Source organism: Microcaecilia unicolor, chromosome 1, assembly GCF_901765095.1.
Source record: "Microcaecilia unicolor chromosome 1, aMicUni1.1, whole genome shotgun sequence".
Taxonomy (NCBI): domain Eukaryota; kingdom Metazoa; phylum Chordata; class Amphibia; order Gymnophiona; family Siphonopidae; genus Microcaecilia; species Microcaecilia unicolor.
Window position 1 is genome coordinate 299995504 of NC_044031.1, and position 220399 is coordinate 300215902.

At 45.1% G+C, this 220399-nt stretch overlaps 1 protein-coding gene and 1 long non-coding RNA gene across 2 annotated transcripts; one reads left to right on the forward strand and one right to left on the reverse strand.

The window, feature by feature from the left end:
* Window positions 1–24139: 24139 nt before the first annotated feature.
* On the reverse strand, window positions 24140–34864 carry LOC115460221. Its single transcript, XR_003940423.1, has 4 exons — window positions 34854–34864; window positions 31891–31894; window positions 24899–24905; window positions 24140–24276 (listed from the first exon to the last, which is right to left on the reverse strand). It is a non-coding gene; the product is annotated as an uncharacterized LOC115460221 (long non-coding RNA).
* Window positions 34865–47276: 12412 nt separating this feature from the next.
* On the forward strand, window positions 47277–168576 carry VPS4B (vacuolar protein sorting 4 homolog B). The gene is made up of 11 exons (XM_030207500.1): window positions 47277–47516; window positions 54894–55005; window positions 83713–83869; window positions 88472–88539; window positions 97100–97219; window positions 117231–117387; window positions 117605–117753; window positions 123242–123323; window positions 131830–132049; window positions 149248–149388; window positions 166634–168576. The coding sequence occupies exons 1-11, from the start codon at window positions 47490–47492 to the stop codon at window positions 166733–166735; spliced, it is 1335 nt and encodes a 444-aa protein (XP_030063360.1). The 5' UTR covers window positions 47277–47489; the 3' UTR covers window positions 166736–168576.
* Window positions 168577–220399: the final 51823 nt, after the last annotated feature.

The following is a 220399-nucleotide window of genomic DNA, read 5'->3' on the forward strand; positions in this document are numbered from 1 at the left end:
CTTTGCTAGTCCTCGCACGCCGATGCACACCGTGCATGCGCGGCTGTCTTCCCGCCCGAACTGGCTCGTGTTCGTCAGTCCCATATGTAGCAAGACAAAGACAAGGGAAGACACAACTCCAAAGGGGAGGCGGGCGGGTTTGTGAGAACAATCAGCCTGCTGTCCTCGGAGAATACCTTCTACAGGTATGTAGCATTCGCTTTCTCCGAGGACAAGCAGGCTGCTTGTTCTCACTGATGGGGTATCCCTAGCCCCCAGGCTCACTCAAAACAACAAACATGGTCAATTGGGCCTCGCAACGGCGAGGACATAACTGAGATTGACCTAACAATTTATCCAACTAACAGAGGGTGTAGCCTGGAACAGAAGAAAACATGGGCTTAGGGGGGTGGAGTTGGATTCTAAACCCCGAACAGATTCTGAAGCATTGACTGCCCGAACCGACAGTCGCGTCGTGTATCCTGCTGCAGGCAGTAATGAGATGTGAATGTGTGGACAGAAGACCACGTCGCAGCTTTGCAGATCTCTTCAATAGTGGCTGACTTCAAGTGGACCACTGACGCAGCCATGGCTCTGACATTGTGAGCCGTGACATGACCCTCAAGAGCCAGCCCAGCCTGGGCGTAAGTGAAGGAAATGCAATCTGCTAGCCAATTGGATATGGTGCGTTTCCCCACAGCCACTCCCCTCCTGTTGGGATCAAAAGAAACAAACAATTGGGCGGACTGTCTGTAGGGCTGTGTCCGCTCCAGATAGAAGGCCAATGCTCTCTTGCAGTCCAATGTGTGCAGCTGACGTTCAGCAGGGCAGGAATGAGGACGGGGAAAGAATGTTGGCAAGACAATTGACTGGTTCAGATGGAACTCCGACACGACCTTTGGCAAGAACTTAGGGTGAGTACGGAGGACTACTCTGTTATGATGAAATTTAGTGTAAGGGGCCTGGGCTACCAGGGCCTGAAGCTCACTGACTCTACGAGCTGAAGTAACTGCCACCAAGAAAATGACCTTCCAGGTCAAGTACTTCAGATGGCAGGAGTTCAGTGGCTCAAAAGGAGGTTTCATCAGCTGGGTGAGAACAACATTGAGATCCCATGACATGTAGGAGGTTTGACGGGGGGCTTTGACAAAAGCAAACCTCTCATGAAGCGAACAACTAAAGGCTGTCCTGAGATCGGCTTACCTTCCACACGGTAATGGTATGCACTGATTGCGCTAAGGTGAACCCTTACAGAGTTGGTCTTGAGACCAGACTCAGACAAGTGCAGAAGGTATTCAAGCAGGGTCTGTGTAGGACAAGAGCGAGGATCTAAGGCCTTGCTGTTACACCAGACGGCAAACCTCCTCCATAGAAAGAAGTAACTCCTTTTAGTGGAATCTTTCCTGGAAGCAAGCAAGATGTGGGAGACACCCTCTGACAGACCCAAAGAGGCAAAGTCTACGCTCTCAACATCCAGGCCGTGAGAGCCAGAGACTGGAGGTTGGGATGCAGAAGCGCCCCTTCATCCTGTGTGATGAGTGTCGGAAAACACTCCAATCTCCACGGTTCTTCGGAGGACAACTCCAGAAGAAGAGGGAACCAGATCTGACGCGGCCAAAACGGAGCAATCAGAATCATGGTGCCTCGGTCTTGCTTGAGTTTCAACAAAGTCTTCCCCACCAGAGGTATGGGAGGATAAGCATACAGCAGACCTTCCCCCCAATCCAGGAGGAAGGCATCCGATGCCAGTCTGCCGGGGGCCTGAAGTCTGGAACAGAACTGAGGGACCTTGTGGTTGGCTCGAGATGCAAAAAGATCTACCAAGGGGGTGCCCCACACCTGGAAGATCTGACGCACTACTTTGGAGTTGAGCGACCACTCATGAGGTTGCATAATCCTGCTCAACCTGTCAGCCAGACTGTTGTTTACGCCTGCCAGATATGTGGCTTGGAGCACCATGCCGTGACGGTGAGCCCAGAGCCACATGCTGACGGCTTCCTGACACAGGGGTCGAGATCCGGTGCCCCCCTGCTTGTTGATGTAATACATGGCAACCTGGTTGTCTGTCTGAATTTGGATAATTTGGTGGGACAGCCGATCTCTGAAAGCCTTCAGAGCGTTCCAGACCGCTCGTAACTCCAGAAGATTGATCTGCAGATCGCGTTCCTGGAGGGACCAGCTTCCCTGGGTGTGAAGCCCATCAACATGAGCTCCCCAGCCCAGGAGAGACGCATCCGTAGTCAGCACTTTTTGTGGCTGAGGAATTTGGAAAGGACGTCCCAGGGTCAAATTGGACCAAATCGTCCACCAATACAGGGATTTGAGAAAACTCGTGGACAGGTGGATCACGTCTTCTAGATCCCCAGCAGCCTGAAACCACTGGGAAGCTAGGGTCCATTGAGCAGATCGCATGTGAAGGCGGGGCCATGGGAGTCACATGAACTGTGGAGGCCATGTGGCCCAACAATCTCAACATCTGCCGAGCTGTGATCTGCTGGGACGCTCGCACCCGCGAGACGAGGGACAACAAGTTGTTGGCTCTCGTCTCTGGGAGATAGGCACGAGCCGTCCGAGAATCCAGCAGAGCTCCTATGAATTCGAGTCTCTGTACTGGGAGAAGATGGGACTTTGGGTAATTTATCACAAACTCCAGTAGCTCCAGGAGGCGAATAATCTGCATGGACTGTAGAGCTCCTGCCTCGGATGTGTTCTTCACCAGCCAATCGTCGAGATAGGGGAACACGTGTACTCCCAGCCTGCGAAGCGCTGCTGCTACTACAGCCAAGCACTTCGTGAACACTCTGGGCGCAGAGGCGAGCCCAAAGGGTAGCACACAGTACTGGAAGTGACGTGTGCCCAGCTGAAATCGCAGATACTGTCTGTGAGCTGGCAGTATCGGGATGTGCGTGTAGGCGTCCTTCAAGTCCAGAGAGCATAGCCAATCGTTTTCCTGAATCATGGGAAGGAGGGTGCCCAGGGAAAGCATCCTGAACTTTTCCTTGACCAGATAATTGTTCAGGGCCCTTAGGTCTAGGATGGGACGCATCCCCCCTGTTTTCTTTTCCACAAGGAAGTACCTGGAATAGAATCCCAGCCCTTCTTGCCCGGATGGCATGGGCTCGACCGCATTGGCATTGAGAAGGGCGGAGAGTTCCCCTGCAAGTACCTGCTTGTGCTGGAAGCTGTAAGACTGAGCTCCCGGTGGGCAATTTGGAGGTTTGGAGGCCAAATTGAGGGTGTATCCTTGCCGGACTATTTGAAGAACCCAACGGTCGGAGGTTATCAGAGGCCACCTTTGGTGAAAAACTTTCAACCTCCCCCCAACCGGCAGGTCGCCCGGCACTGACACGTTGATGTCGGCTATACTCTGCTGGAGCCAGTCAAAAGCTCGCCCCCTGCTTTTGCTGGGGAGCCGTGGGGCCTTGCTGAGGCGCATGCTGCTGACGAGAGTCAGCGCGCTGGGGCTTAGCCTGGGCCGCAGGCTGTCGAGAAGGAGGATTGTACCTACGCTACCAGAAGAGTAGGGAAACAGTCTTCCTTCCCCCCATAAAAACGTCTACCTGTGGAGGTAGAAGCTGAAGGCTGCCGGCGGGAGAACTTGTCAAAAGCGGTATCCCGCTGGTGGAGCTGCTCTACCACCTGTTCGACTTTCTCTCCAAAAATATTGTCCGCTCGGCAAGGAGAGTCTGCAATCCGCTGCTGGATCCTATTCTCCAGGTCGGAGGCACGCAGCCATGAGAGTTTGCGCATCACCACACCTTGAGCAGCGGCCCTGGACGCAACATCAAAGGTATCATATACCCCTCTGGCCAGGAATTTTCTGCACGCCTTCAGCTGCCTGACCACCTCCTGAAATGGCTTGGCTTGCTCAGGAGGGAGCTTGTCCACCAAGCCCGCCAACTGCCGCACATTGTTCCGCATGTGTATGCTCGAGTAGAGCTGGTAAGACTGGATTTTGGCCACGAGCATAGAAGAATGGTAGGCCTTCCTCCCAAAGGAGTCTAAGGTTCTAGAGTCCTTGCCCGGGGGCGCTGAAGCATGCTCCCTAGAACTCTTAGCCTTATTTAGGGCCAGATCCACAACACCAGAGTCGTGAGGCAACTGAGTGCGCATCAGCTCTGGGTCCCCATGGATCTAGTACTGGGACTCGATCTTCTTGGGAATGTGGGGATTACTTAGAGGCTTGGTCCAGTTCGCCAGCAACGTCTTTTTTAGGACATGATGCATGGGTACTGTGGACGCTTCCTTAGGTGGAGAAGGATAGTCCAGGAGCTCAAACATTTCAGCCCTGGGCTCGTCCTCCACAACCACCGGGAAGGGGATGGCCGTAGACATCTCCCGGACAAAGGCCGCAAAAGACAGACTCTCGGGAGGAGAAAGCTGCCTTTCAGGGGAGGGAGTGGGATCAGAAGGAAGGCCATCAGACTCCTCGTCAGAAAAATATCTGATGTCCTCCTCCTCCTCCCACAAGGCCTCACCATCGGTATCAGACACAAGTTCATGAACCTGTGTCTGAAGCCGTGCCCGGCTCGACTCCGTGGAAACACGGCCACGGTGTGAGCGTCGAGAGGTAGACTCCCTCGCCAGCACCGGCGAAGCTCCCTCCGCCGACGTCATCGGGGAGCCTTCCTGGGAGGCGGCCGCAGTCGGTACCACAAGCGGCACCGATGTCGGAGACCTCACCCCGGGCAAGGGGCCAGCCGGCGCCTCACTCGACGGTACCGGTGGCGCAAGCACCCCCCGGTACCGGAGGGGAAGGGCGCAACAGCTCTCCCAGGATCTCTGGAAGAACGGCCCGGAGACTCTCGTGCAGGGCGGCTGTGGAGAAAGACATAGAAGCCGATGCAGGCGTCGAGGTCAGAGTCTGTTCCGGGCGTGGAGGCTGTTCCGGGCTGTCCAAGGTGGAGCGCATCGACACCTCCTGAACAGAGGGTGAGCGGTCCTCCCGGTGCCGATGCCTACTGGGTGCCGACTCCCTCGGCGACCCAGAGCTCTCGGTACCGATGCGGGAAGGAGACCGGTGTCGATGCTTCTTTGACTTTTTCAAACGAAGCATGTCACCGGAACTTCCCGGTACCGACGAGGAGAACGTAGAATCCAACCGTCGCTTCCTCAGGGCCGAGGCCGAAGAAGGTCGGTCTCAGGGGGGCTGTACCGCAGGAGCCCTCAGGGTAGGGGGAGACCCACCCGAAGGCTCACCGCCACCAGCAGGGGAATGGACAGCCCTCACCTGCACTCTAGTCGAAGCACCACCGTCCGACGACATCAGCACTAGTGGAGGTCCCGGTACCATCGACACCGACGCAGCCTTTCGATGTCTCGGTACCGACGATGCAGAGGGTCGATGCCTCGATGCAGTCGATACAGTCGATGCCAAGGTCAAAGGTCTTGAAGCTGTCGACGTCGATGCACTCGATACTCCCGGTACTGTTGCCGACGAAGAGCCCGAGAACAACACGTTCCACTGGGCCAATCTCGCTACCTGAGTCCTTTTCTGTAAAAGGACTGACGAACACGAGCCGGTTCGGGCGGGAAGACGGCCGCGCATGCGCGGTGCGCATCGGTGCGCGAGGACTAGCAAAGGCCTTTGCTAGTAAAGTGTTCCGATTGGAGGGGCTGCCGTGGACGTCAGCCATCAGTGAGAACAAGCAGCCTGCTTGTCCTCGGAGAACATTCAATTATTGATGTTCATTTGGCACCAGTTTGGATTTGCGCATGCATCTTGCTACGCGCTATTCTATAAAACTGCATGCTCGAATCCCATGCTGTGTAACCCAAAAGGGGTGTGGCCATGGGAGGGGCATGAGCTAGTCAGAGGCATTGCAGAAATTTGCATGCAGTTTTATAGAATACTGCAGATACACGCCCAAATTGGGCACCGGGAATTCAACCTGGTTTCAGCAGGTGTGAGTCCTGGCACCCAAATTAGGGCATGGGAATCAGTGCTGTGTGGTATCCTGGAGCACCCTTTATAGAATAGCTCTGGGCGCTGATTTTTCCAGTGCCCAAATTTGGGCACCATTTACTGGATCTGGTCTAAGATGTGGAGGATAATTTTAGAAATACTGTCTGCATCTATGACATGGTTTTACATGTAGAAAGTAGACTATGCAAAATTTATATTCATACGTGTGTGAAGTAAACATTTCCTGGTCAAAGTTGGATGGAGTTTACACATATACTATGTAAAATGCAAAGTATGCATGCATAACCCAGCAGGCATATACAGTATCACATCAAAATAAAAAAAACATATGAGAAAAGAGGAACTGCTTTCCTGAGTACCTGAAGAGATTGCAGAGAGGAGTCCCTCCTGGGCCTTTGCAACTCCTGATGCAGTGAAACCAGCCTGATGGACTCTTCTGTAATATATGGTACTTTATTGACAGAGGGTTCAGCAGTTGATGCTGGACCTGGTATTTGATTCTAGAGGAGAATATATCCCTGAACCCTGATTTCCATTCATCACCCAAACCTCAAGCGTTGGAGTCTAGTTATTCATCAGATAGCCGAAGAGGAAGGATGGACTGAATCATCTAAATTAGACACCAAGGCTACGGAGGATTCAGCAACTCATTTGGAAATTCCTTCAGTGACTGTGCCTATGAAAGGGGAAGGTGGTAAATCTGCACAAATAGGGGGTTCTAAAAACACTTTCCCTTATTTAGCAAATGTGCATCCAAAACAGCCAAAAAAAGAATAGTGTGTGAAAACAACTTAATATCAACTGGGCAGCATTAAAAAAATTACCTACTAAATAATAAGAGATAGTTCATATAATTGGCAGCTCCTGAATGCATCTCCTTTGATTACTTTGCAATATATATTGTAACCGGATGTTTATCATTCTGCTTGGCATGATAACATTCACCTTGCTATGTTTGACTGTAGCACCTCCTTTGATCACTTTGCAATAAATATTATACCTGGCTATTTGTCATTTTGCTTGGCATGTTAGCATTCACCTTGCTATGCTTGACTATTGCACATCCTGTGAACACTTTGCAATACATATTATATCCGGCTGTTTGTCATTTTGCTTGACATGTTTTTAATCATTTATGTTTTTGGTACTCTTAATTTATTTTATTTATTTGTTACATTTGTACCCCACATTTTCCCACCTATTTGCAGGCTCAATGTGGCTTACATAGAGGAGCATAATCGAACGTGAATGCCTATCTCCGTGGGCGTCTATGTCCAAAAACGGGTACGTGAAGAGGCGGGACAGACCGTATTTTCGAAAAAATGGACGTTTTTCAGCTGGGCGTTTGTTTTTTTTAGCGATAATGGAAACTAAAAACGCCCAGCTAAAAAAACGTCCTAATCCAAGCCATTTGGTCGTGGGAGGGGCCACAATTCGTAGTACACTCACCCCCATGACATGCCAGGACACCAACTAGGCACCCTAGAGGTCAGTGCGGTGGACTTCAGACAACGCTCCTACATGCATAGCTCCCTTACCATGGGTGCTGAGCCCCCAACCCCCCTCCCCTAAAACCCACTACCCACAAATGTACAACACTACCATAGCTCTTAGGGGTGAAGGGGGCACCTACATGTGGGTACAGTGGGTTTTGGAGACCTCCCATTTACCAGCACAAGTGTTACAGGTAGGGGGGATGGTCCTGGATCCACCTGGCTGAAGTGCACTGCGGTACCCACTAAAAGTGCTCCAGGGACCTGCATACACGCAGGCCTCTAGGACTTGTTGCTGCTATATAACATTGACACACCAGTTGACACCTGAAGACTAATCTCTCCGAAAACGTCCTTTATTGGAATAAGCACGCTTACTCACAGTTAACTGCAGATCAGAGGTTGTGCCCCACTGGCAACGAGTCTCCCTGGTACTGAGATTAGCAGTAGGTCAGAGCTGGCAGAATGGTGTACAATGCCCTCTTTCAGCCACATTCAAGGTAAGAACTAAGTTCTGTAACGTGGCTAACACGTGAAAGGGATCTAAAACTGGCTTACAAAAATGGCCACTACCTCATGGACTACCAGAAACAAAACAGGGCACACTCTGACCCAGTAAGCAAGGGGAAAAGCACCATGGGAGTAGAGCCTACCAACTACCAACATCGTGAGCATTTGCCACAAGCTAGTGGAATCACGGAGCCCAATACCCTACACCCACCACAATGCATTGCTGATGTGACTCTGCAGTGTGCATAACAGAAAAGGTGTCACACTCACCCGAGAGCCACATCAGAACCAGGGAGGCTGTCACAGGATAGAACACATTCTGCTGTCATGGAGGTGGGTATGGCATTTGAGGCTGGAAAAAAAGTTTTTAAAGTGGGTTTTTTTTTTATGGGAGGGGGTTAGTGACCACTGGGGGAGTCCAGGGAGGTCATCCCCGATTCCCTCCAGTGGTCATCTGGTCAGTTGGGGCATTTTTTTGGGACCTGTTCGTGAAAAAAAGGGTCCAAAAAAAGTGACCCAAAATCGCGGTAAAAATGCCTTTTTTTTTTCGATTATCAGCTAAAGACGCCCATCTCTCCTCGGCCGATAACCATGCCCCAGTTCCACCTTCGCCACGCCTCCGACACGCCCCCATCAACTTTACCCGTTTCCGCGACGGATTGCAGTTGGAAACGCCCAAAATCGGCATTTGATTATACCGATTTGGGCGCCCACGGGAGAAAGACGCCCATCTCCCGATTTGGGTCGCAATATAGGCGTTTTTCTCTTTCGATTATAAGTAGGATTGTACTGTAGAGGCGTTTGCCAATTCGGTTGATAACAAATACAAGGTTATGTTGTGGTCAGATGAGGTAGGTGTGGATCAGGTGCCATGGGGTCGAAGGGAATGAAGATTATAAATTGTCCAGTAGGATCATTAGTTATGCTGTGTTGCTGGGTGTGGGGATTTACGTTGGATTGTGGGATAGGCCTTTTTGAAGAGGTGAGTTTTTAGAGATTTCCTGAAGTTTACGTGGTCATTAATTTTTCTCATAGCATTTGGGAGTCCATTCCATAGTTGTGCGCTTATGTAGGAAAAGCTAGATGTGTATGTTGTTTTGTATCTTAGTCCTTTACAGTTTGGGTAATGTAGGTTTAGATATGATTGTGATGATCTGATTCTGTTTCTGTTTGGTAGATCTATGAGGTCTGTCATGTATCCTGGGACTACGCTGTAGATGATTTTGTGGACCAAAGTGCAGATTTTGAAGATGATCCATTCTTTGATTGGGAGCCAGTGTTATGTTGAAATGAGTCCATGATGTTCAGGCCATCATTGATTTCATTGGTTATTTCAGTCGTGTCTGAAGGGAATGTAGATTGTAACATCATCTGCACAGATGAATGGGTTGAGACCACAATTGGACAAGGACTTTGCCAGTGGGATCATCATCACATTGAAGAGTATTGGTGATAATGGTGATCCTTGAGGAACTCCACAGACTGCTTTCCACAGTGATGATATGTTTGAGTTTGATTTTACTTGGTATGTTCTGGTGGTTAGAAATCCCTTGATCCAATTAAGTACGTTTCCATCAATCCCGAAGTGGCCAAGGAGTCTCAGCAGTATATTGTGGTTTACCATGTCGAATGCGCTTGACATGTCGAATTGGAGGAGAAGTATGCTTTTGCCTATGGCTATTTCCTGCTTGAATTTGGCTAGGAGAGTGACTAGGACAGTGTCAGTGCTATAGTGGGAGTGGAATCCTGATTGTGAGTCATGTAGTATTGAGAACTTGTCCAAGTAATCCATACGTTGTTTGGTCACTAAGCTGTCCATCAATTTTACTACTAGAGAGATAGATGCAACTGAGCGATAGTTGATGAGATCATTTATTTTTTTCTTAGTGTCTTTTTGGTATTGGGGTAAGTAGGATGTTACTATATTCCTCGGGGAAGGAACCTTGCTGTAGCATGAAGTTTAGGTGGGAATGTGAGGTCTTCTATGAATCAGCTAGGGGCGGATTTAAGTAGATGACTGGGACATGTGTCCAGTTTGTAGTGGGTGTTGGCGAACCTATGAGTCGCTTGTGCGACTGATTCAGTGGTGAGTAAATTGAATGTTGACCAGATACGGTCAGCTGGGTATCCACCCGGGATTAGGTCCAGGTCGTCGAAGAAGTTTTCGATGTTGGTGTTGTGATGAGGAAGGGTGCTACGTAATTTTGTTATTTTGTCTTTAACGTAGGTAGCTAGTTTGTCTGCAGGTGGGATGTCTGTGTTGGATGTGGTGACAGGGGTGGTGTCTAGTAATTTATTTACGAGTTGAAATAGTTTCTTCAGATCTTTGTTATCCGGTCCTAGTTTAGTTTTATAGTAGGACCTTTTGATTTGTCTAATTGCGTATTTGTATTTTCTGTGTATTTGTTTCCATGCATTTAGTGTGTGTTCATCTTTTATTTTTTTCCATGCTCATTCTAGTTTTCTGGATTGTGTTTTGAGTTTTTTTAGTTCGTCATTGTACCATGGTATTGAGTTTTGTCTTCTTGATATTCTCGTCTTTAAAGGTGCTATTTTGTTTAGTACGCTTCTGCATCTATCCTCCCAATGATTGAGATAATGTATGGAGTCAATTCGTGTTGTCCATTCATTGTCATATATCTGTTGCCAGAATATTTGTGGATCTATTTGCCCTCTTGTAGTGTATGTTGTTTGTTCTGGTGTGCGAGTTAATCCCTTCTTTCACCAATTTAGGGATAGGTTCAGTTTGTGGTGGTCGGTCCAAGGTGTTTCTGATCATTTGGTGTTTGTTATTGATAGGTTATGGTCTGTGGACAGTTTGTGTGCTAGGAGGTCCAGTGTATGTCCCTTGGTGTGGGTAGTTTGCATGTGAGGACATTTGAGATCCCAGGACTGTAGGAAGTCTTTACATTTGCGTGCATTGGCGGAGTTGGGGTCTTCTAAGTGAAGGTTTATGTCACCTAGTATTAGTATATTGGAGTTATTAACACATGTCTGTGAAGATAGGCTGGCTTTTGTTCCAGTTGCTGGGCAGTCTGTAAAACAGGATGCAGTTCAGTTGATCAGAGATTTGTTTTGGATTCTGAATGAAGCAATTTCTAGTTGGGGTGTTATGGACTCGGCAGTGGTTTCAGTAGTGAATTGTTCTCTATGGACTAGTGCTGTGCTTCCACCTCTCTTTTCCAATCTGGTCCAGTGGGTGATTTTGTAACATGGAGGGCATAGTTCAAGGATTATGGGATCCTTTTGATTGTGGATCCAAGTTTTGCTGATGAAGATAAGATCAAGGTTTTCTGAGTTACTCCAGTCTGATATTGTTGTTGTTTTGTTAACTACGGACCTAGCATTAATGTAGCCCACTTGGATATTTTGGTATTGGGCTGTTAGGTTTGGTGTTGTGTGGATTTTTGTAAGTTGTCGTTCGTTGGATGGTGTGTGATTGTTGTGATCTGTCCTGCCATTTTGTTGGTATTGACCGTGTTTAGATAATTTTCCTTTAATTTGGTGGGTATCAGTTTGGTGAAGTGTGGAGTGTTTGATCAGTCTTTGGTGGTTTTGTAGGATGGGTATGATATTATATTCTGTGAGTGGGATGGATAATGTTAAGTGGGTCAGTGTGAGGGAGTAGATTGCTAGGAGTATTTTGATTGTATTCATGTTGGTGTCAGTTTGGTATAGTTAGATTACTCATCTAAGTGATGTCTTAGGCGCAGAGCTCTGTAGCTGAGGGCACCGTTTCCTTCCTGTTCCTTCCTATGAGCAATTTAGTGCTGCAGCTCCATCCGGAGGCTGTTCGGTCCTTGCATCACACCTCGTGGCCGCCATCCAGCTGCTCGTCGCAGCTATTTCTGTCTCTCCGTGCACTGCCTCTCCCCGCACGCTGTTCCTCTCTCTCCAGTTCTCTTGTGAGCGTGCTAGGCGGCCGTCCGAGCGGCCTTTCCTGATGCATGGTGCATACAGGGGCACTATCACCAGGTGAGACCGCCAGGTGAGGTCGATGCAACCGCTTCGGGCAGTCATCTGCTTTATGTTTGACCACTTTTTATGGATATTCAGATTGCACATTTTATAATATGATATAAATCATGATATGATTTATTTGCATGTTGATTTGTATGTTTGAATGTATTTGCATGTATTCTATGTGACAATTTGTGATTTTATTCTAATTTATTCATTCTGTATGTCTGACATTACAATGTATAACCCCTGACACAGCCTTTGGGTGAAACGTGGCCACGCTGGGTATTTTGTTTAATAAATTATTTATCTCCAAATCTGTTGATCTGATTCTTGCTGTTCGCTGTTCGACCTGTCTGCAGATCACTGCCTCTTTGGTTGTTGTAACATAGTAGATGGCAGCAGATAGAGACCTGTATGATCCATCCGGTTTGCCCAACAAGATAAACTCATAGCCCCGAGTATCTAAAGAATAGGATGATCCTCCACACACCACCAAGGACACTAAGGTCCTCCCAAGGATTTTCACTAACTACACCCTCTCCAAAAGACATTACACAATGTGGTAACCGCAAGCGAGCCTTCTCCGGAGTAGCCCCCACACTCTGGAATGCATTGCCTGAAAGGCTCTGCTTAACACAAGACTACCTGTACTTCAGGAAGCAGGTGAAAGTTTGGCTCTTCTTTAACAGAAGAAGTAACTAACTTGTTAGTCTCACTCACACACACAAGGATTGACTCGGGCTGCACATACTGCAGCAGGACATGTTTATTCACTCCTACCCTAGCTGAGATAATATTTAACCATCTCTCTGACCTCACGTGCAACTTTCTTCAAATCAATCACCTTACTTTCTAATTCTTCCTACTTTCTTACTCATCTATATGTTACAACTTTGCCTTATTCCTCACTACCAATTATAATGTTCTAGTACATGTTTGATCTATTCTTACTGTACACTGCCTTGAGTGAATTTCTTCAAAAAGGCGATAAATAAATCCTAATAAATAAAATAAATAAATAAATAGCATAAGATATGATATGATACTTCATATATATATATATATATATATATATATATATATATATATATATATATATACCTGATCTTGATTTACCTCGCCATTTTCATGGCATAGACCATAGCAGTCTGCCTGGCGCTGTCCTAGAGTTGCCAACTGGATCCAGATTCACCCAACAGGGTTGATCCAGTCCTTGGGGAAATCAGAACCACAAGACCCTACATGCAATGGGGTAAATCCAGGACTGGATCAACCCTGCTGGGCGAATCTGGATCTAGTTGGCAACCCTACTACTTGTTCACCAACTTCTGAAGTTCATCAAATCTCCACTCCAGACCATCTAAATCTGCCCAACCACGATCAGGACACAGACCGCAGAAGTTTGCCCAGTACTGGCCTTGTTCTCCAGCTTCTGAAGCTTAATCTGTCCAGTCATGATCAGGGCACAAACCATAGAAGTCTGCCCAGCACTGGCTTTGCTTCTCAATTACTGGTGTTGCCATCTAATCACTGCTAAGCTTCTTTGGATTCATTCCTTCTCAACAGGATTCCTTTCTATTTATCCCACACATTTTTGAATTCTGTTAACGTTTTTATCTCCACCGCCTCCTGCAGGAGAGCATTCCAGGTATCTGCAACCTTCTTTGTGAAAAAGTACTTCCTGAGTCGACCCCCCTGAAACCTCAATTCATGTCCTCTAGTTCTAACACCTTCCCGTCTCTGGAAAAAGGTTTGATTGTAAATTAATACCTTTCAAATATTTGAACGTCTGTATCATACAACCCCTGTTTCTCTTTTCCTCCAGGGTATACATGTTCAGGTCATGAAGTCTCTTATATGTCTTGCTACACAAACCTGATACCATTTTTGTCACTTTTCTCAGAACTGCTTCAAATCTTTTTACATCCTTAGCAAGATACGGCCTCCAAAACTGAACACAATACTCCAAGTGGGTCCTACCAATGACTTGTACAGGGGTATTAATACCTCCTTTCTTCTGCTAGTTATACCCCTCTCTATTCAGCATAGCATTTTTCTGGCCGTGGCCATCACCTTGTCACATTGTTTCATCACCTTGAGATCCTCAGACACTATCACCCCAAGGTCCCTTTCCTGAGCTGAGTTTATCAATCTCTCTCCTCCTAGCTGGTACATTTCCTTTGGATTTCTGCACCCCAAGTGCATCACTCTAAACTTATTGGCATTAAATTTTAACTACCCTAAAATTAGCACATGCTAAACAATTATAGATCTCTACTATATAACCTTCTTTAGAATAATGATATTAAATTCTTAGTGTATCACAATTTTTTAGTCCAAATAATATGCGGAACATTACAATCACAAGCTAACTGTTAATTATATTTACAAAATCTTTTTTAGGAATGAAACATATCCCTTGGACAAAAATGTTTGTTTATCATGGGCATTCAGTCAACAATGATCACACTTCGTAATCTAAATAAAGACCACTTAATGGAACTGATCTAAAAACCCATTCACAGAATGTCCCTGAATTGTCCAACCACCATTAGATTTGTAATCTTATTTAGTCCTTTAAGACCTGATGATATTTTGATGACACACTCTAGATCTTCACTTTACTCCAAGCATGACACTCTGGTGGTAAAAAAAAAAAAAAAACTTTGTTGTTGCAATTCCCTTTTCCAAAGAAAGGGAATTGACGTTGTTATACAAATTCCCCAAATGAAGTGCATACAGTTCTTGAATCCTTTTAATCCTTTACTTATGCAGAGTTTCGCAATTAATGCTTCTCAGAAGGATACATAAAAGGAACTCACGCCTCACAACTCCTATGAGGCTTTAAACTGAAACAGCTTATGAAGATTAGGTTTTAGCAGATATTGATGGATTACAACAAAGACAGCGTTTTATACACCTAACCTGACGAGGGACAGCGGCAGGCCTTACAACAGCTTTCAAATGATTCCTCTAGAATAATCAAAGAGTGGACAAAGGAGGTGGAGTGGTTGTCAGAACAAGTTCCAGTATGATAGGAAAGCATATACACAATTGTTGGACAAGGAATTTTATAGTTTTTTGCCTCAGGATCCTACAAGGGAGATTCAGAAGGAGGTAATGGGACATAGAACCAGCTTTTCAATAGGCCTAATTACAAGAAAGAACGGCAATTTTTAAGTGTACAGAACCCCCAGGTACTTATACTGTATATATTTTGTCCCCAAGGTGCATAAGTCCATGGAGTGCCTCCACGTCAGCCCATTGTAGGCTGGATATGGTTCGTTATTGGAACCATTGTCCCAATATAGATATTATTCTTAAACCATTTGTACAGTGACTAGCTCTTTATTAGGGATTCCACTCAATATATGACACATTACATACTCTTGGGCACCGCAGGGCGCTCCATGGTTGTTAGTCAACTTAGATGTAAAAGCATTATATGAGTATCAGCAGCAAGCAGCATTGCATATACTATCAAAGTATTACATCAATCTTCATTGACGGATGCAAAAATCCTTATGTTAGAACAAATGGGATTGATGGTAGTAAAACGAAATTATTTCAAGTTTGAGGATCAATTCTATCTCCAAACTAAGGGGGTGGCAATGGGGCCACTGTGGCCCCCTCTTTGGCATGTTTATATATGACACAGTTTGAGGAACAATATGTTTACAGTTGCCAGCATGCTGATCAGAAAATATATAGATGGCATATTGATCTGGCAAGGGGACTGAGGTGGAAACTTGGGGTTTTGTAGGACTATTTGAACATAGTGGATTGCCACTGCTGGAAACAGGATACTGTGGGAAATGGACCATTGGTCTGACCCAGTATGGTTTATTCTTATGTTCTTATGTTCTCTCATTTTCTCTCAGGCCCCTCTCTTTCCAGTCCCACACAGCTACTTTCCATCTCTTCTAGCTCCTCTTCCCTCTGCAGCTTGTGCCCTCTCTTCATGCTCTTCTTCCTCTCTCCAAGATCATGTGAACTTCTCCCAGCTCCCTTCCCTCATCACAGCCCATACTCTTTCTCTGATGAGCCAATGATCTAAGTCAACGTGAGCGCTAAAGGCATTAACGCCGTTCTTGCGCACACACTCACCAACATGGGATGATCAGCGGGGTTACTGCCGTAAACAGCGAGCACGCCAGGCACTTGCACAGATAGCATGTAAATGTAGTCAATCTCATGTAAATAAGGCCATTTCCTATTCCTCCTAGTTGATCAAAACATAGAGCCGCAATGAACAGAGGTGTTGAATGGCGTTAGACAAAAAACAACACCACAAAATAACGCTAGATCACATCAGAGCAAAAAAAAGTTATATATGTCTAAATTACCTCCTTTCTCTCCGGAAGTAGTGCCGGAAGGACAAGCCCAGAAGACAGTTATTGTCCACTTCTTCTTCTAGGCATGCTCTGAAGAGTTTTTCGGTAGTTTCAAGTGCTTTTGTCTACTTTTCTTTAGAGATGTGTGATGGAGGTCTCTCAAAAGTGCTTGCCTGCTATCGCGCGCATGCAGAAGCGCAGATTGGAATACAGGACGGAGACCGGCAAGGGAGGAGAACTCCAGGTCTTGAGGCCCCTGCCTCGGCAGCGTGTATACCTGCAGTGTGAATACTGCACATAGGTCTCATTGGAGGGGATGCATGAAACAGAGGTCATCGACATGTACCGTCTGAATAGGGAGGCTATTTTTGAACTTTATGAGAAGACTAGTAAAAAAGGCCCTTTTCTCACACAAATGAAACGAGCGCTAGCAAAGTTATCATGTAATGGTGATTACATTTTTAAGGAACCGTTTTAGGAGAATGTTCTGTCATGATAAGTAATAATTGGGAAGGGTTGTATAATGAGTAATATGCTCCAGGGGTATGAGATACGGATTGTTTTATCTATGTTTTTTTTGTTTGTTTAATCTTTCTTTTTTTGTGATTTTATTTATAGTATTTTTAAAAGATAAGAGTACACAGACTCCATCCATGTCCAGCATTTCTCCTCTCTTCCCTCCCCTCCATCCATGTGGCATCTCCTTCCTGACTTCCTTCCCTCCATCCATCCATCCATGTCCAGCAAACTCTCTCTCAGCTGTGGTCCCGCCCTCATTTCCGTTTCCAAAGAACCAAGAGATTTGGGTTCAGTTTCCCACTACAGCTCCTTGTAAACCTGGGCAAGTCACTTAACGCCCTTTTACTAAGCCGCGTAAGCGTCTACGCATGCCCAACCACGCGCTAAAATTGAGTTACCACCTGGCTCGTGCGGTAATTTCATTTTTATTTTCTGGATGCGCATATCGGACGTGCGCCAAGTGGCATTTGACGCGCATAGGTCAATACCACCCAGTTACCGCACAAGACTTACGCTAGGTCAATGACTGGCGGTAATGTCTCAGACCCAAAATGGACCGCGCGGCCAATTTTGATTTTGCCGCACGTCCATTTTCGGCCAAAAATTTTAAAAAGACCTTTTATATAGGCGCACTGAAAAATGGATCGGCGCGCGCCCAAAACCTGCGCCTACATTACCGCAAGCCATTTTTTAGTGCACTTTAGTAAACCTTTCATTGCCTAGGTACAAAACTTAGATTGTGATTCCACTAGGGATAGAGACAACACCTGTATATAATATGTAAACTACTTTGGTTGTACCAGAGAAAGGTGATATAGCAAGAATCAAATAAAATAAATTGTACTACAGTGACATCTGGAGGTAATTTATAAAATGGCACCTACTGTATAAAACTTTCAAAACCACTCTTATTTTATGCCCTATATAATATATATATTATACATATTTTTTAACCTTTTATTTATGGTACACAGGGGTAATCAATAGAACTAAAACAAAAATAAAACATGGAAAAGAAATAAGATGATACCTTTTTATTGGACAAAACCTTACACATTCTTGACTAGCTTTCGAAGGTTGCCCTTCTTCATCAGATCGGAAATAAGCAAATGTTGGTAAAATGACAGTACATATAAGTGAAACATCAAAGCATTCCAGTGTCAGTCTAACAGGATGGGGGTGGATAGGTGAGAGACAGGAAGAGTCAGGTGGATGAGGGACAGGGAGATATGCATGGAGACAGGTGGGTGACAAGCAGTACAATTTTATGGTTTATAATGGGCTAGAAAACCCAGATCTTTGTTAAGTCCTGTCTGGTGGGTGTCAAAATATTTAATCATTCTGACTTCAAAGGTCTTACGTTCCTGTATTGTTTTAAAGTTCCCTTCAGGATTCTACCATGAAGCTCCTTGTGACTCTGGGCAAGTCACTTAACCCTCCATTGCCCCATGTAAGCCGCATATGAGCCTGCCTTGAGTGGGAAGCGCCAGGGTACAAATGTAACAAAAAATAAAAAATCCACTGGAGTGTTCTGGTTTTGTAAAGTGCTGCCCCGCTTTGTAAAGTGGTACACAGGGGGAAAGCAGAACACCTGAATAGCAGCAAACAATAAATGTAACATGAGCAAGAACCAACTTGTGAATCAAAAGTTCCAACATGACCTCCTCAGTTTTTTCAAATCCATTATAAAACAGTCTAGAACTAGGCCCAATAATGCACAAATGCTGATGCACAAATGTACACTTGTTCTGAGACAGGGAGACTACATGCTTGCACTTACACAAAATGTGCTGTGTTTTATGACGTGTGAACGCACTTTGCAACTTTGCCTTGGCTCCACACAATTTTCACCTCAGGAATGCCTACACACAGACATATAACACATGTGTGCTCCTGTCATTCATGCATACTTATATATTTATACACCCAAATGATTTTATAGTACAGTTTTCTATGTTAAACATATTTTGCATGTGGAAATACTTTATAAAATTACCTCCTCTAGTGACCAGATATACGGCCCATGGATTGCACAGTTCAGGAAAGAGGTCTGGTACATGGTCATTATAATAAATGGACTAAGGGGGGTCTTTTACAAAGCCACGCTAGCATTTTTAGCTCGCGGTAAAAATCAGCTGGTGGTAAATGCTGAGAAGCCCCATTATATTCCTATGAGCGTCTCAGCGTTTACGCTAGCTAATTTTTACCATGAGCTAAAACCACTAGCACAGCTTTGTAAAATGCTCCCTAAGTGAAATGAGGAAGCAAAAAATCCCATGGCTAGCTGTAAATCATGGCTCATAACCCCAGGATTCCAGCCCTAGTTCTGAATGAGCTAGATGCACAATAAATTGTTAAGAAACTACTCTGTAAATAATAATAAAAACTATCACCTAGAACTTGTTGCTATATACCTACTAGGCTAAGAAACAACAATACAATTTTATACGTTAAAAATAAATGCATCTGGAGGGCACCGGAGAGCCCGATGAGATGGCAGCCTAGATTACAGCTTGTGTCCCAGACAACAGAAACTTGTTTTTTTCCCGGGCCAACTGACTTCACAATCAGGAAAATCTGCTTGGAAAACTTCAATTAAAATTATGTCTTCCAAAGGTGTAAAGATTAATGCTGCTAATATTCCTCTTCCCGCTTCAAAGTGCCAGAAACAAGAGTGGCATGCATCAGATATTATAGCGCCAGATCAAAGAGAAGAGATCTCTTTAAAAACAATTATGGATGAACTCCTATCTCTTCAGGGAACTGATGATAGATAATCAAACTACTTTACAGGAGCTCAAAGACAACGTTGGAGAGATTAACAACCAATTAACACAGATTCAAATACACATGGAAGCTCTAGATACATGTTGTGAGGCCAATACAGAAGCACTTAAACTATGAGGAACTACATTCATACTCTCAGGATCAGAGAAGGGATCCAGGGAACTGATCCTATAAAATTTTTGGAGTCCTTTATCCCCAACCTTTTGGATATTTCATTCGACAAGCCATTGGAAATACAACACGCACATCGCACACCTCCTTCACGTCAACCTAACCAGAAGTTGCCGTGCCATTTGTCATCAAGATCCTTTGGTATCCACAAGCACTGCATATCCTGCAAAAGGCAAAGCCCCTTTGCAGGGCCGCCGAGAGACTGGGCCAGGCCTGGGGCAAGGCCGCCCCTGGGGCCCCGCCCTTGAGGCTGCCACCGCCCCCCCAGGCTGCCGCCCCTCCTCCACCTGCCCCCTCCACCTGCCACTGGGCCGGGCCCCCTGCATTGAAATCACAGTGCCTCTCACCTCATTGTGAAAGCACTGCAGGCAGCAGCAGATCACCTCCTCCTACTACTACTACTATTTAGCATTTCTATAGCGCTACAAAGCGTACGCAGCACTGCACAAACATATAAGAAAGACAGTCCCTGCTAAAAGAGCTTACAATCTAATAGACAAAAAATAAAGCAAGCAAATCAATTAATGTGTAGAGGAAAGAGGAGAGGAGGGTAGGTGGGGACGAATGGTTACAAGTCAAAAGCAATGTTAAAGAGGTGGGCTTTCAATCTAGATTTAAAAATGGTCAAGGATGGGGCAAGACGTAGGGGCTCAGGAAGTCTATTCCAGGCGTAGGGTGCAGCGAGACAGAAGGAGCGAAGTCTGGAGTTGGCAGTAGTGGGGAAGGGAACAGATAAGAAGGATTTATCCATGGAACGGAGTGCACGGGAAGGGGTGTAGGGAAGGATGAGTGTGGAGAGATACTGGGGAGCAGCAGAGTGAGTACATTTATAGGTTAGTAGAAGAAGTTTGAACAGGATGCGAAAACGGATAGGGAGCCAGTGAAGCAACTTGAGAAGAGGGGTATTATGAGTAAAGCGACCCTGGCGAAAGATGAGACAGGCAGCAGAGTTTTGAACCGACTGGAAAGGGAAGAGGTGACTAAGTGGGAGGCCAGCAAGAAGCAGGTTGCAGTAGTCCAAACAAGAGGTGACGAGGGTGTGGATGAGGGTTTTGATAGAGTGCTCAGAAAGAAAGGGGCGGATTTTACGGATGTTGTAAAGAAAGAAACGACAGGTCTTGGCAATCTGCTGGATATGAGTAGAGAAGGAGAGAGAAGAGTCAAAGATGACCCCAAGGTTTCGAGCTGAGGAGACAGGGAGAATGAGAGAGCCATCAACAGAAATAGAAAATGGGGGGAGCGGGGAGGTGGGTTTGGGAAGAAAAATGAGAAGCTCGGTTTTGGTCATATTTAATTTCAGGTGGCGTTGAGACATCCAGACAGCAATGTCAGACAAGCACGCTGAAACTTTGGTCTGGATGCAAGGTGAGATATCAGGGGTAGAAAGGTAGATTTGGGAGTCATCAGCATAGAGATGGTAGGAAAAGCCATGGGATGAGATTAATGAGCCAAGGGAAGAAGTGTAGATAGAAAAGAGGAGGGGACCAAGAACAGAACCCTGAGGTACGCCGACAGGCAGAGGGATAGAAGTAGAAGAGGATCCACCAAAATGAAAACTGAAGGTGCGGAGGGAGAGGTAGGAAGAGAACCAGGAAAGGACAGAGCCCTGGAATCCAAGTGAGGACAGGGTATTGAGGAGTATGCTGTGATCGGCAGTGTCAAAAGCAGCGGAAAGATCAAGAAGAATGAGGATGGAATAGAGACCTCTGGATTTAGCCAGTAGTAGGTCATTGGAGACTTTAGTAAGCGCAGTTTCGGTTGAGTGGAGAGGGCGAAAACCAGATTGTAGTGGGTCAAGAATAGCATGTGAGGAGAGAAAATCAAAGCAGCGGTGGTGGACAGCACGCTCAAGTAATTTGGAGAGAAAAGGGAGGAGGGAGATGGGTCGGTAATTAGAGGGACAAGTAGGGTCGAGTGAAGGCTTCTTAAGGAGAGGTGTGACCACAGCATGTTTAAAGGCAGCAGGGACAGTCGCAGTGGAAAGTGAGAGGTTGAGAATGTGACAGATAAAAGGAATAAGAGCAGGAGAGATGGCATTAAGAAGGTGGGTGGGAATGGGATCGGAGGAACAGGTGGTACATTTTGAGGAGGAAAGGAGAAGTGTAGTTTCCTCAATAGTAACTTCAGGAAATGAGGAAAGGGAATGAGGGGAAGGAAAGAGAGGGGAACGGACTAGTGGAGGGAGAGGTGGCGAGGTAGAGAATGCAAGGTTTATCTTTTGAACCTTGTCGTGAAAGAATTCAGCAAGGGTCTGAGGAGATAATGATGGGGGAGTTGGGGGAGGGGGCACCTTGAGGAGAGAGTTCAATGTGGTGAAGAGAAGTCGAAGGTTAGAGCCAAGAGAGTTAGTCAGTTGGATATAATAATCCTGTTTAGCGCATGAAAGAGCAGATTGGAAGGAGGTCAGCATGAACTTAAAGTGTAAGAAATCAGCAGGGGCCCGAGATTTCTGCCAGATGCGTTCGGCGGAGCAGGTACAGGAACGAAGGTAGCGGATATTAGAAGTCAGCCACCTCCCTGTTGTTCAGGCCTCCTTCCCTCCCTGTGTCCCGCCCTTGTCTGACGTAACTTCCTCGAGGGCAGGACATAGGAAGGGAAGGAGGTCTGAACAGGGAGGCAATCTGCTGCTGCCTGCAGCGTGTTCACATGGAGGTGAGAGGCAATGTGATTTCAATGCAGGGGGCCCGGCCCGGTGGTGGACGGAGGGGGCATGTGGAATTGCACTGCCGGGCCCCCCTTGGAGGCCTGGGCCTGGGGAATTCCCCCCCCCCCCCCCCCCCTCGGCGGCCCTGCCCCTTTGTCCTTCGAAGGCGAGAAAGTAATGACATTCCCAGATCTCAGCAAATCCACCATTCTGAAACGCAAGAGTTTCCTTGCACTTTGCGACCGCCTCAAGTCCATGGGAGCACAATATGGATTACTTTACCCTGCTTTCATGAGGGTCACCGTACACAACTCCACTTGCTTTGAGGATCCCAAACTTTTGAAACAGTTCCTGGATGGACTCAAATCTTAATAACACCTTTATAACATATCCTGGCTCCCTCTGAAAATCTTCTACAACCTTACTACCATAAGTACCCTGGAATCTTTTGATTTTATTATTTTATAAACTAGGAAAAAAGGCCCGTTTCTGACACAAATGAAACGGGCACTAGCAAGGTTTTCCTCGGAGTGTGTGTGTTTTACAGGGTGTGTGTGAGAGTGAGTGTGTGATAGAGAGAGAGTGAATGTGTGAGTGTGTATGACAGAGAGAGTGAGACTGGATGCGAGAGTGTGTGTGTGAGAATGAGAGTGTGTGCCAGGGACCCCCCCTCCCTCCCTCCCTCCCAGGTCCAGGGTGGCCCCGCCTCCTCCCTCCCTCCCTCCCAGTTCCAGGGTTTTCCCCCATCCCTCCCAGGTGCAGGGTCGGCCCTCTCCCCCCCCCTCCAAGTTCTAGGGTCCGCCCCCCTCCCACCCAGCTCCAGGGTCATTGCCCCGCCTCACTCCCTCCCTCCCAGTTCCAGGGTTGTTGCCCCCCCTCTTCCCCCCCCCCCCCTCCAGCTACCCTGCGATGTTCAACTGCAAAATTAGGGAGCTGTGTAGTGTAATAAAATGCACCTGCAACGTTGTGAAGCTGACTCCGTGGCTTCACTGAAGTGAAGGGTTCATAAGGTTCGTCAGATTCGTCAGTCTGTCACCATCTCTCTCAGCCCCGCCCTCGCGCCTCTGATAGGTCCGCCGCCCTCGACGTCATCACATTTTGACGTGAGGGTGGGGCCAAGAGAGATGGTGACAGACTGACGAATCTGACGAACCTTACGAACCCTTCACTTCAGTGAAGCCACGGAGTCAGCTTCAGAATGTTGGAGGTGCTTTTTATTATTTCTCATGACTGACAATTGTTCTCTTAATTCTCAGTACAATCTGGCTTCTTCTTTCACAATATAATTATGTCACCGGTTATTCACTGCTATTTCTATTATGCTTCTGAAGTTCAATTATTCATAGCTCTGATAGCTTGATAGGTCTAAATGCTCTCCTTTACATATTTCCTAGCAATGCTATATACTTATAAATATGTAAAATCTCTTACAAATAGAGGGGGTCTTTTACTAAAGCTTAGCTCAAGTTATCTGAAGCAAGGCCCTTAGGAATAAAATTGGCCCTGCTGGGCCCTGCTGCAGATAACTGAAGCTAAGCTTTAGTAAAAGACCCCCAGAATTAAGCCTATTGTTTCAGCAGTGCTTTCACCATTTATTACTCCTTAAATTCACGAAGAACTGTTGTTACTGAACAACTATCAATACATTTTACTAACAGCATTACTCAATACCGTCCTATGCTCTGCTATACTGTTTCACGGGCAAGTCCCACATTTGTTCAGAATGTGCCCCCAGTCCTCGGGGCACATCCAGCCAATCAGGGTTTTCAGGATAGCCCCATTGAGTTCAATGGTGATATCGTGAAAGCCCCAAGGACAGGGTTGAAAACCTCTACCTTATTCTATAAACTGGGTCCCATCTTTGGGCGCCAAGTGTCCAGTTTTAAATGTTTCAAGGTGCCTTAATACTGTGAATGGCAGATAGAGTGGTTTGCAAGTCACAGTTCAATGCTCTCCCACGGGAGGTGGTGGAGAGGAAAACGGTAACAGAATTCAAACATGCATGGGATAAACATAAAGGAATCCTGTTCTGAGGTAATGGATCCTCAGAAGCTTAGCTGAGATTGGGAGGCAGGGCTGGTGGTTGGGAGGCGGGGCTAGTGCTGGGCAGACTTATACGGTCTGTGCCCTGAAAATGACAGATACAAATTAAGGTAAGGTATACACAAAAAGTACCACATATGAGTTTATCTTGTTGGGCAGACTGGATGGACCGTGCAGGTCTTTTTCTGCCGTCATCTACTATGTTACTATGTACTGTCTCATTCTTTATTGTTATAGACCTTCAGTGCTTATTGAATTTTATGATTTTAATAAATGTCTTATTTCATTTGTATATTATTAAATCATTTTTTCTCTCGCTTCATCAAAGTTCATTAAAAAATGAATATAGCGCGATTTATTCTCTGACAAGCTAAACTTCCCATAAAACACTGATGTTATATCTAATAGATTTGATAACTACACATATCTCTGATTGCTTTTGATTGCTTTCAGTGATCTCTTTTTACATTATTGTTTGAAATGTTATGTACCCGTCTATTATATTTTGAATTATAGTGTGTACTATTACAACATTGCTATTTCAACATCACCTCTCTGGTACAAGTGGAGTGGAGTGGAAGAGTGGCCTAGTGGTTAGGGTGGTGGACTTTGGTCTTGGGGAACTGAGTTCAATTCCTGTCACAGGCAGCTCCTTGTACCTCTGGGCAAGTCACTTAACCCTCCATTGCCTGCCATGAGTGGGAAAGCACAGGGTACAAATGTAATAAAAATAAATAAATTTACTATTTTATTTATTGATTTGTTGCATTTGTATCCCACATTTCCCACCTATTTGCAGGCTCAATGTGGCTTACATAGTACCGTAAAGGCAATTACCAAGTCCGGAAGAGAAACAAATACAAGGTGATATTGTGGTCGAATAAGGTATATGTGTGTCAGGTACAATGGGGGTTGACAAAAGGAAAGGTTATATAGTGTCCATTTCAAGCTTTGGTTTTGCTGTGTTGCAGAGTGTAGGTATCTATGTTGGGTCTGTGGGGTATGCCTTTTTGAATAGGTAGTTTTTTAGTGATTTCCTGAAGTTTAGGTAGTCGTAGGTTGTTTTCACAGCTTTTGGCAATGTGTTCCATAGTTGTGTGCTTATATAGGAGAAGCTGGATGCGTAGGTTGCTTTGTATTTGAGTCCTTTGCAGTTTGGGTAGTGGAGGTTTAGGTATTTTCGAGATGAACTGGTTATGTTTCTGATTGGTAGGTCGATGAGGTTTGTCATGTATCCTGGGACTTGGCCGTAAATAATTTTGTGGACCAAGGTGCAGATTTTGAAGGTGATAAGTTCTTTGATTGGCAGCCACTGCATTTTTTCTCGGAGGGGTTTGGCACTTTCAAATTGCGATTTACCAAATATCAGCCTAGCTACTGTGTTTTGAGCGGTCTGGAGTTTCTTTGTAAGTTGTTCTTTGCATCCCACATAGGTTCCGTTGCAGTAGTCTGCATGGCTTAGTACCATTGATTGTACAAGGTTGCGAAATATTTCCCTCGGGAAGAAAGGTTTTACGCGTTTGAGTTTCCACATTGAGTGGAATATTTTCTTTGTTGTAAAGTTCACTTGGCTCTCGAATGTGAGGTTGCGGTTGATTGTGACGCCGAGTATTTTCAGACTGTCTGATATAGGGAGGGTGTGGTCTGGGGTGATTAAGGTTGTGGGTCTGTACATATTATGCTGAGACGAGAGGATAAGACAGTGTGTTTTTTCAGTGTTCAGTTTCAGTTGAAAAGAATTTGCCCATGGTGTTCAAACCGAGTTTGATTTCATTGGTGATTTCTGTTAGGTCATATCTGAAGGGAATGTATATTGTGACATCATCTGCGTAGATGAACGGGTTGAGGCCTTGCTTTGATAAGGACTTGGCCAGTGGGATCATCATTATGTTGAAGAGTGTTGGTGATAGTGGTGATCCTTGAGGTACTCCACAGTCTGCTTTCCAAGGAGGTGATATGTTTAATTTTGATTTCACTTGGTATGTTCTGGAGGCAAGAAAACCCTTGATCCAGCTAAGTATATTTCTGCCAATCCCGAAGTAGTCTAAGAGGCTCATTTTCAAAGCACTTAGCCTCCCAAAGTTCCATAGAAACCTATGGAACTTAGCCTCCCAAAGTGCTTTGAAAATATGCCTCTAAGAGTCTTAGTAGTATGTTGTGGTTTACCATGTCGAATGCGCTCGACATATCAAATTGGAGGAGAAGTATGCTCTTGCCTGTAGCTATTTCCTGCTTGAATTTGGCCAGGAGAGTGATTAGCACAGTTTCAGTACTATGGAGGGGGCAAAATCCCGATTGTGATTCATGTAATAATGAGAACTGAGCAACTGTTATTTGATATATACTCTCTTGTATATACAAAAGTTAATTATCTCATCTAAAATACATTACTTTCCTGCATATGAAAACAACCTTACTTGCAAAGTTTACATAAGTACATAAGTATTGTCATACTGGGACAGACCAAAGGTCCATCAAACCCAGCATCCTGTTTCCAACAGTGGCCAATCCAGGTCACAGATACCTGGCAAGATCCCAGAAAAGCTCAATGCATTTTATGCTGCTTATCCCAGAAATAAGCAGTGGATTTTCCCAAGTCAATTTAATAATGATCTATGGACTTTTTCTTTAGGAAGCCGTCCAGACCCTTTTTAAACCCTGCTAAGCTAACCGCCTTTACCATATTCTCTGGCAACAAATTCCAGAGTTTAATTACATGTTGAGTGAAGAAAACGTTTCTCCGATTCGTATTTACTACTTTGTAGCTTCATTGCATGCCCCCTAGTCCTAGTATTTTTGGAAAGAGTAAACAAATGATTTACATCTATGCATTCCACTCCACTCATTATTTTATAGACTTCTATCATATCTCCCCTCAGCCGTCTCTTCTCCAAGCTGAGGAGCCCTAGATGCTTCATCCTTTTCTCATAGGGAAGTCGTCTCATCCCCTTTATCATTTTTGTTGCCCTTCTCTGTACCTTTTCTAATTCCACTGGCAATGAATTCCAGAGTTTAATTACACGTTGAGTGAAGAAATATTTTCTCTGATTTGTTTTAAATTTACTACTTTGTAGCTTCATTGAATGCCCCCTAGTCCTAGTATTTTTGGAAAGAGTTAATAAGCAATTCACATCTACCTGTTCCACTTCACTCATTATTTTATAGATCTCTATCATATATCCCCTCAGCCATCTTTTCTCCAAGCTGAAGAACCCTAGCCGCTTTAGCCTTTCCTCATAGGGAAGTCGTCCCATCCCCTTTATCATTTTTGTCACCCTTCTCTGTACCTTTTCTAATTCCACTATATCTTTTTTGAGATGCGGCGACCAGAATTGAACACAATATTCGAGTTGCAGTCGCACCATGGACCGATACAAAGGCATTTTAACGTCCTCACTTTTGTTTTCCATTCCTTTCCTAATAATACCTAACATTCTATTTGCTTTCTTAGCTGCCACAACAAACTGTGCAGAGCTTTCAACATACCAACATGATGCCGAGATCCCTTTCTTGGTCGGTGGCCTCTAACGTGGAACCTGTATATCATAAAGGCAATAAAAAGGTGCAAACCATACATATTTCTAATTTTAATATAAGCTATTTTGCTTCTTTTGAGCTGAGAGCGACCTTAAGAGTTGCAAAAGAATATAAATGTGCTTTTTCTGAAAAATACCTTTCTAAGTCTGTAGAAATTTGTGGTTTGACATTTTGGCCTGTGCTAACTTGTGGTCAGCAACTAAGCCAGAGACTCCTATGACTAAGGACACTTGCTGTATGTATCCAGATAAACAATCAAAAGGAGAAGTGAGTGGGTGTGGGCAAAACTATAGCCCTAGCACGAGGGTGGGGTAGTAACTTGGTAACATACCCATTATCAAATGAAAACTTATGCTTATATGCATGACAGGCCCTAACTGCCAATATAATAAGAGACTAAATGATAGAATCTGATTCATAACAGGAAACAGAATATTCTGGAAAGATGCATATTCATTAGGTAGGAAGGGTAATTATAATTACGAATAGAAGAAAGGAAGAAAAAAGTATTTAAGAGGAAACAGAACTGAGGATGGCAAGCCTCAATGTGCCTACACTAGCAGGTGGACATATTGACAGCTCCCAGGGAAAACTCTACTTTTATTTGCTACAAATTATACTGTATTAGGAGTTTATTTGTGATTGGTGTCTTTGACAATTTGAATAAACATTTATTATGTCTAATATCTATTTAGTAGCCAGAGTTTTTCTTGCCTGGAATTCTGCCTGGGGGAGTAAAGATTTTACTCCTTCAGAAAGTTACTTCTGTCCCAGAGGCAAGGCAGAAGGAGAAATGGGACTTGATATACAGCCTTTCTGAGGTTTTTGCAACTACATTCAAAGCAGTTTACAAATATTCAGGTACTTATTTTGTACCAGGGGCAATGGAGGGTTAAGTGACTTGCCCAGAGTTGCAAGGAGCTGCAGTGGGAGTTGAACTCAGTTCCCCAAGATCAAAGTCCACTGCACTAACCACTAGGCTACTCCTCCACTTCCAGGTGAACAAAGCTTGCATTACAGCAGGGGCGTAGCTACGGGTGGGCCTGGATGGGCCCAGGCCCACCCAGTTTAGCCTCAGGCCCGCCCGCCCACCCAGAAGCAGATCCTTATCGTGACCGTCTCCCGCCCCTGCCGCAGTGCTTCATTTAATGTTGTCGGCGCTGCTGTTACAGTTTCCCACCCCCGCGGCGGCGCTTTACACTTTACCTAACAGCAACGCTACAGATGCAGCGCTGACGTCCGAGGTCCGACGTCCTGCTCCTGGGCCTTCCGCGTCCCGCCTCCGTAACAGGAAGGTTACATCAGCATGGAAGGCCCAGGAGCAGGATGTTGGACTCGGACATCAGCGCTGCATCTGTAGCGTTGCTGTTAGGTAAAGTGTAAAGCGCCGCCGCGGGGGTGGGAAACTGTAACATCAGCGCCGACAACATTAAATGAAGCGCTGCGGCAGGGGTGGGAGAGGGTGAGGAAGTCAGTGGGGTGCTGCGTGCTGGCCCAGTAAGGGGAGGCAGGGAGGGGCGGGAACAGAAGGGTGCTGGAACTTCCCAGGGGCAGATGGTTGGAGGGAAGGGAGAGAGGTTTTGGGATTTGGGATTTGCAGAGGGGAGGGTTGGAGGGAAGGGGAGAGAGGTTTTGGATTTGCAGAGGGGAGGTTGGAAGGGAAGGGGAGAGGTTTTGGAATTTTGCAGAGGGGAGGTTGGAAGGAAGGGGATAGGTTTTGGAATTTGCAGAGGGGAGGTGGAAGGAAGGGGAGAGGTTTTGGAATTTGCAGAGGGCAGGTTGGAGGGAAGGGGAGAGGTTTTGGATATATAGGGGGGTGGAAGGAAGGGGAGAGGTGCTGGATATGCAGGGGGGGTGGAGGGAAAGGGGAGAAGTGCTGGATATGCAAAGGGTTGAAGTGAAGGGGAGAGGTGCTGGACATGTATGGGGGCTGGATGAAAGGGAAACAGAGGTGCGAACATGTAGGGGGGCTGGATGAAGGGAGAGAGATGCTGGACGTGTGTGGGGGGGGGCTGAAGGAGAGGTGCTGGATATGCAGAGGGAAGGGAGAGAGATGCAGGGAGAAAGAGCCAGATGCATAAGGGGAGGAAAGAGAGGAAGAGAAGCTGGTTGGGGGGTGGGATCAGAGAGGAGAGGGACACATTGGTGTGGAGGGAGAAGGGGACATAGGGAAGTATACAGATACAGAAGGGAGATGAGGGCATTAGGTGGGAGCATGGGGACAGGGACACAAATGTGAGATGCTGTATGGGGATAGCACATGGGCACAGAGGGGTAATGCCTGACCAAGGGGGGGGGGGGGATATGGAATAGAGAAAAAATGCTGGACACTGGAGAGGGGGGTATATGGGCACGGGGGGGGGGGGGGGAGATACCAGACAAGGGAGAGAATAGGAACGCAGAAGGGATATGCTGGGCATGGGGTGCATAGGTGCACAGAGGAATGATGATGGATGAGGGGATATGAACACAGGGGAGATAATGAACAAGGAAATATAGGAAAACAGAGATGGGAGATGGATGATGGACATGAAGAAAGAAGAAATGTCAAATAGGAGATCCTGGCAAGTGAGTTAAGAGAAGACAGAGGGAAGCAGAAACCAGAGACTGGGACCAATATGATTTGAGAAAAAATGACCAGACAACAAAAAGGTATAAAAAATATTTTATTTTCAATGTTGTGAATATAATATGTTGGATTTGGAATGTACATCTTGCCAAAGTTGATGGTAAACATGGCTGGGGTCCAGGAAAGAAACCTAGGAAAGGACCCCAAAGTCCATTACCAGGCTGCGCCTTCAGCTTCCAGCATGCAGGCTTTCTCTTGCCAAAGAACCAAGCACAATTGCCCTAGTTGCATCCCCTAACACCATCCCTGGCATGTGCCATCTTTATATTTTGCACAGGAGCAAATGCCTTTCTTTCTTGTTTCTCTGGTGTTGTACTACATGCAAGGTCTAGTTTCTTGGGGTTTCCATTTAATTTATATTTCTAGAGTTTGTGGTCACTTATTCTGTATTTGGCATTTGTGTCTTGTGTGTGTGACTGAGGTATTCTGTTAGCATGAAGTTTCCATGTAGCATTCTGTAGTAATTTGGTTTGTTCAGCTTTCCTGATAAATGTATTTGTATTTTAGGGCCCTACTATAATATTTAAGGCACTTCTTTTTCATAGGTAGGATCTTTGTTTTTGGAAGTTAGTGTTGGCATGGTAGATTTGCTCAAGGTTCTGAGTGACCTTTGTTTTATAGATTTTTTTAAAGTTAATTTATAGTATGTCTGTAATTGAGATTACACTGGAAAACAAAATTTCTTTAAATGATGAGTTTTATGGAGAATTGTCCTTGCTGTGCTCTGTATCCATTGTTGGTGGAGGGCCAGGAGGTTCTCTGGATGCAGAATGTGTTTGGCTTCAATACCATATATGTGTTGGAGGAGCATGGCTCAGTGGGGCTGAGTAGTGCAGTCTATTGTACTTCCCTTAGCTCTAAATTGGCCTGCAGCCACTGAAGCCTGCACTGCAACCCTCATTGAAGTTATGGGGAGTGGGGTAGGGACAGAGCATGGGTGCATCAGGTTTGCTGTTTTTTTCTTTTTCAAAAAAGTTGGCAACTCTAATGCCCACCCATACAACCCGTTGGCCCACCCAAAAATTGCCTTCTGGCTACGCCACTGCATTACAGATCTTTAGTTCGGTTTCCTCTTTCCCACATAAATCACTTTGCACTTGCTCACATTAAAAGTCATCTGCCATTTAGATGCCCAGTCTCCCAGTCTCTTAAGGTCCTTGTGTAATTTTTCACAATCCTCTCGCGATTTACCAACTTTGAATAACTTTGTGTTGCCAGCAAATTTAATTTAATTACCTCACTAGTTACTCCCATCTCTAAATCATTTATAAATGTTAAAAAGCAGCAGTCCCAGCACAGACCCCCGAGGAACCCCATTATCTACCCTTCTCCATTGAGAATATTGACCATTTGACCCTACTCTCTGTTTTCTATCCTTTAACCAATTTTTAGTCCACAATAGGACACTACCTCCTATCCCATGACTCTCCAATTTCTTCTGGAGTCTTTCATGAGGTACTTTGTCAAACGCCTTTTGAAACTCCAGATACACAATATCAACTGGCTCACCTTTATCCACATGTTTGTTCACCCCTTCAAAGAAGTGTAATAGATTGGTGAGGCAAGATTTCCCTTCACTATATCCATGTTGGCTTTGTCTCATTAATCCATGCTTCTGAAAATGCTCTGTAATTTTATTCTTTATAACAGCCTCTACCATTTTGCCCGGCACCGACGTCAGGCTCACTGGTCTATAATTTCCTGGATCCCCTCTGGAACCTTTTTAAAATATCGGCGTTACATGGGCTACCCTCCAATCTTCCGGTACCATGCTTGATTTTAGAGATAAATTACATATTACTAACAATAGTTCTGCCAGTTCTATCAGTACTCTGGGATGAATATCATGTGGTCCAGGAGATTTGCTACTCTTCAATTTGTCAAATTGCCCCATTACATCCGCTAGGTTTATAGAAATTTCATTCACTTTCTCTGACTTGTCAGCTTCGAATACCATTTCTGGCACTGGTATCTCTCCCAAAATCTTCCTGGAGGAGCACCCATTCCAGTATCTCACCATTCACTTCTATGGAGAAGATAGAGTATAAAAGAGGGGAGATTTTGGCTTAGTTTGAGAGTCCTCTCCAAAGCTTCTGTCAGACGGCGAAGCCCTGTGCGGCTGAAACCAGAATCTGATGTCTGTATTTGTATCAACTTGAAGACTTGTGTTTGGGCCATTTCGGACAGAAGAGGGGATTGTGATGCCGATAGATCCCCCCCTTATAAAGTGGGCGATCTGGTGCACCAGCGTTATTACACGCACAAGACCTGGCGAGATCCGATCTACGTTGGGCCCTTCAAGATAGAAGCCCTGTCAGCCACAGCTGCAAAGCTGGAGGACCACACATCCTGGGTCCATCTGAAAGATATACGAGCTTATCCAATACCCCATCAGGTCTCCTGGATTGTTTCCCATTGATGTTCCCACGAACCCCAGCTCCACCGCCACCGTTTCCAGCACAGCAGTCACTGGAGAGACCAGTCCCACCACGAACTCCATCACCCACCGCCACTGAGCCCGAGACCACCGGACCACGCACCCAACACTTTTGAATCATCTTGATCAACTTGACCAAAGACTAACCACCTTATCCCCTCTCCTGAATCACACCTCCTTGATCTGGCTGACATTATTATCCAAGCCTTCGCAGAATCTCCAGAGTCACCATCTGAACAACCACCTGTATCTGAACCAGTATTGAGTTGCCTTCTTCACCTCCACCTCCCACAGTTCCTGTTCATCCACTTCCCTACGTGGATCTTCGCATCCGCCTCATCAGAATCCGCAATCTGGCAGAACGATCTCCTCCAAGTCCGCAACCTAGCAGGACAGTTGACCCCGGAAGAACGAGAGTCCATTGTGTTTTCAACAGTAAACATTTTGCACGGCAACACCTGTGAGCTGCTCGACATTCTACATCGGTACTTCCCAAATCAAGCCAGATAAATGCCACAGCAAGTTCCGCCACTGTGCACTTCAGAAGTACAGACTGTTTTTCTACATAAGTGTGACTCTGAACAGGTATCTGAAACAAATTCCCATTGGTCCAAAGACTTGGATGACAATTATCTGGAAGCCGCCACCATTTCTGACGACAAGCACGGAACCAGTGCTCGTCCAAGCGTTGCCTCTGCTGTAACGTGTTATATCTATACACCCTCTTCTTCTGCTTCCCATCTGCCAGACTGTTTGCTGTTGGACTCGTGTGCATGATCATACTGTGTATAGGTTTGGTTTTGTTTCTCACTACCTTGTTTCCCTATACTGCTGACAGTAACCTCTTTGACCTTTGGATCACACTTACAGCCTTTCCCACTGGCAACGTTACCTTGCCAGCCGGAAACGCTACGGTACTTGCAACTACTTCTGTACTTGCAATTACCCCAGCAGTACTTGCAACTGCTTCTGTACTTGCATCTACTCCTGCTCCACTACCTACTACAGCATCTTACACAAAACTGCAACAGTACACCACATTCACACGCCCGTTTGGATATAGATCCCCCCAAACGATCTCAAAGATCAGCCCCGCTGCCACCAGTCATCCCACCCCCTGGGCAGACACATCTGGCACTACAGAAATTTCAACTGGCAATCCTCCAGAGCCTATTGAAACCTCTGCAACTACTCCTTTCCTCACTGATCCTCCTGTTTTGTATTCTACAACTGTTCCCAATCCTATCAGTAGCTCGGTCCATATTGTCCCCAATCGTACAACTACTTTTGGGGATAATATTGCCTTGCTTGAATTACGACCCACCCCTCCTCTTTATTCTTTGGTTCCTGCTAGTGACGCTCCTCCTCCCACACATACTACTTTAGCCACGTCAAACATCACCGTCCCAGTCACTCGTCCTCCCAGATAGCTTAACACGCCTAAGTGGCCATCACCTTCATATCACAAGCTAGAGCAGACATATGGTGGTACTGTGGAACCCGCACTATCCGCCATACACTTCCTAACAATTGGACAGGCAGATGTGCCCTAGTCAAATTGGTCATTCCGATCATTATAGCATCCTTGCCTCCTCCTCATAGCAGCTCTTCCTCACGAGTGAAGAGAAATGCAATGCCTGGATCTTTTGATGATCGGGTCTATATAGATGCTATTGGAGTTCCAAGAGGAGTTCCTGATGAGTTTAAAGCCAGAAACCAGGTAGCTGCAGGATTTGAATCAGTTTTCTTTTGGTGGGCGACTATCAATAAGAATCTTGATTGGATCAACTATATATATTACAATCAGCAGAGATTTGTGAATTACACTAGGGATGCAGTTCAAGGAATTGCAACACAATTAGACGCCACTAGCCGGATGACGTTGGAAAATAGATTAGTTCTTGACCAACTTCTAGCAGCGGATGGAGGGGTGTGCCAAAAGATAGGCACCCAGTGTTGCACCTTTATCCCCAACAATACAGCTCCAGATGGATCAATTACCAGAGCTTTAGAAGGCTTAACCTCACTGTCGCAAGAATTGGCAGAGAACTCTGGCGTTGATACATCCTGGACAGGTTGGATGGATAGAGCTTTTGGTAAATGGAAAACATTTATCATTTCAGCAGCCACGACTATAATCAAGACCGAAGGAAAGAATTCATTTAATCTCTCTGCTATGGCTTTGTCTTCCCTGATCGCCCCTTTTACCCCTCGGTCATCAAGCAGTTTACATAATCTTATTTTTATTTTGTCGCTCCACTACTGCCGTTTGCAATTTGAATAAAACCTCTTAAACATTACACCCAACATAACAGTTCCCCGGAAACTAGCATTATTATTTACGCTGTTAGGGCCCCTTTTACCAAGCTGCGGCAAAAGGGGGCCTGCGCTGGTGTTGGCGTATGTTTTTGATGTGTGCCAAGGCACCCTTTTACCGCAGCAAGTAAAAGGGTAGGTCTTTCTTTTCTTCAGGAAATGGCCATGTATAAAGTAAAGCACTTGCCGCACGGCAAATTCAGTGGGGGGGGGAGCCCTTACTGCCACCCATTGAGGAGGCGGTAAGGGCTCCTGCGCTAACTCAGCGGTAACCAGGCAGGATTACTGCTGGGTTACACACCGGTGCTACAAAAGCGAAGATACTTACCTGAAGCACATATTCTCTTAGGACAGCAGGCTTTATATTCTCACACGTCGGTGATGCTGATCTGTGTCACCAGGTCCAGTATTTACCAAGCTAAATGAGAGGTTTCTCGAGCTTGAGCCATGCTCCACCGTGCATGTGCGAGTGCCTTCCTGCTCGTCGCGCAAACACGATCTCTTCAGTTTAATAAAATAAAGTAAAAGAACAATGAAGACAACTCCAAGGGGAGGTGGGAGAAAATTGTGAAAATATAAAGTGTGCTGTCCTCGGAAAATACTTGCTACAGGTTAGTATCTTCGCTTTCTCCGAGGACAAGCAGGCTTCTATATTCTCACAAGTGGGGAATCCCCAGCATCCAGGCTCATCAAAAACAACAAACGTTGGTCAATTGGGCCTCGCAATGGCGAGGACATAACACAGATTAACCTGAAACTATATACGATATTGAATGAGAGTGCAGCCTAGAACATAATAAAATGGGCCTAAGAGGGTGGAGTTGGATTCTAGACCCTAAACAGATTCTGCAACACTGTCTGCCTGAATGACTGTCACATCGGGTATGCTGCTCAAGGCAGTAATGTAATGTGAATGTGTGAACTGAAGTCCACGTGCAGCCTTGCAAATTTCTTCAATGGAGGCTGACCTCAAGTGGACTACCGATGCAGCCATGGCTCTGACATTATGAACCGTGACATGACCCTGCAAGGCCAGCCCAGCCTGGGCATAAGTGAATGAAATGCAATCTGCCAACAAAATTGAAATTGTGCATTTCCCGATGGCGACCCACCCCCCATCCTGTTGGGATCAAAAGAAACAAAAAGCTGGGCGGACTGTCTGTGGGGCCTTGTCCACTCCATGTATTAGGCCAATGCTCTCTTGCAATCCAAGGTGTGCAAGCTGTTTTTGCCAGGATGGGTATGAGATCAGGAAAAAGAATATTGGCAAGACAATCGACTGGTTCAAATGGAACTCCAATACCACTTTTAGAAGTGCGGAGCACTACTCTGTTGTGATGAAACTTAGTATAAGATGCATCCACTACTAAGGCCTGAAGCTCACTGACCCTATGAGCTGAAGTAACTGCCACCAAGAAAATGGCCTTCCAGATCAAATACTTCAGATGGCAGGAATTCAGTGGCTCAAAGAACATCAGCTGGGTGAGAATGACATTGAGATCCCATGACACTGGTGGAGGTTTGACAGGGGGCTTTGACAAAAGCAAACTTCTCATGAAGCGAGCAACTAGAGGCTGTCCAGAGATGGGCTTACCTTCTACAAGTTGATGATAAGCACTAATTGCACTAAAGTGAACCCTTACAGAGTTGGTCTTGAGAACAGATTCAGATAGGTGTAGAAGGTATTCAAACAGGGTCTGTGTAGGGCAAGTAACGGGATCTAGAGCCTTGCTCTCACCAAGATGGCAAACCTCCTCCATTTAAAAGAGTAACACCGGGGGGACAAGATGGCGTCGTGAGCGGACATGCTGGAAGTGAGCTCTGACCCTTTCCTTCCAACTAAACAAATTCCTGGTGATATGCCGCATACTAAGCGTAAGGCGACGCTCCGAGGGATTCCCCTACCTTCGGGAACGTCCACACCGGTAGGACAAGGACTCGAGCGCTTCTTCCCCGCTCTTTCTCAACGAGGCGGTGCGGATTCCTTGACGGAGGGAATTGGTGAAGCGATCCCCCCGCTGGAAGTTGAAATATCTCTTTCCCCGCCATGCTCGACACCTCCTCCGTGCCCTGCAACGATTGCCAGCCGTACGGGGTCTACCCTGGAGCCCGGAAGGGGCGATTCAGAGAGGCCCATAGGGGAACGCGGTAGAGCTGAGACAACAGCGATTGCAGGAAGAGACACAGAGGTAAATCTGGACAGGATTTGGCTGAAGCTCTTAGATATTGAGAAAGCCTTGGGACGCTCTTCAGAAGAGGTAAAATCTTTAAATTTACACGTGAAAGAAGTGAAAGACTCCCTGGATATGGCCAAGCAAGATTTTTCCACAAGAATTGAGGCCTTACAGAAAGAGACTAAGCAGACTGTAGATTTCAAGGTGGCTGTGATTAAGGATAATTTGGATATTAGAAGGAAGATTGAACAAATGGAGAACTATAATAGGAGATTGAACTTACGTGTTTTAAATTTTCCTAGACTGTTGGGTGTATCTCCAATTGATATGTTTGTTAGATTCTTGAAAGAAAATTTGAATTATTCACAGGAAGTAGTTCCTCCATTAAATAAGATTTATTATATACCTAGCACAATGAAAAAGGTTGAAGGAGAGATTTCAAATAATTTACAAAATGTCACAGCTATTTTGGAGAAATCTATAGATGATGCAAGTGAAAGAGGGACACTGTTGGTGTCCTTTGTTTTTCAGCAAGACCTGAATGCAATTATGAGATTATATTTTAAATCAACTAATCATATTTTTGCAGGTCAAAAGATTTGGCTTTACCCCGATGTGACAAAATCAACTCAAGAAAAAAGAAAAATGTTTCTCTCTCTGAGGTCAAAAGTTGTTGATAAAGGGGGAACTTTCCTCTTGGCTTACCCGTGTAAATGTCTCATAAGGCTTAATCAGACAAAATATGTTTTTTATGTTCCTGATCAGCTTAAATCCTTTCTGGAAGTAGAACAGACTCAGAGTTAAAAGAAATGTAGAGAAATACGACTCCAAATATGGATAAATTATTTGATAATTTGATTTTTGTTAAACTTCACTAATTCCTATTCCCCCCCTTTTCTTCTTTTGCCTTATTTAAGCTTTGAGGTCTAAGTAAGTCAGACTGTATTGGATTGTAAGTTTGAAATGACTATATCTGTATGACTATTATGGCTGTGTTTAACTTGACAGTTTATTATACCTGTTAAAGTTTGCAAATAATAATAAAAAATATTAAACATAAAAGAGTAACACCTCTTAGTGAAATCTTTACTGGAACCAGAGAGACCTGGGAGACACCCTCCGCAAGACCAAAGAAGCAAATTCTAGGCTGGGAGAACCAGAGACTGGAGGGTGGGATGTAGATGTGACCCCTTGTTCTGCATGTTGAGTGTCGGAAAACACTCCACCATGGTTCGGAGGATAATTCCAGAAGAAGAGGGAACCAAATTTGCCACAGCCAGTACTGCGCAATCAGAATCATGGTTCCGCAATCTTGCTTGAGTTTCAACAGTTTTCCCCACTAGAGGTATAGGAGGATACACGTACAGAAGACCTGCCCCTCCCCCCCCCCAATTACTACTACTACTACTTATCATTTCTATAGCGCTACTAGACGTACACAGCACTGTACACTTGAACATGAAGAGACAGTCCCTGCTCGACACAGTTTACAATCTAATTAGGACAGATAAACAGGACAAACAAGAGATAAGGGAATATTAAAGTGAGGATGATAAAATAAAGGTTCTGAACAAGTGACTAAGGGTTAGCAGTTAAAAGCAGAATCAAAAAGGTGGGCTTTTAGCTTAGATTTGAAGACGGCCAGAGATGGAGCTTGACGTACCGGCTCAGGAAGTCTATTCCAGGCATATGGTGCAGCAAGATAAAAGGAACGGAGTCTGGAGTTAGCGGTGGAGGAGAAGGGTGCAGATAAGAGAGATTTACCCAGTGAATGGAGTTCCCAAGGAGGAGCATAGGGAGAGATGAGAGTGGAGAGGTACTGAGGAGCTACAGAGTGGATGCACATATAAGTCAATAAGAGGAGTTTGAACTGTATGCGGAAATGGATAGGGAGCCAGTGAAGTGACGAGGAGAGCGCTAATATGAGCATAGCGACATTGGCGGAATATTAGTCGTGCAGCAGAAATTTGAACAGATTGAAGAGGAGAGAGATGGCTAAGTGGGAGACCTGTGAGAAGCAAGTTGCAATAGTCTAAGCGAGAGGTGATAAGAGTGTGGATGAGGGTTCTGGTAGTGTGCTCAGAAAGGAAAGGGCGAATTTTGGTGATATTATAGAGAAAGAAATGACAGGTTTTATAGCAGTCTGCTGAATATGTGCAGAGAAGGAGAGGGAGGAGTCGAAGATGACCCCAAGGTTACGAGCTGATGAGACAGGAAGGATGAGCGTGTTATCCACAGAAATAGAGAATGGGGGAAGAGGAGAGGTTGGTTTAGGTGGAAAGATAAGAAGCTCAGTCTTGGTCATGTTTAGTTTCAGATGCGGTGAGACATCCAGGCAGCAGGTGTCAGACAGGCAGGCTTATACACTTTGGACCTGGATTCCTGCTGAATTTCTGGTGTGGAGAGGTAGATCTGGGAGTTGTCAGCGTAAAGATGACACTGAAACCATGGGATGAGATCAGAGTACCAAGGAAGAAGTATAGATGGAGAAAGAAGAGAGGTCCTCAGGACAGATCCCTGAGGTACACCAACTGACAGTGGGATAGAAGTAGAGAAGGAATCCACCAGAGTATACACTAAAGTACGCTGGTAGAGATAGAAGAAAAACCAGGAAAGAACAGAGCCCTGAAATCTAAGTGAGGACAGCATATCAAGGAGTAGGCTGTGATCAACAATGTCAAAAGCAGCAGATAGATTGAGAAGGATGAGGATAGAATAGAGCCCTATGGATCTGGCCAGGAACAGGTCATTGGAGACTTTAGCAAGCGTTGTTTCGGTTGAATGAAGGGGGCGAAAGCCAGATTGAAGTGGATCAAGAATAGCTTGAGATGAAAGAAAGTCAAGGCAACGACGGTGAACAGCATGTTCAAGTATCTTGGATAGGAAAGGGAGGAGGGATATGGGGCGATAGTTGGAAGAACAGGTAGGGTCCAATGAAGGTTTTTTTAAGGAGTGGTGTGACTAAGGCATGTTTGAAAGCATCAGGAACAGTCGCAGTGGAAAATGAAAGATTGAGGATATGACAGATAAAAGGGATGACAGTAGGAGAGATAGCGTTAAGTAGATGGGTCGGAATAGGATCAGAGGAACAGGTAGTTAGTTTCGAGGAGGAAAGAAGATATGTAGTTTCCTCTTCAGTGATTTCAGAAAAGGAAAAAAAGGAGGCAGGGGTTGGAGGGTTGAGAGAATGGACTAAGGGAAGGACAGGTGGAGGTGACCCAGCATGTCCTCAAAAAGAGGACATGTCCGGGTAAATCCGGACATATGGTAATCCTAGGAAGGGACAGTACTAAGAAGAGAAAGTGTACTGGAGCCATAAGTAGTAACTGGGAGAGCGGAGACCACTTTCTCCCTGTTCTGAGTGCTGGAAACTGCTCTCCCAATGTACAAAGGAGCAGAGGACTTGAAGCAGGTGAAGAGCTCAGAAGGCAGCACACATTCAAATAACAATACAGTTAGTAATGTCACCCACCAGTATCTGCTTTACAGAGGCCGCTTTCTCCCTCTTCTGAGTGCTGGAAACTGCTCTCCCAATGTACAAAGGAGCAAAGGACTTGAAGCAGGTGAAGAGCTCAGAAGTCGTTAACTCGCGACAGGATTGTGAAAAATTACAGAAGAATCTTACGAGACTGGGAGACTGGGCGGCTAAATGGCAGATGACGTTTAATGTGAGCAAGTGCAAGGTGATGCATGTGGGAAAAAAGAACCCGAATTATAGCTACATCATGCAAGGTTCCATGTTAGGAGTTCCGGACCAAGAAAGGGATCTGGGTGTCGTCGTCAATAATACACTGAAACCTTCTGCACAGTGTGCTGCTGCGGCTAGGAAAGCGAATAAAATGTTGGGTATTATTAGGAAAGGTATGGAAAACAGGTGTGAGGATGTTATAATGCCGTTATATCGCTCCATGGTGCGACCGCACCTTGAGTACTGTGTTCAATTCTGGTCGCCGCATCTCAAGAAAGATATAGTGGAATTGGAAAAGGTGCAGCGAAGGGCGACTAAAATGATAGCGGGGATGGAACGACTTCCCTATGAAGAAAGACTAAGGAGGCTAGGGCTTTTCAGCTTGGAGAAGAAACAGCTGAGGGGAGACATGATAGAGGTTTATAAAATAATGAGTGGAGTGGAACAGGTGGATGTGAAGCGTCTGTTCACGCTTTCCAAAAATACTAGGACTAGGGGGCATGCGATGAAACTACAGTGTAGTAAATTTAAAACTAATCAGAGAAAAAGTTTCTTCACCAAACGTGTAATTAAACTCTGGAATTCGTTGCCGGAGAAAGTGGTGAAGGCGGTTAGCTTGGCAGAGTTTAAAAAGGGGTTAGACAGTTTCCTAAAGGACAAGTCCATAAACCGCTACTAAATGGACTTGGGAAAAAATCCACAATTCCGGGAATAACATGTATAGAATGTTTGTGCGTTTGGGAAGCTTGCCAGGTGCCCTTGGCCTGGATTGGCCGCTGTCGTGGACAGGATGCTGGGCTCAGTGGACCCTTGGTCTTTACCCAGTGTGGCATTACTTATGTACTTATGAGATCAGGGAGTACAAGGATATAGCTGAGAAACTGAATTAATTCTTTGCTTCTGTCTAAACGGAAGAAGATGTAAGAGATCTGCCTGTGCCAGAAATGGTTTTCAAGGGTGATGATGTGGAGGAACTGAAAGAAATCTCAGTGAACCTGGAAGATGTACTGAGCCAAATTGACAAACTAAAGAGTAGTAAATCACCTGAACCAGATGGCATACATCCAAGGGTACTCAAAAAACTCAAAAATGAAATTGCTGATCTGCTGTTAGTAATATGTAACCTGTCGTTAAAATCGTCCGTAGTACCTGAAGCTTGGAGGGTTGCCAATGTGATGCTGATTTTTTTTAAGGGTTCTAGGTGTGATCCTGGAAATTATAAACTGGTAAGCCTGACATCGGTGCCGGGCAAAATAGTGGAAACTATTATAAAGAATAAAATTGCAGAACACGTAGACAAACATGGTTTAATGGGACAGAGTCAGTATGGGTTCAGCTGAGGGAAGTCTTGCCTCACCAATTTGCTTCATTTCTTTGAAGGCATGAATAAACATGTGGATAAAGGTGAGCTGGCTGATGTAGTGTATCTAGATTTTCAGGAAGCTGTTGATAAAGTTCCTCATGAGAGGCTTATGGGAAAATGAAAGAGTCATGGGATAGGAGGCAAGGTTCTGGTGTGGATTAGGAATTGGTTAGTGGACAGAAAACAGAGGGTAGGGTTAAATGGTCATTTCTTTCAATGGAGGAGGGTGAACAGTGGAGTGCCGCAGGGATCTGTACTGGGACCGGTGCTAATTAACATATTTATAAATGATATGGAAATCAGAACGATGAGTGAGATGATCAAATTTGCAGATGATACAAAACTATTCAAGGTTTTAAAACATGTGTGGACTGTGAAATATTGCAGGAAGATCTTATGAAATTGGAAGACTGGGCATCCAAGTGGCAGATGAAATTTAACGTGGAAAAAATGCAAGGTGATGTACATTGGAAAGAATGATCTGAATCATAGCTACCTAATGCTAGGGTCCACCCTGGGGGATATGCTGAAATCTTCTGCTCAGTGTGTGGCGGCGGTGGCCAAAAAATAAACAGGATGCTAAGAAAGGGATGGTGAATAAGACTGAAAATACTATAATGCCTTTGTATTGCTTCATGGTGCATCCGCACCTTGAGTATTGTGTTCAGTTCTGATCACTGTATCTCAAGAAAGATATAGCGAAATTAGAAAGAAGAGTGGCCAAAATGATAAGGGGAATGGAAACTCCTCTCATATGAGGGAAAGGCTAAAGAGGTTAGGGCTCTTCAGCTTGGAAAAGAGTATGGATGAGGGGAGATATGATTGAGGTCTACAGATCCTGAGTGGTGTAGAACAAGTAGAAGTAAATCATTTTTTACTTGTTGCCAAAAGTACAAAGACTAGGAGACAGTCAAGGAAGTTACATGGAAATACTTTTAAAAACCTATAGGAGGAAATATTTTTTCACTCAACAAATAGTTAAGCTCTTTGCCGTGAGGATTTGGTAACAGTGGTTAGTATATCTGGGTTTTTAAAAGGTTTGGACAAATTCCTGGAGGAAAAGTCCATTGTCAGACTGCAAGGCTTTGTTCTGTGAGTCTGACGTCCTGCACGTACAACGTGCAGGATGTCAGGAAACAGAACGAAGACTTTTGCGGGAAGAAGAGGACCTCGGCTGGGCGGGGGTTGGGGTCCCCCGCCAGCTAAGGTAGGCGACGGTGGTGGGTTAGGCGGCGGGGAGGGGGAGTCGAGAGGGTCGTCGGCGGGGGGGGGGGTGGGGTCAAAATTGGTGGTGGTGTGCGGCGGGGGAGGGTCGGCAACTGGCAGGGGGTTCTAAATGTGCCCCCTCACCTCGGGCTCTGGACCCCCCTCCCATCGAAGTCTGGCTACACCCCTTGCCCAATACTATGTAGGTTGGTGGTTCCTCAACCTGGTTATGGAATCATGCCAGTCACTTGTGTTTTCACAATATCAACAGTGAGGAGTCATGAGAGAGATTGCACACTGCATGATGTTTTCATTATGGTGATCCTGAAAACAGAACTGGCTGCTGTGACTTTGGAGAATCACAGGTCTAAGATGTGAAGTATCTCAGTTGGAAATCAGGTAGAAAAGCATTTAGAAGAATGGCCATTTTCCATGTTTTTGGAGATTCGTATGTAAACCTGATCTCTTTCAATCATAGGTCCTTTGTATGTTAATGTAGCCCAATTCAGAAACATGGACAGTAGGAGTAACCCACACCTGCAGTGTGGTCTGTAAGTCAGTCCCTACCTAGTCAATGTTCCCTAACTGTATGGATAATATAGAAGTTTGTAGTGTGCAAAGATGCCAAGTTACTGGTCCCGGCTCCAGATTTTAGAACACACCTGGTTTTGAACGTACGTACATCTCAGAGAAGTGAGACTTGTTGCATGATCCTGCCCACTGAAATCAGTGCCAGTGGCATACCGAGGGTGGGGCGGTCCGCCCCGGGTGCAAGCCGCTGGAGAGGTGCATAAAGCAGGCCGCGCAGCTGTCGGCTCCGCTGGTTCCCTGCTCCCTCTGTCCCCGGAACAGGTTACTTCCTGTTCCAGGGCAGAGGAGCAGGGAACCTGCGGAACCGACAGTCGCGCGGCTGCTCCTGGCAGGTAAGAATGCACCGGGGGGGGGGGGGGGGTTGATGCACCTGGGGGGGACGGAAGGACGCCGCTGCACCCGGTGGGGGGATACAGCGTCTTTCGGCCCCAGGTGGCAGCCAAGGATTGCCACTGATCAGTGCAGCATATCCCATAAACCATTGGATTGTTTGCTTAGAAATCTTGGACTGTGACAAAATCTCCAGCATGGATTGGGTCATTTTCCATCTCTCAGTCTGTGCTTATTTTAATCAGCGTTTGTGGTAGGTAGGTGAATCGGTTTCCATTATGACAGGTGATGGTAAAGTCTGTTGACAAGTTTTGAACAAGGGGCCGGGTTTACATAAGAACATAATATGAGTAGACATACTGGGTCACACCAATGTCCCATCTAGCCCAGTATCCTGTTTCCAACAGTGGTCAAGCCAGAAACTCAAAACATGGCAACAATCCATGCTACAAATCCCAGGAGAGGTTAATTCTACTTCCATTTAATTTCAATATATTAATCATCTTTATAACACCAGGCTTCCCAAGGCAGATTACAACATTTAAGATGAACCCATCAGGAAATAGGCTATCCTCACTGAAATTTGGCCAGCTGTATTGTATAAAATGTATTTATTTAGTTTTTAGTGTAGGAAAATGAGCACAAAATACAGAGTTTAAAATTGCTGTTTCTACCAGCTATAATAATTTTTAAGCTGTTTTAGTGATATTCAATTGCCTATTTCATATTTATATCTACATATGAGAAGCTTTCAAATAAATTTAAAAGCGTCCAATAAAAAACTAAAAAACCTTTTGTCCTCCACCATTTTAAGGCATTGCTATTCAACTGAAACAGCTTTAGACTTGTTACAGATGACCAATAATTAAAAAATGACATATGGATGAAGCCAGCGGCAATAGGTTTGCTTCCTTTGTTTTGAGTGAACGGGGATGACAGCTGCGCTGGGAGGGGAAGCGGTATACTGTCCTAATTGGCTTCCCTTGCCTACAGTGGACTAGATAGTGCTCACTTCCACTCCTGTTTATTAAACCTCCTTGCTATAAACAGAAGAGTGGGGAGGGGCAACGTAAGCGTTTTGTTATAGAAATTAAGTAGAGATGTGGTAGCCGTGTTAGTCCACTCTTAAGGTTATCAATAGAAATCAAACAAAATAAAACCTGGAGAAAGAAATAAGATGATACCTTTTTTATTGGGCATAACTTAATACATTTCTTGATTAGCTTTCGAAGGTTGCCCTTCTTCGTCAGATCGGAAATAAGCAAATGTGCTAGCTGACAGTGTATATAAGTGAAAACATTCAAGCATTACTATGACAGTCTGACAGGGTGGGAGGATGGGGGTGGGTAGGAGGTATGCATTGGGACATCAAAGCATATCATTGATATTCTAACAGGATGGGTGTGGATAGGTGAGGGGTGGGGGTGATCAACAGAGAAATACAGCTTTATGGTTTATAATGGGCTAGGAACCCCAGATCCTTGTTAAGTCCTTTCTGTTGTGTGTTAAAATATTCAATCATTCTGACTTCAAAGGTCTTACGTTCTTGTATGGTTTTAAAGTTACCTTTCAGTATTCTCACTGTGAAATCACTGGTACAGTGTCCTGGTTCTGTGAAGTGCTGTCCCACCGGAGTGGGGGCCCTACTGGCTGTATTGTTCATGTGATGTCTATGTAAATTGAATCTTGTCTTAAGCATCTGGCCTGTTTCTCCAATATAGCATCCTTCGTTACATTTTTACACTGAATGATATATACCACATTGGAAGATGAGCAAGTGAAAGATCCCTTTATGTGGAATATCTTTCCTTTGTGGATAACTGTGGGGTCCTGTGAAATATTTTGGCATAGTTTTGCAACGGGATAAATTACAGGAAAGTGTTGCCCTTCTGTTCCTTTTCAGTCTGTGATGGAAGTTACTTATGAATTAGCTTGTGTTTTAAGTTGGGTGGCTGTCGGAAGGCCAGTACTGGTGGGGATGGGAATATCTCTTTCAGTAATTCATCCTCCTGGAGTATAGGTTGTAGATCTTTAAAACTTTAAAACCATACAAGAACGTAAGACCTTTGAAGTCTGAATGATTGAATATTTTAACACACAACAGAAAGGACTTACAAGGATCTGGGTTTCGTAAGCCCTTATAAACCATAAAGCTGATGTCTCTGTTGATCACCCTCCCCTCACCTATCCACACCCATCCTGTTAGAATATCAATGATATGCTTTGATGTCCCCAGCATACTTCCTTCCCACCCTGTCAGACTGTCATAGTAATGCTTGAATGTTTTCACTTATATACACTGTCAGCTAGCCATTTGCTTATTTCCGATCTGACGAAGAAGGGCAACCTTCGAAAGCTAATCAACGTATTAGTTAGTCCAATAAAAAAGGTATCATCTTATTTTCTTTCCATGTTTTATTTTGTTTGATTTCTATTGATAACCTTAGAAAATTAGAACACGTAAAGCCAGTGATGACACTTCTCACAACTCCCCCGTACCTCCGTCCTTACCAATGGAAATGATCCCGTTTATTCAAACCGTAAGGAAGACGTGTGGTTAATTTTTTCTCGTTTCCGGGAGCAGAGGCTTTTGGGTGACGTCAGAGTTTCAGTGAGGCGTTTAGGTTTGGGGTGGGATCACGGCGCGTGACGGCTGACGCAGGCGGAAGTAGGGCCCGGGTTTGTTTCTCGGATGAGGAAGTAGAGCGCGCGACGTACCGTGAGAGAGAGAGAAAGAAATACCAAGATTCTGTCAACCGACCACCAGCTGAAGGAAGGGAGGTCCGGACTCAAACCCTGAAGTCGCCCGCCGGCCCCCAAGGCCCTGAGATTAAAAAGCACGCCCGGCTATGGCAGCCAACGGCACCAAACTACAGGTAAGAATTGAGGAAAAGGGTATCTGCTGCCCTGTCGCCCTGTGACCGGGGGTAGCGTCGCCATGCGCTTAGTGACATATGACCCTGATTTCCGCCGCTCAACTGTTATCACACAAGTGTTTTTGCAGCTAACAAGTCGAGGAGCTCACAGCTCAGCCCACACTGTCCCTCTCCCGTGACATCAGCTGTGACGTGTTCAAACCCCTTTCCTCTTGTTTATATGTACATGTATATAGTAACAGCTTTTGTGTCGTCGTCCCCCCATGTTGAGACTGGTGTCCTAATTCGCTTATAGAAAGGGAGCTTTAAATAAAGGGGCTGCTAGTAGCAGGGCGGGGTAACTTCATTGAATGAACCCTCCTAAGTCCTTGACTCAAGGAGAAGACCTGCCTTATATAGGACAGTTGGGCAGGTAACTTCAAGAGAAGATAATGAGAGCATAAAGAAAAACTTAAATATGCTTAAGTATTTAACTTAAGTGGTTTATACTGATATTTATTTCCTCAAATGTCTTTATTGAAAATTTTGAGTTAACAATAACGCAAAACCAAAATAAGAAAATCTCAAGAAATTGAGCTGCAATAAATATACAGATAAACCACTTCTGTATCTTTTAGCAGTGTTTGTGTTACTAGATAAATCTGAATCTAAAGTTTACTATTTCCTGACTATAGCAAGCGTACTCTTTTTGAATAGTATTACCCAATTTCACCACATATAAACTGTCAGTTGTGAATTATCTTTCCAGTTATTAATAATAAGCTTCAAAGCTATACTTATAAGAAAATGGTGCTTTATCTTCGTCAAATAGTAAAATTTTTATCGATAAGGCTTTCCAAATGTGGTGAGAGGATAAATTTTCAGTAAAAATGAAGATCTTCTGCAATTTATCCAATATTGTTATAGAAGTGGAGTTATAGAGTGGAGGAGTGGTTAGGGTGGTGGACTTTGGTCCTGGGGAACTGAGGAACCGAGTTCGATTCCCGGCACAGGTAGCTCCTTGTGACTCTGGGCAAGTCACTTAACCCTCCATTGGCTGCCGCATTTAGCCTGCTATGAGTGGGAAAGCGCGAAGTACAAATGTAACAAAAAATAAAAATATATCTAACCAAAAGGTTTGGAGGTTGTCACATCCAAATTATGTGGCCGAGTGTGCCGATTTTATTACAACAGGGCCAGCATAGGTCAAACAGTGACAGGCCAAATGATTTAGATTTCCTTGGAGTCCATAAAGGTCAGTGTAGAAAAATACATGGATTGTGTGATGTAGAAGAGGTTAGAGATGCTGTAGGGCCTAGCAGCCAAAACACACCATTTATCTTGAGAAAGTTGACCATTGATGTCTCTTTCCCACACTTTTTGGGTGCCTAAACAAAAATTGAAATATTTTATTGTAAAAAAACAGAAGAAGCTTTAAGTGAAATAGACTTAAATTTCTCAAGTAATGTATTTATTGAGCTCTTTTTTTTATTCCAAGACATTTTATTGAAATTTTAAACATATCAAAAAAAAAAAAAAAAAAGAGAGAGAGACATATACAATAGTCAGTATGTCAGTGGAGAACAATGTCCTGGTAGTCTGATGGAACAGTAAAGAGAACATAAAAAAATAATATATGACAAAAACAGGGTCCTAAATAACATGATAAAGTGATAGTAGCAAGAAAAGGAGAAAAATAAAGGGTTTATATATGTAAGAGAAACTAAAAATTTGCATGGTTTCAAAAGTACACAGGTATTTGAGAGAATGTATTCATAGTGTGTACATATTATTAGGTTAAACTGAGAAAGAAGATAATGTTTAATAGGTTTCCATATTTTGTCAACACGTATAGAGAGTTGAAGTTTATTAGCAAGAGAGACTTCAAATATGTGAACTTGTAATACGGAATGCCACCATAAATGTATTTAAAGCTGTGAGTTATCCTTCCAATTAGGACAATTTTAAGAGCAATTACTGTAGATATGTATAGTTTGAAGTTGTAATTGTCAAAGGGTCTATTAAGACCTAAGGAGCCAAAAAACGTTTTACCTGGAAATAAGAGTTCAGGGACTTGTAACAGTGGTGATATGTTCCATACATTAGTCCAAAATAAATACGTGAGATGGCATTCATACAGCATATGTAATAAGGTGCCTTTATGAGTTATGCATGACCAATATTGAGTATGGGCAAATAGGCCAGCTACATTCATCTTCTGTGGTGTCCATATTTATTGAGCTCTTATTATTATTATTATTATTATTATCTTAGGTCCCAGTTACGACATCTTAAAGAATGGCTAAGTTGTAACTAACAAAAGCATTGAGGTGGTGGAAAGGGCTTCCGCGCTTGCCAGCCCAGCAGGAACTGGGCAGCACACAGCGAGCCCCAGTGCTACAGAAGTATGAAATATTTTTGTAGCGCCGGAAATGGCGCATGCTGGAGGTGGGAACTACTGCCGGGGCTCCCCAAGTGAAATAAGTTGATTCTATGCTAGTTTGTTGTGGACATCATTATACTCTGAACACAATTTGCACGAATTTTGAAATATAGCATAGGAAGGGGTTGTATGATAATTCTGTCTGTCATTCTCTAATTTAAACAATATTTTTTTCTTCTTGTAATTTGATGGTAAAGCCAGATATGATCCCTTTGATAAAGACCTTAAAGGCATCCCACCAGCTATCAATAGAGGTATCAGATATTTTGTTAAACTGACAATAATCATATATACTTTTTTGTATGAGTTCTGTAAACCCTTTTTCGTTAATCAATTTAGCATTGAATTTCTAAGTTTTATTCTTATTTTCAGTGCTTAACAATGTTAAATGCAAAGAAACAGGTGCATGATCTGAAATTTAGGTAGGATTTCAGATGTATTAACAAGAGGAACCAAAGTATCAGATATAAGAAAAAAATCTGTGAATGAAAAGTGAAATCTTTTACTGATGGATGCATTAAACTCCAAATATCATATAGATTAAGTTCATCCATTATATGCAAAAGGAGGTCTGTATTTTTAGAGGAAGAAGGGAGACATCGTTACTTCCTATCAAGCATATTGTTGAGAAATTAAAATCGCCACCTAATATAATTAGAATCAGACAATTAAAGCAAGCGAAGCAAGTATATGCTAAAGAATTGAAAAATTGGGAATTATCATAATTTATAGCTTAAACATTGCATAATGATCCAATCATATAGGCCGATCTACCTTCAGTATCGGATAACCTGGAATTTATAGTTAGGGGAAGAGTAGATTTAAAAAGGATAGCTGTACCATTTTTGTATTTATTGCTTGGGATATAATACCTTAGTATATTTAGGGCACCTTTTACCAAGCAGTGGCAAAAGGGGCCTGCACTGGAGTCAGCACGTGTTTGACGCAGGCACGCTCCCTTTTTATCACAGAAAATAAAAGGTACATCTTTTTTTTTTTTTTTTTCCAGGAAATGGCTGTTCAGCAAGTGAAGCACTTGCTGCGCCTTTCAGGGGTATCCCCTACCACCACCCATTGAGGTGAAGGTAAGGGCTTCTATGATAACTTGGCAGAAACCGGGCAATGCGTGCCACTGCCCGATTACTGCCAGGTACAAACCGGCACTACAAAAATGTAAAAGTTTTTGTAGCGCCAGATATGATGGCACGGTGGGTGTGGGAACTACCGCCAGGCTTCTGCAGTAGCCCGGCGGTACTTCATTTTGACAGAGCGGTAAGCCCACATTGGGCTTACAACCGCTTTGTAAAAGGAGCTCTAAGAAATTAAATGGGTTTCCTGAAAAAATATAATATATGGGGAAATTGAACAAATGTAGGACCATAATTTCTACCATTTAAAAGGATTATTTAAGCCATTAACATTCTAGGAAATAATATCTAAGTTGTTAGACATGAGAACTTTTATGGGACAAATATCCAGGAAAACAGAAAAGTAAAATGCATTAAGCATAATAAATGAAAACATTGAAACTTGAGACAAAATATTATCTTGCAGCTCAATTCAACCAGGAAGGAAATAACCATAACGTACTAAGACAACTGTTTATGTGCCTACATGCAGCAGTTACAAGATTAAAACATTCACCTCAACCCATACAAAATGTGAGATGTCAGAAATACAAAAATGACAATATTCAAAAAACATTTGAAAGATAATACAATTTAATTATCTGTAAAGAAATCAAAATATTAGACATTACATCAGGCATCTTTGTCTGAAACTCCCTTCTGAGAAAAAAATGAAAGTTTATGTGGGCAAAAGCTGAGTATAAGACTGATCCTCCATTACCAAGTAACCTTTTTGCTGTGGTAGTCGTGTAGAGGAATTGGATCCTCCAACAACTTGGTCACTTTTTTTAAAGTGATCTGCATGTTTGCTGGAAAAAATAGGCCATATTTTGCTCCAATTCTCCTCAGAGAAGGACGCATATTAAGGAACCTTTTCCATCTGAGGACTTTTTTATGAAGGTCAGCCATTATAATCATGTGACCATCCAGCTTTATTGGAGCTTTTGATCTTGCAGCCTTCAGAATAAGTTGAGCCTGTTGAAATCTTGGGGATTTTGCAACAATCAGCCTGGGGCGTGATGCACCTTGTAAAAGATTAAATGGAGTTCTGTGCGTTTGCTCCGATTCTAGAGGAGAGGAGTTTAATTGGAGAGTTTTCGGGAGCCAAGTTGTTAAGAAATTCAATATATCCTCACCATCGTATTTTTCCGGAAGACCTAAAATCTTGATGATATTGCAGCGTGATCTATTATTTAGATTTTCTAGATCTTGTTCAAGTGCTTGAATCTTTCTAGAAATGCGCTGTAACTGAGAATAATGAGCTGCAAGACAGTTGTCACACTGAGCAATTCGAGATTCTTTGTGAAGATACGTGTTTAATTGCAGTAATTTCATTTAAAAAATTTGTTTAGAGGCCCCGTTTTCTTTAGTTATACTTTTTAAGTTGTAAAAGTTCTTGATAGAGTATGAAGGGAGATGTCGTCTTTAATCTCTGACAAGAATTTGCAAGGAGAAGGAGGGTTATGCGTCAATCTTTTAGTTTCCTGGTTATGAGAGGAAGAATGTTTCCTGTGCTTAGGAGAAGCCATTGCAGTAGAAGGAAGAATGAAATATGTAGTTCTGTCTTTATGATAAGGTGAAATAAAAATTGAGGCGAAGGGAGCTGTATGCTGTCATCTTGAATTGCATGCACGAGTACCCCATAACGTAGATATTTCTAGAGTTCACTTTCTCTTGTAAGCCTGTGGCCCTTATTTACAGCGTTTGTGTGTGGCTCTTTAGATCACAACATTCTGCTGCTGTGTTAGCAGAATCCCTCAGGATATCATCTCCAGTTTTGCACATATGATAGGAATGAACCTTATCTCTATGCCAGAGTATGTCGGAGATGAGTGTTAGCAGTGAAATTGGGAGATGAGTATTAGCGCTTAGATGACGACTCTCTGGCTGCATCAGCTAAGGCCGAAGCTGGGCTGGCTTGTACGGTCTAAGTCCCACATATAGCAATCCGGTTTAGGATGGGCTGGAGAGAGCTTCGGAAACTCCAGTAATTTGAAACGTGAGGACAGTGCCGGGCAGACTTTTATGGTCTTTGTCCCGCAAATGACAAGACTGATTCGGATAGGCTGAAGTGGGCTTTGATGGCAACTCCAGTAGTTGGAACATAAGGACAGAGTTGGGTGAACTTGTATGGTCTATGTCCCAGAAATACCAAAGAAAGACCATGATCAAGTATATAAATATCACGTTCATTGTTGATTTAAATCTTGAATTGATAATGTTACTGTTGGGCAGACTGGATGGACCATTCAGGTCTTTATCTGCCATCACTTACTATGTTACTATGAGACCAGGCTCAACTTCCCGTGCAGCACAGTTCACCCTCTTGGTGAAACCAGTTGAGGTAGAGAAGCAGGGTCCCATCTGAGAGCGTCACCTGCAGCTTCTGCAGACCACTCACAGGGCAGCAGAAAACTCGACACAGAAAAGCAGTCTCCATTGAAGAAATCAGGTGAGGGGAAGGAGACAGGATGAAGGTGGGGTGGGGGAGGGTACATATAAGAGAGGGAGAACAGGTGAAGGATGGGAGGGCATGAGGGAGAGAGAGAACTAGAGAGGTTTTTAATGAATGCAGTATTAACCTGGATTTAAACATGGTTTGAACTATTTTTTGGAAGGAAATTCCATTAACAAGATTGAATGGATGGAAAAGGAGAGAGAAATAGGGCAAGACTGGATGGGTGGAAATGAAAACAAATGGGGCAAGATGGGATGGGAGGAGAGAAAGACAGAACAGGCAATGCTAGAATAGGAGAAAGAGAGAGTCAGGATAATAGTGAATAGGAGGTGGGGGAGGAGGCAGTGCTGAATGGGGCTGTAGAGACAGCAGCGCGGGGAAACATTGCATAGGAGGAGAGAGGGAAAGAGAAAGACGGACAATGCTGCATGGGAGTGGGAGAGAAAGAAACGTGGTCATGGCGAATGGTGCAGGGGGAGAGGAGGATGGACAGGGTCAATGCTACCGTACATTCCAGGGGCAAGGGATACATGTATGAGAGAGCGTGAGTGCTTGAGCTCACACACACGTGTCTTGGCCCTCCAAATGCTACAAAATATTAAATGTGGCCCCCGATTTAAAATAAACAATTGGACAAGCCTGCCCTAGAGGGTTATGTTGTGGCTCTCAATGTTAGAAGCAAAGTTGTTTCAGTAGCCCACTCGAGTGGCCTCCATTGAGGAAATTTGCAAAGCTGTGACATGGTCTTCTGTCAGTACATCAACATTTCACTACTTTTTGTTTTTTGGAGTCCAAAATCCAACTCTACCCTCCTAGGCCCATGTTTGCGCTGTGCCAGACTGCACTCGCAACAAGTCTGTATATAAGTTTAAGTTGTTGGGTTCCTGGTTGGCCTTGTCATTGCAAGTCCCTGTTGTCCCTTGGTTGTTTTCAGTGAGCCTGGTAGCTAGGGATTACCATATGTGAGAATATAGTGTCCTGCTTGTCCTTGGAGAAAGTGAAGTTACTCACCTGTAGCAGATGTTCTCTAAGGACAGCTAAACGTGTCTTCTCGCATCTTTTCTTTCTTCTCTTAGGAGTTGTATTCTATTAGCCTTTTTACTATAATGTTGTTCCCGTGCATTCATGTTGAGCAGAAGGGCACCTGCGCATGCGAAATGTGGCACCACCAAAGGCTTCTAGATTTTTCTTGAGCGCTGGGTATCATTTGTACTGGGGCTGTGTCAGATGATGTCGCCTATATGTGAGAATACAGTGTCCAGCTTGTCCTCTGGAAAACACCTGCTGCAGGTGAGTAACTTCACTTTGCTGTTCTTTCATCTTGATTGCATGCTTTCTTATTGAAGGATGTCTTTTTGTTTCTCCTGCAGAAAGCAATAGACCTGGCTAGCAAGGCATCTCAAGAGGATAAAGCAGGAAATTATGAAGAGGCCCTTCTCCTGTACCAGCATGCCGTGCAGTACTTTCTTCATGTTGTTAAATGTGAGCTATATTCTTTACAAGTGATTAATTTCTTAAACTAAATGATGGTTAACAAGTTTAATTCTATCAATAACTTGCTAGCATTTGCTCCTCGAGTTCCATGCCGAGGGATGGAGTGCAGCATTGGAAACATCCAACAGTTTAGGAACTAAAGAAAAAAATTTCCTTCCTATTGTGTTTTGTTTTTGTTTTGTATTTTTTTTTTTTTTTTTGCATCCTTTTTACTTGTGTATGTTTTCTATTGTGGCCCTTCTTCAGCCTAAGTATTCATGTAACTTCACTGTAGCAACTTCTCTAGGACAAGAGAATGCCTCTTTATTTATAGAGTACATTTTCCAGTCGTAATATCCACAGTGTCTCAGAACCAAATAAACATATAGAGCAAGTCATCAACTTAGATGAATATTTTCTTGTCATCAAGCAGATGCAGCCATTACAGATGGGTTGTGTCCATCAACCAGCAGAGGGAGATAGAGAGCACACTTTTTTCAGTGCCTCATACCAGCTTGCTCCACTGCCTCTCTTCAGTATTCTCTATCTCCCCTAGCAGAGTGGCTGCAGCTTCTTCGAGCTCCATCTAAAATCTGCCTGGAGGTTGCTCCTGTGCTTTTGCCAGTTGTTAGCAGGGGTGTTGGAGGCTATAGCAGCTTCACTTTAAAGGCACATAGGTTCGCCCTTTCCCTGCCTTACCCATACCTCCGTGGATGTGGACACATTGCTTAGCTTTCCCTGTCCTTCCCCACCAACAGTGGCTGCAGGCACATAGGTTCGCCCTTTCCCTGCCTTTCCCACTCACCTGAGCCTCCGGAGTTCTATTTACCTCTGCTTTCCTCACAGCGTTTTAAAAAAAAAAAGTTGTGTCGCGCTTTGGCGCTTAGACGCTGGAACAGAGGTTTTTCCTTGCCTTTTTCTGTGGGACCAGAGCTGTGATACTCGGTCCTGTGAGGTAAGAGTGTTTTCTGACTCCTCCGGGGTGGGCCCGCGATCGGGGCGATTTTGGCACGAACCGCCATTTTGAATTTTACCGCCGTTTTTGGCGATGGCTGCGGAGACAGTAAAGCACTGTTCCAAGTGTGGCAAGCGCAGATCAGCAGCGGGGCTCTGTAAATCGTGCTGTACAGACGTTAGAGCCGGCCCGAGCATGGCGAGCGACGATTCTTCGCGCTCTGAGCTGGCAGCGGGCGCCATTTTGAATTTACCACATGGCGTGACCTCCGCTGAGACGGAGAGTCTTGAGCCCGGGGGGAGGCCTCGGAGTGAGGCTGATATGGGAGCTACTAGCCCCGGCAGAGATCCGGGTGCCCAGGGTGAGACTTTCTCCCCTGATTTTGTCTTATTAATGCATAAAGCATACATGCTTAAAAGAGCTCTCCCACAAAGCCCGGCACGGGCCTCTTCTAATGCCCCCCCCCCCCCCCCCCAGTGGATTCTAGCCTGGGTATGCCCTCTGAGGCGTTATTCCCTGATAATTGGCAGAATATGAAGCGCAGAAGGACTCATTCCCCTTCAGAGAGTGCTGCATCTCCTTTTTCCCCCCCGTGGTCGGGCTGCGAGGATTCTGAGGACTCTGGCAGGCCTTCATGGTCTGAGGAGCCAGAGTCTGGTGCAGAAGTGACTCAGGATCTGGACGATCCCTCCGCGGTGAGGATTTTCCACCGTGATGAGCTGCCAGCGCTTATTTCTGATGCCCTGCAGGCTCTCTCTATTGAGGACCCTGCCAGTGGCACAGCCTCCTCTGTGAATCCTAGGATGGCTAGTACCAAAAAGCGTGCTCGAGCCTTTCCTTTGCATGACTCCATCCAAGATCTTATTTCGGCTCAATGGGCTGACCCCAAGGGACCTTTGAAAGTTTCCAGGGCTATGGGGCAATTATACCCTCTGAGTGAGGAGCATATGGCTCGCTTTGCTATGCCTAAAGTGGATGCCCTAGTCACAGCTGTGACAAAGAGAACTACCCTCCCTGTTGAAGGAGGTGTTGCCCTGAAGGATATTCAAGACCGTAGACTGGAATCAGCACTTAAACTGTCATTTGAAATTGCAGGTCTCACTATTTGGGTGTCTGCATGCAGTTGTTATGCTGCTAGAGCCTGCCTGGCTTGGTTGCAACAGGCAGTGGAACAGCCCGGTGATGGAGCGGAGCCCTTTTCAGATGTGGCTCCGCGGATGGAGTCGGCCTTGTCCTTTCTTGCTGACGCCCTTTATGATATTGTCAGAGCTTCGGCTAAACACATGGCAGTAGCAGTGGCGGCTCGCCGTCTTCTTTGGCTACGGCATTGGGCGGCGGACATGGCCTCTAAGCAAAGGTTGGTGAAGTTGCCCTTTCAAGGCCTTCTCCTGTTTGGTGAGGAGTTGGAGAAAATTGTGAAGGGCCTGGGTGCCGCTAAACCCCAGCGCTTGCCTGAAGATAGGCCTCGGCCTTCCTCTAAGGGTGCGGCGGTCCACTCCTCTTACAGACCTCGCTTCCGTGAAGCTCGAAGGTACCGCCCGGGGCGTTCTGCTGGGTTCACTTCTTGTGTCCGTTTTCAGCAGAGGAACTGCTTTCGCTCGGACAAACGTTCCACAGCAACTGGCTCAAGGCCTGGAGTTCAGGGGCGACCCTCTCAATGATGGTGCGCTGGCTCTTTCCTCGAGTCCTGTCATCGGAGGACGTCTTTCCCTCTTTGCCGAGGAGTGGGCCAACATTTCCTCAGATCACGGTAAGAACCTAATTTTCCCATAAATATTCAGTATTGTGCTTTTATAGTTGTTTTATAGTGTATTTTTTACTCCCTCCCACTTGCCCCACTTTCCCTAGCATACAGGCATAGAACATCAGCTATAGGGCGATTTAGTCCTGAGTTGACTCTTCTCTGCAGTCCGTCAGTACATAAATGGGTGCAATTTACTATAATCTAACCCTTAAAATTCCCCCCCCCCCCCACCTTCCAGCAAAATTGTATATTTCAATAAAAGACTCTTAGCTGTTTGTGATAGATGTTCTCAAATAGATGCCTGTATTAGCTTAAAAGTGCCTCCATTGAAGTGAAGGGCGGCCACTCTAAACTCAAAGTCCTGGATTTCAAGCGTGCTGACTGTAGTAAAATGGGGGAATACCTGAGGAAGGAGCTGATGGGCTGGGAGGACGTATGAGAAGTGGAAGGACAGTGGTCCAGGCTGAAAGAAGTAATAAATAGGGCCACAGACCTTTATGTAAAAGGAGTGTAAATAAAAGCAAGAGAAAAAGGAAACCGATATGGTTCTCCAAGCAAGTGGCTGACAAAATAAAGGCTAAAGAATTAGCGTTCCAGAAATATAGAAAATCTCAAGAACAGGAACACGGGGAGGAATACCGGATGAAACTGAAAGAAGCCAAGAGAGAGGTACGTCTGGCGAAGGCGCAAGCGGAAGAACAAATGGCTAGAAATGTAAGGAGGGGCGACAAAAGTTTCTTCAGGTATATTAGTGAAAGGAGAATGACTAAAAAGGGAATTGTGAGACTAAAAGATACTGCAAACCGCTATGTAGGTAATGGTGAAGAAAAAGCCAATTTGCTAAATAGATACTTTTGTTTTGTTTTCACTGAAGAAAATCCTGGGGAAGGACCGCGAGGGACTGGCAAAAGTACACCTGAGAATGGAATGGATATAGCACCGTTCACGGAAGAGAGTGTATATCAACAACTTGGAAAGCTAAAGGTGGACAAAGCCATGGGACCGGACAGGATCCACCCCAGAATATTGAGGGAGCTCAGAGAGGTTCTGGCGGGTCCTCTTAAAGATTTGTTTAATAAATCCTTGGAGACGGGAGAGGTTCCGAGGGATTGGAAAACGGCGGAGGTGGTCCCTCTTCACAAAAGTGGTGATAGGGAAGAAGCTGGAAACTACAGGCCGGTAAGCCTCACTTCGGTTATTGGAAAAGTAATGGAAGCGATGCTGAAGGAAAGGATAGTGAATTTCCTGGAAGCCAATAAGTTGCAAGATCCGAGACAACATGGTTTTACCAAAGGGAAATCATGCCAAACGAATCTCATTGAATTCTTTGATTGGGTAACTGGAGAATTGAATCATCGACGTGCTATAGACGTAATCTACGTAGATTTTAGCAAAGCTTTTGAAACGGTACCCCACAGGAGGCTCTTAAATAAACTCGATGGGCTGAAGATAGGTCCCAAAGTGGTGAACTGGATTAGGAACTGGTTGACGGACAGACGCCAGAGGGTGGTGGTAAATGGAGTTCGCTCGGAGGAGGGAAAGGTGAGTAGTGGAGTGCCTCAAGGATCGGTGCTGAGGCCGATTCTGTTCAATATATTTGTGAGTGACATTGCCGAAGGGTTAGAAGGTAAAGTTTGCCTATTTGCGAATGATACTAAGATTTGCAACAGAGTGGACACCCGGGAGGGAGTGGAAAGCATGAAAAAGGATCTGAGGAAGCTAGAAGAATGGTCTAAGGTTTGGCAATTAAAATTCAATGCGAAGAAATGCAAGGTGATGCATTTAGGGAGTAGAAACCCACGAGAGACTTGTGTTAGGCGGTGAGAGTCTGATAGGTACTGAGGGGGAGAGGGATCTTGGGGTGATAGTATCCGAGGATCTGAAGGCGACGAAACAGTGTGACAAGGCGGTGGCCGTAGCGAGAAGGTTGCTAGGCTATATAGAGAGAGGTGTGATCAGCAGAAGAAAGGAAGTGTTGATGCCCCTGTACAAGTCGTTGGTGAGGCCCCACCTGGAGTATTGTGTTCAGTTTTGGAGGCCTTACCTTGCGAAGGATGTTAAAAAAATGGAAGCGGTGCAAAGAAAAGCTATGAGAATGGTATGGGATTTGCGTTCCAAGACGTATGAAGAGAGACTTGCTGACCTGAACATGTATACCCTGGAGGAACAGGGGTGATATGATACAGACGTTCAAATATTTGAAAGGTATTAATCCGCAAACTAATCTTTTCCGGAGATGGGAAGGCGGTAGAACGAGAGGACATGAAATGAGATTGAAGGGGGGCAGACTCAGGAAAGATGTCAGGAAGTATTTTTTCACAGAGAGGGTAGTGGACGCTTGGAATGCCCTCCCGCGGGAGGTGGTGGAGATGAAAACGGTAACGGAGTTCAAACATGCGTGGGATATGCATAAAGGAATCCTGTGCAGAAGGAATGGATCCTCAGAAGCTTAGCTGAAATTGGGTGGCGGAGCAGGTGGAGGGAAGAGAGGTTGGTGGTTGGGAGGCTAGGATAGGGGAGGGCAGACTTATACGGTCTGTACCAGAGCCGGTGATGGGAGGCGGGACTGGTGGTTGGGAGGCGGGAAATACTGCTGGGCAGACTTATATGGTCTGTGCCCTGAAAAGGACAGGTACAAATTCAAGGTAAGTATACACATATGAGTTTGTCTTGGGCAGACTGGATGGACCGTGCAGGTCTTTTTCTGCCGTCATCTACTATGTTACTATGTTCTTCCATAGAGAACAGTTATATGCTAGGAGAGGTCATGTTGACTGTTCAGAGTTTCTCACATATATATTTATTGAGGTATATCTATGAGCAAAATTTGCCTTGGGCTCTTCATTTGCAGTTAACAAGCATACATGCCCCCAGAAAGGTACTGAAATGAGAGCTGCTGCTTCTTTATCTGAACCATTTTGTAAAGAATACTGACTATATGGATAAATAATGGGTCAGAACCAAAATGGATATTTAACAAGGAGGTATCTTAGCTTATCAATCGTAGAATTTTTTTTTTTTGAAAGGGGTTAATAAATGTGGATAATGGTGAGCCAATTGATGTAGGTGTTTCTGGATTTTCAGAGGCTTGAAGCTTGTCATGAGGAACTTTATTCAATTAAAAAAAATCATGGGATATGAGGCAGTGTGATTGTGGATTTGCTAACTAGTTAAGATATAAGACTGAGTAAGGCTAATTAGTCAGTTTTCTGAGTGGAGAAAGGTAAATAGAATGTTCTAGGGATCTGTATTGGGACATACTTATCAGTGATCTGTAAAAAGAAATAACTGAGGTGATCAGATTTGCACAAAACTGAAAGCTGTTATATCACAAGCATATTGTGAGAAATTGGGGTGGTGGGGAAGTATTACAAAACTGGGGAAGTGGGTGTCTAAATGACAAATGAAATTCAATTTGGACAAGTGCTAAGTGATGCACTTAGGGAAACATAATCCAGATTGTAGGTTATATGATGCTGTGTTCCCAGGAAAAGGATCTGGACATCATTGTAGGTAATACATTGAAATGTTCAGCTCAGAGTACCTTTGCTGCCAAAAAAAAAAAAGCGCAAATAGAATGCTAGGTAGTATTAGGAAAGGAATAGAAAAACAGATATTCTAATCTCTGTATCACTCCTTGGTACAACCACCATGAGTACTTTCAGCAATTCTGGTCATCTTATATCCAAAAAGATATAGTAGAGCTAGAAAATACAGAGAAGAGCAATGGAAATTATAAAAAGAGATGGATCAGTTTCCCTGTGAGGAGAGGCTAAACAGGGGTTCCTTAACATTAGCAGCAGATGAATCCAGCGACATGTGGATTGTGTCCATCTGCCATCAGATGGAGATATGTCTTATAAGACGGAGTGCTCCTTGGCCAGTCAGTATTCTCTATCTCCAGCAGGCGGATGGATGGTCTCTCACGTTCTCCTGGATTCATCTGTTAGCAGCTCCTTTCTCAGTTTAGTAGAGCTCTGCAGTGTGCGACTGAGCAGTGCCACCTTTAGGGGGTACACCTGGTCACCCCAGGTCCCTCCCCCCATCCTGCTTCCCTCTCCGGCTCTTCTCCTTCCTCAAAAAAAAAAAAAAGTGCCATTTCTCCGCAGATAAAGGAGCCTTTTGGATCTTTTCCTTCTTATCTCTCCTCTTGACCTTTTCTCACAGCAGGAGAGGGCATGGACCTTCATCCCACGCTGTCTGCTCCAGAGGTTGTTTGGCTAGGCAGTCCATGTCTCACTGTTGAAGGACGGTGTGGAAGCAGATCAGCATTTCCCCACAGTCATCGGTGAACCCGCTGCGGCTAGGTCTCCAGGCCATTTGTGAGATTGTGGTCTGCTATGCTGCCCCTGTTTTCTTCTGCCTCAGTGTTGCCTGCTGGCGTGCATTAGGCACCTTCCTACTAACTTTCCCTCATGGCAGTGCAGGCATCTTTTTGCCCTCATTCCCACCTGGGCTGGAAAGGCTGAGTGACCTTTGGTGGCTTCAGTGCAGCAGCAGTCTTTCTCAGACTGTGCTACCTGGGGCAAGTGCAGTTCTTCCCCTTTAGTACTACTGAGGGGTGTCATTAGCTCCTGGTTCTGAGCCCGAGCACAGCAGCGGAGCAGTACACATGGGGCTTGAGTCTCCTGTCAAGGCCTAATTAAGTCTCCCTACTCTGATTTTCTTTGCAGTTCGGAACTCTAGAGTCTCCTCTATTTGTTTTTCAGTTGGCTGTTCCTTTAAAACAAAAAAAAAACTGAACCACCCAAACCTTCCTTCCCCGCAGCTTGGTAGAGCCTTCGTTTATGCTTTGGGCACCAGGTGTCGGTGAACCATCTTGGATTGTGAGTTTTCTCTAACTGGTGCGCTGTTCACAGGGACCTCCTGAGAGTCCATTGTATTTGTGGCAGACCGGAAACCTCAGGGCTACCTTATGGGGTTTTCCCTCTGGTGCAGGGCTTGATATTTGGAAAACAAATGCTTGTTCTGGACAATGACTGGCTGGCTGGCAACATGCTGGTTTGGGCATCCTATGGGAAGCTTTGGCTCTCCACTCTGTTTCAGAGGGGCATGTTCTACTTTTCTATCCGTTAGGGGATTTCCCCTTGCCGAGCTGTGATTGTCAGGCCATTGAAGCTTGTCTTAGCGTAATAGCTATGCTGCGTCGCAGTTCTAAACTTACCTGGGCTGCTGTTCTCCATCTGTTCTTCTCTCTGAAATTGGTGCTGACAATGGGTATGCTATTGAATGACAGCTACGGCCACCACTGTTTGCAGTGACTCCGCTCACTGGTTGCTTTCTAACTGCTGTTCTACTCCAGCTAGTTCTGCCTCTGGATATGATCAGGAACTAGCAGAGGCGTTGCTTTCTGTGCAGTCTTTACAGCCAATTCCAGTGCACGGCCATGCCAGACGTGTCTTGGCACTCTCGATAGGATGTTGGTGCTAGCTTAGGCTTTTGATAGCTGCTGTAGCATCTGGTCACATTTAGCAGGCTTTATTTTGCAGGTTACTTGGTTGAGAGACGCGCTGGAGCAGTTAGTTGAGGACCTAGGGTACATTTGAAAGTTCTTTTACTTCATCCTAGCCTCATCTTAGGTTGCTTGCGGCCAAAGGTTCTAGCTCAGGCACAGCTGCACCTTTCCGTGCTGGGAGTGAGGTTCACTCCTTGGGTGTCTTATTAGCAGGCGTACTCTCCAGTGTCCATGGGGACTGGAACTACCCTTCTATAGACCACTGTGGTTTGGTCTCATTTCTCTGGATTGCTCTGGCAGTTCTCCACTTGCATGACAGTGTTCTTGATCTCTCCATGGAAACTACGGCTTGTATGTGGAGTGGTGTCAGCCCCAGGGCATGGTAGTGGCATCCTTCCTTCGCAAGAATGGCTTTTAAGATTGGCCATACCTCTACAATGGGCCCAGGTGCAACTCTTCCTATCAGCTGTGTCTGCAAGTTTCTCCCCAGATGCTTTCTTCTTTCGCCTTGGGCCTTATATACAATTTCCCCAGTGTTGGTTGGTGTGTCTGGAGGGGATATTCGACCTGAGCCTAAGAAGACATTTCTTCTTGTTGCTACTCAGCAAGATGCACATCTGGGTTGAGATCTCTCTTCCCCCCCCCCCCCCCCCCCCCCCCCCCCCCCTTGTCTCTGCATCAAAGTAAAGATATTCAAATCTGGGCACAATGACTGTTTAACGGTGCCTACTGTGCATCGCTTTGGGTGAATATCTTCATAACGGCGGTTAGTAAATCCAAATCCATAAATTGTTCTAGTGTTCTTCCATGAGTCGATGTCCGTCTTGCATCTCTTTGGTGGTCCCATCTCTGCTAAGCGCGTGGGAACATTCCAAGATCCGTCTGTTGCAATATGTGGTTCCGATGCTGCTCATTATAGGGTGTAATTCTCTGACAAGTTCCCAACCAGGCTGCTTCCCAGGACTCAGCAATGGATTTCCCAAAGCCCATCTTCTCTTTGAACTCTTACTCTTCCTACTCGGTTCATCTCTCTTTGAGCCCTCCAATTCAAACTCTTTCAAGGGTGGGTTAAGTGCAGCCTTCCTCTGCACTTCCAGCAGCTTTTGCTCTCCCACCATGACTATCTACAGCTCGTCGGCTGCTAGGACATGCCTTGGGCGGGTGTTGCAGATTTCCGATTTGTTCTAGGAGTCTGCCTGTCAGTCAGCTGCGGAGCTGCCAGTTTTGCAGTCAGGGTTGGCATTTAGCGAATTTCTTGTCTGCCTTGGTTTCGGGCATTGGCTGAGCTAACGTCTTTGGCAGACACCCCTCATTTGCGTTGGTTGCGCTACTGGGTGACAGAGGTAACTGCACACTTTGCCTAGTTCTGCTCTCTTTTCGGAGCCATGTGTTCTGTGGTGCAAATGGGGAGACGGTGGACAATTGGAGTAATTCAGAATCTGTCTGCTGGGGGGCCAGAGTTCCACTGCCAGGTGCTCTAGTCCAGAGCAGCCTACTTTTCTTTAGTGATCAGGTTTTATGCTTAGGCTGGGTGCCAACGCTCCAGGTGTGGTCCGGTTGGGATACTCTGTTTATTTCCTGCAAAGGTGATTCTACTGTTTCTACTTTCCTCATTATTCACCGGTACTTTCCCAGGGTTTCTTTCCATTTGACAGACATTTGCTGACATTTCCAGTTTTCTGCACTATCTGGAAGGGCCCACTGTGTTTTTTTTTTTTTTCAATTCTCTTTATTGTCATCAGTACAATACATGCTCATAAAATGCACGATCTGATACAAACCATCAACACTTAGAACAGCATGACCTTCGTCACAGAAATATACGCAAATAATATACATGAAGCACAATTGCACTAACATTTTCTTCTATGCCCTTCCCCCCCCCCCCCCCCCATCCCCCCTATATGATCTCCATTGGTGATAGGAAACCTTACTATCTTATCATTTCCTCTAACTTCTGCCAAAGCAATGCATACTGCCTGTTGTCTGTGTTTGGAGATTTCTTATACAATGTGTTCTCATACCTTGCCATTTCTTTAACCTTCGCCACCCAACAGTTATAGGACACTGGTTCTACCTTTGTCCAACACTGCAGGATAGTTTTTTTAGCTGCCAGGGTAGCCATATATAAAAATCTCCGCTGTGGTTGAGAGAACCCTTGTTCTAGGAGATCTGTCTGGTCCCCCAACAACAACGAATGGTAGGACCATTCTACCGTCTCCTGGAGCACTGTGTTCAATACCCCCAAAATTTGGTTCCATAGTTCCAGTTTAGGGCATTCCAGGAAACTATGTAGGAAGGTACCAATACCTGCCTGGCATTTGGAGCATGTGTCCGATTCCCACAGCTTCATTTTCTTCCCCTTTTCACAAGTAATATATGCCCTATGGAGCAGTTTAAACTGAGTTTCTTGCCAATCCGCAGATTTGACAAATTCGGCTAGTGACACAAACAGGAAATTAAATTGGGGTTGCGTATACTCGGTTCCCAATTCTCTATTCCATGCAGAGACAGCTCCTCCCTTCCCACTAGCTGGTATAGACATCTTCGTCAACTTATACCACGTAGATAATTTATTGCCCTTCGGGGGTAAGCATAACACCATCTCATCCATTTTTCCATATGTCCATCCCTTCCCATACTTCCTCCATGCCTGTAGCCAATAATGTCGTGCTTGCAGATAGTGTAACATTTGATTATTTGGGATCCTCCATGTTTCCTTCACTTGCGAGAAGGTAAGGAAACTATTGCCCTCTGTGGACACCAGATCTCCCCAAGTCACACATCCATTCTCTGCCCATCTTTTAAATACAGAGGGTCCCATGCCCACCGGGAAATCTACCAGTCCCACCATTCTCTGAAAGGGCGAGGCAAATGGGCTTCTATCCTGTCTGCTCCTCCACCACTTCCATGCCGTGCGGAGCGGTGTAAGAAAGCTAAACTGCTTGTTTGCAATGGTGCCCAGCCCTGGAGAGGTGTGTAATAGATTTATAAACGAATATGGTTTGCACCAGTCCTCCCACCAGTGGTTTGGGGTGAATTTTGATTGGCCACTAATACCTTCGTGTATTATACGCATCAGGGCTGCCACGTTGTAAAGGCGTAGCTCAGGTAGATTAAGACCACCCCTCTCCCTGTTGAGTATTAACACCTGATGTCCTATGCGTGCACCTTTATGCCTCCATATGAATGATCTTATAGTGGGTCTAAATAACCTTTCATCCTGTCTCTTAATCCAAATGGGTATTGCTTGCAATGGGTATAATAGCTTTGGCAACAGAACCATCTTGACCAATGCTATTCTTCCATAAAGTGATAGAGGGAGATCTTTCCATCTCTCACAAGTTAGCCTGATCTTATCAATTTGTTCCATTATATTTTTCTTATACATCACTAATGGGTTAGTACTCAAAAAGATCCCCAAATAGCGCATTGCCTGTGATACTGGTGGTATAGGGAGACTATCAAACCTTGAGTTATCTTGAGTTCCTGATAGTGGAAGTAATTCAGATTTTTCACAATTGACCCTTAACCCCGATACGTCCCCGAACTGCTTTACTAAGAGTAATGCCTGATCCAGGTGAGTAAATGCATCCTGCAGATATAAAAGGATATCATCCGCAAATAAATTGATGCGGATCTCCTTCCCCCCCACCATGAGGCCCCTAATCTTGTCACTCTGCCTTATTTTAATCGCCAGCGGTTCAGTTGCCATCAGGAACAGGAGTGGCGACAGCGGGCACCCTTGCCTTGTTCCCCTTTGTAACTCAAAGCCTTCTGTTAGGGTGTTATTTATCATCAGCCTCGCTCTTGGTTTAGTGTATAAGGTCTTAACCCACTCAATAAATCTGCCACTGATCCCGTACTTCTCCATCACCCAAAAAAGATACTGCCACAATATGCTGTCGAAGGCTTTTTCCATGTCTAGCCCCGCTATCACCTCATTCCCCTTTGTTCCTTTATAAGTGTGGATTGCCGCCAATGCCCTGATAAGATTCATTGAGGCGTACCGGCCCGGAACAAATCCCGCCTGATCTTCCTGTACTACCCCGGATAGAGAGAGATTCATTCTTCGAGCTAAAATAGCTGCTAGGAGTTTAACGTCCTGGTTTAATAAGGATATGGGGCGGTAAGATCCCACCTGCCCTGGATCCTTTCCTGGTTTAGGGATTAAAATAATATGTGCTAGATTTTGGTTGTGTTGTCCGTCAGCTCCTCCCCCTGATAAACCATTAAAGAAGTCAACCAGTGGTTTAGTAATATCTGTCATTAAGATCTTATAGTATTCAGGCCCATATCCGTCTGGGCCTGGGGCTTTAGTCAGCTTTAATGCCTTAATGCCTTGTTTGACCTCCTGCTCTGTTATAGGGGCGCTTAATCGTTGTGCTTGATCTGTGTCCATCTGCGGCAAATGCAGGCCCTCAAAGAAAGCATCCCTCTGTAGTGGGTCTAATTCCCGCACTGCGTATAAAGATTGGTAGTAGTGAACAAATTGTTTATGTATTTGAGCTTCTTCATGGTACACTCTGCCTGTACTATCCTTTATTGATGTAACAATCTGTCTTTTCCTGTACGGTCGCACTAGGTTTGCCATAAGTTTCCCTGCCTTGTTGCCCCATTGAAAAAGTTTGAATCTCTGAAAATATATGTCCCTTTCAGCTCTGGCATTAAGCAATTGATCAATACATTTACGAAGCCGACCCAATTTCTCCCTATACTCTTTATCCATGCTTCCCATATGTTGTCTACGCACTTGCTGGTACTCGGCCGACAATGTTAACAACTCTGCCTCTGTTTTTTCCTTTTTCCCAGCAGTGTACGCCAAGATGTGGCCTCTCAATACAACCTTGGCCGCCTCCCAATATACAGTTGGACTCACTTCCGGGGTTTTATTATCCCTTTGATAATCTGCCCACTTCTCTCTCAAGTATGCTTTAAACGCATCGTCTCTGTATAGGGTGGGGGAAAACTTCCATACCCTCTCCGTGGCTCCCTTAGTATATTCTATGGAGTACGCGATAGCTGAGTGATCTGACAATGTGTTATCCAGTATGTGTGCTGCTTTTGACACCGGGAATAGGGCCTGTGATACAAGAAAGTAATCTATTCTAGAATACGAATTATGCGGATTGGAGAAAAATGTAAAGTCTGAATCATAAGGGTGTAAAATTCTCCACACATCTATCAACCCCAGTTGGTGTATCAGAAAATTGACTCCCTTATGGTCCCACCCCTTAGTTTTGGATTTACTTGGTTTACAATCAATAGTAGGATCTGCAGTAATATTGAAATCCCCCCCCCCCCCCCCCCCCCAAGATTCTCTGGTATTCCGGATACAGCGCCATCTGTGCCACTATATCTGAGAAAAATTTATGGTTGTATGTGTTTGGCCCATATATGTTGCAAAGGCTGATCTTTCGGCCCCACAACTCACCCATCACTATGACATACCTTCCCTCCTTATCTGGCTAAAGGCAGCTGTTTGTGTACTAAGATAGCAACTCCCCTTTTTCTGCTGTTAAAGGATGAATATACCACCTCTCCCACCCACCCTCTCTTCAGTTTCACATGTTCCGAGCTGGACAAATGGGTTTCTTGGAGAAAGGCGATATCCGCCCCCTCTTTTCTAAGCCAGGACAGTATTTTGGTATGTTTAACTGGGGAGTGAATACCATCTACATTCAAAGATATTATCTTCAAATTAACCATCTCCCACTTTATAGTCTATAATCCTCATGCCGTCCACTCTGCTCTTTTTATGTTCCCGGCTGGCCTCCCAGCTGGACCCACCAGGAACCCTCTGCTTCTGAATTTCGGTTTCCATCAAAAAACATCTCCAACTTCCCCCCTGCAGGCAATTTATCCCTTCTCCCCCCCCCCCACCCTTCCCTCCCCCTCCCGATTCCCCCTTGCTGTCTCCTTCCCCATCATTCACACATTCCCTAACTCCTCTCCCTCCCATCCCTCCCTCTTCCCCTTCAAAGCCCTTCTGATTCCTCCTCTTCATCATCCTTCTCCTTCCCGTCTTCATACAGCAAGGAACATACACCATACTCCCCCCTCGAACTCTTTGCCCAGTTATACACCTCCTAACCCCGTAACATCTCCCCACAGCAAAATCAACAGATCACAACCTATGTACATAACATTCTTATAACTTGCTGGAATTCTCTCTATAACTTTTGCTCGAGAACTCTGCACTTTTCTCTGTAACTTTGGACTAAACCGCCACTGCGCCAGTACATCAGGCCCATGTTTACTACATCACCCACTCGCTTAGTTCCAGACTTCATAGAAGCAATGTCCTTGATAATATCCTATTCGTAACTTTTTAACATGTTTGGGGGGCATGAGTTTTTCTCCTGATATCTCAGGTCTGACCCCAATCACAGGGGATCTCTTAATATCAATATTGCCCCCCGTCCAAGTCTTTCCAACTAGGCTCTCGTTATGCAAACAAGGAATAAATTCAAAGTTAAATCAAACCATTAGATCCCATTCGATCTGTCCCACGGAGAGGTGTCTCCTTCAACAGTTATTCTCTTGCTGGTACCTCTCTGTTCAATCTCTCCATAAACGCTTTGGCCTCTGCTGCTTCTTGGAACATCAGAGCTTTTCCTTCATGCCACACTCTTAGCTTCGCAGGGTATAAAAGTAAAAATCTGATGCCTTTGCTATACATCTGAGAGCACGTGGGAGCCATTGCTCGTCTAAGCTGCGCCACCGCCAAGGAGTAATCGTTGAACAGTAAGAGTTTATGTCCATTATATTCTAGTTGCGTTTGTCTGGATCTCCCCTGCTTCAGCAGCGCTTCTTTCTCCCGCCAGTTGGAAAAATGAGCAATTGCTGTTCTGGGTTTGTTATCTCCTTCTTTCCGGCTCCCAATACGATGTGCACGGTCGCATTGCCAAGTGCCAGTTCCTCCTCCTAGGCCCAACTGCGAAGGGAGCCATTCGCTAAAAAATTTGTAAAGTTCTCCCTCTTTCACTTCCTCTGGAAGCCCTACAACTCGCAGATTATTGCGGCGATTTCTGTTCTCTTGTTCCTCCACCTGTGCCTTGAGAGCTGCTGCTTCTTTTTGCAGGGTTTCGATCTGGGCCGCCATACCCGTTGTCGTATCTTCTTGGGCGAGCACATGCTGTTCCACCTCTGTTAGCCTGCAGGCCTGCGTGTCAAACTTCTCATTGATTTCCTCGACCGCAGAATGGATTTTGTTTAATCGGTCCTCCAGTGTTGCCGCTACTGTTGAGGATATCTCTTTCGCCCATTCTCCCGCGTTTTTCTCAGGCCCAGGTAAAGATTCTGGAGACATCGCCATCTTGGCAGCCTTTCCCGCGGGAGTGTGCTTATGTTTTATGGCGCCCTGATTTCTAGTGGGCATACCGCTCGTCCCGTTTCACCGATTACGATCAGGTTCGTGCTGTGAGTTCTCTGACCCTTCGCGTTATCTTTGGGCCCTTCGGGGTGTAAAAAGGATTTCAAAAAGCTGGTTTTTGCAAAGAATTCGAGGGAGCTCTCCCTTCCTGCTGCTGTTCAGGAAGCAGTCATCACGTGACCCCCCCAGGGCCCACTGTGTTATCTTGGTCCCTCAGTAGGGCAGGCTTGACTTCAGATTTCTACAGGTTCTGTGGTTTCCGAAGCAGTGTCTTCTTGCAGATCTCCGTCACGCTCGTCAGTTTGGTCCTAAAGGGGATCTCCCTTCAGTCCATTTTGGCCTTCCCTTGCTGTCACGATTCCTGGTTGGAATCCTTCGGATTTCCCTGGAAGACAGATGTTGGGCAGCCCCATGATCTGTCTTACATGTCTTATTCAGTAGCTGTCTTTTAGGTTTGGCGGTTTTGTCCGCTGCATCTTTTCATGCCTTGGGGCTCTCCAAGGGAGCTTCATGTTCTCACCCTATTTCAAGACTGCTTTGCTACATCCCACGCATCTCTGGATTCTTCTGCTGATGCTAAGGAACAAAACATTTTCTTACCTGATAATTTTCTTTTTTTTAGTTGCAGCAGATGAATCCAGAGTCCCACCCTGGTTTTGTGGTTTCCAGAACTTCGTATCGGTTGGGTTTTTATATCGAATCTTGTTGCAGCATTTTCCCTTTAGCTGGACGGTTGTGGTCGGTTTGCAGGTTGGCAGTTCTGGGTTTGGCACTTTCCCTCTGGGGACGGAGAAATGTTATAATTCTGTTTCCGTCTGCTTTATTATGAGATATTCTGACTGATCAAGGAGCACTCTGTCCTATAAGACTGTGCAATTATCTCCACCTGCTGGTAGATGGACACAACCCACAAGTCTCTGGTTTCATCTGCTGCAGCTAAAAGAAAGAAAATTATCAGTTAAGAAACATAATTTTTTTGTTAGGACCGTTCAGCTCGCAGAAGAGAAGGCTGAGAGGAGATATGATAGAGGACCATAAAATTATGAGTTGAGTGGAGAGGGTAAATAAGTATTTGCCTTTTCAAACAGTACTAAGACAAGGGCAGGGGGTTCTTAACCTTTTTTTGTTCCTGCACCTCTTTAACTGATCAGTGAAACCCTTACATCCCTTTCTTAAACCACAGGTCTGCTAGTAACTACTGACAGCTACATGTAGCTGTCGTGTCATTAAAATTAGACTGGTACACAGTATTACCAATAACTTTCCTAATAATAATTTCCTTCACTGTATGTAGAAAGTTTCATAAATTGCCAGAGACTCTTCTCTGCGCTCTGTTTTAACCTGTTCCTGCAATCCTTGGGGGTGTATGCACTACTGGTTAAGAACTCCTGTACTAACTTTTAAAACTAGAGGTTTTTGTTTGTTTGTTTGGGGGGGGGGGGTTTCACCCAACAGGTATAGAATTTGTCACTGAAAGATTAAATGAATTCAGTTAACATAGCTGAGTTCAAAATAAAAGGTTTAGTTAAGTTCCTGGAGGAAATGTCATTAAACCATTATTACCCAGGTAAACTTGGGGAAACCACTGCTTTTCCCTGGGTATAAACGAGAAAAGCTCGAGTTCTGCGAGTTCGGATAATACAGAGTCGAAAAGGGAGGGGAGAGGAATGGGGAAGAGGGGGAAGAGGGGAGGGAGGTTAGGGGACTATAGATAACAACTTGATGACAGCAGGTACCAAGGAGATAGAGAAGAAAGTACTACTGTCTGCGGAGGACAGAGGGATAACTCAGGCTCACTGAAAAAAAGGGGGGGAAGGGAGGTATGAAAGGGGGGGCAGAGAAAATTTGATGAGGATTTGCACAATAATATGAAAGCTGAATAATAGTAGCTTTCAACTTTCTAGGATATGACATTCAGAATGTTTGATTAAAATTATCATCATCAATAAAATGGTAAAATCCTAAATCTTGGACAAAACAAAAGGGGGGGGGGGGTTATGGGATTGGAATGAGTGTGGAGAAAATTGTTCAAAATTTGATGATGAGATTATTACCATGCTCTTATTTAGATGTTTTTGTTCTCACTTTATTGTAAATTGAGCTTTTTGGTTGTTTATCCTGTTGAATCATCAATAAAAATTGTTAAAACATAAGTTTTGGCAACAAAAACAAACAAGCAAGAAAAGCTCAATTATTTTGGATCCTGATAGATACTTTTCACATGGCTTGGCAACTGTTGGAAGCAGGATGCAGGTCTTGATGAACCTTTTGGTGTGACCCAGTATGGCATTTCTTATATTCTCATCTATTTGTGTTTGTAGTCTCTGTAATGGATCCAAGCCTTTTCCCAACATGTATTTTTAATTTTTGCTTCAACTCCCCTTGTGTGAATTTTTATTTAATCTTTGAACCTCATTTTACCGATTTCCAATGGTTTGCTCTTTCCCATTTTTGAAATTTAGAAATACTCAAATATGGTTTATGAAAGAAAGCATAGACTGCAGTCAGTCTAGAGCTATTTTCAGTACCATCATTACAGGAGTGTCCAATCTCGGCCCTTACCCAGTTAGGTTTTCAGGATTCCCCCAATGAATATACTTGATCTATTTGCATTCACTGCCTCCATTGTATGCAAATAGATCTCATGCATATTCAGTGGGGAAATCCTGAAAAACTAACTGGATTGCGGCCTCCAGGGCAGGTTGGACACCCCTGTATTATATTACATGCTTCAGTTGATTCTATGGTAAAGAATCTCTTCTAAGGCTGCACAGAGGTTCCAAAATCCACAACCAGGAGCCAGATCCAAAATCAAAAACATTCTATATAAGATGGAGCCCTATTTTTTCACCCACAGAAAATGCAGCAATATTGGAAGAGCTGGATTTTAACTAGGGAAGTAACCTGAGAGGGTGTCTTAAATAGTGGTACAAGAGACCTGCTTAGCTGCTGAGAAACATCTTATAGCAAAATCTGCAATGAATTATTTGCTAAACACATTGATCGCAGCACGGATGGCTGATGGATTTGACTGAATTGACCCCTAAAGATTCTCCCCTAAGCAAAAAATAAAATAAATTGAAGGATTTCTGTTTGGGCTGTGGCTTTGATGAAGAAATGTCAGGACTGACTAGGTCAATCTTTATGAACACACTCCCTCAAAACACCATTCAGTCACCAGTGAAATGCAGGAACCAGTTCTCAAAAGTTAACTACATGAGAAATAAATGTCTTGCTACTAGCACAGCAGGAATAAAATTTTAGCTTCAGGATTTTTGGAGGGAGAAGCTGGCGTTTTGTTTTTGAGGAGAGTTAACAAAATAGGTGACTGTGCTATAAACATTGTGGAGTAAAATGTAAGGAGCAGGAAGATTAAGAACATAAGAATAGCCACACCGGGTCTGACCAATAGTCTGTCTAGCCCAGTATCCTGTTTCCAACAATGGCCAATCCAGGTCACAAGTACCAGCAGAAACCTAATTAGTAACTATTCTTTGAGTAAAAAAATATTTTCTATTATTTGTTTTAAAAGTATTTACATGTAATTTTGTTGTGTCCCGTGGTCTTTGTACTTTTTGAAAGAGTGAAAAATTGATTCACTTCCCTTTTACCCGTTCTGCACCACTCAAGATTTTATGGACCTCGGTGATATCCCCCCTCAGCCGTCTTTTTTTCCAAGCTGAAGAGTCCTAACCTCTAGCCTTTCCTCATTTTTTAAATTTTTTTGTTGCATTTGTATCCCACATTTTCCCACCTATTTACGGGCTCAGTGTGGCTTACAATACATTGTAAATGATGGAAATACGATTTGTTACAACTCGGTTATGGATTACATTATGAGAGTTATGCGGAGACAAAGTATCATTAAGGGAATAGGACCGAGGAAAAGACGGTATAAATGTGATAAAATTATGGGGAATGAGAATTCAGAAGAGAATGTATTGGTGTATTTCTGAAACAGTGAGTGTGGACTTCATGTGTTTTAATCCTTACAATAAATTTTGTCAAAGAGATGGGTCTTCAATAGTTTGCGGAAGTTGGTTAGTTCGTGGATCGTTTTCAAGTTGCGTGGTAGTATATTCCAGAATTGCGTGCTTATGTAGGAAAAGGTTGATGCATGCAGCGCCTTGTATTTTATGCCTTTGCAATTAGGGAAGTGGAGGTTGAGGAAACTTCGAGATGATCTTTTAGCGTTTCTGGGTGGTAGGTCTATTAAGTCATACATGTAGGCTGGGGCTTCACTGTGAATAATTTTGTGGACTAGTGTGCATACTTTAAAAGTGATGCGTTCCTTAAGTGGGAGCCAGTGTAGCTTCTCTCGTAAGGGTTTTGCACTTTCGTATTTTGGTTTTCCGAAGATGAGTCTGGCTGCTGTGTTCTGGGCTGTTTGAAGTTTCCTCAGTATTTGCTCTTTACAACCTGCGTATAGTGAATTGCAGTAATCCAGATGGCTGAGTACGAGGGATTGCACTAGGTTGTGAAAGACGGATCTTGGGAAGAATGGTCTTATTCTTTTCAGTTTCCACATGCAGTAGAACATCTTTTTGGTTGTGTTGTTTGAATGGGTTTCAAGTGTTAGATGGCGATCAATAGTGACTCCAAGGATTTTTAAAGTTTCTGAGATTGGAAGGTTTAGTTTTGGTGTGTTTAAGGCGGTAAATTCATTCGTGTTGTATTGGGAGGTGAGTATTAGGCATTGAGTTTTTTCTGCGTTTAGTTTCAATCGAAATGCATCTGCCCAGGTGTTCATAATGTGTAGACTTTGGTTAATTTCTTTGGATATTTCTTTGATGTCTTGTTTGAAAGGGATGTATATTGTTACATCGTCGGCGTATATATATGGGTTAAGGTTATGATTTGATAGAAGTTTTGCCAATGGGATCATCATTATGTTGAAAATGGTTGGTGAGAGGGGTGATCCTTGTGGTACTCCACATTCAGGTGTCCATGAAGCGGATGTAGTTGAATTTGATGTGACTTGATATGAACGCAGGGTTATGGGAGGACCTCTATCCCGTTTATCATTTTGGTCGCTCTTCTTTGAACCTTTCCTAATTCCGCTATAGATTAGTGAAAAAGAACAAGACGTCATGGTTGAGGTTCAAAGGTGGTCAATTCAAAAGTACCATCCTATGTGCATATTAATTATGCTGGGGGCAATTTGCTATTTCTTGGGAACAGGTGGCATACACATGCGTATGCTTGCCCACAAACACACTTATATGTGACTCTAGGAGAAACCACAGTAGGCTACAGAAAGGAGCGATCCCAGGTGGGACCACTGAGCCACATATCAAAACCAACAATGGGAGGTTTGTTGTAGTGCTGGGTCTGTGTTCAGATTGGAGAAGGGTCACCATAATTTTCGGAATTTCACCAGGTGACGTAAATAAATATTCTCTAAAAGAGTAGTGAATGCATTCACCAGTCTCCTAGGGAGGTGGTAGAGAAACTAACCAAATTCAAGAAAGTATGGGCTAGGCTTAGGAGATCATTAGTTTTGGGACAGTAAGGGTAAAAGCTAAGGTGAAATAGGGTCTGTGCATTATTATAGCAGTTGATGAAAAGGAGCAGACTAGCTGGGCGTTTCCAGTCTTACTTTACTATCCTGTTCTGTTTCTGTTATAAATCTTCTGGTTTCTGTTTGGATTTTTTAAAACTTTGTTTTTGAAAGGATATTCTAATCAGTTTCAAATAAGATACTGTTGTTCTTGTTGCATCCTGATTGAACTAATTTTAACGACCTTAGATCAGTGATCTGCACTATTTTTGAGCAGGGGTCACTTTGGCAAAGAATCTTTAGTGTGAGAGCCAAGACTGCTACTAAGCAGTGGCCAGTGTTCTGGGCAAGAGGAGGAGAGCCCTCTCTGTTATGGCTGGTTTTCAAGGGGTTCCCCCTTCAGTGATTCTAATGTCCTTACTGCTCAAGTGGCGTGCTTCTGGTGTAGCTTCCACAACAATTGCTTTGACTGAATTATTCCCAGGGCCACCCCAGCAACCTGGCCCAGGGCCTCACATGTGGTGGTAGTAATGGGATCCTGAGCTTATCCTGCCTGAGGAAGCCAGGTCCGTGACCTTCAGGGCCCTGGGTCTATTACCAGCACTGCACTGGGATATTGGGCAAAAGGGGTTAGCCCTGCCCTGTTTTTTTTTTTTTTTTTTTTTTTGGGGGGGGGGGGGGGAACGTATAGCTAGTGCCGGACAGGCAGGCTTTTATTGTGTTTTACTGGTGTGCTGCACGGTCCAGGCCACTAACAGCAAGACACAGAGAATCTATGCCAAGGCTTGGTGGAGGGCCAGCAACAGCTACAATAGCAGTTTATGCAGGTGCATCTTGAGCAGCAGCAGCAAGTGTTGCAGAAGTTCATAGAGCTATAACAGAGCTCACGGACCCAAGCAGGGATAGCTACCCAGGCACCCTGCCTGTCAGCGACCCCTCCGGTTTCCATATTAAAGAAAATGTTGCCAGAAGAGGATCCAGACTATTTTGTGACTTTGAGAGAACTGCCCACTTTACTGGTTGGCCAGAGGCATCATGGACAGCATATCTGGGGAATTTACTGACCGGTAGCAGCCAGATGGCCTTCCAAAATGTTTATCCCGCCGGAATGGCCACCTATGCGGAGGTAAAAGCAGTAAGCTAATTGCCCTGGTTGGGATTTCTGCAGGCATATTTATTGTGTATTGTTTTCTTTACATTTGAGCTATCATGGGGACAGAGTTTCTTGTAAGGCAGATATTTACAGCATTTTTAGATCAGTGCTGTCACCTGTCATTGGGAATAGTGCCTTGAATTTTCTTGAAAATTCTTCACATATTCTGGAGGAGGTTGAGGTATATTTCTATCAATTAGTATCTGGTTGTCTCTGAAATCCGGTATTCAGTCTGTAGAAATTTACTAGCTGTATACTAGGTTGTTCATTTCTTGCCCACTCTGAGCACTTTGTAGTATTGAAGCACTGGCCAGTAAGTTCATCCAGCTAATTCAGCAGTCAGTCACTGACTTAAATACCATTATGGCCCTCTTACAGTAAGATTTTTAGCTATATTTTGTAATACACTCACATTTTGTTCTCTTTTAAAATCAGTTACCTTAGATTATGAATTGACTAGCCTTTGAGCCCGTAAAAACGGGCTATTATAGGAAGGGGGGGTTGAAGGGCCCGCCCCCGCCGCCGAGTTTGCCGCTGCCCCCCCCCCCCCCCGAGCCGTCACCACCCACCTTCCACCCGGCCGGGCCCTCGCTCCGCTATCGAAACAGCGAGGGTCCGGGAACGCAGCACTGAGCTCTGCTGAGCTGCCGATGTCGGCCTTCTTCTTCTCTGCCTGTCCCGCCCTCGTGTGACGTAACATCGTCGAGGGCGGGACAGAGGCAGAGAAGAAGAAGGAAGGGCGATGTCAGCAGCTCAGCAGAGCTCAGTGCTGCGTTCCCGGACCCTCACTGTTTCAATAGTGGAGCGAGGGTCCGACCAGGTAGAAGGTGGGTGGCGGCGGCGACTCGGGTGTGGGGAGCGTTAGACGGCGGTGTCCCTCCCTCAGAAATGCGCAGTACAGACCCTCTGTGTTCTGCCCCCCGTCATCACGGATTGACGCGGGGGCGGGGCAGAGAAGGTCTCTACTGCGCATTTGCGAGTGAGTACGGTCACTCGCCGTTTATATGTTTGATGGTCCTTTTGATCAGGTGTAGTACATGAGTGTGATTAGGCTTGTACTTAAAATACAAGCAGTAAGCCTTGATTCATCTGCAGCTGCTGTCATCTTTGATATAAATTTGAAAATTCTTGGTAACCATAATAACTCCATTGGTGACAGGCAAGACCCTAACAGTTGTTTACTTCTCCTGCCCATGCTGAATTGGTTTAAAAGTATTGTCTTTTCGAAAAATCTTTAAAATGGGACTTAATTACATTACAATTCCTATATTCTCTGTGGATTACAAAAGAAACAGCTAAACATAACTAGGAAATAAAATTTGTAAGCAAAATTAAAATTTATTTAACAGATATTTTCAAAACAAAAATTTTAACAGCCTTCTGAAAGGACAAAATAGTTGTTCAACTGTCTAATCTCCAAAGGTAATGCATTCCAAATTTTGGCTGCTTGATTCAAAAAGGAAGAGATGAACTACCTTTTAAATCTAATTCCTTTATGGTTTGGGAAATGCAAAACCAGTTCATTCCAATGTAAACATTTAACATGGTGGTTGGGTAAAAAACACAAATTAAACATGTTGTACCATTTAAAGTTTAAAATATCATACAGAGAGTTTAAATACTGTGACAAAATAGTGGGTTTCTAAGCCTGTGAACTGTATTATTTTACTGGTGACGTGTATTTCTCCTAATTGGCCAGCAGATGACACTTGTTTTGAGTTTTAAAGCTGTTGCAGAAAAAGACTTTTTCTCTTTTTCAGTTTAAGCTTGTGGAAAGGCAATTTGCAGTACTTTTGACCAGATACTTTCAAAGTTGTTGCACTGGGCTTTATTAGCCTAGAGTTCAAATCTAGTGAGGAGGTACTGTATTTCCTTTTTACTCTCAGCCAGGAAGCAGAGGGAGAAAGATCTCTTTACTGAGGCCCTGTGAGCAGTATGTTTTATAACCTGTGAGCAGCTACATTTCCTGAACTCTCCAGATACTACCCAGGTAGTAAACAAATGTTTAGGTAGTTTTATGATTGATCCATATCCAGTTACCTGTTGTTGTTTGCTGATTTCACCTTTTTCTGTTCACTGTTCAAGTTCTGTGACAATAAACATTATTAGTTTGATTCTGCTGTCCTGGACTTACTAAGAAAGTGGTTTGTGTTTTTGAGTCTGTGGGTGCTTTCTAGGAACTGTGGGACCCCTGGAGTGTAGCCCTAGTGTCCTAGAAATCACTGGGGATAACCTGAGAGTGGGAGAATAGCCCAGAGGCAGGTGGGACCCAGTTGGTGGGAGGAGGGTATATAATATAAATATAAGTAGTGCCATACTGGGAAAGACCAAAGGTCCATCTAGCCCAGCATCCTGTCACCGACAGTGGCCAATCCAGGTCAAGGGCACCTGGCACGCTCCCCAAACGTAAAAACATTCCAGACAAGTTATACCTAAAAATGCGGAATTTTTCCAAGTCCATTTAATAGCGGTCTATGGACTTGTCCTTTAGGAATCTATCTAACCCCTTTTTAAACTCCGTCAAGCTAACCGCCCGTACCACGTTCTCCGGCAATGAATTCCAGAGTCTAATTACACGTTGGGTGAAGAAAAATTTTCTCCGATTCGTTTTAAATTTACCACACTGCAGCTTCAACTCATGCCCTCTAGTCCTAGTATTTTTGGATAGCGTGAACAGTCGCTTCACATCCACCCGATCCATTCCACTCATTATTTTATACACTTCTATCATATCTCCCCTCAGCCGTCTCTTCTCCAAGCTGAAAAGCCCTAGCCTTCTCAGCCTCTCTTCATAGGAAAGTCGTCCCATCCCCACTATCATTTTCGTCGCCCTTCGCTGTACCTTTTCCAATTCTACTATATCTTTTTTGAGATACGGAGACCAGTACTGAACACAATACTCCAGGTGCGGTCGCACCATGGAGCGATACAACGGCATTATAACATCCGCACACCTGGACTCCATACCCTTCCTAATAACACCCAACATTCTATTCGCTTTCCTAGCCGCAGCAGCACACTGAGCAGAAGGTTTCAGCGTATCATCGACGACGACACCCAGATCCCTTTCTTGATCCGTAACTCCTAACGTGGAACCTTGCAAGACGTAGCTATAATTCGGGTTCCTCTTACCCACATGCATCACTTTGCACTTGTCAACATTGAACTTCATCTGCCACTTGCACGCCCATTCTCCCAGTCTCGCAAGGTCCTCCTGTAATCGTTCACATTCCTCCTGCGACTTGACGACCCTGAATAATTTTGTGTCATCGGCGAATTTAATTACCTCACTAGTTATTCCCATCTCTAGGTCATTTATAAATACATTAAAAAGCAACGGACCCAGCACAGACCCCTGCGGGACCCCACTAACTACCCTCCTCCACTGAGAATACTGGCCACGCAATCCTACTCTCTGCTTCCTATCTTTCAACCAGTTCTTAATCCATAATAATACCCTACCTCCGATTCCATGACTCTGCAATTTCTTCAGGAGTCTTTCGTGTGGCACTTTGTCAAACGCCTTCTGAAAATCCAGATATACAATATCAACCGGCTCCCCATTGTCCACATGTTTGCTTACCCCCTCAAAAAAATGCATTAGATTGGTGAGGCAAGACTTCCCTTCACTAAATCCGTGCTGACTTTGTCTCATCAGTCCATGTTTTTGTATATGCTCTGCAATTTTATTCTTAATAATAGCCTCCACCATCTTGCCCGGCACCGACGTCAGACTCACCGGTCTATAATTTCCCGGATCTCCTCTGGAACCCTTCTTAAAAATCGGAGTAACATTGGCTACCCTCCAGTCTTCCGGTATTACACTCGATTTTAGGGACAGATTGCATATTTCTAACAGTAGCTCCGCAAGTTCATTTTTTAGTTCTATTAATACTCTGGGATGAATACCATCAGGTCCCGGTGATTTACTACTCTTCAGCTTGCTGAACTGACCCATTACATCCTCCAAGGTTACAGAGAATTTGTTTAGTTTCTCCGACTCCCCCGCTTCAAATATTCTTTCCGGCACCGGTGTCCCCCCCAAATCCTCCTCGGTGAAGACCGAAGCAAAGAATTCATTTAATTTCTCCGCTACGGCTTTGTCCTCCTTGATCGCCGCTTTAACACCATTTTCGTCCAGCGGCCCAACCGACTCTTTGGCCGGTTTCCTGCTTTTAATGTATCTAAAAAAATTTTTACTATGTATTTTTGCTTCCAACGCTAATTTCTTCTCAAAGTCCTTTTTTGCCCTCCTTATCTCCGCTTTGCATTTGGCTTGGCATTCCTTATGATCTATCCTGTTACTTTCAGTTGGTTCTCTTCTCCACTTTCTGAAGGATTGTTTTTTGGCTCTAATGATTTCCTTTATCTTACTGTTTAGCCACGCCGGCTGACGTTTAGTCTTTTTTCCCTTTTTTCTAATACGTGGAATATACTTGTCCTGAACCTCCAGGATGGTGTTTTTAAACAGCATCCATGCCTGATGCAAGTTTTTTACTCTGCGAGTTGCTCCTTTCAGTCTTTTTTTCACCATTTTTCTCATTTTGTCGTAATCACCTTTTCTATAGTTAAACGCTAGCGTACTTGATTTCCTAGTTTCACTTCCTTCAATGCCAATATCAAAACCGATCATATTATGATCACTGTTATCAAGCGGCCCTCGTATCATTACCCCCTGCACTAGATCATGAGCACCACTAAGGACTAAGTCTAGTATTTTTCCTTCTCTTGTCGGCTCCTGAACTAGCTGTTCCATGAAGCTGTCCTTGATTTCATCAAGAAATCTTATGTCCCTTGCGTGTACAGATGTTACATTAACCCAGTCTATATGCGGGTAATTGAAATCCCCCATTATTATTGTGTTGCCCAGTTTGTTTGTGTCCCTGATTTCCTTTAACATTTCCGCATCCGTCTGTTCGTCCTGGCCAGGCGGACGGTAGTACACTCCTATCACTATCCTTTTCCCCTTTGCACATGGAATTTCAATCCACAGTGATTCCAAGGAGTGTTTTCTTTCCTGCAGAATTTTCAATCTATTTGATTCAAGGCTCTCGTTAATATACAATGCTACCCCTCCACCAATCCGATTCACCCTATCACTACGATATAATTTGTACCCCGGTATGACTGTGTCCCATTGGTTATCCTCCTTCCACCAGGTCTCAGAGATGCCTATTATATCTAATTTTTCATTTAGTGCAATATATTCTAACTCCCCCATCTTATTTCTTAGGCTCCTGGCATTCGCATATAGACATTTCAAACTATGTTTGTTGTTCCTAAGTACATCATGCTTAGTACTTGACAGTATTAATTGGCAATCTTTTGTCTGATTTTTATTGTTATTTAAAGATACCCGATCTACTACAATCTCTTTTGCAACCTCACTATCAGGATACTCTATCTTCCCTGTTATGGTGATATCTTTGAAAGATACCTTATCCCGAACCATGCTCTTTTGAGCGACTGTCGGCCTTCCCCCCATTTCTAGTTTAAAAGCTGCTCTATCTCCTTCTTAAACGCCGATGCCAGCAGCCTGGTCCCACTCTGGTTAAGATGGAGCCCATCCTTTCGGAATAGGCTCCCCCTTCCCCAGAATGTTGCCCAGTTCCTAACAAATCTAAAGCCCTCCTCCCTGCACCATCGTCTCATCCACGCATTGAGACTCTGGAGCTCTGCCTGTCTCTTGGGCCCTGCGCGTGGCACAGGTAGCATTTCAGAAAATGCTACCCTGGAGGATCTGGATTTCAGCTTTCTACCTAAGAGCCTAAATTTTGCTTCCAGAACCTCTCTCCCACATTTTCCTATGTCATTGGTACCCACATGTACCAAGACAGCGGACTCCTCCCCAGCACTATCTAGAATCCTATCTAGGTGACTAGTATAGAACACATGCCCAGGTGAAGGTGGGCCTGAGCAAAGCTGGGGACAGACTCTCCAGGTGGCTGCAGAGTTAACCGTAGATGGGTGCTAGGCATTTTGTGACAAATACTATTCTAGCCTCTATTGGCAGCCAGTGAAGCTGCACTAGAAGTGGAGAAATTATCATGTTTGTGTACTGAAAATAGTAGACGACCTGCTGCATTTGTACTGCTGCAATTTTATGCAAATAAATATGATATCCTAAATCAGCCATTCCCAACCCAGTCCTCTGGGCACACCTTTTCCCATCGGGTTTTCATGATATTCATTCAAATCTATCTCTTGCATATTCATTGTAGATATCCTGAAAACCCGACAGGACTGGGTTGGGAATGGCTGTCCTAAATAGACAATATTGCAATAATCTAACTTTGATAAAAGTAGGGATCATACCACCAATCTAAAAGTCTGAGCAAACATTTTTGAATCCTTTTCAATTTCCTCAGTCATGAGAGAGCATTTACCTGTGGCTCTAAATATAGCACACTGTCTAGTTGCACCCCAGAGTCTTCACAGTTGGCTTTAAATCATTGCTTGCATCGGTGAATTATTTTGACTGTCCATCTGAAATAGAATCCATGTTCATGGTTTGTGGTTTGTCTTTATTCTAAGATGAAGCACAGGGTGAAAAATCGAAGCAGAGTATCAGAGCGAAGTGCACAGAGTACCTTGACCGGGCAGAGAAACTGAAAGAGTACCTGAAGAAAAAGGAAAAGGCTCCCTCAAAGCCAGTGAAAGAGGGTCAGCCCAGCCCTGCTGATGATAAAGGGTGTGTATGTCGTGCTTATAGTGAATCTGCCACATTCTTCTCTAAAGTATCTTCCAGCCACAGTTAAATTCTCTCTGACACAATACTTTATTTGTAGTTCTGTACCAGGAGATGCTGCCAGAGTAACTCCAGCTTCAAACGGTGATACACAAATAGAGGCTACTGAGTGCAATTTTGAGGTTGAGCTGAAATTTTCAGATTGTTTCCCATCAGCAGGAAATCATACTTGAACCTGACAAGTGTGCATTTATTTTTACTCCTACAGTAGTTTTCAAAGAAAATTACTCACCTTGCTAACAGGGAGTTAAAGCAAAACATAGCCCATTCTAGGGCCATTTGTGTTGAGATGTTTCCCCATGGGCATACAAAAATCTTTGCTAGAACTGAACATTAGAGAAGACATGGGGACAATGTTTGTCCCCATCCCCTCCCCATGGGTTCTGTCTCCATCCCCGCAGGCTCTGTCCTCATCTGCAGAAGCCTCGAACACTTATGATATTTAAATCTTTTTATTAAAGTATAAAAAGAAATCTGTTTTGTAACTTTATAAATTACAAATAGAAAGCAATAATAACAATGAGTAACTATAATAAGCCCATCCCCCCTCCACCCTCTTCCCTTCCAACCCTAGCTGACTTCTACTACCCCAGAGAACCCTAATCCACCCTATTAAAACATCCAGGGGTACAAATACATCCCGTTCTGTATGCCCTAGTGGGGGAGAAATATGCCCTATGAAGCACTGTTACGATTTTTTGATCTGTGGATGAATAAGAAGTTATCAACAATCTCAGGATTCATTCTGGCTCTCCTGTCTTCCACAGTCTTTCCTGGAATAGAAGATGTCTTCTTAGAAGATGTGCTGGTAGCAGGGATTTCATGATCCCCCGTGCAAATTTTGACAGTTGTGGCCATCATGCTTGCTTGTTTTTCTAAAAAATCAAAATATTGTCTGTATCACTGAAACATAAATAACAGTCCAGTTCATTAACAGGCTTCAAAGTAGAGAATGACACTGCAACATTTTGTTCCTGGCCTCTCAGGCTCCGTCCCCGACACCATATCATTCTCTACTGCACATCCTCAAGGGTGACACTTGCTTAGCATTGTAGCCCTCACCAGCTGCTGGATGAGTAGATTAAAAATACTTCTTCAATTCAGGCTTACAAACATACATTTCTCCTTGTTCTAAGGAGGATGTGGAAGTGAAAGGTGCTGCAGAGGTTTTACCAAATCAGTAGCCTATAAATTTGGTATTAAGCTTACAGTAATGTACTGTTAAAATGAATTCTGATCACATAGATGTTTCTACAGTCTATGTAGTGACAGTTTTGTGTTTTGTTCTTTTGGATTGCTAGTTCTTTGCTTGATCCAACCCTACACTTTAAAACAGTCTTGGAACTATTCCCCCTGCTCTTGAAGCAGATTTGGCCTTGTGGCATTGTAGGGTGATTTTTGCATTGTATCTTATCCTAACTTCAGGAACCCCCAGTCAGTCTGGTTTCCTGGGAATGAATGAATGTGCCTCAGATATTTGCATGCACTGCTCCTATTGTGTTATATTTATGTGGATTTTCTGATAACCTAAAGCATTTAAGGGTCCCTGAACAGGTTTGGGAGCTACTGACAGTGATGCTGGTTCTGTCTGCACAAATTAGCTGATAGGGTCAGAAGTTCCTTGGCTCCATGAGCTCTTTACCACCTTCCCCCACCCCCAGCACTAACACCAGGCATATCTCTTTAGAGAGGTTAGAGTGCTGCATAGATAGTGCTACTGAAGTAGGTGGTAGAAATTTATAAGCAGGTGTATTCAGCTATTTCTCAGAGGACAAGCAGGCTTCCAATTCTCACAAGTGGGGTAGACAGTCCGCCTCTCGAGTTCTGAATCCCTTGCCGTCCCGGAGCTCCCAGCACCGTTTGTCGAAGGAGATCGGTGTCGATGCTTCTTGGCCTTCGCCTGATGCATGTCACCCAAAGTCCTCATTGCTGACGAGGAGGACGTCGAATCCTTGCATTTCCTTGGGGTCGGGTCCGATGCTGGACGGTCCGGGGGAGCCTGCAAAGCAGGAGGCCTCAAGGCAGATGGAGACCCACTCGATGCCTCACTGCTCCCAGTGTCTCTAGGTCTCTCAGCAGCCATTCCTACCTTGACTCCGGATGTCGATGCTTCCCTCGATGTTGACGCCACCAACCTCTATGCCGATGTCGAAGAACCAGACTGAGTGTCAAAAAGTTTCTCACGTTGAGCTTCTCGGGAAATTTGGGTCCTTTTCTTCAAACGAAGACAAAGGACACAATTTACTGGGCTATGGTCGGGCCCAAGACACTGAATACACCAAGAGTGTGTATCAGTACCTGAGATGGTCCGGTTGCACCAAGTACAACGCTTGAAGCCATTGGGAGTCTTCATTGGCATGGAAGGAAAAATGTCTTTGGCTAAATCAAAAGTCGTGATTGTGCCCAAAAAAAGAGAAAAGGCTCAAAAAAGAAAGGAGACCCATCCGAACAGGCCTGAAAGCTGCCCACACCAAAAAAAGAAGGGAAACTTAAACGCAGGCCAGAAAAACTAAAATAAATAAGAGGAATTTTTTTTGTTTGTGTTTTAGACAAATATAGAAATAAAATAAAAAAGGGAAATTAGCGAAAAAATAGCGCTGAGGCACAAGAATAAGCACTTTCCTGGCCATGTGAGGAGCGAAGAGAAAAACAGCGCCGTCTCTCATGCAGAGAAAAAAAAGAACTGAATAGGTGTGATCGCGCTCGGGCGGGAAGGCATTCTGCACTTGCGCATTGGGGCACCCCTCGCGTTCCAGAAGACTCTCGCAAACATTTTTACTGGCTATGTTGCCGACCCGGGCAACACGGATCGTCTATCTCACTTGTGAGAATGTGAAGCCTGCTGTCCTCGGACAATACCTGCTACAGGAAAGTATCTTCACTACCCCTTGAGGGCTGTGAGAAACTCTGGTTTTTATAATAGCCAAATACATGTAAACTAACCAGGTTCTTGGATCAAAAGTAAACAAGTATCTTGAAAACCAAGTTTGTTTTACAGTCAAGTACCAGAACAAAATGCTTTTGCTTTAAAACTTCATGCTCCCCAAATTCGACCATTTCCTTTTACTGGTCCAGCAGTTTCTTATGCTCCTTTAAGCTTCCAGTTCACTGTGATCCAGCAACATGGGTTGTCTTTACTTACCTATGTTTTCCCACTACTCTACATTCTTCACCATTTCATTTATTCCATTCATCGCAGCAACAATCCTCAGTCAGTGAGCAGGGTTCTGGCCCCAGTTCTTCTGTATGGCAAGTGTAGCACTTGCCTCTGGGTCAGCCCCACTCCCTCTTTAAAAAAAAATCCTGAATAGTGTTTTTAGAGGCTTAAATGGGTATGGTAAAGTTGAGTGTGGCACATGGTGGTATTCACCATTGCCATATGAAACATTTCAGTTTTAACATTCTCTGCTGATGCTCTGACGTAAACTGCAGTAGATGTTGGTTCCTGCAGGTAGAACAAAAGACTGTTCTTGTAGGGGCATATGTAAGCAGAGAGCAGCTGAAGTAATAAAATATAAATACATTAAAATAAAAATAAAAAATCAAACCAGGCCCACTGAGTAAAGTATCTGTCTGGGTAATTGATACTTTAAATATAGTTGTATACATTACTACTACTACTACTATTTAGCATTTCTATAGCGCTACAAGGCATACGCAGCGCTGCACAAACATAGAAGAAAGACAGTCCCTGCTCAAAGAGCTTACAATCTAATAGACAAAAAATAAATAAAGTAAGCAAATCAAATCAATTAATGTGAACGGGAAGGAAGAGAGGAGGGTAGGTGGAGGCGAGTGGTTACGAGTCAGAGGACTTCAATTTTCTGTTCATCCTATACAGACCATGTTCTAGGCATAAGCAGACTAGGCAATAGCTTAGTGTCCCCAAAACAGCTAACATGGCCCCTGGATTCACTCCCCCCCCCCCCCAGTCTCTAGTAGGCTAGCACTACCTCAGATCATATTAGACAAACCCCACCTTCTAAATGCACTTCTCATAGCCTCCTTATAATCATCAGTTTTGCTATCTGGATGACAAAAAACTGCTGCATATATCCCTGTATTGGTCAGATTTGATGAGGGTAAGGTGTGTCTCTTTCTTGGAATCTACCTCTAGAACAATTTTAGTTACTTTTTTTTTGTTTTTCTCTTCCAAAAACCCGATAGTTTTTATGTAAATTGTATAAATCCACTCCATGTGTGTTGGTTCTTAAGACACATCTGTTATCCTTTTCACATATTGAATCAGTAGTTTGAATTGCCTAGCAGAATTCATTAGTATGGTGTTATATTTATTGTCTCACTTCTCCTGTATTGCAGCGCAAATAATGATTCACGCATGGGTTAGAAATTGTTGTACCAAAAAGTCATGTATACTTTTCATAGGCCAAGACTAAATAACATATGTAAGTACAGAATTATTACTGATTTGAACAGAACTGGATTAAAGTCTTAACAAATTACCAATCTCTTCACAACATATAAGACTGAATATACTGTAATTATAATTATTTTTAAAAAATTACTTTTTTCTTTTTAAATCAGAAATGAGAGTGATGGGGACGGAGAATCGGACAACCCTGAGAAAAAGAAATTACAGAACCAACTTCAAGGTAAACTGTTTCCCTTGAATTCTCTTTGGTGTCACATTTGGTTTCTAAAGGTACTTGTGTAGGTTTCTTGTACATACAGCGTACATCTAGCCAGGCTTTAGAAATGATTAGTACTGCATTTAGGTGTGATTTACTAGCTATTTTTATGCAAGCTCAAACTGGCAAAACTTTCAAAAGCTAACGCTGAATAATATTATTTACTTTACTGTGGAAGATGGCTTTAAATTGCTACAGAAACAGATTTGAAGTAAAAAGCCATTTGTTTCCCTGGGGAGCTCTTCAGTTTTTCAAGGTAGGTCACTTGTAGAGACCACAGCGTGCTGGCAGCTCGTCTCTCCATGACCTTGTATGCAATGTGTCACAGTGATGAATTGCTACTGATACAAGAAGATAAAAAGCAGAGAAGGAGGGAAGTTAATGTGTTTTCAGCTTGTGGAAGTGCTTCATATATAAGAAGATTCATAAATCCTTGAAATCGCTCCTAAGCTTCAGGATAGTTATTAAATCAATTATCTAGAACCAACTGATCATCTGTGCTACTTTTGAGGTCAGACTGATTCCCCATTGTATCCAACCTTTCTCCAGGGACAGAGAAGATCCATAGCCACAGTGATGATATCATCCACATACTAGCACAGCTGGAATTAAATTACATAACAACCAAAACAAATAAGCTTTCCACCTATGTGCACTTACCTTCTTGAAAATCCCCTGCTGTTGAGTACGTTTGTCTTTTTTGCTTTCTACCATTGAGTACTGTCTGCTTTACAGTTGCTCCTTGTTTACTTTTCCATTATTACAATGTTCATATCCAAACCAGGTTTTAAGCGATGTTCTCAGTGTAAAGAGAAAATGCAACAATTAGATATACACTATCGTTGCCTTACCTGTATGGGAAAGGAGCATCAGGTTCAGGATTGCCTTCCGTGTGTGCATATGTCCTGAGAGCCCGCCACATGAGGGAGCACAAGCTGGAGGAATTTCTTCAAGGGCCCTCCGTGAGCCAGTCTCACCCTTTACAACTCCCCTAGCCAGATAGGCGCTTGCCAAGACCAAACATTTAGCCAGGGGTCTGCTTCACCTCAGCGTAGTGGGACACAGGCGGAAGAGATCTCTTATTTGAGTTTTCTGCAAAAATAGCCTCCGCTTTGTTGGGGCTGCAGCCTTAGGCTCTTCCTCACTTGCAGGGAGCTTTAAAGTATCTTGAGATGCCGAGGGAGATGGCGGTGCTTCCTCTTTATGATGTTCTCCTGGAGCTGCAGACGCAGATCTGACTTACCAATCTTGAAAAAGTTGATGAAAAAGGACAGAGTTCAGTCAGTTTGGCCATAATAAAAATCAGTTGCTTCTTCCAGTCTGTGGTAGTTGAATCCGCTCTCGGGCGTCTTCACATTTCTAAGAGCGCCTCTTCTGCAGCTCGAGGTAGAGACAAGAAAATTTTAGATTTACGGGGGGACTCAAAAGATTGATGAAAACAAGAATAATACATTGTAATTGTTGTTCAATTGAATTGGAATCAATTAATTTAGAGGGAGGGAAAGACCTCAGATGCTCGACTTGTTGTCTGTATTGTTACAACCTGAACAGCCGTGCGAACATCCTCATAGATAAGAAAAACCTCCTCTAGTTATTTTTGAAAACTTTTTTGTATATTTTTAATTAATTCTTTATTGATCAATCACATTAGTTGCATGTTATTGCTAACATCAAGTCAGTAATTTTTAATTCAAATCTTGGGACTTGAAGAGCACTTATCTGTATCAGAGAAGTCCGTCTCTTATTCGGTATGGGGGAAAAAGATGTACCAGAGCTTAATGCAAAAATAGCACATCAGTTCATGCTTGTGCTGTTTGCGTTCAATGCTGGATTCTTTCTGTGCATCGCTCTTCAGTTTGAGTTGCAGAAGTATTTTAGAGATTTGGAATGTTCTGCAAAGATTTTATTGTAGTCCTCCTATGATTTGGCATCCAGAAGGGGCTGCAACTGATGTGGCGGCTTGTATGTTGGCCTGGTTGAGGGCCTCTGGGCTACGAGATGATTTGTGCAAAAGAATAGCATAAGAACATAAGCATTACCATACTGGGACAGACCGAAGGTCCATCAAGCCCAGCATCCTGTTTCCAACAGTGGCCAATCCAGGTCACAAGTATCTGGCAAGATCCCAAAACAACTAAACAGATTTTATGCTGCTTATTCTAGAATATGCAGTAGATTTTTCCAAGTCCATCTTAATAATGGCTTATGGACTTTTAGGAAATTATCCAAATCTTTTTTAAACCTTGCTAAGCTAACTGCTTTTACCACATTCTCTGCAAGATTCCCCTTGATCAGGGCAGTATTTGTTTAGAGACAAAAGTGCAAGGGAAAGTTTCCCTTTTTAAGGATAACTGCTCCACTATTCGCACCCTGTCGGCGGAGTCGCTGGATCATATGAGGGATTATTTCCGAAGGAGCATTTATCCTTATCAGATGTACAGAACACCAACAGTATCCGTTCTCATGTGATATTTCATGTGTGTTGGACTGTTTGTTGTTTCTTTCTAGTTCAGGACTTAACACGTCTTTGGTTCGGATACATTTATGTGCTTTGTCTGCCTTTTGGGCTCATTCCTAGCATGTTTTCCTCTCTTCCCATCCGATTTGTGAAGTGTTTCATGAGGGGTTGCGCTTACCAGGGCCCCTTTTGAACTATTGGACAAAGCCCAGGTCAAATATTTCACATGGAAAACGCCTTTTCCTGATTTTGTTGGTCTCTGCGCATAGAATTAATGAGGTGCAGGCTTTGGTGTACTACTCGCCTTTCATGCAAATTTTGTCTGATAGTGGTTTTAAGGATGCATCCTAAATTCCTACCTAAAGTCGTTTCAGAGTTCTATCTAAATGAAACATTGGAGCTTCTGTTTTTTAATCCTCCACCGCATACTTCCAAGAGCGCACTCATACATTGGATTGTAGTAGGGCTTTGCAAATTTATTTCCAGAGGTCAAATGGAGTGTGCAGGCCTTCACAGTTGTTTTTGTCTTTTCATCTTTCTAAAGTTCAGAAACCAGTTAATAAGCTCACCTTACCTATGTGTGAACTGCATTTCTTTTTGTTATGAGTTGCAGGGGAAAACAGAGGAAAGTTTCAGCATATAAGTTGAGGTCACTAGCTGCAACAAGAGCTTGCCTGAACAATGCCTCAATACAAGAGATTTGCAAAACTGTGATTTGGTCCTTCTCGCATGTTTTTGCTAAGCATTACTGTTTAGATGATTTGCATTTACAGGACATCTCTTTTGGTCCTTAGTATTACAGGATGTCTAGAGTTTGTCTCTCTTGTTTGTTTTTTTGTTTTTTAATAGTTTAATGTTCTACTTCGTGCTGTTTTGCGCTTAGTATGGTCATGCTTTGATTATATGTTTAATAAATGTAGGTGCCTTCAACTTGCTGCCTCCTTTTCTTTCTACCAGTTGTGAGAGGTTTATGCAACAACCCTCAGCTTAGGAATCATCATCAGTGTGACTATGGATGCTCTCTGTCCATGGAGAAAAACAAGTTGCTTACCTGTAACATTTGTTCTCCATGGACAAAAGGATCCTAAGCCACAGTCGCCCACCCATTCCCACCCTAGTTGATATCCCCATAGTTTCTTAGCTTGGGACACACTAACTGCCTCAACAACAGGGGATTCCAAGAAGGTGAGTGCACGTGGGTGGAAGGCTTGTTTGTTTTGGTTTAATTGTTTTGGTTAAGTAATTTAATTCCAACTATGCTAGTGTGTGGATGACATCATCAGTGTGGCTTAGGATCCTTCTGTCCACGGAGAAAAAATGTTACACACAAGCAACTTTTTTCTAACCATATAAAGCCATTGATTAAGATGATTTTATTTTTATCTCAAGGAAGATTACTCTTCATTTTCACACAAAGTTCCTTCCAACAGTTGCCAAATTGTTAAACACACAACTTGAACTTAAAATATTCTATTGTCTTGGCTGGGATTATGGGTCAGTTTCTATATACAAGGAGGTCTCGCTCTAGGGTGGGATAGAAGGCAGCGTTCTGTTGTAGATTAGGAGCTGGTTAATGGATAGAAAACAGAGGATAGGCCATTATGATCTGGAAATCAAGATAAGTGAGATGATTAAATTTGCAGATGACACAAAACAATTCAAAGTTGTTAAAACACATTTGGACTGTGAAATATTGCAGGAAGAAACACATTTGGACTGTGAAATATTGCAGGAAGACCTTAGGAAATTGGAAAACTGGGCATCCAAATGGCAGATGAAATTTAATGTGGACAAATGCAAGGTGACTTTATTCAAAAATAGGATACTGCCACTGTTATTCGAAACAAATGTTATTTCACCAACTAAAGTGGCCAGAAACATTCAACAATTGCTATTTGTATTATATAAATGGAGGAAAAAAGCCTTTGTATTCCCGCTTCAGAACATAATCTCGTCTGTTACACCGGGATAGAATCTTCATTGGCTAAAAAACCTCCAATTGTAACTTTAATGAACAAATAATCACATCTAACGAACACTTATCTTTAGTGCCGCCAATGTAGTTGCAATTTGGTTTCACTCTTGTACGCCCGACGGGGTCCCGTTTTGCCATCGCAGGCTTTATCAAGGGAACAACCTCATGCTACGATGTGAATCTGCTTGCTATGCTGTACGATATTTGTTTGACAATATCATACAGCATAGCAAGCAGATTCACATCGTAGTGGGAGGGCATTCCAAGCATCCACTACTCGCTCCGTGAAAAATTACTTCCTGACATTTTTCTTGAGTCTGCCCCCCTTCAATCTCATTTCATGTCCTCTCGTTCTACCGCCTTCGCATCTCCAGAAAAGGTTCGTTTGCAGATTAATACCGTTCAAATATTTGAACGTCTGTATCATATCACCCCTGTTTCTCCTTTCCTCCAGAGTATACATGTTTAGGTCAGCAAGTCTCTCCTCATACGTCTTGTAACGCAAATCCCATACCATTCTCATAGCTTTTCTTTGCACCGCTTCAATTCTTTTTACATCCTTCGCAAGATTCGGCCTCCAAAACTGAACACAATACTCCAGGTGGGGCCTCACCAATGACTTTTATACAGGGGCATCAACACCCCCTTTCTTCTGCTGGTCACACCTCTCTCTATACAGCCTAACAACCTTCAAGCTATGGCCACCGCCTTGTCACACTGTTCGTCGCCTTCAAATCCTCAGATACTATCACCCCAAGATCCCTCTCTCCGTCCGTACCTATCAGACTCTCACCGCCTAACACATACGTCTCCCGTGGATTTCTATTCCCTAAGTGCATTTCTTTGCATTGAATTTTAATTGCCAAACCTTAGACCATTCTTCTAGCTTCCTCAGATCCTTTTTCATGTTTTCCACTCCCTCCCGGGTGTCCACTCTGTTGCAGATCTTTGTATCATCTGCAAATAGGCAAACTTTACCTTCTAACCCTTCGGCAATGTCACTCACAAATATATTGAACAGAATCGGTCCCAGCACCAATCCCTGAGGCACTCCACTACTCACCTTTCCCTCCTCGGAGCGAATTCCATTCACCACCACCCTCTTGCGTCTGTCCATCAACCAGTTCCTAATCCAGTTCACTACTTCGAGTCCTATCTTCAGCCCGTCCAGTTTATTTAAAAGCCTCCTGTGGGGAACCATTTCAAAAGCTTTGCTGAAATCTAAGTAGATTATGTCTATAGCTCGCCCCTGATTCAGTTCTCCTGTCAACCAATCAAAGAATTCAATGAGATTCGTTTGGCACGATTTCCCTTTGGTAAGACCATGTTGTCTCGGATCTTGCAACTTATTGGCTTCCAGGAAATTCACTATCCTTTCCTTCAGCATCGCTTCCATTACTTTTCCAATAACCGAAGTGAGGCTTACCGGCCTGTAGTTTCCAGCTTCTTCCCTATCACCACTTTTGTGAAGAGGGACCACATCCGCCATTCTCCAATCCATTTCTTGATTAGCTTGCGAAGATATCAAGAAATGTATCTAGGTGTCATTGTAAATAATACACTGAAATCTTTGCCTAGTGTGCGGCAGCAGCCAAAAAAGCAAACAGGATGCTAGGAATGATTAGAAAAGGGATGGTAAATAAGATTGAGCATGCTATAATGCCACTGTATCGCTCTATGGTGTGATCTCACCTTGAGTATTGTGTTCAGTTCTGATCCCTGTATATCAAAAAAGATATAGCAGAATTAGAAAAGATTCAAAGAAAAGCGACCAAAATGATAAAGGGGATGGAACGCCTCTCATATGAGGAAAGGTTAAATGAGTTCTGGCTCTTCAGCTTGGGAAAGATGGCTATGGGGGGATAGGATTGAGGTCTACAAAATCATGAGTGGTGTAGAAGAAGTAGAAGTGAATCGATATATTTTATTTATTTTTTACTCCTTCCGAAAGTACAAAGCCTAGGGGACACTCAAGGAAGTTACATGGAAGTACTTTTATGGTGAATAATTTTTATTGATGATATCTCATGTCCAAACAACATTCGCATGTTACAAATAAGTCATTCTGATATAACTTGCATACTAACAATTTTCAACTATAACGTCATCATCAAATTTTTTAAACATTTTTTCCCTCTCCCCTTCACCCCCCTCCCCGATTCTCTATCCCCTCCCTTACTTTCTCCCCAAGTCCCCCCCCCCCCCCCCCCCCCAATTCTTACATCTCTGCTTTCCTTAACTGTGTTCCATACATGGAAGTACGTTTAAAACAAATAGGAGTTAATATTTTTCACTCAATGAATAGTTAAGCTGTGGAACTCTTTTCTAGAGGATGCAGTAACAGCAGTTTGCGTATCTGGGTTTAAAAAAGGTTTGGACAAGTTCCTGGAGGAAAAGCCCATAGTCTGCTCTTCAGACAGACATGAGGAAGCTACTGCTTGCCCCTGGGATTAGTAGCTTGAAATGTTGTCACTATTTGGGTTTCTGCCAAATACTTGTGACCTGGCTTGACCACTGTTGGAAACAGGATAGTAACATAGTAAATGACGGCTGCTAAAGACCTGTACGGTCCATCCAGTCTGCCCAACAAGATATAAACTCATTTTACAAGGTATGTGATACTTTATATGTATACCCGAGTTTGATTTGTCCTTGCCATTCTCAGGGCATAGACCATAGAAGTCTGCCCAGCACTCTTCTTGTACTAAAAGTTCTGAAGCTAATGTTGAAGCCCCTTAAAATTTACACTCCAGCCCATCCATATCTATTCAGTCATGATCAGAGCGTAGACCGTAGAAGCCTGCCCAGCACCAGTTTTGCTTCCCAATTACCGGTGTTGCCACCCAATCTCCACTAAGATTCCGTGGATCCATTCCTTCTAAACAGGATTCCTTGTGTTTATCCAAGGCATGTTTGAATTCCATTACAGTTTTTATCTCCACTTCCCGCAGGAGGGCATTCCATGTATCCTGACATTACTCCTGAGTCTGCCCCCCTTCAACCTCAATTCATGTCCTCTAGTTCTACTGCCTTCCCGTCTCCAGAAAAGGTTTGTTTGCGGATTAATACCTTACAAATATTTGAAAGTCTGTATCAGGACACCCCTGTTCCTTTCCTCCAAGGTATACATGTTCAGGCCAGCAAGTCTCCTCGTACGGTTTGCAATGCAAATCCCATACCATTTGTGTAGCTTTTCTTTTCACCACTTCCAGTCTTTTTACATCTTTAGCAAGATACGGCCTCCAAAACTGAACACAGTACTCCGTTGATAGAATTAAGCGGCTAATGTACTGCAGAAAGCAATGAAAAAAAGTAACTTTTTTTTATCACAACTTTAATTTGAATTTAATTTGAATTCTCTACAATTCCGTAAACTACTGAAGACTCACCTGTTTGAACAAACTTACGGAAAGAGCCAAAACACATAGAAACCACACTCACTGTTCACCAATTCAATACACAACCACTTCTGATCCCTCATCCCTTTATCCAGTCAATCATTCATTTACTCACGGAACTATGTACACTATATGTCTAGGTTTCTAACAATGCCCTTTTTTCCCATTGTCTCCTTCTAATGTTTCTATGTTGATGTCCCATTGTTATACTCCCAATGATATTCGAATGTCTCGCACAACTCTGTTCAATGTAATCCATAACCTAGTCGTAACAAATGTATTTCTATTATTCATGTCTTATTGTAAGCCACACTGAGCCCGCAAATAGGTGGGAAAATGTGGGATACAAATGCAATAAATAAATAAAAATATATTGCACACATTTTTTTTTTGTTTTTGATGATATTGAATTTTGAGTGGGATAAATTATTTTATACACTGATAGTGGACTTTTGATACATGTTATTAAAAGCTAACATGACCCCTTTGTGCTGAGATCAGTGAGAAAAAAAAATCCTGTTTTTGTTTGGAGTCCCGCTTTTTGTCCTATTTAGATATATTAAAGTAGGATATATATTTATATAGGTGTTTAACTTCCCTTCAAAATGAAAGAGATGTGAAATGACTTTCTGTTTTGGACTCTTTTTGAGTGGCGTGATACTGGTCTTCCAATGTTTGATTTATCATTCATAGGTGCCATCGTTATGGAACGACCCGATGTAAAATGGAGTGACGTGGCTGGTCTTGAAGGAGCCAAGGAAGCACTTAAAGAGGCTGTGATTCTTCCCATTAAATTCCCTCATCTCTTTACAGGTAATGTTAGGAATAAACGTTCCATGTATGTTAGGTTGCATCTGCTACCACATGGGGCACGGTAATGTGGCTGTAACAGATTTCTGGATTTTATTCACAGTAAGAAAGGATTTGTTAGTTCACAAGAAAAGATATAACCAGCTCTGATTCCCTGGCATGTACTGACTGCTATGAGGGGAGATTGAGTGTTCCATTCTGCTGCTTATTAGATCTCGGGTACCCAGAGTGTGTGTTTGGATTCTGTACTCTTCAAATGCTCCTTTTGTAAATACATTCTAGTACTATATCCTCTGTTTCATTAGCTTCAAAACAGCATCAAGATACTACATAGCATCCTCCAGAGCAAATACAAATATTACTACCCACCTGCTACACAAAGCACAGCATACTGATATTCTTTGTGAACTCGGTGGCTATTTTGTATTGGCTAAGCATTCATGGAGCATACAGATTAACTATAGTGGGGGATTGGGGGTACCTACAAAAGGTAGCTGTCTGAAGGAACAGACAACTGGCAGGATTTGGAAGCTGGAGGTGATGGTAGGGACAGAAGACAGAAAAGCAGATCAGTAGAAGATATATTTGAACTTTATTATTGTTGTTTCGTACAAGAATATTGCCCAGCACAGGCCGTGTTTCGCTCAGCAGGGCTGCGTCAGAGGCTATAAAATAATAGAACACATAAAATAACAAATATAAACATCATATAAAAATGATATAAAAAAGTATATATAAAAAAAACTAATCAACCCCGCTATTTTTTGTTTTGTCCTTGGAGCCACTGCTGAGGATCATTGCATCTACCCAGGACCTTGAGGGGGTCACCTTGACAGGTCATGACATCAGGGTGTTGGCCTACGCAGATGATCTGCTGGTACTATTGAAAAACCCTACCCAGAGCTTAAGCAGGCTGCTGCAGATAATTGAACAATTTGGGAACTTTTCTGGCTTTAAATTAAATTTACACAAGTCCATTGCACTTCCCATTCTACCGGACGTCAAAACATCTTGGCCTGGACAGTTTCCCTTACAGTGGGCGCAGGGCATGATTAAGTATTTAGGAGTATGTATTCCAGCTGATTTGTCCCAGTTATACGAGCTAAATATACAACGCTTATTAAAAGACACTGAAAAACAATTGCAGGCATGGGGATCCCTTCCACTCTCTCCTGGGGCATATTGCATTGTACAACATGATTGTAGTTACAAAGTGGCTCTACGTTTTTCAAATTCTCCCGCTTTACTTAAAGAGGGGGAAGAAAAGAAATTAATGAGGTTAATGCAAAAATTTTTGTGGGGTGGGAAGAAACCCCGCCTTTCCATTCCAATACTGAGTATACCGGTAGAATATGGGGGTTTGGGACTACTGAACATGAAATATCTAACAATAGCTAGTGGCATGCGCCACATCACTGACTGGTTTCGCAGAACACAGGACCATACAAATACAGAACTGGAATTACAATTATACCCAGAAACGCACTTCAGCAGCTATTTGCACACGATGGGACTACCATTGCTGCCCCTACTGAAGCATACAGGAATAATGACATCAGCAAATGCAACTTGGAAATGGATCTGTAAATTACACGGATTTTCTTCGAAGGTTACACCATTCTTGCCAATATGCGTGAACCCTGCCTTTGCACCTGGAAGGCTATATTTGGTGTTCCGCAGATGGAAAAGGAAAGGGATAGTATACTTGTTACAAGTACTTACCCGTGAAGGACAGATAAAGCCATTTCAGGAGCTCTGTGCTGAATACGCCTTGCCACCCTCCGATGAGTTCTATTATGCACAGCTAAAGCATTATATACGTTCCTTGTCCTGCGAGGCGCTGGCGGAGGATGTCCAGGAAGAGTTGGCAACAGCATTCTCTTTAGAGGCACAGCAAAAAGTGCCCCTCACGTTCCTTCACAGGCACATCAGGGACACAGTTACCGAACTGGACTATGCCAAGTTACTGGCTGCCTGGAAACGAGATATCCCCATGGCCCTTACATTGCCTCAGTTCAAGTCCCATGTGCTTACAATGCGCAAAACAATGAACATGACACAGCACTGGGAGCTACAATACAAATTTGCTCTTCGACTCTACATTTCTCCCAGAAGAGCCTTTCACATGGGACTCTCACCTTGGGGAGAGTGCCTCAAATGCAGGGATCCGGGGGCCACCCTTGGGCACATGTTTTGGTCCTGCAAGGGCATAGTCCGATTTTGGAAGGAGCTAGTACAATATGTTTCTGAGATGTGGAAGGCGGGCTGGAAGTATGACTCGGCGCTGCTCCTGGGCCATCCTGTTCTCATACACCCTGTCCCATCAAGATTTACCGCTTTTGTATGCAAAGCTATTGTAGTGGCTAAACAAGCAATACTCTCAGAATGGCTTACATACAACTACCCTACAGTATCGCAGTGGCGTGTGCGTATGATAACGTTACTGCGGGTAGAGAGGATGGGAATTACAGACTTTAAAATGAAGACTGGAGTGCGTTTCCAACTCACTTGGACTCCCCTTTGGAATACTCTGACTCCAACTGCCAGGAGTAGACTGTTAAACTTCTAGATAGTGCCTTGTACCCTGCGTTATTATGTTCATTTGATGCCATAGCAAGGGAAACAAAAAGGGGGGGGGGGGGTGGGAGGGGAAGGGAATGGGAGGGAAGGTTAATTCCTATTTGTTGGGGTAGAAGTACTATGTGTTAGTTTAGCCACATGGGGGGAAAATATCAGATGTTCATACATGATGATGATAACTTTTCTTCTTAAGTTTTGAATAAAAATGATTGAAACATAAAAAAACTAATCATAACAGCTGAAATAATACTATACATACCCACAATGCATTTTGAAAAACATTTATGTACGTATAAATTTATAAAAAGCGAATGAGCTAGTCTATATACAATCCAATAATGAATAAATATTGATAATAAAATAGACAAATGATTAGATACTAAAACAGATAAGTTTGCGTAACCATACAGAAGAAATATTCCTAAATGTGTACAAGAGTTTGACACATAACGTATACATAATAGAAAATGATGGTATTTCTAAACCATATAAAAATAATAATCTATAATATGTAATTGGGTATAAACAATGAATAAATAAATTGAACAACATGTAGAATCAAAAGATCTGTATTGCATACATACAACTACAACTAATTCTGTAGACACATAAAAGGTAACATACCTATTGTATATACTGTATTGTATAATTCTTGTGTAAAGCATATAAAAATAATAATCTAATATGTAATTGGGTATAAACAATGAATAAATAAATTGAACAACATGTAGAATCAAAAGATCTGTATTGCATACATACAACTACAACTAATTCTGTAGACACATAAAAGGTAACATACCTATTGTATATACTGTATTGTATAATTCTTGTGTAAAGCATATTGTTTCTGGAACAAAATTGAAGATGGGATATAATAAATACAATAAATACAGTATGAGCCATGACACATCTGAAATGTAAAAATATGTAAAAGTGCAACTTACTTGAATAACTTCACCAAAAACATAAATACCAGCATGGGTCGTAATCCTCCTCATGAGAAATGACCTTAATTACAGACAAAAAGGAAAAAAAGAATAAAACATTAATACGCATCGTCAAGAAAAATATGCGCTGCACAAAGTGATATTCATATTAAAACGCTGTGTATAGATTGCTAGCGAATAGACTATGAAGGTCACAAGAAGCCATTAATTGCCACCATTGGCATTAAATGAACTGAGTTCCAAATTGAAACACAGCACCAAAAAATTAGGTAAAACAAGGTGAATTCACTAATAAGGATAAGTTATAGCAAACGGTACATTTTAAATAAAAACATTTGAGTTTTTGAGTCGTTTCCCCCCCCCCCCCCCCCCCCTTTTTTTGAGTTTTTATTTTAAAAATGGCAGATATTCTGGAGAACTGATAGTGCCTTTCCGATGCGACTTATCTGTGCTCTTTGAAGTGTTTACAAGCATGCGAAACGAACGTCATTTCTCTATTTTTTTTATCACTATTCATTATTTGATTGTATATAGACTAGCTCATTCGCTTCTTATAAATTTATATGTACATAAATGTTTTTCAAAATGCATTGTGGGTATGTATAGTATTGTTTTAGTTGTTATGATTAGCATTATGTTTATATTATTTTATGTGTTCTATTATTTTATAGCCCCTGACGCAGCCCTGCTAGGCGAAACACTGCCTGTGTTGGGCAATATTTTTGTATGAAACAACGATAATAAAGTTAAAATATATCTTCTACTGATCTGCTTTTCTATCTTCCATCTTGGAATTTGCAGATCGTTTACCTTGCTGTTTCTTGGTGATGGTAGGGATATGCAAGTATGAGAATAGTGGAGGTGGGGCTAGAACTGGTGGGACTTAGTTTGGAAATTCTAATTTGGATTGTGGATATTGTGGAACGATGATGCTACAAAGGTAGAGCAAGTTTGTAGATATTTGCTTTTCCACTGCAAATTTTATTAAAAGTATATTAATACAAAAATTTACCACATGGTTTGAGTGCATGCAGCATTCTGCCTAGAACAGAGCTTCCCAAACATTTTGGGCAAGGGCTCCTTATTACTTAAAAAAAATATATCAAGGGTCCTCCCTTCCCTCATTGCTAAGCCTGTCCCCCAGTAGTCCTTTTTCTATTTCCTCTTCATGTCTTCTCAGTGTGTCTCTCTTCCACCTTTTTCCCTCATCATTCACCAGAAGTCTTTTTTTTTTCCCTTTCTCAAGCTAATTTTCACCATTAGTATCTCCTCTTACTACTACTACTACTACTACTACTACTACTACTTAACATTTCTAAAGCGCTACTAGGGTTACGCAGCGCTGTACAATTTAACATAGGACAATCCCTGCTCAAAGAGCTTACAATCTAAAGGACAAGTGAACAGTCTTCTCATCTCTCTTGCTTCCATTCCATGTGACTGCTGCTTTTTACGGTCTGCTCAGCCACCTTTGCCCCCCATCCTCATGGCAGTTATGCTTCCAGCCTGCGCAGCCACCTCCAGGCCCAACCCCTTTAGCTGCTGCTGTTTCTTCCATCCACTGTGGCTACTGATGTCTGCTGCCACCATTTCTGCAGCCACTGTTGTTCCCATTACATAGCTTCCCACTATTCGAGAACCAGAGAACTGAAAACTGAGCTATAACACCTCTTGGCATCCAGTCCAGCTCCTCAGTATTTTCTGTCTCGAGCAGGTGGATGGACATTGGACATACTTTTCAGCCTGTGATTTGCTCCTGTTCCAATTGGTCAACTGGTCCCCCAGTTGAGCTTTGCGGGTGGCTTGAGTCTGGATGTCTTCAGATCGCTGTCGCTGGTGCCCCACTCTTCCTTCCTTTCACCTTTCCCCTGTTTCCTGAGGAGATCTCCGTTTCCAGCACAACAGCCTTTAAAAAAAAGTGAAAAAAGAGTTTTGAGAGTGGGACAGTCCTGGGACAATGGGAAAGTCCTGATCCTTTCTCATCTTGGCTGAGACTTGTGGAAACTGAGCTGGGGAGGGGGGAGCAGCTGGCAGTGGGAAGTTCGACTAAGGTTAGACCCGGAACCGCTTTGAGGACTGCAAGTTGTATTTGGTACAGCGGAGGGATCCTGACGCACTGATCGGGGCCACGTTGTGCTGTGCTTCTGACAGTCTGGATGAGTGGTGACTCTAATGGAGGCAGTTAAGCGGTGTTCTCGCTGTGGGACCCAACACTGATCGGGACTGCATTGTGCTTTGCTTGTGACTTTTGTGGAGGCAGTTAAGCGATGTTCTCAATATGGGACCTAACGGCTGGCGTAGGGGTGTTGCAGTGCATGAAGCCAGGAATCCCGTGAAGGAAATGGTTGGCGGCAGCATGTCTTTAAATTTGGTGCAGCATCTGAATATGCCGGGGACTTCAGGCTCTCAGGCAGATACAGTGTGCAATTTGATGCAGGGGAACGCGGGAAGGGGCACCAATTTTGTCGGGGCCAACTGGCAGTGAGGAATAGCATCTGATCACATGCAGAGCACAGCCGCCATGTTACAGCCTTAGGGCCCGACAGAGCATTCAGCTTCTTCGGGATCTTTTTCTCTGGAGTTTATATTGCTTTTACACCAGGCCTGTTTACTGAAACAGGGACAGTTTGAATTGCTGCGCAGGGTGCTTCAGTCTCTCGCCTTGATTCCCTCCCCTCTGGCTCCCAAGAAATCGCATTTAGACCTCCAGGAGTGGACAGAAGAGGCTATCTCCTACTTCTCCCTCCTTAACTGGTGTGGCCTCAGTCTGTTCTGAGTAGTCATCATTGAAGGAGTGTTTAGAGGAGGGAGACCTCCTTCCTGAGGAAGGGGATAATCTGAAAGTACTGAGGTGGTTTCATAAAGTGGAGCTCAGTACTCTTATTTCTGAGGCACTGGCAGTGCTTTCCATTGAGGAGCCTTCTGCTTTGGCGTCATGAGTTCCATGTTTATCGATCACAAGGAAGCTTAAAGGTCCTTCTAAGGCCTTCTGATGCATTCAGACATTCAGAACCTGATTACAGCAGAATGGGTCTCACCATACGTAGAACTGAGAGTGGGAAGAACCATGACTCGCCTCTACCCGTTAGTTCCGGAGGAGAAAGAGAATCCTTTGAGGACAAGCAGGCCATTGTATTCTCACAGCTGGGTGATGTCATCTGAAGGAGCTTGGTGCGGATACTGGCTAGCGAGATTAACTTAGGACTTTAGCAGCGTCCCACCACACGTGTGCTGGTGCCTTCCTGCCCCACGTTCGCGCATAGGTTTCTCAGTCTTTGATTTTCTTCAGAGTAGGGAGGACTCGTCATCGTGTTCGCCTCTCCATGCAAATTTTCTCTCATTCGCAATGCCTTCCCGTGCAGTTGTTTTTCTCCTTTTCTTTATTTTATTTTGTTTCCCTTTAATTTTAGTAGCTTTTTTTCATCTCTTAAGGTTTCCTTTCTTTTTCACAAATTGCTAAGCCCGTTTAATCTGGAACACTGTCCTCAGTTTGAATGCTGCTCCTTTTTACTGTTCACAATTGAGGAGTTTAATTTAGTCCCAATTCATGATGTCCCAGAAGACCCCCAGTGGCATCAAAAGGTTAGGCCAATGTAACCTGTGACGGACCCCCAACCTTGGTGACTCCTCTGGTGCCTTGGGCCTAACCATGAGCCTAATTCTTGTTCTCTCTGTTTGAAAGTCCAGTTGATGACACAGAGGGTGCAGCATGTCCAACAAGAGACTTTTTGGCTCCTTGGTTTATCGACATTGGCACCGGAAGCATCAACCTCAATGGCTGCCAAGATTTCAACATCCACTGGGAGTGCAGTGGCATCAAATGTCTCTACCTCCCTTGACATCAGGAGTTTAGGTTAGGCCCCAGGACTGGTCAGCATTGGACCCGACACCAAGGGCAAATCCAGGTTTGTCATAATCCTTGTCACCAAAGGACTGTGATGCTTAGCATCGGGGGAAGCCCAAGAAGTATAAGCACCAGTCCTCATCGACTGTCCGTGCTGGGAGCACTGGGGCATTGGCATTGCTGGTACCTGAGAAGCGTTGGCACTGAGAGGAGAGCCCCCCCCTCTTTGGAACAGATGCCACTGCACAAGTCTTCGGGCAGCGAAGTCACTGCTACCGAACCTGCCTCTCTTCTGTCTCCCCCACCTTTCCTGATGCCTACATTCAATGAGCAGTTCCAAGCCATGTGCAGAGAAGAGCTGGCGCAGATGCTGCAACTGCAAACTGCTCAGGCTTTGAGGGCACTTGAGCTAGCTGCAAATTAGCCCCAGATTTTTCCTGAGGCTCTGTCCATGCCTGTACAGAGATCCTCGGCACTCTTTGGGGTGTGGACATGGTTCCACTGATCAGAGGCAGGCACAGATTCGCTAGCCTGGTCTGAGTATGGTGAGGAGTCTGAATGGCATTGTTCATGGGACTCAGAAGAGGACCTTCATTACTTCTCGGAAGAAGAGTCTTATGGGATACCTTCTGATATCTCCCCACCTCAAGAGAGACGTAAATCTCCACCTGAGGGTCTCTCTCACTGGTTTTGTGCTTTCTGTTGGAGATGGAGGAAGAGCCCAGGGCAGAAATGTTCACTGTCCTGGACTACGAGTCTCCTCCTAAGGAAGAGTACATGGTGCCATTGCACCCTATCCTTAAAGGCATACTCACAAAGAATCCCCCTCCAGGAGAGCATAGCTGCACTCCGTAATCATCCTGGACGACTTACCGAAGGGCAGAGACTGAATTTTTAGCAACACAGGTTTACTTGTAACCTCCAACAGGTAAGTTCTTCAAATAGTGTTCGGTTACGCCCTGCATTGGCGTCAAGGACCACCAAATTTCCCACCAAGATAATTGTACATCAGCTCTCAGCACAAGCAAGTACTTGTAGAGTAAGTCTCTGCCCTTCTTCAGGTCAATGAGGTTGAACCCTTACCATCAGGGGAAGAATGGAAGGGATTCTATTCCAGATACTTCCTTGTGTCCAAAAAGACGGAAGGATTTCATTCTATTCTAGACCTAAGGGCCCTGAACAAATTCCTTGGTAAAGAAAAGTTCAGGATGATTTCCCTGGGCATTCTTCTTATGATTCAGGGAAATGATTGGCTATGTTCTCTGAACTTAAAGGATGCTTATACCCACATTTTGGTACTTCCCAGTCACAGGACGTATATCAGATTCTGGGTAGGGAAATACCATTACCAGTACTGCATTCTGCCATTTGGCCTTGCATCAGCTCCATGATATTCACCAAGTGTCAAGCGATAGTTGTCCTATCTGGATAATTGGCTGGTCAAGAGCACATCTCAGGATGGGGAGTTAGTCAATGTACCTAACTATTTGGGTGTTGAAACTTCTAGGGTTCGTCAAAAACCACCCTAAGTCCTACCTCCTGCTCCAGCGATTGGAGTACATAGGAGCCCTGCAAGCTCAAGCTTTTTCTTCCACATCGAGAGCAGAGACCTTAACAATCGCCTCGCAATTCTGAAGCAGCAAGCAGGTCAAAGCTCGGCAAATGTTGTTGAGATTGATGGGCCACATGCAGGGCCGTGCCGATGCAGTAAGCGAGGTAAGCGCTGCAGGGGGGCGCCCACCTCTGGAGGGCGCCGCCGCGGTGCTTACCCTCGCCCCGCCGAGGCCTTTAAATCTTTTGGTCGCCCCGGGTGTCACCAGAAAGGGGGGTGCCGCCGCTCCCGCTGCTCTTCATCCTGGCACACCCCCCCCCCCCCCCGCACCAGCCCTTTAAATTTATTTGCCGACGCGATAGCGAGCGCAGCACCTCGTGTGGAAGTAAAGGAAGCGGATCCGATCATCTCATTGGGCCTTCCCTCACTGTCCCGCCCTCCTCTGACGCAACTTCCTATTTCCTCTAGGGCGGGACAGTGAAGGAAGGCCCAATGAGATGATCGGATTTGCTTCTTTTACTTCCACACGAGGTGCTGCGCTCGCTATCGCGTCGGCAATTTCTTTTTAAAGACGGGTGGCAGGGAGGGAGAAGACGAGGCAGGGTGGGGGACAGATGGGGTGACCGTGAAGGTGGGGGAGGACTCGGATAGCAGAAGGGACTGGGTGGGAGACAGATGGGGTGAGGGGGACTCGGATGGGCAGAAGGGACTGGGTGGGAGACAGATGGGGTGAGGGTGGGGGGCACTTGGATAGCAGAAGGGACTGGGTGGGAGCCAGATGGGGTGAGGGGGACTCGGATGGGCAGAAGGGACTTGGTGGGAGACAGATGGGGTGAGGGTGGGGGGCACTTGGATAGCAGAAGGGACTGGGTGGGAGCCAGATGGGGTGAGGGGGACTCGGATGGGCAGAAGGGACTGGGTGGGAGACAGATGGGGTGAGGGTGGGGGGCACTTGGATAGCAGAAGGGACTGGGTGGGAGACAGATGGGGTGAGGGGGACTCGGATGGGCAGAAGGGACTGGGTGGGAGACAGATGGGGTGAGGGTGGGGGGCACTTGGATAGCAGAAGGGACTGGGTGGGAGCCAGATGGGGTGAGGGGGACTCGGATGGGCAGAAGGGACTGGGTGGGAGACAGATGGGGTGAGGGTGGGGGGCACTTGGATAGCAGAAGGGACTGGGTGGGAGACAGATGGGGTGAGGGGGACTCGGATGGGCAGAAGGGACTGGGTGGGAGACAGATGATGGGGTGAGGGTGGGGGCACTTGGATAGCAGAAGGGACTGGGTGGGAGACAGATGGGGTGAGGGGGACTCGGATGGGCAGAAGGGACTGGGTGGGAGACAGATGGGAGAAGGGGCATGGAGCTGGAACTGGGGTCTGAAAAGTGAGCAGGAGGGAGAATGGGGTCATGCCTGGGGCAGGGGTGGATGGGAGAATCAATGGATCTGGAACTAGGGGCAGCCGCAGGTGGGAACTGGGAGCCGAAAAGAGGGGGCAGTGAGAGAGGGGGGATAGATCCTGGATGGAATGGGGAGTGAGAGGGAGGGCAGACCCTGAATGGATGGGAGGGGGAAAGAGAGAGGGCAAATGGTGAATCGAAGGAGCAGAGAGAAAGGGCAGACAGTGGATAGAAGGGAGTGAAAGAGCAGACAGTGGATGGAAGGGGGCAGAGATAGAGGGCAAATGCTAGAGGGAAAGGAGAGAGAGAGGGCAGATGGTGGATGGAAGGGGGAGAGAGAGATGGCAGACTGGGGCAGATGGTGGATGGAAGGAGCAGAAATAGAGGGCAGATGTGGATGGAAGGGACATTAGAGAGGGCAGACACTTGAGAGCAGAGAGAGAGCGAAGACAGATGCTGGATGGAAGGAAGACGGTGAAAAGAAGATAAGGAAAGCAGAAACCAAAGACAACAAACTGTAAATATATATTTTTATTATTTTGCTTTAGGATATAGTATTTTAGCTGTGTTAATAAATGTTTATAAATAGAACATGTAAATAAGGTAATCTTTTTATTGGACTAATTTTAATACATTTTGACTTAACTTTCAGAGAACAAAACCCCCTTCCTCAGATCAGGATAGGATACTGTAACAGCACTATACTGTATTGACCTGAGGAAGGAGATTTTGGCCTCTGGAAGCTAAATGTATTAGTCCAATAAAATGGTATTATTTTATTTTCTGTATTTGTTTTATTTCTATGTGTTAATTTGTAAAGTGGTGATTAGTATTTGTTAGTTTTTTCAAATTTACATCTGCTGTCTTTATATTTTGCACAGTACTAGGGGACATTTTCTGTTTCTGTGGTGTTGCATTGTATGCAGAGTCTGGCATCGGGGGTTCAGTTTAATTTTTGTCTAAATAGAAAGTTTATGATTACTTATCCTATAGTGGATTAGGGTGTATCTGTGTTTGAAAAAGACATGGCTTTCAGTTGGCATTGACTGTGCAGGATCTACGATCTGTACTATTCTGTCTGGTTTCGTTTTACAATAGGTGAATTGATGTTCTAGTGCTCACTGTAGTGTTTAAGATGCTTTCCTTTTCCTTGTGTAACTCGTAGAAATGACTGCTTATGGTATGGTAAAATTGCTCTATAGGTCGTGAGTGTTTTGTATTCTCGGTATGCCTAGTACTGGATTGGGGGGGGGGGGGATGTTAAACAATGACCGGCCCCGGGTGTCAACTACCCTAGCTACGCCACTGCTGCCGACGTCTCCCTTCCCTTGCACTCGTTGGTTCCCTCAGTGTCCCGCCTTCTTCTGACGTCAGAAGAAGGCGGACACTGAGGGAACCAAGAGCGCAAAGGGAAGGGAGACGTCGGCAGCGCTCCGCTTTCACTGACGCTGCTGCGACCGGAAGTAAAAGATTTAAAGGCCCCAGGGTGCGGAGGGAAGGGCAGAGAGGCATGGATGGGAGGGCAGGGCCCAGGGAGAGGACAAATTGCTGGAAGGGGAGGGGAGAGAGGATTGCTGGCTATGGATGGAGGAGGGAAGGGCAGAGAGGGACAAGGATGGACATGGGGGCCCAGGGAGAGGACAAATTGCTGGAAATGGAGGGGAGGGGATAGAGGAGGCAAGGATTGCTGGCTATGGATGGAGGAGGGAAGGGCAGAGAGGGACAAGGATGGACATGGGGGCCCAGGGAGAGGACAAATTGCTGGAAATGGAGGGGAGGGGAGAGAGGAGGATTGCTGGGTATGGATGGAGGAGGGAAGGGCAGAGAGGGACAAGAATGGACATGGATGGGAGGGCAGGACCCAGGGAGAGAGGAGAAATTGCTGGAAATGGATATAGAGCAAGAAATGAAGAAGAAAGGAGGAAAGTAAAGAAATAAATGGAAAGGAAGCCCTGGAAATGGAGTTAAGAGGACATATAGCAGCAGAATCAGATACTGGACCAGCATGATTGAAAAAAGAAAGTCACCAGACAACAAAGGTAGAAAAAAATTATTTTATTTTCATTTTAGCGTTTGGAATATGTCCACTTTGAGAATTTACATCTGCTATCTTATTTTGCAATGTATAGCAATTAGTTTCTAAGAATATTGCTGACAATTCCTTTCAGTGTGGCAAGTGGTGAGCGATCATTTTCATGGGGGGGGGCGTGATCATTTTCACGGGGGGGGGGGGGGGGGGCGCCAACTGATAGTCTGCAGGGGGGCGCCAGAGACCCTAGGCACGGCCCTGGCCACATGGCCTTAATAGTGCGTTGCACTCCCTTGTCATGTCTCCATTTGACAGAGGCCCAGTGGACCCTAGATTCCCAGTGGTCTCGGGCAGCTGGGAATCTAGCAAATGTCATCCAGGTTCCTCCAGAGTTGACTCGTGCCCTTCTTTGGTGGACAATTCGATCAGATTTGACTGTTGGGACTGCTATTCCAAATTCTACCTCCTCAGAAGGTGATAACAATGGATGCATCCAACTTGGGATGGGGAGCTCATATTGATGAGCTTCACACCCAGAAAACTTGGTCTCCTCAGGAAACAGATCTCCATATCAACTTCCTCAAGCTGAGGGCCATTTCTACAAAACCAAATTACTCTCATTCAAACAGACAACCAGGTTGCAGTGTTCTATATGAACAAGCTGGGGGTTCGGGATCCTACCCCTTGTGTCAAGAAGCAGTGGGACTATAGCAGTGAACCCTCTTTCACGGAAAGGTACTCTGAGCCATATACCTACGAGGAAAGGACAACTGCCTGGTGGGGAGACTTAGCAGGGGTTTGCAACCGCACAAGTGGTGTCTCAACATGGGCGTAGCCTGCAAGATCTTGGGGCACCCCCTTGGATCTTTTTGCCACTTATCTCAACAACAGTCCCCCGGTTCTGTTCCAGGCTCAGGTCACACAGCAGACTAGCGTCAGGTGCCTTTCTCCTACATACCTCTCCATGCGTATCCCCCAATATCTCTCATACTACTACTACTACTACTTAACATTTCTAAAGCACTAGAAGATTTTGCTGAAAATTGAGCAGGACCAGGGAGCTATGATCCTAATCATGCCTTACTGGCCAAGACAGATCTGGTTTCCGGAGTCTCACTCCAAAGATCTGTGGAAACTGGAATATTTTCTGGCCTTTCTTCACACAGAACGAAGTATCTCTTCTGCATAAAAAACCTCCAATCCCTGGCCCTCATGGCTTGGTTGTTGAGATCATAGAATTGAATCCTTTGATTTGCCAGAGGGAGTCTTCCACATTTTGCTGACTTACAGGAAAAACTCCTCTAAAAGGTGTTACTAATTTAAGTGGAGGATGTTTACTGTCTGGTGTGTGGGCAAGGCCTTAGATCTCTTCACCTGCCCTTCACAAAAACTGCTTGAGCAGCTCCTGCACTTCTGTAAGGGTTCAATTAAGTGCAGTTAGTGCTCATCACCATGTAGGAGGTAAGCCTATCTCTGTACAGCCTCAAGTTGTGCTTTTCATTTTCAAGGTTTGTTATTAACAAGGCTCCCTGTCAGACCTCTGTGTCATGGGATCTCAACATTGTCCTCACCCAGCTGATGAAAGCTCCTTTTGAACCCTTTGGTTCCTGTTTTATTAAGTATTTGACCTGGAAAGTTGTGGTTTTGGTGGCGGCACTTCAGCTCGTAGGGTCAGTTTCACCTAGGGTTACCATATGGCTCCAGAAAAAGGAGGACGGATTGAGCCAGCCGGGTTTTACTTCCATTGCTTTCCATTGAAAGCAATGGAAGTAAAACCCGGCTGGCTTAATTACTTCCATTGAAAGCAATGGAAGTAAAACCTGGCTGGCTCAATCCGTCCTCCTTTTTCTGGAGCCATATGGTAACCCTAGTTTCACCACAATAGAGTAGTTCTCGGCACACACCCTTAGTTCCTTGCTATGGTAATGTTGGTGTTTCTTAATCAGTCACTTGACCTACCAACATTTTCTCCAAAACCACATGCCCATCCTGGGAAGAGTGTACTGCATACCTTAGATTGCAAGCAAACCTTAGCCTTCTATCTGGAGCAGACTAAAGCCCATAGACAGTCCAGCCAGCTTTTTGTTTCTTTTGACCCAAACTAGATGGGGGTAGCCATCGGCAAATACAGTCTGCTAGCCAGTTAGAAGTTGAGCATCTCCTTTACTTATGCTCAGGCTGGGCTGACTGTAGAGGATCATGTCAAGGCTCATAATGTTGGAGCCATGGCTACATTAGTAGCCCACTTGATGGCAGCCTCCATAGAGGAGATTTGCAAAGCTGTGATGTGGTCATCTGTCCACACATTCACATCTCATTACTGCCTTAAGCAGAATACTTGACGGGATGGCTGGTTCGGGCAGGGAGTCCTGAAGAATTCTATCTCCTTACCACCATCCACTCAAACTTAATGCCTCACAATTGCTGCTTAGACTTTCTCGTTAGTCTGGTTACCAACTCAAAATGGCGTGTGGCTCATATATTTTTGATGTCACAAGCCCTCACCATAGCTCCTCCTCATCGGCCATGGAAATGAAGCTCCTCCCCTGACCATGTAGACCCAATACCGTTGTGTTCCTCAAACACACCCTCGATACCCAGACTATACCAAAACTTTCAGAAAAATTGATTCCATTCGATCCTTGAATTAAGTCATTTAGGATGAATTGTCCGTAGACTCTATATCCATCGTTGTTCTTGCTGCAATAATATCAATTTTTTATCACTTCCTTTGGTGTTAAACAGTATCTGCTGTAGTACTACACATTTAAAGACTCAAAAGTGTGATTTTCTGCAATACAGTATGCAGCTAACGGTTCCGTCATTTTCCTAATGTGGATGTTACTCTTATGCTCAATAAGTCGTGTAGTCAATTTTCTTGAAGTTTGCCCTACATAAACTTTATTACACGGACAGACAATCCCATAGACCACCCACTCAGAGGTGCATGTCGTCTCCTGACGGAGCCTGAATTTCTTGCCTGATTGGAAGTCAATAAACTCTTGTGTGTCCAATATCATATCACACATCGCGCAATTCCCACGGTCCTCGTGTCCTCTTTCTTGAACATTCCTTGCTGGACTTCTTCTTAAAGCTGCAGGTGCCAGAATCTCTTTCAAATTGCGTCCTCTACAATAAAGTTCACTTTTAAATAGTATATGTCTGGGTAAAACTTAATAAAGTAAAGCCAACATTAAAGAATTAGCTACATCTGAGTAGTAGCTTGAGCGTAAATATTAGTGGAGGTTTTTTGCCTATGATGATTGAGGGGGCTCCCTAAAGTTGATTAAGGCGTGGCCTGAAGAGAGTGGATGTGGAGGGGGGAGATAGGGAGGGGGGACTGCTCCTGGAGAATTGAAGAATAAGATGGGAAGGTGTAAATGGGTTTGGCAAAGCGCCTTAAAGCTGAAAAGGAGTGGGGTGGTGAGCTGGGATGTCAGCTCAGGGTATTTCATTATCTGCTTGATACCTAGGGTGATCCTGTGCAATGATAATCTGAGATTTGGGTCATTGAATGTGGACGGGATCCATTCCCCTGTCAAGCGTACCAAGATTCTGTCCTATTGTGCTAAGATGAAAATAGATGTATTATTTCTGCAAGAGACTCATCTTTCACAGACAGAACACCAAAAACTAAAAAGAGGCTGGGTGGGAGGTGGTCGCATCGTCGTTTAATAGGAGACAAAGGGGTGTGGTTATCTTATTTCACAAGAAGCACCATGTTAGCATGCATAAATTGGTTCAAGACCCGGAGGGCCGGTTTGTTTTGTGGCTGGGAAAAGTAGCGGGGCAGAAGATTGCACTTTGCTCCATATATGCACCAAATGTGTACTCTCATTCTTTTTTTTTTTTTTCAAATCTCCTGGCACAGTTGGTTTCGATTGATGGCTATCAATTGATAATGGGAGGTGATTTTAATATTACAGCGGAACCCTCAATAGACTGTAAGCCAGCAAAACCAAGATCGCCTGCCTGGAAAGACAGGGGAGTGAATTTTTTGACGCGTGAATTGGGGCTGTTAGATATTTGGAGGATTTTGCATCCAGAATCCCATGAGTATACCTTTTTTCTCAAAGGTCCACGTGGTATATTCCCGATTAGACTATCTGCTTTTAGACCCCTCCCTTCTCTCAAGGGCGGGGGCGGCAGATATAGTGAATGGAGCGGTGTCAGATCATTGGTTGATATGGGTAGATGTGCATTGGTGGCAAGGTGGAGAGGCGCGACAGTGGCGCTTGAATCCAACTCTGTACTTAGACCTTGAATTTAGAACTTTTTTATTTGTAGAGGTGGGACAATTATTTGGCGGAGAATGATCCTTAGTCTGTGGATCCCATAACTTATTGGGAAGCAGGAAAGGCAGTGATGCGGGGACATATTTTGGTGTACACAGCGAAAACAAACAGAGAGCGGAGCCGACAATTAATCACTTTGTCTAACCAGCTGCAGCAGCTGAGAGGGCAGCATATCCGTACCAGAGAGGAGTGAGTGAGGCGGGAATACTGGGCCATACGCAGGCAGGTCAATGATCTTCTGAATGCAAGGGCAGCTCATGACATCCATATGTACAAATACAATCTTTATTGATGGGCAATAAAGCAGGGAAGCTGTTGGCTGCGTTGGTGCGAAATAGAGGGGCAAAGCAGATTATAGCTGAAGTCCGCTCATCCGAAGGGAAAGTGGTGGTATCGATAGAAGGCATACAGGAGGAGTTCGTGAAATTTTACAAGGCATTATATAATAAAGGAGAGGTAGATAGCAGAGGGAGTCCTTCTTCCGGGGCCTTTCCCTCCCTCAGCTGACGCAGGAGCAGCAGGATGCATTGAATGCTCCAGTGGTGGGAAGGGAGGTTTGCCAGGCGATTAAGCATCTGAAATTAGCAAAGGCACCTGGACCAGATGGGTTAGGGCCTGAGTTTTACAAAATTTTGGGTGTGAAGGTATGCCCTCCCTTCCAAGAGCTGTGTCATCATCTATGTGCTGCTGGGGAGGCTGGTGGAGGGTTGACTCATGCTCATATTGTGGTGCTTCCTAAGCCTGGGAGAGATATGGAAATGTTGGGATCTTATTGTCCGATATCTCTTCTCAATCAAGACATAAAGCTTTTTGTGAACATCATGGCACATAGGCTGGGGAGATTCCTACCTGCATTAATACACACGGATCAAGCGGGCTTTGTGCCGGGAAGATATGCGTCTTCCAATGTTCTTAGGGCCTTGACGGTGCTGCAGATGTTGGGAGGCACGCCGGGAGATGCCATTATTACAAGCTTAGATGCGGAGAAAGCTTTCGATAAAATCCTGTGGGATTACTTGTTTTGGGTGCTTCCTCAATTTGTCATAATGAGAGAGTTCCTGGGGGGAATAAGAGCTTCGTACAGCAACCCTACAGCCCAGATTTTGATCAACGGAGCATTGTCGCAGACCTTCTCACTAGAACGTGGCACGAGACAGGGGTGCCCGTTATCGCCCATGTTATTTGTGTTGTCGCTCGAACCTTTCGCTATTAAAACAAGGCAGTCTGATAGGATTAAGGTAATCAAGGTGGGTTCTCAGGAATTTAAAATAAATATGTTTGCTGATGATATGTTCATTTATCTGGACGAGGCCACTGAGACCGTACCCGGCTTGATAACCTTGCTCTTGCAGTTTGGATCTTTTTCAGGGTTGCGGATAAATTTTGACAAGTCGGAGGCTCTAATGGTGTCTTCACCTTGTGCGTGCAGGCAGTTACCTACTTTTCCCTTTGCTTGGTCATCGGGTACTTTAAAATACTTGAGGGTGTATCTTCATAGAAATTTGAGTGTAATACACCGCAGAAACATTCAGGACAAGCTAGATAACCTCAAGGTGCTATGTCATCGCTGGCGAGATTTACCGCTTTCATTACTGGGCAGAGCAGCGTTAGTCAAGATGATCATGCTGCCCAAGATACTGTATTCTCTGCAGATGTTAGCCCTCTGGATCACAAAACGAGACGAATTGTACTACAAAGGGTTCACTGGGACCTTTGTATGGGCGGGGCGAAGGGCAAGAATAGGCTTTACTAAACTTACGCTGGATAGGGCACGGGGAGGGTTAAATCTACCAGACCTACGTTTATATAATGTGGCGGCTATGCTGCGGTGGATTTATGAATTGCACTCGGGAACATCTAAATTATGCTCCGCAGGCTATTTGGCAAGTTGAGGCGCTCCCACACTCGGCATTAACCTCTTGCAAGGGGGCGTGAGAAAGAAGGGGGGTCTAGGTTTTCTGCTTCAGCCTTTGAGACGGGCATGGACTTGGTGGAGAAGGAGTTTAGGGGGAGCGTCGGGGTCGTCTCCATTCTTAGCAGCGGTGGATAATCCCCATTTTCTGGCAGGGCAGGAAGTGTCGCGCTTTAAAACTTGGGCTCGAAACGGCTGCCGATACGTGGGGGATTTCACAGCCCCGGGGGGGGGGGATCTTTCCCTACCTTTGAACAGGTGCAGTGGAGTTTGTCGCAATCTGATTTTTTGCCCTTTTTACAATGGAGACATTACTGTGCGACATTAACCCCTGAAAAGACACGGGGGCCGATTTTCTCTTAAGTTGGACAGGATCGTTTGTCAGGTTCCAGAGCATGCCAATAAACTGGCTCTGTGGTATGCCATGGGAAGGGAGCAGAAGGAGGTGTCTTTTTTTTTTTTTTTTTTTGCTGGCTTAGCACGGTGGTGGGGAAGACAGCTGGGGGAGGAAGTCACAGTGGAAATGCTTTCCAATTATTTTAAGTGGACGTTTAAAGTGACTTCCAGTGCAAACTTACAAGAAAATGCAGTTTAAGCTGCTACATGGTGCTTTCATAACCAGGGAGAAGGGCAAACAAATGGGGTTATGGGAAGATAATACCTGTGTGCACTGTAAGCATAGAGTGGGGATGCTTGTTCATACCTTTTTGGAGTGCACAAAGCTAGGTGTCTTTTGGACGAGGGTGGTGGAGATATTGGAACATATGCTAACTGCCCAGGTTGAGTGGTCCAGGGTGCTGTTGCTGGGAGATGAGTCTTATTTAAGTGAACAAGGCTTGTCCCATTCGCAAGTGCATTTTACCTGCGTGGCACTACTGCTAGCTAGGAAAACTATATTAGCAAATTGGGTCACCGAAGAACCACCGAATGTACAACATTGGAAGGGTAGGATGGCACAGATGGTGCGCTGGGAGGAGGAACGCACTAAATCTGCTGGACAGAGAGGCCAAACGTATAGATCACTGGCAGCTTTATGCAGTATTGAACCCAGGAAAACAAACTTCTTCAGGAGTGGGCGGGAGGGGGGGTTAGGAAGGGGGGAAGAGAGCAGGGGGCGCTGGTTGTGTGGGGGAATATAAATATAAAACAAGGTAGATGGGACACTGAACTGTTATATGTTATATACATGTGTTGGCTAAAGAAGCTATAAACAAAGTTCTCTCAATTGTTGCCCATTGAGGAGGAGATGTCAGCTAAGCCACACGCAGGAGGACCAGATGCTGGAGATACATTTTGACATAATGTTCCTGTCAGTGTTATTGCTCTTGCATTGGATATATTGGTGATGTACTAAAATGTTTGGTGTCCTTAACCTTAATAAAAATATTTTCAAACAAAAAAAAATACTGACCTCAACCTTGCTGTTCAGCTGCCTGCCTTTGTGCTGATTTCTTAGGTAAGAGAACACCTTGGAGAGGAATTCTGTTGTTTGGACCTCCAGGAACTGGAAAATCTTACTTGGCAAAAGCTGTGGCCACTGAAGCCAACAACTCTACTTTCTTTTCTATATCTTCTTCGGATCTGGTATCCAAGTGGCTGGGAGAGAGTGAAAAGTAAGTAGATTTACTTTGTAGAACTGTGTTTTTTTGATAGCTCTTCCAAAATATACTTAAAACTGATTTCATGGGTGGTTACTGATTAGCATCTTAGGCTGAAACCATAATTAAGCGTTAGTTTCCCAGCTTGGAAATTTGTTTTTGCATGCAACTGTTTCAATACCCATCTGTGTTTTGGGTTAACCTGAGTTTAAAACTTTCTTTTTAATTGCAGATTGGTAAAGAATTTATTCCAACTTGCTAGAGAAAACAAACCCTCTATTATCTTCATTGACGAGATAGATTCGCTATGTGGCTCAAGAAGTGAAAATGAAAGTGAGGCTGCTAGACGAATTAAAACAGAATTCCTAGTCCAAATGCAAGGTAACTCATTTGGTTTGAGGGCAAAATTCTTATGAGGAAAGGCTGAATAGGTTAGGGCACTTCAGCTTGGAAAAGAGACAGCTGAAGGGGGATATAATTGAGGTCCAAAATCCTGAGTGGTGTAAAATTTTTCACTCTTTAAAAAAGTACAAAGATCAGGGGACACTCAAATTACATAGAAATACTTTTAAAATAAATAGGAGGAAATATTTTTTCACTCATAGAATAGTTAAGCTCTGGAACTCATTGCCAGAGGACAGGGCCGACTCAAGAGGTTGTGGTGCCCTGGACCAACTTTTGTTTTTGCATTCTCCCCCCCTCCCCCACTACAGGAATTTTCACAATTCCTCCCTCACCCCACCCCCATACAGCAACGTGCACAATTGGTCCAGCATCCCCCCAACCGCCAGCGGCTCTTCTCTCCCATTCCCACCTGGTTTTACCTTTTTCCATTTTCAGTAAAATCTTTGGTCCTGCAGTCATGGCAGTGGTACTGAAAAGCTACCTTTGGCCTGCACCAGGCCTTCCCGCTGACCCATCCCAAACAAGAAGTTGCATCAGAAGGCCAAGGAAACGGGACTTGTCAGAGGGAAGGCCCTGTGCAGGCAGCTTTTCAGTACTACGGCTGCAGGGCCGAAGATTTTACAGAAAACAGAAAAGGGTAAAACCAAGTGGGAACGGGAGGGAAGAGAGCCACTGGGGGGAGGGGAGATTCTGGACAACATGCAGGCGAGGAGTGAAGCAGACAGAAGGCAATCCATCAACCGTGATTACATTTTTTAATCACTGTTGATAATTAACGTATTGATCACGATGTTAACCACAATTAATGTGCAGCCCTAGTAAGTACTAAAAAGCTAAGTATTAACCTATGGGCCGGTGATGTCATGGGCTCGGGCGTTTGGCGCCCTTTAGCACCAGCACCCTGGACCAGAGCCTCACCCGGTCCATAAATTAAGCCAGCCCTGCCAGAGGATGTCATAACAGCAGTTAGCGTATTTGGGTTCGAGAGGTTTGAACAAGTTCCTGGAGGAAAAGTCCATAGTCTGTTATTGAGAAAGACATAGGGAAGCCACTGCTTGCCTTGGGATTGGGTAGCATGAAATGTTACTGCTGTTTGGGTTTCTTCCAGGTACTTGTGTCCTGGATTGGCCACTGTTGGAAGCAGGATGCTGGGCTAGATGGACCATTGGCATGATTCAGTATGGATGTTCTTATGACATGTAATCCCCAAGATAAGCAAAAGTGCACTGTATGCCATGTCGATTTTAGATCATTTGTTTTAGCTCACCAGGCGTCAGCTGAGGGTAAAACTCACTGTGGTTCATTTCTTCCTCATTTCCTGGAGTAGCCCCGTCCCAGTCTGATTTTCAGGATATCCACATTGAGTATGCATGATTGATCTGTTTGCAAATTATCTCATGTATGTTCATTGGGGATATCCTGAAAATCGGTGTAGTTTAAGAAAAACTGTTTTTAAGTCGAACTCTTAAGCTTTTCTGTTTTACTGTAGTCTGTAAGCTGAAACTACATATGTTGCTGTAGCTTTGTTGTATGTATTGGTAGTTGAGATCAGATTTATAACCAGAGATGTCTGCCTTTTTAGCTACTAGGGTATATGGAGCTCTAGAAGGAGTAAGATATAAGATGATGGTCAGAAAGGAGGAGCACAGCCAGTGGTGTGCTGGTAAAATTTTAACAACAGGCTCTCTCCCCAGTCCACCTTGGCGTCCCCCCCCCCAAAAAAAAAAAAATTGCAGAGTTGGCTATACCCGGGGAGGGGAGGTGCGGCGGCCAACACATTACTCTCTCCAGGAAAAAAAAATTAAATGATCCCAGGTTCCAATCTAATTCATGTTTAATATGGGATAAAATGCCATAAATAAGTAAATAAACATAAACTTTTAACGTTCTCAAAGTGAACATATTCCAAACACTATAATGAACATAAAATTATTTTTTTTCTACCTTTGTTGTCTGGTGACTTTGTTTCTCTGATCATGCAGGTCCAGTATCTGATTCTGCTGCTCTCTATCTGTTCCCTTGACTCCGTTTCCAGGGCTTCCTTTCCATTTATTTCTTTTCTTTCCTCCTTTCTTCTTCATTTCTGGTCCTCCGCATACTTGACTGTACAGTGGATCCAGCTTCTGCCTATTTTCTCCATCCATGTGCAGTTTCTCTCCTCACTTCCTTTTCCCTCATCTAATCTCCTTCCTCTATCTTCCCTCCATGTCCAGAATTTCTCTTGCTCTCCCCGCCATCCATGTCCTGAAACTCTCCTCTCTCCCCTGCCCCTCTCTATCCATCCATACCCAGCAATTCTCTTCTCTCCCCTGCCCCCTCTGCCCATCCATGCCCAGCAATTCTCTCCTCTGCCCACCCATGCCCAGCAATTCTCTCCCCTGCCTCCCTCTGCCCACCCATGCCCAGCAATTCTCTCTCCTGCCTCCTCTGCCCATCCATGCCCAGCAGTTCTCTCCCCTGCCACCCTCTGCCCATCCATGCCCAGCAGTTCTCCTCCCTCCCCTACCCTCCCGCTCCCATCCAGGTCTAGATGTCCTTCACCCCCCATCCTCCCCTGCCGCTCCCATCCGTCCGTTTCAATTACCTGCCTCGAAGCGCCGCATTTTCTAAAGCCTGCCTGCTGCCCGTCTCCAGCTGCCTGCCTTCCCTGCTTGCTTCTCAGGAGTTGGTTCGCGCCCTTAGTCCCGCCGCGGGAAAAGGAAATGGCGTCAGAAGGCTGGACTAAGGCGCGAACCAACTCCTGAGAAGCAAGCAGGGAAGGCAGGCAGCTGGAAACGGGCATGAGGCTGGCTTTAGATAATGCGGCGCTTCGAGGCAGGTAATTAACGGACGGATGGGAGCAGCAGGGGAGGATGGAGGGGCGAAGGACATCGCTACACATGGATGGAAGCGGGGAGGGGAGGTAAGCATGGCGCCCTCCTGACATGCTTACCTCGTGCAGTGGAGCCGGCTCGCCCCATACAACAACCGGCTCGCAAGAGCTGTCAAAATTTAACAAGCGGCTCTTGCGAGCCGGTGAGAGCCGGCTCCAGCACACCACTGAGCACAGCACTAAGCTGAACAAGCTTTATGAAGAGCAGTTGAGAAAAAGACTAAGTCAAAGCAATGTCAATTCAGAATATCACTAATAGAGATAATCAAAATATCACTAATAGAGAAATCTCCTTAACAGAGTAGTAGAGGTGGAATCCTTACAAGAAGGCCAAATTTCAGTTAGTGACCATAAGGAGAGAATGAGAAAAGAGCATGGGCATAGTTTGACATTTATTTGGGAGGGGGGGAGCAAAGGGTGGGGCATGTCACATTAGCATATTCATTTACATACATACATCTTATATATATTCGTTATAGTTATTTAAAACACACACACAAGCCGAGAGAGATAGATATAGAGAGAGAGATTTAGAGAGATAGATATATGGGGGACCACAAAAAAGAACATTCAGACAAAAACTGAAACGAAGACCCCACTCCCCTCCACCCAAGAAAACCAGGGCAATACTGGTAAGAGAGAAACAGAAATGTGTTTTTTTTTCTCCTGTACTCTTAAAAAAAAATAAATGTACATTTCACAAAGCAGGCACATCTCAATCTTTAAAAAATATTAAATAAAAATAATTTTTTTCTTTTCTACCATTGATGTCTGAGCACTTTATTTTTCTGATTGGGCTGGTCCCACTGTCTTCCACGTTCCATGTGTCAGTCTTCTAAATTCTTTTCCAGGTTAACTTTTCTATTTCTTCTCCTCTTGTCGTCTTCCTTTCCTATTCAATCACCAAGTCCCACTCATCTATATCTATCTACTTATCAGTTCTATAGTGCTACAAGGCATACGCAGCACACTCATCTTCTGCTCTGTTCCTCTCCCCCACCGTCCCACTCATCTACTTCTCTGTTCCACTTCCTCCATCCCCCTAGTCCCATGCATCTTCTGCTCCTCCCACCATCCACTCACACCCCCTAGTCCCATGCATCTTCTGCTCCTTCCTCCCACCACCCACTCACACCCCCTAGTCACATGTATCTTCTGTACCCTCTCCCTCCCCCTCCTCTCACACCCCCTAGTCCTGTCCACCTTCTTCTCCTTCTCCATCTCTCTCTCTCTCTCTCTCTCACTCTCCCTGATGGTCTCAATTTGTATTTACCCTTCTCCCCGGTCCCGCCCCTGTCTCTCTCGCTGTCCTTCCAGCCCGCCCCACCACCACAGCACTGGTGTCTTTTTCAGTTCTTGCTCTCCTTCAAGCCCTGTGGCGCATGGTATGCCCCCTCCCTAGTCTTCCAATCCCCCGAGCCGCTGGCAGCCTCAGCAAGAAAGCAGTGCACAAGCTGCTTTAGACCTGCCCCGGAAGCCCTTCTCTCTCCTACAGCTTCCTTCCTATGCTGGAACAGGAAATTGAAGGAGAAAAGAGTATAAAAAACTGAGCAGGCATTTTAAGAGGAACATGAAAATGCGAGGAGGGAAGGTGAAAGGGAAATAGTGGCAAAGTTGGAGGAATGTGGGTTGATGTGTAGTTAGGGTTATCTGGAAGGGCAAGGACCAGGATTAATATCTGCAGTTAAGGGGAGGAAGATGTGCAAAGCATTCACAGGCAGATGTTGAGGTCAAATGCAGGTGATAGAGGCTATTAACGCCAGACTAGCACCTGCATTTGCTCCTGTGGGATCTTCATAGCCAGCCAGTGTGTGAAACAACGAGCTCGCCAGCTCTAAACGCTAATTGCTTGCAAATGCATGCTATACAGGGCCATCACTATAACTCCCCAACGCTCAGCAGGCAGTGCGCCAAACAAGGGGGCTTCTCCCGCAGCAAACCCTACACCAGCTCAGAGCTGGTGTTAGGATTTGTCAGGGCATTGGGTATGAATGGAGAGACCCTTCAGCATGTATTTGCATGCACCTCCAGCCCCCCCCCCCCCCCCACTTGTAAGGGCCTGGAGGTCCGGTGGGACCCTCGACATGAACCCCCCCACACACACTGAAGATATCCTGGTGGACCAGTGGGACCCTCGATATGATGTGACACACCCCCCCCCCCCCCCCCCCCCCGTACCTTAAAGTATTAGTAGGAGGAGGGACAAGCACTCCCTCACTCCTCTCCGGGTGCCACCTCAAAATGGCGGTGCCCTGCCTGGTGCATTATGGCGGTAATTTTACAGCGCTGTTCAGGAACACCGTGGAGTATTGATCATTGGCACCTCAGGATGAGATTCTCTAGGGAAGTGTTAGATATCATTCTGTGTCCATAATCATTGCTAAGTAATAGCTCAGAAAACACCCTGCTGAATCCCAGCTAAAGACAATTGATAAGTCTCTACAATCATTCTCTTAAACTAGTTACAATGTTATGTTTAAAATTATATAGGTTATTGTTATCAGTGACTGTTAGCAAGCACTCGTAATAGATATCATTTTGTCCTGCTCTAGTGACAGCATTGGCTGGAAACTGTTATTTCTTTTGCTTTAGGTGTTGGAGTAGATAATGAAGGCATTCTGGTTCTTGGTGCAACAAATATACCTTGGGTTCTAGATTCTGCCATAAGGAGAAGGTACTATAAAACTATATCAAAGTGATTTCTAAAGATTATATTGTGATTATATTGTGACATTAATTATTAGCCCTTTTAGGTTTCCTTTCGTTCTCGTCGGTCGCGCATCCGCGATTCTCATTTTTGTGTCCTCTTTTTGGCTCAATCGAGCCTTTTGATTTCGCCAACGCGATTTTTCCGCCCATGACATCGAAGACTCCCAGCGGCTTCAAAAAGTGCGGTCGGTGCCAATGGTCTATCTTGAATACTGACCCGCACTCGTGGTGCGTCCAGTGCCTTGGGCTCGAACATCGGCAGACGCTTGTAAGTTGTGTCTGAGCTTGAAGAAGCGGACCCAAGCATCAAGAAGAGCTCTTCGGGACCATCTTTTCGGAGCTCCGACCAATTCTTCGGCATCGACGTCGACATCGGTACCGCGCCCAGCGGCGTCGATATCGGCACCGAGGATGACATCACCACACGCTGGGAGCAGTGGGCTGTAGGTCTCCACCTGTCTCGAAGGCTCCTGCTGTGCAGGCCCACCGGGACCAACCACTGTCAGACCCGACCCTAAGGAGATGTCTGGATTCAACGTCCTCCTCGTCGGTACCGAGGAGTGCCGGTGACGTGCTTCGAGCAAAGGCGAAGAAGCATCGTCATCGGTCTCCTAAGAGACACGGTACCGGGAGCTCCGGGGCGTCGAAGGATTCGGCACCTGAGAAGCGTCGATGCCGAGAGGAGCACTCACCCTCCATACAAGAGGTGTCGGTGCGTCGATCTTCGGACAGCCCAGTACCGCCTCCCATGCCTCCAGAGATTCTGACGCCAACTTCTGCACCGGCACCATAGCCTTCCTCGACAGCGGCTCTAGACGAGCGCATCCGAGCCCTTCTTCCAGGCCTCCTGGAAGGGCTGCTGCGTCAGTCTGTCTCGGTACCGGGAGTGCTTGCGCCCTCGGTACCATCAATGGGAGCGGCAGCTGGCTCTGTGCCTGTGGTGTGATCCCCAACGCCGGTACCACTTGCGGCATCGGCCTCGGCTGCCACCCAGGTCGACTCCCCGTCAATGTCGCTGGAGGGAGCTTCATTGCCACCGGCATGGAAGTCGACTTCTCGGCATCGCCATGGAGGACGGTGTTCTTCGGCATCGAGACAGTCCCAGTTTCGGACTGCAGTTCGAGAACTCTTGTCCGATACTGAGGAGGATGCCTCGTGGGATGAAGGGGACAACCCCAGGTATTTCTCTTCCGAGGAGTCTTGTGGTCTTCCTTCTGATCCCACTCCTTCACCTGAGAGGAAGCTTTCTCCACCGGAGAGTCTCACCTTCTCGCCATTTAACAGGGAAATGTCTGTGGGCATTCCTTTCCCGGTGGTAACTGAAGAGGAGCCCAGGACTGAGATGCTCGAGGTCCTTGACTATCCTTCACCACCTAAGGAGTCGTCCACTGCCCCTTTGCATAATGTCCTTAAGGAGACATTGCTTAGGAACTGGACGAAACCACTCAGTAATCCCACCATTCCCAAAAAAGCTGAGTCCCAATATCGGATTCATGGAGAACCTGAGTTGATGAGGTTGCAGTTACCTCACGACTCTAAGATTGTGGATTCCGCTCTCAAGAGAGCCAGAAGTACTAGGGATTTTGCCTCGGCGCCCCCGGGGCGAGAGTCTAGGACTCTTGACTCTTTTGGGAGAAAGGCCTATCAGTCCTCTATGCTTGTGTCCAAGATCCAATCATACCAGCTCTACACGAGCATCCATATGCGGAACAATGTTAAGCAACTGACGGACTTGGTGGACAAGCTCCCTCCGGAGCACGCCAGGCCTTTTAAGGAGGTGGTCAGGCAGCTGAAGGCGTGTCGTAAATTCCTGTCCAGGAGTGCTTACGACACTTTTGATGTTGCATTCAGATCCGCTGCTCAAGGTATAGTAATGCGCAGACTCTCATGGCTGCATGCCTCTGACCTTGATAGTCGAACCCAGCAGCGGCTTGCGGATGTACCTTGCCGGGGGGATAATATTTTTGATGAGAAAGTCGAGCAGGTGGTAGAGCAGCTCCACCAGCGGGAAACGGCCTCGACAAGCTCTCCCACCGTGCGCCTTCAGCATCTACCTCAACAGGTAGAAGGTTTTTCCAGGGCAGGAGGACTGCTCCCTATGCTTACAATATGCGTAGGTACAATCCACCTTCCCAATAGCCTTCTCAGGCTCAGCCCCAGCGCGCTCGTTCGCATCAACAGCGTGCGCCCAGACAGGCCCCTACAGCTCCCCAGCAAAAGCAAGGGACGGGCTTTTGACTGGCTCCAGCTGAGCATAGCCGCCATAAAAGTACCTGTGCCGGACAATCTACCGGTCGGGGGGAGGTTAAAATGTTTTCACCAAAGGTGGCCTCTCATAACCTATCGGTGGGTTCTTTAAATAGTCCGGCTTGGATACTCCCTCAATTTGATTTCCACACCTCCAAATTGCCCACCGGGAGCTCAGTCCTTCAGCTTCCAGCACAGGCAGGTACTTGCAGAGGAACTCTCCACCCTTCTCAGCGGCAATGCGGTCGAGCCCATTTCACCAGGGCAAGAAGGGCTGGGATTCTATTCCAGGTACTTCCTTGTGCAAAAGAAAACAGGGGGGGATGTGTCCCATCCTGGGCCTGAACAAATACTTGGTTCGAGAAAAGTTGAGGATGTTTTACCTGGGCACCCTTCTTCCCATGATTCAGGAAAACGATTGGCTATGCTCTCTGTACTTAAAGGATGCTTATACACACATCCCGATACTTCCAGCTCACAGGCAGTATCTTCGATTCTGTCTGGGAACACAGCACTTTCAGTATTGTGTGCTACCCTTTGGTCTCGCTTCTGCGCCCAGGGTCTTTACAAAATGCCTGGCAGTAGTTGCAGCTTCGCTACGCAGACTGGTAGTGCATATGTTCCCTTAACTCGATGATTGGCTGGTGAAGAACACCTCAGAGGCAGGAGCTCTACAGTCCATGCAGATGACTCTCCAACTCCTGGAGCTACTCGGGTTTGTTATAAATTACCCAAAGTCCCATCTTCTTCCTGCTCAGAAATTGGAATTTATAGGAGCTCTGCTGAACTCGCAGATGGCTCGTGCCTATCTTCCCGAGGCGAGGGCAGACAGTCTTCTCTTCCTCGTTTCCCTGGCCAGAGCGTCTCAGCAGATCACAGCTCAGCAGATGTTGAGACTTCTAGGCCATATGGCCTCCACAGTTCATGTGACACCCATGGCCCGCCTCCACATGAGATCTGCTCAATGGACCCTAGCTTCCCAGTGGTATCAAGCTGCAGGGAGTCTAGAAGATGTGATCCAGCTGTCCACCGACTTTCACAGTTCCCTTCACTGGTGGATAATTCGATCCAATTTGACCTTGGGACGTCCCTTCCAAATTCCTCAGCCACAAAAAGTGCTGACAACGGATGCATCTCTCCTGGGGTGGGCAGCACATGTAGATGGGCTCCACACTCAAGGAGCTTGGTCTCTCCAGTAATCCGGTCTTCACATCAATCTCCTGGAGTTGCGAGCGGTCTGGAACGCTCTAAAGGCTTTCAGAGATCAGCTGTCCAATCAAATTATTCAAATTCAGTCAGACAATCAAGTTGCCATGTACTACATCAACAAGCAGGGGGGCACCGGATCTCACCCCCTGTGTCAGGAAGCCGTCCAGATGTGGCTTTGGGCACGCCAGCATGGCATGCTTCTCCAAGCCACGTATCTGGCAGGTGTAAACAACAGTCTGGCCGACAGGTTGAGCAGGATAATGCAACCTCACGAGTGGTCGCTCAACTCGGGCATGGTGTGCAAGATCTTCCGAGCGTGGGGCACCCCCTCGGTGGATCTTTTTGCCACTCAGTCCAATCACAAGGTCCCTCAGTTCTATTTCAGACTTCAGGCTCACGACAGACTAGCGTCCAGTGCCTTTCTCCTTCATTGGGGAACAGGCCTTCTGTATGCATATCCTCCCATACCTCTGGTGGGGAAGACTTCGCTGAAACTCAGGCAAGACTGCAGAACCATGATTCTGATTGCTCCTTTTTGGCCGCGTCAGATTTGGTTCCATCTTCTTTGGAGTTGTCCTCCAAAGAACCGTGGAGATTGGAGTGTTTTCCGACCCGCATCACTCAGAACGAGGTGGCGTTTCTGCATCCCAGCCTCCAGACTCTGGCTCTCACGGCCTGGATGTTGAAAGCGTAGAATTCGCCTCCTTGGGTCTTTCTCAGGGTGTCTCCCAAGTCTATCTTGCTTCCAGGAAAGATTCCACGAAGAGGTGTTACTCTTTTAAATGGAGGAGGTTTGCCGTCTGGTGTGACAGCAAGGACCTAGATCCTCGCTCTTGTCCTACACATACCCTGCTTGAATACCTTCTACACTTATCAGAGTCTGGTCTCAAGACCAACTCTGTAAGGGTCCATCTTAGTGCGATTAGTGCTTTTCATCAGCATGTAGACGGTAAGCCTATCTCTGGACAGCCTTTAGTTCGATTCATGAGAGGTTTGCTTTTTGTCAAAGCCCCCCCCCCCCCACCTGTGTCATGGGATCTCAATATCGTTCTCACCCAGCTGATGAAGCCTCCTTTTGAGCCACTGAATTCCTGCCATCTGAAGTATTTGACCTGGAAGGTCATTTTCTTGGTGGCTGTTACTTCAGCTCGTCGGGTCAGTGAGCGTCAAGCCTTGGTAGTGAATGTTCCTTACCTCAAATTTCATCACAACAGAGTAGTCCTCCACACTCACCCTAAATTTCTGCCGAAGGTGGTGTCTGAGTTCCATCTGAAGCAGTCAGTTGTTTTGCCAACATTCTTTCCCCGTCCTCATACCCGCCCTGCTGAACGTCAGTTGCATACATTGGACTGTAAAAGAGCATTGGCCTTCTATGTGGAGCAGACAAGCCCCTTCAGACAGTCCGCCGAAATGTTTGTGTCATTTGATCCCAACAGGAAGGGAATCGCTGTCGGGAAACGCACCGTTTCAAATTGGCTAGCAGATTGCATTTCCTGCACTTATGCCCAGGCTGGGCTGACTCTTGAAGGTCATGTCACGGCTCATAGTATTAGAGCCATGCAGCGTCGGTGGCCTACTTGAAGTCAGCCACCATAGAGGAGATTTGCAAGGCAGCAACGTGGTCATTAGTCCACACATTCACATCTCATTACTGCCTCCAGCAGAATTCCCGACGCGACAGTCGGTTTGGGCAGTCGGTGCTGCAGAATCTGTTTGGGGTTTAGAATCCAACTCCACCCCCCTAGGCCCATTTTTATTCTGTTCCAGGCTGCACTCTGTTAGCTGTTTACTTCGTAGGTCAATCCTTGTTATGTTCTCGCCATTGCGAGGCCCTATTGACCTTCTTTGTTGTTTTGAGTGAGCCTGGGTGCTAGGGATACCCCATCAGTGAGAACAAGCAGCCTGCTTGTCCTCGGAGAAAGCGAAGATAACATACCTCTAGCAGGTATTCTCTGAGGACAGCAGGCTGATTGTTCTCACCAACCCGCCTTCCTCCCCTTTTGGAGTTGTTCTTCTTTTTCTTCTTCTTCTTTGTTTGCTTTTGGATCTAACTGAGCGGGAACGGATGCATGCGGGCGGGAAGACAGCCGTGCATGGGCGGTGGGTGTGCACCATGCGCCGGATCCTCCTGCAAAGATCTAGAATTTACTTGGAAAGTTCTTCCGTTTCCTGGACCGCCTTGGACGCCAACCCATCAGTGAGAACAATCAGCCTGTTGTCCTCGGAGAATACCTGCTACAGGTATGTATCTTCGCTGCAATGGGGAAGCATGATCATATGACTTATGAGTGGAATTAGTGTCCAGCTTCAAAATTAAAAAAAAACAAACTTGTAAGTATAAAATTAAAAATTGACCTCATTTATTTTATTATTTGGATTTTCTCACAACTTTTTCAGTATTAGCTCAAGGTGAGTTACATTTAGGTACACTGGATATATATCAGTAGGAGTCTGAGTTGAAGGTTTGGTGTACCAACTCCACAGCCTTACTGCTGACTTCTTTTTATTTTTCTGATTATTCACTGGACTGTTTGGTTAATTGTTTTACTTTATTATAATCTGCTTTGATGGGATATTTTTGCTATTTGGAAAATTTTATAAATGAAAAGAATTAATACAAGAGGAGGCAAGATGGCGCCGTGAGAGGAGTACAGAGAAGCTGCTCTCAACATACCTCTCTCACTCTTGAGTGTATAGCTTATTTTCCTTGTTTCTGATGCCTAAGAGGAGAGGCAGGCAGTGCGCTAGCTCCGCAGCACTTGTCTCGCCAGTGGAGGGGACGTTGGATCGCTTCTTAGTCCCAGCAACTTTATCGGGAACGCCTTCGCTGCCGGAGAGTGTAGGGAGAGGGTTGCTACACTCCTGTGAGTCCTGACCTGCGGAATCATCCTCCCATGCCGGCGGACGCAACGAGAAGGGACCAGGAGACCCCGGATCTTTAACAAACGATCGGGTCTCCTGGCTCGGGCGCTGACTTGAGTGCAGGAATGCCGTCTATCCCCGCGTTGGAAGCGACGGGTGAAGGAGGAGAGAATGAGCTTGGAAGAAACATGGCACTGGAAGGACAACTACTGAAAGATTCCACACTTGAATTAGGCTTACTTAGTAAGTCCTTTCTGCCTAGAAAACCAGATACTATAACTTTAGACACTATATGGGAGGCTCTGGTGGGCCTGGAAGTTTTTCTCACAAAAGTTTATTTCCTCAACTCAACAATTTAACTCTATGTCTGAAAAAATTCCATTAATGGGGAAAAAAAGTAGCAATCCTGAATAACGAAATTGAAAATAACTCTAAAATAATTCAGAACTGTCAACAAATTCAAGTTAATTTGATAAAAGAGAATTTGTGCCTACAAAATAGGATTGAAATTTTGGAAAATAATCAATGGTCTAACACACTTAGGTTAATAATTTTTCCTAAGCAGGTTTCAGTCTCACCTCTTATTACTTTTATGTTTAAATCTGTTTATTGACGTATTATATAAAACATGTATACCTCATGTTCAGCAAACAGCCTTTCTAATACAACAGCTAACTATCAATTATTCCACATACGTCAAAACATTTTCTTCTTTTATCCCCAAACAACCCCCCTCCCCCCATCCTCCCCTCCTTTAAGCTTATATATTTGACTCTGTTTATTAATTTTTACAAAGTAAACATTGAAGTGAACATAGAAGTAAACATTTTGCTGTATTTAAAGATTCTGCAGCAAACTCTTCGATGCAAATCAAAAACCTCTTATTACTTTTAAAAAATACCTAATGGAAATTTTGAAAAGTCCTGAACAATCACATCCTCCTATAGCAAAAATTTACTATTTGTTACCTTTTGTAAAGAAAGATTTAGAACATGGAATAGGAGTTGGTGTCCCAACGGAGACTTTAATTAGATTGTAAGCTCTGTTGAGCAGGGACTGTCTCTTCATGTTCAAGTGTACAGTGCTGCGTACGTCTAGTAACGCTATAGAAATGATAAGTAGTAGTAGTAGATCTGAATTTAACCCAAATAATTGAAGACGACAATGTGGGATTGACAACAGCAACACTAAAAGTAACTTTTATATTACAACCTGATAGAGACTGGATTCTGAAACAGTATTTTCTTTATAAAGAACAAGTTTTCCTGAATTGTAAAATAAGAATGTTTCCAGATGTCTCTAAGACACCACAAAAGAAAAGACAAGAGTTTCTAAAACTGCGCCCTAAAGCTTTGCAATTGGGCGCTTTATTTTGGTTAAATTTTCTTAAATTCTATTAAATATGTATTTTTTGATTCAAAACAGTAAAACTCTTTCTTGGAAACTAGGATAGCTGACTCACTAATGCCACAACCAAGGACTGTAATCACTTCTACTCCATAATAAGTATTAGTATTACTGGGCTCTCTTCTCAGATGTATAAATTTGTATGGTAGAGATATTAATTTATATTTCCTTAAGTATTGTATACTGCCTCCCAATATAGTGGACTATAGAGGGGTAAAGGATCATGTGCTTGAAATAAGTTGATATAATAGCAATTTCTGTTAGAATTTATTATGACAAATAGTCATCTTTTCATGTCAAGATTTGTACTTGAAGTTAAAATGTAAATGTAATTAAAAAAAAAGAATTAAAACAGGAAAATACTTCAGAGAACTGTTACAGCTAAATGTGGTATTATGGTATTTTAAGTGTATTTGAACAACATGTTAAAAATTAGCTGTATTCCTTTTCTTAATTGTCTGAAAAGTAAGTGGATTTTTAAATTGTCACTTTTTTTTTTTTTTTTTGCATTTCTCTATCCTGTATGTTCTAAAACTGATAATCTGGGGAAGAGATTATCACAAGAGGTGATAAGATCTCTATATAACTGATGATACCACTTACCTCTACTATGTTTTTGTGTACTGATGCATTTACTGTATTTTCTGGAGCTTATTAGTAGTGTTTCAATTGGTTATTTTTGCTTTGATAAGGTTTCACTTGTTTGTGTATAACACACTCTAATTCAGTCCATGAATTCTTTGAAGGTTTGAGAAGCGTATTTACATTCCTTTGCCTGAAGATCATGCTCGGGCTGCCATGTTTAAGCTGCACCTTGGGGCAACGCCAAGCAGCCTGACAGAAGCAGACTATCGAGAGCTTGGAAAGAAAACAGATGGCTATTCCGGTGCTGACATAAGCATCATTGTAAGGGATGCACTGATGCAGCCAGTTAGAAAAGTTCAGTCAGCTACTCACTTCAAAAAAGTAAGTGAACAGCATAAACTTTTGTAAGAGTTGAAAGTCTGGCATATAGCATAGAGCTCTCTTTTCTAAGTTGTCCTGATGGTATTTAAAAAAAAAAAAAAAAAAAGTAGTGCGAAGACTTGGTTTACTTATTAGTTAACAGGCAGTACTTTTCGTATTATAATTTAAAAATGGTGTTGATACCTCATAGATGAGGTAATATGAAATCATAATTGATCCGTGAGAATGAAGGAGTAGACTAAGAACAAGGTAAGTCAGAGTTCTAATCCCTGTTCTCCCACTGATGCTCCTTGCATGTTCAAATCACCTTTCATTGCCTCAGGTACAACATAGTGAGCCAATTCAGGTAGGGAAATAACTTGTGTGCCTGAATTGTAATTCAGTGTGAACTTGGGTTTGGAACAATTGGGTAAAGAAATCTGAAAATCAAAAAAAAATGAGATCCATTCAGGAATGAGTAAATTGACTGTGGAATGGAACTGTGTGTTTTCACCACTTAAACTGCCTCCCTTTTATAGACATTTTGCTGATGAATAGAGAGTTGCATGGAGACAGAAAATCCTACCTGTCCCTGCTAGAATCTTACCCATCCCCATCCTTCCCCACAGGAATCTTACTCGTCCCCACAAGAATTTAACCTGTCCCCACAAGAATTTAATACCAATTTCAGGGGTAAATCCACAATAATTAGCCCAATCTAATTTAGATGTCTATACTTAGTGACTAATATACTAATCTTTACTTTTGTTTTATCTTACCAATAATAAAAAATCTCAAATATTTTGTTCAATTGTTCAATTCATATATTTTTCTCTATCATTTTGACATACTCATACAAAAAAGTACAAAAGACAAAAACAGAATCAAAAGCAAATGATGTCCAACATTTTCCTCTGTCCCGTTGTGGATACCGTGTGAAAGTCCTGATCACAAGTATGTTTTTGCTAATTATATTCCAAACTTGTCTGTATCCAACATAAGATGTTCAACAGTAAATGATTGTAATAATTGTTCATTCCAAACTCCGTATATGCACGATCCGTAAAGAGTATACTTAAGGTTTCACTTGTAGCTGATCAATTTCCAAACACTCTGCATCCGGCAATGAAATGTTCAACAGGTGAATTGGAAATCCAGTTTCAAATAATTATCTCAATGTCGTACATCATCTGAGTGAATATTTCAAACATTCCAACCAACGAATCTCCAAAATATCTCTGGTCCCAACACTGGCCGTGTTTCCTTATTACTTCATTAGGAGACCTTATATATCAAACATCATACATAGTTACTAAACTACTCATTCATTCAAAACATACAGTGTAAATACAGAATTAATAACAGTACCTTAAACAACCTCACATCTTCGTTGGACACACCACAGCAAGCAATAGCTCCCGATGTGCAATCGTCATATCCTGTGTCATATGGGCTATATGGGAACCTATTTCTCTTTTTAAACAGTCATCAATAACGGCCAATCGACCTCTTTTATTTAATCCATTGGGTTCAACTGTGTTCCAGTTAAATATCAGACATTGTTCCTTACGAATCAACTGTTTTTCAACACAGCCTCTACCCTTCAGGACATGGACAAGTACTGCAAACTGCAAATCTTGAACTGAATGGCGATGTTGCATCCAGTGATTAACTAGGGGAGTGTCAGCTTTTTGCAGTCTAATATTGTTTAAATGTTGTGCTATGCGCATTTTAATTTTGCGCGTAGTCTCACCAATATACCATAGCTGGCATGGGCAGCGTATCCCATACACAACATTTTGTGTATTTCAATCAGTTTTTGATTTTAAATAGAATTCACGATTAATGTTCTTAACCCATACTTTATCAGCACAAATTGCATGTTTACAATACACACATTTATCACATTTCCCATGACCCCCCTGTTCTCCACTAGTTACCATCTGATTAGATGATTTATTAAACAAAATCTCTCCCATATTTCTTTCCCGTGTACATGAAAATTTAGGTTTTTCCACTAACCCCTCATTCAAAGATAGTATATTCCATTGCTTCAAGATAATATTTTGAATAAATCTTGTTTGTTTATAATATAGCAATATGTAATTAATATGTCCACTTTGTGTTTTTCTTTGTCTATGCATCAACCAACATCGCTGAGTATATTTCGCTCGTTTATATGCCGAACAAATAATCCGTGAGGGATATCCTCGCTGTTGGAATCTCTCTGACATTTTTTGTGCTTGCTGCACAAAATCAACTTCTTGTGAACACAATCTTTTTATTCTTAAAAATTGCCCGAAGGGTATACTTTCTTTTAACTGTCTGGGATGATGACTATTGAAATGCAGGATAGTGTTTCTATCCATGGGTTTACAGTAAACACTACTATTAAATCCAACGCATCTTATGTTGGATACAGACAAGTTTGGAATATAAATAGCAAAAACATACTTGTGATCAAGACTTTCACACGGTATCCACAACGGGACAGAGGAAAATGTTGGACATCATTTGCTTTTGATTCTGTTTTTGTCTTTTGTATTTTTTGTATGAGTATGTCAAAATGATAGAGAAAAATATATCAACTGAACAAAATATTTGAGATTTTTTTATTATTGGTAAGATAAAACAAAAGTAAAGATTAGTATATTAGTCACTAAGTATAGACACAAGTATTTAATGGTACATTAAAAAAAAATTCTGGTCAGCTCTCTGTCTCTCTCTGGGTTCGAGCCACAGCACTGCAGGCAAGGAAGGAACAGAAGTTGAAACTTGGGACACTCTGGTGCGCACATGTAAGATTTGTCTCTGATTCACTGGCACTTTGTGCTGAGAGGTTGCGACATGCATGCTCCATTAGGTCAGGTGACATCTGATGCTTGTGTCTGTGTCAGAGCTGAGGTCTGTGCATCAGCCCAGGAGTAGAGAGGATTAATAGTAACATAGTGAGTGAAAGCAGATAAAAACCTGAACGGTCCAGTCTGCCCAGTAGTCATGCTTATTATCAATTCATAATTAAATCAACAATTATACACTACCACGCAACCTGAAAACGATCTATGAACTAACCGACTTCCGCAAACTATTGAAGACTCATCTCTTTGAGAAAATTTATTGCAAGGATCAAAACACATGAAGTCCATACACCCTAATAGAAATGCATCAGTACACTCTCTTCTGAGTTCTCTTCCCCCGTATTTTCACCACACTTAAAACTCTACCCTCTTGCTATTGTTTTATCGCCCTATCAATTCCCCATTGTTACATTCCATTGTTCTATTCCCCAAATGATATTTTGACTCTGACTTTGTCTTCCCATAACTCTTCACAATGTAACCCATAATCATAATGCAACAAATTGTATTTCCATCATTCACAATATATTGTAAGCCACACTGAGCCCGCAAATAGGTGGGAAAATGTGGGATACAAATGCAATAAATAAATAAATAAATGTGATATTATATACTTGATTATGGTGTTTCTTTGGCGTTTCTTAGACATAGACCATAGAAGTCCACCCAGCCCTATCCTTATGTTCCAACTGGAGTTGTCGTTGAAACTCACTCCAGCCTATTTGTCTTCTCATTTGCTGGAATCAGACTGTAAAAGTCTGTCCAGCACTATCCTCATGTTCCAGCCACTAAAGTTGCTGTCTAAGCCCTTTCCAGCCCATCCTAAACCAGATTGCCATATGAGACACAGACCATACAAGTCTGCCCAGTTTTGGCCCTAGTTCATCACAGCCGGAATCACCATCTGAGTGTCACTTAACACATCCACGCACATACAGCCATTTAAGTTTAGGCTTTTTATAACTTCCATTTTCTAATTGGAGATCCTCTGTGTTCATCCCATGCCTTTTTGAATTCAGTCACCATTTGTCTCTGTATCACCTCCTTAATGGAGACTTTCTTCATCTGTGCCGTTAAAGCAAGCCTCTCACTCGGTGAGTGAAAGGCTGGCACAAGTGCAGCTTACACTTCCATGGGAACCCCACAGGAATGGCTCCCATCCCCGTGGGAACCCCATGGGTTCCACGAGATTCCCGCAAATCCCGTTCCCGTGCAGGTCTCTACTGATGAACTCAAAAGAATAACATTTCCAAGTTCTAAACTTAGAAAATGGAGTGTAGTAGACTGCTGAAGTTTGAAACAGGACTGATAACCTACATTTGTATTTTATTTCTGCTTTTTGATAAAAATGAACACAATTTTTTACAGCTGGATCCTCATTTTGCACTAGTATTGAGAAGAGCTTTAGTCTTGAATCGGGTAGTGTCCGAAGAAAAGTCATGCATTCATTTTGTAGGAGCTTGGACAGTCCTGGATGGAATGCCCAGAAGTAAAGCCAGGAGCACAGTGTGTACAAGTAACAATTTGTAGCTTTCTAGATTTATATCCAACACTGTAAAGTCTTCAAATTGTTTAAACAGTGTAGTGGTAGCATTAAGAATAAATAATAAAATGCTATTGAATCTTTATCAGATTGCCTTAACGTATAGTCCCGAATGTGTGTCTCTATAATGGACAGTGTTTTGGAAATCCACTTGCCCACTGTCCTGTGACAAGTAGGCTCTTTTCTGCAGAAGAAGATGGCAACACTTTCAGGCCAGTTAATTTCTACATGCTCCCAGGCCCTGTGTTTGGCCCCAGTCAGTATCCACTCTAGCCCCAGAGAGCAGAAAGCTGAAATGGCAGAATTGGGAGGAATGAAAGAGGAAAAAGGAGAGAGAACTGGGTGAGGTAGAAAGTGGAGGAGGTTGCATAGAATTGGGATAATGGGGTGCAATCGCATTCATATACACTGGCTGTCTTTCTTTCTCTGTTCCACCTCCCCCACCCACCAAAAAGTGTTGGAAGGGGGCAGTGATAGGAGTGCATGGTGATTGTGTTTTAAGTCTGGCAGGGTAAGCCCTGGATGAAGTTTTCAAACCTTGGTAATGGATACATGCGAAGGCGTTATAGGATAGAATCCTTAAGTCAACCATTTTTATAATTGTAGCCCAAGTAGATTTATCAGATAACTATCTTCTGCATTTAAAATTGTCATACCTACAGTCCACTGTGAAAACGTCATGGATTGGCAAAGCATAAATGCTCTTAAAACCAAAGAGTACTTTAAAAAAGTGGAGGAAAAGACCTCAAAAGTCTGTGCTACTTAATGACATTTTATCCGCTGATGAAATGTCATCAAGTGCCACAGGTCTTTGAGGTCTTTTCCTCCACTTTTTTTTTTTTTAATACTCTTTAAAGTTATTTTCAGAACCAAGTGTATTTGATCTACAGCACAGTGCAGTTGGAATTGTTCATTGGTTTTTGCTTGAGTGTTCTTGGTATTTTTTTTAATGCACTGAAAGCCAGAAGGTCTTCATCATAAAGCATATGGGAACAGATTTAAGGATCTGAATTTGCATACTTTGGAAGAAAGACAGAGGGGAGATATGATAGACATTTATAAGCTCCTGTGGCATAAATGCACAGAAGGTGAGCCTCTTTCATTTGAAAGGAAGCTCTGTAACAAGGGGTCGTAAGATGAAGATGAAAGGTAGATTCAGGAGTAATCTAAGAAAATATTTCTTTACAGAAAGGGTTGATGGATGCATGGAAGTCTCTCTCAGCCGAGTTGGTAGATATGAGGACTGTATTTGAATTCAAGAAAGCATGGGACAAGCACAGAAGATAATAAAGGAAAAGAAGGGATTGTAGAGCTTAGTAGTTGGTATGGATGGGTAGACTTGGTAGACTATGCAGTCTTTATCACAATCACTTTCTGTAACTCACAAACGCTAATCCTATTCAGCCGCATTTCAGTAATATGCTTTCTTTGGGGGATCATAATCCTTTCCACCTAGACTGAAAACATGTCCTCAGGAACCTTTCAGTCCCTTCGTGTTAGAGTACTATGGCACTGCAAGTTTTGGCATTTTGAAAGATTTGACCATTCTATTATTCTCAAGTTGTCTGGATCTGCTAGCAATTTATTTGTTGGGATTTATTAATCACCTTTATGAAGATATTCACCCAAGGTGGTGTACTTCAGGTTCAGTTTAACATAAAATTTACAATTTTGTTAACAGCATAACAATGACCCTACCTGTCCCTCCAACTACCGCCCCATCTCCCTCCTACCCTTCCTATCCAAAATACTTGAGCGTGCTGTTCACAGCCTCTCATGCTATCCACCTATCCCCCCTTCAATCTGTTCAGAACTCTGCTGCACGTCTTATATTCCGCCAGAACTGATATACGCATATCCTCAGGTCACTTCACTGGCTTCCAATCAGATACCGCATTCAGTTCAAGCTTCTCCCTCTTACCTACAAATGCACTCAGTCTGCTGCCCCTCACTACCTCTCTACCCTCATCTCCCCTTACGTTCCCGCCCGAAACCTCCGTTCACAGGACAAATCCCTCCTCTCATTAACCTTCTCCACCACCGCCAACTCCAGGCTCCGCTCATTCTGCCTCGCCTCACCCTATGCTTGGAACAACCTTCCCGAACCCTTACGCCAAGCCCCCTCCCTGCCCATCTTCAAGTCTCTGCTTAAAGCCCACCTCTTCAATGCTGCGTTCAGCACCTAACTCTTTCAGGAAATCCAGACTGCCCCAATTTGACTGCCCCTATCAGACTGACTGCTCGCGTGTCCTTTAGATTGTAAGCTCTTTGAGCAGGGACTGTCCTTCTATGTTAAATTGTACAGCGCTGCGTAACCCTAGTAGCGCTTTAGAAATGTTAAGTAGTAGTAGTAATGGTAAAATAACCAAGAACAAACTAAATACAATAAATACATACATACAAATAAATACAAAAATACAATAAATAAATGCCACTTGTCTCCAGATTCACTTGCCAAAGTTGATCCAGTCCTGGGTTTATCCCTCTGCAATTAGGGATTTGTAGACTTCCTTTTATTAGGGAGCATAATTGGAACATTAGAACTGCAAATCCTGATATGCAGTAAGGAAGACTCAAGATTCATTCTTGTTGGGCAAATCTGGAGCTAGTTGGCAAACTGCAGGATTTGCTGATGTTCCTATTTATATTTTGGGTAGAATTAAGAGGCTGTCCCTGAAAATTGGGTCACAAGTAATGGAGCCATATTGAAACTTTGTACATTTAGTTCTATTAAACAGCTACTATTTGTTCTTCCAGTTCTAATATTTCTAAATGCGAGAGAGAAAAATGTAAAAATTCAACAGAAAGGCTGATGATCTGATACTGTTCAGACAGATCAGTTCCAGTGCGAGTCTAGGTGGCAATGTGCACTAGTCAACGAACTTTGTTTTAAATTCTTTTTATTAAACATTCCACATATGTGTTTAGGTGAAATGGTACAACACATCTTCCTTTCAAACATTTATCCAGACCACACTGAACATTTGAAAACTCATGTATATGCCCAAGACTCCAGGATTTGAGGGGCATACTATCCTTCCACTGTTTAGCCAATACACACTGAGCCACTAGTTATATTCAGTGAGGCCCCAATGATAAATTTGTCCGCTGTCTTCCAAACAACACTGTAAAATTAGCGTCGGAACAGTGTGGGGGAAATAATGTCACTATGATCAAAGCTAACTACAGGCAAATTTATGCACGCTATTAGCTTCGATCATGGGGGTACTTCTGTGGGAGGATTGTGCTTGAGCATGTGCCCAAGGAACAGTCCTCCTGCAGAAGTTGTTTGACAGGTCTGGGCTGTCAAAAAATAAAAAAAAAAGGCCAGACCTGTCAAACATACGGAATTCAAGGGGCTGTAGGTCCGGTAGACCGCCAGCCCCCCTCCCCACCCCAGTACCTTGAATATGTAGGAGGGAGTAGCACTCCCTTCTCCTTCTAGCGGTACCTTGCTCTGCCCAGTGCATCCCTACCATATAAGGGAGTTTTCTCCATTTTGCAGATGGCGCTGGAAGGAGGAGGGACTGCTATTCTCTCCTCTATCTTCAAGGTATTGGGGGGGGGGGGTTCAGGGGACGTTAGACCACCAAGAGGAGGGCTGGAGGTCCACTGGACCTCTTGCCCTCTCTGTCCAAGGAGAGGGGGTTGGGGGGGCACTACAACGGAGGAGGGCTGAAGGTCCGCTGGATTTCTAGCCCTCTTTTTCTGGGGTGGAATTGGGGGGGGTCTGCAAGCATGCAGGCTGGACAGGGCTCCTCAATGTTCTGCAAACCCTAATGCCAGCTCCGAGCTGGTGTAGGGTTTGCCGCAGCAGCAGTGCCCTTGTTTGGCATGCTGCCCGCTGAACATTGGGGAGGAATAGTTAATGCCCTGTTTTATCATGCATTTGCATTCCACTTGCGGTCAGAGCCAGTGAGCTCATTGTTTCACGCGCATACCATCTCTGATCATGGGGCAGGAGCTAACGCGGGCACTAGTACAGTGCTAATAGTCTCTAGCACCCACGTTTGCTGCTGATCATCTGGGCATGAATGAGCTGAATGTGTGCCTAGGAATCTGCACAGGCCCCTCTCCACACAGCACAAAGATAATCTAGTGTGACAGGAGATGTGCTTCTTATGATTACTGCATTTGTTCTCTGGACTAGAGAATGACATGGGGATGGTAATCTGGGTAAAAGTTTTGGTTTACCAAGGTTTACCGCAGGTGCAGGAGCAAAACCTTTTACCACCCCACAGGAGCAGTGAAAGGCCTTTCTCTCGCAGTAAAAAATAAAAGCCACCACTACCGCAGCCTAGGTCTGGCAACTCCTCCCTCCCGCCTTCCTTTGTTCTTCCTCCCTTACCTCCTTCCTCCCCGTCGTGATGCAAGGAGATACCCTGCTCCGGGGCCTTCCCTCCTCTGCTGACTCCCGCCTTCTGTGCAACTTCCTGTTTTGTGAAACAGGAAATTCTCCGAGGACAAGCAGGCTGCTTGTTCTCACGACTGGGTGACGTCCGCGGCAGCCCCCACCAACCGGAAAGAAACTTCGCGGGACGGTCGGCACGCAGGGCACGCCCACCGCGCATGCGCGGCCGTCTTCCCGCCCGTGCGCGACCGCTCCCGCCAGTTCCTTTTTTTCCGCGACTGGAGAGAGTTGTGCGTTTGCCTCTCTCTCTGTTCAGCCGCCGGATTTTTCGACCGCGTTTACGCGGATCGTCGCTTTTGGATTACCGTTCGGTTTCCTTCTTTTTCTTTTGTATTGTTTAAAAAAAAAAAAAAAAAAAGAATTTTGCGCGTGTGGAGCACGCGCTCCCCTTTTCCCTCGCTTCTAGCGGGGACGCCACGTTGCGGCCTAGTGGCCGCTCGGTCGGTTAATTTTTTCGTGGTGTGATTTTAGCCACCATTGCCGACTTTGACTTCGCCGACGCGATTTTTCCGTCGATGTCCTCAAAGGTCCCGAGTGGATTTAAAAAGTGTGGTCGCTGCGGCCGGCCGATCTCGCAGACCGACACCCACGCTTGGTGCCTCCAGTGCCTCGGGCCGGAGCACAATCTCAAGTCGTGTGCTTTGTGTCTCGGTCTCCGGAAACGGACTCAGGTTGCGAGGCAAGTTCTGCGGGACCGTCTTTTTGGAACTTGCGCCGGCCCCTCGACGTCGACCTCGACGGCATCGGTATCGAAGGCCGGTTCTTCGGTACCGGTATCGATGCCCGAGACATCGGCACCGATGGCAGCGACCCCAGGAGAACAGGTCCCGTCGGCCCGCCGGTCCGCCGGTGAGAGTGGGGTTGAGAGGCCGCGTGGGCAGTCGGCCCCGGTCACTCCCTCAGCTCGTGAGCCACGGGACCGAACCCTGTCTGACCCGGTACCTCGAGACCGAGGGGGATCGACCTCCTCCTCCTCCATGCCCTCCGGCGCCGGTGACGTGCATCGGAAAAAGGATAAGAAGCGCCGTCACCGGACGCCCTCGGTGCATCCTGAAGAGGAGTCGACGCCGAAGCGTCATCATCGAGAGGAGAGGTCTCCGTCGGTTGTGGAGGTACCGACGCGTCGGGGTTCCGGCACCTCGGTGCCGTCTCCTGGCTCCCAACAGCTTCTGGCACCGACACCCTTACCGGCCCCACCGCCTTTCCCGGCAGCGGGCCTGGACGAGTGCCTCAGAGCCATCCTTCCGGGGATCCTGGAAGGGCTGATGCGCCAGGCGCCGATGACTGTGGCGCCGGCGAGCTCTAGCCCGGCGCCGGGGCTGTCGACACCGCCGCCGCTTGCGGTGCCGGTCTCGACCGCCACGCAGGTGGAGTCCCCGTCGACGTCGATGGAGGGAGCTCCGTCCCCGCCGGCGCGGGAGTCCACCGCTCGACGACACCGAGACCTCGGTGCCTCGACGTCGAGCCGGGCCCGGTACCGGACTCAGCTACATGAGCTAATGTCCGATACCGAGGATGAGGACTCGTGGGGGGAAGAGGAGGACCCGAGATATTTCTCCTCCGAGGAGTCTACGGGCCTTCCCTCGGACCCCACGCCGTCACCGGAGAGGAAGCTCTCACCTCCTGAGAGTCTCTCCTTTGCCTCCTTTGTGCGGGATATGTCTATCAGCATTCCCTTTCCCGTGGTCTCTGTGGAAGAGCCGAGGGCCGAGATGCTCGAGGTCCTCGACTATCCATCACCACCTAGAGAGTCCTCCACGGTACCGCTGCACAATGTCCTGAAGGAGACGCTGCTTCGGAACTGGGTGCGACCATTAACTAACCCCACCATTCCCAAGAAAGCAGAGTCCCAGTACAGGATCCACTCTGACCCAGAGCTCATGCGGCCCCAGTTGCCCCATGACTCAGCGGTCGTGGATTCTGCTCTCAAGAGGGCACGGAGTTCGAGGGATACCGCCTCGGCGCCCCCGGGGCGGGAGTCTCGCACTCTGGACTCGTTTGGGAGGAAGGCCTACCAATCCTCCATGCTCGTGACCCGCATCCAATCCTACCTGCTCTATATGAGCATCCACATGCGGACCAATGTGCAACAGCTGGCGGACCTGGTCGACAAGCTCCCGCCGGAGCAGTCCAGGCCTTACCAGGAGGTGGTCAGGCAGCTGAAGGCGTGCAGAAAGTTCCTGTCCAGGGGGATTTTTGACACCTGTGACTTGGCATCTCGTGCTGCGGCCCAAGGTATAGTGATGCGCAGGCTCTCATGGCTGCGTGCCTCTGACCTGGACAACCGCACCCAGCAGAGACTGGCTGACGTCCCTTGCCGGGGGGATAACATTTTTGGTGAGAAGGTCGAGCAGATGGTTGACCAACTGCATCAGCGGGAAACCGCTCTCGACAAGCTCTCCCACCGGGCGCCTTCAGCACCCGCCCCCACGGGCGGGCGTTTTTCCCGGGCCCGGCAGGCTGCACCCTATTCTTTTGCAAAGCGTAGGTACAACCAGCCGGCCCGAAGGCCTCGTCAGGCACAGGGACAGCCCCAGCGCGCTCGTTCTCGTCAACAGCGTGCGCCTAAGCAGCCCCCTGCGCCTCCACAGCAAAAGCCGGGGACGGGCTTTTGACTGGATCCATGGGAACGTAGCCGCCCTACAAGTGTCCGTACCGGACGACCTGCCGGTAGGAGGGAGGTTAAAATTCTTTCACCAAAGGTGGCCTCTCATAACCTCCGACCAGTGGGTTCTCCAAATAGTGCGGTGCGGATACGCCCTGAATTTGGCCTCCCTGCCTCCAAATTGTCCTCCGGGAGCTCAGTCTTTCAGCTCCCATCACAAGCAGGTACTTGCAGAGGAACTCTCCGCCCTTCTCAGCGCCAATGCGGTCGAGCCCGTACCACCCGGGCAGGAAGGGCAGGGATTCTATTCCAGGTACTTCCTTGTGGAAAAGAAAACAGGGGGGATGCGTCCCATCCTAGACCTGAGAGGCCTGAACAAATTCCTGGTCAAAGAAAAGTTCAGGATGCTTTCCTTGGGCACCCTTCTGCCAATGATTCAGAAAAACGATTGGCTATGTTCCCTGGATTTAAAGGACGCATACACTCACATCCCGATACTGCCAGCTCACAGACAGTATCTCAGATTCCGCCTGGGCGCACGGCACTTTCAGTATTGTGTGCTGCCCTTTGGGCTCGCCTCTGCCCCACGAGTGTTTACAAAGTGCCTCGTGGTGGTAGCGGCCTACCTACGCAAGCTGGGAGTGCACGTGTTCCCATATCTCGACGATTGGCTAGTCAAGAACACCTCGGAGGCAGGAGCCCTCCGGTCCATGCAGTGCACTATTCAACTTCTGGAGCTGCTGGGGTTTGTGATAAATTACCCAAAGTCCCATCTCCAGCCAACTCAGTCCCTGGAATTCATAGGAGCGCTGCTGAATTCCCAGACGGCTCAGGCCTACCTTCCCGAAGCGAGGGCCACCAATCTCTTGGCCCTGGCTTCGCAGACCAGAGCGTCTCAGCAGATCACAGCTCGGCAGATGTTGAGACTTCTGGGTCATATGGCCTCCACAGTTCATGTGACTCCCATGGCTCGTCTTCACATGAGATCTGCTCAATGGACCCTAGCTTCCCAGGGGTTCCAAGCCACCGGGAATCTAGAAGATGTCATCCGCCTCTCCACCAGTTGCCGCACTTCACTGCTCTGGTGGACCATCCGGACCAATTTGACCCTGGGACGTCCATTCCAAATTCCGCAGCCCACGAAAGTGCTGACGACGGATGCATCTCGCCTGGGGTGGGGAGCCCATGTCGATGGGCTTCACACCCAGGGTCTGTGGTCCCTCCAGGAAAAGGATCTGCAGATCAACCTGCTGGAGCTCCGAGCGATCTGGAACGCACTGAAGGCTTTCAGAGATCGGCTGTCCTGCCAAATTATCCAAATTCGGACAGACAATCAGGTTGCAATGTATTACGTCAACAAGCAGGGGGGCACCGGATCTCGCCCCCTGTGCCAGGAGGCCGTCGGGATGTGGCGTTGGGCGTGTCGGTTCGGCATGCTCCTCCAAGCCACGTACCTGGCAGGCGTAAACAACAGTCTGGCCGACAGACTGAGCAGAGTCATGCAACCGCACGAGTGGTCGCTCCATGCCAGAGTGGTACGCAAGATCTTCCGAGCGTGGGGCACCCCCTCGGTGGACCTTTTCGCCTCTCAGACCAACCACAAGCTGCCTCTGTTCTGTTCCAGACTTCAGGCACACGGCAGGCTAGCGTCGGATGCCTTTCTCCTCCATTGGGGGACCGGCCTCCTGTATGCTTATCCTCCCATACCTTTGGTGGGGAAGACCTTACTGAAGCTCAAGCAAGACCGCGGCACCATGATTCTGATCGCGCCCTTTTGGGCCCGTCAGATCTGGTTCCCTCTTCTTCTGGAGTTGTCCTCCAAAGAACCGTGGAGATTGGAGTGTTTTCCGACTCTCATTTCGCAGAACGACGGAGCGTTGCTGCACCCCAACCTTCAGTCTCTGGCTCTCACGGCCTGGATGTTGAGGGCGTAGACTTCACTGCGTTGGGTCTGTCTGAGGGTGTCTCCCGGGTCCTGCTTGCCTCTAGGAAGGATTCCACTAAAAAGAGTTACTTTTTCAAGTGGAGGAGGTTTGTCGTGTGGTGTGAGAGCATGGCCCTAGAACCTCGTTCTTGCCCTGCACAGAACCTGCTTGAATACCTTCTGCACTTATCAGAGTCTGGCCTCAAGACCAACTCAGTAAGGAATCACCTTAGTGCGATTAGTGCTTACCATTATCGTGTGGAAGGTAAAGCCATCTCTGGAGAGCCTTTAGTAGTTCGATTCATGAGAGGCTTGCTTTTGTCAAAGCCCCCTATCAAGCCTCCTACAGTGTCATGGGATCTCAACGTCGTCCTCACCCAGCTGATGAAACCTCCTTTTGAGCCACTGAATACCTGCCATCTGAAGTACTTGACCTGGAAGGTCATTTTCTTGGTGGCAGTTACTTCAGCTCGTAGGGTCAGTGAGCTTCAAGCCCTGGTAGCTCATGCTCCATATACCAAATTTCATCACAACAGAGTAGTGCTCCGCACCCACCCAAAGTTCCTGCCGAAGGTGGTGTCGGAGTTCCATCTTAACCAGTCAATTGTCTTGCCAACATTCTTCCCCAGGCCGCATACCCGCCCTGCTGAACGTCAGTTGCACACATTGGACTGCAAGAGAGCATTGGCCTTCTACTTGGAGCGGACACAGCCCAACAGACAGTCCGCCCAATTGTTTATTTCTTTCGACCCTAACAGGCTAGGGGTCGCTGTCGGGAAACGCACCATCTCCAATTGGCTAGCAGATTGCATTTCCTTCACTTACGCCCAGGCTGGGCTGACTCTTGAGGGTCATGTCACGGCTCATAGTGTCAGAGCCATGGCAGCGTCGGTGGCCCACTTGAAGTCAGCCACTATTGAAGAGATCTGCAAGGCTGCGACGTGGTCATCTGTCCACACATTCACATCTCATTACTGCCTCCAGCAGGATACCCGACGCGACAGTCGGTTCGGGCAGTCGGTGCTGCAGAATCTGTTTGGGGTGTAAATCCAACTCCACCCTCCAGGACCCGAATTTATTCTGGTCAGGCTGCACTCTCAGTTAGTTGTTCTTCGTAGGTCAATCTCTGTTATACCCTCGCCGTTGCGAGGTTCCATTGACCTGGGTTCTTGTTTTGAGTGAGCCTGAGAGCTAGGGATACCCCAGTCGTGAGAACAAGCAGCCTGCTTGTCCTCGGAGAAAGGGTATGATACATACCTGTAGCAGTTGTTCTCCGAGGACAGCAGGCTGATTGTTCTCACCTACCCTCCCTCCTCCCCTTTGGAGTTGTGTGTTTCATCTTTTTGCTAGTCATTCAACTGGCGGGAGCGGTCGCGCACGGGCGGGAAGACGGCCGCGCATGCGCGGTGGGCATGCCCTGCGTGCCGACCGTCCCGCGAAGCTTCTTTCCGGTTGGTGGGGGCTGCCGCGGACGTCACCCAGTCGTGAGAACAATCAGCCTGCTGTCCTCGGAGAACAACTGCTACAGGTATGTATCATACCCTTTACTGCAGAAGGCAGTAGGGAAAGCCCCAGAGCAGCCTATGAGGATTCTCCTCACATCACAACACAGAAGAAGGTAAGAGAGGGAAGAACGCAGGGTATATCATGACTGGTCTCCATCTATGCTCCTCATTCATACTACAAGGCTGTATGTTCTTTACATTTTTTTCATTTGATTTTATTGCCTAGTATATTTTTCCTCATGTGGTGTTTTTTTTAGGTTCAGGATATGTTAAAAGCATGATGCGTTGAATACATTCTGTCCCTCCGTCTATGAACACACGTGCTGGATTTACCTGTGACGTACCTAGCTTTTTGGCACCTTTTTTCATTTTAAAATGCTTCACTTTACAGTGCTTCTAGAGAAGCACCGTGTGTGCTCCATTTGCGCATCTCTGCTATCTGTCTGTTATGCTTAGAACAGTACTGTGTTTTTGTTTTTTGTTTTTTTTTTAAAGGTAAGGTATACCTCCTTTTTATATATATATATATATATATATATATCTACTATAATAAAACTCACCCTCAACGTTCTGAGGACACTGACGTCAGTGAAGCCAAGCTCTGATTTCCTTCAAAAAGGTTCGAAGGTTCGTGGTGGTGAAGCCACCAAAATCGCTCCGGGCCCCGCCCTCGAGGGCGGAGCAATGGCAGAACAACGAAGGGGTTGGCAGGGAGGGAGGCGGGGGGGTGGGAAATCGCTCCGGGCCCCGCCCTCGAGGGCGGAGCAATGGCAGAACAACGAAGAGGTTGGCGGGGGGGTGGAAAATCGCTCCGGGCCCCGCCCTCGTGTCAAACATCATGACGTTGGGGGCAGAGCAATGCCAGAACAACGAAGGGGTTGCCCAGGGACGGAGGGGGGTGTTGGCGACGAAAACCTTGCTAGCGCCCGTTTCATTTGCTCTGAAATGGGCTTCTTTTACTAGTGTGTGTATATATATATATATATATATATATATATATATATATATATATATACACACACACACACACACACATTTTCTTCCACGTTTGTTTTTATCTTATTGCGGTAGCGCATTTGTTTCTTTACATCTCTGCAATGTGCTGTTTCACTGTTCATAGTTTTGGTTAGCATGGTTTTGCCTGTCCATATAAGTTTTTGAGTTTCCCAATCGTGATGTTTTTAAAAATCTATAGATAAGAGATTTATGTATTCGCCACCCACCAGTGAATACCAGCTCATTTAATTTTTTAACCATGTCATCACTCTGAGCCTGAAGGTTCACTTTTAATAATATGCAAATGCCAATGCTTTGCTTAAAGAAGACCATCAGGGTCAGACACTTAGCAGATGTTCGAGGGCAGTGGGGATGGGGACAGAGCTCACAGGGATAGGCTCAAACTTTGTCACTGCATCATTCTCTACTCTGGACCTCGATCCAGTGAAATTAGATGCAGCTCCACCACATGTGATTGTAATCCTTCACCAATCCACAGCCTTTCCAACAGAGAGTGGAGACATTAGTATCCCATTTCCAAATTGTGAAGGAAGGAGATACACTTTTCATCAGATTCTTCACCTGCACAACTACTGGGTTCTGCAAAATAGATGGTTTTAAATAAATAAATTCCAAACTTTAACCCCCAAATCTCTTGTTCCCCTATAATCCCCCCTCCCCTTTATATAAGACCTCTTCAGCCTCGAAGGGTTTGTGTAAAATGCTGGTTGTACTCTTGTCTAGATGCAAAGTACCTTATTTGAATGTGCTGAAAATATGATTTTGCTTATAGCTTTCTTCAAATTTTAGGTTTACAAATAAGAGCTCTCTTCCCAAACTTGTTTGGCACTTTCTATCTGAGTTCTCATTTCTCTTATTAAAAAATTGTGCCAAAAGGGGGAAAAGTATGGGGATGTACCTGCTAATTTATTGAATCGCCAACAATTCACTGTGTTTCTTAGAAAAGTTTGTATTATCCCTTTGGCATGCACCCCCAAATCTGTGATAAATCTGTGGTAAGGGACTGGTTCCATCCAAGTTGACTCATACCATGGACACAGCAGCACGCCCAAGCACACTCCAATAATAATTGAGGATTCAACATTCCGTCCCCCTCATGTAGACATTCTAGGCCCTGCCCTTTCCTTGCCTCCTGAAAGAAGCAATGATACACTTGGGCAACCACAACAATAGCTGGGACAAAAAATTGAAGAACTTTTTAATCCAGATCTCTGTTAATAGAAAAGAAAAAGAGACCTGTGTTCTTCTCATAGTAATTGACAGCAGATTATGGATTGTTTCATGTGCTCGCATGTAAATTATGGACTGTTTAACAAGAAGGTTTTTCTTTTGCTCATAAATAATTATCTTTTTAAGGTACGAGGCCCATCACTGTCAAATCCAGATATTATTGTGGAAGATTTGCTCACACCATGCTCTCCAGGGGACCCTCATGCCATTGAAATGACTTGGATGGATGTACCAGGAGATAAGTTATTGGAGCCAATTGTTTCCATGGTTAGAATTTGTTTTCATAATGTACTCTTTAATTATTGGAAAATGTTCATTTAATTTAGAGTCAGCATTATCTTGTAAATCTACCTTAAGTAAAAAGGATGTTTATATTCTGAATTGCTACCACTAGTTAGAATGCAGGGAATATTTATGCCCATTTCTCAACAGGCAATCCCATCATTTGGCTGCACAACTCTCACACCTGATACTCACATTTGGATCTGAAGTTGATTTGTTTAGACACATTGCAGAAATTATCCATTTGGGCCAGAGAGAAGAATGGCAATTGTGCTGTAGGGCTAATTTCTGCTGAGTCATTAGTCTCTAGCACCAAGATATTACCAGTCAGTCTTCAGCCAGGGATCACTGAACACGAAACTTAGGGTTTTGGGAAAGGAGAAATAGGGATAGAACATAATTTAAAATGTCTTTTCATTTATGCCAAACAAGTTCAGACCAGGCCATACCAGTAGGTTATACCATCCCTCCCTGCAGAGGGAGACAGACAGACACCAAATTTCTCACCTTTCTTATATGAACCCTGTGAACAAAAGCAGGCCAAGTCAACTTTATTACAGTGGGAGATACTGGCTTTCTAAGTTGTGAAGAATACGTTTCAGTAAAAATAATCACTGCCTGAATCAGCTTTAATCTATATTTCCTTAGCGTCCCTCCGGACCGGCCCAGTGATTGACTGATGGGTTGTGCACGCCTTCCAGCAGGTGGAGACTGAGACTTCTGACTCATCAGAGATAGCCAATAAGAGCCCTTGCCAGATAGAGTCCAGTATTCTCAGTCTGCAGAAGGTGGAAGATGGTGAGCCCTGTCAGTCTCTCTTCTTTCTTTTCTCTCTTTGTATGTATAAAAAAGAAAAGAAAATTGAGATTAAAAAAAAAATCCTTTCTGTGCACCTACTAGTTAGAGAACCTAGTTGAGGTAGTGGTCCGCTGGGGCCTTGAGTTACCTCGGGGGTGTTACACCCGAGAGGCCGGGTTCCCCACCCCACCCCCAGTCCTCCCTGCTCTTTGTAGGCTCACAGTGTGGGTCTTTCGGCGGCCCAGACTCTTCGAGGGAAGAGATTCTGGGAGAGGCAGACGCTTTTAGCTGTGTTTTTAAAAAAAAAACATTCTGGGAGCGGGCAGTACAGCTCTTTTCTTCCCGGCTCATTTCTGTGCCTCACAGTTCTCCTCTCGGCCGGCCAGCATTGGAAAAAAAAAAGAGAGCGCTTTGAAGGGAGCGCGCCGCCACTGTTGCTCTAGCATGGCCAAAAATCTCAAGTGCTGCACGGTCTGTCAGCGCCGCAGCGTTGATAGAAGTGGCCGCTTCAAGTTCTGCACCGCCCTAGATAGCACTTAAGACCCAGGTCCTTCGGCGGCGAGTGCGCCTATTTCAGGGGGAGCTGAAGCTGCGCGTCTCTCAGATGGTTCAGTGGCTCCTGTTTTGGTGGAAACCGCCACCATTTTGACTCTCTTAACTGAACAGCCCGTTTCCCGATCTCCTCCAGGGCAGGCTCAGCCCACCAGCATTTCTCTTCTGCCTGCTGGCTCTGGGGAAGGTTTTCTTCCAGAGTTTGTCATGCAGCTGTATAAGGCTTTTTTGTTGCAGCAGTCGGCTTCTTCCTCCTCTTCAGGTGTATTGGGGCAGAGTCAGTTGGTGACGGCCAAAGGCCTAGAAGATCCTGGGATCTGGAAGAGGATTTGGATTCTGACCCAGAACACAGCATGCCCTATTTAGAGGACCAGGAGTTGCCCCAGGGGGATTCCCTGGAAGATCCTTCTGATCCTTTAGGGGCAGAGATGGACTCCCTGGTCCCTGGTGAGGATCCTTCAGTTCTTAGAATATTCCACAAGGAGGATCTTCAAGAGTTAATTCCATATCATCAAGCTGATCAATCCATAGACTGGTGGGTTGTGTCCATCTACTAGCAGGTGGAGATAGAGAGCAAACTTTTGCCTCCCTATATGTGGTCATGTGCTGCCGGAAACTCCTCAGTATGTTCTCTATCTCAGCAGGTGGTGGTCACACACAGCAGCAGCTCTGGCTAGGCCTCCAAGCCTAATTTTTAGGTTTTGTTGAGTGCCTGGGGTTGAGGGCTCTTTTGAGCAAGTGCAAACCTGGTGGTGCCAGGTCCCTCCTTTTCTCCCCCCTCCCGCTGGCTCCGTTAAAAAAAAAAAAAAAAAAAAAAATTTTAAACGTCCTTAAAGGCGTTTATTTCGACGTTTATTTAAGCGTCTATTGCAGCTACTCACTGGGACACCAGGTCGTTACAACTCGGAGCGGACAGCAGGTAATTTTTACCTTTTTATAGCGGGCAGGGGGTTCCCCGATTCTTCTCCTCGTGGCATATGGCGTCGGAGGGCGAGGGCGCAAAGGGTCGCTCCCCGGGTCGCTTGAGCGCTTCTAGAGGGGATGCGGGGGTCTTAAAGCCTGATTCGCCCTTGTTGGGTGACAGTTTCGTGACCGATGAATGTCCCGGTCCTTCCTCCGGCGTGGCGGTTTTTCCCGCCATAAACGCCCATCCCCCGCTCCTCGCCTCCGCCATCTTGGCCGGCCACGCGGCTCGGACGGCTTCTTCTTGGGCCGCCCTTGAGGTTGGAGACATTAATGCCATGAACGCCCTTAATTTGGGCGACGGCACAGAAGCGGCTAAAGTTAAGAGCTGTTCTTCCCGCGCGGCTCCTTCGCGGAGTTTCGCGCCGGACGCCATTTTGGATGCGCAGCATGTCTCTCCCCCGCTATTGCGAGCGCCGGTTGAGGGTGCGTCTAGGGCTGTTGCCCAGGCTGCGGAAGTGCACAGTCTGGGGGGTTTCTCCCCCGAGTTTGTTTTGCTGCTGCATCAGGCCTTCCTCATGCACAACGCTGCCCCTGCTCCCTCGTCTGGTAAAGAGGTTGAGGTTCCCAGAGGTAAACGCCCTCGGGTTGATTCCCAGGCCTTGGAGGAATTTGTCTCCTCCGATGTAGATGAGGGCAGCGTGTCTGAGGTCTCCCAACGGTCCTTTGCGGATTCCTTGGAGGAGACGGATCCCCGCTCGGATGGAGCGGATGACCCCTCTGCAGCGCGGCTTTTTAGCCCAGAGGATTTGCCCAACCTGTTGTTACAGGCCATGGACACTTTGAAGATTTCCTCTCCGGAGGACGTCTCTCCCTCAGCCCCTGTTGGCTCTGCCATTATGCTGGGGACGAAGCGCCCGCCTAGAACCTTCCACGTGCATGATGCCATGCACACCTTAATTTCGGCTCAATGGGATGTCCCAGAAGCGAGCCTTAAAGTGGCTAGGGCTATGTCCCGCCTCTATCCTTTGGCTGTGAGTGAACGTGAGGCCTATCTGTGGCCTACCGTGGATTCTTTAATCACTGCGGTGACTAAGAAAGGTGGCACGGCCCTAAAGGACGCCCAAGACAGAAGATTGGAGGCGGCCTTAAGGTCGTCCTTTGAGGCGGCTGCTTTAAGTTTGCAGGCCTCAGTTTGCGGCTCCTATGTGGCCAGGGCGTGCCTGACTATGGTGCAGCGGGCTTCCCCCTCGGATCATTCCTTGAGGGCTGATTGGCCGGCCCTGGAATCGGGCTTAGCCTATTTGGCAGACTTGCTGTATGATGTCTTGAGGGCCTCAGCGAAAGGCATGGCTCAGACAATCTCTGCGCGGCGGTGGCTTTGGCTGAAACATTGGTCTGCTGACCACGCCTCTAAATCCCGCCTGGCTAGGTTGCCTTTTAAAGGCAAGCTGCTCTTTGGGGTCGAGCTGGACAAAATCGTGACCGATCTCGGCACGTCTAAGGGCAAGAAATTACCAGAGGTCAGGGCTCGGGCTAGTACTCGTCCCGGTACCTCCAGAGGACGGTTGCAGGAAGCCCGTCGGTACCGCCCGGGCAAGTCGGGTTCCTCTGCCCCCTCTTCCTTCAAGAGGAATTTCTCCCCCAAGCAGCATTCCTTTCGCAGAGACCGCCGTCCCGGAGGTGCTCCCTCCGGTCCTCCCCCAGGGTCTCGTACCCAATGACGGGGTCTTGGTCCACGCCCCAGTGCAGATTGGAGGACGGCTGTCCTCGTTTCTGGGCGAGTGGACCACAATAACTTCAGACGCGTGGGTGCTGGAAGTCATCAGAGACGGCTACAAACTAGAGTTCTGCCGACCCTTAAAAGACGGGTTTGTACTCTCTCCCTGCAAGTCTCCGGTCAAAGCTGTGGCAGTGCAGCAGACCTTGGACAATCTGATCCGCCTGGGCGCGGTCGTTCCGGTGCCAGAAAGTCAGCTTGGCAAGGGACGTTACTCCATTTACTTTGTGGTACCAAAGAAAGGAGGTTCTGTCCGGCCTATCCTCGACCTCAAAGGGGTCAATCGGGCCTTGAAAGTGCGGCACTTTCGCATGGAGACTCTCCGCTCTGTTATAGCGGCAGTGAAGGCAGGAGAGTTCCTGGCATCCTTGGACATCAAGGAAGCGTACCTGCATATTCCCATCTGGCCTCCTCATCAACGCTTTCTGCGTTTTGCAGTCCTGGGACGACACTTCCAGTTCAGAGCCCTCCCTTTCGGGTTGGCTACTGCTCCGCGGACCTTTTCCAAAGTAATGGTGGTCATCGCGGCCTTCCTACGAAAGGAAGGGGTACAAGTCCATCCTTATCTGGACGACTGGTTGATCCGAGCCCCCTCTTATGCAGAGTGCGGCAAAGCTGTGGACCGGGTAGTTGCTCTTTTGAGCTCCCTGGGATGGATCATCAACTGGGAGAAGAGCCAGCTGCGCCCGACTCAGTCCCTGGAGTACCTGGGAGTTCGATTCGACACCCAAGTGGGCAGAGTGTTCCTGCCAGACAATCGGATTGTCAAACTTCAGGCTCAGGTGGACCATTTCCTAGTAGCCTCTCCCCTTCGGGCTTGGGACTATGTGCAGCTGTTGGGCTCTATGACGGCCACGATGGAAGTTGTGCCCTGGGCCAGGGCTCATATGAGACCACTTCAACACTCTTTGCTGCAGCGCTGGACTCCGATGTCGGAGGATTATGCTGTGCGCCTTCCCTTGGACCCAGCAGTGCGCAAGGCGCTGAGCTGGTGGATGCAGACAGACAAGTTGTCTGCGGGAATGCCTCTGGTGACCCCAGAGTGGATTGTCGTCACGACGGACGCCTCGTTGTCGGGCTGGGGAGCCCACTGCTTGGGAAGGACAGCGCAGGGGCTCTGGTCTCCTGCAGAGGCAAAGTGGTCTATCAACCTCCTGGAACTCAGAGCCATTCGGTTGGCGCTTTTGGAGTTCATCCCGGTACTGGTGTTGAAGCCTGTACGGGTCCTGTCGGACAATGCCACGGCTGTGGCCTATGTCAACCGCCAGGGAGGTACCAAGAGCGCCCCTCTAGCCAAGGAGGCTATGAATCTTTGCCAGTGGGCGGAAGCGAACCTGGAGCAGCTTTCAGCGGCCCACATTGCCGGAGTCATGAATGTCAAGGCGGACTTTCTCAGTCGCCATACCTTGGAGCCCGGAGAGTGGCAGCTATCTGCTCAGGCGTTCTTGGACATTACGAAGCGCTGGGGCCAGCCGAGCCTAGATCTGATGGCGTCATCGGCCAATTGCCAAGTGCCGCGCTTTTTCAGCAGAGGACGGGACCCTCGATCCCTGGGAATAGATGCTCTTCTCCAACAGTGGCCGACACAAGAGCTTCTCTATGTGTTCCCGCCCTGGCCCATGTTGGGCAGGGTGCTAGACCGGGTGGCAAAGCATCCCGGCAGGGTAATCCTGGTGGGTCCGGATTGGCCCAGGCGTCCCTGGTATGCGGACTTGATCAGGCTCTCAGTCGACGATCCTCTGCGGCTGCCAGTGGAGCAGGGCCTGTTACATCAGGGTCCCGTGGTGATGGAGGATCCCTCCCCCTTTGGTCTTACGGCCTGGCTATTGAGCGGCAGCGTCTGAGGAAGAAGGGCTTCTCAGACAAGGTCATCGCCACTATGCTGAGAGCGAGAAAGCGCTCTACTTCTACTGCTTTCGCCAGGGTTTGGCGTATCTTTGCAGCGTGGTGTGAAGCAGGCTCACTTTCTCCCTTCACTGCTCCAATTTCTTCAGTGTTGGCGTTCCTGCAAGAAGGTCTGGAGAAAGGCCTGTCGCTCAGTTCCCTTAAAGTCCAGGTAGCGGCTCTGGCTTGCTTCAGGGGCCGCCTGAAGGGTGCTTCCCTGGCTTCGCAGCCAGATGTGGTGCGCTTTCTCAAGGGAGTTAATCACCTGCGCCCTCCTCTGCACTCAGTGGTGCCTGCGTGGAATCTCAACCTGGTACTAAGAGCATTGCAGAAGCCGCTTTTTGAACCCTTGTCGAGGGTATCTCTGAAAGACCTGACGTTGAAAGCAGTCTTTTTGGTGGCTATCACTTCAGCCAGAAGAGTTTCCGAGCTCCAGGCGCTCTCATGTCGAGAGCCTTTTCTGCAGTTCACTGAGGCAGGAGTGACTATTCGCACAGTGCCTTCCTTCCTGCCCAAGATTGTTTCTCGCTTCCATATGAATCAGCAGCTCTGTCTCCCTTCCTTTCGTAGGGAGGACTACCCAGAGGAGTACTCTGCTCTTAAATATCTGGATGTGAGACGAGTCATCATCAGATACTTGGAAGTGACCAATGATTTCCGGAAATCGGATCATCTGTTTGTCCTGTTTGCAGGTCCTCGTAAGGGTCTGCAGGCTGCTAAGCCTACAGTGGCAAGATGGGTCAAGGAAGCCATTGCAGCGGCTTATGTGGCCGCGGGGAAGGTGCCGCCTATCCAGCTGAAGGCTCACTCCACGAGAGCTCAGGCGGCCTCGATGGCAGAGGCCGGATCCGTCTCCTTGGAAGAGATATGCAAGGCGGCAACTTGGGCTTCGGCTCATACATTCTCCAAGCATTACCGTTTGACTGTGGCTGCACGGGCGGAGGCCCGGTTTGGAGCTTCAGTGTTGAGGTCAGGGATTTCAATGTCCCGCCCTGGGTGAGTACTGCTTCGGTACATCCCACCAGTCTATGGATTGATCAGCTTGATGATATGGAAGGTAAAATTATGTATAATCATACCTGATAATTTTCTTTCCATTAATCATAGCTGATCAATCCATAGCCCCTCCCAGATATCTGTTCTGTTTTTATTCTGGTTGCATTTCAGGTTCAAGTTTAGTCTTCAGTTACTTCAGAAAGACTTCGTGTTCAAGTTTTTTCACTTGGATTCTTCAAGAGTTAAGACGAGTTTGTGTTACAGTGAGCTGCTGCATTCCTCTCCCCTCCGTTTTACGGGGCTGGATTGAGACTTAAAATTCTGCCGGCACTCCCTCCCGCTTCGTGCGGCTGTAGGGCAGCTTTGTACCCCTCCCGCTTCGGCGGTGTTAGGGTCAGTCAGCTCCTCCCGCGGTTGCGGTTGCAGGATAAGCCAGATCCCCCCGCATCGGCGGGTGTGGTGTCCCTCCCCCGCTCCGCGGGGATGAGCTGGACGGATTCCCCTCCCCCACTTGTGTGGGGATGAGCTGGGTTAATTCCCCTCCCCCGTTTCGGCGGTGGTGAGCTGGGCAGAGTGTCCCTTCGTGGGTGTAATTCTCTAAGTGCTGAGTCCTGCGGATGGAGCTTTGATATCGACATACTGAGGAGTTTCCGGCAGCACATGACCACATATAGGGAGGCAAAAGTTTGCTCTCTATCTCCACCTGCTAGTAGATGGACACAACCCACCAGTCTATGGATTGATCAGCTATGATTAATGGAAAGAAAATTATCAGGTATGATTATACATAATTTTACCTTTCCCAGGTATCATCCACTTTGTGCTTTGAGGAGGAGGAGGAGTGTCCCACTCCGCAGCCTTGCAAGATGGATCTCCTGTTGAAGGGAGTCCGCCAGCCAGGGAAGACATTTCCCACGCATCAGGATATCCGGGATGTCATTCAGGCTCAGTAGGATGCTCCAGACTCAGCCTTCAGACCCGCAAAATATATGGTCCGTCTTTATCCAGTTCCCGAAGCTGAAAAGCTTCTGTTGAAGCCTCCAGTGGTCGATGCAGTGGTCTCGGCGGTCACGAAGCGCAATACGGTGCCCGTAGATGGAGGTACAGCTCTTAAAGATTTGCAGGGTCATCAACTGGAAGCTTTGCTCAAAAGTAGTTTTGATGTCTCGGCCTTGGCGGTGCAGGCTGCCATTTGTGGGTCCCTGGTGTCTAGAGCGTGCTTTCAGTGGTCCAAACGGGTGCTGGACTGAACCTTGGATGATTTGTCCGCTATTAACACGGAAGTGGCTAAGCTAGAGATGGGTTCAGCCTTCTTAGCAGACGACTTATTTCAAGCATTGGCCAAGTCTGTGGCGTTGGGAGTGGCTGCCAGGAGGTCTCTGTAGCTGAGAGGTTGGTCAGCAGATGCAGCTTCTAAGTCTAAGCTCAGCAAGTTTCCCTTTCGGGGCTCCCTCTTGTTTGGTGAGGATTTAGATAAGTTGGTTCGTAGTCTGGGGGAATCTAAAGTTCCAAGACTTCTGGAGGACCGCAGTCTTTTTTTTCGGCTTGCGGTCGGGGACGTGATTTTCGGCGTGCCAGGCCGGGTAGGTTGGCTCCAGCTCAGTCCTTTCGTGGCACCCATAGAGGAGGTAAGGACTCCAGAGCTTCCTTCCAGTCACCCTCTCGTTCCTCCCAATGAAGGTGTAGGGGCCCAGCCTCTGTTTCCCGTGGGAGCACGTTTGGCACAGTTCTTTCAGAGGTGAGCCCAGATTACCACCAACCAGTGGGTCTTGGAGGTTATTCGCAAAGGGGTACGCCTTAGAGTTTGCGTGTCCTTTGGTGGATACCTTTCTGGAGTTTCCCTGTCGAGCTCGCTTCAAGGTGGATGTCGTCAGGGAGACTCTAGACAAGCTTCGCAGCCTCAAGGCTATTTGTCCTGTCCCTGTCGTATAACTCAGACGGGACGGAATTCATTTTATTTTGTCATTCCCAAGAAAGAGGGATATTTCTGGCCAATTCTGGATCTCAAGGAGGTCAATTGGGCTCTCAAGGTTTCCTCTTTTCGTATGGAGACTCTCCGGTCGGTTATCATAGCGGTCAGACCAGGAGAGCTTCTGATGGCCTTGGATCTTACAGAGGCCTACCTGCATATTCCTATCCATCCTTTACATCTACACTTCCTCCACTTTGCCATTCTCAGACAGCATTTCCAGTTTCGAGCATTGCCGTTCAGTCTGGCAACAACTCCCAGAACCTTTACCAAGGTGATGGTTGTAGTGGTAGCGGCTCTCCGGAAGGAGGGAATTTTGGTCCATCCTTATCTGGACGATTGGCTCATTTGAGCCAAGTCGTTTCATGAGAGTCAACAGGTCACGGACAGAGTAGTTCAGTTCCTTCAATCCCTCGAGTGGATAGTCAATTTCCAGAAGAGTCACCTACAGCCCTCTCAGTCCTGGATTACTTGGGGGTTCGCCTTGACACTCTAAAGGGGCGAATGTTCTTGACGGAAACTCATTCTCAAGTTGCAGTCAGACCCTGGTCCAGCAGTTCCGCCGGGCAGTTCGACAGCAAAGGACTATCTCCAGGTCCAAGGTTCGCTGGCAGCCACGATAGAGACAGTACCCTGGGCCAGAGCCCACATGAGGTCACCAGAGATCCCTCCTCTTTGGAAGAAGCTACCTCTCCCGGCTTGGGAGAAGAGCGCCCTTCTCTGGTGGCTTTGGACATCCCATCTCTCCAGGGATGCTCCACAGTGCCGCTGGATGCTCCACAGTGGACCGTGGTCAAGACAGATGCCAGTCTGAAGGGCTGGGGAGCCCATTGTCTGAACCAGTACATGCAAGGTCTCTGGTTCCTGGAGGAGGCGACCAGTTCCATCAATCTTTTGGGGATGAGGGCAATCTGCTTGGTGCTTTGAGCCTACGGGCCGCTCCTGGAAGGCTGGGCGGTGCGCATCATGTCCGACAGTGCCACGGCAGTGGCCTATGTCAATCACCAAGGAGGAACAAAAAGTCTACAGTTGGAACAGGAAGCTGCTCAGCTACTGGACTGGGCAGAGAGTCATCTGCTAGCGCTCTCAGCGGCTCACGTGACAGGAGTGGAAAATGTGCAGGCGGACTTTCTCAGTTTCACCACCTGGGATCTCGGGGAGTGGGCTGTAGATGAAGACGCATTCCAGATTCTTGCGCGTCGCTGGGGTCTTCTGGTCATGGATCTGTTTGCCTCAGCAGTCAACGCGAAGGTTCCGAAGTACTTCAGTCACCGGAGAGACCCCAAAGCTCAGGGACTTGATGCACTCCTTCAGCCGTGGCCGGATGGTCTTCTCTATGCCTTCCCTCCCTGGCCTCTGTTGGGTCACCTGGTCCAGAAGATAGAAGCTTACAGGGGCTGAGTGATGGTCTTGTTACGCCAATCTTCACAGTCTATTGGTTGGCCCTTCTCTGCGGTTCTCCCGGGGTTATTGGTGCAGGGACCGGTTCCTCCGCTTGAGATATGCAGAGCAGCGACTTGGTCCTCGTTGCATTCCTTTTCCAAGTATTACCAGTTGGATGTGCAGGGTCGACAGGTACCGTGTTTGGGGCACAGGTACTTACATCGGGGCTGCTAGGGGTCCTGCCCATAACTTCACTGCTCTGTTACTTCCCATCAGTCAATCACTGGGCCAGTCCGGAGGAACGCTAAGGAAGGAGAAATTAGGCCTTACCTGCTAATTTGCTTTCCTTTAGTCCCTCCAGACCAGACCAGATCCCTCCCATTCAATTGTTGGTTTTCTGTAATTGTAGTTAGTCTTGTTGTCTCAGTTGAGGAGAGCTGTGTTGTCGGTTTTCGTTTTTTTTTGCGATTTAAAAAAAAAAAAAGATACATGTTCCTTTTGTTCCAGGTTTGCATGCATTTCAGGCTATGCCTTGGTGCCTGAGTTCAGTGCAGCACCTTCTGCTTGTTATGCAGACCTTTGTTTTCCATGATGTTTCTGGCTGCTCAGGTTCCCAGGTGCACAGACAGTAGCTTCCTTCCCTTTTGCTTTGGTACTGTATACTGGATTTTTCTATCTGGCAAGGGCTCTTATTGGCTATCTCTGATGAGTCAGAAGTCTGTCTCTACCTGCTGGAAGGCGTGCACAACCCATCAGTCAATCACTGTGCCGATCCAGAGGGACTAAAGGAAAGCAAATTAGCAGGTAAGGCCTAATTTCTCCATATGCATGTATCGACATGGCCCAATTTTTCTTCTTATTGTTTAAGCCATAAAGGCTGTATGCAGCTGTAGCTGAAATAATGCAAAAAAAGTGGGTTTGGCTTTCTTTTGCTCTGAAGGGCTCATATATACTGATGCAGCAAGGAAGATTAGTATTGCTCTGTCTTCAGCAGAGAAATATGTGGTGCAATAGGGCATAAAAAGGGTGAGCTCCTGATGTGGGAGACCGTTGGGCCCTACTTTGTCCCACCCAAACTATGCTTACTGTTCAGCTCTTTCACTGGCAGTGATAGACTGCAGCTTAAGCCAGAATATAGAACATCACTGTGAAGATTCAGAACTCTTGAACCAAAATCTTATTTTAATGCAAATTCAGACAAAAGAAAATGAATTTGTTGGCTATGCTGGACGTGTCTCTGCCTTGCAGAACTGGGAGTCTCATTTATTACCATTTATAGACCACTCTTATCCAGTGCAGAGTAAAAAATGAACATACATAATAAGTAAAACATAGCAATTACTAACATACAAAAACAATACAGACTCATCACTGCACTGTGTCCTTATAATACCAGTCATATTTTAGCTTGAATCAAAAAATGTTGTTTCAACAGTTTTTTTTAATAGTCCAGAATTCTTCTGGCTCCTAAGGGCACCTGGGAGCTTATTCCATTCTGTTGGGCCTGTTCTCTATCAGCTCACTCTGTATACAAGAGGAACTGGGAGATCTCAGCACCAAGCTGAAAGAGTAGATGCTGTAAATAATTTTACTCAGCTAAAAACTTGGGGTCCTGTTTACTAAGCCGCTCTATAGGCACCCTAAAAGTTTAGCACACACTAACAAGGGACAGCCATTATATTCCTATGGGTGTTTGTAGCGTTAGTGCACGCTAATTTTTAACACACACTAAAAGGTTTGTGCACCTACAGCGCAGCTTAGTAAACAAGGCCCTTGGTGATATTACAGTACTTAGGGGGGAGCAATCAACAAGGTACAGCAAGTCGGCTTACAAGTCTTAGAAAAAGCATGCATGCAGACAGATTCCCTCCACCCCACTGGAGAGAGAAGCAAGCCAGCTACAACCCAGCATACTCAGGGACAAGGGCCAACCACTAGGAAAAGTCTCATAAGGCATAGGGAACAGGGACATGTGGTCAGGAAGAGCCTGTCACAGAACACTGCAAGAAGAATAAGATTTGTAGTCCAAAGGCACTTCCTGATTTTCTTAAGGGCACAAGCACTGTAAACTGTCAGGCAATGCAATTTGATATAAACAGTGTCCAACATATGCATATAAATAACAGGCAACCTGCCTCCATGCAAATGGGGGCAGAACACCTACCCAGAAGCTCCTGAGTTCTTATTGCTGCCTGCCAGCAGCTGACTGAACATGGCAATTTTCTGTGTCTTGCCCAATCAATGCCTACTAGAGGAGATGTCAGCGTTATTTTAAATGTAATAGTTTTTTTGTTTTGTTTTTTTTTTGCACTTCACACCATAGGCACGTGCCTAAGGAGCGCGCACAAGGAGTAGGTCGTACTCCGTAGTCCACACTCTGAGTGCTCACTTTAGTCAGAATGCAGCTGTTTCAAGGCTGTCCCACTGTTGTTTCCTTTCAGCTTTGTTTTCCCCCTTGCTAGTGGCCCAAACTATTCCTTTGCACTTAGCTGCTAGGTCACCTGCTTTTCATGCCTCACATTCTTTTTACACTTAAAAAAAATACAAAGACTAGGGGACACTCAAAGTTACATGGAAATACTTTTAAAACAAATAAGAGGAAATATTTTTTCACTCAACGGATAGTTAAGCCCTGGAGCTCATTGCCAGAGGATGTGGTAAAAACAGTTAACATCTGGGTTTAAAAAAAGTTTTGGACATGTTCCTGGAGAAAAAAATCCGTAGTCTGCTATTGAGAATAAACATGGAGCCACTGCTGTCCCTGGGATTAGAAGCATGGAGCGTTGCTACTGTTTGGGTTTCTGCCACATACTTATGACCTGGATTGGCCACTGATGGAAACAGGATACTGAGCTGAATGAACCATTGGTCTGACCCAGTATGGCTGTTGTGCTCTTATGGATGCAATATTTTCATCTTCCTCCATGGCATTGGACTTTTGTTCTTCTAGTCCATTGCCATGGATGGAACATTTTTTGGTTTTGTCAAGTTTGTTGTCCACACTTTAGCAGTAGGCCCCCTAGAGTAAGTACGGCAACTAGACAGCTTCAGGATTTATTGCCTGCAGTATTCCATTTATCTCTTAGTTTAGATGCTTAAGTAGAAACATGGAATTGTTGCTTTCTTTTGTTCTATATAAATTGTTCTCGCCCAAACTAGTCTACCACTTCATAGAAAAAGTTGAGTCCTGATTTAATCCTAAACTTTGATGAAATGTCAGCTTTGCCAATTAGAGCATTAATGAAGAAAACATTAAACATCAGATTCTCTTCATGCCATTAAATCCATGGCATGTTCATACAAACGGGAAACATTGCAACTAAAAGAAGATGGTATTCTTCTTTGATGGCCAAGGCCCCTTATGTTTTTGAACTATATAATAGTGATTTTATGACTTCAGTACTGCATCTTCAAGTTTGACATCTAATGATTTTGCAGCTTATTTTTCAAATAAAACTCTTGTTTTACAGAAATCAAACATTGTCAACTCTGCAGTATTTCCAGTTGGCCAACATACCACTGTGTCATCTTCATCCTCATTCACTTCTGTAACTGTTCATTCTCAATCTGTTTAGGGTCTACCATGCAGTAAATTATCTTTGCCCAATTTCAGCTTTTGCAATATCTTCTGCACTTAAAAGTATGAAATCTACTACCATACCTCATGTCATGTTCCATCTGGTCAACTAAAGAAACTTGAGATGTGTCTGATGCCATATCTATGATTTTCTCTAGCTTTGATAATGTTTTTTCCCCACTACCTGGAAAAGAGCATACATTTCGCCCACTAAGGAAAGAACATAGCATTAGTTAGTGTTATGTCAAATTATTGCCATATGCAATTTTGTCTCATATCAAAATTAGCAGTTCTTTAGTGAATTTTTTTTTATTAGCAAAGTAATGCTCTACGTCATCGAGATTGCTTTCTTAGGATTAACTTCCCTAGGTTCTAATGGATGTGGATCAAAATAATTCAGTTTTGTTTTTATTCTTAGATATTTCCACTGCTTTTGACTTTAATTCAGTCAGTTAATTTCAGTTAATCCTGAAAACCCCGACTGGCTGGGTGTACCCTGAGGACTGGGTTGAAAACTCCTAGATTTATCCCTCTTTGTAGACATCTAAGCCAAGTCGTATCAGACTTGGCTTAGATTGGTTTCATTCTTATGTACTTGATAGTCTATAAGGAATGCTGGCAGAATATGTTCTGACTCGTCCTCTTTAACTTGTGTGCCCCAGTAGTCTTTATTGCCCCTATTCTTTTCAATTTATTTTTATCCACCCCCACCCCCCCCCCCCCCCCCCGGCAAATTTAGTTCAGTCCATGGACTTGACACCATTCAAATACTCGGATGATATCCAGATTTTGTCTATTGATCCTTCTAATCCACAGAATTTATTGTGTTAAAATAAGAAACTATTACCTCCTGGTTGACATCTCATAGACTGAAATTGAATCCTGACAAAACACAAGCTTTATTTTCTGACAGAAGTAATCTCTCTGGGACTGTTATGCTCAGAACCTTTTTAAAAATTCTGGGAGTAACCTGGACCTCAGTTTTGTCTTCCATCTTCATATCTCCACTGTGATTAGGAAATGTTTTCTTAAACGAAGGATGTTTCGATAGGAAAGCCCAATCGTACTCCTTGCACTAGTCTTAAGTAATTTGGATTCCTGCAGTGTCTTATTTCGAGGGATCCATACATTTGATCTCGGACATCTTCAGCTTGTTCAAGATGTAGTAAATTTGATCATGTATTCCCCCTCTTTTTTTTTTCCCCCCTAAAATCAGAACATTGATTGTCTGTAGCATATATGATACCTGATACCTTTCAAGATACTTTGTCTTCTAGTGCATAAGATCTTTAGTATACCAGTACGAATCATTTTGTCTAGATATTTGATTCCTTACTCTCCATCCCTTTGGATTATTCCTTCATTGAGGTCTATTAATTTAGATATTATTTGGCCTGTCATGATCTGAACATATTACGCTGTATTTGAAGCAATTATGGTGGCTACCTGTTGGTTATTGTGTAAAGTTTAAACTGCTGTGCCCTTTATCAAGAATGCTCTTTTTATTTGAAAAATGCTGTTAAATGGTATGTACCATCATGACCATTTGGTCAGCAATGGGAGATGTGATATTGTTGTGCCCCCTTTGCAATGCTTAAACTTGGAACTGACTAGAAAGGGGGTCTTTTCTATTTCTGGACCACTTGAATGGAACAAATTGCCTCTTAGGCTAAAGGAGTCTCGATCACATTTAAGCGGCAATTAAAGGACCATTTGTTATCTGGCCTTTTATCTACCTGTTCAATAAGGATGCCCTTTTAGAATTTTCCTGATTGGCTCCTGAGTACTGAACTATATTAGTTAAATTCATGGATTGTTATATAGAATGGATTCTATCTTTGTTTTATTTATGTGGATATTATGTATGTTTTTTATTGTTCTCCACCCTGGATAAGGGCGGATTATAAATAATAAATCAAATCTAAATCTAGATACTATACATCATTCTGTCTTCAGGGTTACTGGCCATACATATTGGAATAATTTCCCGGGATGCTTAAGGTTGTAATCATCTTATCAAATTTTTAAGGCCAGAATGAAAACTTTTTTTTCATTTAACAAGGCATTTAATTCCTGATCTCCATGGATGGACCAGCTGTATGGTTGGGGCGTTGTGGTGTGTGGGGCCTGGACTCAGCAGCAACAGGGCTGAATTTCCCTTTTATACAGGTTGTACCTTCCCTTTTTTCTTTTCTTCCCTCCTGATATTTTATGCTATTTTGTAAACTGCCTAGACAAGTGCACTGATTAGGTGATGTATCAACTAAATGTGAAACTTGGATTCAGGGCCCTTATCTCTTGATACGGAGCCTTGTGGACATGCAAGGCCTCTGGCTCATTGGACAAGCAATTGTTTTAAAAAAAAAGGAGTAGAGGACTCTCTACAGAATACACCAGCAGAAGGAGGAAAATTTTGAACTGACCTTTGAGTCACCACCCCTTAGAAGCAAGAGAGTAGGAGCTCAGCAATGGAGGCTTTCAGTCTGCTGGTCAGCATATAGGGAGTTCCCACCCACCACCACCAATGGCCACCAGATAGAATGCCAGAGTCCTGACCACCTTCAACCGTTGGAATGGGAGGGATCCAGTAGAGTAGATGTGTTCTCCTCAAGCTCTTGTATGTGTTGTACCTTGGCAATTAATAGGCAACATCATTCAGTGGATTGACTCACGTATGTGCTACTTCATCCTAGTGACCCCAACTGCCCAAGGCAACTATGGTACAGGAACTTGAGAAAGTTTAATGGTGGAAGAACCATTCAAGTTTCCTCAGGCCAAAGGGTTGATGCAGCAAGGACTGATAGAAAACTTTCTCCATATTTGCCCATCGCCTGGAATGGAAAAGCTGTGGATGGAAGGGTTTTCTACACTGGTTATAAAAACTGTGCTGAGAGCAAGAGCAACAATGTTCATCTTGAAAAGTAGAAATCTAACAACCAGGCCTTCCTGCAGGCAAGCCTGGATGAGGGTGTTTCCTGTAACTGTTAGTGTTCCATGCATAGCCCTGGCGTGATAGAAGGCTGATAGCAGGAGTTTCATTATTGACCCAAAATTATGTCTGTACATTTTCTAAAGGGAATGACATAAGTCACCTATTAATGTCTGTACGTTTTATAAAGGGAATCAAACGCATCACCTATAAAGTCTTTCAAAACCATCTCTGTTCCTCGTTGCCCCTCTGAACACCCAAATGCTGACCTGGTTTAAAGATAATGTACATGTGCCCAGGATTATAGGACCAATAAGATGTTTTATTTGGTAAATCACAAGAGTCTGTTTCATATGTTTTCTTAGTATGATGATCTTTTGGGAACCTCTGTTTTTAGCTACTGAAAACCTGTAGTTTGTAACACTTTTTCATTAGTGCTTATTTGTGTTTCATTGGCAGACTGATATGCTACGGTCATTAACCCACACAAAACCAACAGTAAATGAAAAGGACCTGGAGAAATTAAAGAAATTTACAGATGACTTTGGCCAGGAAGGCTAAACCAAAGACTGCTGGCTATACTTTCTCTTTCCTCTGTTGGCATTGCAAGTAATTGCCAATAAAAAGAAATGACATCTTCCTCTCACTTGGAAATGAAGATGGTTCTTCAAAGTTTCTTCAGCTGTTGTATAATGCTATTCGAACATCTGTTTCATATCTATTCAAAAACAAAAATTCTAAAAGCTATAAATTTTAAGGTCTGAATCCAAAAAAAAAAAATTGACAATGTTAAATGTTGAACATTTTAAGGAGTCTTTTAGTTTAACTTTTAGACTTCAACCCTAGGGGAATGTGCAGTAGGATTCATTTTAATTTGTAACTTGCAAGTTGATCCTAAGGTGGTTAAAAACAGTAGAAATAACCATACTACTCAGGGGATCAACTTGTTTGTTTCTTGGTTCTCTTTAATTTTTGGTATTAATACCTAAGCTGCTTTCTCTTTTGTCCCTTATATATTTTTTATGTTTTTATATTTTGTAGCAATAAAAGGATGTGCATCAGTTTAAAAACATCTCCTTGAAATTCTCCCTCCAGCTGACCATACTGTACTGTCTTTGATAGCCTTCAGTGGGCTCTGGTTGAGGCACAGCAACACCTAATGCATGTGTAGTGGTGGTAAATGGATGCTGTGGTAAACAACACGCATAAATGTATGTTGCATGTTAGTAAAGAAACCTCTTACCAAGCTTTATAATGGTGGAATTGGCTAAATTCAAAGATTCTTGAACTCTAGTACCTCATTAGGTTTAAATTAAATTCTGGAGGAGGCGGGCAAACTTTTTGATTTGCTTTGTTGTCAACTGTTGGCATGAATGGTTTAAATACAGAATTTTTTCTATATATACATTTAACAGGAAGTATGTTATTGCTCTGTCAGTGCTGTCCCACTTCCAGGGGCGTGCCTTGAGCCATCAACTGTATACTTTGTAAAGAGCATGTACTGTGCAATTTTTGCAATGCCATGAGGACACAGTACCAGAAGAAGGTGAACAAACACCTGGCTTGGGTGAGCAGTGGGCCAGCACTATTTGGGAACCAAAGACGAGCAAAGAGGCTGGAATTTCAGGGGTATGAAGGATAAACTGCAAAAGAGGAAGGAGTGCTGTACAGGGAGAAGTGCAAAATGTGTAGGAATTTAACAGGAGTTTCAAGACTAGCTACACATTTCTCTTGGTTTATGCAGCCAACAAGACTTAACTGCCAAGTTTCTTAACGAAGATTTATTCTGCAATGTTAAGCACTCGTGTCAAAATTATTTATACTGTATGTGCTACTGCTATATTCTCAGGCACAGAAAGGTACACTGGTTTAACTGCTGGGATTAGTACAGGTAAGAGACTGTAACATCTGAAAGGAATAGGGATGGGATGACCTGAACTAGAACAGAAGAGTGCAGTGCTTTTTGGCTCACCTAATAGGAAGTACTTGTAGAGAACCAGCTTGTTTGACTGCTATAGTGTGATTTTTTTTTTTTTTTTTTGCCTTTAAAAGTGCATCAAGCTTATATGTGGGTGTTTTCTAATCTGATTGATTGGCACATGTCAAGGTACAGTTGAGAGAAAAACACACTTATTTTGATTACCTTGAGGAAATGGTTCTCTTTTTTTTTTCTATTTATGAGGGGGTTTCTTCAGGGAAGCTGAATGTGTCTGAAAGGCAAAATTTCTTCTGTTTGGAGGGATTGAATTCTGTATCTTAATTCATTATTCATTGACTTATAAGTATATATGTACTTCATATAGGAAACACACACGAAACACATACACTATATGGTGGGATTCAATTTGGCATCTTTCTCAGCAATTAAAGTTCAAAAGAATATGTTTTGAATATGTTGTTTTTAAAAACTTGTATGAAGTCCACACAAATTTTAAGCTCCTGCAAGCTCTCTATATTTTCCAATCCAAAAATTCTGACTTTAGGCACCACAGGGTTAAGGTTCTTGAATTCTGAGGTGTGTTTTGAGTTTGTCCCTTGTAAATTTGCATTGGTTGGGAGACAAATGATTAAGGTATCTAGAATGCAAAACATTCCATTCTTACTGTAAAAATACAGATTTGCTTAGAGTAATGTGCTTTAAAGAGAGGTTGCACAGTGCCAGAGTCATTGGATTGTGTGTGCATATTATTTATGTACTGTTAATCAGGAAAGTTCTGACATTTGCTGTACTTAAAACTTGGTGCAACATAAATCATTTTAATGAGGTTTTTTTTTTCTGTTTCAGCTAAGGGATTTTGTTTTTTGTATATATATATTTTTTTTAAACCAAAACGCCTTTATAAGTCACTCTGACGGGTTGTCTTTGTTTCATTGTAATTCCTAATAAAACAACTGTGTTCAGAATTTTATTTCTTTCACTGTATTTAAAATGTCAACATACAAGGGCTTGATGTACTGAATGGTTTTTCCCATTTTGTCCATGGGGGAAAATGCTTAATACATTTTTGTTTAGGACAAGCAGGCACAGTATTCCCAAATGTGGGTGACATCATTGATAGACCCCATTGTGGACAATGCCAAGTGTACTGTCACTTTAAATCTTTGAGGCAATGCCCCCACCGCGCATGCGTGGGTGCCTTCCTGACAAACACTTGAGCGTGAGACCGGCAGTCTTTTATTTTCTGCAGAGCAGGAAGGCTGTTTTTATGATCTGTCCTCAGCATGTCAAACTTGCCTTTTTGGTGCCTTCCCTTTTTTGTGTATTATTTCTTCATATTTTCTTTTTTCTGTATTTGTTCAATTTATTCATTATTTAACTTTCATTTTTCAGCACTTGGGACCTCTGAGCCCTTCTTTTGCCTGAGAAGTATCTCCTGTTTTTGTCTATGCGACTACTTGAGCTCCCCAGGCCATAGAGCCTTTTGACCTTGAGTCGGCCATTATTCCCTCCATGTCAACAAGAATGTTGAGTGACTTTAAGAAGTGTACTCAATGCAATAGGACTACTTCAGGCACAGCTCCCCCCCCCCCCCCCCCCCCCCCCCCCCCCCCCATAACTGTGTGTTCAGTGCTGGGGTCCAGAGCACCAGGATATACAGTGTAACCGCTGCCTATGCATAAAAGCAAGGACCCTTAAAGCCTACCGAATCCAGTGTGAAAAACATGGGGGGGTGGGGTTAATATTCTGCATTGAGCAGGGCAGGGGATTTGTCATTCAACTCAAAACCAGCATTGGCGTTGATATCGGCTGCACTGATGCAACATCAAGACAGTCTGATGTCGGACTCTATGCTGCAACTGTATAAGGACTCCACGTTCTCTTCAATGGTATTGCATGCATTGAGGAACCTGCTGTGCAAAAAACCTAGGAAGTATTGCCATCGTTCTCCCTCCAGATATACTGCCAACACCTGCCCTGCATTGACATCCTCTGCACGGGAAACATCCATGCTGCAGTAACCACTCTCCTCTCCAACTAATTTCTCATCAAGAGCCTTTGAGGTCTTAGGTATCCTATGCTGCACAGGCTATAACTTAGGGTGCATCCACACCACTTTCTCAGCCAGTACCAACACAGACTCTACAGGAAGAAATCTGGGCTATACTCAGAGGAACTCGCAGGGTTACTGCATTTGCAGTCTATACAAGCTTGCAGGGTGCTTGTGCCAGCCTCAGCCCAGCCATCGATACATCGGCGAAACCATCATGGGAGAGGTCCCCCATGCTGACTTGCACCTTTCTAATTACCAACTCAAGGTGCAAACTTTCAATTGCTGTAGATATTTTCTGGCCCCCAATAGACAATCTTAGTTTTGTACCAGGACAATGGAGAGTGAAGTGACTTGCCCATGGTCAGGGGGGGAGAAACATCAGTGGAGGAGGGAGGACAGGATTTAAACCCTGGCTCCTGTGGTTTTCAACCCACTACTCTTAGGCCATGCCTCCACTCTGTTCTGCCCCACAGAGCCGTTAATATTGGCTTAGCTCTTATTCAGAAGAGATGACAGCTGCTCAAGGAACATAAAAGTTCTGTGACTCAATTCAGTGTGCTCATGAGAAAACAGCCCCATAGTATGCAGCAGAAGAAGAGCATGAACAGTGAATGGATCTCCCCATTATAGGATTTGTCTCTTATTTCTTCCAAAAGACAGATTTATCATTGTCAGAGAGGATTATGGGCTAGATATACCAGTTGTCAAACCCAATATGGAATTTGTCTTTCTCAAGAGGAAGAAGGCTTAAAAGGTGATTTTGAAAATTAGGATAATGCTATGGTGCCTTCAAAAGAACTTGTCACATTTAAAAATTTGTGGTGGTAATGAGACTGCTGACCCTTTATTATATTGTAGCACAGAACCTTCATGTTCCCATGGGGTGCTGAGGTAGGAGTTTTTCCATTTTTCTTTTCAATCTTGAAATTGCAAGCTGCTGGAATAGAGGCTTTGTGCACACCAAAATATTACTAAGAGGCTGTTGTTGGAACTTTTCTTCAAGTTTGTGACCATTTCTGGGAAAAGGTAACTAAGGTCTTGGATCCAAAATGTTGAGTATGGCCAATTTTTCATGTCGTGGTTCTATAAGCACTATGAAAAAGTTACTTGTTTGAACTTCTGCAGCTTTTTTGTTTTTTCTTATAAAAGGATGTAGGTTGTTGCACTGTTGTATTACAAATTATTTTTTCTAATAGAATTCATTAAAACCTCTTTTTTTTTTTTTGTTCTGGAGTCTAGACACCTGTTCCCAGAAGTGATCATATTTATTCTGCCTATGGCTCCTCCTTGTACAACTAAGTATGTCAGCATTTAACACCCTTCCCCAGAAAGAGCACTATGACAGGACCTGGGAATGAATATGGTAAAATTATGTATAATCATACCTGATAATTTTCTTTCCATTAATCATAGCTGATCAATCCATAGACTGGTGGGTTGTGTCCATCTACCAGCAGGTGGAGATAGAGAGCAAACTTTTGCCTCCCTATATGTGGTCATGTGCTGCCGGAAACTCCTCAGTATGTCGATATCAAAGCTCCATCCGCAGGACTCAGCACTTAGAGAATTACACCCACGAAGGGACACTCTGCCCAGCTCACCACCGCCGAAACAGGGGAGGGGAATTAACCCAGCTCATCCCCACACAAGTGGGGGAGGGGAATCCGTCCAGCTCATCCCCGCGGAGCAGGGGAGGGACACCACACCCGCCGATGCGGGGGGATCTGGCTTATCCTGCAACCGCAACCGCGGGAGGAGCTGACTGACCCTAACACCGCCGAAGCGGGAGGGGTACAAAGCTGCCCTACAGCCGCACGAAGCGGGAGGGAGTGCCGGCAGAATTTATGTCTCAATCCAGCCCCGTAAAACGGAGGGGAGAGGAATGCAGCAGCTCACTGTAACACAAACTCGTCTCAACTCTTGAAGAATCCAAGTGAAAGAACTTGAACACGAAGTCTTTCTGAAATAACTGAAGACTAAACTTGAACCTGAAATGCAACCAGAATAAAAACAGAACAGATATCTGGGAGGGGCTATGGATTGATCAGCTATGATTAATGGAAAGAAAATTATCAGGTATGATTATACATAATTTTACCTTCCATATCATCAAGCTGATCAATCCATAGACTGGTGGGATGTACCGAAGCAGTACTCACCCAGGGCGGGACATTGAAATCCCTGACCTCAACACTGAAGCTCCAAACCGGGCCTCCGCCCGTGCAGCCACAGTCAAACGGTAATGCTTGGAGAATGTATGAGCCGAAGCCCAAGTTGCCGCCTTGCATATCTCTTCCAAGGAGACGGATCCGGCCTCTGCCATCGAGGCCGCCTGAGCTCTCGTGGAGTGAGCCTTCAGCTGGATAGGCGGCACCTTCCCCGCGGCCACATAAGCCGCTGCAATGGCTTCCTTGACCCATCTTGCCACTGTAGGCTTAGCAGCCTGCAGACCCTTACGAGGACCTGCAAACAGGACAAACAGATGATCCGATTTCCGGAAATCATTGGTCACTTCCAAGTATCTGAAGATGACTCGTCTCACATCCAGATATTTAAGAGCAGAGTACTCCTCTGGGTAGTCCTCCCTACGAAAGGAAGGGAGACAGAGCTGCTGATTCACATGGAAGCGAGAAACAATCTTGGGCAGGAAGGAAGGCACTGTGCGAATAGTCACTCCTGCCTCAGTGAACTGCAGAAAAGGCTCTCGACATGAGAGCGCCTGGAGCTCGGAAACTCTTCTGGCTGAAGTGATAGCCACCAAAAAGACTGCTTTCAACGTCAGGTCTTTCAGAGATGCCCTCGACAAGGGTTCAAAAAGCGGCTTCTGCAATGCTCTTAGTACCAGGTTGAGATTCCACGCAGGCACCACTGAGTGCAGAGGAGGGCGCAGGTGATTAACTCCCTTGAGAAAGCGCACCACATCTGACTGCGAAGCCAGGGAAGCACCCTTCAGGCGGCCCCTGAAGCAAGCCAGAGCCGCTACCTGGACTTTAAGGGAACTGAGCGACAGGCCTTTCTCCAGACCTTCTTGCAGGAACGCCAACACTGAAGAAATTGGAGCAGTGAAGGGAGAAAGTGAGCCTGCTTCACACCATGCTGCAAAGATACGCCAAACCCTGGCGTAAGCAGTAGAAGTAGAGCGTTTCCTCGCTCTCAGCATAGTGGCGATGACCTTGTCTGAGAAGCCCTTCTTCCTCAGACGCTGCCGCTCAATAGCCAGGCCGTAAGACCAAAGGGAGAGGGATCCTCCATCACCACGGGACCCTGATGTAACCGGCCCTGCTCCACTGACAGCCGCAGAGGATCGTCGACTGAGAGCCTGATCAAGTCCGCATACCAGGGACGTCTGGGCCAATCCGGACCCACCAGGATTACCCTGCCGGGATGCTTTGCCACCCGGTCTAGCACCCTGCCCAACATGGGCCAGGGCGGGAACACATAGAGGAGCTCTTGTGTCGGCCACTGTTGGAGAAGAGCATCTACTCCCAGGGATCGAGGGTCCCGTCCTCTGCTGAAAAAGCGCGGCACTTGGCAATTGGCCGATGACGCCATCAGATCTAGGCTCGGCTGGCCCCAGCGCTTCGTGATGTCCAAGAACGCCTGAGCAGATAGTTGCCACTCTCCGGGCTCCAAGGTATGGCGACTGAGAAAGTCCGCCTTGACATTCATGACTCCGGCAATGTGGGCCGCTGAAAGCTGCTCCAGGTTCGCTTCCGCCCACTGGCAAAGACTCATAGCCTCCTTGGCTAGAGGGGCGCTCTTGGTACCTCCCTGGCGGTTGATATAGGCCACAGCCGTGGCATTGTCCGACAGGACCCGTACAGGCTACAACACCAGTACCGGGATGAACTCCAATAACAACAACCGAATGGCTCTGAGTTCCAGGAGGTTGATAGACCACTTGCCTCTGCAGGAGACTAGAGCCCCTGCGCTGTCCTTCCCAAGCAGTGGGCTCCCCAGCCCATCAAAGAGGCGTCTGTCGTGACGACAATCCACTCCGGGGTCACCAGAGGCAATCCTGCAGACAACTTGTCTGTCTGCGTCCACCAGCTCAGCGCCTTGCGCACTGCTGGGTCCACGGGAAGGCGCACAGCATAATCCTCCGACATCGGAGTCCAGCGCAGCAGCAGAGATAGCTGTAGTGGTCTCATATGAGCCCTGGCCCAGGGCACTACTTCCATCGTGGCCGTCATAGAGCCCAACAGCTGCACGTAGTCCCAAGCCCGAATAGGAGAGGCTACTAGGAACTAGTCCACCTGAGCCTGAAGCTTGACAATCCGATTGTCTGGCAGGAACACTCTGCCCACTTGGGTGTCGAATCGAACTCCCAGATACTCCAGGGACTGAGTCGGGCGCAGCTGGCTCTTCTTCCAGTTGATGATCCATCCCAGGGAGCTCACAAGAGCAACTACCCGGTCCCTAGCTTTGCTGCACTCTGCATAAGAGGGGGCTCGGATCAACCAGTCGTCCAGATAAGGATGGACTTGTACTCCTTCCTTTAGCAGGAAGGCCGCTATGACCCCCATTACTTTGGAAAAGGTCCGCGGAGCAGTAGCCAACCCGAAAGGGAGGGCTCTGAACTGGAAGTGTCGTCTCAGGACTGTAAAACGCAGAAAGCGTTGGAGAGGAGGCCAGATGGGAATATGCAGGTACGCTTCCTTGATGTCCAAGGAAGCCAAGAACTCTCCTGCCTTCACTGCCGCTATAACAGAGCGGAGAGTCTCCATGCGAAAGTGCCTCACTTTCCAGGCCCGATTGACCCCTTTGAGGTCGAGGATAGGCCGGACAGAACCTCCTTTCTTTGGAACCACAAAGTAAATGGAGTAACGTCCCTTGCCAATCTGATTTTTTGGCACCGGAACGACCGCACCCAGGCGGATCAGGTTGTCCAAGGTCTGCTGCACTGCCACAGCTTGACCGGAGACTTGCAGGGAGAGAGTACAAACCCGTCTCTTAAGGGTTGGCAGAACTCTAGCTTGTAGCCGTCTCTGATGACTTCCAGCACCCACGCGTCTGAAGTTATAGTGGTCCACTCGCCCAGAAACGAGGACAGCCGTCCTCCAATCTGCACTGGGGCGTGGACCAAGGCCCCGTCATTGGGTACGAGACCCTGGGGGAGGACCGGAGGGAGCACCTCCGGGACGGCGGTCTCTGCGAAAGGAATGCTGCTTGGGGGAGAAATTCCTCTTGAAGGAAGAGGGGGCAGAGGAACCCGACTTGCCCGGGCGGTACCGACGGGCTTCCAGCAACCGTCCTCTGGAGGTACCGGGACGAGTACTAGCCCGAGCCCTGACCTCTGGTAATTTCTTGCCCTTAGACGTGCCGAGATCGGTCACGATTTTGTCCAGCTCAACCCCAAAGAGCAGCTTGCCTTTAAAAGGCAATCTAGCCAGGCGGGATTTAGAGGCATGGTCAGCAGACCAATGTTTCAGCCAAAGCCACCGCCGCGCAGAGACTGTCTGAGCCATGCCTTTAGCTGAGGCTCTCAAGACATCATACAGCAAGTCTGCCAAATAGGCTAAGCCCGATTCCAGGGCCGGCCAATCAGCCCTCAAGGAAAGATCCGAGGGGGAAGCCCGCTGCACCATAGTCAGGCACGCCCTGGCCACATAGGAGCCGCAAACTGAGGCCTGCAAACTTAAAGCAGCTGCCTCAAAGGACGACCTTAAGGCCGCCTCCAATCTTCTGTCTTGGGCGTCCTTTAGGGCCGTGCCACCTTCCACCGGCAACGCCGTTTTCTTAGTCACCGCAGTGATTAAAGAATCCACGGTAGGCCACAGATAGGCCTCACGTTCACTCACAGCCAAAGGATAGAGGCGGGACATAGCCCTAGCCACTTTAAGGCTCGTTTCCGGGACATCCCATTGAGCCGCAATTAAGGTGTGCATGGCATCAGCACGTGGAAGGATCTAGGCGGGCGCTTCGTCCCCAGCATAATGGCAGAGCCAACAGGGGCTGAGGGAGAGACGTCCTCCGGAGAGGAAATCTTCAAAGTGTCCATGGCCTGTAAAAACAGGTTGGGCAAATCCTCTGGGCTAAAAAGCCGCGCTGCAGAGGGGTCATCCGCTCCATCCGAGTGGGGATCTATCTCCTCCAAGGAATCCGCAAAGGACCGTTGGGAGACCTCAGACACGCTGCCCTCATCTACATCGGAGGAGACAAAGTCCTCCAAGGCCTGGAAATCAACCCGAGGGCGTTTACCTCTGGGAACCTCAACCTCTTTATCAGAAGAGGGAGCAGGGGCAGCGTTTTGCATGAGGAAAGCCTGATGCAGCAGCAAAACAAACTCGGGGGAGAAACCCCCCAGACTGTGCACTTCCGCAGCCTGGGCAACAGCCCTAGACGCACTCTCAACCGGCGCTCGCAATAGCGGGGGAGAGACATGCTGCGCATCCAAAATGGCGTCCGGCGCGAAACTCCGCGAAGGAGCCGCGCGGGAAGAACGGCGCTTAACTTTAGCCGCTTGTGCCGTCGCCCAAATTAAGGGCGTTCATGGCATTAATGTCTCCAACCTCAAGGGCGGCCCACGAAGAAGCCGTCCGAGCCGCGTGGCCGGCCAAGATGGCGGAGGCGAGGAGCGGGGGATGGGCGTTTATGGCGGGAAAAAACCGCCACGCCGGAGGAACGACCGGGACATTCATCGGTCACTAAACTGTCACCCATCAAGGGCGAATCAGGTTGTAAAACCCCCGCATCCCCTCTAGAAGCGCTCCAGCGATCCGGGGAGCGACCCTTTGCGCCCTCGCCCTCCGACGCCATATGCCACGAGGAGAAGAATCGGGGAACCCCCTGCCCGCTATAAAAAGGTAAAATTACCTGCTTGCCGCTCCGAGCTGTAACGAACTGGTGTCCCAGTGAGTAGCTGCAATGAACGTTTAAAGAAACGTCGAATTAAACGCCTTTAAAGACGTTTAAAATTTTTTTTTTTTTTTTTTTTTAAACGGAGCCAGCGGGAGGGGGGAGAAAAGGAGGGACCTGGCACCACCAGGTTTGCACTTGCTCAAAAGAGCCCTCAACCCCAGGCCTCAACAAAACCTAAGGATTAGGCTTGGAGGCCTAGCCAGAGCTGCTGCTGTGTGTGACCACCACCTGCTGAGATAGAGAACATACTGAGGAGTTTCCGGCAGCACATGACCACATATAGGGAGGCAAAAGTTTGCTCTCTATCTCCACCTGCTGGTAGATGGACACAACCCACCAGTCTATGGATTGATCAGCTTGATGATATGGAAGCACATATTTACCTGCTGGAAAATTCTCTTAAAACTTGGAGAGAGGGAGATTTTAGTTACTGGATGTGAGTGGTATAGCAGGGGGTATCCCTAGGAACCTCCTTCACTGAAGCTACAGGTTAGCTACCTTATAGCAGGTGCTGCTAAGAGGACACAGTTTAGCTGTTTGAAAGCCGGTGGCTCTTAATTGCTAAAGCAGGTCCTAAGGCAGAAGGGTAGGGCTCAGATGGAAGGAAGGTTAAATGCTCTGAGAGTGTGCAGAACCAGAGGCGGGACTAAGTCTAAAGCAGGAGAAGGTATTCTCTGCAGCCTATCTGTGAGATGGAAAATGCTCTCTGAAGCTGCTGCTATAAGTTGTTAGTTTTCTCTCCCTGAAAGAGATCCAAGCCACACCCATGAAGTTCAAACTGTCTGTGGTGAGGGGGAGGGGAGTAAATGGCAGTGCTTGATGAAAAAGAGAGCTCAGTTTGATAGGCTGCAGAGAATACCTTCTCCTGCTTTAGACTTAGTCCTGCCCACCCTACCCCTCTACCCACCCACCCCTAGAGTGACATGTCTTATATAACCTGCCTATCAACCCACTCATTACTTTTACATCACCCATTTCTATTCTTCTATCACCTTCTCCCACAACTCCAACCAGAGTTACACCTAATCACACTGACCACCCTTCAACATCTTCAGTCCTTCTGTGACTGTTCTCTTGTGTTTGACTGCTTAAATATTTTAAATGCTTTACTTTTTGTCTATTAGATTGTAAGCTCTTTGAGCAGGGACTGTCTTTCTTCTGTGTTTGTACAGCGCTGTGTACACATTGTAGCGCTCTAGAAATGTTAAATAGTAGTAGTAGTAACCAGAGGCCCCGAGTGTAGAGGCTTCCAGGAGGTAGGCCCTGAGGCAAAAGGAATGTGCTCTAAGCTGTGCTGTAGTACCTGAAGAGAGGACTAGGGAAGTAGTGTGACTCAAACTTAAGGCTTCAAAGTTTGGGGGGGAAGGCTGACAAGGTAGGAGAGACCTTGAATTACATTCAGAAAGTATTTGTTTTTGATGTGAGGAACCAGAGAGAAATAGAATGTACTTGTGCTGGACATAAGCCTGTGAGGTAATGGGGGCACATATGTTCAATAATATGTCTTTTTGCTTGCAACCCTGATTGTGCCTGATCCAAGCCACACCCTCAGTCACATCACCACTTAGGAATTCTGTGTTTGGTTATATAGTCAAGACACAGCAACAAACGTTTCAGTGTTTGAGCCTGGGGTGAGTGGGAATCTATCTTTGATTTATAGGCAGCCAATTAAGTATTATTAGGAAAGGAATGGGAAAAGAAAATGAGGACGTTATAATGCCTTTGAATTGCTCCATTGTGGGACTGCACCTTGAATATTGTTTTCAATTCTGGTTACCGTTTCTCAAAAAAAGATATAGTGGCATTAGAAAAGGTACAGCGAAGGGTGATGAAAATGATACAGGGTTTGTGATGACTTACCTATGAGGAAAGGCTAAAGCAGCTAGGGCTTTTCAGCTTAGAGAAAAGACAGCTGAGGGGAGATATGATAGAGGTCTATAAAATAATGAGTGTAGTGGAACAGGTAGGTGTGACTTGATTATTTACTATCTCCCAAAATATTAGCACTAGGCAGCGCTCAATGAATCTACAAAGTAGTAAATTTAAAACTAATCGTAGAACATTTTTCTTCACTCAATGTGTAATTAAACTCTGAAATAGCAGGGTTTTTAAAAAGTTTGGATAGCTTCCTAAAGGAAAAGTCCATAGACCACTGTTAAAATGGACTTGAGAATTTGAGTGGCTAGTGAATACTTGGCAGTTTTACATATGTGAGGGTATATTGATGGGTTGGGATAATGAGTGAAGATGTGAAATGAGAGATAAGAGAAGAGGGACAAGAAAAGGGGATGATATGAGAAAAGGTTGAGAATGTCAATGACCTGGAAGACTGGAGAGAGGATGAGAGGCATTGAAAAGGGATGGAGGTACTGGGGAAGGGGTATGGGAGAAGGGGATGAGATAGATGAGAAGTGAAACAGAGACTAAGGACTAAAGGGTGAAAGAAAAGTACATTAAATGAAATATATGTACAAAAGGAAAGGAAGAAGACGAGGAGAGAGAAGAAATGGAAAAGCCAACCAGGAAAAGAATTTAGGAGATGACCGACACATGGAAAGTGGAAAAGAGACTGGAACCAGTTCAACTAGAAACATAAAATGCTCAGACAACAAAGGTAGAAAAGAAAGCATTTTTATTTAATGCTTTTTAAGAAATAAGATGTGCCTACTTTGTGAAATGTACATTTTTTTTTTCTATTTTTGTATTTTGCAGAGTGCAGGAAAAATACTTTTCTGTTTCTCTTTTACCAGTATTTGCACTGCTTAAAGAGTCTGACTTTCTTGAGGGAATCTGTGTTTTAGTTTTTGATGGCCCCTATTTTCTGTCATGTGAGGGTCTGTGTATGTTAGTCTAGTGCATGTGTGTGTTGTTTTTTTAAATAACCATAATGAATATTTGAGATGTATGAATGCAAATGAATATGTTACTGTGCCAAGCCACATCCTTTGCCCCCCCCCCCCCAAATGAAATGGTCAAACTACGCCCATGCCACCAAATTAATCTTGTTCACAGTAGTAGCAATTGAACCTTCTTAAGTTCGATTGCTTCTGCCAGAACAGCCTCATTCCTTTTTGAAATAATGACTTTTGTAAAAGGCTACTATAAAGATACTTCTAAAACTTGCAACTAGAGCTTGTTTTTTTAAAGTACTGTAAAAATACACAAGGAATTGTGAGTTTAGTACAGTAATAGCAGTTGATGAATGTGGTACTCGTACATTCTGCATATGATGCATTCAAGACATTTCAAGATTTTCTGCATCAGCCATTGCTGCCCGTGGGCTTGCCTAGTTAAGGTCTTTGGGGCTAGTGAAGACTTTCCTGATGCCCTTTGTACATATGACTCTACTTTTTCAGACAGTCAAAGAAATGGTTGATACTATCAGCCTGTTAACCTACCTTTCAGCATTTGTCTGCTCTGGTCTCACAGCCCACATCGTCCTTTGGATGTATGAGCACCACTTCCTCTAGAAGGTTTTTTTTTGTATTTATTTAGAAAAAGGTGCTTCATCCTCTTTTTACACAACAAGCCTGGCAATCCCAGAACGAAATTTATTTTTAGGCCTCAGATACCTGAGACAACCTCAGCAAACAGCTCTAGCTTAGTCTAAATGGTTTTTTATATTTTCTGGCTAAAGCATCAAAATATTATGTTCCTTTTCCAATTCAGACCCTGCCCTACCCATTGGAGGTTGGGTGTGTGTGTGTGAACACAGATCGCCTGGGCGCTCAGCATCATCTGTTCCTCCAAGAAGGCTGCTCAACCTGACTTACCCTTGCAGTTTCTTCCCAACCTGTTCTCCAAACCAACACAATAAAACCAGTTCATTCTGAAGTGATAAACCAAAAATTCTATTCCAGGTGCTTCTTCCTAAGAAGTGGGGAGGACTGCACCCTTTCTTAGACCTCAGAGACCTCAACCTCTTTTCTCATAAAAGAGAAGTTCAATATGTACATCCTACCTCCTATGCTGCCCTATTTAAACTAAAGGGAAATGGCTGCATTTGTTGGATCATCAATGCTTACAATTTTACTGATTAAAGTTACTGTATCTTCTCATATACCCTGCAGACCAACTATTATTGGTACAAAATGATAGCCCTTCACCATAATACCTGTACAGTTAGCAATACTGTGCAACCACCCTGAACTATTCATGACCTTGTATGTACACAATCTGATAGCCTAATCAAGTCAGTACATATAACTCATTGCAGCTGGCCTCACCCAGCTTCCATGAGGATTTGTACTGACACATGATACCACCATCTGCTATACAGACAATGTGTGCCAGGGCATGATAGATATATCTGACATCCTTATATTTCTGCAGCTTGATTAGTTTCCTGCTGATGTAGCAAAAGCACATCCTTTCTATGCTGGGTATGGAATTGCAGTGGGAAGCACAGAAGCATGTGTTTACACTGTTCTAAGATAACTTATGTATATAAGTATGAACTGCACAAGACAACTTTGGGAAAGTACCTGACACCGTCCCTGAGCAGTGCTTTGCAGCCAGTATCTGAGAAAGGACTTCCCCTCAGGTAACAATATTATTTCATTCTCTTTGCCAGATTATTCTCCTGTACTGTAAGTACCTTACATTTATTTTATTATCTATGATATTCTTTCTGCCATACAATAAAATTACCTATGTTGTATACCTGATATTGTTGGTTGTGTTTATCCCCAAACACCTCCCTTCTAAAGGTAGCCAGGTAAGGGCTACAAGGGGAGCTACCCAACTCCCTACAAAGGTCATTCATTTTGAACTTTCCTCAACTCCAAGAGTTTTGACAAAATGTCTAGTGGTGGTGGCAGCCCACCTACACAGATGAGGTCATGTTTTTTTTTCTTTGATTGGCTTCTAGCAGCTCCATCTGTGAATCCATCCTTCAGGGGCAGTTCTGGCCACAAATAAAGTAAAAGCTTTTCTTCTGCAAGACAAACAGTTTTTACTTGTCCCTGCAGTACAAATAGTTCAATTGTCCCTTTATGTCATGGTCAGAACCTACTTAAAAATTCTGGATCATATGGCATGCACAGTGCATGCAGAGTCATTTCCTTGTCTCAAAATACATAAATTTATCAAACTCAAATGCCCCTAATAAAGTTTTTAACAATACTTTTATTTCAACATATTAAATTTACCCTACCACCCCCAATCCATACAATACAGTCTCAGGAACTCAATCTCTCAAACCTTTCACTGCGCCATTCAGCTTCCACACCAGTTCCTTATTAATTAAATATGGTTCATCTTAACTTCTTCAACATGCTACCCTGTTCACCCGATACACAATACTAGTATGGTCAATTTAACCATCTAGAATAACACACCATCCAGGAACAAGTCCATATATGTTGTGCCTAAGCACAAAGTTCTTACTGGCAAAACAGAGTAGCTTTTGTGAAAAATAGTTCTTTAACAAGGTGAACCCAACTCATCTTGCACAAGATGCACTCACCACAGACTGGATTTGGTCCATTCTTTATGTGTACCCTCCTATATCTCTAGAGTTTTGGCAAGGCCACATGGCATGATAAATACTACTACTACTACTTAACATTTCTAGAGCGCTACTAGGGTTACGCAGCGCTGTACAGTTTGACGAAGGACAGTCCCTGCTCAAAAGAGCTTACAATCTAAAGGACGAAATGTCAAGTTGGGGCAGTCTAGATTTCCTGAATAGGGGTGTAGTGGTTAGGTACCGAAGGCCACATTGAAGAGGTGCGCTTTGAGCAAAGATTTGAAGATGGGCAGGGAAGGGGCCTGGCGTATGAGCTCAGGGAGTTTATTCCAAGCATGGGGTGAGGCGAGGCAGAAAGGGCGGAGCCTGGAGTTGGCGGTGGTGGAGAAGGGTACTGAAAGGAGGGACTTGTCTTGAGAGCGGAGGTTACGGGTAGGAATGTAAGGGGAGATGAGGGTAGAGAGGTAAGGAGGGGCTACAGATCGAGTGCATTTGTAGGTTAGTAGGAGAAGCTTGAATTGTATGCGGTACCTGATCGGAAGCCAGTGAAGTGACTTGAGGAGAGGGGTGATATGAGTATATCGGTCCAGGCGGAAGATAAGGCATGCAGCAGTGTTCTGAACGGACTGAAGGGGGGATAGATGGCTAAGTGGGAGGCCAGTGAGGAGTAGGTTGCAGTAGTCAAGGCGAGAGGTAATGAGAGAGTGGATGAGAGTTAGGGTGGTGTGCTCAGAGAGGAAAGGACGAATTTTGCTAATGTTATAGAGGAAGAAGCGACAGGTCTTGGCTATCTGTTGGATATATGCAGAGAAGGAGAGGGAGGAGTCGAAGATGACTCCGAAGTTGCGGGCAGATGAGACGGGAAGGATGAGGGTGTTATCAACTGAGATAGAGAGTGGAGGGAGAGGAGAAGTGGGTTTGGGTGGGAAGACGATAAGCTCGGTCTTGGCCATGTTCAGTTTCAGGTGGCGGTTGGACATCCAGGCAGCAATGTCGGATAGGCAGGCTGATACTTTGGCCTGGGTTTCCGCAGTGATGTCTGGTGTGGAGAGATAAAGCTGGGTGTCATCAGCTTAGAGATGATATTGGAAACCATGAGATGAGATCAGGGAGCCCAGGGAAGAGGTGTAGATTGAAAAGAGAAGGGGTCTGAGGACAGATTGGGGAACTCCCACATAGAGCGGGATGGGGGTGGAGGAAGAACCATGAGAATGTACTCTGAAGGTACGGTGGGAGAGATAAGAGGAGAACCAGGAGAGGACAGAGCCCTGGAACCCAAATGAGGACAGAGTGGCAAGAAGTAAGTTGTGATTGACAGTGTCAAATGCGGCGGATAGGTCGAGGAGGATGAGGATGGAGTAGTGGCCTTTGGATTTGACAAGGAACAGTTCATTGCAGACTTTGGATAGAGCCGTTTCTGTCAAGTGTAGGGGCGAAAGCCGGATTGAAGCGGATCGAGGATGGCATGAGCGGAGAGAAAATCAAGGCAACAACTGTATCAAGTATCTTGGAGAGGAAGGGAAGGAGGGAAATGGGGCAGTAGTTGGAGGGACAGGTAGGGTCAAGTGATGTTTTTTTGAGGAGTGGTGTGACTACAGCATGCTTGAAGGTGTCAGGGACAGTTGCAGTGGAGAGAGAGAGGTTGAGGATATGACAGATGGGGGGGTGACAGTAGGAGAGATGGTGTTAAGTAAGTTGGTGGGGATGGGGTCAGAGGAACAGTTGGTGCATTTCGAGGAGGAGAGAAGATGGGCGGTTTCCTCTTCGGTGATATCAAGAAAAGAGGAGAAGGAGGCCTGGGTTGGTTGGTTGAGGGAGTGGGTTATAGGGTGAGGAGGAGGAGAGGGCTTGGTGGTGAATGCAAGGTTGATCTTCTGCACCTTGTTGCGGAAGTAGTCAGTCAGTGATTGAGGAGAGAGTGAGGGGGGATGGGAGCGGAGAGCACTTTGAGGAGGGAGTTAAGGGTGGCGAAGAGACGATGAGGGTTATAGCTGAGGGAGTTAGTCAATTGGGTGTTAATAGTCCTGTTTGGCGAGGAATAGGGAGGACTGGAAGGAGGAAAGCATGAATTTGTAATGAATGAAATCAGTATGGGTGCGAGATTTCCTCCAGTGGCGTTCAGCCGATTGGGCGCAGAAGCGAAGGTATCGGGTGCAAGGGGTCAGCCAGGGCTGGGGATTAGTACACCTTGTGGGACGGGAGATGGATGGTGCAAGGATGTCCAGAGCAGACGAGAGAGTGGCATTGTAAGTGGAGACAGCCTTGTCGACAGACTTGGAGGACATGATGGAAGGGAGGAGATTAGAGATGCTATAGGATAAGGTGGGAGGGTCGACAGCCTGGAGATTCCAGGAAGTAGTGGTTAGTGTTGGGTGGGACTGAGGGGGAGGGTGATGAACTGTGAAGGTGATCAGGTGATGGTCAGAGAGAGGAAGAGCTGAGGCGCAGAAATTGGAGGTGAGCAGGTAGAGGAGAGGATGAGGTCAAGACAGTGGCCAGATTGGTGAGTAGGGGTGGTGGAGCTCAGTTGGAGGTTGAAAGAGGAGGTTAGAGTGAGGAACTGAGAAGCGTAAGAGTCGGATGGGTCGTCAGTGTGTATGTTAAAGTCTCCAAGAATGAGGAATGGGGATGAGGGCTCAAGAAAAACGGAGTGCCAGGCATCGAAGTCGGTAAGGAAGGAAGAAAGGGACTTATCAGGGGGGCAGTAAATGACTGCAACTCTGAGTGGCAGCGGGTAGAATAGACGGATAGAGTGGACTTCAAAGGATGAGAAGCAGTGAGACTGCGGTAGGAGGAGAGGTTGAAAACTGCAGGAGGGCGAAAGTAGTAACCCGACGCCGCCACCGCGGCCGACTGGGCGGGGAGAATGGGAGAAAAGATAGCCTCCATGGCATATGGCCGCGACTGAGGCAGAGTCTTCGGGGGTAAGCCAGGTTTCAATTAGGGCAAGCAGTTGAAGGGAACGGGAGATGAAGAGATCATGGGTGAAGGAAAGTTTGTTGCAGACCGAGCGGGCATTCCACAAGGCACACGAGAAGGGAAGGGAGGAGGGGAATAGAGATGAGATTGCAGACATTGCGGAAACGTTTGCCTGGATGTTACGAGGACGAGGACAGGTGTGGGGGACCTGGGTTGGGATTGATGTCTCCCGTGGATAGCAGGAGACGGAGTAAGAGAGTGTGGAGGAGGGTGGGAGAGGTAGGGTGACGAAGACGGGATGCTCTTAGGAGGAATGGGGAAGGGTTTATGGAAGGAAGGAGGTGATGAAGGTTGAGAGCTAGGAAGGAGGAGGAGGAGAGTAGAGATGGTGAGGTGGTGAGGGATGGGGGTGGGTAATGCAGTAGTGAGCAGCACAGGAGAGGACATGGATGGGCAGTGAGGTCGTGCAGTATATAGCGGTGAGGGGAGGGGGAAAAGATTAGGAAGGGACAGGGCAAGGAATAGAATGTGTATGGGGGCCATAAGTACTGACTGAGGTGTTTACGGGCGCATATGTAGTGACTGGCAGGTAGGTTGCTGGGTTGGGGGGCAGGCAGGTAGATGGCGGGATGAAGGGTAAGCAGACAGGAGAGTGTTCATAATGCCACACTGACTTGGTAAAACATTCCTCTCAAGTGGCTATCAAGTCAACCTCCTGTTATGATTCTACTGGGACAGGCAGGGGAATGACTGGGACTCGCTCCTGATTGGCCTGTCAGGCATAGGCTGACATCTGAGGCAGCAGACGTCAGACCTTATTTAAACTTACCTCTCCCTACAGCGGACGCTCTAGCGTTATTCCTTTCAGCTGAGCTCTGGTTCTCTTGCTTAGTCTGTAATCATGGCACAGGGTGTTTTCTTTGTAGTTTGCTTGCTCTTTGTTTGTGGTCTCTGTGTGCTGGTTGTAACCAATGCAGCTGGGTCTGTTGTCTCTCCTCTGCCTCGCCTCTCCCTGCCTGGCTGTGGTGTTGACTTTCCGTGGTAAGCTTGTTCCTGCTTTGTTTCTTTAGTTTCCCTCTAGCCTGCTTTAACCCTGTATGTGCAGTGCTTGGTATTTGACTCTTGCGTAGCCCTGCCTTTTTAGGCAGTCTTTCTCAGTATCCATCGAGCCTAGCATCCTATCCACGACAGCAGCCAATCCAGGCCAAGGGCACCTGACAAGCTTCCCAAACGTACAAACATTCTATACATGTTATTCCTGGAATTGTGGATTTTTCCCAAGTCTATTTAGTAGCGGTTTATGGACTTGTCCTTTAGGAAACCGTCTAACCCCTTTTTAAACTCTGCCAAGCTAACCGCCTTCACCACGTTCTCCGGCAACGAATTCCAGAGTTTAATTACACGTTGGGTGAAGAAAAATTTTCTCCGATTTGTTTTAAATTTACTACACTGTAGTTTCATCGCATGCCCCCTAGTCCTAGTATTTTTGGAAAGCGTGAACAGACGCTTCACATCCACCTGTTCCACTCCACTCATTATTTTATATACCTCTATCGTGTCTCCCCTCAGCCATCTCTTCTCCAAGCTGAAAAGCCCTAGCCTCCTTAGTCTTTCTTCATAAGGAAGTCGTCCCATCCCCACTATCATTTTAGTTGCCCTTCGCTGCACCTTTTCCAGTTCCACTATATCTTTCTTGAGATGCGGCGACCAGAATTGAACACAATACTCATGGTGCGGTCGCACCATGGAGCGATATAACGTCATTATAACATCCTCACACCTGTTTTCCATACCTTTCCTAATAATACACAACATTCTATTCGCTTTCCGAGCCGCAGCAGCACACTGAGCAGAAGGTTTCAGTGTATTATCGACGACGACACCCAGATCCCTTTCTTGGTCCGGAACTCCTAACGTGGAACCTTGCATGACGTAGCTATAATTCGGGTTCTTTTTTCCCCACATGCATCACCTTGCACTTGCTCACATTAAATGTCATCTACCATCTAGCTGCCCAGTCTCCCAGTCTCGTAAGGTCCTTCTGTAATTTTTCACAATCCTGTCGCGAGTTAACGACTTTGAATAACTTTGTGTCATCAGCAAATTTAATTACCTCGCTAGTTACTCCCATCTCTAAATCATTTATAAATATATTAAAAAGCAGCGGTCCTAGCACAGACCCCTGAGGAACCCCACTAACTACCCTTCTCCATTGTGAATACTGCCCATTTAACCCCACTCTCTGTTTCCTATCCTTCAACCAGTTTTTAATCCACAATAGGACTTTTCCTCCTATCCCATGACCCTCCAATTTCCTCTGTAGCCTTTCATGAGGTGCCTTGTCAAACGCCTTTTGAAAATCCAGATACACAATAACAACCGGCTCCCCTTTGTCCACATGTTTGTTTACTCCTTCAAAGAATTGAAGTAAATTGGTCAGGCAAGATTTCCCCACACAAAAGCCATGCTGACTTGGTCTCAGTAATCCATGTCCTCGGATGTGCTCTGTAATTTTGTTTTTAATAATAGACTCTACCATTTTCCCCGGCACCAACGTCAGACTCACCGGTCTATAATTTCCCGGATCTCCCCTGGAACCTTTTTTAAAAATGGGTGTTACATTGGCCACCCTCCAATCTTCCGGTACCATGCTCGATTTTAAGGATAAATTGCATATCACTAACAGTAGCTCTGCAAGCTAATTTTTCAGTTCTATCAGTACTCTAGGATGAATACCATCCAGTCCAGGAGATTTGCTACTCTTCAGTTTGCTGAACTGCCCCATTACGTCCTCCAGGTTTACCATGAAGTCAGTAAGTTTCTCTGACTCGTCCGCTTGAAATATCATTTCCGACACCGGTATTCCACCCAAATCTTCCTCGGTGAAGACCGAAGCAAATAATTAATTCAATCTCTCCACTACGTCTTTGTCTTCCTTGATCGCCCCTTTTACCCCTCGGTCATCCAGCAGCCCAACCGATTATTTTGCCGGCTTCCTGCTTTTAATATACCGAAAAAAAATGTTACTATGTTTTTTTGCCTCTAATGCTATCTTTTTTTTTCGTAATCCCTCTTGGCCTTCTTTATCTGCGCCGTGCATTTGCTTTGACACTCCTTATGCTGCTTCTTGTTATTTTCAGATGGTTCCTTCTTCCATTTTCTGAAGGCATTTATTTTAGCCCTAATAGCTTCCTTCACCTCACTTTTCAACCAGGCCAGCTGTCTTTTGGAGTTCCGTCTTTCTTTTCTAATTAGTGGAATATGTTTGGCCTGGGCCTCCAGGATGGTATTTTTGCACAGCGTCCATGCCTGTTGTACAGTTTTTACCCTCTCAGTTGTCCCCCTAAGTTTTTTTTCCACCGTTCTTCTCACACTGCACAGTTTGTGTCTTTGTGAGCCCTGCCTCTTTTAGGCAGCCTTTCTCTGGTGTCTGCTTTAACCCTTTCTGTACTCTTGTGAGCCCTGCTTCTTTCCTGTCTTTTTATTTTAATGCAGCCTTACTCTGTAGTCTGCTTTTGCTCATTTGTTATTTGGCTCTGGTGAGCTCTGTTCCCCTTTTCTGGTTTAGTTAGTTAGACGCTGCCTTTTCTTTCTGACTGCTTTTGCCCTTGGCTTGCTGTGTTTGATTTGGCCTAGTGGGTCCTGGTCCTCCTCCACCTGGGGTATTCTAGCAGCCTTTTCCTTCAGTCTATCTTTTCCTACCTGGCCATTCCTGTGGAGCTTCGCTCCTTTAGGTTCCAAGTCTGTAGTGTCCTGCTCTGACCCTGGCTTTCCCTTTTCCTCTGTGGGCACTACCTTCCGCTACCTGGGTTACTGTGTAGCCTTTGTTTGTATTGTCTTCCTCTGGTTGTCCTCTGTATCTGCCAGTTTTGTCTGACATCCTTCCCTTAGTGTCACTGCCTGGCGCTGTGTGCTTTGCCTGAGCTCCAGTCCCTTATGGGACCTCTCCTTGTTCTTTTCCCTTCCCTAATGTATGGTTCGGTTCCAGTTTGACCTTGCTGCCTGTACGCTTGGAATCTGTACGAGTGGGCTTCTGTTCTGCCTTGCGGTCCGCATGAGTGGTCTATTTCCCTTTTCTGGTGGTGCTTGTTGATTTTCCTGAGTGTGCGGGGCTTTGTGGCCCATGGTATCGCATAGCGCCTGTTTGGTCCACCCTAGGCCTTGGCCAAGGTCCTTCCTAGGCCTCGACCGGGGCTTAAGGGATCACGATCAAATTAATACCTCCTCTCAAACTTTGAGTGTTTCAGGTCTTAACACAGAATAAGGCACTCTCTTGCATCCCAACCTCAAGATGCTGGAACTGTAAGCCTGGAAACTGAGCACTGCCTAGTTGCGACCTTGGGACTGCTACCAAGAAAGTCTATGCCTTCAGATGAAATAAATTGCCATGTGCTGTTCTGGCCAAGGCTCCCTTTGGTGTCCATAAAATACAATACTCCCGACAGCTATTTCATCTCAAGCATTTAGGTCTTCAGCCATTTATACCTCCATGCCTTATCTGTATTATGATAGACAAAATCCTCCAGTACAACTGAACATTGTGCAATCTTCCCTCATTAAGCTGCTTTTTGAATCAATGGAAATTGACTCTTTAAAGTATCCAACATGAAACGTACTTAGTTGCCGTACTACAAGGATCAGTGAACTTCAAGCCTTAGTCAAGTTCCTTCACAATAAAGTAGTCTTAAGGACCAAAGATAACTGCATCCTTCCACATCAATGAAGAGAGATCTGTTTACCTTTTTATCATAACCCTCATAACCATCAAAATGAGAACTCGCCGCACTCTTGGACCAGTAATTCCCAAACTTTTTACAATGGTAATTTTTTTGGTGTATGAAAAAAAATTGATATTTTTCATACACCAAGGAACCCTCCCCAAGTCCTAGCCATCTTCTGCTCCCCTCCCCTCCCCCTCCCCACTCTGAGTTCCATCTCTCTTCTCTCTTGTCCTCTCCCATAGTCCAACATCTCAGGTCTCTCTCTTCCCCTTTCCACCCCTGAGTCCAATGTCTCTCCCTCTCTTTTCCATCCCTCCCTCCCACCACCCCACCCTTCATTCAGCATCTCTCCTTCTCTCTCAGACTATTCTCCCCCAGCTGCACCCTTGATCCAGCATCTTTCCCATCTCTTCCCTCCCCGACTACTTTGTGCTGCTTTGGAGGGCTTACTTTTTATTTAGTTTAGCTAAAGAGGTCTGTGCCCCTGCTGCCTGAGCAGTGAGGAAGTCAGTGGCATGCTTCAGCCACCAACACCAGCACTCCTGCACATGCTCAGCTCATGCTGCTAAACTCAGCATGTGCAGGAGTGTCAGTGGCTGAAGCACGTTGTCAACTTCTTGCTGGCTGAACCCCTGGAAAAAGCTTGTGGAACGCTAGGGTTCTGCTGAACCTAGCTTGGAAATCAAAAGGACAGAGTCCATCAGAACATCCACTCAGCTTTTAATTTCCTGTGATTTCAACCAACTTGGTACTCCTGGGCAAAGCATACCCTAGCATCTTGGCTAACTTCTTGTATTCATCTCTATTATGATCAAACTGGTATCTCTATTATTAACAGAGTTTAATCTCATTGGACCACAGGCAGTGCTGACATGATAGCTCTCTTGAAATCTATGTCACTAGACATCTGCAAAGTACCTATCTAGTTTTCACTGCCTGGACCATTTCTCAGAGAGGGTCATATGAACTATTCAATTCATTTAGTCATATGAGCTATTCAATTCTTCCATACTTATTATCAGGCTGCTCCTCAACATTTCTCTTAGAAGCTGGGGCAACATAGTAACATACATAGTAGATGATGGCAGAAAAAGACCTGCACGGTCCATCCAGTCTGCCCAACAAGACAAACATATGTGTAAACCTTACCTTGATTTGTACCTGCCTTATTCAGGGCACAGACCATACAAGTCTGCGCAGCAGTACTTCCCGCCTCCCAACTACCAGTCCCACCTCCCACCACCGGCCCCGGCACAGACCGTACAAGTCTGCCCTCCACCATCCTCGACTCCCAACCACCAACCCCTCTTCCCCCCACCTGCTCCGCCACCCAATTTCGGCTAAGCTTCTGAGGATCCATTCCTTCTGCAACACTCATCTTAAGTGGCTGATTACATTCTGCATGTCAATAGAGAAAATCAAAGTGGCTTGCTTATGAGGGGTGTTCCTCATAGAAGACAGGATCAAATGCACAATCCTGCACACCTTCCTGACAGTTTTGAGCTGTAAACCTATGATACTGAGAGGACTGCTGTGTGCATAAAAAGCCACACATATTTAAAACTTTACAGTAGTCCTGAACTCAGGGATAGCTGTTACATACCGATGCCATAGGGTGGCATCACCCACTTATGTGTCTAATTAATCCTACTTTCTATAGAGGGGAAAATATTTCTATTCTGTTTTATAAATTAAATGAGAGACCCCCCCCCCCCCCCCCCCACTACACACACGCACACAGGGTAACCTCCTTACATTGGGTGCATTTTGCTACCATTTTGGACAATGGAACTGGTAGGGCAGGGGCTTCCTCCCACCCCTGGAGGAGACCTGGAGGGCAAATCTAGGGCTTGCTCTTTCTGAAAAACATTGTGTGAATCGAATTGGCCAAGGAAAAGGAGGTGAGGGGACAGGCTGCCAGCTTTTAGTGTGCACTAGCTAGAAATAGCATGCATAAAACATTTAAAAAGTTTTGCTTGCACTGCCCTAGCTTCTAACATTCCTTATTTAGAAAGATTATAAGGATGACAATCTGTATGTGAGCTCCTGCATGACCCTGATTGTTTTAGCCATATTTTTGCTGATGGGTCCAAGTCTTGGGCGTGTTGCAAGCTGCAAATGTGCCCTGTGCAACATAACCCAAGTGATTCTGACAGATTCCAACCACACCCACGTATGTAATGTCAGCAAGGGAAGCCAGTGGATGGGGTGAAATTTTGGCATCCCGCCTTCCCTTGCACCCTGTGTGGCTGCACCAGTTGCACATAGCTAGCTATGGCACTGTCTTTGTAAAATGAGATCCCTTAATATTTAATACCTTCAGTTGCCCATTGAAAAGGAAATGATGATAGTTGCTTTTACAGTAACCATTTACCAGTCGAACTCTGAACTTGGACCACATTATATCACAACTAGAGACACTGTGCTGTAAAATAAAATATGTGCATAAATGGAAAGTTTATAGTCTTGATTTGAGTAAAACCCTTTTTATTTCCTTATTGCTAAGTATCTGCCCTTAAAAGATGGAAGGTGTAAATTCAGTCTACTCTTCATTCTCACCCATATGCTATGGGACCCCCAACCATTAACAAATCCCTCTCCTAAGACTTAGCAGTTGGTGGTTCATCAGGGGACTACAGCAGTGGTTCTCAACCAGTATGTTGAGACCCACTGGTGTGCCACCAAAAATTTGGCATAGCCAGCAAACCTGAACTGTCTTTAACAACCATCTTGTGCCTAAAATTTGGGGAGAGCAGAGATCCAGAGTCTGGTACTTGAAATCTCCATAACTGGTCTCTATTTCTGCTTTCCCATTACCCCAATTATAACTGCCAATTATAACTGTTGCCATCAGCCCTAACTTGAAATGTTGCAGGTCTGCTGTTCATGGGGTTCTGTTTGCTACATAGTTTCTGAGTAACATTTTTGCAGTTTTCTGTTACTTTACAGTATCTGGCAGCAGAGGGATTTTGTGTTGCTGTTACTGAGGTGACACTAGAATTTAAATATATTTGTTTTGTATGACAAGCTGTAAGAAGAAACATCTTAGCTCTATACTCTTTATATAATCTAGAATAAAATGGGTGAAAGTTTCTTGATGTTGACAGTGAGTGTAATGTGAATTTGCCTACCATTCAATCTCTTATTTAAAACAAAACCCCAAAAAACTATGCAACACATTAGTACCAGATTTCTCACTGATAAAGAATGTGAAAATTAAAATGTTGAGAAAAATACAATTTGATAACTTTAATTGTAACAACAATTTATACAACAAAGTAAATTCTGTTGAAGAATATTAATATATTTCCCTGGCATAATTTTTAACAACAATGAAATAGTTCAGAATTTATTTTTGTTCAGCTGTGAGTTTGCATTCGTTGTGTCACGTGGAGGGGCATAATCGAACGTCGCCGGCGATCTATGTTGGTGGTGGCGCTACAGCTGGCCGGAACCGTATTATCGAAAAGATGGCTGGCCATCTTTTTTCGATAAAACGGTTTAGCCCGGCCAAATGCTGTGGAGTTGGCCGGGTTTGAGATGGACGGGTTTGTTTTTCAGCGATAATGGAAAGTTATGTTGGCCATCTCAAACCCCGGCCAAATTCAAGGCATTTGGCCGTGGGAGGAGCCAGCATTTTTAGTGCACTGGCCCCCCTGACATGCCAGGACACCAACCAGCCACCCTAGGGGTCACTGCGGTGGACTTCACAAAAGCTCCCACGTGCATAGCTCCCTTACTTTGGGAGCTGAGCCCCCCAAACCCACTACCCCCAAATGTACTGCACCCACTAAAATTGCTCCAGGGACCTGCTTACAGCCTCTAGGACTTATTGCTGCTGTATAACGTTGGCACACCAGTTCACACCTGAAAACTAATCTCTCTGAAAAAGTCCTTTCTTGAAATAACCACGTTTACTCACAGTTAACTGCAGATCAGAGGTTGTGCCCCACTGGCAAAGAGTCCCCTGGTACTAAGATTAGCAGTAGGTCAGAGCTGGCACAATGGTGTACAATGCCCTCTTTCAGCACCATTCAACGTAAGACCTACGTTCTCTAACGTGGGTAACACAGGAAAGGGAACTAAAACTGGCTTACAAAAATGGCCACTACCGCATGGACTACAACAGGAAACAAAACAGGGCACACTCTGACCCAGTTAGCAGGGGGGAAAAGCACAATGGGAGTAGAGCCCAGTACCCTACACCCACCAAAATGCATTGCTAATGTGATTCTGCAGGGCACCTAACAGAAAAGGTGTCACACTCACCCAAGAGCCACATTGCAACCAGGGAAAGGCTGTCGGAGGATACAACACATTCTGCTGTCATGGAGGTGGGTACGGCATTTGAGGCTGGCATACAGGCTAGCAAAAAAGGTTTTTAGTTTTATTTTTTTAGTATGGAAGGGGGTTGATGACCACTGGGGGAGTATGGGGAGGTCATCCCCCATTCCCTCCACTGGTCATCTGGTCAGTTGGGGCACCTTTTTGAGGCTTGGTCGTGAAAATAAAAGAACCAAGTAAAGCCGGCGAAATACTGCTTAACACCGCTTTTTTTTTTTCCATTATTGGCGAAAGCCGGCCATCTGGTAGCCACACCCATGCCCGCCCATGTCCCACCTTCGCTAATCTACTGACACGCCCCCTTGAACTTTCGCCGGCGAAGCGATGGGAAAGCGGCGATGCTGTCAAAAATGCCGCTTTTGATTATACCGATTTCGCCGCTTTTAAGAAATCACCGGCCATCTCCCGATTTGTGTCGGAAGATGGCCGGCGATCACTTTCGATTATAAGCTGGATACTTGAACAGTCATCGATCAGGTGGGTCACAAGAGAAGGTTGATAACCTCTACCCTATAGGAAAGAAAAGTCAGGGGGAAAATATGTTACAAACATTTAAACAGTTTAAAAGTATTAATGAATACAGGGAAGCTGTAGAATCAGAGCATATGAAATAAAGCTGCAAGGAGTAAACTTGAAAGCAACATCAGGAAATACTTTTTCACAGAAATGGCTGTGGATACCTGGAAGGTGGCGGAGGTGGAGGGACAAAAACAGTGATGGAATTTTTAAAAGGTGTGGATAAACACAGAGCATCCCTATAAAGGCAAAAGGATAGAATCAAAGCAAAACTCAAATGACTTGCACTTGAAAAGAGAAAGAAGGCTTTCACCTGTACAGAGCAGCAGATGCAACCTAAACAAAGCCATAGAGGACTGTAATCTGCAGGAGCAGCAGGTACAACTCTAGCCACCTTACTGGGCAGAGTAAATGGACTATAAAGATCTTTATTTGCCATCATCTACTATGTTACATATGTGGGAAAGTTAAATGAGGGCTGTACTGCATGCAGCTTGCTGCGTAAGAGTTTACAGATCAAAATTTTTGCAATGCTGCAATCCTATCATTCAGTATTTATGCTGAGTGAGCTGGGACTGTTTCTCAGTTAAAAGCAGCACTAATGGAATATAAGAGAAGAATGCAGTAGCATTGCTGTCTCCGTCTTTCTTCTGCACCATAAAATAAGCATTAGCTTTCTCTCTTTCTTGAGCAAGGAAAATGCAACTGGACCTCTTTACTGGTGGAAAAGTTATCCTCCCGCTGCAGGGACTGACATAGCCCTTTTGGTCAAAAGGTATTTTCAAATTATAAAATGAATAACAATTAACAGCTCCCAGGAGCATGATTGCATCACAAACCTGAGTGGAGACCTTTTGTCCTAGTACAGATTGCTCAATCCACAGTGCCTCGCTAACAAGGTAAAAAGTCCGTAGCTTTACAGAAAATTCTCTAGCACAAGAGTCAGCAGTATTTTAGGGCAGAATACCATATAAACTGAGCTCACAGATATGCACTGAAGTGCCACATTTAGGTATGCGCCTTTATTAGAGAATGACATGGGGACAGATGGTTAAACGTGGGACGGGGACAGAGCCCGCAGGAATGGGGACAAACGTCTAATACAGACGATTTGATTTTTTGGAAAAACAAGCAAACGTGCTGGCCAAAAATGGCAAAACTTGAACAGGAGATACTGTGCATTCCTGCTACCAGCACATCTTCTAAGAGGACATTTTTCTATTGCAGGAACGACCGTGGAACACAGGAGAGAACACAAGAGTAGCCATACTGGGTCAGACCAATGGTCCATCTAGCCCAGTATCCTGTTTCCAACAGTGGCCAAGTCAGGTCACAAGTATCTGGCAGAAACCCAAATCATGGCAACATTCCGTGCTACAAATCCCAGGGCAAGCAGTTGCTGCCCCATGTCTGTCTCAATAGCAGACTATGGACTCCTCCAGGAACTTGTCCAAACATTTTTTAAACCCAGATACACTAACCACCATTACCACATCCTCCAGAAAAGAGTTCCAGAGCATAACTATTCATTGAGTGAAAAAATATTAACTCCTATTTCTGTTTAAAATATTTCTATGTAACTTAGATGAGTGTCCCCTAGTCTTTGTACTTTTGGTACTTCTACTTGGTCTATACCACTCAGGATTTGGTAGACCTCAATCATATCTCCCCACATGGCTGTTTAATACTCTTATTGTAGAATCCACTAAACTTAATCAAAGCCTTGGGTGCTGATATGCTAAAATATCTAACAATAACCACAGTATCTGCTGCTTCAAAATGACTTCCAAAGTAACTCGAAGCGCGTTGAGAAGTCGTGCTGTTCTCTCCTCCATTGTCATACTGAGACCCTGAAGCAGCCTGGCCATCGTCGGCTTGGCACTGGATTCCAGAGAGAGACTACAGTAAATTACCAGCTGGAGCAACGCGGTCTAATAGCACGACCATTAAAGATAAGTGTCAGTGCCTATAATATTACCTGAAGGTTCTAAGACTTCAGTCATTGGACTAAATAATTGAGTTGTGACTAGCTACAATAACAGGAAATATTTATCTAGAAAGGTTTTTGGCCAATAATGAAGGCAGGATCTAGTGATCCGTTCAAGCTCATACAGTTCTATCAAGATAAAGATCTGTGAGCTCTTTGAGGCCTTTTTTCCTGTTTACTAAAATTCTACAAGTTACTCTGGAAGCCATTTTGAAGCAGCAGACACTGTGGTTATTGTTAGATGTTTAATACTCTTATCCATTAGCAAACCTATCACAGTCTGATCAATCAAAAATATAAAATCTCTAAATTTGGTAACAAATCTGGAAAGTTATTAGCTCGTATTGTGTTAGCACTGCGGGGGGGGGGGGGGGGGGGGGACAGAACTGTTTCCCACTTTTTGGACAAGGCGGGTTTACCTTGTTTGACAGAGGAGGCAGATCACTTACTAAATGTGCCCCTGCAAGCTAAGGAAATCCAGCAAGCTATTAAACAGCTGAAACCTTGTTCGGCACCCAGAGCAGATGGACTCAACTAATATTACATACATCACTGAATAATTATTGTAGGTGAATTGCTTGTAATCTGGGGAAAATAACCCCCCCCCCCCTAAATACCATAAAGGATACTGAACACATTACCCCACCTCCTACATGAGACAAGGAACCAAAAGACAAGGCCCAAATGCACAAAGCTGGTTCTAGCCGGTTTAGCGAGCACGGAGTTCAGCGGGCTCTTTTCCTGTCACGATAGCAGCCAATGAAAATTGTATGCAGTTATTTTAATGAGCTAATTACTATTCAGATGTGCTTTCCAAGTGATGCACATCATTTTCCGAGTGATGCACAGAAAGGACTGCTTAATTTTATGGGTGGTCAGGAACTGTCGTCATATGGAAATACCGGACGGTTCTTTCTGGGGACCTTTGTTCATCTCCTTCTGAGAGAGAGGTAGGCAGCTAACTAAAACATGAAGCCAGTGAAAAGAAAAGACGAATTAAGAGAACTTTGCAGTGTTTTCCTGCTAGAAGATTTTTATTTATTTACTTACTTACTTACTTATTGGGTTTTATTAACCGTCTTTATGAAAAGATTCACCTAAGGCAGTGTACAGCAGGTACAATTTAACATAAAACTTACAATTTTGTTAACAGCAAAAAAAAGACCAAATATAAACATGATACAATAAATAATGTAAAATTGAGAACAGCAAATTAAAAACTAATAATAGATGGCCATAAGTAGAAGGTTGTTAGGCTGTATAGAGAGGGGAGTGACCAGCAGAAGAAAATAGGTTTTAATGCCCCTATATAAGTCGTTGGTGAGGCCCCACCTGGAGTATTGTGTTCAGTTCTAGAGGCCGTACCTTGCTAAGGATGTAAAAAGAATTGAAGCGGTGCAAAGAAAAGCTACGAGAATGGTATGGGATTTGCGTTACAAGACGTATGAGGAGAGACTTGTGGACCTGAACATGTATAACCTGGAGGAAAGGAGAAACAGGGGTGATATGATACAGACGTTCAAATATTTGAAAGGTATTAATCCACAAACGAACCTTTTCCGGAGATGGGAAGGCAGTAGAACTAGAGGACATGAAATGAGATTGAAGGGAGGCAGACTCAAGAAAAATGTCAGGAAGTATTTTTTCACGGAGAGAGTGGTGGATGCTTGGAATGCTCTCCCACGGGAGGTGGTGGAGAGGAAAACGGTAACGGAATTCAAGCATGCGTGGGATAAATATAAAGGAATCCTGTTCCGAGGGAATGGATCCTCAGAAGCTTAGCTGAGATTAGGTGGCAGAGCCGGTGGTGGGAGGCGAGGATATTGCTGGGCAGACTTATACGGTCTGTCCCAGAGCCTGTGGTTGGGAGGCAGGGATAGTGCTGGGCAGACTTATACGGTCTGTGCCCTGAAAATGACAGCTACAAATCAAGGTAAGGTATACACAAAAAGTAGCACATATGAGTTTATCTTGTTGGGCAGACTGGATGGACCGTGCAGGTCTTTTTCTGCCGTCATCTACTATGTTACCATGAAACATTAGCAAAAATATACACATTTAACAGCAACGAAATTCAAATAACAGATATAATGCATGTTAGAATAATGCTAATGAGATATCTAATAAGCATGCATTAGAATATTCAAATAACATAGATATGATGCTAATGATTTTCTATAATACAGCTTGCAGGAAGACCACAAAAGTGGAAAGAACACCAAGGTCCCACAGGAAAGCACGCAGCAAAAAAAAAAAAAGCGTGGGAACTGGATCAGGCTAGTCGAAAACAGACTGAGGACACTCAATATGAAATTTCGATTTTTATTGATGATTGTTAATGATGACTCGACACGGTACCATGTTTTGGCACAAATGCGCCTGCCTCCAAAACCGTTCTTAGGCAGGGGCGACAGGGGCAGTCGCACAGGGCCTCACACTCCTAGGAGCCCCGCATCTGTGGCATGTCTGTCCTCCTGTCTCGGAACAGCTCCCTGTTCCATGTCTGAATGTACATCCACATTTCAGTAGAGAGCATCAGGCAGTGGCAGTGATTTTCATATCCCGTCAACTGCCGAGCCCAGAGCCTCCTTGCTGCTGCATCCTGCCCCCTTTGGACGTTACTTCCTGCTTCCGCAAGGGCAGAAAGCAGCAGTGAGGAGGTTCGGGGCTCAGCAGCTGATGGGATATGAAAATCGCTGCCGCTGTCTGCCGCTCTCTACTGAAACGGTTGAATGTTCATCAAGGTACGGTGTGAGCTGGGGTTCCGAGAGCGCTAAACCTCCTTTTAAACTGATAAATTATGGCTTATGGTGGTGGGAGTGGGCCCCACTGAACTGGTCTGCACAGGGCCCCGCAATTGCTAAGACCGGCCCTGCCTGCCTCAGAAGTCTTTGGTATTCACAACTGTATCTGTCATCTGTAAGCAGCACGAGTTTCAGAGATTTTTAGTTGATCCACAAACGGTCTTTTTTTAAGACTCTCACTGTTACACTCTAGCCCCTGAAGACAGGTTTTAGTAGTGTGTGTTTTTCACCATTGAAGACAAATACGGTTGTGAATATCTACAATACAGCTTACCATGTAGGTGAGGGGCCAAGTGCAGATCTACAGATGTCTCCAGCCCAGTTACTTAGCGCTTTCATTTGAAGAACTCTCTTCAATAAATTATGTTTTTATTCAGAACTGAAGTTGTTGAAGTTTAGACAACTTCCACTAAGGTAGGGCCTTGAATGTTTGATCCAACATTTTCCCAGGGGTCAGGAGTCTGGAGTTCCCCTCTCCTCCATCCCCTATCATATGCCTGGTACAAAATCCCCCAGCCATCCAGGCCATTACATATGAAACTTGGCAAATCTATGCCACAGAACTGACACTGAATTCTCTGTTACTGCACAAATTAAGGGGTTAGAGAGTTGCAGCCTTGCCTATTTCACTCAAATATTTTCAGATGAGATTCAAAGCTCGGAGCTCTTAGGTCACTCACAAACTAATAGTATTTGCTTCAAACTATGCACATAGACATAACTATTTCTTGCTGAAAGAACTCAAAACGCAAGTCAGAAAACTAGAACGCGCATGGAACAAAAAGAAAGATGAACACACACTGAATGCATGGAAATCACTTTGGAGGAAATACAAATACACCATAAAACAGACTAAAAGAATACACTATAAAACTATGATTAAATCAAACTACAAAGACACGCACAAACTCTTCCACCTTGTAAATAAGCTGCTAGACACTACACCTGTTACAAACAATAACAAAGAAATACCGGGGGTCGACGACCTCGCGAACTACTTCAAGGAGAAAATCACACAACTACGACTTAGAATACCTACCAGCCCTACCGAATACACCACATTCCTGAACTGTCTAGACCCTGTAGGCGGAATACACCCAGCAGACAGGATCTGGACCGAATTTGAAGTACTATCAGAAGACCTTATCTTTAAAACGCTTAAAAGATTCGCCAAATCCCAATGCAAACTAGACATCTGCCCAAGCAACCTCATGAAATCAGCTCCTCATCAATTCATATTAGACTTAACGAACCACCTGAATTTCATGCTACAAAATGGACTTTTCCCAAAGGAAAAAGGAAAAATCCTACTCACTCCAATACTCAAAGACACAAAGAAAAACGCTAGTGAAATAACTAACTACAGACCAGTTGCATCCATACCACTAATAACCAAAATAACAGAAGGAGTGGTAACTAAACAACTCACAAGTTATCTCGACAAGTTCTCAATACTGCATGACGCCCAATCAAGATTCCGTTCGAATCACAGCACAGAGACAGTACTAACTACCCTACTGACCAAATTTAAGCAACGGATCGCAACAGGCTCCAATATACTCCTCCTACAATTTGACATGTCAAGTGCCTTTGACATGGTTGACCACGGAATCCTATTACACATTCTTGAATATTTCGGCATCGGAGGCAATGTCCTAAATTGGTTCAAGGGGTTCTTAACCTCACGCTCATACCAAGTCACATTAAATTCAACCACATCTGCTGCATGGACACCTGAGTGCGGAGTACCGCAGGGATCTCCCCTCTCACCAACAATTTTCAACCTACTGATGACCCCACTAGCAAAACTTCTATCAAACCATAACCTCAACCCTTATATATATGCCGATGATGTAACGATATATATTCCTTTTAAACAAAACATCAACGAAATCTCCAACGAAATCAACCAAAGTCTACACATCATGAACACCTGGGCAGACGCATTCCGACTGAAATTGAACGCAGAAAAAACTCAATGCCTCATATTAACCTCCCAATACAACACAACAAAATTTACTGCTATCAACACACCTAAACTAAACTTGCCAATTTCAGAAAATTTAAAAATCCTTGGAGTAACAATCGACCGCTACCTTACACTTGAGACTCACGCGAACAACACAACAAAAAAGATGTTCTTCTCCATGTGGAAGCTGAAAAGAATAAAACCATTCTTTCCAAGATCTGTCTTCCGCAACCTGGTACAATCACTCGAATTAAGCCATCTAGATTACTGCAACTCATTATACGCAGGCTGCAAAGAACAAATAATGAGAAAACTTCAGACAGCCCAGAATACAGCAGCCAGACTCATCTTCGGAAAACCAAAATACGAAAGCGCAGCACCATTGCGCGAGAAACTACACTGGCTCCCACTCAGGGAACGTATCACCTTTAAAATATGCACATTAGTGCACAAAATCATTCACGGTGAAGCCCCTGCATACATGTCTGACTTGGTAGACCTGCCACCTAGAAACGCCAAAAAATCATCCAGAACTTTCCTCAACCTCCACTTCCCTAAGTGCAAAGGCATAAAGTATAAAGTATTACATGCATCAACCTTCTCCTACAAGAGCACGCAACTCTGGAACGCACTGCCACATGGCCTGACAGCGGTCTATGAGTTGACAGACTTCCGCAAACGATTGAAGACCTATCTCTTTGACAAAACATACCGCAAGGATCAAAACATATAAATCCCATATACACCATAACAAAGCCTCAAGATATTACCCCATGTACTCCACTTCCCCGTACTCTCCCCCATTCAACAATCTACCCACAGATAAAAAATGTCTACCCCATCGCCCTCTTGCTATTACTCGATCAGCGTAGTAATTCCCCAACGTCATATCCTTAAGCTTCTACGCCCCAAAGGTGATTGATCTGACTCTGTCTTCCTTAACTATTCACAATGTAACCCATAATCGTAATGTAACAAATTGTACTTCCATCATTTACAATGTATTGTAAGCCACACTGAGCCCGCAAATAGGTGGGAAAATGTGGGATACAAATGCAATTAAATAAATAAAATAAATAAATACTAATTTGATCAACATTTGTGGAAATATTACAGCAGATCTCAATGCAAACTTTGGTTTTCACATTGCTAAGCACTAATACAAGAATTTATCTGAGGAAGACAGAGAGAAAGTATTTTTGTTTCCTAAAGAAATGCCCAGTAAAAGGAAGACATTATTGTTAATACTATTCTGAAACCTATAGTGCATCCAAATGATAAGCACAAAATAGATCCAAACAGATTCTGAGTCAAGCAAGCTTAGAAAGATTTACACAGCATATACACCATTAATGTACCTTCTTCGCAATTCAAGCAACCATTGGTGTGGTCAGTGCTAATGTTTTTTTGTCTGCATTCCAAATGAAAGCAGCTCAAACCACAACTTCTAAACGTCCTGCTTTTTTTCTTCACATCCCAGTTCAGCATGCTGTTCTCCCAGTCATAGGCTTTTGCTACTGCTCTTCACTCACTTTAATGTACACCTTTCCCTTGTACTAAGAAATGAGCTTCCTGTCTTCAACATGCCCCTATAATTCAGCATTATGGTGTTCCAGGAAACTCAAAGGTATAATCAGTGTATTTGTTTTCTAGCAAAAAAGGGTGCCAGTACTCAAATGCCAGGCCACCCTTCCGGGTTGGGATGATCACTGAGAGACCCACCCCAGGATAGCCAGGCTCCCTGCAACCAGTCACAGAATCTATGACAAGGCAGAATTGGTGTATAGAGCCTGAGCTCTTTCATTAAAACTTGGGGACCATGGGTCAATTTTAGCAGACAATGGAAAAGGTGCCGGTACTCAGTACCCCCAAGTACCTCTCCAAAAAAAAGCCCTGGGTATAATGCTTCAGTGTTAATACCTCTTGGGGCTCAGGGATGCTTCGGTACATCCCCACTCATTTGTAGCTCTGCTACAACCAAACCTATCCCCCAGGATTATGCTCCCACATCCTGCTATGGGAGCATAATCCAGTTCACAGTTCAATTTTAATTGCAGTATATTAAATAAAATTGATCTATGCGGTTTACAATTCAAAAAAATTATGAGTTGAAATTGGGAAGATGGATACAAAAGGGTAAATGGGATTACGTGGAGGGGCAAAATCGAACGTCGCTGGCGATCTATTTTGGCGGCGGCGCAACAGCTGGCCGGAACCGTATTATCGAAAAAGATGTCCGGCCATCTTTTTTTTCGATAATACGGTTTAGCCTGACCAAATGCCAGAGTTCGCTGGGTTTGAGATTGCCGGTTTTGTTTTTCAGCGATAACGGAAAAAAATGCCGGCCATCTCAAACCCGGCGAAATCCAAGGCATTTGGTCCTGGGAGGAGCCAGCATTTTTAGTGCACTGGTCCCCCTCACATGCCAGGGCACCCTAGGGGGCACTTCTAAAAAATGTTTTAAAAATACAAAAAAAGCTCCCAGGTGCATAGCTCCCTTACCTTGGGTGCTGAGCCCCCCCCCAAATCCTCCCCAAACCCACTCCCCACACCTCTACTCCATTACCATAGCCCTTATGGGTGAAGGGGGGCACTTACATGTGGGTACAGTGGGTTTTGGGGGGGGGGGGTTTGGAGGGCTCAACACTTAGCACCACAAGTGTAACAGGTAGGGGAGGGATGGACCTGGGTCTGCCTGCCTGAAGTGCACTGCACCCATTAAAAACTGCTCCAGGGACTTGCATACTGCTGTCAGGGACCTGGGTATGACATTTGAGGCTGGCATAGAGGCTGGCAAAAAAGTGCTTTATTTTTATTTTTTTTCGTGTGGGAGGGGGTTGGTGACCACTGGGGGAGTATGGAGAGGTCATCCCCATTCCCTCCAGTGGTCTTCTGGTCAGTTGGGGCACCTTTTTGAGGCTTGGTCGTGAAAATAAAAAGAACCAAGTAAACCCGGCGAAATACTAATGAACACCGCTTTTTTTTCCATTATTCGCGAAAGCCGGCCATCTGGTAGCCACGCCTATGCCGGCCCATGTCCCTCGTTTGCTTCGCAGGCAACACGCCCCTTTGAACTTTCGCCGGCGAGGCAATGGGAAAGCGGCGATGGTGTCAAAGAAGCCGCTTTCGATTATACCGATTTCGCCACTTTTCCGAGATCGCCGGCCATCTTCCGATTTATGTCGGAAGATGGCCGGCGATCACTTTCGAAAATAAGCCTGATAGTAACATAGTAGATGACGGCAGAAAAAGACCTGCACGGTCCATCCAGTCTGCCCATTAAGATAAACTCATATGTGCTACTTTTTGTGTATACTTTACCTTGATTTGTATCTGTCATTTACAGGGCACAGACCGTAGAAGTCTGCCCAGCACTAGCCCTGCCTCCCACCACTGGCTCTGCCACCTAATCTTGGCGAAGCTTCTGAGGATCCATTCCTTCTGAACAGGATTCCTTTATGTTTATCCCACGCATGTTTACTACTACTACTACTATTTAGCATTTCTATAGCACTACAAGGCATACGCAGCGCTGCACAAACATAGAAGAAAGACAGTCCCTGCTCAAAGAGCTTACAATCTAATAGACAAAAAATAAAGTAAGCAAATCAAATCAATTAATGTGGACGGGAAGGAAGAGAGGAGGGTAGGTGGAGGCGAGTGGTTACAAGTGGTTACGAGTCAAAAGCAATGTTAAAGAGGTGGGCTTTCAGTCTAGATTTAAAGGTGGCCAAGGATGGGGCAAGACGTAGGGGCTCAGGAAGTTTATTCCAGGCGTAGGGTGCAGCGAGACAGAAGGCGCGAAGTCTGGAGTTGGCAGTAGTGGAGAAGGGAACAGATAAGAAGGATTTATCCATGGAGCGGAGTGCACGGGAAGGGGTGTAGGGAAGGACGAGTGTGGAGAGATACTGGGGAACAGCAGAGTGAGTACATTTATAGGTTAGTAGAAGAAGTTTGAACAGGATGCGAAAACGGATAGGGAGCCAGTGAAGGGTCTTGAGGAGAGGGGTAGTATGAGTAAAGCGACCCTGGCGGAAGATGAGACGGGCAGCAGAGTTTTGAACCGACTGGAGAGGGGAGAGGTGACTAAGTGGGAGGCCAGCAAAAAGCAGATTGCAGTAGTCTAAACGAGAGGTGACAAGGGTGTGGATGAGGCTTTTGGTAGAGTGCTCGGAAAGAAAGGGGCGGATTTTACGGATGTTGTAAAGAAAGAAACGACATGTCTTGGCAATCTGCTGGATATGAGCAGAGAAGGAGAGAGAAGAGTCAAAGATGACCCCAAGGTTTCGAGCTGAGGAGACAGGGAGAATGAGAGAGCCATCAACAGAAATAGAAAACGGGGGGAGCGGGGAGGTGGGTTTGGGGGGAAAATGAGAAGCTCGGTTTTGGTCATATTTAATTTCAGGTGGCGTTGAGACATCCAGACAGCAATGTCAGACAAGCACGCTGAAACTTTGGTTTGGATGCAAGGTGAGATATCAGTGGTAGAAAGGTAGATTTGGGAGTCATCAGCATAGAGATGGTAGGAAAAGCCATGGGATGAGATTAATGAACCAAGGGAAGAAGTGTAGATAGAAAAGAGGAGGGGACCAAGAACAGAACCCTGAGGTACGCCGACAGGCAGAGGGATAGAAGAATTCCATTACCGTTTTCATCTCCACCACCTCCCACGGGAGGGCATTCCAAGTATCCACCACTCTCTCCGTGAAAAAATACTTCCTGAAATTTTTCTTAAGTCTGCCCCCCTTCAATCTCATATCATGTCCTCTAGTTCTACCGCCTTCCCATCTCTGGAAAAGGTTCGTTTGTGGATTGATACCTTTCAAGTATTTGAACGTCTGTATCATATCACCCCTGTTTCTCCTTTCCTCCAGGGTATAAATGCTCAGGTCAGCAAGCCTCTCCTCATACTTCTTTTAACACAAATCCCATACCATTCTCGTAGCTTTTCTTTGCACTGCTTCTATTCTTTTTACATCCTTAGCAAGATACGGCCTCCAAAACTGAACACAATACTCCAGGTGGGGCCTCACCAACGACTTGTACAAGGGCATCAACACCTCCTTTCTTCTGCTAGTCACACCTCTCTCTATACATCCTAGCACCCTTCTGGCTACGGCCACCGCCTTGACACACTGTTTCGTGGCCTTCAGATCCTCAGATACTATCACCCCAAGATCCCTCTCCCCGTCCGTACCTATCAGACTCTCTCTGCCTAACACATACTTTTTTGGCTACAGGTTTAGAGACCTGATGTTCCCTTTAAAGCTTATTTAATGCTTATTGCTTAATTAATAGGGACGTAATTATCAATCTAAACAGAAGAAATTAAAATTAATCAAGGGAAGGAATACAAAAGGCAGGGAAGGTTGTGGAAACAATTGACAGGACAGTGAAAAGAGGAGCTCTTGTGCAATAGGGTAGCACAGGGGCAAGGGGAGACTAACATCATCTGGGATCAGGAGTAAACGCCTTAGAGCAAAAGTAGGCTTTAAGGACAGCCTTAAACTTTAAGAATGAAAGTTTTGTTTGAAAGTGGAGAGGAATATCATTCCAAAGGGAAGGAGAGATGACTGAAAAGGAAGAAGATCTAGAGCGTATTTGGAGGTAGGAAATTACAACTAGAAAGTGCTGTTGGGAGGAATGTACAATATGGGTCAGAGAATATAGAAGGAGTTGTTTGAATAAGAAGTGGAGAGCTTGGAAGATTATGATAATGATCTTGAAAATGATCTGGTATTATATAGGTAGCCAAAGTTTAGCCTGGAGCAAAGGACTGACGCTATCAAATTTCTTTGCACCATATATTATTTTGACGGTGGTATTTTGAATGAGCTGTAATCAGCATACATTGGACCTGATATTCAAAAAAAGCTAAGCTCCTAAATTTGTGCCTTATTTTCAGCCACATTTTTGAGCATAAGTTTTCAGCTGAAAACTCATCTTAAGAGCTTAAATGTTGTGGTCTGCCATTTATTTGCTTAGATTTATGAGCTTAGTTTATGAGCCTAATGCTGAAAATCAGTGCTAAGCTCCTAATTTATTCCCCTGCCCTAAATCTGTCTCTTTTGCCACCAAAGTTTTATGCTCCTAAATTTAGGAATTTAGTAGAAATTTGAATATAAAGTTATGTTTTTAAAGAGGCCAATTTATGAGCATAACAAAGGGTATCAGGCCCACTATAAATGAACTAGGATTTGGCAATGGGATGGGGGAGAATTCTCTAAACAGGTGCTAGGTTGTCTGCACCTGGAAGGAGTGTGGTGGCCTATGGAATTTTGTCCCTTTGTTCTGCCATTTACCCACTTTCTATCCCTTAGTTTAGAAAGTGTTTATTTTGATGCTAATTTCATATTCCTTTTAAGACTGCTGCCAGTCCACGTGGTTATCACTGTACAGTAAAACCTCGGGTTTCGTCGGTAATCCGTCCGAAAACAATTGGCGGAATCCGAAACCAATGAAAACCGAGGCAATAAGAAAGTACAGTACAGTACAGTACAACTGTACCTGTATAAACTTGGGACACCTTACAATTTAAATAAAACCCCATAATCATTCAAAAGGGTGGGCATAACACAATAGTCAACAGACCTTCCCAGGATGTGCTGCACAATACAAAAATCACCGTCAGTGAGCACCCAGCTCTGGGCCCTGGCCTCTGTCTACCTGTAGTTTCCACCGACACAGGCACGGGAGCAGACCGGGGCGAGCGTCCACACCCTGACTCTCCCCGACACTCCCTTTCAGTCCCTCCCTATTATCGAGCGGAGGCGATCTCCCCCTGCTCACCTTGCCGAGCTCGATGGGTGTGCAGTGGCGCTAAAGCAGGTAGTGTTGCTGACTTCTCTGTCCTGCGCGCACGTATCATCCAGGGAGTGTTGCTTTGGAGGCCCGGGCCCCGGGAATTTTGTCCCCCCTGTCCCCCCCTCTCGGCGGCCCTGATCAGAGCAACGCCTTCATCAGTCAGAAATTCTAGCATGGCACGTTGCTTAAATCACAGCCAGTGCTCGCTACATGCTTCCATTTCACAAGCAATAGCAAAAAAGCCTCTTCACACATACACTTCACACCAAGGGCATCTTTTACTAAGGCACATTCACGTTTTTAGCGCATGCTAAAATTGTAGTGTGCTAAATGTTAGAGACGCCCATAGGAATACATTGGCGTCTCTAACATTTAGCGTGCCCACAATTTTAGGGCACGCTAAAAAATGTGAGCGCGCCTTAGTAAAAGACCCTCCAACTGAGGTGATGGAAGAGATTTCAAAGAACAAGTGAACATGTAGCACATTGCTGCCATCTGTTGATGAATTATGGAGGTGAAGGCATTACTTTTCATTTAACCCCATATACAAATAGAATCAAATAAAATTCTTCCTCCCAAATACTCCTCTGAAAAGAATTTCACAGGTTTGGACCCACATAAGAATGCACCATATGGCATGCTATGCCCAAATGTCTTGGGATACATAAAGTATCAAAAGTGAACCTTGTTGACATGAGCAAAATGCTCTAGCAGTAGAAAAGTATGGTATGAAAATATGCAAATACCATTGAACATCAGATTTTTAAACATGTAGAAATTAAACACAAGACCTTAAACTGACCTCTTTTGATCACAATCAACCAATTATTGTTCAAAAAAGATCTCCATCAAAAAAAGAGTAAAATATATATATTTATTCCTTCTTGTACAAAAATTCTTTAAATCATTCAGTCCTCCGCAGTAAACAGTCCAGAAAATTCTGTTACAGATTCAAAAAATCTCAGACTTAGACCTTCACAAAAAACATCCAGAATGATGTAGTATGATATTTGCACAGTTTCACAGAATTCCTGTATCAATCTTTGAGCCTTAAAGCCTATTCAATTTAAATGCCTTGCTATTCAAGTGGAACTCCCTGAACCTATCAATCTTTGAGCCTTAAAGTGTCAATTTAAATGCCTCGCTATTCAAGCGGCACTCCTTGGACCAATGGGACCCGTTTCACCATATAATGTGGTCTCATCAGGGTCATCAGGGATAGGATAGTCTTGCATATTTCTGCATCTGACCAACGTTCAGACTCATTGCTTCAAAATGGAAATCCACCACACTTTCAAAATTAAATTATTGCAGCTCACCGTATCAAAACATATACCAATGTACACAGGCTATGTCTATAACAGATCTGCCACCACTAACATCATCATCTTCATGTCTTTAACTTAGGATCAGTGGCGTAGCAAGGGGGGGGGGGGCGGGGGGGGGGCGGTCCACCCCGGGTGTCAGCTCAGGGGGGGTGCACCCTGCCAGCTCCCCCCCTCGGCGCATCGACACCCCCCAACCAGCTCCCGCACCCTACCTTTAAAAAGAATATCGGAATCTGAGGCGAGGCGCAGCGCCTTGCGCCTGCCCTGCACGTAAAAGAAATGTGGACCGTCGAGCCTTCCCTCGCTCTATCTGTCCTGCCCTCCGCTGACGCAACTTCCTATTTCTGCAAGGGCAGGACAGACAGAGCGAGAGAAGGCCCGACGGTCCACATTTCTTTTACGTGCAGGGCAGGCATGAGGGGCTGCGCCTCGCCTCGGATTCCGACATTCTTTTTAAAGGTAGGGTGCGGGAGCTGGTCTGGGGGTGTCGATGCGCCGAGGGGGGGGATGTCATCGTGCTGCACCCGGGGGGGGGGGGTGCAACGGCGAACTGCCCCACCCCGGGTGGCAGCCCCCCCTGCTACGCCACTGCTTAGGATAGTCCTTTTGGAATGTTTTATAACAAGCATTGGGTTATGTTATAACTAGAAATAATGTGTCTTTTCTGTCTGTCAAATAGTGAGTACTATATGAATATTGTTTTGCAGTTCCATGGTATCTTATGGATCCCTGATGTGGATATTGAAACGTGTTAAACCTTATCTCCCCCTGAAAACATTTTGCAACTTGGTACAATCCACCATACTTACCCATGTGGACTACTGCAACAGTATTTTTATAGGCTGTAAGGCCCAAATCTTGAAAAATGTTCAGACTGCCCAAAACATGGCAGCCAGACTCATTTTTGGTAAATCACGATTTGAGAGTGCATCACCCCTTCGTGAAAAGCTTCATTGGCTCCCTATTAAAGAACAAATAAACTTCAAGGTTCATACACTGATTCACAAGATTATCCATGAAGAATCTCCGAGCTACATGACCGATTTGATCAACCTACCCACCAGAAACACTTCGGTATCCTCTCGGAACTACCTCGACCTGCACTACCCTAGCTGCAAAGGGCTCAAGTATAAATCCTCATATGATTCCACTTCTCCTTCAAAGGCAGTCAACTCTGGAATGCCTTACTGTCAGGACTAAGGCTAAACCTGGATTTGTGAGCCCTTGGACCACTGCTGAGGAGTGGCAACGGCAGGCAAAAACCCCAACCAGCACTGGGCTAGCACACCAGCAAGGAAGGGACTGCAAACGCAGATAAGCAAGCTGGAACACACGGACTGGAACACACTGGACTGGAACTAGGCTTCACCTACACTTAACTGCCGTTCCCCAGGGGTTGAGCCCCTGGGTGCAGGCAGCCGGCAGGACTTAGAGGAAAGTTGGTACAGGAGCAAGCGGGCTGGAACACCAAGAAACTCACACTAGAAAAGATTCTTAAACAAGCTTGGCCAAAACAGGGTTCAGGATAGGAATCAGGATTCAGGATTTCCAAACAGGCTTGGCTGGAAGGAAACTGAAAGCAAGCAGGGCAGACACAAGCAGGAGGGGAACTGAAGCTGAAGACAACCAGCCACAAACAGAGGAAGAACGGATATTATACAGGGTAAAGGACTTTAAGACAAGTTTGACTAACCAGGGTAGGGCAGAAGCCCAAGGTGAACAGGGAACCAAACAAGACAGACTAGACAGGACACAAAGCTAGGCTACACAGACAAGAACTAGGGCAATGACTGAAAGCTCCCAAGCAGCCACTAAGAAAGACATACATACAAGCAATACAGCTAGACTGAAAGCTGAACCTAGCAGACAAACAAACAGAGAACACAAAGGCTAAAGTACACACAGGCACCAAGAAATAAGCACAGAACAGAACAAGGCAAGAGTGCAACTGCACACCCTTGGCAATGCAAAGGCCCTGCTGAAAGGGCCAGGTGCCTAATAAAGGCAATCAGCAGCTGAGGCTCAGCTGCAGGAATCTCAAGGCAGGTAGCTGCCAAACTTCCAACTAAGTCTGGAGGGCTAGAATATCTGGACCAGACTGGAATGAAAGCCTGGAATGTGTAGGGAGGCAGCAAGACAGTCTATGGCAGCCACCGGTTCTGGCCACCAGAGGGCGAGGTGAGCACAGCCAAGGAAAGTAGTCACCATCGTGACACTTACCCAGACCCATTCGCTCTATAAAAACCACCTATCCTTCAGAAAATCGCTGAAAACCCATCTGTTCAAGAAAACTTATCCAAACGCCATAACCTAACCCTACGAATCCACCTATTCCTCACCTAATCCTGCGACAACAGCAATGACTCGGACCACGCCTCCTCAATTTTTCCCTATGTTCACCCTGACCCTTTCCCTTGATTATCTCAATCTAGCCTAAAACTAGCACCTCTTCGTACCTCCTCTAATCCCTCTTCCTTATTATATTACCTATCTACACTTCTCCATGACTCTGCTAAGCTTAGCCTGTTTTCTCTGACTATACTTTGAATTCATATTACTATGTAAGCCGCATTGAACCTGCTATGAGTGGGAAAGTGCGGGGTACAAGACTATAAGATGTGTTGGCAGGAAACACTCATTCCTCAGCAGCATGTTAGCATTTTGAGTTGTGACTATGGTAGGATGACCATTTTTTTTGGGGGGGGGGAGGAGGGAGGGGGGTGGAAGCACTATTTCTTTACATTACTTTCAAATCGTGCTATGACAGCCACTAAGAGCATGACATCAGGCAAGAATACCACAAAACCATATCCACCCCAGAAAGGGGGATACAGAAGTGAGGCATGTCAACTCATTCATCTCAGAGGAAGTTAGTTGGAAGTTACAGCCGCACTCATGGGAGGGTAGCTGCAACCTCAGGCCTTGATCTGGGACAGAGGTGTTATGTCTTACTAGTTGCCTATTAGCCACATGGAAACTGATATTGTACAAGATATTTGCATTGTCAAATAAATCCAAAGAAAAAAGCAAAAAGCAACACTGGGCCTTCAGAACTAGGACAACAGGAGTACTTTATTGATCAATGACCCGACACGGGCCGTGTTTCGGCGCTGACAAATGCGCCTGCTTCAGGGGTCTAAATAAACATATAAATACATATATAAAAATTAATATGATAAAACATAATGGACGCATTGCATTTAAAATCAAAAACAAACAATATGTCACAGATAAATGTATCAAGGAAATTGTTATACAAGAAATAAAGCAACCAGAGGAAATGAGTAATCATGAGATGAATATCATATATATAAAAATGAATTTCATTTTATAATTCGAAAAGTACATTTGGTTTTAATGTTTAATGTAAATAGCCCTGATGGGCTGTTTGTATGTATAAAATAAAAGAATGCTAATAAAACAATAAAGGATCTTTACATGTATATACATCCATATGTAGAACTTGTAGAGCAATGTAGAGCAGTAAAAGATCCTTACATGTATATACATATACATCCACATATATAGATAAATAAATAAATATATATAAATATGAATTTATAAATATATATCTCTCCGATCATTATTAGAAATGTATGTGTCCAAAGGTATAGCCAAAAGCTTTTAGTGTGAGTATATTCACTGTATCGAGTGCATTATCTATATCTTTAGGTAAAAGACCATATATATGGTTATAGGGAGAAATAAGCAATCTTACCGATATGTTGCCGCAATAGTGTGCGGATGACAAGGCGCGTTTGCCTATATAATAAAAGTATAATGATGAGGGTAAGAAATAATCAAGTGTGTGAATAAAAAACACAAATATGTTAGTATTGGCTCACCTGAGGGGTTGTATTTATTGAAACGAAAAATATGTATAAAAGGCTGAGCTAGCATTACAAAGAATTATATATAAAAATAAGGCAGTATCACTGAGAGGTATTCGGAGCCATGTTAGATATACATAATGCGTAAAAAAAGGGGTCAGTGAGGAAAACTCCTACCTTAAACCACCGGGAGATGGTCGTTTATGATGACAAAAAAGAACGCAGATAGCGCTTGCAGTATCTCCTGTGTTCTGATCCGGAAAGCGCTAAAAAGCGCTACACCCGATTGAAAATTAGTTCTCTCGAAAACAAGGGTTTAAGAAACCAAAACGGGACACTCGCTTATCCAGTCCTATATATTTGAAATAAAAAGCGCGCCAAGATCTAAAAGACGTGATGATGTAGTCACGCAAGTGTGAATGATGGTTAGAGCGAAGCGCTTGCGTAATGACGTCATGTTTTGTTAGTCGAGAGATTTAAAGGGGAACAGATAGATATACTGAGTATCGGTATAAATGATGTAAATGGATGTATAATGTATAGACATTATTCAGAAAATATTACATTCGCTAATCAGAGAATCGGTCATAATTATTATAGAATAATATGGACATTGTATATTTCTAAATACAAGTGTTAAATTACAAATAAATAACAAATACATGAAATTGGATAATGATATAATAAAAAAAGAGACAACCATTACGTTAAAATACATTAGGACAGCAGGCAAATTCAAAATTCTTAAAAAATATATTGTAGATGTTGGTAATGAATTGATAACAATTACAATAAGTTAGGTCAAGATATACATACATTAGAATAGCAAGGAAAGATTTTTGCTTTTAGATGTGAATAAATCTAATTTAGATATAATAAAATAGTTGTTAAAAAATAAAAACAATTAGAAATTTAAGCTTCTAAATTTAAGCTTAGTTTGATATTTATTGGATGTTGTTTTAAAATCTAGTAAAATTGGTTATGAAGATATGACAATTTATTGTGTGTTTTTCTTTATTTCCATTAATGTATCTAATTTGATGCTCCGTAACAAATGAATTGTGTATAGATAGTTTGAACATATAAGGATATGTGATAAGATGTACTTATGTCTAAAAATTGAAACTCCTTATGAGGGGATGACAGTGCAAACGGGAAAAAAAGGGGAGGATAGAATATGTAGTCAAGAGAAGACAGCTAAATCCAATTCAGCATTTAATCCTGCTGGATAAAGTGTGTTCAGCTCAAAAATGGCTCTTTGTTCTTGTTTAAGCAAAGTAGAGTCCAGGTTTCCACCTCTCCATGGTTTTGAGACTACCTTAAGGACACAGCAGAGAAGTTCACCAAATTCGTGAGAGTGTTCTATACAATGATTTACCAATGGTGCAGAAAGGTCCTTGCGCCTAATACTACTTCTATGTTCTATCATTCTGGTTTTGACTTTGCGAATTGTTTTTCCTATATATATTAGATGACAAGGACACATAATTAGGTATACAACACCCTCTGTGTTGCAATCTGAGGAATGGTTAAGTGGGTAGTGTTTCTTTGTAATTGGATGTATAAAGGTATTGGTGCTCATGGAAGATGCACATACCGAGCATGCACCACAGGGTTTATGTCCAGTTGAGAGTTGTGATGTTGGTCTTGTATTGGGGAGGGCAGAGGGGGCAACTATTTCCTTGATGTTTCTGTTTCGTGTATGTGCTACAGTGAGATGTTTGTTCTTAAAACAGTCCAAGTTCTCCAGAATATGCCAATGTTTCTTCATTATTCTTTGTATATCAGATGACATATTTGAGAATCTGAGGCTACATACTATGTCAGGGATCTTTTTTTGTGCTTGCTTTTGTAAGAGTGTCTCCCTGTTTATCATTCTTGCCTTGGTCAGTCCTCTGTTCACACTTTCCTTGGAGTAGCCTCTAGAAAAAAATCTTGTTGCCATAGATTTGGCCTGGTTCTCAAAGTCATTATGATTACTACATAGTTTTCTTAAGCGGAGGAATTGTGAATATGGTAAGTTCTGTTTTAAACTTCTGTTGTGGAAACTCTGGAAATGCAAGAATTGATTTTTGTCAGTGGGTTTTCTGTATATCGTTGTTGTGAAGTGATGTGTTTCCTTTTTGATCAGGATGTCCAGGAATGGTATTTCCTCTTTATTGTATTTCATCGAAAATTTCAGATGTGGATTGAGATTGTTCAGCCATTCATGGAATTCCTCAAGTCTGGTGACGTTCCCTTCCCACAAAATCAGTATATCGTCAATATAGTGTTTCCAAAATTTTAGCTCCTCTTTAAAAGGATGATCTTCTAAAAATAGGTGCTCGAAAGAGGCTACATAAAGAATAGCTAGGTCAGGTGCCATGCTTGCTCCCATCGCTGTGCCTTTGATTTGTTTGTAAAAGGAGTTTTGAAAATTGAAAAAATTCTCTTGTAATGCTATGGACGCCAATTGGATAATGAAGGCAGTAGGTACTCTAGGGTTGTTATCTCTATCATTTAGGACATCCGTGATGATGTCCAAGACAGGTTGGTGAGGGATGTTGGTGTAGAGCGACTCCAGGTCTAAGGTGACCAAAGTAATTTCAGAAAGGTCACCATCATATTCTTCCAGCAGATTGATGACATGTGCGGAGTCCCTAATGTAGGATTTGACAAGTGGAATAAAAGGTCTAAGGAAAGTGTCCACAAAGATGGAGAGAGGTTCGAGGACAGAGCCTATACCTGATACAATAGGTCTTCCTGGTGGATCTATCAATGATTTGTGAATCTTAGGTAAGGTATATATGATTGGTGTTATGGGGTATTTGGTGATAAGAAAGTCTTTTTCTTTGCTGGTTAGAAAACCTGATTCGAAGCCAAAGTTGACCCAGAAGTCAATTTCTGTCTTGAGTTCTTCTGTTGGATCAATTTCTAATTTTTGATAATATTGGGTGTTGGACAATTGGTGGTTAATCTCTCTGATATAGTCACTTGTGTTAAGGATGACAATTGCACCCCCTTTGTCTGCCGGTTTTATAGTGATGTTTTCATTGGTTTTCAAGTCATGTAGTGCCTTATTCTCTACCATAGATAGGTTATAGAATTGTCTTTTATTCTTCTTTTCTAATACCTTAATATCTCGAAGCACACATTGATTGAACGTTGATATGAATGGATCAGTGGGTCCTGGGGGCTGCCATTTGGATGGAGGTTTTACAACCGAGGGGTCCGGGTTAATAGAATAATCCCCAAAGAAATGCTGAATTTTAAGTTTCCTTTCAAATTTGTTCAAATCAATTCTTGTTTGTAGTGGATCATAGTTGCGAGAGGGAACGAATTTGAGGCCTTTCCTTAAAACCGAAATCTCAGTGCCCTGATCATGTCAGGGCTCTCCCTCTTCATTCAGCGGACCGTCCGCCGGAGGGACTCGAGGTCCCTCCAAATGCCAAATCTTCTGCAAGATATAAGTTTGTACGCCAGGAGTCAGGGGATGGCCCTTCTTGCTTTCAGCACACAAATTCATTTGGAAATCAAATAGGAGAGACTCCCAACTCTGATTGGGGGTAGGGGGGTGGGGGAGGACATTACATTGGTACAGATGATGTCATTGAGGTGGACATGAGGACAGAGAGTACCGTTTGTGTGCAGTTTTGTAGGGATGTGGGAATGTTTTTCCTTTCTAGTACATAGATTCTGTTAATGAATGTGCATGTGCACATATCACTGATTACCCTTGAATGCAGACTACAGTTTGTGCTTACACTGCTGAGGGAGCTCTTATATGTGTAGCTACAGGAGGGGGCCCTGATAGTCCAGGAGGGGGGAGAGCAAACACTTACCTTTCCAACCTGTCCCTTATCTCACACCAGGCTTGGATGGAGACAGTCCTGGGGGGCAGGTGGTGGTGGTGGCGAAAAAGAATGCGCCTGTGCTTCAAGCACAGGTGCACTAAGCACAAAGTGTCCGTCTCGCTAAAGTTTGGCTCCTGTCTGAGAGCCATGTTTCTCAGTGAATAACTGTTGGAAAACGTGCATCGCCTTATATGAACGCCCATGCATGATGGACGTCCTTACGTTCACAGTCCCATATATGGACGGGTCAGCATGTGGACATCTTAGCCCCATATATGATGGGTCACCACATGGACGACCATGATGCATGGACGTCCATGACGTGCATGGACCGTCGTTATGCGTGCGGGCCCTTATTTGTATGAGTACGTGTTCACACATGCAGATTCTTTCTTATCTGAATCATTATCAAGTGTGTGAACCTCTTCATGTATTCACAATAAAATATATATGTTCCTTATATTTCCCATGGCTGCCAAAGGATGTCCCTCTTACAGGCCCGCTGTCCTTCGGCAGTTCTCTGAGACACACGTCCTTGTTCCTGTATTTTACACTTATGACTGTTCTTTATATTTTCCGTATCCGGATGTCTGCAACTACATGCACTGTACTTACGGAACAACCAGGTACATCAAAGAAGTCAAGTATAGTAATAAGGACGTCTTTCTCGTAGAACCACCGAGGGACGTGCCTGTTACAGGGCCGCCGTCCTTAGGTCGGCCTAGTAAGATGGACGTCCTTCGGCTGTTCTGTGAGAAACGCGTCCTTGTTACTGTACTAAGGATGTCTTTGCAGTATTTTTCCTATACTCTGGGTGTCCCTGATTTGGGCGTTTTCAACTGTGATAATGGAATGTCTAAGGACGTCCATACTATTTTTCCATTATACCTACCTGGTTTTGGCCGACTTCGTGAGGGCGTCCTCATTCATACTTGGATGACCTTTCGAAAATGCCCCTCCATGGGTGTCTCTAATATTAGTACATGCTAATTTTTATCACCTGCTAAAAATGCTAGCACACTTTAGTAAACAGGGCCCTTAAATTTGCTGTATTTTATAGAACAGTGTAAACAAATGAGCACAAAATACAGAGTTTATTACCGCTGTTTCTACCAGCTAAATAATTTTTAAAACTGTTTTAGGGCCATTTTACCAAACCGCACTACCGATCGCAGGGCGGTAATGCCGACAAAACCCATTCATTTTGAATGGGTTTTGTTGGCATTGCCACATGGGAATTGCTAGAGTGGTTCGGTAAAAAAGTGATATTAAAATTTATTTCATGATATACCTCTAGTTATGGGACACTTTCAAATAAATAACAAGGCTGTTAAATAAGGTAAGAATAAATATTTTATTCTACATCTTTTAAGGTACTACCTATCCATCTTAAACATCTTTAGACTTTTTACAGGGACCGTGCATAGGCAGTCTGTTATTTCTAATAATCTTCTGCTATTGTTTTGGGTGAACTAAAATGTCGGCAACCTCTGCCTACTGGATTCATCCCATATAATGGGCTAGCTAAGCTCATGCTATCTCAGTCTAACCTCCTTATGCAAAGACTTTCACACCCATCTCAGAATCCAGCCAAAGTTGTTGAGGGATATCTGCACTTCTGATAAGTATGTATAACCTTCCTGTTGTATGCTTTACTGAGAGGGTAGAGCCCTGGTAGAAGGTCACCGGGAATAGTATTGTGGAGGTCCCTGGGTGGGAAGTAAGCCCAGACCTAGGGGACGGGTTAGGAAATAAAATGGAGGAAGATGGTGCAGCAAAGGGAATGAGTGACATGTTGGGAGGAGTTAAGAGTGATAAAAAGGTTTACTATGTGCTTGCATGTGGTCTTTTGCTGTCCAAAATTCCCCTGCCACAAATCAGTGTGGAGTAAAGGGGAGTCCCTGTATTAGATCTTTTTTTTATTTTTCCTTAAAGTATATTGAGCCCTCCCCCTCCCCCTCCCCCACCTGTTTTTTTGTAGTCAACCTGTATAGTTTAGGTGTGGCTAAAACTTCTGCTTTGAGAAAGCTGAAGGCTACAACAAGGTCTCTTGACTCTGGCCTGAAGTGCTGAAAGCTCACAGGTAAGACTTGTTCTGACATTATTTCTGGTTATACCTACCTTAGAGCTGTGGTTTTGGGCGTTTCTGGTGCTTTTCTTAACCTTGTCTTCCCCTAATCCCAACCAGCTGTGTAGATAAGTGGCTTAATACAGCTTTAGAGATAGGTTTTACAACAAACACATTCCACAGGTTTTAAGTTTAAGCCCACCCTCCCTGCCCCTCAACCCACCCACCTACCCCAAGATTGACACTTCCTAAATAGCTTTCCTAAATACACTACTTATCACAAATTAACTCCATCCAAATTACAACTGTATCTGAAAAGTAAACCATTCATTATCACAGTATATCCCCAGCCTTCTGCTCAGCATCAGGGGCCTTCCTGCTCTAGATAAAAAGAACCTCTGTTAACATATCCATTTTTGTATATTACTATATTGTGTAATGGAAGGAAACAGGAAAATCCATATATGATCACGTTAGTTTAGGAGAAATCACATGATTTAGGAGAAACAAAACTTACAACAGTATATATGTGATAACTAAGAGAAGGTACATTGGTATGTGATATATAATGAGAATAACAACTAATGGTTATATCCATGTAGGGTTACCATATGTCCGGATTTACCCGGACATGTCCTCTTTTTGAAGACATGTCCGGGCAACCGGGTGGGTTTTGCCAGCCTGCCCGTTTGTCCAGAAATCCGGACAGACGGGCAGATTGCTAGCCTCCCCTCCCCTTACTACTGCCCTGATGGTCTAGTGACCTCTTCCGCCTTCGG

Bases quoted from the DNA above. Each gene is read 5' to 3' on its own strand.
- VPS4B (XM_030207500.1), top strand. From the start codon at position 47,490: ATGGCAGCCAACGGCACCAAACTACAG. The intron at 47,517-54,893 runs GTAAGAATTGAG...TTTCTCCTGCAG, and splicing joins CCAACGGCACCAAACTACAG to AAAGCAATAGACCTGGCTAG. The intron at 117,754-123,241 runs GTAACTCATTTG...CTTTTGCTTTAG, and splicing joins ATTCCTAGTCCAAATGCAAG to GTGTTGGAGTAGATAATGAA.